Source organism: Aphidius gifuensis, linkage group LG5 (genome assembly GCF_014905175.1).
Source record: "Aphidius gifuensis isolate YNYX2018 linkage group LG5, ASM1490517v1, whole genome shotgun sequence".
In the NCBI taxonomy this organism is placed as follows: Eukaryota; Metazoa; Arthropoda; class Insecta; order Hymenoptera; family Braconidae; genus Aphidius; species Aphidius gifuensis.
In genome coordinates this window covers 14071785-14296061 of record NC_057792.1, presented here as the reverse complement: position 1 = coordinate 14296061, position 224277 = coordinate 14071785, and the positions used below count along the sequence as shown (strand labels likewise).

Sequence of the window (224277 nt, the reverse complement as noted above, 5' to 3'; positions counted from 1 at the left end):
CATCTTGTAAAGTTGTAGATGTTTTTTTTATTTCAAGGCCCAATGTGTGATGAAAATTAAACCTGTAAATTTTTCATTGAAAGTTTATTAAAAAAATTAATAAATAATCAACACTGGGTGATTTTTTTTTTACTTAATAAAACATGAATATTAATAATTAAATAATTATTGGTTATAATATAAAATTGGTTCACGAAATTATTGATTAATATTAAACTTACGTTGTATTACCATCTTCTGTTTTTAATGTTAATTTACCATTATCAAGTAATCCATTAAATTTATCAAATTGTACTGGTATTGGTTCTCCTTTTGGAAAAGGTTCTTCTATGTTTTCATCCAGCTCTTTGCTCAATATTAAATTACGTGTGTTATCGTTTATGAGACTGTAAAATAATAATAAATAATGATGTATATTAATGAATGACCAATTTTTATAAATTAGGTTAATATTATCAACTTAATAAAATATTAATTAAATAAATTTATTAATCATCTGTTCAACTCACAGTCTTCTGCCTTCTTCTTTAAAAATATTTATTTCACTATCATCAAATAACACACTAGATGTAATAGTTTTCGATGGAATTATAGAATACTTTAAGGTTTCCTTCCTAGCTGAAATCAACATGGAAATACGTTGTCGAAATTCAGGATTTGCTGTAATTTTATATGCACAGTAAATAATAGCACTATTTATAACAATAAATGTCAATGACACTGGATACATCTTAATAATTTTCCAACATCCAGCTGATATTTTTTGAGCTGTATAAAATAATAATAAATAATAAAAATTAAAATAAATTAATTTAATAAATACATTGTTGAATAAAAATATAAAATATTTGATGAATTATAATAATTATTTAAAATTAAATAGTATAAAAAATAATTAATATTAATAAAATTAATAAAAATACAATTTTGTCAAATAGTAAAAGTTAGAAAGTCAATTGAAATACACGTGGTATGTTTCAAGTTCTATTGTATCATTCGACATAGCTCGATTTTATTTCAAAACTTTGTCTATACTTTTAAAAATATAGGTATCTATTATATATATATACCTATAGATATATATGTTTTAAAAATTTTCATTTATAATTACAAGAATAAGATGATTTACTTGATGCAATTAAATTTTTGATAATATGACTACAAGAATTTTCCATGTGGCAAATGGATTGTAGTAGAAATTTTGTTGTGTTTTGTGTTGTAATATAATATGTTGTTTTAACAAGTTGCAATGGTATTTTCACAATTTCACTCATTGTTATTATTTATTTTTCTTTTTAAAACAACTAAAATATTTATTAATATTAATTGTGTTACATAGTAACAATACAGATTAAACTGCTACTAGACAACGTGGGAGCAGAATGTCAGTTGTCACATGGAAAATTGGAAAACCAAGAAGATCACAGAGAGAGAGAAAACGAGACTGAAAACACGTGCGATGATTATCGCGCATTCTATTTCACTGTGGTTGATATTTAAACTTGGAAATTAAAACAAGAAACTGAAAAACCGAATTGAACAGGAAAAACCGATTATAGAGAACTGAAAAACCTTCGTTTTATTTTTATAAAATTTTGTGATAATTCAAACGTGGACAATTGAATTATTCATCAATCAAAATAGTTTAAAAATTATTTTAATGAAGACACAGCTTTGTAGAATTAATTGAAAAAAATTTTTTTCACTAAAATATTAAATTAGAATATTTATTAGACTACTAGAAATATATTTGGGAAAATTTAAAAAATGGATAGATTATAGTTTTGTTTTTCAATTAAATTATAAACAATAAATATAAAATCAGATTCAAGTATTATAAAATTTCAATTGAGTTGTTAATTTTTATTTATTTCATCTTATTATTTTAAAAATTTTTATTTTATAGCTTGATAAATTGTTTTTTTTTTTATAATAACTTTTTGCTTTTCAATAATTATTAATTATAAATTAATTTCTAAAACTTATCGATTTATTAAATAATTATTAATAGTATTTGAATACTACTGCACCACTATCAAAATGTACACATGTTGCTCCAGACAACATATCTTCTGTAGTTAGTTCTTTAGTATTAATTATATTTTGTAAATTTTCATTCAATTTTCTGTCATATTCAAAATTTACATTTTGTTTGAAATAAAAACTGTAAAATATAAATAGCATTATTATTGATGTATATTTATTATCTACTATTCAATGGAAATATAAATAAATAATTAAAACTGATAATAGGTAAACCTGATAATCAATAGAAGGATTTAAAATTATTGTTTAATATTAAACTTACACTTCATCACTATCGTCTGCTTGTATTTTCACTTTAGTATGAGATATATGATTAAAATTTCCAATTACTGGAAATTTGTTACTTGATGATACTGAATCTGGTCTCGTGTAGTTCTCAAGGTTATAACCTTCTATATCAAGATCGAGGACAATGCCTGTCCAGCTGTAAAATAAAAATAATATTATTAATAATGTATATTTTTTATCAACAGTTTGTGAATGATTCATAATCAATATGTTAATTGATAATAAATATATCAAATAAATGATTCTAATGAAAAAAAAAATTCATTTAAAATTATTGCTTAATAATTAACTTACGTATTTTCACTTTCCGGTGTTTTCAATGTTAACTTACTACCTGGCATTAATACATTGAATTTACCTATTTTCGTTGGTATTGTTTCACGTTGGTTCTTTTTGATAGCATCTATTTTATTTTGTAAAGTTGTAGATGATTTTTCAACTTTAAGGCTCAATGTGTAATGGAAAGTATACCTGTAAATTTTTTATTAAAAGTTTTATTAAAAAAATTAATAAATAATCAACAGTACATAAGTTTTTATTTCATTTAATGAAACATTAATTTATAATAAAAAATTTGTTTGAGAAATTATTAATTAGTATTTAACTTACGTTGTATCACCATCTTGTGTTGTTAATGTTAATTTACCATTATCAAGTAATCCATTGAAATTACCAATTTTTATTGGCATTGGTTTTCCTCTTGGAAATGGTTTTTCTATGTGTTCATAAAGCTCTTTGCTCAATATCAAATTACGTGTGTTATCGTTCACGAGACTGTAAAATAATAATGAAGAATTATGTACTATAGAAGAAAAAAATCAACTTTCATAAAATAGCTATAATCTAGATTAATATTATTGACTTGATAAAATATCAAACTAAATATTTTTAATAATGACAAAAATTGTTTAAGAAATTATTGATAATATTCAACTCACGTTAAATTGTCTTCTTGTGATTCAATTTTCATTCCACTATCATCGAATAATACACCAAATGTAATAATTTTTGATGGAATTATTGAATACTTTAAAGTCTCGTTCCTAGCTGCAAACCACATGTGAAGATCTTTCCAATAACTAGGATTTGTTTTAATTATATATGCTCAGTAAATAGCAATATTCATAACAATAAATGGCACTGAATAGATCTTTATCGTTTTCCAATATCCAGCTGATTCTTTTTTAGCTATATAAAAATAATAAATAATAAAAATAAATTAATTTAATAAATACATTGTTGAATATAAAATATATATAATACTTCAATAATCTTTAAAATTAAATGATATAAAAAATAATGCATTTTCATAAAAATATCATTTTGTCAATAGTAAATGTTAGAAAGTCATTTGAAATACACGTGGTATGTTTCAAGTCCTATTGCATTATTCGACATCACTCGATTTTAGTTCAAAACTTTTGTGTATACTTTTAAAATTATTTATATTATATATATATGTTTCAAAGTTTTCATTTATAATTACAAGAATAACATGATTTACCTGGTGTAATTAAATTTTTGGTAATATAACTACATCTATTTCTCACGTGGCACATGGATTGTATAGATATTTTGTTGTGTTTCGTTTTGTAATATATTTTGTTGTCCCAACAAGTCGCAATCCAATAAATCTCGCAATTCCACTCATTGTTATTATCTATTCTCCTCTCTCAAATAACAAAATTATTTATTAATATTAATTTTGTTATTAACAACAGATTAAACTGCTAGAAAACGTGGGAGCAGGATGTTAATAATATATGATATTAATATGATATTAATAATATATTATGTAATATTATGTAAATATATTATTATTATGTAAATTTGTGTTTATTATTTTTTGATATTTTATTTATTTTTTAAAGCTTAATTATTATTTTATTATTAATAGAATTTGATGGAGATAATTTAACTGCTCAAGCTGCTGTATTTTTTACTGCGGGGTGAGTATACTGTAAAAATAAATACATTATATGTAATTGTTAAATTATTAATTAAATTATTTTTAATAGATTTGATACTTCAAGTTCATTATTGAGTTTTACTTTATACTCATTGGCTTTACATCCAGAAATTCAAGATCGTGTTAGAGAAGAAATGAAAAATACTCTCAACGAAAATAATGGAAAACTAACATACGAAATAATGGTAGATAATTGCAATTATAATTAAATATTAATGCTTTTCAATTTGTTGATAATTAATCAATGATAAATTGTTATTTAATAATCCTGAAAAAACAAAGGAAAATAAAAATAAATTTAACAATATTATTTATTGAAGTTTTTAATTATTTAAATTGTAATTTTATCTATGTGTAAATCATTGACAAAGTTTGTAAAGTTAACATTTGAATTCAAGCTAAAAAAAAAAAAAAAGTAAATTGCGTATAAAAATTGATGTAATTGATGTAAATTGTGTACAAAAAAAAAATAGCTTTAATAAAATAAAAAATAATTGATAAGAACAAGTCGTTAATAAATTACAAAAAAATTAGGTCACGATTAAATATTACAATGAAACACGGAAAGATTGTAAAAATTAAAAATGTAAAAAAGATTGAACTGAGTCAAGTAAATTGATTTTTTTTTAAAAGTCCGATTATCACTAGGGGGGGGGAGGGGGCAGCTCCTCCACATTACTAATTATGTCAGCGTGGTCAAAATTGGTATTCATTGGTCAGCTAGAATCAAAAAAAAAAAAAAAAATTAATATAATTTAATTATATTCTATTTAATATATTAATTGATTTAATTAATAATTCTGGCGATACTTACAGAAAAAAAAAGTTTTTGGATGATTTCAATCCTTTTATTTTGTTGCTTTTATAACATATATTATTTTTTGTTTCTATAACATAAAAAAAAACAATAACAATTATTAAAAAATTAATAAATAATTATAAATTAAATTATTAAATAATTTATTAAATTTAATTGTTTTTCAATTGTTATTGTCAAAACAATAACAATTATTTACGAGGCAGCACGTTCTTAAATTTTGAGGTTGGCCACCTTTGTCGTGAGGCCACAAAAATTTTGCGTCACTGGATTAATCCAGGTTTATTAATTTTTTTCAAGAGTGGGATTTCTATGCTGTTTATTTTATTTTTTTTTTTTTTCCCATTAATTAATTTTACCATTTTTTTTTTATGGATCTTTTTCCACACTCTTGAATAAATTTGATCAACCCATTGACGGAAAATTATAATTTTATAGTTTAAATTAAAAAAATAAACAATCATAGCTCACGTATAATACTTACAGGAAAATTTAATTGTTGTTGATAGATACTGTGGTTTTTATAAAAATTCATCTCAAATTTTTTAGATAAAAACAAACATTTAACATCACACTGATTCACATTTTAGAGAGAATTTAAACTACTTTATTAGCCTGGCACTCACTTTTCAACTGATCTTTAAGGTCTGTTTGCCTTTTTTTTCTTTCATCGATGAAAAGTGTTGGAAACTGCCAACGTGGGTCAGGTCCTTGGCTTGGATCAAGTGACCTTTCAACTGTTTTAAATAACATATCTGTAACTGTTTCTTTAATTACGCGTGCAGCAACTGCTCCAACACAGATAACAAACATTTTCCCCTTCATTTTATTTAATTTAGCTCTAATAAAAATAAGTTTCACAAACTTTCAAGACAAGACGACAAGGTATTACACTTTAGACACACAGGCAACGAATGGAATGAGTACACTTAAGTGCGAATCGAGCAGGAGTACCGCGACAGTTTTCATGTAAACCATGCAAAAAAAAATATAGTTAAGCTGTCGCGGCGCTCTCCTGCGGGATTCACGTTAAAATTTTTTTTTGGAGAATATAAAATAAATATTTACAAATGGCTAACGGTAAATAAACTGCAGAAAAATGTCGGAAATGTAGGGATTAAATTAAATAATAAATAATAATAAAAAAAATAATAATAATAATAATTAAATAATTAAATAATAATAATTAAATAAAATAATGAAAAAAATAAATAATAAAAAAAAAAAATTTGTCATCATACAGCTTCGTAGAATTATTAAAAAATAGTTTTATACTAAAGTTCGATTAGAATATTTATTAGACTACTAGTAATATATTTAGAAACATTTAAACAAATCAAATGAATTTTATCAACAGGTAAAAAAAAAAAAAAATAGATAAATTATAATTTCGTTTTTTATTTAAATTAAACAATGAATATAAAATTCAATTCAAGTTATAAAATTTCAATTAAGTTTTCAATTTTTATATATTCTATTTTATTATTTTAAAAATTTTTATTATAGCTTGATAAATTGTTTTTTTTAATAATAACTTTTTGCTTTGTAATGATACATATTTGAATAAAACCAATAATTATTAATTATAAATTAATTTTTAAAATGTATTTTTTATTATAGTTGGTTGCACTAATAAAAATAAAAGAAGATCAAGATTTAAACATAATCTAACTTCAACTGTGGCATCCAATAAACATATGTTTTTTGACCATCTTCGAAAATTGTCCAGTCAAATTTCTTTCTAACAATACTGTAAAACGAAAATAATATTATTGTTAATGTATATTTTATATAAACAATTTATTGAAAATATAAATAAATACTTGATACTCAAAATAGTCAAGTTTTTTTAACTTAAAAAAAAAATATTGATTTAAAGTAATTTTGATAACTAAAAGATTCTATCAAGAAATTATTAATGAATATTTAACTTACACTTTTTCACCATCTTGTGTTTTGAAAACTACTGTACCACAATCAACTGTTACATTTGTTCCTTCGGTTACCATGTCTTTTGGAGATACTTCTTTAGTGGCAATCATATTTTTTAAATTTTCATCTACTTTTTTGTCACATTCAATCTTCACATTGTGTATCAAATGATAACTGTAAAATATAAATAGCATTATTAATGATGTATATTTATTATCTACTTATCAATGGAGATATGAATAAATAGTTAAAAGTGATGATAAGTAAACCTGATAATCAAAAGAAAGATTTAAAATTATTGTTCAATATTCAACTTACACTTCATCACTATCGTCTGGTTGTATTTTTACGATAGCTTCAAATGAGAAACTAAAATTCCCAGTTATTGGAAATATGTCTTCAAATTTTAATGATGAATTTGAACGATCAACGGTAGTGGTCAGCAACCTGTAAAATAAAAATAATATTTTTAATAATCTATATTTTTTATCAACAGTTTGTGAATGATTAATAATCAATATGTTACAATAAACAATTCTAATGATGAAAATAAATCTTTAAAAATTATTGATTAATCATCAACTTACGTTTTTTCATCTTTCGAGGTTTTTTTTGTTATTTTATAAGCTGGAATTAAGACATTAAATTTACCAATTCTCTTTTGTTTAAGTAGTTCGTATTTCTTAGCATCTTGTAAAGTTGTAGACGTTTTTGTGACTTCAAGGATCAATGTGTTATGAAAAGTAAACCTGTAAATTTTTTTATTAAAAGTTTATTAAAAAAATCAATAAATAATCAACACTATAGGTGATTTTATTTCACTTAATAAAACATTAATATTAACAATTAAATAATTATTAATTATAATAAAAAATTGGTTCACAAAATTATTGATTAATATAAAACTTACGTTGTATCACTATCTCCTGTTTTTAATGTTAATTTACCATTATCAAGTAATCCATTAACTCCACCAATTTTTATTGGTACTGGTTCTCCTCTTGGAAATGGTTCTTGTATGTTTGCATCCAGCTCTTTGCTTAATATTAAATTACGTGTGTTATCGTTAATGAGACTGTAATATAATAATAAATAATTATGTATTATAGAAATAAATATTTAACTTTCATAAAATAGATTGATATTATTGACTTGATAAAATATCAAATTAAATACTTTTAATAATCATAAAATTGTTCAACTCACGACAAATATTTTTCTTTAAATATTTCTATTGAACTATCATCAAATAATACACTAGATGTTATTATTTTTGATGGAATTATAGAATACTTTAACGTTTCCTCCATAGCTGCGATCCGCATGTCAACACGTTCCCAAAATTCATTATCTCTTTTAATTTTGTATACACAGTAAATACCAATATTCATAACAATAAATGGCAGTGAATAGATCTTAATAATTTTCCAACATCCAGCTGATTGTTTTTGAGCTGTATAAAAATAATAAATAATAAAAATTAAAATAAATTAATTTCATAAATACATTTGTTATAAATAAAAAATATAAAATATGTGATGAATTATAATTATTTAAAATTAAATAGTATAAAAAATGATTAATATTAATAAGAAAATAAAATTTTGTCAAATACTAAAAGTTGGAAAGTCAATTGAAATACACGTGATATGTTTCAAGTCCTATTACATCATTACACATAGCTTGATTTTATTTTAAAAATTTTGTCTATACTTTCAAAATTATAGACATTATATAAATATGTTTCAAAGTTTTCATTTATAATTACAAGAATAACATGATTTACCTGATGTAATTAAACTTTTGGTAAAATAATTACAACCATTTCTCACGTGGCACATGGATTGAAGTAGATATTTCGTTGTGTTTTGTGTTGTAATATAATATGTTGTTTTAACAAGGCGCAATCCTATTTTCACAATTTCACTCATTGTTATTATTTATTTTTCTTTTTCAAACAACAAAAATATTTATTAATGATAATTGTGTTATTAAAAATTCAGATTAAACTGCTAGACAACGTGGGAGCAGAATGTCAGTTGTCATCGCGTCATGCACATGAAAAACCAAGAAGATCAGAGAGAGAAAACGAGACTAAAAACACGTGCGACGATTATCGCGCATTCTATTCCACCGTGGTTGATATTTGAACTTGGAAATTAAAACAGGAAAAACCGATTATAGAGAACTGAAAAATCTTCTTTTCATTTTCATAGAATTTTTCGATAGTTCCAACTTGGACAATCGAATTATTCATTAATCAAAATAATTTTAAAATTATTATAATGGAGACACAGCTTTGTAGAATTAATTGAAAAAAATTTTTTTTCACTAAAAAATTTTAAATTAGAATATTTATTAGACTACTTACTAGAAATATGATTGGGAAAATTTCAATTAATTCATATAAGCAGGAAAAAAAAAAAAAAAATTGGATAAATTATAGTTTCGTTTTTTATTTAAATTAAACAATAAATATAAAATCAAACTCAATTTATAAAATTTCAATTAAGTTGTTAATTTTTATATATTTTGTTTGATTATTTTAAAATTTTTTATTATAGCTTTATAAATTGTTTTTTTTAATAATAACTCTTTGCTTTGTAATGATACATATTTTTAAAAAATCATTAATTATTTTTAATAATTATAAATTATAAATCCATTTTTGAAACTTACTTATTTATTACAGTTTCAAAATACTTATGTTGCACAAGTAAAAATAAACAAAGATTAAGATTTAAACATGAGTTAACTTCGTCTTTGGCAACACAGTAAGATATGCTGTTTTTTGATCATCTTCGATAATTAACATGTTAAATACCTTTCTGAGAAAACTGTAAAATAAAAATAATATTATTATTAATTTATATTTTATATATAAACAATTTATTCGAAATATAGATAAACACTTGAAACTCAAAATATTTAAGTATTTTCAACTTAAAAAAAATATTGATTTAAAGTAATTTTGATAACTAAAAGATTCTATCAAGAGATTATTAATGAATATTCAACTTACATTTTACGACCATCTTGTGTTTTGAACACTACTGTACCACTATTAAATACTCCAAGTGTTACTCCAGGTATCATATCTTTTCGAGATACTTGTTTATCAGCAATTATATTTTTTAATTTTTCTAAAGATCTTTTTTTAGTAGCAATTATATTTTTTTATTTTTCATTTACTTTTTTGTCACATTGAATCTTCACATTGTGTTTCAAATGATAACTGTAAAATATAAATAGCATTATTAATAATTTATATTTATTATCAACTATACTCAATGGAAATATAAATAAATAATCAAAACTGATAATAGGTAAACCTAATAATCAATAGAAAGATTTAAAATTATTGTTTGATATTCAACGTACACTTCATCACTATCATCTGCTTATATTTTTATTATACTATGGAATGAAAAGCTAAAATTTCCAGTCATTAGCAAAATGTCTGAATAAACGGAGTTAGAACGATCGAAAGTAGTGTTAGGCCACCTGTGAAATAAAAATAATATTATTAATGTATATTTTTTATCAATAGTTTGTATTCGATTAATAATTAATATGTTAATTAATTATAAATATATATGATGATTGATGAATAATTTTAATAATTAAAAAAAATCTCTCAAAATTATTGATTAATAATCAACTTACTTATATTCATTTTTCGATATTTTTAATGATAATTCATTATCTGGAACTGAGATATTAAATTTACTAATTTTCGTTTGTTGTATTTTAGATAGTTCTTTTTCCTCAGCAGCTATTTCATCTTGTGAAGTTGTAGACGTTTTTTTGACTTCAAGGCTCAATGTGTGATGGAAAGTATACCTGTAAATTTTTTATTAAAAGTTTTATTAAAAAAATTAATAAATAATCAACAGTACATAAGTTTTTATTTCATTTAATGAAACATTAATTTATAATAAAAAATTTGTTTGAGAAATTATTAATTAGTATTTAACTTACGTTGTATCACCATCTTCTGTTGTTAATGTTAATTTACCATTATCAAGTAATCCATTGTAATTACTAATTACCAATTTTTATTGGCATTGGTTCTCCTCTTGGAAATGGTTTTTCTATGTTTTCATCCAGCTCTTTGCTCAATATTAAATTACGTGTGTTATCATTTACGAGACTGCAAAATAATAATAAATAATGATGTATATTAATAAATGATCAACTGTTATAAATTAGGTTAATATCATCAACTCAATAAAATATTAATTAAATAAATTTATTAATCAAAAATTGTTCAACTCACAGTTTACTGCCTCCTTTTTTAAATATGTTTATTTTACTATCATCAAATAATACACTAGATGTAATAGTTTTTGATGGAATTATAGAATACTGTAAAGTTTCGTCCCTAGCTGCAAACCACATGTGAAGTTCTTCCCAAAATCTATGATTTGTTTTTCTTTTATATGCACAGTAAATAGCAATATTCATAACAATAAATGTTAATGGCACTGTATATATCTTGATAATTTTCCAACATCCAGCTGATTGTTTTTGAGCTGTATAAAAATAATAATAATATTATTATATATATACAATATAATAATATTGAAAATATAAATGAATACTTGATACTCAAAATAGTTAAGTATTTTTAACTTAACAAAAAAAAAATATTGATTTAAAGTAATTTTGATAACTAAAAGATTCTATCAAGAAATTATTAATTAATATTTAACTTACATTTTACGACCATCTTGTGTTTTGAATACTACTGTATCACAATCAAATGTTACATGTGTTCCTCCAGATACCATATCTAATGGAGATACTTTTTTAGTAGCAATTATATTTTGTAAATTTTCATCTACTTTTCTGTCACATTCAATCTTCACATGATGTCAGTAATTCCACTTTTACCAAGACCTAATCTTTCAAGTTTTTTATAATTTTGTAATACAACTCTCATTATTCCAACATCTGTAATATCTTTACAACCCTCACATTCTAATATTTTTAAACCTCGAAAATCATACAAAACATTGTCATCATTGACTCATCAATATTATCCAAATTATTAATATATAACTCTTCAATATTTTCAAAATTTCGAATATTTAACAATGCATTTTTTGACAATGACATACAGCTGCTCAAATTCAAGTATTTTAATCTTTCACAATTTCTTGATGCACTTGTAATGAGTATGTCATTGATGTTAATTGAAAATGACAAATTCAAATATTCCAAGTTAATTAAATTCATGGTGTAAAATTTTTCAGGATCAAATTTACACGAAATTAAACTCCATTATTTTATTGACTTTTTTTGTAATAAAATATTCATCATGTTGTTGTCTAGGTGACATTTTTCTAGCTTAATTGATACAAGCTCATCAAATCTTCCAAGTGTCTAAAAAATCAACAAATTTATTTTCAGTAATTGTTATTTGATTCCTATTTTAATTGATATACTTACTGAGGTAAAATTATCAGTGAAAAATAGCCATTTATCATAATTAGCATGGAGAGAAATTTCTTTGATATTGCTGGTAACACTCTGGAAGACATTGTCATGTGATGCAATATTTTTTAACCATGTGTCATCCAGCTTTTTAATGTCAATCGATTCTAGCTTTGTCATTTTTGAGAAAGCAGTTTTAAAATTATCAGGATGATAATCTTTTAGAATGAGTACCAATTTTTTTAGATTAACACAATGTTTACTGACAGCTGTCATGATAGTTGAATCACAATTATTTGTCAGTGTTAATACCTCCAAGGAATCACCACATCTTTTTAACATTTCATTGACATCAAATTGGCTAATTTCATTGCTGACAAAATACTGGAATAATTTTCTATCACATGAGTTCAATGTTTTGATTTTATTCCAGGCAAATTTATTTGCAAAACTCCATTTTTTACACACTGTAAATTTAATGATTAAATTTAATGATTATTTATCAACTAATATTTGTGATAGTTAATTAAAAATATATAAGTTAATTAATTACCTTTGTTTATTTTATTTTTTTCATCTGGTTGAAGATGCAAAAATATTTTACCAAGGCAATCAGGGTTAAGTATGTCAATGGTTTTTACTTGTTTCATTATTTTCATTTCAATTTGACAATCTATCTAATTATTTAACAACAATTTGAGTAATAATAATTGAATTTTATTTTTACTTGAAAAACAGATAATGGAATGTTATAATTGTTGATATTATCACATTGTTTTTTTTTTGTTAATCAACAGAACCACCTGAACATGTGGTCAACAGAGCAAAATAAAAAAAAAAACAAACAAAAAAATATGGATGCCATAATTGCGGGAACTTGAAAGTTCAATTTTATTTGTAATACATTTCCATTCACATCAGTGGTTCTAGACAGTATCTAGGCAGTATATACCTATATATAGACTAGGGGCTTTAGACAGACACACAACACGTTGAGTTTGCACCCACAAGCAACAAGTCACAAACACATTGTCATATGCGGTCCAATAAATTTTTAATATTATTATTAATAATTAAACAAGTTTGATCATAGAAAAAAAAAAAAAATGTCATTTGCTAGTCGAAATTTAAGCTTATTATGCAGAAAATCTATTTTCAGTTGTAATATGCTGAATACAACATATTCGACACTTGGTAAACAATTGAAAAAAGTAACACCAATAACTGCTTCACAAATATTGCATTATCATCCACCAGGTAATTATTAATTAATGTCTAGTCATAACTTTAACCACACGTGTTGCCTTGCTGTTTTTTTTAAATTATTTATATGGCCTCGTTTTTAAATATACACATTAAATGTCATCATGTAATAATTGATGTATGTGTATTGACAAAAATAATAATAATAATAATAATAATATAATATTATGGAATGCATATTTTCAAATAAATATATTTTATATGAAAATTGAAATATAATACTTTTACGATTGATATAGTTTTTTTGTCATCAAATTCAATACTATTATTTATAATATTATAATTGTTCCGATTGATCAAATAATTTTTTTTTTTTTTTAAACAGGAAATAAATTAATATCTTCAAAGTTTGATGGTCTTCTGTCGAGAATTATTAAAAAGTATGACAGAAAAAAAGAAGAAAAATTTGTATCTTTAAAACTTTGTGTGTTAAAAAATTTCAAAGAGTGTCAAATAAAAGCAGAAGGAAAATTAATGTCTTTAAAACTTGGTGTAAAATCTAGTTTCAGTTGTAATATGATGAGTACATCATATTCGACACTTGGTAAACAATTGAAAAAAATGACTGCATCACAAATATTTCATTATCATCCACCAGGTAATTATTAATTAATGTCTAGTCATAACTTTAACCACATGTGTTCCCTTGCTGTTTTTTTTAATTATTTATATGGCCTCGTTTTTAAATATACACATTAAATGTCATCATGTAATAATTGATGTATGTGTATTGACAAAAATAATAATAATAATAATATTATGGAATGCATATTTTTAAATAAATATATTTCATATGAAAATTGAAATATAATACTTTTACGATTGATATAGTTTTTTTGTCATCAAATTCAAGACTATTATTTATAATATTATAATTGTTCCGATTGATCAAATAATTTTTTTTTTTTTTTTAAACAGGAAATAAATTAATATCTTCAAAGTTTGATGGTCTTCTGTCGAAAATTATTAAAAAGTATGACAGAAAAAAAGAAGAAAAATTTATATCTTTAAAACTTTGTGTGTCAAAAAATTTCAAAGAGTGTCAAATAAAAGCAGAAGGAAAATTAATGCCTTTAAAACTTTGTGTAAAAGCAGTAGAAGAATGGAGTTTATTTTTAATTGGGTCTGGAGTACTAATTTTTGGAATATGGTTAATTTATGATTTCGTAAAACCCATAAGAGACGATGATGGAACTATATTAGATGATGAATTTTCAGCCTTGCCATTACCTGAAAAATGTTGGAAAAGAACATGCAGAGAGTTAAATTATTACAAAGAAGTATATATCTTTATTTTATCAAATATTATTCATTAAATTCATTTTGTTTATTATTTAACTATAAAAAGACTAATTCTTATTGTTTTCTGCTTTTACAGAGGTTTCTAGGATTACGTAATGGTAAAATATTACCAGATCCATTAGATAAACAACCACAATATACACTTGTTTTAGAATTTACTGATCTTCTTGTTCATCCAGACTGGACAGTAAATATAAATAATAATAATAATATATAAAATATATTATAATATATTTATTTAATTAATTAATTTTTGTTTTTTTTTTAAAGTATCAAACTAATTGGAGATTCAAAAAACGTCCAGGTGTCGACCAATTTTTAGAACAACTAGTACCATACTTTGAAATAGTCATATACACTGACTTATATGCACACGTAAATAACAACAAAAAAAATCAATTCAATCATAAATAAATATATTTTATTTTCCATTTAATAATAATTTTTTTTTTATTTTTCTAGATGTTCTTTCCTTTACTAGGGAGACTTAATCCAAATGTACATATGTTTGGACTTGCTCGTGGTTCAACAAGATATATTAATGGGCATAATGTAAAAGATCTTGATGTTCTTAATCGTAATTTAAGTAAAGTTATTGTTATCGATTGGAATAAAATAAGTATTCAACTTCAACCACAAAATGCTATTCTCATTCCGAGATGGAATGGCAATGATGATGATACAACACTTATTGAGTTAAGTGCATTTTTAACAATGATACATGCAACAAATGTTGCTGATGTACGTGATATCATTAAGTATTATCAACAATTTGATAATCCATTAGAGGCATTTAGAGAAAACGAACGTAAATTATTAAAACAAATGAAAAAATGGGAAAAATACAAAAACAGCAAATGCCAATATTATTATTATTATTATGAAATATAAACAACAAACAAATTTTCAAACTCAATAAATATACATGCAACAAATTTACAAAAAAAAAAAAATGAAATAAAAACAAAGATATATAAAATATTGAAAAAAAAATTAATTAATAATAAAATACGTGAATTTGAGGGTATGTTTCCTTCTTTTTTCTTCGAGCTAAAATGCTCCTCGTTGTCACATCGCGTAAGAGGAATTCTTTTTACACATTTTTCACTTAAAATAAAAATACAAGTAAAATAATCTTAATTAAATAATGATTAGATGATTAGATGATTAGATAACACGCTACACATACTATTAGTCACAAGTTTAAAAATAAAGTGAACTACAAGCTGAGAGGGCTTCTTCGTAAGCAAATATTGAAAAAAAGAAATAAAAAAAAAATAAAGACAAAAAAAAAAAACATTACTATTAACTGTCGTTATAATATAATATATAATTTTTTTTTTTTTTTATGCTAATGAGCATAAAAAGACTCGGTTATTATTTTAATGTACTTTTACTATTGTTATTATGTAAGTTAAAAATAATATTGGAAATATTTCAACAATGAAAAATTCAAAACAGACAGTTTTTTTTTTTCAGCTTTTCTTATCAGTCTGTGTAAAATTTTTTTCAATAAAATTCAGTTGATAATTATGTTAAATCGTGCTTCAATACTGCTTCTGTATTTATTAGTTTTTTTTTCTTTAAATTAATTTTTAAATATTAACTTTAAATTATTTTTTTCATTCTCATTAAATTACTCTTATCAATTATTTGATAAACCAACTAAAAGAATTAAAAAAAAAAGCTAATAATAATACCCAAAATAATAAAAAACAATTAATTTATTTTTATATTATTTGGCAAATTAATAATAATGTAATCAGACTTGACGTGATTATGTTTGTTTGACAACTTGCCCCACTGACAACGACAGACCATTGTTGAAGTGCTGGTCCCCCAATAACAACAACTAAAAAAAAAAAAACCAGCAACAATTTAAACTGACTTACAAAATTACCTATTCATATATTTAAAAAATGATAATTTATTACCTGGTGCCGATTCATCATACGTGAGTTCATGTTCTTTATTCGAACCAGCTATTCAAAAAATAAAATCCAATTAGTTAGGGTTGCCAATATTTTTATTTTCATTCAATAAATAAATATAAAAATAAACTTACGTGCTCCTTCAGTTGAAAATCTAAATGTGTATGAATTTTCGATGGTTTACTTCAGCCATATTTATTTCTTGATAAAACTAGAGCTTCGTAGTCACGTCCACGTTCTTTTGCCTAAAATTTACCAAAAATTTAATCATTAATTTATTAAATAAATATTATAAAAACAATAATATATTTACCGTATATTTTTTAAACCAAAATTAATATTTGATAATTAGACTATCAACTTCCCAAAAATTAAATGTATTATTATTAAATTCATATGATGTTCTAAATATTGGAGCATATGATATAATAGATAGTTCAATAATTGCTTCACTATTATTAAACTATGCATTTGTTCATTTGTATATTTTAATATTTTATTTGTATAATCAATTTTAGAATTTTCAAAATACCAATCTACTTTTGAGTCTTGTGATGACGTTACATTGCAATCAAATTGTACACGTATACCTGGTGCTGCATGTATCCATGTTTTAGTCGTTTTAATTTCTGGTTTATCTGTAAAAATACTTTTTTTTAAAATATTTTTTATTTCATATTTAATGGCATATCAAACACGGTATTTTTTCCGATAAAATTTTCATGGGGTATTTGAATTTACAAATATATTTTAATATTTCGTTTACATTTATATTGGCTTGAATCATGTCATCACGAATTGACAAGATTACATTTTTATTTATTTGTTTATAAAATATGATAAGAACTAATTTTTTTTTAAATTGAAAATTAGCCATTTATTTAAATTATATATTTTAAAAATTGGTAATTTTTTATTTAGTATTGTTTATTGAAGCATTGATTTAATTAAACATTGATTTATTTGAAAAGTTTGGTGTTATATTTTTGAAATAATTATTCAATATTTTATAATATAATTTCAATGAAAATTAATGAATTTAAAAAAGCTGGATAATATTGATTTATCAAGTAATTTGTAATTGTACTTGTTCCTGTTTGTCATTCAACAAATAACAATGAATTATTGTTTCTTTGTATAAATCTTATGAGACACTGCCTCTCTAAGAACTCGTATTATTTTTTTTTACATTTAATAAACATAAATAATTTGAAAAATAATTAAATATAAATATTTTCTAATTTTAATTAATGTTATTCGTGATTACTAGATAGTAGTTTTTTTTTTTCGATTTATTTTTACTTACTGGAATGCAGTGATTAATAATTCGGGAATATCCGAATTCAGTGCCATGGCCCCCGCGGTGAAGGACGTGACTTATCGTCCATACTGGTCTCCATGACCGTCCGTTGTCATTTTTATTTTTCGACTAGTTTCGTCTAGTTTTGCCATGTTGAAAACAATGGACTTATAAAAAAAAATTAAATTTTACAAAAAAAACTAAGTCCCTTAAAAAAAAAAAAATTTAGATATCTGGATTATTTTACTTAGCTAGATTTTTCACTTAGCTGTAATTGTAGCCACACAATCATTATTTGCATTATTTTACTTAGCAAGATTATTTACTTAGCTTCCATTATAGCCAAACAATCGATATCTACATTATTTTACTTAGCTGTAATTGTAACCACACAATCAATATCTACATTATTTTACTTAGCTAGATTTTTTACTTAGCTGTAATTGTAGCCACACAACCAATATCTACATTATTTTATTTAGCTAGATTTTTTTCTTCGCTACATCTAAGGCTAAGCTGAGTTCCTTTTTTTTTCTAAGTACATTATTTTCAACATGGCAAAACTAGACGAAACTAGTCGAAAAATAAAAATGACAACGGACGGTCATGGAGACCAGTATGGACGATAAGTCACGTCCCTCGCCACGGGGGCCACGGCACTGAATTCGGGTGCGTCCCAAAAATTCCCATTTTTTTTCCTAAACTACATTAGATCCTAGAAAAATGATTAAAAAAAAAATTACGAGGATAGCTCTATTTTTATTAATAATTTATTATAAAAGTTAAGGGCCGGGCCCAAGAAAACCCCCATGTTCCCTGTACTTTAAATTTCTGGACGCTAGCTTAGACGCCAATTTCAGCGCCATGAATTTTCAGAGAAGAATTAATTAAATTATCAGGGAATTATGAAGAAGGAGAGGTAAGTCATTGAAAATACAAAATACCTGTTATATTATTATGTTTTGTGAAAATCTAGCTAAGCAAGAAATTTCGCTGGTAAAATAATGTAGATATTAATCGTTTGGCTACAATTACAGCTGAGTAAAAAATCGAGCTAAGTGAAAAACGGAAATGGAAAGTGGAGGGGGAACGGTAGGGAAAACGATTGAAGAAAACTCGGATGAACCGATGAATTACATATAGATTGTTTTTTTTTTTGTTTATTACTGTTTATATTATTATTAAAATGAAACAATAAATATAAAATAAAATTTAATGAACTTGAAAATTAAAACAGAAAATTTCGTTTGTTATTATGGATTATACAGACTGAAAAATCTTCGTTTTTTTTAAAAATAGAATTAATTGATAATTCAAATTGGGACAATTGAATTATTTATTAACCAAAATAATTCTAAATTTCAACGTAGACACAGCTTTGGAGAATTACTTGAAAAAATTTTCACTAAAAAATTTTAAATTAGAATATTTATTAGACTACTTACTAGAAATATATTTGGGAAAATTTCAATAAATTCATATAAGCAGGAAAAAAAAAAAAAAAAATTGGAAAAATTATAGTTTTGTTTTTTATTTAAATTAAACAATAAATATAAAATCAAATTCATGTTATAAAATTAAGTTTTTTAATTTTTATATGTTTCATTTTATTATTTTAAAATTTTTCATCATAGCTTGATAAATTTTTTTTTTTTAATAATAACTTTTTGCTTTGCAATGATAAGTACATATTTTTTAAAAATCAATAATTATTTTTAATAATTTTTAATTATAAGTCAATCTTTAAAACTTCATTTATTATAGTTTGAAAATACTTTTGTTCGTTGCACTAATAAAAATGAACAAAGATTGAGATTTAAATATAATTTAATCTTAACTTTGGGTCCCCATCCAGACATACTGTTTCTTGACCATCTTCCGCAAATCCCAAGTCATATTTCTTTCTGACAATACTGTAAAATAAAAATAATAATATTACTAATGTTTATTTTATATAAACAATTTATTGGAAATATCAATAAAAACTTGAAACTCAAAATAACTAAGTATTTTTAACTTAAAAAAAATATTGACTGGAAGTAATTTTGATAACTAAAAGATTATTAATTCAAGAAATCAAGAAATTATTAATTAATATTTAACTTACAGTTTATGACCATCTTGTGTTTTGAATACTACTGTACCACAATCAAATAATACATTCGTTACTTCAAATATCATATCTTCTGGATATGGTTCTTCAGTGGCAATTATATTTTGTAAATTTTCATCAACTTTTTTATCACATTCAAGAGTCACATTATGTTTCAAATGATAACTGTTAAATATAAATAGCATTATTAATGATTTATAGTTATTATCTACTATTCAATGGAGATATGAATAAATAATTAAAACCTGATAATCAATGGAAAGGTTTAAAATTATTGTTTAATATTAAACTTACACTTCATCACTATCGTCTGCTTGTATTTTTACTGTCTCTTCAAATGAGTAACTAAAATTCCCAATTATTGGAAATGCGTCTCTCAATTTTAATGGTGAATTTGAAGGCCATCTGTGAAATAAAAATGATATTATTAATAATGTATATTTCTTATCAATAGTTTGTGAATGATTAAGAATCGATATGTTAATTGAGTATGAATATATCAAATGAATAATTCTAATAATGAAAAAAATCTTTCAAAATTATTGATTGATAATCAACTTACTTATATTCACCTTTCGAGGTTTTTAATGTTACCTTATGATCTGGAAGATAGACATGAAATTTACTTATTTTCTTTTGTACTATTTCAGATGGTTCTTTTTTCATAGCAGCTATTTTATCTTGTAAAGTCGTAGATGTTTTTTTGACTTCAAGGATCAATGTCTGATGAAAAGTAAATCTGTAAATTTTTAATTCAAAGTTTATTTAAAAAATTACTAATTAATCAACACTAGGTGATTTTTTTTCACTCAATAAAACATTAATATTAATAATTAAATAATTATTATTACTAATTTTAATTATAATAAAAAATTAGTTCACGAAATTATTGATAAATATAAAACTTACGTTGTATCACCATCTACTGTTGTTAATGTTAATTTACCATTATCAAGTAATCCATTAAATCTATCAAATTTTATTGGTACTGGTTCGCTTCTTCGAAATGGTTCTTGTATGTTTGCATCCAATTCTTCGCTTAATATTAAATTACGTGTGTTATCGTTCTCGAGTCTGTAAAGTAATAATAAATAATGATGTATTATAGAAATAAATGATCAACTTTCGTAGAATGAATTAATATCATCAACTTAATAAAACATTAATTAAATAAATTTATTAATCAAAAATTGTTCAACGCACTCTAGGTAGTCGTCTTCTGCAAATATTTCTATTTTACTATCATCAAATAATACACTAGATGTAATTATTTTTGATGGAATTATAGAATACTTTAAAGTTTCCTTTATAGCTGCAATCAGCATGTCAACATCGTCCCAAAGTTTATGGTTTCTTTTAATTTTATGTGCACAGTAAATAGCAATATTCATACCGATAATTGTTAATGGCACTGAAAAGTCCTTGATAGTTTTCCAATATCCAGCTGATTCTTTTTGAGCTATATAAAAATAATAAATAATAAAAATTAAAATAATAATAAATTAATTAAATAATTGTTAAATATAAAATATATAATACTTGAATAATTACTTAAAATTAAACAGTATAAAGAATAATCGATTTTCATTAAGATAAAATTTTGTCAATAGTAAAAGTTGGAAAGTCAATCGAAATACACGTGGTTTCAAGTTCTATTGCATCATTCGACGTCGCTCGATTTTATTTCAAAACTTTTGTCTATACTTTTAAAATTATATAGGTATAAGTTTTCATTCAAAATTACAAGAATAACATGATTTACCTGGTGTGATTGGATTTTTGGTAGTATGAGTACATCTATTTCTCACGTGGCACATGGATTGTAGATATTTTGTTGTGTTTTGTTTTGTAATATATTTTGTTGTTCCAACAAGTCGCAATCCAATAAATCTCGCAATTATTCCACTCATTGTTCTTATTTATTTTTATTCTTCAAACAATAAAAATATTTATTAAATATTATTTAAAATTAATTGTCGTATGTAATGGCAAACAAGGCAAGAAGATCAAGGAGAGTACTAGCGAAACTAGAGATATATGTGTAGATTGTAGAGTGTGTAGAGTATTACTAATAGCGACATCTATTGTTGTATCGGAGTGTGGCGGCCCTCGAGCCCACACTTGCGCCTCTGCTGGATAACTTCAAAAATTATTTATATATTTTTTATCATTTAACTAACTTTCTAACATGAAGAATAGAGAACAGGAGGACGAACTTAAATGGGGCTATCGAGCCAACGCTACAAAAACCAACAAGGTGAATTAGTTCTATTTTGGCCTGTAGATAGCTCTGCTGCGAGGCTTGGACCACTTTTAGTTGTGGTAGTTACGTACGTGTGATAATATATGAAACGGTATCTTTACATGTGTAGGTGCAATGTTTATGTTTATTTATCATTGTTGATCATATCGATGTGTGAAGTTAATGTTTTTTTTATTAAACAATATATTTGATAACTTTTAACAATTATATTGAATAGATTAAGAAAAATTACAATTTTACGGAAAAAGTATCGCAGTATACATGATTATAAAAAAATTTTAAAATCAAGGTTGATCATGATTCAATAATAAAAATATTTATCAATTGAATTTATATCGAAAAAGAAATCTTGATTAAAATTAATTTAAAAAAAAAAAATAATATTGTCGGAAATACAATACTCGTATAAACATGTTCGTTATTTTTAGAATTAATTTTTTGTATATTTCAATTCATAAAGTGCTTTGAAAAATGTTGACTCCAATATTAACAAATCAGCATCTATCAAATAATAACAAAAATAAAGTAATTTAAAACGAATTTTGAACTATGTTAATCATTTATTTTAGTTTGTTTTATTTACAGATAATTGTAAGTTACCTTAAATACATATAATAAATTTGTTGATATTGTTATAGTTTAAGAACATTTTAAAGTTTATTTTTATATATGTCAATAGCCGAGTACTATTTTTAGTAGCCATACTAAAATCATAGTATTTATCATTAAAAATAATATGCATTATTTCCTTGACTTAAATTTCATTATTTTATTATTATTATTATATTATTATGAATATATATATAAAAAAAACTATGTACTTATTTTATCTTCATTATACAACAAGATTGTTTACATTGGAGTAATCTAAAGAGTAATAACTAATCAATTTTATGTTGTTGACAATTTATTATTAATTTTTTTATTATGAATATTATTATTTTTATTTATTATTGTGTAAAAAAATAATAAATAATAAAAATGATCACTTTATTTATTAGTTAATAATAATAAACATTGATAAACAACGACACACACTCAGCTCACAGCTGTCAGTTGGGTGGTCCAAGAGCGCTATTTCGCCCTCTTTGTATAAATTTTAAAACTAATTCACGAGTCGATTTTTATACACATTTTTAGCTTACGGAGTTCGTCCTCCTGTTCTCTATTCTTCATGCTTTCTAATAAAGTGTACAATAAAATGGCAGAAAATAAACATCTTAAAATATTGTCTCGTTATTAAATTAACCCAAATAATAATAATTATTAATCAACAAATAATAATTTGACACTCATTTACCAACAAATACCTAGAATGTGGATAATACGCGGATTATGCGCACCCCAAGGTAATATCTGGTAATACCCCAATAAGGCAATAACAAACTTGAACTTAATGAATCGCAATTGAATCGAAATGATTATTATTTTAATGTAGACACACAGCTTTGGAGAATTCATCGAAAAATATTTTTTTTACTAAAATTTTTATTTAGAATATTTATCAGGGTACTAGAAATATTTAGAAAAATTTAAATAAATTTAAATAAATTTCATAAACAAGTAAAAAAAAAAAATAGATAAATTATAATTTTTTTTTTTATTTAAATTCAACAATGAATATAAAATTCAATTCAAGTTATAAAATTTCAATTAAGTTTTTAATTTTTATTTATTTTATTTTATTATTTTAAAAATTTTTATTATAGCTACATAAATTTTTTTTTTTTAATAATAACTATTCGCTTTGTAATGATACATATTTTAAGAAAATCAATAATTATTAATTATAAATTAATTTCTAAAACTTATTTATTTTTTATAGTTTAAAAATTTTTTTATGTCCGTTGCACTAATAAAAATAAACATAGAATAAGATTTAAACATAATCCAAAGTTAAGTACGGCTTCGCATAAAGATCTATTTTTTTAACATCTTTGAGAAGTATTATTTCACATTTCTGTCTGACAATACTGTAAAATGAAAACAATATTATTATTAATGTATATTTTATATAAACAATTTATTGGAAATATAAATAAATACTTGAAACTCAAAATAGCCAAGTATTTTTAACATAAAAAAATATTTAACTTACATTTTTTTACCATCTTGTGTTTTGAATACTACTGCACCACTATCAAATTCTACACATGTTGATTGAGATACTAAATCTTCCCTAGATAGTATTTTAGTAACAATTATATTTTGTGAATTTTCATCCAATTTTCTGTCATATTCAAAATTTACATTTTGTTTGAAATAAAAACTGTAAAATATAAATAGCATTATTAATGATGTATATTTATTATCTACTATTCAATGGAAATATAAATAAATAATTAAAACTGATAATAGGTAAACCTGATAATCAATAGAAAGATTTAAAATTATTGTTTAATATTCAACTTACACTTCATCACTATCGTCTGCTTGTATTTTCACTTTAGTATGAGATATATGATTAAAATTTGAAACTGTAAAATAATAATAAATATCTATGTATTATAGAAATAAATAATCAACTTTTATAAATTAGGTTAATATTATCAACTTAATAACGGGTATAGGAGGGAATGTGTATTATTGTAGATGTACCTTGAATCTTGATGTAAGAATAATCCGAAACAATTGTTGTTGAGAGCGTGTCAATCTGGATGGTCGCCTGTTGATGTTGGTAGTCTCGAATAATCCAAACGGTAAAATAAACTCGAAGCACAGAAAACAACACCCCGGAGAAATGTCACAGTCAATAATTTTTATATAGGATTAGAAAAGGTTAAATAATTTAGAAAATAAGAACTTGTCACTAGCAATTGTTTTAAGTTTTAACTTTACTGGTATTAATTTATTTTAATAATTATTAAAATATTTAATTGATTTTCTATTTTATATAAAAAGCAATTTGATTTATTAAAATTTATTTGATTTAATTTATGATTGAATAGAACGAAAGTTGTCGCAAGAGTGAAGCTCCTTAAATTATTACAATTAAAATTCCCATAAAAATTATAAACTACAGAAGGGATGATTGAAAGTGGGAACATCTTGGACCAATTATAATTAACCTGTCCCACGATAGTCAGCATTTATCATTTATTTAAACATTTATTTATAACAATTTAGTGAATTTAACGTGGCACACGGATTGTAGATATTTTGCTGTTTTGTTTTGTAATATATTTTGTTGTCCCAACAATTCGAAATCCAATAATTTTCGCAATTATTCCACTCATTGTTATTATTTATTTTTCTCTCTCAAACAAAAAATATATTTATTAATATGAATTGTATTATTAACAACAGATTGAACTGATAGACAACGTGAGAGCAGAATTGTCAGTTGTCACATGGGAAATTGGAAAACCAAGATCAGAGAGAGAAAACGAGAGTGAAAACACGTGCGACGATTATCACGTATTCTTTTCCACTGTAGTTGTTAACTGAACTTGGAAATGGACACAGGAAAACTTTATTGATTACAGGAAACTAAAAATTTCTTCGGTTTTTTTTTATAGAACTATTTCTTAATCAAAATAATTTTTGAAAAAAATTTGTCATGATACAGCTATGTAGAATTAATTAAAAAATATTTTTTTGTCCAAAATTTTAAATTAGAATATTTATTAGAGTACTAGAAAAAATAGATAAATTATAATTTTTTTTTTATTTAAATTAAACAATGAATATAAAATAAAATTCAAGTTATAAAATTTCAATTAAGTTTTTAATTTTTATATATTTTATTTTATTATTTTAATAACTTTTATTATAGCTTTATAGATTGTTTTTTTTTTATAATAACTTTTTGCTTTGTAATGATACATATTCTAATAAAACCAATAATTATTAATTTAAAAATATATTTATTTATTATAGTTTGAAAATACTTTTGTTGGTTGCACTAATAAAAATAAACAAAGATCAAGATTTAAACATAATATAACTTCAAATATGGCATTGCATGAACATATGTTTTTTGCCCATCTTCGAAAACTGTCCAGTCAAATTTCTTCCTGACAATACTGTAAAACGAAAATAATATTATTATTAATGTATATATTATATATAAACAATTTTATTAAACAGTATTTTTAACTTAAAAAAAAAATATTGATTGAAAGTAATTTTGATAACTAAAAGATTCTATTAAGAAATTATTAATGAATATTTAACTTACATTTTACGACCATCTTGTGTTTTGAATACTACTGTACCACAATTAACTGTTACATTTGTTCCTTTATCTACTATATCATCTGGAGATACTTCTTTAGTGGCAATCATATTTTGTAAATTTTCATCGACTTTTTTGTCACATTCAAGCTTTACATTGTGTTTGAAATGATAACTGTAAAATATAAATAGCATTGTTATTGATGTATATTTATTATCTATACTATTCAATGGAGTATGAATAAATAATTAAAACTGATAATAAGTAAACCTGATAATCGAAAGAAATGTTTAAAATTATTGTTTAATATTCAACTCACACTTCATCACTTTCGTCTGCTTGTATTTTCACTGTCTCTTCAACTGAGTAACTAAAATTCCCAGTTGCAAGAAATGTGCCGCTCAATTTGAATGATGAAAATGTTCGACTCGCGTCTTTAACAGGGTCAGAATGATCGACGGTAGTGGTCGGCAACCTGTAAAATAAAAATAATATTAATAATTTATATTTTTTATCAACTGCAGTTTGTGAATGATTAATAATCAATATGTTATCAATAAACAATTCTAATAATGAAAATAAATCTTTAAAGATTATTGATTAATGATCAACTTACGTTTTTTCACCTTGCCAGATTTTTTCTGTTATTTTATAAGCTGGAATTAAGACATTAAATTTACCAATTCTCCTGTGTTTAAATAGTTTGTATTTCTTAGCAGCTATTTCATCTTGTAAAGTTGTAGACGTTTTTGTGACTTCAAGGATCAATGTGTTATGAAAAGTAAACCTGTAAACTTTTAATTAAAAGTTTATTAAAAAAATTACTAAATAATCAACACTAGGTGATTTTTTTTTTCACTTAATATTAATAATTAAATAATTATTATTACTAATTTTAATTATAATAAAAAATTGGTTCACGAAATTATCGATTATAATATTCAACTTACGTTCTATTGCCATCTTTCAATGTTAATTTACCATTATCAAGTAATCCATTAACTCCACCAGTTTTTATTGGTACTGGTTCTCCTCTTGGAAATGGTTCTTGTATGTTTGCATCCAGCTCTTTGCTTAATATTAAATTACGTGAGTTACCGTTCTGAAGACTGTAATATAATAATAAATAATTATGTATTATAGAAATAAATATTCAACTTTCATAAAATAGATTAATATTATTGACTTGATAAAATATCAAATTAAATACTTTTAATAATCATAAAATTATTCAACTCACGATAAATATTTTTCTTTAAATATTTCTAGCAAATCATCATCAAATAATACACTAGATGTAATAATTTTTGATGGAGTTATAGAATACTTTAAAGTTTCGTCCTCGGCTGCAGTGAGCATGTTATAGCTTTTCCAAAATTCATAGTTTGTTTTAATTTTGTATACACAGTAAATAGCAATATTCATAACAATAAATGTTAATGGCACTGGATAGATCTTGATAATTTTCCAACATCCAGCTGATTGTTTTTGAGCTGTATGAAATAATAAAAAAAATAAATTAATTTAATAAATATACGCATTGTTAAATAAAAAATATAAAATATTTGATGAATTATAATTATTTAAAATTAAATAGTATAAAAAATAATTAATTTTAATAATAATAAAATTTTGTCAATAGTAAAAGTTGGAAAGTCAATTGAAATACACGTGATATGTTTCAAGTCCTATTACATCATTCCACATAGCTTGATTTTATTTTAAAAATTTTGTCTATACTTTCAAAATTATAGACATTATATAAATATATTTCAAAGTTTTCATTTATAATTACAAGAATAACATGATTTACCTGATGTAATTAAACTTTTGGTAAAATAATTACAACCATTTCTCACGTGGCACATGGATTGAAGTAGATATTTCGTTGTGTTTTGTGTTGTAATATAATATGTTGTTTTAACAAGTTGCAATCCTATTTTCACAATTTCACTCATTGTTATTATTTATTTTTCTTTTTCAAACAACAAAAATATTTATTAATATTAATTGTGTTATTTACAAAACAGATTAAACTGCTAGACAACGTGGGAGCAGAATGTCAGTATTGTCACATGGAAAATTGGATAACCAAGATGATCAGAGAGAAAAAACGAGACTGAAAACACGTGCGACGATTATCGCGCATTATCCTATTCCACCTATTTGAACTTGGAAATTAAAATAGGAAAACTTTATTGATTATATAGAAAACTGAAAAACCTTTTTTTTTTTTATAGAACTATTTCTTAATCAAAATAATGTTTGAAAAAAATTTTTCTTGATACAGCTTTGTAGAATTAATTGAAAAAATTTTAAAGTAGAATATTTATCAGGGTAATAGAAATATATTTGGGAAAATTGAAATAAATTCAAATAGATTTTATAAAAAGGCGAAAAAAAAAAAAATAGATAAATCATAATTTTTTTTTTTACTCAAATTAAACAACAAATATAAAATTAAATTCAAATAATAAAATTTCAATTAAGTTTTTAATTTTTATATATTTTATTTCATTACAGCTCGATAAATTTTTTTTTTTTAATAATAACTTTTTGCTTTGCAATAGCTATTAATTATAAATCAATCTTTGAAAATTTATTTATTATAGTTTGAAAATACTTTTGTTCGTTGCACTAATAAAAATAAACAAAGATTGAGATTTAAATATAATTTATTCTTAACTTTGGTTCCCCATCCAGATATACTGTTTCTTGACCATCTTCCGCAAATGCCAAGTCATATTTCTTTCTGACAATACTGTAAAATAAAAATAATAATATTATTAATGTTTATTTTATATAAACAATTTATTGGAAATATCAATAAATACTTGAAACTCAGCTAAGTATTTTTAACTTAAAAAAAATATTGACTGGAAGTAATTTTGATAACTAAAAGATTATTAATTCAAGAAATCAAGAAATTATTAATTAATATTTAACTTACAGTTTACGACCATCTTGTGTTTTGAATACTACTGTACCACAATCAAATAATACATTCGTTACTTCAAATATCATATCTTCTGGATATGGTTCTTCAGTGGCAATTATATTTTGTAAATTTTCATCAACTTTTTTATCACATTCAAGAGTCACATTATGTATCAAATGATAACTGTAAAATATAAATAGCATTATTAATAATGTATATTTCTTATCTACTATTCAATGGAGATATGAATAAATAATCAAAACTGATAATGGGTAAACCTGATAATCAAAAGGTTTAAAATTGATTTTAGATTCAACTTACACTTCATCACTATCGTCTGCTTGTATTTTTACTGTCTCTTCAACTGAGTAACTGCTCCCAATTATTGAGTGCGTCTCTCAATTTTAATGTAGGCGAATTTGAAAGAATTGCATCTGGCAAATAAAAATGATTATATTAATAATGTATATTTCTTATCAATAGTTTGTGAATGATTAATAATCAATATGTTAATTAATTATGGATATAACAAATGAATAATTCTAATAATGAAAAAAATCTTTCAAAATTATTGATTAATAATCAACTTACTTATTTTCACCTTTCGAGGTTTTTAATGTTACCTTATGATCTGGAAGATAGACATGAAATTTACTTATTTTCTTTTGTACTATTTCAGATGGTTCTATTTTCATAGCAGCTATTTCATCTTGTAAAGTCGTAGATGTTTTTTTGACTTCAAGGATCAATGTGTGATGAAAAGTAAATCTGTAAATTTTTAATTCAAAGTTTATTAAAAAAATTGATAATTAATCAACACTAGGTGATTTTTTTTCACTCACTAAAACATTAATATTAATAATTAAATAATTGTTATTACTAATTTCAATCATAATAAAAAATTAGTTCACGAAATTATTGATAAATATTGAACTTACGTTGCATCACCATCTACTGTTGTTAATGTTAATTTACCATTATCAAGTAATCCATTAAATCTATCAATTTTTATTGGTACTGGTTCGCTTCTTGGAAATGGTTCTTGTATGTTTGCATCCAATTCTTCGCTTAATATTAAATTACGTGTGTTATCGTTCTCGAATCTGTAAAGTAATAATAAATAATGATGTATTATAGAAATAAATGATCAACTTTCGTAGAATTAATTAATATCATCAACTTAATAAAACATTAATTAAATAAATTCATTAATCAAAAATTGTTCAACGCACTCTTGATAGTCGTCTCCTACAAATATTTCCATTTTACTATCATCAAATAATACACTTGATGTAATAATTTTTGATGGAGTTATAGAATACTTCAAAGTTTCCTCCCAAGCTGCAATCCACATGTCAACATCGTCCCAAAATTCAGGATCTGTTTTAATTTTATATGCACAGTAAATAGCAATATTCATACCGATAATTGTCAATGGCATTGTACAGATCTTTATCGTTTTCCAATATTCAGCTGATTTTTTTTGAGCTATATAAAAATAATAAATAATAAAAATTAGAATAAATTAATTTAATAAATACATTGTTAAATCAAAAATATATAATACATGAATTATTATTTAAAATTAAATAGTATAAAAAATAATTGATTTAAATAAAAATAAAAAATTTCAACAGTAAAAGTTGTCAAGTCAATTGAAATACAAGTGGTATTTTCCAAGTCCTATATTGCATCACTCGAAATCGCTCAATTATAGTTTATATTACATTTATAATTACAAGAATAATATGATTTACCTGGTGTGATTGGATTTTTGGTAGTATGACTACATCTATTTCTCACTTGGCACATGGATTGTAGATATTTTGTTGTGTTTTGTTTTGTAATATATTTTGTTGTCCCAACAAGTCGCAATCCAATAATTCTCGAAATTACACTCATTGTTATTATTTATTTTTCTTTTTCAAACAACAAAAATATTTATCAATATTAATTTTGTTATTAACAACAGATTAGACTGCTAGACAACGTGGGAGCAGAATTGTCAGTTGTCACATGAAAAATTGTAAAACCAAGATGAGTGAAAACACGTGCGACGATTATCACGCATTCTTTTCCACTGTGGTTGATATCTGAACTTGGAAATTAAAACAGGAAAATTTTTCGTTTTTATGGATTATAGAAAATTGAAAAACCTTCGTTAACCTTTGATTTTGTTTTTATAGAATTATTTGATAATACAAATTCGAACAATTGAATTAGTCATGAATCAAATTAATTAAAAAAAATTTTTTTCATGATACAACTTTGTACAATCAATCGAAAAATATTTTTTTACTAAAATTAAACTAGAATATTTATTAGACATATCTAAGAAATTTCAAATTAATTCAAATAACAAATCAAAAAAAAAAAAAAAATGTAAATTATAATATTGTTTTTTTTTTTCAATTAAAAAATAAATATAAAAATTAAATTCAAGTTATAAAAATAATATATATTTTCATTTCTATTTTCTTTAAATATTCATACATTTTTTTAACTGTTCACTGATTAATTATGAATATTTTAGTTACCTTTTTTTGTCAAGTAATTTCTCTCACTTAGTAACAAAGAAAATAAGAATTGAAAAAAAAATATTAAATAAAATAAGGAGATAAATATAAAAGTTATAATTTCATACATCCAGTATGATTATTAATATTAAATTAAATTTTTTTAATTGAACAATTGAACTTGATAATAATTAGCTAAAATTAACTAAAAAACAATTATTAATATTTGAATATTAAATTGACAAAATATAAAAAAACGAAAAGAAAAAAGTAGATAATAATTTGAAGAGACAATTATTTTCTTGTTTTTCTTGGTGGTATTGGTGGTGGCACTGCTGATGGAATTTTTTTAATTTTTTTATCAAACTGATTCTTCGAAATTTCGTGTTTAAACGGGTTCGTTTCTAGTAATTTTTGGCCATTACTTGATGAATGAAAAATTGTATTTTCAAATTCATGAAATTCTTTTAAATATTTTTTTGATGAATTTTTCATAATTGAATTTTCAAATTCAGCTCGTTTATAATAATTTTCAATGTCACTTTTAAAATCATCAATAGTATGAATTGTTCGTATTGTACTTGCATTATCATAATCATCAGTCATTATTGTTCTGTCAGATTCAATGCTGCATGTACTTTTAGCTGAACAATTATAATAATCATTTTGAGTACTATTAATAACACTCATACGACTTGATGCTCTAGAAATTGTTCTACTGCAAGTAGCACATTGTCTCATTTGTTCATTTTTAAAACGATCAATTAATGATTTTAATTTTTTAATTTCGTTTTGACAACTATTTAATGCAGCATTTAGTGACATCCTCTCTTCATTAATTTCTTGATTTTTCAAGTTTAATATTTTTTTATTTTCTCTAAGAGCCTTTAATTCACGAAGCAATTCTCTATTTTTAATCTTTAATGTCTCCAGTTTATCATTTAATACCTCTATTGATTCATTATCACACACAAGCTTCTTAATTGTTTCTTTTAAATAATTAATATAATCAACGTAAGACTGAAATCCTTCTGGTAAATCGATTTGTTGCAGTTCACTTGTTATTGTGTCATCCTTGTTCGCCTCGAACCAAGTCCACCAACACCAGTTCTCCTTGTAAAGACTCAAATCATTCAGATCAATCTCAAGTGCCTGAAAACAAAATTGGGAAAAAATAAATAAATAAAACACAAATCATTTTTATATATAATTATTAATTTTATTTAATTATTCATCTTTTATAAAGACATTTATACAGTTGATAAATCATAGTAAAGAAAAAGTAATTTTTTTTTTTCAAATATTCTTACTTGATATTTATTGACATATTTATTTCTTGCCTCGTCCCAAAAAATATTAATTTAATTAACATTTAAATTTATTGATAAAAAAAGAAAAAAAAAAAAAGTTATAAAAATGAAATATATATTTAAAAAACAAAAAGAATAAAAACATTGATTATTTATTTATAAATTAATAGTTCATTATTTGAAATTATTTTAATCATTTTTTTTTCGATAGTCAGTTGAATTTATATTAAAGCTAGATGAAACATTGCAATTTTCGTGTAAACCAAGATTTTTAACAGTTGTTAGAATAGATAATTTAGTAGGAAACGTAATTTTGTTAATATTTTTATCTTCAACATGTTGTGTTGTCACCTGATTGATACCATTACTATCAATAATAATTTTATTATTAACAATTGAGATGTCATTGTCAATTAAAATATTATCTTGATTTTGATGAATTTTATCTTCAACTTGTTGGCTCAATGATTCATCAATAAGTACGTGTTCATCAGTCTTCATTGACTCAATATCTTCATTGATGGAAATAATATTTTTAATGTCATTTACATCATTTCTATTTACATTATCATCATTAATATTTGGTTCAATTTGTGGCAATTTGACTTGATTATTTGTTTCATTTAAATCATCATAGTTTACTTGACGAGGAGTAAAATTTACTTCCCAATCTGATTCATCATCTGATGGAATATCGAGGTCATTAAAAATTGGAATTGAATTATTTGGTAAATATTTTTCTACATTATTTTGATTGCCAAGTGTTGATGTATTTAAATTATCATTATTAACACAATCAGATAATAAGTTTGTCTCTAATGATGAAGAACTTGATGTATCACTTTTTGATGAATTTGGTGATACATCTTCTGATGATTCATCTTCATCTGATACTCCCATTTTTATTTCATCAGCTTGGGTTATTAATTTATCATCATTATCTGTTTGAATTTCCATCATTGAATCATCACAACTATCAAGACCTTCCTTTACATCAGTAGTTATATCTGGTAATGAATCAAGTGTTTCATTAGCAGCTGATGCTTCAGTATCATCATATAGAGAATTACATATTAGTGACTTGTTTTCACTTGTCAAATCATCAGAGTCAATATCATCCATGTCAATTAATTTTTTCTTTTGATAAACATCTTGTTGTTTTACAATGATTTTCACATCAGGAATTTTATCAACAGATGCTTCAGTACTTTCAGATGATGAATTAAATACTTTCAACTTGTTTTCACTTGTCAATTCATCAGAGTTAATATCATTCATGTCAATTGATTCATTCATTTGACAAGCATTTTGTTTTACAATAATTTTGGCATCATTTATTTCTTTTTTCTTTGCTAAAGATGCTGCCAACATTTTTTTTAATGAACTTACAATTGAATTACTTGTCACAACTGGATGATTTTCAACTTTAACAATTTCCTTTTTATCATTTATTTTTGGCAATAAATTTTCTTTATCAGTATCATCAGATTCATCACATATATCAACTTCAATTATCTTGTATTTAAGAGAATTAACAAGAATTTCATTTAATCTATTTTTTAAATCAATTTTAAACGTATCATCATTCTCGACAAGTAAACATTTATATTTATCAACCTTATCATCTTGATTATTCATAAACAAAGTATAAAACTTTTCTTGTTCATGTATGACTTGTTGAACATTTTGTGGATTTTCAACTCGATTATATCTAAAATCTTTCAGCACAATTTTTGGATGACTGTCATTCTTGGCATAATTTTGATAATTTCTCTTCTCAAAATTTTTTGTATTATTATATTTTAAATTTTTTGAATAATAATTATCTCTTTGGTTATTATTTAAATAATTTTTTTGATATCTTTGTGAATTATCATTTGGCTTTTGATATCTTTGTGAATAATCATTTGATTTTTGATAATTTCTACGATCATATCTATCAAAGCCTCTTTGATTATTAGACAATTGATTTCTTAAAAATGGATTAACAACATTTGGCATATTACGTCTGAAATTTGGTGTAACACCAAAAAATTTCCAGTCAATTAAATCAGATGCAAGTGCAGCAGTTGATGATAGATCTTCAGGATGACCATTATCAACTGTTTGGCCTAATTTTGAATGACCAAAATGTTCACCAGTAGTAGATAAACTGCTAGTATTTTTATTATCACTTGTTGAAGAGCCACATAACAATGACGTTGACGATACATTACCAGAAAAATAATCATTTAATGAGTATGTTTTTGGCTGAGATGATGATGGTACACCAGAAACTGATGAATAATCTTGTGGATATTCATCGTCATTATTGTCAAATGACATTATTAAATCAGATACACTTGTTGAACCAATACCAGTATGAACTTGATCTTCATTTACATTATTTTCTATTAATTCTGGTATTTTTTCTTTTTGTTTAAAAACATTGTCAACAGTATTTGATAATGGAGAGTTGTTTAAACATATTTCATCATTAGTTTTTAATAAATTTGACTCATCAGAAGCTTCTGTTGAAGTGGCAGCTTGATCAATCACTTCATCTTGTTGTGATGATGATAGTTCTTCTATTTTTTTGTCAACTGAATTTTCTAATACAGCCTGTTTTTTATCATCTTCATCTTCATCTTCATCATCATCACTGTCAAGTGGTATTTTTTTCAATTCAGATATACCTGGTAAAACAATACTAGAATTTTTTTCTTCAACTTTTAATTCATCTTCTTGTGAATCCAATGATGGTAATTTATTATTTTCTTCAATAATACTTTTAAGACTATCTTTTATACTAGAAAGCTTCTCTTCTTTATCATCATCATCAACACCATCAGCATTAGCTTCATGATCATTATCATAATGTAATGATGATATATCAATAACACTTGCATCAACATTGTTATTATTATTAACATTTTCAACAATATCATTTTTACATTCATCTAAAACAACTTGAGCAACTTCTCTTAAAATTTCTTTAACAATTAATGCTTTACGATCTTTACCACACATTTGAGGAACAAGTAAAAATTTATCAAATACTTTATCATGTATTTTGTTAACAATATTTGTAATACTATCATTTTTAATATTAGATGAATTTATTTTTGGGACGAGGCAGCTGTTATTGTCATTATCATTATTAATACTTAAATTTAATGTTTTATCAACTTTTTTAATAGCACGGGGCATCTGAAAATTTTCTGGTCTGATACAAACCGATCCACTAATCGCAATATCCTTGTTTACAAGATCGTCATTGAAATGTGTGTCTTCATCTCCAGTTGTGTCCGTCAAATTGAGCAGCAAAAAATTGGTCTAGTTAAAAAAATAATTTATCTTGTTAATATATTGTATTTATTTTTTATAAAAATAACATCTTGATTAGGTAATTAATATTTATTAATGATAATATTTAATTTACCTCTGGATCAGCATGAAAAGCCATGGCATACAATGTCTTGCCATAAACTTTTTCAACAAAATAACGACGATCATCTGGTTTCCAATCATCCTCGATAGGTCTAACTCCAAACAAACCACATGGTATTGCTTGAACAGGCAACTGGGCAAATGAACGTTTTAACAGATATAAATCTGAAAATGAGTATTCACTCATTGTACCATAATCATAAAAGAAAACCTATAAAGAAAACAAATTAAATAAATAATGAAATAACAACATCAACAAGTTGTTTATATTCTTCAATAAATGAAAAAACAATATTTAGATAAAAAATTTTATTCAATGATAAATAATTAATTAAACTTACTTTAGCTTTTTTTTCGGGTGCTGTTATGATCTCTTTGATAATTCCTCGGTGCCATGATTGATCAAATTTACAAGCAACATTTAGACCAACTGCATACTCAATGTGAATAGTATATTCTGTTTTTTTTTCTTCATAAAAATAACTAAACAAAAAATTAATCAATTAATTAGCTGATAAATTTGTTTAAAGAAAATAAATAATAAAACTTACTGTAATTCATTCATCATATCCTCAAAAGGCGATGGTCCTGATGTTGAAGTTAATTTGTGCAAATGTATCCAAAAAAATGATGGTGAAAATACATCAACAATATCAATTAATTCCCAATTTCTTGTTATTAAACGTTGATACTGAGGATCAGATGTATCAAATGGTTTAACATATTCACCAAGTTTAACAACATCAGAAGCTAAACAGCTATTTTTAATTTGTGTTGACTGTAATAAAAAAAAAAAATATAATTGTCATTTAAATAAACGAGTTAATAATAATAATAATAACACAATCAACTTACAACAGGCAACAAACTAAGTGGTACAACATTGTTACGACGAGGTGGATCAGGTGTCTCTTCTTGAAGTTCATCTGGTATTGAATCTGGACGTGGTTTTGTAACATCATAAAGAATAAAATCACCATGTGCATTTGGCTTAACCAAGTGAAATATTTCTGGTAAATTACAAGTGAATTGTGTTAATGAATCACAACTATAATCTTCCCAATCAAGTACTTCATTATATTCTTGATAATAAATATCTGGTAATTTAGCACACTTTATTCCTTCAGGTCTTTTTTGAATAAGCTTTACCAATCTTTCTCTTGTTTTTGTACAAATATCAAAGAAATATTTATCACCTTCTTCATTATTATCACCACCATTTACACCTGTTGTATTATTGTCATTCCATTGATCAATATAATTGGTAACAACTTGTTTATCGGATCCATGTTTTGTTGAATAAATTTCTTTATTATTTTGTATATCTATTGATGTTTTAATGATATTTTGAATTTTTAATTTATCAGATGTTGTTGATGGGTTTAAATTCATTGATGTTTCAGTGATATTTTGAATTTTTAATTTATCAGATGTTGTTGGCTGATTTAAATTTATTGATGGTGATTCTTCAAATATATCATCATACTCTGGATCTGATTCATCATTAAAAAATGTTGCTGTTTTATATGTTTCAACATTTAATTGACAATCATCTTCAACTTTTTTAAATGGTCTGTTGTTAAAATAATGTGATGGTATTTGTTTACGATTTGATGACATTTTTTTATTTTTATTTGTACGTTGATTAGCAACAAGTTCATTCAGATGAGCTGTTTTATCTGTACCATGAAAATCCAAGTAATGACTTCCATTTTCACGATAAATATCAAGACATTTTATTGTCACCAAAAAATCAACAAGAGATGGATAACCAAGTTCTTTCCAGGGTATTCGTTCACCATCAATGTCACGATACAGTTGATCCAATTTAGCAACTTCAATGTGGAGTTTTTTTTTCTCAGGCACCAAAACTGCCAGGATCGTGTCTTGTACATCTTGGATGTTCTTCATTTTTAATTTTATTACCTAAATTATTAACGATAATTTTATTAATATTAATCAAGTATTTTTTTTTATTTTATTAATTTTCTTAACGATATCACTGAATGGTGACTCACCTTTCCGGTTTTTTTTTTTTTATTTTTCTATTCCTTTGTCTGAGTGTGATTTTTTATATTTTCTTATCACTGTATCAATTTCTTCTGATATTATTTATTATTCAACACGATTATTATATTTGAATTAAAAAAAAATTTATAATTATTATTTTAAATTTATAAAGATACACACTAATTATCAATAAATTATTTTGTCAATTTTATGTAAAAAAAAAATGTGCTTACACCGGCTAATCACACCACACTTTTTTTTTTTTCTTTTTCTCTCTTTTCTCTGCTGTGCCTCCTACGTAAACAAACGACAGAACGCAACGGAACTTTTATAGTTTCTTTTGGTTTCTTTGTTGGGCAATGGGCCAAATGCGTGTTAGTGTTGTGTATGTGTGAGCAAAAAGTAGGGAAGAATTAAATTCTATTGGTAATTAGAAAAAGAGAGAAATAGATGATTAAAGTGAGAGGGTTATATTTTTTCAAGAGAGAAAAACGATTATTCAATTTTTATTGGCCAAAAATTACAACCACGCCGGGGAATGCGGGGAAATACATAAAATAATTTTTTTTATTTTGCAAATAATATAATAACAATAATAAATAAATAAATATCGAAAATAATAACAATAATAATAGATAAATAATTATTTACAAATAAAAAATTATTTTTTTATTTTCATCTTGAATAAATTCATGTTCATTTAAAATTTTTTGTTCTTTTTAAATATTTATTGTAACAAAAATTAACCAGTAATAAAAAAAAAATATTACAATAAATTATTATTATTATTATTAATAATTAAAAAATAATTTTTTTGTTTTTTTAATATTTGAAATAGCCGCCAAAAGTCGGGTTAAGCTGGGCGTTGAAAAAAAAAAAGTATGGCGGATGAGGAAAGAAAAAAAAAGAGAAAAAAAAAAAACAACAATGTTGGGTAAACATTGACAGATAAAGAGGTACAATTATTAAAAAAACACCTGTTGATACAAATTAATATAAGACTGTAATAAAATAATCTAAAAACAATGTTAACAAGTAAGTATTATATTAGCAGATTAAAAGAAAGATAAAGAACGTGCAAAACGTAAAAACAATGCAAGACAATTATCAACAATCCTACGTAGTCTTGGTGATGAATATACAGAAGAGGGTAAATATAATGAGGCACTTGATGAATATAATGAATTACTTGATGTATGTGAAACCTTGGATGACGCATTAAGCATAGCTGTTGCACATAGAATGATTGGTGAAACATTAATGTCACTTGGTGACTATGCTAATGCACTTGACCATCAAAAAAACTATTTAAAAGGTGTTAAAGATACAAATAATTTACTTGAACAACAACGTGCATTTGCAACACTTGGTAGAACTCAATTTTGTTTGGGTGAATCATTAACAGATGCTAATGATTTAACAAAAAAAATTGAAGTACTTAATAATGCCAAAAGATCATATGCAAAAAGTTTAGAATTATGCAATAAATTAGAAAGAAATAATAGTATTAAACTAGAAGAAATAATGATCATGAGAAGTAGATTGTTTTTAAATCTTGGATTAGTATATGAAGCTAAAAAAGAACCAAAAAATGCAATTGAGCTTATTGAAAAAGCAGCACAATTATGTGAACAACATAATTTAAGTGATGATCTTTATCGTAGTCACATTGCACTTGGTGGTATATATGAACGTATGAATAATAACCAATTAGCACAGTGTCATTATGAAGAAGCATCAAAAGTTAGTGATCCTGGTTTAAAAGCACTTGCCAAGCTAGCATGTGCTGAATATTTTATTAAAGTTGGTAAATTTATTGATGCTAGAGAAATTTTAGTTAAATTATATGTGCATCATAATGATGATACAATTATAACAACATCAAAAAAATTATTAAAAATTATTGTTGTTATTGAAAAGTGTGAAGAAATGTTACAAAATGAATTTCATAATAATAAACGTCTTGAAATTTATGAAAAAGCTGGTGATGCTGCAATTGCTGGACAATCATTAAAAAAAGCTATTGAATATTATCGTTCAATGTTGTCATGTGCAAGAACAGCTGAATCAACAAGTAAAATAAGTGCTGCACTTGTTAGTTTAGCACAAACATTAAAAGACACTGAACAGTATGATGAAGCATTATTATATGCAAAAGAAGAATTAAAAATTTGTAAAGATCCAAATGAAATATCACGTTCAGCATTATTTCTTGCTGAATTATTATCACATACTGATTCATCAAATGAAGAAATTATTTCTACACTTGAAATTGCATTGGATAATGCTAATAAATCAGATAAACCACTTTTAAAATTAGATGTTCTCAAAGAAATGCGTGAATTTTATCATAAAAATAATAATAAAAAAAAATATAAAGAAATTGATAAAGAAATTGAAAATATTAGTGAAAATTTATCAATTATATCAACTCAAGATGAAGAACAAGATGAAATTGGTGATGATATTAATTTAAGTGATTTATCTGATATTGAAGATGAAATAATAAAAAGAGATGGTGATAAAAGCAAAATTAAACGTCAACCAAAACGTAATAGTAATATACAAATTAAAAGAAATCTTAAAGGTGAAACACAATTACAAACAGCATGTATTGATGGTGATATTGATAAAGTTAAAGAATATCTTGCAGCAAAACATCCAGTAAATGTACGTGATAATTGTGGCTGGACACCACTTCATGAAGCAACAAATTTTGGTTACGTTGATATTGTTAAATTATTAATAAAACATGGAGCAGATGTTAATGATCCTGGTGGTGCACAGTGTGGAGGTATAACACCATTACATGATGCTGCAGCATGTGGGCATACAATTATGATTAATTTACTCATGGAAAATGGTGCTGATCCAAGATTGGTAACACATAAAGGTGAAACTGTATTGGATTGTCTTGTTGCTTGGCGTGAAAGAGTTGAAAATTTATCACAATATGATGAAAATGAATACAAAAAAATATGTGATAAGCTGAGATTAATATTACCATCAAAATCATTAAAGAATAAAAAATCTAATGATAATGAATTGGCTGTAGCACAACCAAGATTATTTCCATCAATTATTGATCATGAAGATCCAGATGATGATTTAAGATTATCAAATGATGATGAGCCAGTTGATAAAGAAGGTAAATTTGCTAGAAAAGTTTATAAACGAGCTATAGAATCAATGAAACATCCATTAAGAAGTAATCAAATAATTTGTAATAATTCAAAAACAATATCACAACCACCACCATTACAGTGAAATGATAATGAATTGGCTGTAGCACAACCAAGATTATTTCCATCAATTATTGATCATGAAGATCCAGATGATGATTTAAGATTATCAAATGATGATGAGCCAGTTGATAAAGAAGGTAAATTTGCTAGAAAAGTTTATAAACGAGCTATAGAATCAATGAAACATCCATTAAGAAGTAATCAAATAATTTGTAATAATTCAAAAACAATATCACAACCACCACCATTAATTGACAGTGAAGAAGTACTTATTGATGAATGGCTTGAAGATGATATTGGTAATCAACCATCAACATCAACATCAGCAGTATTATATAAAAAAAGAAGAAGTAGTAATGGTCTTGGTAGTTGTATTACACCTGAATCAACTAAAAAAATATTAACATCATCATCATCAAATTCATCAGCTAAAAAAACACCAACCTCAGCCAAAAGAAGAACAAATAATTTTTCACCAATTGATGACATTAATGCAAAACGTCAAAAAATAAATGATGATTTATTAGCAGATGTTTTATTAATTGACAGTGAAGATAGCCAATCAAGTACACTATCTGAAGATCTATTTCAAACATCACCATTTTCTAAAAAACATAAAAAATCTAAACAAAAATCATTATTTACAAATGGCTTTACTAAAAATACAATATTAAAATCAAGATCACCATCACCAGTATCAATTGTCACAACTGGACAAAATTATCAACGTCGTTCAACAGATACAATTAAAATTCAAATAACAATTAATGATAGAATATACAATTTAAAACTACGTTCATCAGAACAAAACAAGACACTTGTTTTAAATATACAAAATGATATTAATGATAAATTTGAACTAGATACTGGTTGCAGTGGTAAAATAATATTAACAACATTATCTGGTGATGATTTAACTGCTGACAATATATTAAATGTCATATTTTCAAGTGATGGTGTTGTTAAACTTATTGGTAATGTTGATGATTTAAAAATTCCAACATTAACTGAACGTTATAAAAAAATATATGATGATATTGATGGTATACCAGAGACAATGTTAAAATCATTAAAAAGTTGTGAAAATACATCGACATTTCGTTTGAGAAATAGTAATAATTTTGATAAAGAAATAATAACGTTACTTAAAAGTTTAGAGTACGAAAAAAATATTCAAGTATTGTATTTATCATCTGGTAGTTTATTTAATATTGGTAATTATTTAGGACAAACACTTGTTAATTTATCATCACTACAAGAGTTACATTTACAATGTTGTGATATTGATTATAATTGTTTATCATATATTTATTCATTGCCATTATCAATGCGTGTTTTAGATCTCAGTTATAATCCACTTGGTCGTGAAAGTCAAGATAAACTTGTTGATTTGATAACACCATTAAGAAATTTACAAACTTTAAATCTTTGTTGTTGTAAAATTGATAAATTTCCAGTTAGTGCTATTAGTTGTAGTATTCTAAATCTTGATATATCAAATAATACAATTGATGATGAAAGTGTTGATGGTTATTTACAACGACAAATGATTAATTTAAATTTATCAAATATTTATTGGAAAAATAAAACAATTGGTACACTTGTATTATCAACAACAAACGATCGAATATTTATGAATCTTGATATTCTTGAATTATCTGGATGTAAACTGACAAATTTTGATGTTAAATATATCATTAAAAAATGTCATAATATAACTAAAATTAATATTTCAAATAATCAGGATATAAATGATGATGCTGTTGGTGAATTGTTAAGTAAAAAACCAACTTTATCTCTGATTGATGTTACTGGTTGTACTATTATTAATAATAATCCTGGTGATGATGTTATAATTGATAAACCACAAGTGTGTACATTAAAAGTTTCAATGTCAAAAGATGTTATTGATTACTGGAAATTTCTTTGGCTTGGACAGGCCTCAATTTATCATTTATCTGATTCAACATATTTTTTTGAACCGTCATTAGAATAACTTATTTTTTTAAACTTGTACCTTTATAAATTATTTGATTTTTTTATTGTTGTTTTATTATAAAATATAATATTATCTTCTTAATGGAAATTTGTATAATTTATTTCCAATTTTACACTGTATTTCATCAACGTCAATGTGATTTTGATCAATTGTTTTTGTTAATACATCATGTAAACTATCATTTAATGATGGCAAATATTTTTCAATATTATCTACTTCATTACCAAGTTGCCATAAAAAACTAATGTGATATGATGCTTCCTAAAAATAAGAAATAGAAATAAATAAAATGTTGATTGTTATTTTTTTTATCTATTATAATTTTGACTGTAAAAATAACAAAAAGATAAAACTACTTTTTTAATAAATAAATACAATGGTTTTTTTTATACCTGATAAAATTGTGGTAATTTATAATCATCAAGAATTTTACTAAATGAATCCATAAAACCCTTTAATTTATTATCATAATTATGACATTGTATACCTAAAAATGTTCTTGTTTTTTCTTCATTTGTATATATTTTTAAATTACCAATATCAAGGCTAAATTTATCAGTTGATTGACATAATTTTTTTAGACTATTTACAAATGAATCAATCCAATGATATTTCAATACTAGAGTTCTTGATAAACTGATATGACATTGATTGATAATTAAATTAGCATTTGGTAGTATTTTGTTGATTGATGTCATCCAGGATGATAAAGCTTCACCAGGTTCATCTAGAATAATTTTAATAATTCATGATTCATCATCCTGTAAATTTATTAACTATTAAAAATGAAGGGATTGTTGATTTACAATTAATGTAAACGAGTGTTGCCCAGTTTCCTCGTTCATGTTGAAAACTTCTGATTCTCCCATCATGATTATCTGGTACATCAATATTTTCTTCAACATACTGAACACCTTTCCAATTTGCAATATCTTTGGGTAATGGTAAACTAAAATAAATATTATTTATAAATGACCTTGTTTTAAAAATAAACATAACCTACAAGCATTTCAATTACAACTTACATTTGAGATTTTGGTTTATTAATTATAATTTTTTCATCTTCATCAGAATCTGATGAGTATGAACCAATTAATTGTAACCCTGCCAGTTTAATATTTAATTAGTTATCAATTTTATCACCTGGTGATTTAGCCCCAGTTGTATTATCTTAATTATTTATTTATTTTTATGACAGCAGACTTGAAGAGGTGATGAATGACAATTGATGACAATTCAATAAACACAACACAAGTAAATATATATTTAATAAATTATTTTGAATCTTATGATCAATTAATTGTTCATGTATTTTTGTTTATTATTTTTTAAATTACAAGTAGCAGTTTTTAATGCAGATAATAATCCATATTTGACTAACATATTTTTTATTTAATTTTATTTTTTCAAGATGTTTTTTAATGAGCAAATTGTTACATGAAATATAGCTCAACAAATAATTAAATTATATAAATTAGATACGACCAGGGAATCTGTCTTCCTCAATTTGCAAGGTCCATCTTTCAACCCAGTCACTTGGACACATGATTGAATAGATTTTCTTGAAATATTGACATGCCTCATATTCCTCACCACGAACTTTTTTACAACGATGAAAATCAACAAAGTTTTGATAGCAGTTTCTGCAAATAAATAAAAAACAACAACATTATTATCATTTTTTGCTTTTATAATAAAAAAAGTAAATTTATATATTTACCTTGTTTGATTTGTGTTGGGAAAACGTGGATCATATGGTGCTGTTTTGTGAGTCTTCAAAATTTCCTGAACTTGTTCTTCATTTAATTTGCCTGGTTCAGCAAGTAATGGATGTGTTGTTGCCATCTCAACAGCTTTTAACTAATAAAAATTATGTTATTTATTTAATTATAAAATTATTAAATCAGCAGCTGACTTTTTAGTTATGTCGTTTAATTTATTATTATTATTTTGCTCTTATCAATTTATCATTTAATATTTTATTTAATACACTAACAAATAATTATCACTTAAAACACTAATTGTCTTTAATCAATATATATTTAAAAAAAAAAAAAAGAAAGAAAATCCAATAATTGATTTAAAAAATATAAAATTAATAACTAATTGGTGGATAATGATAGTAATTATTTAACAAGTGGTCTTGTATTGTCTTCTTCTTGGCAACAAACTTCACGATATTTTTTAACTTCAGCCATATAAAGTGACCATGCATCTTTTGGTTGTTCAACAGCTGTTTCTGTTTTTTGTTTAGCAACCATGCCAGTTTTTAATATTCTACCACCACGTCTTTTACCAACCATCAGTGGTGGTGGAATAACTGGTTTTTCAACAAGTCCAGATGATGAAGACGACGAAGAAGACAACAATGATGATGTTGTTAATGTTGATGTTGTTGTTGGTTCTTGTTGTTTAACTGGATTTAATTTTTCTTGCATTTTTTTAAACATTTCCATAAAACTACCATCATTTTTAAATGCATTTGGTTGTGGTTGTGGTATAATTGGTTGTTGTTTTGATTGAGCATTAAAATTATCATCATCACAATCATCATAATCATAATCATCATCATCATCATCATCTTCATCATGTAAACGATTATGATGACGACGTTTTGTATCACGTTCACGATGACGATATCTATCACGACTTCTACTTCTACTACGACTTCTACTTGTACTACGACTTCTTGATCTTCCTCTAGTTGTTTTACAACGTAATTTATCACGGTCATTATCATCACGACGTGATGTTGATTTTCTTGTTCTTGATGAATCACGTGAACGTGATCTTCTTCTTGACGATGATGATGATGTTGTATAACGTTGACGTGATGTACTACGTCTACGTCTTTTTGGTGATATTTTTGTATTGTTGCTGTTGTTATTATTATTACCACTTTTATATGTTGATGGTGATGATGAACGACGTGTTATTGAACGACTTGATGATTGTGTTGATACTGCCTCTGGTTTTGGTGATGTATCACGTGAATTTGATCTACCTCCACGATCATAATGTTTTGAATCCATTGTTTATTATTATTTTGATATAATAATAATATTTTAACAGCTCAACTTCCTCAAAATCCTCACAATGGATCCTTGTGTAACCTACAAGGATAGAAACTACCTTCTATGAGTAAATAACCCATCTTCATCACCCACCAACTGATCTTATATTTTTTTTTTTGTTTATAAAATATTTTATGATATATTGATAAAAGCAAAGACATTATGTAGAAATTCCTAATATAAATTATATAAATATTTTATTTAATGAATAATAATAATGATAATATTTTTGTTTTGTCAAGTGGACACTCGATGAGCTTTCATTATTACATGTTCGATTTGGAGTGGGAAAAAATAACTTGGTGTTTTTAATTTTTAAAAAATTAATTATTAAATTTAATTATAATATTTAAGGGAATATTCTATTTGATAATAAAATTGGGGCAAATAATTTTTATTAAAAAAAGAAAAAAAAAAAAAAAAAGGAGTAAGACCTTGATTGTATTTTTTGATCTTTTATAAATTGATCAATTTAAAACACTGTCTCTAATTGTAATGATAATTATATCACAATGAACTTTTGTTTATTTGTTATATTATTAATTATAGTTTTTTTTTTTTATTAATAATATATAGATTTGACTTTAATACCTGAATTTAATCTTCCGTTGAAAACAAGATGGCTACTAAAAATCAGAGTTGCAGGTCGGTGATTCATTACGTCATTTTCGTTTTTTTTTTTTTTTTTTTGTCATGAATAATGAATTATAGAAGTGAATATTTTTTATTAACTGATGATATGTACATTCGCTGACAGATGACGCTCTTATCTACTGCACGCCACACTCCGAAACAACAATAGATGTCGCTATTAGTAACTCTCTACAACAGCTAGGACTCTCCTTGATCTTCTTGCCTTGTTTGCCATTACATACGACAATTAATTTTAATAAATATTTTTATTGTTTGAAGAATAAAAATAAATAAGAACAATGAGTGGAATAATTGCGAGATTTATTGGATTGCGACTTGTTGGAACAACAAAATATATTACAAAACAAAACACAACAAAATATCTACAATCCATGTGCCACGTGAGAAATAGATGTAATCATATTACCAAAAATCCAATCACACCAGGTAAATCATTGTAAATCATGTTATTCTTGTAATTTTGAATGAAAACTTCAAAATATATATACCTATATAATTTTAAAAGTATAGACAAAAATTTTGAAATAAAATCGAGCGACGTCGAATGATGCAATAGAACTTGAAACCACGTGTATTTCGATTGACTTTCCAACTTTTACTATTGACAAAATTTTATCTTAATGAAAATCGATTATTCTTTATACTGTTTAATTTTAAGTAATTATTCAAGTATTATATATTTTATATTTAACAATTATTTAATTAATTTATTTTAAATTTTATTATTTATTATTTTTATATAGCTCGAAAAGAATCAGCTGGATATTGGAAAACTATCAAGGACTTTTCAGTGCCATTAACAATTATCGGTATGAATATTGCTATTTACTGTGCACATAAAATTAAAAGAAACCATAAACTTTGGGACGATGTTGACATGTTGATTGCAGCTATAAAGGAAACTTTAAAGTATTCTATAATTCCATCAAAAATAATTACATCTAGTGTATTATTTGATGATAGTAAAATAGAAATATTTGCAGAAGACGACTATCTAGAGTGCGTTGAACGATTTTTGATTAATAAATTTATTTAATCAATGTTTTATTAAGTTGATGATATTAATTCATTCTACGAAAGTTGATCATTTATTTCTATAATACATCATTATTTATTATTACTTTACAGACTCGAGAACGATAACACACGTAATTTAATATTAAGCAAAGAATTGGATGCAAACATACAAGAACCATTTCCAAGAAGCGAACCAGTACCAATAAAATTTGATAGATTTAATGGATTACTTGATAATGGTAAATTAACATTAACAACAGTAGATGGTGATACAACGTAAGTTTTATATTTATCAATAATTTCGTGAACTAATTTTTTATTATAATTAAAATTAGTAATAATAATTATTTAATTATTAATATTAATGTTTCATTAAGTGAAAAAAATCAGCTAGTGTTGATTATTCAGTAATTTTTTTAATAAAAAATTTTCAGGTTTACTTTTTATCAAACATTGAGCCTTGAAATAAAAAAAACGTCTACGACTTTACAAGATGAAATAGCTGCTATGAAAAAAGAACCATCTGAAATAGTACAAAAGAAAATAAGTAAATTTCATGTCTATCTTCCAGATCATAAGGTAACATTAAAAACCTCGAAAGGTGAAAATAAGTAAGTTGATTATTAATCAATAATTTTCAAAGATTTTTTTCATTATTAGAATTATTCATTTGTTATATCCATAATTAATTAACATATTGATTATTAATCATTCACAAACTATTGATAAGAAATATACATTATTAATATAATCATTTTTATTTCACAGATGGCCTTCAAATTCACCATTAAAATTGAGAGACGCATTTCCAATAATTGGGAGTTTCAGTTACTCAGTTGAAGAGACAGTAAAAATACAAGCAGACGATAGTGATGAAGTGTAAGTTGAATCTTAAACAATAATTTTAAACCTTTCTTTTGATTATCAGGTTTACCCATTATCAGTTTTGATTATTTATTCATATCTCCATTGAATAGTAGACAATAAATATACATCATTAATAATGCTATTTATATTTTACAGTTATCATTTGATACATAATGTGACTCTTGAATGTGATAAAAAAGTTGATGAAAATTTACAAAATATAATTGCCACTGAAGAACCATATCCAGAAGATATGATATTTGAAGTAACGAATGTATTATTTGATTGTGGTACAGTAGTATTCAAAACACAAGATGGTCATAAACTGTAAGTTAAATATTAATTAATAATTTCTTGATTTCTTGAATTAATAATCTTTTAGTTATCAAAATTACTTCCAGTCAATATTTTTTTTAAGTTAAAAATACTTAGCTATTTTGAGTTTCAAGTATTTATTGATATTTCCAATAAATTGTTTATATAAAATAAACATTAATAATATTATTATTTTTATTTTACAGTATTGTCAGAAAGAAATATGACTTGGGATTTGCGGAAGATGGTCAAGAAACAGTATGTCTGGAAGGGGACCCAAAGTTAAGATTAAATTATATTTAAATCTCAATCTTTGTTCATTTTTATTAGTGCAACGAACAAAAGTATTTTCAAACTATAATAAATGAAGTTTCAAAGATTGATTTATAATTAAAAATTATTAAAAATAATTATTGATTTTTAAAAAATATGTACTTATCATTGCAAAGCAAAAAGTTATTATTAAAAAAAAAAAAATTTACCAAGCTATGATGAAAAATTTTAAAATAATAAAATGAAACATATAAAAATTAAAAACTTAATTTTATAACATGAATTTGATTTTATATTTATTGTTTAATTCAAATAAAAAACAAAACTATAATTTATCCAATTTTTTTTTTTTTTTTTCCTGCTTATATGAATTTATTGAAATTTTCCCAAATATATTTCTAGTAAGAAGTCTAATAAATATTCTAATTTAAAATTTTAGTGAAAATTTTTTCAAGTAATTCTCCAAAGCTGTGTCTACGTTGAAATTTAGAATTATTTTGGTTAATAAATAATTCATTGGTCCCAATTTGAATTATCAATTAATTCTATTTTTAAAAAAAACGAAGGTTTTTCAGTCTGTATAATCCATAAAAACAAACGAAATTTTCTGTTTTAATTTTCAAGTTCAGATATTAACCACCATGGAAAAGAATCCGTGATAATCGTCGCACGTGTTTTCACTCTCTGAGTCTCTGATCTTTTTGGTTTTCCAATTTTCCATGGGACAACTAACAATTCTGCTCCCACGTTTTCTAGCAGATTAATCTGTTGTTGATAACACAATTAAAATTAATAAATAATTTTGTTGTTTGACAGAGATAAATAAATAATAACAATGAGTGGAATAATTGCGAAAATTATTGGATTGCGACTTGTTGGGACAACAAAATATATTACAAAACAAAACACAAAAAAATATCTACAATCCATGTGTCACGTGAGAAATAAATGTAGTCATATCACTAAAAATCCAATTACACCAGGTAAATCATGTTATTCTTGTTATTATAAATGAAAACTTTGAAACACATATATCGAATATAAATAATTTTAAAAGTATAGACAAAAGTTTTGAAATAAAATCGAGTGATGTCTAATGATGCAATAGGACTTGAAACATACCACGTGTATTTCACTTGACTTTCTAACTTTTACTGTTGACAAAATGATATTTTTATGAAAATGCATTATTTTTTATACCATTTAATTTTAAAGATTATTGAAGTATTATATATATATTTTATATTCAACAATGTATTTATTAAATTAATTTATTTTAATTTTTATTATTTATTATTTATTATTTTTATATAGCTAAAAAACGATCAGCTGGATATTGGAAAACGATAAAGATCTATTCAGTGCCATTTATTGTTATGAATATTGCTATTTACTGGGCATATATAATTAAACCAAATCCTAGTTATTGGGAAGATCTTCGTATGTGGTTTGCAGCTATGAACGAGACTTTAAAGTATTCAATAATTCCATCAAAAATTATTACATCTGGTGTATTATTCGATGATAGTGAAATAAAAATTGAATCAGGAGAAGACAATTTAACGTGAGTTGAATATTATAATTTATAATTTCTTAAACAATTTTTGTCATTATTAAAAATATTTAATTTGATATTTTATCAAGTCAATAATATTAATCTATTTTATGAAAGTTGAATATTTATTTCTATAGTACATAATTCTTCATTATTATTTTACAGTCTCGTAAACGATAACACACGTAATTTGATATTGAGCAAAGAGCTGGATGAAAACATAGAAAAACCATTTCCAAGAGGAGAACCAATGCCAATAAAAATTGGTAATTTCAATGGATTACTTGATAATGGTAAATTAACATTAACAACAGAAGATGGTGATACAACGTAAGTTAAATACTAATTAATAATTTCTCAAAAGAATTTTTTATTTTAAATTAATGTACTGTTGATTATTTATTAATTTTTTTAATAAAACTTTTAATAAAAAATTTACAGGTATACTTTCCATCACACATTGAGCCTTAAAGTTAAAAAATCATCTACAACTTTACAAAATAAAATAGATGCTATCAAAAAGAACCAACGTGAAACAATACCAACGAAAATAGGTAAATTCAATGTATTAATGCCAGGTAGTAAGTTAACATTGAAAACACCGGAAAGTGAAATTACGTAAGTTAATTATTAATCAATAATTTTAAATGAATTTTTTTTTCATTGTTAGAATTATTTATTTGATATATTTATTATCAATTAACATATTGATTATTAATCATTCACAAACTGTTGATAAAAAATATACATTATTAATAATATCATTTTAATTTTACAGCTGGACAGGCATTGTCCTCGATCCTGATATAGAAGGTTATAACCTTGAGAACTACACGAGATCAGATTCAGTATCATCAAGTGACAAATTTCCAGTAATGGGAAATTTTAACTATTTATCTCATACTAAAGTAAAAATACAAGCAGATGATAGTGATGAAGTGTAAGTTGAATACTAAAAAAATAAATTTAATTTGAATTGTTAATAATAAATATACATCATTAACAATATTATTTATATTTTACAGTTATTCTTTCAATCAGAGACTGAGTATTGAATGTGACAAAAAATTAGAAAAAATTGCTATTAAACTAGCATTATTTGAACAAATAAATGCAACATTTGATACTGGTACAGTAGTATTCAAAACACAAGATGGTGAAAAAATGTAAGTTAAATATTTTTCCGAGTTGAAAATACTTTTCAATTTCAAGTACTTATTTATATTTCCAATAAATTATTTATATAAACTGTACATAAATAATGTCAATTTTTATTTTTCAGTTTTGTCCGACGTACGATCCGCTTCACAGTTTTCGACGATGGCATGGAAACATATATTGATGCGATGCCGTGCTTTACTTTGGGTCTTGCTTGAATCTTAATATGTGTTTATTTTTATTAGTGCAACGAACAAAAGTATTTTTAAACTATAATAAATAAATGAGTTAAAAATGGATTTATAATTAATAATTATTAAAAATAATTATTGATTTTTTAAAAATATGCATCGTAAAGAAAAAAGTTATTTAAAAAAAAAAAATTTATCAAGCAATAATAAAATGAATAAAAATTGAAATTGTTCAATTTAAATAAAAAACAAAATTATAATTTATTAATTTTTTTTTTTACCTGTTAATAAATTAATTTGAATTTATTTAAATTTTCCCAAATATGTTTCTAGGACTCGACTTAAATATATTCTAATTTAATTATAAGCATCATTGATTCTTGTATAACAATCACAGACAGTCATCAATTTTCATATTTAAACTCTTCAATTGTAAAATTGCAAAAAAAACAATTGGATAAATTGGATAATACAATAAAAAAAATAATCATGAAAATTCTAATTTTAACCATATTTTGAATATTAATAATTAAAAGAATAATTTTCATAGACATTTTTGTTACGGTGTCCTGGTGAACATTCCAGACTTATTCATGTGATCACGAATATATTATTACAATATACACAATATGAATTTTTAATGACGTTTCAATTGGACTCCTGGTGAACATGTAAGATAGTCGTTTTGAAACATTCCTTTGCATATGATGGATAATAATAAAATGACAATTTTAATAATAAAATCATAAATTTTTTATCTTACAGATTACCAACGATGACAAAATAATTATCTTAAAAGAATAAGTTTTTTTTAATTTTTTTTATATCAAGTTGATATAAGGTGATATTATCAACACTTGGGAGGAGAAAACTTGTGTTATAGAAGGGGGAGCCTTAGGCCCAGGAGGAGAAAACTTGGTGGAAATCATCCTGTAGGACACTTGTAGGTCATCCTCAAGGTTGTTTTGTTAAGATTATTTTTTTTAAATTAATCTGATATACCTGGTGAAAATATTTCTCCGGGATTTCTCCGTGATATTCCGAATTTCTCCTCAGTCCCTTCGAGCTTTTCTCAAATTGACACATGACGGAGAAACGAGTGAAGAAATGTGTAAAAAATTTCTTCGAATTTTCTCCGAAATCGCTGACGAGAAATTTTTTTTTCTGCCGTTTCAAATTAATTTTTAAAAGCAAATCAGATTATTAAAAAAGGAAATAATAATTCACAATCAATTGACCTACTCATAGTAGTTATATTTTCTTTCTTTAATTTAAATCACAAATATATATTTGAAAACGAGAAGCTAAACTATGAACAGGTAACCATCAAACTCTTATTCGAAATAATTTAAAATACAAGTGAAAATTATATTTAGGAAAAAAAAACAAAAAATGTATAAGCCATCGTCTGTTATTATTGATGACTCATTAACTATTGTAATTGTTTTTTTTTCCTTGAATGTTCCTTGAATAAGTACATATACAAAATTTTCTATTAAAATAATTTTGAGATTTGATACAAAATGCCAAATAAAAAAAAAACAAAATATCACAAGTTATTTTATGAAATTTATCAATTCACAATAACTTTAATTAATAATCAAAAAAGATAAAATATTTTTTCATATTTTTCTTTTGCATATATATTATAAAAAAAAAAAAATAGTTTAAAAGCCCTGAGCAGCAGTAAATTTTTTTTAGTTTTTTTAATTTTTTTTTTTATCAACACACATGTGTCTGTCTTGATGATCCATCAATATGTTTTTTTTTTTTTTCTGCAAATATTCGATCTTTATGCAGAGAATTGTTATTCAATCAATCAGCTTTTTTTATTGACTTGAATATATTTTGTGTAATATTTTTTTAACTTATTATTAGTATGCTTAGAATAATTATTTTCATTGACAATGTTTATGAACTTTTTAACAATTTCTGATGGCATTTTAGTTGTCCAAGTATCACCATATCCTTTTATTAATTTTTAAAAACATTGCGTATGAAAACTTTGTGGAAATCATCCTGTAGGACACCTCTGAAGGAAAGAAAAATCAAAAGGATGGAAACTAAATAAATAAAAAAAAAAAAAACAAAAAAAACATTATTTGTGTATGACAGGTTTATCCATTTTCCAAAAAAGAGAGAAAAAAACACTGGCAATAATTTATGTAAAGCATTAACAACAATTCAATATATGTACTATATTTTTTTTATTGACAAACATACCCAAATATTATTTACAAAATTTTCTATTAAAATAATTTGAATTTTTTTATACAAAATGCCAGATAAAAAATATCTCACAAGTTATTTTATGAAAAATTATCAATTCACAATAACTTTAATTGATAATTAAAAAAGATAAAATATTTTTTTCATATTTTTCTTCTGCATATATATAAAAAAAAAAAAACAGTTTAAAATCCCTGAGCAGCAGCGAATCCTTTTAGTTTTTTTATTTTTATTTTTTTATTAACACACACGTGTTATTGTCCTGATGATTCATCAGAATGTTTTTTTTTTTTTTTCTGCAAATATTCCATCTTTTTGCAGACAATTGTTAATTAATAAATCAGCCTTTTTTATTAACTTGAATATATTTTGAGTAATATTTTTTCAACTTATTTTGAGTATGCTTAGAATAATTATTTTCATTGACAATGTTTATGAACTTTTCAACAATGTCTGATGGCATTTTAGTTGTCCAAGTATCACCATATCCTTTTACTAATTTTAAAAAACACTGTGTATGAATTTCAGTTTTGTTAACAAGACAAACATTAAGACATGTTTTAAAAAAAGTTGGATTAATCACTTGATGATATCCCAAATGACCAACAAACCTTAATTTTCCTTTAAGTCTTAAATTAACCATTTGTGCTGATAATTTTTTAGCACATGAACGCATTGCATGTCTTACAATTAAATTTTGTTGTGATATGATAAAGTCCAATTTTGATGCATATTGTGGAAACAGCTTTGTATTTTTTTGTGCTAATCTAAATATATCTTTTGTCATATCACATGCATTTGAACTTAATATGTATTTAACATTTTGACTTAACAATGACTGTTTTAATAAATGTTTTCTAATATGACTTGAAACAATTAAATCCTTTTCTATATCTGTCACAGTTCTTCCTTTATTTTTCTTAATTTTTTTAGCATCAGTATTAATCAAAATTTTACGCTGTAATTAAAATAATATTTACAATTAAATAATGAAATAAAAAAAATAAACATAGTTATTCTAACCAATTAAAAAAAAATTATTTAATAAGTAAAGACAATTATTAAGCAATTGTTAATAATATTTACCTTTTTTTTTGGAACACTTGGAACCTTAAATTGATATCCAACATCAGCGATTGATTTCTTTTTTAATGCTTTAAGTAGAATTGAATTTTTTTGTAAACACATTCCCTTAAAACGTTTATTGACTTCATGGTATTCATTAAAAATAAGCTTGACTGATTGCAACCTATAAAATAATAAATTTTAAAACAATATTTAATTATTATTGATAAAAAATAATTTTTATAATATAGTAATAATTGTTGTTGATATTAATAACTAACCAATCAATTTGTGCTGTTAAATTTTGTGATGACATTTTGATTGTCAAATAATAAATATTATTTTGGCAGTGGTTAACCTTGTGATAAATAATCTCTCTGGCCATGTGACTGCAAAACACGGCATGAGTGCAAATTTTCGACTGATTTCCACCGAGTGCCATCAATGTTTAATCATGCGCAGTTAATTTTTTTGGCACACGTTGCCAGTGGTTATGGAGGGGGAAGCCTTAGGCCCAGACGGAGAAAACTTGGCATGGTGGAAATCGTCCTGTAGGATACCAGTAAAAAAAGGAAAAATCAAAAGAAGGAAAACTACATGAAAAAAAAAAAAAAACAGAACATTATTTGTCTATATACTTAGATGACAGGTTGATCTATTTTTCTAAAAAGAGAGAAAAAAACACTTGTAAAGCAGTAGCAACAATTCAAATTATGTACTATATTTTTTTTATTGACAAACATACCCAAATATTATTTATACAAAATTTTCTATTAAAATAATTTGAGTTTTTTGATACAAAATGCCAAATAAAAAAAAAAAAAAAATATAAAAAGTTATTTTATGAAAATGATTAATTCACAATAACTTTAATTAATGATTTAAAAAAGATAAAATTTTTTTTTGTATTTTTCTTTTGTATAAAAAAAAAAACAGTTTGAAATTTCTGAGCAGCTGCAGTGAATTCTTTTTGTTTTTTTAATTTTCTTTTTTTATTAACACACATTATGTGTTATAATTCATCAGTATGTTTTTTTTTTTTTTCTGCAAATATATTCCATCTTTTTGCAGAGAATTATTGTTATTTAATAAATCAGCCTTCTTTATCAACTTGAATATATTTTGTGTAATATTTTTTTAACTCATTTTTAGTATGCTCAGAATAATTATTTTCATTGACAATATTTATGAACTTTTTAACAATTTCTGATGGCATTGTAGTTGTCCAAGTATTACCGTATCCTTTTATTAATTTTAATAAACATTGTATATCAATTTCAGTTTTGTTAAGAAGATAAACATTGAGACATCCTTCAAATAACTTTGATCGAATCACTTTACGATATCCCAAATAACCGACGAACTTTATCTTTTTTGTAAGTTTTAAATTAACAATTTTAGCTGATAATTTTTTAGCACATGAAAGCATTTCGTGTCTTATAATTTTATTTTGTTGTGATATTATTAAATGCAATTTTAATGCATATTGTCGAAACAGCTTTGTATTATGTTGTGCTAATTTAAATATTTCTTTTATCATATCACATGCAGGTGATTTTAATATATACTTAACATTTTGAGTTAACAATGACTCGTCCAATAAATGTTCTCTAATATGCCTTGAAACAACCAAATCTTTTTCCATATTAATAAACTTCATTTTTTCAGCATCAATATTATTCACAATTTTACGCTGTAATTAAAATAATTTACAATTAAATAATTGAATAAAAAAAAATAAACATAATTATTTTTGCCAATTAAAAAAATTAATTAATAAATATAAAGACAATTATTAAGCAGTTGTAAATAATATTTACCCTTTTTTTTGGAACATCTGGAACCTTAAATTGATATTCAACATCGACAATTGATTTTGTTTTATTTGTTTTTAGCACAACTGAATTTTCTTGTAAACACATTTCCCCAAAACGTTTGTTGACTTCATGGTATTCATCAAAAATAAGCTCGACCGATTTCAAACTACAAAATAAATTACAAAATATAATATTTAGTATGGTAGTAATTGTTGTTGATATTAATTACTACTTAGCATCAACAACAATTATTAACACATTAAATATTATTAGTAATTACTAACCATTCAATTTGTGCTGTTAAATTTTGAGATGACATGTCTTATTGTTGACTAATGATATGTCAAGTAATATATATTATTTTGGCAGTACTTAATTTTGTTATATTTTCATCTCTGGCCATGTGGCTGCAAACACCATGTGCGCAAATTTTTGACTAAAATGATTTCGACTGATTTCCACTGAGTTTTCTCCTTCCATGAGCGCTATCAACGTTTAATCATGCGCAGGTAATTTTTTTTTTGGCACTCACACATTCAACAGCGCTTATGGAAGGGAAGCCTTAGGCCCGGGAGAAGAAAACTTGGTGGAAATCATCCTGTAGGACACTTGTAGGTCATCCTCAAGGTTGTTTGGTCAAGATTATTTTTTTTTAATTAATCTGATATCCCTGGTGAAAATATTTCTCCGGAATTTCTCCGTGTTTATTCCGAATTTCTCCTCAGTACCTCCGAGCTTTTCTCAAATTGACACATGACGGAGAAACGAGTGAAGAAATGTGTAAAAAATTTCTCCGAATTTTCTCCGAAATCGCTGACGAGAAAATTTTTTTAAGGCCGTTTCGAATTAATTTTTAAAAGCAAATCAGATTATTAGAAAAGGAAATAATAATTCACAATCAATTGACCTACTCACAGTAGTTATATTTTTATTTTTTAATTTAATTTACAAATATATATTTGAAAACGAGAAGCAAAACTATGAACAGGTGTCTATCGAACTCTTATTTGAAATAATTTAAAATAATTTAAAATACAAGTGAAAATTAAAATTGATAGTTTTGTAGGAAATGATTGTGGAAAATGTTCATTACTTTTTGAAGTCATTGTTTCATTGCGCCCAAATGGCGGTTGTTAATTGGTTGAAATATCTTAATTTTTCATCAACTATTACAGGGTTTTTTTTTCTTGAATGATTATGAGCTGGTCCTTATGATGCATCATAAAAAAAAACACTTGTAATAGTTGATGAAAAGTTAAAGCATTGGAAACAAATTCAAAGCAATTCAAAGTAATTTTATTTTTCGAAATGAAACGCGGTTTTTTTTAGTGTCATCTACACTACGATCCAATAAGCTCGTCAACACAAATGAGCTGTTGGATAAAATGTTATAATACCGACAGAATACTTTCAATAATTTTACAGTAATCTTTGAAAAATTCCAAATAATACATAAGTATATATTTTTTTTTATTAATTTAAATTCTAAACAATAATTATATAGAATTTAAATTAATGGAATAAAATATATATATATGTATTATTTGGAATATTTGATTTACACTCAAATAGATTAATTATTTTTTTAATTTTATTTTTAACTCGAATTATTAACCCCATAAAAACAAAGAAAAAAACAATATATATATTTCACAAAATTAATATTAAAAAAATAATCAATATTTATTAGAAACATATTTCATCGAAATCCATTGGTTAAAAAAATATCTCATCAAACTTATCAATTCCTGCATAAATTACATATAAAAATTCCAAGTCCTGTATTGAAAACAAATAAAAGAAAAAATAACCAGGATATATTATAAAAATATAAAAAAAATTATCTAATCACATTTGAATAAAAAAATAATTGAAAAAAAAAAAAAAAACTTTCATAACCGGTTGCATATATATAATTTAAAAAATAACAAAGCAAGGGTTAGTTACTCAATAGTACATAGAATAAAAAAAGAAAATGAACCAAAAAAAAAAAAAAAAATGATTAAATAAGAACAAGAACTCTTGGATCATCAGCGATGAGAACGTGAAAAGGTACCATCTCGTACCATTCACGACAATAACGTCATCAGTCTATGTTATTATTTTCTTTTTTCTTTCCTATGTATATTTTTTATTATTATTCATCTAATTCAAGCTCCACAAGTCCATAAAACATGTATAAAATTATCACCAAAGCACCGAAGGTCGACCTTGATTTTAAAAAACATATATTCACAATTTAAAAAGGGAAGACAATTTTACTTTTTTATATTTTTTTTTCTACATAGATGTCAAGAAGACTAGATATTCCTCTAGTCTTATTGATAGATATATGTATATATTTATAAATCCAAGTATTTTTATCCCATTCATTCTAAAAATGGACATAAAAAATTTTAGTGTTTAGTTTTTTTTTCGTTTAAAGTTTTGTTGATGTCTCCTTCTCTGTTTGGGTGAGCTATTTTTATTATTTTATTATCTCACATAAATCTATTTGACTATTTTATTTTCTAGTTAAAAATCATGACAATAATAATGTACATTTAATTTGGAGTAATCAGGTAAAATCGATTGTAGATCAGTCAGTATTATGATCATCATACAGCGCACTCTGTGTGCGATCTACTCGCAAAGAAGTTGACCTTGTAGCATTTGGTACCTGGCGGTGCCAGGCATCTTGTGTAGTCTTCCATATATATATATTATTTTTATTATTACAATCGCCTTGTAATATAATCACGTTAACAACAAAATACTCCACCTTCACTTGCAACTTGAATTTTTAAAATAATAGTAATCATCGAAATCGAAAAAATAATATTTCGAAATTTCGAATTTATTAAATTTGATAGAGCAATATTACTCTATTTTTTTTTTCAAAAAATAATATTCATTTTTAATAATTATTAATGTTGAATAATAATTTTTTAAAAAAATAAAAAATTTTATTTTTTAAAAAAACTCCTTTGTCATTTTCTATAATCTTTTGCTGATGTATTATAAATAAAATATAGACTTTACAATACGTACTTAAATATATTTTTTTTTTTAAATTTATTATGCTTGGAATTCGTACACTGCAATTTTGAAAATGCGGAATTTTTACGATTATACAAAATGCCATTAAATGTATATCAATGTATATTAAATTTTTTTATTTTTTTAAAATATTATATTAGACTTTTAAAATGATAAAAATATTTTTGTGTTATTTCTATCGACACATAGACTTTAATTTAAAAAATAAAAACTTGTTTTTTAATAAAGCTTTAAATAAATTAATAAATAACCCTGGTGAAAATGATTTCTCCGAATTTCTTTGATTTTTGAAAATCGGAGTAATTCGGAGAAAAATCGGAGAAATAATTTTCACCAGGGAAATCATAAATTCATAAAATAATTATACATGAAAGTGGGTATAGGCGCTAAAATCAGGACAATTTTATATATTTATTATAAAATAATTGTATGCATAGTTGTATGAGTGTCAACCGGGCGGAAGTTAACGGTAATGCGTTTGTTCGACTGATTACTTGATCAATCGTGTCTCTAATGCAAATACCGTAAAACCATTGCCGAACAAAAATGAAAAAAAAAAAACTCTAGTCAAATAAAAAAATACATTTGAAAAAATAAAATAAGCGATACACAGGACGACTCACGTATGTGTGAATAATAAAAGGTATACAGAAGATAAAATACCCCATTGCTCAGGGGGGAAAGCTGAGGCATATGAAGGAAAAAAAAAAAGAGAAAATCATATATGAAAAGAACCCCCCTAAAAAAAAGTCGTTTTTTTTTTTTTTTTTTTATTTGTCAGGTAGATGTCGAAAGAATAAAAAAAAAAAAATAAAAAAATTCAACACCTGCTATTCAAAAGCCACCCGATGTATTTTCTTTTTTCTAAAAAGAAAATTCGACTGTTGACAGAGAAATAGTAACGAAATTTGGATAGTAAATTTGATAAATTATTGCTAAAATAATTTAAAGGATATTTTAAAAAAATTTCGAATGTAGTTAGAAATATTTCGGATAAGAAAATAGAAATATTTCGAATGAGAAAAATTAGAAATATTTCGAAACGAGTCAATGAATAAATAATTCAAGATGATCCAGACTACCTCTCCCAAACAATAATATATAAAATAATTAAATAAAAAATATTTATCACGTTAAAAATAGTTGATAAAAAAGTATAGAATCAAATGCATATGATGGTTCCATAATAATTTCAGCTATAACAACTCTTCACCATAAGAAATAAAAAAAAATAAATAAATAACACACACATATATAAAGGACACACCATAAAAAACGAGTATGGGGATGACAACCTGTTGTTGGATTGGACGAGATCAACCGGTGTCTTTCAATCGTAAATGTATAGGTGTATAAAAAATCTATGAAGTAAAGATGATGATCATGATGATGATGATGATAATAATATTGTATCCTACAAATACAAACTCACAACTTGTCTGGTGTCTATTTGAATGTGTGTGTTATGCTGGTAACTTGCTGGTGGTTCATTTAAAGTAAGAATATATATACAAAAAAAAAAAAAAGATTCCCCTGAATAACACCGTGTAGTGATGATGTTGCTTGATTTTAGCCTGGTGCGCACCGATGTATACGCCATTTCCAACAGTGTGCCAGTCGCCTGGTGACCGCGACCGGGTTAATAACGCCTTCGCCATGGATTGAAAAACGCAATTCTATTTTTTGTCATTTTTTTTATCCCAGTAATTAATTTTATTTTATTATTTTTATTATTTATTTTATTTATTAATAATTTATCTAAATTTTAAAAGAAAAAAAAATTAAATTTATTCAAAGAATATTTTTTATTTTGATTTATGAGTTTAATGACAGTTTTAAGGTACTGCAAGTGAATTGTTTATATTTTTTTTATAAATATTATTTTGGACTTATTTAAAGAAAATTACAGTGAAAATTGGAAATAATATTGTGTTGAAAAAATAATAAAAACTTAATTTTTAAAGAATTTTTTTAATTTAAGAATTTATTTTATTTTTTTTTGGAGTGTTATTATAATTAGTGATCAGATTGTTTGGTGTTTTTTTTTTTTGTGAGGTGGTTTTTGGGGGGTGGTGGTGTGATTGGGGTTTTTTTCGAAATGCCGGTAGCCGAGATGCTGCCGGAAAAAGCTTCCGGTAAAAACAATTTAAAAATTGATATAAATAATAATAAAAATAATTATTATAAATTTTTATTATTAAATAAAAATTTAAGAACTTTTGAATTTTTTTATTTGGCTATAATATTTATTGGATTAATACAAGGATGTTTTGGACACAAAATTGCCGGTATGTTTATTTATTAATAATACAAAAATTTCTTATAAATTTACTCCAAAATGAATTATAATTTTTTAAATTGTTATAAATTTATATGGAATATTGGTGTTTAATTGGAGCTCTTGAGATGTCAATTTGACCCAATATTTGACCCATTGACACTGTCATTGATACATACCTACGTTAAAAATCAACTGTCACATATTGAATCTCATTTTTTTTTTTCTTTTCGCTATCTTATTTATTATTTAATTATTTTTATATTATCTTTATCTATGCTCAATTAATTTTATTATTTTTTGTTAAATTTAAATTTACTATTTTTCATTACTGATCATACTTAATGGTAGGTAATTACGTGGTGATAATTAATTTTCAATGTTATTTATAATTTTTTTTTCATAAAACTATGACAACTTTTATATCAAATAATATTATAATAACTTGATTTTATAAGATGTTTGTGTGTGTGTTATATTTTTTAATTTCTTGCAAAACCGGTTTGACATGGTAGGATCTTTTTTAAACACACATCTTTTTTATGATCTTGGTTTTATGCACGCATGTCTGATACATACGTAGTAGAGAAATAAGAAGCCGGTTCAGATTTTAGTCAAAACATTTTTTATTCTCAATATATATTTTTTTATTTCATTATTAATTAATTATTTATATTGCTTTTTTTAACTGTCAACTAGTTTTTTTTTTTTTTTCATCAATTTGTTGATACAGAAAAATAATTATAAAAATAAAGCTTTCTGCTCCAGAAAAGAGATTTTTTTTTTTTTTTAATGCATGTGTTTCTTTTTATTTTTTTTGTGCAAATACATGCAATTAATCTTGAAATTTTTCCTCTTAAAATTTAAAACGAAAATATTTGTATTAAAATTATACGATATTAATTTTTATCAGTTTCGTGTCTCTCATTTCGTTGGCATTTTATTGTAAATATTTTTCGAGTAACACATCGGTACAGAAATTATGAATCTATTCACACACAAAAATGGAAATTATTTACATTCCATTTGACAAGTCATAAAAAGATACAAGACTGACAAGTTGAATGTTGTATTTTTTCTTTTTTTTTTTTGTGCGCAATCAAAATGATAAATTTTTTCTTCAATATTTTATGACTTTTTTAAAAAAATAAATATTGCACGTATTGAATAAAATTCTTAAAGTGTCTATCTTATCAAGTATAAAAAAAAATAACAAAAACATAAATATTTAAAAATATTCAGAATGATTAATTTAAAATTATTATTTTATTGATTTAACAATTATTATTATTCAATTATTCCAAAAATTAAAATAAGATTTTCGAACTATTCTTGTAAATTCTATCAATAAAATTCACATGATTTTCAATTAATAAATCAGTCAACAATAACAATTGAATATAAATAATTAAATTTAAAAAAAATCCAATAAGTTTATGATTTATTTAAATAAATAAATAAATGAAAAAAAAAAGGGAAATATTGAATAACAAATTGAAAGAAAGGCCAAGAGTATGAAGGCCAACATGTGTGAGTTTATCATCTGGTTGTTGTTGACCGTGACACACCCGGAAAGCAACGACCCAACAAGTAATAATTTTAATTTTACAATTATATCCAAAAATAGGTAATATTTATAAAATATTATAAACTACTAGATTAATTTTATCTAAATAATAAATATTTAAATCCACAAAATTTATCTGAAAATAACTAAACGAATAAATTATAAAAATTTTTTTTTTTAAATAAACAGATAATTTTTTTGATTTGACAGTGATGATATGAACAAAATCATTTATAAAAAAGACTAAAAATTATAAAAATAATAGAGAAGAGATCTATGATCAAGAAGATTATTTACCAAGAAATTTATACTAGCAAGTGAGTTCTAGTATCATGAATATACGTGCGACACGTGCATTCAAGAATAAAAAAAAAAATATTCTTCTCTTCTTTTTCATCAGCCCACTGACCTATACTTCATCTTGCCGTTAAATTATCATTATTATTTATCATTCCATACAGGGAAAGTTTTCTAGCCAATGAAAATCAATCGATACATATTTCCATCATCATCATCACTCTATAAAAAAAAACAAAACAATAGTAAAATCGAAAAATCGAAATAAAAAACAACACCATGAATAATCACGAAAAAAAATTTAATTAAATATAAAAAATTATATATTTTAAATATATTACATTCATGCTTTAATTTAAATATTACAAACACGTTTTTTATTTATTTTTTTTTCGTTTAAATTTGAAACTTATTTGTTAGCTTGAAAAAAAAAAAAAATAGTTACCAAATGATTGTCACGAATTGTTCCGCTATTCGATTTTTTATTCAGTTGTCGTTGCACGTGATTTTTTATATATATTTTTAAAAGATTATTTTTTAAAATTCTTTTGTTCTCTGGTTGTTATTTAACCGTTTTGTTTGACTGTTATATACACCTTGATGATAAGACAAGTTATTTAAAATTTTGCAGGTTGTAAAGATAAAAGAAAAAAACAAATAAAAAATAATTATCATCAGTAAATTCCAAGTTTTGCAAATAATATTATTTGGAATAATTTAAATACACAAAAAATCTGTATACAGAGAGTTTTAAAAGAGAAAAAAAAAAGTAATACAAGTACGAATTGAAATGAGAGTTGGTGGGTGAGTTGATAACGTGTCGAGAAATGTCAGGTTGTTTCAACACACAAGGGACATAGTTTTATTATGTTTATGTATAGGGGAAATATATATACATATTATGGATTGATGATAAAGGTATATACATATAGAAAAGAGGCAAGAGAGTCGAGGTAGGCGGACCAGGCTCACCAGGTTCATCGACCTCGGACTAGCGGCCAGGCGGATAGCGGGACCCTGGCTCCAATGGTCCCGTCTCAATCGTGCACTCTCCTCTCTTTTAACCATATAAATAAATTTTTTTTTTTTTAAACAATATATTACAAATAATTTTACTGTATTTATTAAATTAAATAATCATAAATTCATATTATACATTTTTTTTTTTTGTAATATATAAATTGATGAATATATTTTTTTCGATTTTTTTTATTTAAATTTAGTATTACGTATAGAAATTTAATTCTCAAACAGGTAGACACGATCTAAAATTAAATTCTACCTTCTGCAGTCACTATCTTATACCTGAAATCATGATAAAAAAAAAATATATTTATATTTATAAGAAAAAGTCATCCTGTTCTTCTTTAGTTGGTTTTTTTTTTTTTTTTTTTCAATTTACTTTTTTTTCTTATTTTAATTTATTTTTATGTACTGTTTGGAAACGCACGAGACTAGGAAGATGAATTTTATTTTATATGAATCCTCTTCTGTATTTATTATATATTTTTTTAATTTTTTTAATTTTCATTTACCTCATTTTAGACGAGCCACGATACACCGAGTGAAAGCTTAGAGGTTTTCTCACGTAAAATTTATGAAACGACAATTTTACAAATAAATATATATCTTAGTTCAAGTACACTAGTTTTTTTAATGAACCGGAATAAATATTGAGTTTAAAAAAAAAAAAAAATCAAATACCATACATTTTAATTATTTTATTTTAATTATTTTCATATGAAAAAAAAAAAAAAAGTATAATTAAATTACAACAATTATTTAAGTTATTCTTCTGTAAAATTTATGTTTTCATTTTTTAAGTTATGTGTTGAGGATTGAGGATTGAGGATTGAGGTCAGCTGAGTTGGCATATTGAAGAAAAAAAAAAAGAGTTTAATAAATATACTTTAATTATAAAATAAATAAATATTTGTATTATTTGCTGAATGTAAATTTTGCAATGATTTTTTTTTTAAATATAAATATGAATTAATGAATTTTGTAAATGAATTTGGTGCACGACTTTAGCCTCCAGTCGTTGACCTTTCTTTTCATTCCAGTTGGTAAATCCAGTTGAATCATTTATACCTGTTAGCCGCGACGCGGCGTGCAAGCCTGATGATCCGATTGGATCCGATATATATTTCTATATTCACTTTAAATATATTTAAACATGATAAAAGAATATATTTAATAAACATACAAATAAAGATAAAAAAAAAAAAAGAATTTAAAGTAAATAAATCAAAAAAGATATAATAAAAAATAAATCATGTCTCGTTGTTGTCAACTTTGTCTTTTGTCATAATCTTCATTGTAATTTATCCAAAAGGTCTTAAATTAAATTATCCATACACACACATTCATAACAAAATATAAAAAATACACACACACACACAAATACCATCAACTTCCTTTTATTTAAAAATTATTTAAAAATAAATAACTTTTTTTTTTCTACGTGACTGTGAATAATAATTTTTTTAACAATCACAATGTCAAGTATTTAAATTTAATTTTCACTCATTGTAGTATTTTTTTTTTTTTTTTTGTTGACATCAATCATAATTAATAAAAAAATTTCTTTTAAAAAAAAAATAATAATTAATAATAATTACAACAGTTAACAAATTGTCCAATAAAATATGTTTTTCTTATGTCGAAAAAAAGTATTATTAATTGATAAAATAATTGTTTATTAATTTTTTTATTTAATAAATAATATATAAATATAACAAAGTGTCATTTTTAATATTATATAAACAAGTCAATTTCATTCAATAAATTAGTTGAATCAAATTATTCATAAACATCGAGGTCATTGAATGAATTTCACTTGGTAATGTATACAGTACCTCGAGAGATATATATGTATACCCACTGGTTTATAAGGATGAGGGACAATTGACATACTCTTGGGTGTATAATGACCTCACTTACACACATTTGAACCTTTATTGTTAATTCGATAAATCGTTTGATCTAGATTTTTTTATTTTTTATATAATTTAAAAAAAATGAATTAAAAGAAAAAAAAAAAAAGTTTTGCATCTTCAAAAAAAAATATAATACAATAAACCCTATGTATAAAATAAGGCTAATGAAAAGAAAATGAAAAGAAAAAGGAAGAGAAAAAGAAAAAAAAAAAAATGTATTATGTAGGTGGAATAATGATTATCTCAAGAGGACAAGAAAGAATGAGAAAATAAATGTGTGGTCCTTGTTAGATTTTGCTTTGTAATGTGTTGTCTCTTGAGGTACTTAATATATATAAAAAAAAAATATTTATTTTCACTCTTTCTATTTATGATTGTTTCTTTTTTTAATGCAACTCCTTGTTTAGCATTAATACGCTATACCATCTCTTCATTCTCTCAGTCAACAAGTTTACCTCTTCTTCCTCTTTCTCGTACTAGTGTATACTTGCATTGATGCATTGTAATACTTGTCCTTTATTTTATGTATTACATTGAGAGTTAAAATGTGTGTATATATTTTTTATACGAGCTACACTGACTTTGGTACCAGTCTGTACATGTTAAAAAGCCTGGCACGAGGCACCAACGAATCAGAGAATTGCTTAGATGTACATGAGGAAATCAACATCATTCTCAACACTCTATTCTTATTTGATTTTTTTTTTTTTTATTCTAATCAATTTGTCAATTAATCAATTGATAATTATCAATTAATCAAAGCATAATTATCAATTTATCATATTTTTTTTTATTCATTAAAAAATTACTAGAGTTTTTTTTATTTCGATTAAATTTATTTCGAATTTCGATTAATTTTATTTCGAATTTCGATTTGTATTTTATTTCGAATTTCGATTTGTATTTTATTTCGAATTTCGATTCGTATTTTTTTCGAATTTCGATTCGTATTTTTTTTCGAATTTCGATTCGTATTTTATTTCGAATTTCGATTTGTATTTTATTTTCGATGTAAAAGTTATGAATTTTATATTTAAATTTGTTAATAAAAAAAAAAAAAAAAATGTGTGACTCTTTAGTTATGTGGCGAAAGGCCGCACAAGATTGCAAGTCCCTTTTATTTATTTTTATATTTTTTTTTTTTACTTTGCACTCAATGAGAATTACTATACAGTAATATGATGCAACCTCATGTTTATACTGACACAAATCACAAATCAAATAACGACTAGATTTACTTAACTTGTATATATAAAATTATTTATTTTTATTTTTTAACATGAAGAGAAAAATAAATATTAAATTAAACTACTTGTTGCTGAGAAATTTTCAGTGAACCTTTCACCTATCACGACTATGTTCATCTTTATTTTCTAAATTTTTTTTTTTCATGTATATTATTTTTATTTATTCAACTACTATTAATTATTAAATTTAATTTTTTACAATTTACAGAAGATGGAATTTCTGGCTGCGCCCCAGGAATGTTCAGGTGTCATGATGGAAAGTGCATATATTCAACATCAGTTTGTAACTATCAAAAAGACTGTGAAAATGCCGAGGACGAAATGCAATCATGTCGTAAGAATATTTTTATTATTTCTCAGCTACACTATTATTTATAGTTGAAAAAAAAAATTTTTTTATATTTAATTTTTATTGTTACTACTGTATAAAAACCGGATGGATAAATATCGAAATTCTAGTTGAGTTCGTTGATGATTTCCTGCATGCAAACTCCGCTCAACTTCCGGCAACAATTTTATTTCAAAAAAAAAAAAAAAAATCATTAATAATAATAATAAACTAGTTAATTAAATTTTTTTTTTCATATTTAATTTTAGCACCACCTGAATGTGAAGTTGGACAGCTATCTTGTAATCAATATATTTTTAACAAGACATATTGCATACCACCACATCAAAGATGTGACATGACTGTTGATTGTGTTGATGGTACTGATGAAGCTGGTTGCAGTGAGTATTTTTTTTTTATATATTTATTAATCCGTTATTAATTTAATCGTGTGACATGCATGGTTATAATTTATCACACGGAAATATTTATAAACAAATGATGATTTAAATAATAAAAAAAAATAATAATTTATTATTTTTATCGATCATGTGTGGGTATTGTAACTCACTGTGTCAATGTCAAGGTTAAATATAATTTAAAAATAGTAATGAGAAATTTAACAAAGAAAAATATAAATTTTTATTATTTTTATGAAAAATATTTACATAAATACTCATCACACGCAAACACACACTTGTACTGAGTGTCATATTTCTTTTTATTGTTAGTCATTTATGTCACATGATATATAAATAAATTTATTTTTTTTTTAAACTGATATAATACGACATTTAAAATTGCAAAAAATATAACTGTATATTATTAATTTTACAGCATACAGAAAATGTCAACACGAAGATTTTAAATGCAACGGTATAACACCAGAACTTTGTATACCAAAAGATAAAAAATGTGATGGCTATTTAGATTGTCGAAATGGTAAAGATGAAGAAAATTGTCCAGCAAGTATTAAACCAGCATGCAGATTGGATCAATTTAAATGTAATTCAACTCATCAATGTGTTGAACAAAGTGCAAGGTGTAATCACAAGGACGATTGTGGTGATAATAGTGACGAGGAACATTGCAGTAAGTGACAATTAAAATAATATTCAATTGTCATCAACAACTTGACCAATAATTATTTAAAACAATAATTATTATTTGACCTAGTAAAATAAAAAAATAAAAAATTTTATTTTGATTTAATAAATAAATTGACCTGAATATAAATTAAAAATAAAAAATATTTTACTGATTTTTTTTTTAAATTACAAAATAAAAATAAAATAAAAAAATTGACCCAGTTTTATTGATGATTATTTTTTTGTTTTATTTTTCAGGTTTTCCACAATGTACAAGTAATCAATTTCGTTGTGCAAATGCACTATGTATACCATCAAAATATCAGTGTGATGGACATATTGATTGTCATGATGGTTCTGATGAAAAATCCTGTACAGTAACAGTATGCCCTGGTAACAAATTCATGTGTCCAAAAGGTCAAGATGGGAAACCATTGTGTATTGAAAAATCCCAATTATGTGATGGTAAACAAGATTGTGCTGATGGTGCTGATGAAGAAGCAGCATGTTCAACGACAATGTGTTCAACACTTGGTTGTCAATATAAATGTCAAGCATCACCAATTGGTGGTGTATGTTATTGCCCAGAAGGACGTGTACTTGCTAATAATTCTGGTAATTGTATTGATCGTGATGAATGTAATGAATGGGGTTATTGTGAACAATTATGTGAAAATACTGATGGTTCATATATATGTAAATGTGCACAGGGTTATACATTAAATGGTAGAAATAAATGTCGTGCAATACATGATTTTCATAGACCAGAAAATAGTCAAACAGAATTATTATTAGCACAAGATGAAGCTCTATGGCGTATGAATGTTAATGGAAATAATCGTACAATAATTGCAAATACAACAAGTGCAAGTGGCATTGATTATTTATATTCTGATAATTTAATATTTTGGAGTGATGTTAAAACAAGAAGAGTACATTCACAATCATTGGGTATTGCTGGTGATGATGTTGGTACCATTGAAGATAATGAACAAATTGATATATCATTACCAGGTTCATGGTCACCAGTTGCAATTGCTGTTGATTTTATTGGTAGAAAATTGTATGTTGTTGATTCAATTGTACAAAAAATTGATGTATTTGAACTTGATGGTCATTTTCATGGAATTGTACTTGGTTCAAATTTAACAAGTCCAGCTGATATTGCACTTGATCCAACAGTTGGTTTAATGTTTATTGCTGATAATAAACAAATATTACGTTCAAATATGGATGGTACATCATCATATCCAATAATAACTGAGGCAGCATATCGTGTATCTGGTATTGCTGTTGATATGATTGTCAAAAGAATATATTGGTGTGATTCATTACTTGATTATATTGAAACATCTGATTATAAAGGTGGCAAAAGAGTTATGATATTACGTGGTGCAAATGTACCATCACCAATAAGATTATCTGTATTTGAAAATCGTGTTTATTGGTCAGATAGTATTAAACAATCGCTAATGTCTGTTGATAAAAATCAAGGTGAATATAGTGTACAAACAATATTTAAAATACGTGATGCTAAAGCAATTAAAGTACTACATCCACTTGTACAATCAACAAATAATATTAAAAATCCATGTGGTAATAATAATGGTGGTTGTCAACATATGTGTATTATAACAGCACCTGGTGGACGTGAAAATGGTTTAGCATATCGTTGTGCATGTAATATTGGCTGGAAATTATCAGCTGATTTACGTAATTGTAATCGTGTACAAGAATTTTTAATGTATTCACAACAACGTTTTATAAAAGGACGTATTCTAGATCCATTTATTGAAGGTTTTAGTGATGCAATATTACCAGTTGTATCAAGACGTGCTAGATTTGTTGGTCTTGATTATGATGCACATGATGAATATATATATTACAGTGATGTATTACAAGATGTTATTTATCGTGTACATCAAAATGGTACTGGTAGAGAAATTGTATTGGCATCACAAAATGAAGGTGTTGAAGGTCTTGCTGTTGATTGGGCTGCTAAAAATTTATATTATATTGATTCACGTAAAGGTACATTAAATGTATTAAGTACTAAAAATATAACATATCGTAGAACGCTATTAAAAAATTTAAAAAGACCAAGAGCTATTGTTATACATCCAAATCATGGTTATATATTTTTTTCTGAATGGGATCGTCCAGCAAATATAAGTCGTGTACATGCTGATGGTACAAATTTAATTGTATTTAAAAATTTAACACTTGGTTGGCCAAATGGTTTGGCTATTGATTTTATTAAAAATCGTTTATATTGGTGTGATGCATTACTTGATCATGTACAACATTCAAATCTTGATGGTAATGATGTTAAAACAATAAGTCCACGTTTAATACGTCATCCATTTTCATTAGCAATACATGAAAAATGGATGTATATTACTGATTGGCGTTTAGATGCTATTATTAAATTAAATAAAGAAACTGGTGATAATGAAATGATACTTGTACGTGAACCACCAACAAATCGTCTTTATGGTGTTAAAGTATATAGCAGAGAAATACAAACAATACTTGATCATCCATGTAGTATTAATAATGGTGGTTGTGAAAAATTATGTTTTGGTATACCAACAACAACACAAAATGGATCATCATCATCATCATCAAGATCATTACCATTATTAACGAGAGTTTGTGGTTGTCCATATGGTGAAAGATTAACACCAAATGAAAGAACATGTACATCTGATCCAGACTCTGAACCACCAGTACAATCATGTCCAAATTCATGGGATTTTACATGTGCAAATCAACGTTGTGTACCACAATCATGGGTATGTGATGGTGATGATGATTGTCTTGATAATAGTGATGAAAATCAAAATTGTACAAAACCAACATGTGGACCAAATGAATTTCAATGTAAATCTGGTAGATGTGTACCATTAAGTTTTAAATGTGATTCAGAAAATGATTGTGGTGATTATAGTGATGAAATAGCATGTCCAAATATAACATGTAGCTCAAGTCAATTTACATGTGATAATAATCGTTGTATACCATCAACATGGAAATGTGATTCAGAAAATGATTGTGGTGATAGTTCAGATGAAGGACCATTATGTGCTGCTAAAACATGTTCATATTTTCAATTTACATGTCCAAGATCTGGTCATTGTATACCACAAACATGGGTATGTGATGGTGATAATGATTGTTTTGATCAACAAGATGAAATGAATTGTCCACCAGTAACATGTTTATCAACTCAATTTACATGTGCTGATCAAAAAATGTGTATATCCGAAACATATAAATGTGATGGTTTACCAGATTGTAATGATGGTAGTGATGAAGTTGGTTGTCCATCATTATCACCAGATCAATGTAATCCAGATAAACAATTTCAATGTGTTAGCTCTGGTGTATGTATACCAAAAACATGGTTTTGTGATAAAACACCAGATTGTAATGATAAATCAGATGAACCAGATACATGTGATCAACATAATAATGAATGTAGTAATGGTTACTTTAAATGTGTTACACCAATAAATCAATCATGTGTATTTAAAACATATATATGTGATGGTAAAGATGATTGTGGTGATGGCTCTGATGAAGATTCATTGCTGCATGGTTGTGGACCACCACCATTCAAGTGTGAATCAAATCAATGGAAATGTCCAAATGTAACTGATCGTTGTGTTGATATTAAAATGGTATGTGATGGTAAAGTTGATTGTCCAAATGGTGCTGATGAAGGTATTGGTTGTGATTTAGGTGAATGTACACATCGTGGTGGACGTTGTAGTAATGATTGTATTGAAACACCAATTGGTGCACAATGTATATGCCCATCTGGTGAAGAATTATCACGTGATGAATATACATGTCAAGATTTTGATGAATGTGATCCACCAGGTAGATGTTCACAAACATGTACAAATACAAAAGGTAGTTATTTTTGTACATGTGGTGATGGTTATAAATTAGAAAATGATAATCATACATGTAAAGCACTAAATCATTCAGCAGCATTTTTAATAATATCAAATAGACATACAATATTAGTTGCTGATTTACATGATCAAGCACTTGAAAGAGTCCCAATTAATGTTGAAAATGTTGTTGCAACAGCAAGTAATATGCATACTGGTACAATATTTTGGTCAGATATGAAGCTAAAAAAAATATCACGCTTAGAAAGAGGTGGTGATCCACAAGATGTTATATCAACTGGTCTTGATCTTGTTGAGGGTCTTGCATATGATTGGATTGGAAAAAATTTATATTGGCTTGATTCAAAATTAAATACAATTGAAGTTGCTAAAGAAAGTGGTTTAAATCGTATGGTATTAGTTAAAGAAAATATAACACAACCAAGAGGTATGTGTCTTGATCCAAGTCCAAAAACAAGATGGTTATTTTGGACAGATTGGGGTGAAAATCCACGTATTGAAAGAATTGGTATGGATGGTACAAATCGTTCAACAATAATTAGTACAAAAATATATTGGCCAAATGGACTAGCACTTGATACAGCAAATAAAAGAATTTATTTTGCTGATAGTAAACTTGATTTTATTGATACATGTCGTTATGATGGTTCACAACGTATACAAGTATTAGCAAGTTCACATTATTTATTACATCCACATTCATTGACACTATTTGAAGATACAATGTATTGGACTGATCGTCAATTGAATCGTGTATTATCTGCTCATAAATTTAAAGGTGTCAATCAAACTGTTGTATCACATTTAATATCACAACCTTTGTCAATACATGTACATCATCCTGTGCTGCAACAGCTGTATGATAATCCATGTGATAATGCAACATGTCAACATCTGTGTTTATTATCACCAAGTGATAAACGTGGCTACAGTTGTAAATGTCTAGTTGGCTATAAATTAATTGTTGACAGTGGCAATTGTATTGAAGAAGAAACACCATTCTTGATGATATTACGTGGTACACAAATTGTTGATGTATCATTAATACCAAAAAATAGTAATACCGGTTTTATAACACCAATTGTTGGTGTTGATGGTGGTACATTAATTGATTATGATCGTCAAAATCATACAATATATTGGCTACAAACAAAAGACGGTGATGATGAAAATGGTACAATATATACAATACCATATACTGGTGGAAATAAAACAGAATTTCCAAATCCAAATGGTGATTCTGGTATTGTTGGTTCACCATCAACAATGGCATTTGATTGGCTTGGTAGAAATTTATTTATCGGTAATAAAATTGCATCAAATATTGAAGCAATTAAAGTTGATACTGTTGATAAATATCGTACAGTTATTATTGCAAATGATGGCAATAAAACATCTGTATCACGTCCAAAATCAATGTGTCTTGATCCATTAGATGGTTATATATTTTGGATTGACGAGGGTGGTAATGGTGTTAATGAAAAAATTGGTAGAATTAATATGAATGGTGAAAATTCATTGATACTAGTTGATGATACAAATAGACTTGAAGCAATAACAATTGACATACCAACAAAAACAGTATATTATAGTTCACAAAATCCAAGTTTTGTTAAATCAATGTCATCTGATGGACAAAATAAACGTACAATATTAACACGTATTAATAATATTGCATTACCGAAATCACTTGCTGTACATGAATCAAAGCTATATTATCTTGATCCATTGTATGATAAAATTGAACGAGTTGATTTACCATATGGTAGTAATCCAGTAATTATGATTGACAATGAATCAACACTTAAAACACTTGTTATATATAAAAAACGTGCAATTGGTTCACATCCATGTTTAGAAAATAATGGAGGCTGTGAACAGCTATGTTTACCGTCAATTGGTGGCTCAAGAGTATGTGCATGTTCAATGGAATATAAAATGATTAATAATACAAAATGTGAACCATATAAAACATTTGCTGTTGTAACACAATTAGATGTTGCACGTGGTTATAGTTTAACTGATTCAAAAGAAGCAATGATACCAATAACTGGACCAGGACATCATATATTACATATTGATGTTCATTATTCAGAAAATTGGATATATTGGGTTGAATTTAATCGTGGTTTATGGAATGGTATATTTCGTATACGTCCAAATGGAACTGAAATAACATCAATTGTTAAATATGGCATTGGTTCAAATGGTATAAGAGGTCTTACCATTGATTGGATTGCTGGTAATATTTATTTTTCAAATGTATTTCCACATGATAATTATGTTGAAGTATGTAGATTAGATGGTAGTTTTAGAAAAGTATTAGTTAAAACAACAACAGATGCACCACGTGAACTTGCTGTTAATCCAATTAAAAAATTACTATATTGGATTGATTATGGACAATATCCAAGAATTGGTAAATCAAATTTAGATGGTAAAAATTGGATGCCAATAGTAACATCTGGTATAAGTACACCAAGAGATATTACAATTGATTTTTCAACACATGATGTTTATTGGGTTGATTCAAAACTTGATGTTATACAAAAAGTAACATGGAGCGGTGGTAATCAACAAACAATTAGAAGAAATTTACCAAATCCAATGGGTATTGCTATTTACGGTAATGATGTTTATTGGGTTGATAGAAATTTAGCAACTGTATTTAAAGCAACAAAATTACCAGGTGACGTTTCATTACCAACATTAGTACGTACAAATTTACCAAAATTACGTGATATATCAATATTTGATGAAACAAATCAGCCAAAAGATGACAGTAATCCATGTTCAAAAACATTAAATGGTGGCTGTCAACAATTATGTTTTGCATATCCAAATGAAACAGAGGCACGTTGTGATTGTGCAACTGGTAAATTATCAAATGACAATAAAAAATGTGAAAATATTGATGAATATCTTGTATTTGCAACAAGAACTGAAATACGTGGAATAAATTTAGATTTACAATCAACAAATATACCATTTAAACCAATTGGTAATTTAACAAATGTCGTTGGTATTGATTTTGATTATGATGATAAAAAATTATTATTTACACAAATACGTCCATGGGCAAAAATAGCATGGTTATCATCAGATAATTTTATGAAAAATGATATACATACAATAATTGGTAAAGGTATTAATCCCGAGGGTATATCATATGATTGGACACAAAAAAAAATATACTGGACAGATTCATCAAATAATAGTATATATGCTATGAATTTAGACGGTAGTGATCTTGTTATGATAACACGTGTTGATCGTCCAAGAGCAATTGTTGTTGATCCATGTAATGGTACATTGTATTATACTGATTGGGGACGTTTTGGTACATCTGGTAAAATATATCGTACAACAATGGCTGGTTCATTAAAAAAAGCTATTATTGATAAAGATTTATCACAACCAAGTGGTTTAGCAATTGATTATGATGAAAAAATGTTATATTGGACAGATGCTGTGCGTGAAAAAATTGAACGTTCTGATTTAAATGGTAAAAATCGTGAAGTACTTGTATCAGCAACAATATATCCATTTGCAATAACAGTATTTCGTGAACATATTTATTGGACTGATTTACAATTACGTGGTGTTTATAGAGCTGAAAAATATACTGGTGCAAATAAAATTGAAATGGTTAAACGTTTAGATGATTCACCACGTGATTTACATATATATTCACCATTAAAACAACAATGTAATGTTAATCCATGTAATATTAATAATGGTGGTTGTGATAAATCATGTCATCCAGGACCAAATAATAAATCAGAATGTAAATGTGATGATAATAGTCGTCTTGTTAATGAAGAACGTATGTGTGTATCTAAAAATGTAACATGTGATAGTAATAAATTTTCATGTAGAAATGGTAGATGTATATCAAGAATGTGGGCATGTGATGGAGATGATGATTGTGGTGATGGTACAGATGAAGATGTTAATTATTGTTCATATCATTCATGTAGTCCAAATGAATATAGATGTAAAAATGGACGTTGTATATTTAAATCATGGAAATGTGATCATGAAAATGATTGTCGTGATGGTAGTGATGAAGAAAATTGTGTATATCCACCGTGTGCTAATGGTGAATTTACATGTGCAAATTATAGATGTATACCACAATCACAAGTATGTAATGGTGTTAATGATTGTAAAGATAATGTAACATCTGATGAAACACATGAACGTTGTCCAAGAAATAATACATGTCCACCAAATCATTTACAATGTAAAACAACAAATATATGCGTTGAGCCATATTGGTTGTGTGATGGTGATAATGATTGTGGTGATAATAGTGATGAAGATCCAATACATTGTTCACAACGTACATGTCCACAAAGTAGTTTCCGTTGTCCAAATCATCGTTGTATACCAGCAACATGGTATTGTGATGGTGATGATGATTGTCTTGATGGTAGTGATGAACCACCAGGTTATTGTCAATCAGAAGGACGTACATGTTTTGGTGATTTATTTACATGTGACAATGGTAATTGTATACCAAGAATATATATATGTGATGGTGATAATGATTGTCTTGATAATTCTGATGAAGATGAACGTCATCAATGTAATGATCGTAAATGTGATGAAGATACAGAATTTACATGTGATGCTAATAAAGTATGGAATCGTGCACAATGTATACCTAAAAAATGGCTATGTGATGGAGATCCAGATTGTGTTGATGGAGCTGATGAAAATGTTACAATGCATCATTGTACACCAGCACCACCATGTGCTGATAATCAATTTAAATGTGATAATGGTAGATGTTTAAATAAAAATTGGCTATGTGATCATGATAATGATTGTGGCGATGGTAGTGATGAAGGTAAATTTTGTAATTCACAATATAAAAAATGTACAGCACTTGAATTTACATGTCAAAATTTTAAATGTATAAGATTACAATATCGTTGTAATGGACAAGATGAATGTGGTGATCATTCAGATGAAGTTAACTGTCCATCACGTGGTGGTGGTAGAAATATAACATGTCCAAATACAAATGAATTTAGATGTACAAATGGACAATGTATTGATCAATCATTAGTATGTAATAAAGAACCAGATTGTTCAGATGAAAGTGATGAGCCAGCACATTGCAATGTTGATGAATGTGCTAGAGTTGAATTAAATCAGTGTGGACATAAATGTATTGATACACCAACATCATATTATTGTGATTGTCAAGTGGGCTATAAATTATTAGAAGATGGTAAAGCATGTGCTGATATTAATGAATGTATTGATACACCACAAGTATGTAGTCAACAATGTGAAAATACACCTGGTAGTTTTTATTGTAAATGTAATGAAAAATGGTATGATAGAGCTGCTGATGAACATACATGTAAAAGACGTGATAATATTACACCATGGATTGTATTTACAAATAAATATTATGTACGTAATATGTCAATTGATGCATCAAATTATAGTTTAATGCATCAAGATTTAATAAATGTTGTTGCACTTGATGCTGATTATTTAACTGAAACAATATATTTTTGTGATGTTACGGCTAAAACAATATTCCGTGCACCACTTGCTGGCGGTGAAAGAGAAGCAATAATTCGTCATGATAGTTTAGGTCTTGAGGGTATATCAATTGATTGGATTGGAAGAAAGCTCTATTGGCTTGATAGACATGCAAAACATTTAGATGTTGCTGAACTTGATGGTTCAAATAGAAAAACATTGCTAAAAGGTATATCTGATCCACGTGCAATTGTTGTACATCCTGGTACTGGTTATTTATATTTTACATCATGGCATTTACAAGCATACATTGGTAAAATGGGAATGGACGGTAGTAATTTTACACGTATATTAACATGGGAAGATGATATTGCATGGCCAAATGCATTAACAATTGATTACTTTACTGATAAAATATATTGGGCAGATGCACATCTTGATTATATTGCATTTGCTGATTTAGAAGGACATAATCGTCGTATTGTATTATCTGGACAAACAGTACCACATGTATTTGCAATAACTGTATTTGATGATCATATATTTTGGACAGATTGGAATTTAAAAGCAATAAGTAGAGCTGATAAATTTTCTGGTAATAATTTACGTGTACTTAGAAATACAACACATCGTCCATATGATATACATGCATATCATCCATTACGTCAATTACCATATAATAATCCATGTGGACAAAATAATGGTGGTTGTTCACATTTATGTTTAATATCACCACCAGCATCATCATATTTATTAGAAGGTTATGGACAACCAGGTGTAACATCATACACATGTTCATGTCCAAATCAATTTATACTTAATAATGATAATAAAACATGTCGTTCAAATTGTACTGATGGACAACATCGTTGTGGACCACCAGAAGATAAATGTATACCATGGTTTTGGAAATGTGATGGTGAACGTGATTGTAAAGATGGATCAGATGAATCAACAATATGTCCAGCAAGAGTATGTCGTCCAGGTGTATTTCAATGTGATAATGGTAATTGTACACCAAGTGTTACAATATGTGATGGTAAAGATGATTGTAGTGATAAAAGTGATGAAAAAAATTGTAAACTTGAATGCTCAGAACTTGAATTTAAATGTAAATCAAATGGTAGATGTATACATTCATCATGGCAATGTGATGGTGATGCTGATTGTATTGATGGCAGTGATGAAGATCCAGCAATATGTCATAATAAAACATGTGATCCAGATACTGAATTTAATTGTAAAAATGGTAAATGTATACCAAAATTATGGATGTGTGATTTTGATGATGATTGTGGTGATGATAGTGATGAACCAGCATTTATTTGTCGTCAAAAAAATTGTACAAATGGATGGCAACGTTGTCCAGGACAATCAAATTATCGTTGTATACCAAAATGGTTGTTCTGTGATGGTAAAGATGATTGTCGTGATAAATCAGATGAATTGCCAGAAAATTGTCCAATATGTGATGATAAAAATGAATTTAAATGTTCAAATAATCGTTGTGTACCAAAACAATGGCTATGTGATTTTGCTGATGATTGTGGTGATGGAAGTGATGAGAGTGATGCTGTTTGTAAGGGTAAATATCGTGAATGTTCAGAATCAGAATTTAAATGTGGAAATGGTAAATGTATTGCATCAAGATGGAGATGTGACAATGAAGATGATTGTGGTGATAACAGCGATGAAGTAGATTGTCATGTATTTGTTTGTCAGGTGAGTTTTTTTTTATATAATAAACCCTGGTGGAAAAAATCTCTCCGGAGTTTATCCGAATTTCTCCGGATTTTCTCCGAATTTCTTCGGGTTTTTCCGAACAAAAAAAAAAATGAAAATCAATAAAACAACCAGAAATAAGAATTTAATTAAAAAGAGTTTTTTTTTTTTCAAAAAAATCCAGAGAAAATCTGAAAAAACACCGGAAAAATTGCGTAGAAAATCCAGAGAGATTATTTCTACCAGGGAAATAAATAAAAATATATTTTAATTTTTAATTAATTGATTAATAATTATTATTATTTATATTTTTTTTGTAGAATGATACATTCCAATGTGCAAGTGGCCACTGTATATCATCATTTTTACGTTGTGATGGAACACGAGATTGTCGTGATGCAAGTGATGAAATTCATTGTCCACCAAGATATCCTGATGGACGTTATTGTCCACAATCAAGATTCCAATGTGACAATAATCTTTGTGTATCACTCTCTGATAGATGTGATGGTAGTGATGATTGTGGTGATGCATCCGATGAAAGTCCAGTTCTATGTGGTATTAATCTATTCATTTATTTATTTCTAATATTCTTCAAATTATTAAATAGTTTTTATTAATTATTATTATGTTTTTTCTTTTTTTTTTTGTAGCCAACTTTACGTGTGATGTTCAGCGTAGATTCCAATGTAATAATCATCGTTGTATACCACGTTATCAACTCTGTGATGGTATTGATAATTGTGGTGATGGTTCAGATGAAAATAATTTAACAATGTGTGCTAAAAGAATACGTCCATGTGATCCAAATAACGAATATCAATGTGCAAATAAAAAATGCATTGAAAGAATAAAATTATGTGATCATCATGATGATTGTGGTGATGAATCAGATGAACGGGGTTGTCATTCAGATAAACAATGTAATCCAACAAATAAAGGTGGTTGTTCACATTATTGTCAAAATATACATAATGATACTGGTTATATTTGTGCTTGTTATCCTGGTTATATAATATCTGTTGAAAATAATAAACAATGTGTTGATGTTGATGAATGTACAGCTGGTACACATCATTGTTCACAATTATGTACAAATAGTAAAGGTGGTTTTTCATGTTCATGTCATGATGGTTTTAAACTTGTTGATAATCACAGTGGTGTTTGTCGTGCAAATGATGAAAATGGTGAATTATTATTTTCAACTGGTACAGAAATACGTTCAATAAATGTACATAAAAATGATGAATCATCAATTATAACAAACGAAAAACGTATACGTTCAATTGACATTGATCCAAAAATGGAATTAATATTTTGGATTGACTCCCATGATAATACAATAAAACGTTCATACATGATTAATGCTAAAAATGGTCTAGCTAAAATTGGATACGCACAAGATTTAAATATTAAAAGTGATTCAAAACCAACAAGTCTAGCGGTTGATTGGATTGAAGATAATATATATTGGGGTGAGATTGATCCAACTGGTATACATCAATATGGTAGAATAATGGTATCAAAAACAGATGGACGTTATAGACGTTCATTAATAACATCAAATATTGAAAATCCATCATCAATTGCTGTTAATCCAGAAATTGGACGTATTGTATGGACAAATATTGGTAATCAGCCAAAAATTGAAACATCATGGATGGATGGTAATAAACGTAAAATTTTAGTCAATGATAAACTTGGTAAACCATCATCAATTGTCATTGATTATACAATGGACAATACAATATATTGGTCTGACAGTAAATTAAATACAATTGAATCAATAAATATGGATGGCACCAATAGAAAAATAATATTACGTGGTGATACACTTAAACATCCAATATCAATTGATATATTTGAAAATAATTTATATTGGACAACAAAATATACTGGTGAATTAATAAAACAAGATAAATTTGGTCGTGGTGTACCTGAAATAATAATTAAAAATATTATTGTACCTGGTGGAATTAAAATATATCATCAATTACGTTATAATACAACAATTAGAAATTCATGTTATAATTCACAATGTAGTCATCTTTGTGTTGCTGTACCAGCTGGTTCAAAATGTTTATGTCCAGATAGTGCTGGACCAAGATCATTACAAGCTAGTGAACGTATTTGTGATGCATCTGTTGAAAGACCAAAACCATCACCAAGAATATGTCAATGTCAAAATGGTGGTATATGCCAACAATCAGATGAAAATGAACTTGTTTGTGCTTGTATTGAAAATTATCATGGTGAACATTGTGAAATTAATTTAACATTAACAAGAAATCATAATACTGTTACAGCAATATTTGTACCACTTGTTGTTGCATGTTTAATTTTACTTTCTGCAATTGCAATATTTATTGTACTAAAAAAACGACCATTGTAAGTATTTTTTGAATTCATTTTTTGTCTATTTAACTATTGATATATTATTTTTTTATAATTAAATTTATTTTTTGTAGTGGAAAGACAGTAGGACTAGGTGGTTTAACAGCTCAAAGTGTTTCATTTAGACAAGGAACAAATATTGAATTTAATGGTCCAGCTCATGAAAGAATGGTAAATTACATAAAACATAATTTAAATTAAAAATTTCTAAACAAGAAAATGATCAACTAATATTTAAATGGATTTTTTTTTTGTTTTCAAAGGAACCACTTGATGTTGAATACAATATGAGTGATGTTGGTGTTAAAAATCGTGATTTTAGTAATCCAATGTATGATGCAGTTGTATTGGAAGCAACAAATGGTACAAGTAGTTCAATATATGAAGTACCAGCTGAAATGAAACCATCAAGTATCCAACACAAAGAACCACCACAGTTACATTTAAAAAGACGTGAATTAGATCCAACTAATAATGACTCAGGCAAAGACACTCAACAATTAGTAGAAGAAGATAAATCAGAGTGTTAGATTTTATTTTTATATAGTATAATGACTAAAGAAAATATTAAATAATTTTATCTTCTATCTTTTATAATTTTAGTAGATAAAGTGCTCTTATATTTATTGTAGCTTGAATAGTGTAAATTAATTATCAATTTAATTTGAATGGTTGTTGGATATTATATATATATTTTAAATATAAATTACATTTTTTTTATTTTCTATTTAGCTATTCAAGCTACAATTAAACTACACTATTGTGTCATTATTATTATTTTTTTTTCTCTTTTTTTTAAAAAAAATAAGGTGTGATTTTTATAAGTCTTGTAAATATTTAATTATTACAAAGAAGAAAAAAAAAATATATTTCTATCATGTTATGTACCATAAAAAATACGCGCAACCATTTTAACATTCCATATTTTTTTTTTTCAATATTATATACAAGAAAATATGATAATAATATTTTTTAAAGCTATTAATAATAATTATTATTAAAAAATGGAAAAAAATAACAAAAAAAAAAAAGAATATATAAGTGCAACCAAATGCATATTGGGACCAATCGTAATTATAAAAAAAAAAAATAAATAAATATTTTTATACGAATGGAACTGAAAGAAAAATAAAAATATTTATATTATTATTATAGAATAATGAAAATTAAAAAGTAAATAAATATATTTATATATTTAATGTGTAAACCAAAATCAATTAGTTGATTTTAATAATTAAATCAATTTTTTTTTTAATTTCTTTTTTCTCTTGATATGTTCTGTTAAAATTTTATTAATTATATTGTAGATTTTATAGAAAATCAATTGAAGATAGAAACAAAAGAAAAATAAATAAATAAAAAAATAAAAATATGTTATATAAATAAATGTTTTTTGATGTAAGTATTTCAAAGCTCAGAAAATTTTTTATTTGATCGGCCTCAACAATGTTGATTGTACATTTATTATTATTATTATTATTTAGATAAAAAAAAAAAAGCAATTAAATTTTATTCACAAAGTGAAATCGAAATTCGATTAATTTTGAATTTTATTATTTGTTTTATTTAAAAATACTAATAATTACTATTAAAATAATGATTAACTATTTTAAATTTCAGAAAAAAAATTAATGAATAATAATTTAAAAAAAGTATTTAAATTTAAAAATATAATTAAACTTTTTAATTATTTTTTTAATTTATCTGCAACTGTATAAAATGGTATACTTGTTTTTTTTTCTATCAATAATTTGTGTGTAATTTTTTTTTTATATTACATTGTTACAAAAAAAAAAAATATAAAATAAAAAAATAATAATTGTTAATACATATATATGATAAACATATAAACATATTATTAAAAAAAAAAAAATGAAACCGTCCAATAATAATAATTAAAATAAAAAGAAATATATCAAAAAAATGATTTCGAAATTGATTCCCAAATTGTTTCTAACGCAAGTGGTCAGAGAAAATTAAGTATAAACAAAAATTGCTTTATGCATTTAGTTGTTTAAAATTGTCTAAATTCTCAATCTTGTTTGAGGATTTATTATTTTGTTTGTGGAAAAATAAAATAAAAACTTGATAGTAAAAATGAAATATGGCTAGTTGTTTCATCATTTGACGAAATCTATTGACGTGCTTTTACTAATAACTCATTAGTCATATATTATTTTCGACAACATATTAAACTGACGTGGCTCACTCGATTGTTATCTTTATATGTTTTTTTTTTTTTGTTTTTTCGGGTAATAGAAGCTCACCAGCACAGGGATATGATTGAAGGGCAGTATATTAAACTCGCTGAGGTGTACATTGAACCTTTAAAATTGAAAGCAGAATGGAACTCACTGATACATTGGAAAAGGTATAATATATTATTTTTTTATTCAATTCAAGTGAACTTCGATATTCATTTAAAATTTTCATTTATTATATTAATTTATTCAGATGGGTATGATTGATATGTTTGATATAGAGAAAGCTGACTTTTCTGGTATTTCAAATGAACCTCTTTATGTTAATAAAGTAATTCAAAAAGCTTTCATCGAAGTAAATGAAGAAGGAAGCGAAGCTGCAGCTGTTACAAGTAAGTCTTCAAGTGCTTGTATGATGTATTTGTTATTTGTCCTACTGAAATTTTTTTTTTTTTTTTTTATAGTTTCCGGGTGCTTGTTTGGTTCTGCGCATTTCACCGTACCAGACCCAGCACTCGAGATTATCGTGAACCGGCCATTTTTCTGTGCAATTGTTGCAAAAAAAACAAGCACACAACTTTTTAGTGCGCTAGAGTTGTAGATCCTTCTCAAGGTTCATCTTAATATCGTCTAAATAATCAGTTATTTTCTACGCTACATGCACAGCTGTTTACTACTCAACAACAAAACATTTGTTGAAATTTAATTATAATTGTCATATTTTTATTTGATCATAATAGTGTTTATATTTATTTTATTATATTTAAGAAAGATGCACACAAACATGATGATTCATTTTGGATTTTTTAAATTATTTTTTATTAAAGAGTTTACGTGACTTTTTGAGCTTCCAAAATTGGCTATACTTTCTAATCTTGCATATCAAAAAAAGCAAACAACCTTGATGCCATCAGCCAACATCAACTTTAGCAAAATAAAAATTTTTTAAATTTATTCCGAAAAATATACAATTAAATTTTTTAAAACAATCAAATATTTTTTTTCAAAAATACACACTGAAATTTCAGCTAAAATTGCATGAAATTATTAAAGCACGTGACTAACTTTTTTCCAAATGTGAAAATAATTTTCGACGCAATCCAATAATTAATAAAAAAAAAAAAAAGATATTGATAATAATATAAATAAATATATATTTAAAAAATAAATAAAATTAACTATACCCATTAAATATTAAATCGTGATTTTCTTTTTCAGAATTTTCATGAAAATTTAATGTCTTCTAAAAATTCATTGTTAATAAATAAATTATTATCATTAAAAAACGATTATTTTAAATATTTTACATCGAATAATTTTTTTGCTTTTGTTTGTTCAACTAATTAATTAGAAAAAAAAAAAAAAAACAAAATTTACACGAATTTTGTTCTTACCGCGCGGATTTATTTATAATAATAATTTGTTTATTTATAATCGCGGTCATCATTAACGAAATACATGATAATTTTGTTTGGAAAAAGACGATTATTTTAGATATTTTACGTTAAATTATTTATGTGCTTTTGATTGTTTAATCAATTAGTTATAGGAAAAAAAAAAATAAATAATTTACGCTTATTTCCCTCTTGTCGTGCGGTTTTATTTATAATAATAAATTGTTTATTTATAACCGTGGTACTAATTAATAAAATACATGATAATTTTGTTTGAAAAAAGACGATCATTTTAGATATTTCACGTTGAATAATTTATTCGCTTTTGATTGTTCAATTAATTGAATAGAAAAAAAAAAAAAAATTTCACACGAATTTTGTTTTTGCCGGGCGGTTTTATTTATAATAATAAATTGTTGATTTATAATCGCATCCTAAGTAATATGAGTTACATGATAATTTTGTATGAAAAAAGACGATTATTTCAGATATTTTACGTTAAATTATTCATGTGCTTTTGATTGTTTTATTAATTAATTAGAAAAAAAAAAAAAACAAAATTTACACGAATTTTGTTCTTACCACGCGGATTTATTTATAATAATAATTTGTTTATTTATAATCGCGGTCATCATTAACGAAATACATGATAATTTTGTTTAAAAAAAGACGGTCATTTTACATATTTTCAATTATCGAAAATATTCTTTAATCAAATAACTAGAAAAAAAAAATATAAATATACACCCGAATTTCGGTCTCCACGAGAGCGGTTTGTATAGCACGAGGGGCTATTCACGGCCGGATTTAGTGACACCATGACTACATAATGTAGTTAAAAAAGACAAATACTACACCTACTACACCTTATAATAACTACAATAACTACACCTTGACTACACCAACAAAATATGATGACTACAATACTTACTACAATAACTACACTGTTCACTACATTTTTTGAGTTTGTATTATTATTATTGATATTTTTATTAATATTATTAACACTATCATTGTTTAATAATAATGATAATTATTATCATTGATATTATTGTTATAATATAATGGAATTATTTATGAGGGATTATGATATAATGAAATTTAATTTATTGGAATGTATTTATTTTCTTTATCGATACATTTAATAAACTTTCAATAATATTAAATAATATTTAATATTAAATTAAATTAGTATATTCATATAAATATTATTCTATATATATATAGATATAAATATATACGTAAAGAATATTATACTATAGTGTTATTATCAAGAAAATATATATATTTTGTTTTAATTTTCATTGAAAATATTGTTTTATTTCTAGAACTGTGATCTCACTTTTTTTTTTTTCTTTTATTTTTTCTTTATTATTATTTTTCTGGTGTAACTACGAATGACTACGCATAATACTTGGAAATACTACATCATACTACATGAAACTACGAATAACTACATAAAATAACTACAAAAGTTGTAGTCAAAAAATTACAATTACTATAGTATACATAACTACACTGTTACTACACGATACTACACCATGACTACATTCAGAGTGACACCATGACTACACCAATGAATTTTTTTTTTTTTTTTTTTTTAAAAGTTTATTTCTGATAAAAGTAAAATACATTTTATTTGGTGTTAATTTAAGACGTAGAAAAAACTTAAAAAAGGGTCTATACAATATATACAAGGGAGGGGTTTGTTGAAGACATGACCTGGTGGAAGCAGGCAACTCGAATCCAGTCTTGATGTATCAGCTTGTGTGTACTAATTTATTTATTCTGGTAGTTGTGTTTTTGAAGTGTTGAACTGATGCTTTATTGTTGTTGTTTTTGTTGGAAAAGGCCTTTGGCAAAACCAGCAAGTCAAGTAATACTAGATGGTCTAGTATTACTATATATTAAAAAAAAATGATTGAGCTTTTGATTGTTGTTGTGTAATATCTATAGGGACTGTGGTGTTTATTTTCTATTATTATATCTTATTTCTCTTAAGATATTCAGTCTTGTTTCAAGTTCTTTTATATGTTGGGCATTTTCATTGAGCCACCAGTATTTTTTTTGGTTTAGACGATGGTTGTCTTGTTGGTCAACAGGAGGTATTTCTGTTGAGAACTTAAATTTATATTTGAATTTAAGGCATTACCCGCGCATACCTAGAGACTTCTTCTGGATGGCGTTTAGAAACATATTGGGTGCGTTCCGTGGCTATCCAGTCCGTACGAACTTCAAAATGGCGACGAAAAAAATGAAAATTCTAATAATGTTAAAAGTTACTATGATACATCACTATAGCCAAAGAGAAGGCCAGAGATTTATAAAAACTTAAAATATTAAGTATTACTATTTTTTTCAGGTTTAAGTTGACAGAGTTTCTATTTAATTATTTCAAATCTGTCGAATAAATTGGCTAACGTCAAATTTGATCAGATTATTTTCAAATGAAAAAAATCAGGTCTACCACAACAAAGGATCAAAATATTTCCAAACTCCGCCATTTTGAAGTTCGTACGGACTGGATAGCCACGGAACGCACCCAATATTTCTATGAGTGCAAAAAAGATAAAAAAGAAGGAGAAAATCTTGTTTCTCATTTCCACTTAAGGTTGTTTGTAAATATTTGAGTTTCTACTCGATTTTTTTTTAATTAGGCTTATTTTTTAAATGAAATAATTATCTATCTTGACAAATTATTTCAATTTTTTTTGCCTCGGCTTTTTATAGATAATGAATGTCAAAGTTGACAACTTTTATACACGAGAATTCTATTACTAGAACTATTAATAGTGCGAAACAATTTTTTTTTTCTTAAACAGCATATAGTAGATTCGTTGTCTACTCGAAAACTTTTTTTTTTCTATCAAATTGTAGATAAGAAAAAAACGAATATAATTTGAAAAAATAAGTTATGTTTGCCACGGATTTTAAAAGTTATTCAAGTTTTAAAAAAAAAAATATTTGCTTTCTCGCGGCAAGTGATGCGCACAGACGTGACACACACAAGCATATAATGTAGCTGTGTACTGTACTTGCTTGCTAGCAGTAGTGTTAGTGTCTGTCTGTATATGCACGGACACACTTAAAAGCCGGTTTTCGAGACAGAAGCGCAACAAAATTTCGGGTACCCGGGCATGAGATATAGCGTTACGATATACGGGCCCCTCAAACTACAAATATTGGTTCGACGGTGTCTTTTACAAACAACCTTAAGTATTTAGACAAAGACAAAAATTTATTTTTATTTATTGTAAAATAAAAAGGTCTCGAAGCTCTATTAATTTTTATACCAAAAATTTCCTTTTTTTTTTTTTTATAAACCTCTAGTTTTTGGTAAATCTGTGTATTTTTTTCTTGAAATGGCTAACCAGGTATTGAAAGACTAAACTTGGCTCTCCATAAGACCCTATGTTTAACCTCTAAAAAAGTAGTCGACTTTAACAATCAATTAAAAAATAATTAGTTAGGATAAAATTAACAAAAAATTCAAGAAGATGTATTGTTATTTCAAGAAGTTACTGCAAAAATTTCAACAATAGTTGTTCATTTTCTACCAGCACTGGTAATGCCTTAAGAAAGTCATCTATTTTCATTAGTATTTTTTTGTCACCTTTGTTTCTTGCCCAGTGATATATTATTGGTATATTATTTTGGTCTTGGATTAGTCCCAAATGATCCAATGTGACAAACGCGTGGGGTGTTATATGTGTTGTTATGTTCATTTTGTTTAGCATTGCAACTGATGGTACCAGCATTGCTTGGAACAGTTTGTTGTTTAACTCTTGGATTTTGCTATAGTAGTCTCTTGTTAGCTTGATGATAAAGTTGTCTATTCTTGGTATATTTGCATCTGCATATATTATTTTATTGCTGATGTAATATTTGAATCCGGCCAGTGTGTGCTGATCTGTATGTTGATAAGCAGGATCTTAGGCATTTTCTTTCAAACATTCTTATTGCTTCCATCTCATTGGCACTGATGTTCCACCATATTGGTGCAGCATATGTTATTATTGGTCTTATTAATAGCATATAGCATATAACTTTTGCTCTTGGATATAGTTTTTTATTGTAGAATAATTTACTATTGGTTCTAAATGCTGCTTGAGCCTTTTTGAGGGCTTCGTCAACATGTTTATCACCTCTTGCCAAGTGGTCTAGATGGAAATCAAGATATTTAACTGTTTTTTTTATGTGGTATTGGTGTGGTTATATTTTTTATTCTGTCATTGATTTCAATTGAGAATTTTTGATAGTTTGTTCTGTTTATTTTTGATAATTTTTGAGCTAGTTTGTGTACTAATATTCCCTGGTGAAAATATTTCTTCGAATTTTTCCGAATTTCTCCGTGATTACTCCGAATTTCTCCGCGGTTACTCCGAATTTCTCCGCGATTACTCCGAATTACTCCCAAATTGACCCACGCGGAGAAATGAGTGGAAAAATTTTCTCCTCGTCGTTGATTTCGGAAGAATTTCCCCGCGGTAAAATTATTTTTTTCACATGTTTCTCCGCGTGTGTTTTTTTTCGCGGAGAAATATTTCCGAATGTTCCCTTACCCAAGTTGATTCGGAGAAACGAAAGAAAAATTTCTCCTCTTCATTGATTTTAGAAAAAATTTCTCAGCAGTAAAATTATTTTTTCACACGGTTGGAGAAATGGCGGACGAATCTCTCCACCCTTTCTCCAACTTCCTCCACCATTTGTTCAATTTTTTTCCAACTTTTTCAATTTTCAATTATTTAAAAAAAGAATGACTACTTATTAATTGTTACATAACGCAAAGCATAATGATTGAAAATTTTGATACCTTTCTCCACTCATTTCTCCGCATGGGTCAATTTGGGAGAAATTCGGAGTAATCACGGACAAATTCGGAGAAATTCGGAGTAATCACGGAGAAATTCGGAAAAATTCGAAGAAATATTTTCACCAGGGAATATTAGTACACAAACTAGCTCAAAAATTATCAAAAATAAACAGAACAAACTATCAAAAATTCTCAATTGAAATCAATGACAGAATAAAAAATATAACCACACCAACACCACATAAAAAAAACAGTTAAATATCTTGGTTTCCATCTAGACCACTTGGCAAGAGGTGATAAACATGTTGACGAAGCCCTCAAAAAGGCTCAAGCAGCATTTAGAACCAATAGTAAATTATTCTACAATAAAAAACTATATCCAAGAGCAAAAGTTATATGCTATATGCTATTAATAAGACCAATAATAACATATGCTGCACCAATATGGTGGAACATCAGTGCCAATGAGATGGAAGCAATAAGAATGTTTGAAAGAAAATGCCTAAGATCCTGCTTATCAACATACAGATCAGCACACACTGGCCGGATTCAAATATTACATCAGCAATAAAATAATATATGCAGGGTATACTAGGAAAAATAAAAAAAAAAAAAAGAATTGGAGATAAAGCTTGTGCTTCCACCAAGCATTCCTCAAGTAGCGAAGCTGGTTCTCCTCCACGAAAAAGTAAAAAGGGTAAAAATCAAGAAAAATACAGAAGAGAGATGGCTATGAGCATCGGATCGCTTAAAGAGCAGTTGCCAATCCAAAAAAAATTGAAAGGAGTGAAGGACTAATTTTTTGATGAAATATTTTCCATGTATACATGCCTAACAACCCACATGCCATTTAACAGTTTTATTCATTTATTTTGCTAGTTTGTGACGAAGCTGAAGCAATAACTCAATAAGTGGTGCAGAAAAACAAAGAAGATACAGAACCAAGATCAATAAGAATGTCGAAATGTTACGTCAACTTCTGCCCAACAATGAAAATTTGAGAGGAAAAACAGACATGGCGTAGTATTTATCAAGGTAAATGTCTTTTTATGTTTATCATTTTTTTTGTCATTTTATTTTCATGTTATAAAATTACAGTTTATGCATTAATTTTTTTTAAAGTTTATTTTATATATTAGTTAAATTGATAATTGTTAGTATTTTTTTTATTTTTTATTTTTCAAATGGTTATATTTAGTTTGTTAGCATGTTGGATTATCAACTTGTCCTTGGAATAATACAGTATTTGTTGGTCCATGCAATATCCCTGGTGAAAATATTTCTCCGCGATTTCTCCTGAATTTCTACGTGATTACTCCGAATTTCTCCCAAATTGACCCATACGGAGAAATGAGTGGAGAAAAGTATCAAAATTTTTTTTCGAATTTTCTCCGAATCGACTTGGGTGAAGAAACGTTCAGAAATATTTCTCCGTGATAAAAATACGCGGAGAAACGTGTAAAAAGAAAATTTTACCGCAGAGAAATTAACAAAAACAAACATCAATATGCTTTGCGTTATATAACAATTAATAATTAGTCATTTTCGTTTGGAAAAATTGAAAATTGAAAAAGTTGGAAAAAAATTGAACAAATAGTGGAAAAAGGGTGGAGAGATTTGTCCGCCATTTCTCAAACCGGGTGAGAAAATAATTCAATGCTGAGAAATTCTTCCGCAATCAACGGCGAGGAGAAAATTTTTCCACCCATTTCTCTGCATGAGTCAATTTGGGAGAAATTCGGAGTAATCGCGGAGAAATTTGGAGTAACCGCGGAGAAATTCAGAGTAATCACGGAGAAATTCGGAAAAATATTTTCACCAGGGATGGCAAAAATAAATGGTTTATTAATTGTAAAAAATATTGGAGGTGTTGGAGGACCGGGATAACTTTTAATCATAATTATACCTGAAATAAAAAAATATATGTATTTATCGTTTTTAGCACAATTTACATTATGATTCATTTACTTTTGTGATGAAGAAAAAAATGTTATTTGATAAATGAGCTATCATGAAATTTATCTTTACGTGACAAATCAGTAAAATTTTATTTAATGAATCACTTATTAAATATTATACCTGTAGCATATATAAAAATTTATTATTTTTTTTTTTCGAGACAAACTTCGTTGTACATTTATTTTTATTTTACCGTGGTAAAATTTAAAATTAATTTATATAATTATTCGGGTTTTGGATCAACACAACGTCCGTAGAAAACTAAATTTTTGACATTATATCTTTGATCATCATAATGGAAAATGAAAACAGACGATTTATTGAAATAAACAGCATTTACCATCACCAATGCAGTACTTGCATCAACATCACCTGCACATAAATTCATTATTATTATTTACTTCTTAAAATAATTTCAATAATAACAATCTCACCTGGTTTGATTAAATCTTTTATATAATTATTTGTTTTTTCCTCACACCAACTGTTGATTGTCCTACTTGCCAACACGTTATCATTAAAATTAACATTTTCAGTTGTTGATTCAAATGACGATTCAGTTATCAATTTAAATTCACTTTTTAATTCAAATCCATGTCTTATAAAAATCTTGTTTGCCAAATTAAGTTGCACCATCTTGTAGTTCTTAATAATAAATGAAAAGAAAAAAAAAAACATTAAACATTTAATACACTCTAAATTTTTATCTAGATGTTAAAAGAACTTATCAAACAATATGAGAATGGGGAAGAGCCGTCACAAAAGCTGGATAATTTATCAACATTTGAACATTTTGCTGAACTGAAAGAGGCCAATTTAAGTATGTATTTTAAATTTTTTCAGCTTCTTTTATATTTAATTATTATTTATTATAATTTTATAGTTGCACTTGCGGATGTTGAAACAAAAAAGCTGGAAAACCAAAATGTGAAAAAAAAAACAGAAAAATGTGAAACCTCAGATGAAGATGAACTTTCAAATGAAATGGATTATCCTACATCATATGCTCCTTGCTTTTTTTGTTTTCAAAAACAACATTTCAATGATATGAGGAAACATCTTGATGACACACATTTCGAAAAACTTCATTGCAGAATCTGTTTTATAAAGATGGACCGTCGAAGATCATTAGAAATGCATGAATCTCTACATTTCAAAGATGGTATTTTTCAAACATGCAATATATTTTTTTGTCCCCATCCCTGCAAGGATGAAAATAGACAATTTAATAAACGTGATGAAGTCATCGAACACATTGAACTCGATCATCTCGATAAGGTGGTAGAATAAAATAATAAAAATCAGACAAATGAAAATAATTAATTAACTACATAAAATGTGAGACTGATGAAACCATATTACGAATATAACAGTCAGGGAAAAAGGTTTATAACATCCCTGGTAGAAATATTACTCCGCCGTTACTCCGGCTTTTTCCGGCATTACTCCGGCATTACTCCGTTTTTGGCCCATTTCCGGAGAAACTACTCCAGCATGAGGTTGGTGGCGGAGAAATTACTCCGGCATGAAATTGATGGCGGAGTAATTATTCTGGCATAAGATGAATGCTGAAGAAAATGCTTCGGCATAAAACTAGTGGCGGACTAATTTTTCCGACATTAATCTCATGCCGGAGTAATTACTCCGCCATCAATCTCATGGCGGAGTAATTTTTCCGCCGTCAATCTCATGCCGGAATAATTTTATCGGCATAAAGTTAATGTCGGAAAAATGAATCCACCACTAGTTTTATGCCGGAGTTTTTTCTCCTTCACTGATCTAATGCCGAAATAATTTTTCCTTCACTGATCCCATGCCGGAATAATTTCTCTGGCACGAATCCTATGCCGGGATAATTCCTCCGCCATCAATCTCATGCCGGAATCATTTCTCCGCCATCAATTTCATGCCGGAGTAATTTTTCCGTTATCAACTTCATGCCGGAATGATTCCTCCAGCACGAATCTCATGCCAGAGTAATTTCTCCGCCATCAATTCCATGCCGGAGTAATGTCTCCGCCATCAATTTCATGCCGGAGTAATTTTTCCGCCATCAACTTCATGCCGGAATAATTTCTCCGCCATCAACTTCATGCCGGAATAATTTCTCCGGCACGAATCTCATGCCAGAGTAATTTCTCCGCCATCAATTCCATGCCGGAGTAATTTTTCCGCCATCAACCTCATGCCGGAATAATTTCTCCGCCATCAATTTCATGCTGGAGTAATTTTTCCGCCATCAACCTCATGCCGGAGTAATTTCTCCGGAAATTGGCTAAAAACGGAGAAATGCCGGAGTAATATTTCCACCAGGGATAAAATAGAATAAAAATTTTTTTTTTCTTTTCTTATATATTAATTTTTTTTTTTTCTTAAATATTATTTTCGAGCTATTGACATGTAGCTATTAATAATGACTGACCAATTATCTTGTTTATAATTTATTATATAATAAATATAATAATATATAGAAAATACAAATTTAATATAATTATAATTATAAATGATCTTATTTTAGAGCTATTGATATGTAGCTATTAATGATATTTTTCTAATTATCTTGTATATAAATAATTAATGAGCAAAAATTAGTTAACTTGTTCATTGAAATATATTATTGATAAATATTATTATTTTCATTTTTTTCATATTGAAATAAAAATAAACATGAATAAGTTACTAGTTGTTTTATTTTTTTATTATTCATATTGATAAACAAAATGAATCAACTTAAACTATTTGCATATATTTATTTATTGTTTCAACACTTGTTGTTGTTGTTACAACTGCCAGTATCCAAATGCATCATGTCGACATTCTCCAAATGATGGGCATGATTGTGGTGGAACAACATGTGAACCACCATATCATGAAATTGATTTCGAAAACAATATTCATTAGATTTCCTTCGTACGCGTTTAGTCGTTTTTTTTTTTACAAATTTTTTTTATTTAAAAATAAATAAATAAATTAAATTTACGTTGATATTTCATTTAAAAAAAAAACCATAATGTTGTACCTGACAAAAAAAAATTCAGTCAAGACGACAAGTCATACGAGATTAATATTATCGAGCAGAATCATCAGCATGTGATACTTGAAGCAAGGATCCAACTCAACATGTGCAACGTATCAACTTGGTTCTCGATCCAGGTGAATTCAGGACCAAATTAACATTTATCACATTTGTTATCATAATTTCATTAAATTTTATGGACTGTTTTTTTTTTTTTTTCTTTCAACTAATTGAAATTAAAAGTTTATTATTTTTGCAGATGCTGCATCACTGCGTCTTTAACAAATTGACATTTTTTTTTCACCATTCAATGGTGAAATTTACAAGACATATAGTTTGTTTTTAAATTTATTTTTCTACCAAGAAACCATGCATATTTATTTAATAAAAAAATAAGACAATTTGAATGAAAGTATAGTAGAATAAATTTCTAAATATAACCGGAGGAAATGGTAAAAGAAAAGATAAAAAAAAAAAAATCATTGGATTGAATGATTAACGTATGAATAGCTTTTTGAATGATTCGATTGATTGTTTGGAGATTATTTAATTTTGTTTAATTTATAATTTTTATAGACCTCGTAAACGTGATACAAGAGACAGAGAGGATCGTGATAGACGTGATAGAGATCGTGAACGTGACAAAGATGACAGACCACTACATCAAAAAGAAAAAGATGAACGTGATAGACGTGATACAAAAGATAAAGAACATGATCGATATATACGTCGTGATGATGATCGTACAACTGATAAAAGAGATTATGATAAAGATAAAGATAAATATCGTGATGATAGAGAACGTGGTGAACGTGATCGTTATAGAAATGATGATAAAATACGTATACGTGATAGAAAAGATCCTACAGAACGTGATTTTGATGATAAAGAACGTGATAGACACGATAGACATTCTGATGATAGAAAAAAGAATAAAAAAAGTTCAAGTCTACATCCACAAGAAACACGTAGTGATACTACAGATATATCACCAGAAAAGAATAAAGAAAAAAAATTAAAAGACAAAAAAAAGAAAAAGGATAGTGTTGATGAAAAATTAGAAAAAAAGAAAGAAAAAGAAGGAAAAAAAATCATTGAAAGAAGCTATTGCTAAAAATGAATTATCAAAATATCAATCATCATTACAGTCATCTGATAATACATTATCAGATAAAATTGATGATAAATTATTATCATCAAATGACGTTAAACATGAAAATAATGAGAATAAAATAAATACTGGTGATGTATCAACATCACATGATGAATCATTTAATGTTAGTGATCAAAATAATTCACTTGTTGAAACAAAAATTAAAACTGATGATAAAACAATTGTAACAATGATGAATTCAGAACCACCAGAACAAACAGATAATGATGATTTTTGTTTAAATCCACCAAATCCAAATTTTAAACCGATTCCTGAAGTTAAAAACGACAATGATAAACCAACAATTGATAGTCTTTATGAGGGATTAGATGATACTGAAATAAATACTGTTATTAGTAATATTAGTTAGTTATAAGTTATTAGTTAGTAATAACTTATTACCGAAAAATATGCAATACTACCTGATGAAAAATTGACAAATGTTGAAAAATATAATACTGATGATGATGATGATAATGCTACAAAAAGAATTGATGATGAAGATGACGAAGATGATGATGAAGATAAATCAATTGTTACAACAACAGCAGCAATAACAACTACAACAACTGAACCATCAACATCAACACCAACTAGAACAACAACACCTGAAAGAAATATAGCAACGCCAACAACATCAACAATAAAAACAACAACAAAAGATGAATTTTTAGCACCAATGCCAGAATTATCAAAATGGGAAAGAGATGATGAACCTGATGAACCAGATGAACCAGAATCTGATAAAGCTGAAGAATTTATAAAATTAGATGTATCAATAACATCACCACAACATACAGATATTAATAATGATGAATTACAATCAACAAAATTAGTAACATCTGAAGTATTAAAACGTGCTGAAAATGCAATATTTCAAAAAGCCATAAATGCAATAAGACCAATTGAAATTAAAAAAATAAGTGAAAGTAGAAAAATATTATATCAAAATCCTGAACCAAAGAATATTATTGATACAAATACTGATTTAAATCGTTCATCAAGTGACAGAAAAAGTGTTAATGTTACAATAAATATTGGTAAAAATGAAAGAAATGTTGAAATAACAGAGCCATTATTAAAAAAATCAAAATTAGATAGATCTAATTATCGTAGTAGCAATGATTCATTATTACATTCACCAACAAGATTATCAGCAAAAGAAAGACTTGGTAATAAATTGATGATGACGATGGTGGTGGTGGTAATAAAGATGATTCAAAAACATTATATTATGATAAAGATTAAAATAAATCAGATAATAATTTGCTTGTTCGTTCAAGATCAACAAAATTAAATAAAAAACAATCACAATTATTGATACAATAACAAGACATACAACATCTGAAAGAAAAGTATATCTAGGGTTACCATGCGTCCTGATTTAGCAGGACATGTCCTGATTTTGAATGGCTTGTCCTGATACGGTCCTGATTTGATAAATGTCCTGATTTTTGAGACTCATTCAAAATTTTTTTAATTTTTTTATTATAATGTTTTTTTTTAATAAATATAATATAGAATTTATCATTCACGCTATCTATGATGGACTCTTGAATATCTCTAATTATTGAAATTAAAATTCACCTTCCAGTTTCAGTGGGGAGCGTTCGATAGCTGGCCGAGGCCATCTCTGTTCATGGTTCACCTCTCACTCACGCATGCGCACATTAAATTTTGTACAGTCAACGTCAAAACAAACTAGTACTACACAGTATAAAAGTTACATTATATTTCAGTAGTCTCAATCAATTATAGTTGACGTGACTGTACCGACAAGGACAACAGGCCAACCATTGAGTTTCTCTCTCGGCGACACGAAGTTCGGCTTCCAGTTTTATTATATTTCAGTGTGGTAATCCCTTAAACTGAAACTTGGTTATATAGTGGATACCAAATTTGAATGTTATCAAATATGAACCAACTCAAACGATTGCGGAAATCAGGGTCGAAAAAAAGGTTGGTAAAAAAGAGAGTTCGAACTCAAATGTCAATACGTTTCTTCAGCAAAAACAAAAATAAGGTTAGTTAAAGAAAGACCAGTAGTCTTCATTTCATGCTTGTAGATTATATATTAAATTATTATGTTATTAAACTATTAAATATGGATTATTGTTTTTAGAAATACCATCATTATCAACATCATCATCGTAATCATAAGGCTACACATCACATGATAACACGGTCCTTCAGTAAAAAGAATAATAACGTTAGTCGAAAAAATATATAGTATAATGTATATATAGTATTCACCGCATGCTTATAGATTAAATATTAATACTTGATTATTCAAATTTTGTAGATATACTCTCACCATGATGATGATAATGATTTAAACGCCAAAGATATAACGATAATTGAGCGTGTTAATGATGATTGCCTGGCTAAAATATTCATGTATATACCAACATGTGAAAGACCAAAAATTGCATTGGGTATGATAAATTATTTTATTTGAAAATCTATTATATAGTAATGACGATTAATTTATTTTTTTAGTATGCAAAAAATGGAAAAGAGCCCTTGATTATTCTTGGTTTAATGTCAAAAAACTTGAACTAACTTATTGGGAATATGACGAGTATCCACATTTTTTAGTGAGAAATTATCCAAGAATCAATGGACAATTCAAGTTTTTGAAATCACTGCTTTATAAATGCGGTCGTTATTTAAGAGAATTAGACTTGTCAATCTATGGTTATTGTAACATATTGCCAGTTATTAATGAGTATTGTCAAAATCTCGTAAAACTTCGAATAAGAATCCATAAAATTGATAATGCAAAATTAGATAATGCATTTTCGAATCTTTCTAAACTTGAAGTATTGAAAATTATATTGCATGGTTGTTTTGATGATATATGTTCAATAGTATCTTTAACTTTAATCAATTCATTGTTAAATGTTGCTGATACATTGACTGATCTCAGTATTTCAAATTGGCCTGCGATCCTTTATGGATTACCTCATTTTCCAGGGGAAATGATTTATGTATGTAACTTAAACTTTATATATCTTATCTATTGCAAAATACCATTTTTTTTTATTCTTTACATAAGTTTTTTACCTGAATTATTTCTTTTGTAGGTAATTCCTCAATTAAAGGCCTTAAGAAAATTTTCAGCTGCTGGTATAGAATGTCCCAGTCGTTTAATCGACTATTTGAAGTTTATTAACAATTCTAAAACAGTAACATGCATTTCTGATGATACTTGTTTCACGATTAAAATTGAATATTGGTGATAATACATGAATATTTAATCACGATCACTCAATTAAATTGCTCTGCATTTAACACACTTAACGTTACCATTCAGCAATAAAATTACTGATGAATCAGCCATTAAAGTTCTTGAAAATTCACCAGACATGATTGAATATTGCGTCAGAAACACAGGTATAACTTATAAATTTATTGAAAAAGCAGCTGAAATATCAAGAAATCGTGAAATAGAATTAACTATAGTTTGTACACTTGACCCTGATCAAACTGAATATGAATATTTGGATATTGATTATATATAAAAAGGTTTATGTATAATAATATAATATAATAATATATATTTATTATATGTAATTATATTATAATTATATTATATCATACGTGTTATATATTATATCATATGTTCATTATATATAATCATATTATAAATATATATCATTATATTATATTATCAAGTAAAAGTAATTAAAGTTATATGTGTTTTTGACAAAGTACAAGAAAAAAAAAATTCTTAATAATACAATTGCTTGATACAACATTACTTAAAAAAAGTAATGATAAAGTATTATTTTAACTTAATTTTTTTTGTATCATGGGGCTTGTTCATTCAAGCGTTTCATAGATTACAAAAAAAAATGAAAAAAGAATTACAAATTTTTACAAATGAAAAAACACAAATATTATTTAAACAAAAAGGAAATAATAATAGAGTAAAGATTTTAATTTTTTTTTCTTTTCTTTGAATATAATTATTCAACAGATCATTTTAATCACGATCTCGAGATACAAAATAATGAAAATTAGTTAATATACTGAATTGGATAGTTGGTAGTTAATATACCAACATAAGAGTCTGGAAAAAAAATTTTTATTATTATTACATATTTATTATATGTAAAATTATATTATAATATATATTTTATCATAATGACTATTATATATATTTATTATATATAATTATATTAGTCTTTTTATAATATATATTATATCATAATAAATATTATTTATGTTTATTATATATGATTATATTATATCATAATAAATATTATTTATGTTTATTATATATGATTATATTATAAAGATATCATATTATATATATAATAATAATAATAATTATTATTATTATATATATATATGCTAATAGAAGATAGTAGCGAGTTATTTGTGCCAGAAAATTATTTACAACTAATTTTTCTGGTATAATAAAAACAAAATTTTTTTTTTTTTTTTTTTCTACTTCTATTGATATGAAGCTGTATAATTAATTCATTCATTCATTATAAACTTATATTGTAAGAATGAAAATTTTTATTGAAATAAAAAAAAAAGTGGTATAGGTATTTGATTTTTTTTTCTAATATTATTTATCCATATATATCCCACAATATTTTAATTATTTGCCGGATAGGTATACAAGATCTTGGAGAAGAATCTTGTGTAATCTTGTGCATACTGCATTATAGCCACATTTAAACAACAAATATCCATTAAAATTATGAATTATTAAATTGAATAAATTTATTATTCGAAAATTGTCTCCTTATTAGTTATTACTAATAACCAAGGTCTGTAGACCTTGGTGTAAATTAATTATCAATTTAATTTGAATGGTTGTTGGATATTATAAATATATTTTAAATATAAATTAATTTTTTTTTATTTTCTATTTAGCTATTCAAGCTACAATTAAACTACACTATTGTGTCATTATTACTTTTTTTTTCTCTTTTTTTTTAAAAAAATAAGGTGTGATTTTTATAAGTCTTGTAAATATTTAATTATTACAAAAAAGAAGAAAAAAAATATATATTTCTATCATGTTATGTACCATAAAAAATACGCGCAACCATTTTAACATTCCATATTATATACAAGAAAATATGATAATAATATTTTTTAGAGCTATTAATAATTATTATTATTAAAAAATGGAAAAAAATAACAAAAAAAAAAAAGAATATATAAGTGCAACCAAATGCATATTGGGACCAATCGTAATTATAAAAAAAAAAAAAAAATAAATATTTTTATACGAATGGAACTGAAAGAAAAAAAAAAATATTTATATTATTATTATAGAATAATGAAAATTAAAAAGTAAATAAATATATTTATATATTTAATGTGTAAACCAAAATCAATTAGTTGATTTTAATAATTAAATCAATTTTTTTTTTTAATTTCTTTTTTCTCTTGATATGTTCTGTTAAAATTTTATTAATTATATTGTAGATTTTATAGAAAATCAATTGAAGATAGAAACAAAAGAAAAATAAATAAATAAAAAAATAAAAATATGTTATATAAATAAATGTTTTTTGATGTAAGTATTTCAAAGCTCAGAAAATTTTTTATTTGATTGGCCTCAACAATGTTGATTGTACATTTATTATTATTATTTAGATAAAAAAAAAGCAATTAAATTGTTTTCACAAAGTGGAATCGAAATTCGATTAATTTTGAATTTTATTATATTTGTTTTATTTAAAAATACTAATAATTACTATTAAAATACTGATTAACTACTTTAAATTTCAGAAAAAAAATTAATGAATTTTTTTAATAATTTAACAAAAGTATGTGAATTTAAAAATATAATTAAACTTTTTAATTATTTTTTTTTTTTAATTTTTATGCAACTGTAAAAAATGGTATATAACTTGTTTTTTTTTCTGTCAATAAATTGTGTGTAATTTTTTTTTTATATTACATTGTTACAAAAAAAAAAATATATATATAAAATAAAATAATAATAATTGTTAATACATATATATGATAAACATATAAACATATTAATAAAAAAAAAAAAAAAACAAATGAAACCGTCCAATAATAATTAAAATAGAAAAAAAAAAATCAAGAAAATGATTTCGAAATTGATTTTAAATACTTTCTCAATTTAAAAAATAAATAAATTATATTTAAAAAAAAAAAAAAACAATATTACTAATAATTATTTAAATGAATATATATTTGAAAATCAAATAAAATTAACTATACCCATTAAATATTAAATCGCCATTTTCTTTTTTAGAATTTTCATGAAAATTTAATGTCAAATTATTGCCTTCTAAAAATTCATTGTTAATAAATAAATTATTGTCATTAAAATTATCATCATTATGGCTATCAACAACACTGGTATCAACATAAATAACATGTTCTTCTTCATAATCATCATGAAGAGTTTCAACATCATGAAATTCAATATTTTCTTCATCAATATTATTCTTATTATTTCGTTTATTTTTACTCTTATCACTATGTATTTTAATGTGTCTTTTTAAATCATATTTACCGACAAATTTAGCTAGACAAATTTCACACTGATGAGGTTTATCATCACTGTGGATCCACAAGTGTCTTCTCAATGCTGCACCAAATGTAAATGCTGCACTACAAATGTTACAAACATATGGTTTTTCGCCAGTATGCAACAACTTATGATCTCTCAATGTTGAACTTTGATTGAATTTCTTATTACAAATATCACACTCATAAAAACGTGGTGTTAAATGTATTTTCTCATGATTAAATAAATTTCCACGTTGAGAAAATTTTTTATTACAAATATTACACTTATATGGTTTTTCACCAGTATGTACACGTATGTGAGTCTCTAATGTTCGATTATTCGCAAATCTTTTACCACAGATTTCACATGGAAATTTTGGTAATTTTATTGCACCTGGATCAAGATGACTCATCAAATGACATTGATAATTATTTTTATGATTAAATACCTTGTCACAATATTGACAATTGTATATTGAATTATTAATGCTTTCATCAATATTATTATCATCATTTGAATGATCATTTATATGAAGATTTAAGCTGCTTTTTGTTGTATATGATTTGTTACATATAAAACAAGAATATGGATTTTTTTCAGTATGAATTTTTATGTGACTATGTAGATCATTGTTATTGTTGCAAATTTTTTCACAAATTATGCAAATAAATGGTCCATTTTTAGGAATATGATTGTCAATATTGTGCTCAAGAATTGATGATAATTCTGGGTAATTATTATGACAAATTGTACATTGATATTCAGTTTTACTTTTCATTTTTATTTCATTTATTTTGTTCGAGTTATCTGGTAAATTATCAATGTCATTTGATGGATTATTTATATTTTTATTTAGATCTGTTGGTAGTGATGATATTGATGATGTTTTTATAATTTTTTTATCTAAATTTAGATGATGGGAATCTTGAGTTATTAAATTAATTTTTTCATCTTGTTTTTCTTCAGGAATGTAAAAAAATGTGTAACTCATGTCATTATTTTCAGTTGACTCTGGTAATATTTCATCATCAGTTGGCTTGTCATTTTTTGATTCTAATGAATTTGATATTAAAAATATTTCATTTGAATTATTAATGCCATCAACGTTATTGATATAATTTTGTACTTCTTGATTTTCATTATCATCATTTAATTTTGATGTTTCATCTATACAAATATCATCATTAAGATCATCATTTTTTTCAATATTTTCATCAAATTGTTCATCAAATAATTCTACATCTGTATGATTATTAAATAAATTACGTAATTTTATTTCTGATTCTTGTATTTGACATTTGAATTCATGAAATAATAATATTTTATCAGCACAAGTTGAACAAATGAATGTTGGTAAACCATCATTTTCATAAATCTAAAATATAACAATCAAAATAATTAGTATATACTATTTTAATTATATTAAATCAAGTATGAATTTTTTTAAACCTCTTTTGAAGCAAGATCAGCAAATTTTTGTGGTAAATTATTGTTGTCAGTGTCATCAAACATTGACAGCAACTCACAATCACTTTTCATACATGCTCTACATAATAGTGCATTAACAATATCCATTTTAATGCTTAATTGTTTCTTAAAACATTTTATTTATTTTTTAATAAAAACATCATCAATTAAGTGCAAATAATTATAATCAGTATATTTTAGTTTTAAAAATCAAGTAGTCAAAAACAAAATATTATCAAAATTCTGTATTTACATTATAGTTGTCACTTGTCAACATCATCAAGGTTAACATTGACGTATACATAACCTTATTTTTTTGTTTATAAACATTCGACTGTCGATAAAAAAGATATCAAAAATTGGTCGTTAACAAATTGACCGCTAGTCTCCAGTCTTGGCAATATTTCCGTGTCGGAGAAATTTTTTGATTGAAAGTTTTTTTTAGGTGGAAAAATTATGACCGAGGAGAAATTTTGATATCTCAAATATTTTTTGAGATATCAAGATTACAAGATATGAATTTTTACAATGACGTTTTATAACCAGTCAGATAAAATTTTGTCGCTATGGAAAATGTAGTCTTGCTCTATAGTTTTTATTTTCTACGGGCCAAAAAAATTTTGCTCAGGATCCTGGATTCCTGGGCCTGAATTCTCGACGTGGTCGAGCAAAAAAATTCTCCTACAACGAATAGTAAATTATATGGGTTGTAGGAGATTTTTTTTGTCCGATCACATCAAGATTTAGATTTTTTTTCTTTTCATAATATAAATTCTTGATAACAACAGCTATATCCGAAACTAATTCTTTAAATAAGTCCAGATGTAAATGACATGAAAAAAGGTTTGTGGTCGTCGAAAATCCATTAATGATAGAATTACCATATGCGAAATCCTATCAGGACATGCCCTGATCTGGGAACGAATGTCCTGATCAGTCTTGATAATGCTCTTTTTTATATAAAATGTCCTGATTTAAGATAAATATCCTGATCAGAGATAAATATCCTGATTTGGCAATATTTTTTTTTTCCAATTAATCTTAGAATACTATATAATATTTCTCCGTGATTTCTCCGCGATTATTCGGAGTTTCTCCTCAGTACCTCCGAATTTCTCCCAAACTCACGCATGCGGAGAAATGAGCGAAGAAATGTGTTAAAAAATTTGATTCAATGACGAATGTACAAGGAAAAGAATAAAATACTGTTATCACTCATTTTATACCGGATAACAAGATTAATCAATTGAAATTTTTATCAAGTACAAGAAAAACTAGATAATAAAATCGTCAGTGGCTGTGTCGACCAAAATACAAATGATGACGAATTTACAAGAAAAAAAATAACTCACTGGTTTGTAAATACTGTTATTACTCATCTTATTGAATTGTTTGATAATTTTTTTTTCTAAATTATTTATTTAGACTAGTGATATAATTGATGGAATAAAAAAAGTCGGAGCAAGAGTAATTATCAGCAAGATTATCAAAAAAATAACGATGATGCTCCAGGTGATACAAGATAAGTTGGCCCTGGTTCCTCTCTAACAAATCATTTAGAATCGATCTATTTTTTTTTGAATATCTAAATAACTAAAAGGTATAGCTAGCATTTGATTGATAAAAAAGAAGAAGTATCTCAAAGTAGACGAGAATAAATTTGGATAACTGTCGAACGAACAAACTGACTCAACGAAAAGTAGTTTGTTGGTGTATTTTGGGGAGGTTTCCATATGACCCTTGCGCAAGCTCGTTGGAAAATAAGCTTCGAGATGTAGCGGGACTTTAGTTTGACCGCGGTTGTCGGGTACCGTGGTTATATAAATTATTTTATTTCGAAAATAATATCGTGTTGTTATGAAATTTATTTGTATAAAAATGATTATCGAAAGTGACGAAGCTTTTATTCAGTGATAAACTAAATAAGTGATAATATATATTTATAAATAAATCAAGCCAACAGGGAAAATATAATTTTGTTAATATAAATTATTAACATCTCATTGACCACAATTCATGGTAGGATTTTTTTTTTTTTTCATTTTAAAATTTTAAGTATAATAACATTAATAATTATAATTAAAATTTCATTGAAATTTTTCAATTTATAAAATTAAAATTATTTTAAAAATTGACCACAAAAAAGAAATTACAATTATTTTTACAGGTTTTTGTCGGATGATAACAATAGGAAAAAAAAAAAAACAAAATCGAAACATTTATTTCGTTATTGTTTCAGTTGAAAAAAAATAAAACAATAAATTAAAAAAAAACCTTCAATTTAAACTAAAAAATAATACAATTATCAAAAATCATGTCATTTTATTATTAAAAAATTAATTGATCAATTTAAAATTAATTATATCCAAATTTGAAAATTTATTCATTGGATAACTAAATAGAAAATTTATATATTCAAATGAGATTTTGAATAAATATATTAATTATTTATAAACATTGTTAAATAATCCAATAAATATTACGAAATTAAAATGAACAATGACATAATATTATTTATATATAAATAAATAATTAATTTAAAATTGAATAAATACAATTCAATAAATTAAATATCAAAATAAATTTAATGAATAAACAATTAATTTCAAGTAACTTTTAATTACTTAATTGACTGTTAATTTTAAAAAACTCATCAATTAAAAAATTATAAATAAATAAAATATAAATTAAATTTAATTTAATTTATTAATAAAAAAAGAAAAATTTTATAAATTTATTAAATAAAATTTATTAAATAAAATATATAATATTAAAACAAAATATAATTTTAATTTAATTATACAATAATGTTACATTGTTAAATTTGAAAAAGATATTTATAATTAATATAATAATTAAATTAATATAGTATTTAGAAATTATAAAGGATTAAATATTATACTTTCAAATGAAATATTTTATTAATTTGTTCTAACATAAATTCATGATTTATAATTATTATGATTATATAATAATGATGATAAATAATTGATAATTACAAAATAAGAATTCAATATCGACATAATATTATTTATATATAAATAAATAATTAATTGACAGAATTGAAAATTTATCGTCAAATAAATTTAATGAATAATCGATAATTAAGACACTAACTTAATTGACTCTTATTTAAAAAAACTTCAATTAAATAAAATAGATAAAATAAAAATAGCAATTTTATATAAATTTATAGTTTTAAAAATAATATAATAAAGAGATTTAAATTTTAGTTTAAATAGCACACTAGCAGCCAAGTTAGTTAGTAATTAAACAAAACAAATGGACAGTGGTTAGAATTGTACGCAAAATGTTGCCACTCTGTTCAACCATGAATAATCAGTTGAATTAATCGTGGTGAACCAAGCTAAAGATGCTCAGGATTAACTATAAACTTTTATAAAAAAAATATATAAATAATATTCAACCTAAATACAAATTTATATTTTAATATAAATTTTTTAATTACATCATTAATTAATTCTCGGATTGATCGAAAAATTAGAGCTTTTGCAAAGTTCTCAAACTTTTTATAAACTTACTTATTTGCCTTTTTTTTTTAAACTATTTTCTTCATTATCGGTATTATCATTTTTTTTTTCTCATTTATTTAAGTTGAAAAGTTATAAATTAAATTTTTCTCTCGACAAATTAGAAGCTTTATCAATCTGTCAAATAATCTGTTGCTTTTTAAATTTAAAAATATTACGCCGGATATTTTACCATGTCAATGGAACACTGCCAAACGTTCTTTTTTTTTATTTAATTTTTTTTTTTTTTTTTTACATTAAAGTTTATTTAACAGTTGTATTTAGTAGTATATTTTTTATATTTTATTCAAAGCTATATATGTAAGAGAATAACTTTAGAAAAGAATTTTTAAAATTCATTTTATTTTCAATTTTTAAAAATATTTTAGCATAATTTTTTTCTTTCACTATTTTAAAGTTGGCTTTTTTTTTTTTCTACTTTTTTACATGACGTGAATAAATTTATGGGGGTGTGGCAGATGTACATTGGCAACTGTCTCTTATCATTTTTTTTTCATCTAGGAAATAAAAATAAATAAAGTGACAATAAAATTTATAAGACGACCAATTTTTTCAACACTAAACTCAATTTGAAATATTATTAGGAAAAAAATTACTAAAATTAATAAAACATGCATTTTTTTTAATCAAATTTTATTGCTAGTTTATTCTGTATTAGCTAAAAATTTTTAATTAAATTTCAAGTTTATTATTGCATTTTTAAATTTATAATAAATTTACGTGGTACCCTAGCATTAGTTTTTTTTTTTATATCTCAATTATTTTAAAAGTTGTGATGTGGTTTTTTTTGTCAGCACTATAACTAGTGATGTTGTTAAAAAAAATTAGCCATTATCAAGAGAAAGAGAGAGATAGAGAAATAATTGAAGACGATTAAAAGTCAAGTCGTATATTTTATTGAGTCTTTCAAAGTAAAACAAAAAAAAAAAAAATTTCTTTTGTCTAAAAGTGCACTCAAAAGTTCAACCAAAAAAAAAAAAAAAATAGCTATAGGAAAATTTATTTTGATGTCGGCAAGTTGAGAGAAATATACTTCTTTAAATAAAAAAAAAAGGAAAAATTAAATCACTGGTTCTAAAAAAAAAAGAGAAAGTTTTTAAATAAAAAAAAAGGAAAACTTTTAAAATTGTATAACATTAGAACGATTTTCTTGAATTATTTTATTATTTGTTTATAGAAATATTATCTCAAGATATACTGAATTTATTTTGAAATAAATTTGTGTCAATTGATTGTAAAATTACATTTAAATTATTCAAAACAATACATAAACAAAATTTATAAAACCAACATAGTAAAATTTACAATTCATGTATGAGCTAAAACTTGTAATTGGAATTGTTTCGAGGAATTTTGATTAATAGACACAGGACAAAGTTTTCCAATGGCACAGTAAAATGAAAATTGGTTTCGTTTACATGGTCCAACAGTTTGAGACAAATAAATGTATAAAAAAGCTCAAAAAAAAAAAACATTTAAAAAATACCAAATCTATAGTTAAATAACAATCAAAAAATAATTTAATTAAAAAAATAAATATTACATAAAATATAAATACAAGATTAAGAAAAAAAAAAAAAACAGCTCAAAGTTTGTAGAGTTGGTATTACCCCTAAAAAGGTTTAAAAAAAACATAAAATTTCCCAAGTTTTGGGTTGAAGTAAAGATTTAGTTTGTTCAAGTTTTACTCAGCCATTTATTTTTCTAAGATTTACAAATTTTCATTTAAGAGTTATGTGAAATGTATCTCTTCATTCACATAGTTATACACATTCATAAATATTTTGGGTTGTAATACAGACGGGGGGTTAATATAGACACAAAATTTCAACTTGGTAAATATATTTACAATGTATACACAACGTAATATTTATCTCGAGTATAATTTATTAAATATATTTATTATTTCATGACGTACTCGATATATAATCAACAAAAAAAAAGAAATTTATTTATTGATTTTAAAAGAAATATATTCCACACGATTACACAATGCTATTTATTATTTTAAAATAAATTTTTTTATATTTACTTTATACACAAAAATATATATTATAAAATAAAAAATAATTAAATTAATTTAATTCATAAAATGATTAATAGAACATTTAAATTTATAAATAGTTTTGAAATTATTATTTCAGGATTAATTTAATTTATGATGTTTCAAGTGGTTGGCATATTTCTCTCTTTTCATGTTTCTATAATTGTTAATTAATTAGCATAACTTTGAAAATTGTTAACAATTATTTTTAATTGTAATTTAATTTATATATTGTTTTGATGTATTTTTTTTTGAGATTGAGATAAGATTGATTGAAGTAATTATTATTATGGTGCAAGCTTTTGCAGGATCAATGAAGCTCATGGTGCTTCTGGCTTGTGATAATGTGAAATACTGCACATATGTACATGTGTTTATTTTGACTGTGTGTCTGATACACGTTGCTCGATACAACTATATCAAAACATATATATATATATAATTTATATTTTAATGTACATGTAGATGTTTGTTAAATATTTCAAAGTGCATCATTTTCCAATTATTAATCCTAAAATTAAACCTTGCCAAAAACTCGATATTGCACTACTTGTTTATATATTTAACTTTAAACCCAAAGATTTAACAAGTTGTTATTATTTTTATTTAAAATTGTTGATTAAATTAATTTTAACTATATAAATACAGCAATAATAATAATTTTTTGATCAATTTATTTATTAAAAATAAAGACATTATATTTATCAAAGCAAATTATAAGAAAAAAATTTATTATAGTTTTTTTTTGTAATTATTTTATTACAGATATAGCCATGGGTTTTTTTATATTGGTTATTTTTATTTTGAGGGGATGTATTTTATCAACAGTAGAGAGAATAATTTCACGTGTAAATGAAACAATTTATTATTTATTTATACAATTATTCATTCATTTTCTTAAGCTAGAAACAATAATTAACATTACGTATATTTACAGTGTATTTACATCAAAGAATACCAAATAATTATTTTTTAAATAATAAATTACAGCTTTTATTATTCAATTATTCATTTAGAAATTTTTTTTAATTAACAATAACAATTTTAAAAATCAATTTATTATTTTAATTTTAAATAGCCGTATTAAAAACAATTGAGGAAATTAATTTTAAATACAAAAATAACAATAATATGTATTTATAAAATTATCATAGTAATTGATTGATTAATTTTTAATTATAATAATTTTAAATATTTTTATTCCAACAATAACAATGAATATTATTCATCGAAAAAAAAAAATTTTTAAACCTTTTTTTTTTTTTTAATTATAACAATAACTATTATTATAACTATAAATAAATATTTTTATGGAAAATAGTTATTACACATTAATAATTAAATGTAATTATTGAGTAATTAATTTGTTTTTTTTTTTTTTTTCCATCAACTTCAGCGTGGTTGTAGACTTTACGATTAGGCTGACTAAACGCTGATTCGTTCTACTTGTGTATTTTTCAATCTCATTATTTCATTAATGACTTTTTTATTTTTTTTTTTTTTATTTTTCAATTTCATTCAATAGTTTGAGAGTTCACATAATGTGTTTATAACTTTATCAAGTATAATTAACTAATCTTTACAACAGTAAATACTCGTAAATTTCAATCGTTAAATTATTACAACAGAAAATTGAAACACACTGTGCTTTTATAGTCTATTAAAAAAATTTAATAGTCAACTAATTTTGCAAATAATAATTCAAAGCTTTTATTTGATGGTATTTAAATTTATACATTTATTAATTTTTTTAATAATAAATTATGTAATTGATATTTTTTTATGTTTTTCTTTGAATTTTATTATGTCACTAATGGAGCTTTTATATATGATACCAATTTTTTGTAAAAATAATTCTTTATAAACTCGATAATGCTTTATTCAAACAAAGTGTTATTGAATTTTTTTTTTTTTTTTAATTTCAATGACACGTAGTAGCACAACATTGTTTGAGTTTATAAGAAATTTCTTTATCCCAAATAAATTGTGAATAGAGCTTTTCTACTTTGTTTTTTTTTTTTTTTGGTCAATTTAAAATTTACCGTAAACATAGCATTTGTCATATTGACCTGATAACAAAACTTTAGTGTATTTTTACGTGAAAATTTTTGTTATTTTTTTTTATTTTTGTCTATTTATATCGATCCGCCAAGTTGATATTATTTTTGCAAAGTTTTATTCATACTTTTACTTGTTATCTTTATGGTTTTTAAATTTTTTATAAAAATAATGTCGCATTTGATGTTGATTGATTATGTTAGCTGACAATTGTAAAATAAATATTCAGAAAAATTATGTTGACTTAACTTTTTCATCAAGCTAAACAGCTGTAATTTTTAACTATCGAAGTAGACATGAAAATTTAATGATTATCATCATAAATTGAAACAATAAAAATTATTATTTTTCATAAGAATTACTTATCGCCAATTTAAAAAATATTTTACCACCTGAAAGAGGTTTTATTTCCAATTTGTGATATTTAAGGAACAATTCATTCTGATCACGAAAAAATAAATAATGATAAATTTAAAAAAATGAATATAACTGCATTGCATACACTCAGTAATACTGAAATATAGATAACAAATTGTTTTTGTTGTGTATGAAGTTTTTTTTCATAAAAGTTACAAAATAATATAGTTTTAAAAACAAAAAAAAAATGTTATATGCAGATATATTTTTTGTTCTCTTCATTTTCTATATTTTCTACTATCATTTTTCGAAAATATATATTTTATTTTTACTTTCATAAAATCTCTCTGACATTTAATATTAACGATAAATTCTACAAAATAATGCAATAAGAATTTTAAATTATTTACGACAAAAGAAAAAAAAGCACATAAACTTTGAATATTCTCTTTATATTCGAATATAAATTTTTGAAATAATAAATTTAAATATTCTTATTGTACAGAAAGTAAAAAAACCACACATAAAGCAACATGTAGTTACTTTATTTTTAGTGATCTTAAAATGTTACATAATTACATCTTTAAGCTCAAATTTCTCACACAATTTAACAAAGAAACCTGTCAAATATTAAAGTCATTTTTTGAGCACTAAAATCTATCATTGTAAAAATAAAACATTGAATTATCGAAATAAAAAACAAAACATATTTCCAACAACAACAGCAATTCCATTTTAATATAAAATGTGCAATCAGTTTAAATAAAAAAAAACCTCCAGAGAAATATCAAATGGATCGTATAACAAATATTTTTCTATTTTTCCACTTGACTTGAAAAAATATAACTCATATATATTTATATAAATAAAAATATTCTCTCCAAAAATCAACAATCAAAAAATTTCACAAATAAAAATAATAAATACATAAAGGAATAGATAACACATAAAAAAAAAAACATGATATTTTATATTTTTCATTTTATAAAAGCCATTTTTCCTCTATTTTTTTTTCATACCCCTTATGCATTATTATTTCATTTGTTTAATTTTTTTTATCATATATATATAAAGTAAAGTGTACATGGTAAAAACAAAAAGCAAAAAAAATTATATGATTATTATGTATATATAAAAAAATCCAGCTTTGAGTAGAAAAGTGGAAAAAAAAAATATATATTTGAAACCAGAAAAAAGCTCTCGAAATATAGTTCATATTTTTTTTACCCGACAATTTTTTACTTTATCCATCGAATGTACTAATGCAACTTGTATTTTCATTTCCATCATCGGTATTTCCACTTACACATATGAAAAAAAATATTGAGGACAGACATAATGGCACAATCAACCTGAAGCTTGTCCAAAAATTGCTTGTAATTTTTTTATCACACACATAATGAAATTGGTATTTTTAATTTCTTTGATTGTGTATTTTTGTGAAAGATTTATATGAAAAAAAAATAATGAAAATATTCAAAATTATGTTATATATAAATTGTATATATAATGCAATATATATTCATGTGAATTTATGGTGAATTATTAATGATCAGTAGCTGCAATTGCTCACCACAAAGCTATTAACAACGCTCATAAAATATTGAATAATATTTGAGATATATCTTGAAAATTCCCATTTCAATATTTCGCTTGTTTTCTAATCCACCCTATATTTAGTTATTGCTTAAACTCATACCCTCAAGCAATGTGTGCTTAAGTCAGTTGAGCTAACACAATCGTAGCACAGACCATTTCGAGATTGAGATCCATTATGCAAATCTTGTTAACTTGACAAAAGCAAGGCCAATGATTTTGCTGAGCTTGCTGAATATTATTTTGGTCTACTTGTTTTTATTCAATATTACAATGTCATATCTATAAAAAATTTTATTATTATTCTGCATTACATATTTTAAATGTCAAAAATATTTAAAATGGTGATAAAAATTCTTAAAGTTATTGATCAAATGAAAAGAGGATTTTTTTTCTTTTTCGGTTTTCCAGTGAAATAATAAAATTGTTAATAAATTTGAACGAATGACGAAGAATTTTATTAAATTTTTATAAAGAAATAATAAATTTGATTAAAAAATAATAATAGAAATTTTTTTTTCTTTTTTTTCTTTTATTATTGTATGGAAAATAAAATGTAGAGGAAAATTTTATTTTCTTTAGTGAGTGACATACACCAGATGTTCAGAGTTATGAAAAAAAAAAAAAGCTTGTCATTTTATTTTTTCTACGTTTTAGAATAATAGTAATATATAAAAGATGTTTAAATTTATTAATCATTTTTTTATTTTTGATGATACTTTAATTTTAGTGTTACAAATGATATTACAAGTTTTCTGTAAGGTAAAAATATTAAAGTTGAATAAAATCCATCTGACAGTATGACATATTATAAAATATAAAAAAAAATAAAAAGTTTATGGTATTACTGTGCAGAAAAGAAAAAGTTTGATTTATCAATTTTTTATATGACAAAAAATATTAAAGAAAATTTATCAAATAAATTTAAAAGCTTTAAAAAAATTAAATATTTATGTTTCGAATTGAATTTTATGAAACTAAATAAAACAATCATAATGGAATTTAAATAAATATTTATTTTTATATATGATTTAGTTTTGATTTTAATTTTTTTTTTATAATACTAGAAGCTGATATTATGGGATTTATCACTTAACCTTCTCGTGTAATTATTTTCATATAAATAAAAAAAAATTATATCTTCGAAAATTCCCGGTAAAACCGCGTTCAAGTCTAAACCTACCCCAATCTATCCCTTACCGATCACGAAAAGAAGCCTCATTCTCTTTTCTATTATAGGATTTTGATTTTTTTTGTTGAAAAAATGCAATTTGTATTTTTTAATAAATAACATAGGGTATGTTCTATCGACGTATATTGAATACGTTAATATTACAGTTGAATAAATGAAATAAAAAGAAAAATTTGAACTTTGATATTTTATGTATCGTCACTCTACATATCGGCTTTAATCACATACGCATATTAAATTTTGTCATGATTTATGACACACCGTAGAACCACACGAATTTATGAAAATATGTTTGATGAAAATTTTTCATATCCATTTTAAAATAGATTGAACCATGGTTGAAAAAAAAAATAACAATATTGAAATAATAATAAATCAATAAATTTTTCATTTTTTAATTTATCAAAATTATTTCGTAATAAATCAAGAAAAATAAATTATACAATTTATTTTTAATTATAAATTATATTAATTTAAATTAAATAAAAATAGATGAAATAAATTTAAACTTCTGTAATATATATTTTCTAAAAAGAAAAAGAAACAATAAAAAAAATAAACTAAAGTTTAATTGCAGAGAAAATACAGTAGGCTGCTTACAAACATTTTCAACTAACGTTATTAAGCACACAAAAATGAAAAATGCATTTGGAAAATTACAAGAGATACTTGTTTGTTCACTGGTTTGAATAAAAAAAGTCTTTTGAAATTTTCTTTTCTAAATTTAATGAATGTATAAAAATAATCAAATAAATAAAATTTTTGACGACTTGGTCAAAAATTAATGAAAAAATATCTCATACATGATGAAAAATATTTCATTTCATTATTTTTTCATTATATACATACTTACTTGTTACATTTTTAAATAAAAATTCCTTTCTTTTGACACAATTTTCATGTAATTTATTATTTTTTTTCATGTTTTTAGATGAAAAATATGGCACTCAATCGTAATCATCTACTGTCAATGATTATGATAAAACGAAATAAATATCTAGGATGTTTATGTTTGTGGCTGTGTTTTCTTTTGACAGACAGTTACAAAGACTCAAATCAACATGTCAATGAAGAAGGTTCAAAACTCATACGTTTTGATGGTGACATAATATTCGGTGGAATATTTCCAATGCACGAACAGGTATGAATTTTTATTTTCTACAATATATTTTTATTTTTTTTATCATAAAAATATATTGTGTCATTCATAAAAATATACATATATATTTATGAAGCCATTTATGTTTTCTACAAGGCTACACTCATGTCATGTAGAAATAAATATATTTTCAAATATAAATTATCACTTTTTATTTTCCACTAGATATAAAAAAATATTACAGACAATTTATTAAATTACTTTTATTATATAAAATAATATTTTTGTAATAATAAAAGTGTTTTATGTTTTTCTTTTTTTTCATAGATACCAGTACTTCGTGGGCATTCACCTTGTGGTCCAATTAAAGAAGAAAAAGGTGTACAACGTCTTGAAGCAATGCTTTTTGCTCTTGACGAAATAAATATTAATCAAGAACTTTTACCAAATACAACAATTGGTGCATTAATTCTCGATTCATGTAGCAGTGACACTTATGCTCTTGATCAAACAATGGAATTTGTACGATCATACATGAACCAGGTGAGAAAAACATCATAATAATGTCCAAAAAACTTGTAATTATAAAAATAAAAACCCCTGGAAATTGTTGACTAAAACCAGATGCTATTATTTATTAAATAGTCAAAAAAATTTATTCTAAATTTGCTGATAAAATATATCTATTATTCAAAGCAAAGTTTCTATCATGTTTTTTTATTTATTTATTTTTTATTTGTTTACCATCACTTCAAAGTGACAAAAAAATTTGTGGCTCTAGTGGCTGTGATTTTTATTTAAACATTATTTATGGCTTCTTCCAGTCAAGTAACCATATTTCATTTATTATTTTTATTTTTTTTTTTAAATTGACATGTCTCTCAAATCTGAGATATAGGCTTTTTTTTTTTATTCCTTTAAATATATCCATTCATGTCATATCAAAGAAATTTACTTTTAAATATCAAAAAAAAAAAAAAAGTTTCTTTAAATTTTTTTTCATAAAAAACTATTTCTTCATGCTATAATTTTTCATGAATTTTATCAAGTTTTGACATTGACATAATAGCTTTTGTATTTTGCATAATAATAATGTTAAATATATTATGAAATATTGGAAATAAAAAAATGATAATAATAATGGCACAGTGAAAATTTTAAAACAATGAAAATTTAAATAATTTCAAAGTTCAATGATTAAAAATTGATTTATTTTTTCGAATATGTATAATTAAATTAAAAGTTTTTTCATGTGAAATTAATTGTTAAAATACATGATGAATAAATTAATTCAAATGACTAATGATAGTTATTATTAAAATAAAAATTAAATATATAGTTTAGCAAATAAATGGATAGATAAAAAATAGATAAATAAAATAAAGATGTAATTAGTTTGTAACACGGTGTGTGAATCAGGATTGTCAATTAGGTAAACCAACAATCTGTACAATTCAATCCTTAATCGATATTGTTCTCTCAATAGAGAATATCCGTAAATCTATATAACAATCTATGTATCTAAGCTATGTAATACATGGCTAAGCTATATAATATTATAGTCTTGTAACATACATCGACAACAATCAATAGACAAACATTTCATCTAAAATTTCAAACCTCAGGAAATTAAATTCCTTGCAATTTGACACTTGATTATTTTTCTATTTTTTTTTTATAAATAAATTACTATTACATAGAATTAAAAAAAATCTTGTTAATTTTCTGATTACTATCTAATTTTTGCTCGAGTGGATTTTTCTAGGAAAAAAAAATAAATAACTATGTGGGGTGTTTTAAATACTTCAATTGTGTTTTCATGATTTTGCAATTGATTCACGTTAAATTGTGATAAAAAAATAAGAATGAATTTTTTAAAAAAGATTTTCTTCATAAAGTTATTATTAAAATTTGTCGAACTTAGATTTGTCGAACTTATGTCAAACATAGATATCTGATAATATATATAAAGAAATAATAATATAGAATAAATAATATATAGAATTGCTGAATTGTTTGGTTGAGGAGGTCAAATGTCACATGGTAATTCAGCTGTACCATCAAGCACTGCTCTCGTCTGGACTTGAGGTCTTGAAATTAATTATTTAAATTTATAGAAAATTATTGACAATTAAAATTTTCATATATATTTAAGTCATTGTAACGCGCATTTTTAAGAATAGATTTCAATTTTTTTTTTAAATGGTGAGCTTATTTTATGTACAGTAATATTAGTGGAATATTTGTTTGTTCAAATTTAAATGTGTGATAAAAAAGGTGATTTAAATATATCTAAAAAATATAGTATTTAAAAAAAAAAAAGTATATGGTGTTTAGGTCAAATACTTCCTACCATAAAACGAGTAAGGAAGGCCTCACTCGTTTTATGTCAGGGAGTATTGGTCCTGAACTGAAAATCCGGTCAATAAAAACGTTGTCTCCAACATCTCGAAAAAGTCGATTTGGATTTTCATTGTAACATGGAACACTATGATAGGATTGGAACTGGAGACCTCAAGCATAGTAGGCAGAGCTCTTGCCTACTTGACCATTAGGTAGCTCGGTACTTGTTAACTATAATTTATCTACTTTCTATTACTGCCACCTCTTATCACCATTATTTATTTTTTTCAAAGAAAAATATCAAAAAGAGTCGAAAAAATCAATGATCAATTATTCCAAATTATCTCAAATTAAATTCAAATAAATAATCATTTATAAAAGTTTATTTTTACTTATTTAAAATTTGTATACATAATATTAATATGATAATGAAAAAAAATATTATTATTTCGATAATAGTGACAAATTAATTTTTTTCTACAATAAAAAATTACGTAGTTGTTTTTTTTTTTAAATGATTCAAATCGCGTTCATTTCAATTTGCGTTGTGGTTAATTAATTTTTTAACCGGAACAATTTTTCATGTCAGCCCGAGATTGAAAATCAAAAGTCGACATGAATTTTTACTTCGATCTAAATAAGATATAAATATATCATTATTCATAATCATCCAACAAAAAAAAAGCAATTGATTTGAAATAAAATTTTCACAAGATACATTTATGTAAAGAAAGTAGACAATTTATTTTGACAGTAATATTATTGAAAATTTTTAGAGGAGAATACTTGGATGGTTTTACAAATAAAATAAAAAAAGAATAAAAATACCAATAGGAGTTGAAACGAATTATAATTGATTAGCCCGATTTAGTTTTTGTTGAATGTTTTTGGGTATTTATACGTTTAGAAAATGTGGAAAATATAGAGAAAAAAGGAAACCATATTGGTAAGGTTGTACATACACAGCAAGGATAAAATATAAAAAAAAAAAAAAAAAAAAGGATTCACCACGTTGAATCTCGTCGAGTGGTTTTTGGCATTGAGCCCATTTTCTGTCGTTATTTGCCATTCGTTCATATGAACTCTTAGCCTTCTACATTGCTTTTCTTTATTTTTAAATTTTTTTTTTTTTTTTTTTTATCTATCACTTGGGTTTCCTTCCTCCCTGTACCTTTGACCCTTATGAAAAAACTCATTCGATGTGCCACAGACGCCAACTTGAATTCACAAATACTTTTACTACACTGTAAAATATCTTGTCACTTAAAAATATTGACAGTTTTTTATATTAAACATCATTTATTTTCCTTTTAAATTTTTTAATGGTTTTAATTTTTTTTTTTTTTTTACTATACACAATTTTAAAATATTAACAGTCATTATTATGATTATCAATTCAATCAAAAAATATTTCAATCAATATGTATTTTAAATTAAAAAAAGGAAAAAAAAAATTTAATTGATTTTATTTTGTGAATATTTATTTAGTTTAATTTTTTATAAAATATGTATTCTATTTTATTTTTTTTTGTGTTCAAATGTTATTTAAATTTTTCAACATTATAATGTTTTTTTTTTTCATATAAACTTTTTGACAAAATTAATTGTTAAATGAAAAAAAAAAAAAAATAAAAACAATTTATGCTGTTAATTTAAATTCCAAAAGTGGTTTTTGTAAAAAATTTTGATTCTCTCTTGAATGTACAATTATTAATTAGTCGAAACACCTGATTGTAATTTTTAGAATAAATTAAATTCCAGTATGTTGAATTATCATAAATGATTTATAAATTATAAGCCAATCATTGACAAGTATTTTCATGATAAATTAAACTCTGTTAAAATATTTCATCAGCAATAAACTTACTAATCAATATTAAATTTGAGTAAACAATTACGTAATATGCATTACGTAAATTTTAATTTTATAGTAAAAATGTAATTCGAGATTTAACTGAGTTGTTTTAGTTGACTTTGAGTATTTTAATGAAGGCTTGGATGGTTTGTTCAAGAGGCTGGATCTAGTTAATTTTTTATACGAGCCTTCTCATCTTCTTCTTCTTCATTGTCTTCATTTACCTTTTTTTTTTCCATTGTTTTTCCAACTAAACTAAAGTCTAAACCCAACTAAATTTTTTTTTTATTTTTATCCTTTTGTTATAGATAAAAAAATAAAAAAAAACAAATTACTTTAATCGATATTTTAAATGAAAGAAGATTTAAATAAGAACATTTTTTTTTTTGTTTCATTTTTGCTTGATTAATTAATTTCTTAATTTCCATTTAAATTGATATTAATTTAGTTTTCATTCGTTGAAATATTTGTATATTTATAAATAATTAAATTATCAATGCTAAAGTGATATGGCATATCTAATTGTATATGTGAATTCAGTAATGTGAACCAATTGTTTTGAATCGAAATTAATTAAGCTCAAGAAATTTCACTGTGCTTGAGGGAATATCTATTTTCTATTTCCTTTTTCATCTCTTCTAACTTTGTTATATATCTATACATTCACTTTGATTTCCCACATAAATACCATGGTATAACAATGAAATTTTCCAATGCTATAAATACCAAAATTGTATACTAGATTTTCAGTAAATATATTTCGAATTTTATAGTTGTTCAAGTGACAGTTTCGATTGTCAATAGAAATTTAAATATAAATTTGAAAAAAAATATTTTTCATTGATTCATTATCTCAATTTATTTTTGTTTGTAAATTTTTATTATTTTTAATTGTTGGGCTTGTTAGATAACAATGACAAAAGATAAATAAAAATAGTAAAAATAAAATTGTAAAATTGAATTTGGCATCAAAGTAAATGAAGACAAAATGGGAATTCAATTAACACGTCATTCAAAACCATTTTGCTGATGTTTTATTTTTCTTTTGTATGATTTTTTTTATCTACATGCGAATGTAAATGTTTATTTATTTTTTTCATTATTTTTTTTATTACAAATTGACGTTTTATTTATTTAAATATTTTTTTTTTTCCAATTATTTAAAGACTTGTAAATAAATTGAAAAGAATTATTGGCAAAATTTTAGTTGTAATATAGTTGTATTATTTTTATGAAGTTGTACTTTGACTCTAATATTTTAGCAAACATGTAAAAATTTTTTTCTGTCAATTTTTTTGAAATTTATATTTCACTGAAAATTTGGAATTTCTTTTTTTTTTCGATATTTCTATAAAACTCATTTGTCTTTTTTTTTTTTGATAGTTGAAAGAAGAAATAAAAGGCAATAATAGAAAAGAAATAAAAAAAAAGGAAAATGGATTTTGTAATGAGAGCATGAAAGCTCTTTTTCTCTTTGAAAAATAGTCTGATGAAAAATATCGAATAGAAATAAAAAAAAAAAAATTACAAAGCAAGTTTCATTGATGATTCATGATCAGTATATATTTATAAAAATCTGATCTACTAAAAAATTAAAATACGAAAATTAAAAACGAAATAATTATAAAATTTTTCAAAGTAAATAATAATAAAAAAAGTTTAAATTGTATATTTCCTCGTCAACAAAATGAAGTAACGTGCATAATTTATGGAAAAAAAAAAAATTCATAAAAAATTTATATAAATAAAAATTCCAATCACGTTTAACAAACTTCAAGATCACGTACAATAAATCCACATCTACAACATCGTACTATATATTTTATTTTAAATGTAAAAAAAATATCAACAAAAAAAAAAGCTCTGCAGTCTGCATTATTTCATGTCACTTTTATTACATTTATTAAAAAAAAAAAATAAAAAAAATAATAAAGAATATTAAATATTTATAAATTCAATTATACTAATGTTATTTTTAATTTTTTGAATTGGATTTTTTAATGTTTCTCTTTTATATGACAAAAATAAAATTGAAATTTTTTTTTTATTTTATGATTGTTCAGAGGTATTGTATGGATGTGTAAAACCAAATAGAAAGTATATAAAAAATATAAAATATATGTATAGAAATGAAATGAAAGATAAGGAAAAAAAAAAAAATTATCTGATGTAGAGTCTGCGATATTATTAGAGCATGATATAGTGGCAAAGCTTGCAAGCAAGATGCAAGCTTGACGAGACTTGCACGTTTCGCTGAGCATACGAACCGTTTTTCAATTCTTTCATTGACTATATCTATACCTATCAAGCAACCAACAAGCTTTTTTATCTAATACACTCAAATTTTATATATCTACATCTTTCTTCATTTGAATTTTTATATTTAATTTAACAATAATTTATATTTTTACAAATAATAATTCCAGCTCAATTACCAAGTATTACTCAAAAAAAAAAAAATTAAAAAAAGTAAATAGTTTATTTAAATAATGTACATGTACATTATTTTTATTTAAAAAAATTTTCTAAACTTAAATTTTATTATTATTTCATTCATTTTATTTATTATCAGCTTTTTTTTATTTTGATTTTTAATATTTTTTATTTATCTAATTTAATTATCGTTTTTTTTTTAAGATAGAAATATAAAATATATAGATATTTATAAATTTAGTTGGATCGTTTGTCGTTGTTGTATGCTTGGATAAATGTACTTGTAATTTGAAAAATGAAAAACTTTTATTCGACCATTGTCGAGGCATTAGTCTTACATATATTTTTATTTTATTTTTTTATATTTATTTATTTTATTTTTTATTTTTTTTCCTAGTGTACTTTTTTTTATTTTTTTTATTTTTTTCTTAGATAATAGTAAAGCAAAGAAGTTGACAGTTTTATTTTTTTATTTTTTGTGACAAGTGTGTGTATCTTGAATAACTTTATTTCTTTGCTTGGTTTCTTTATTATTTTTTTCAACAAAATGTTTGTATTTCGATTAAATTCGATATATAAAATCTGCTTGTTATTATTATTTTCATTACATTCAATTATTATCTTCATTTATTTGGTATTATTGATTATCATCTTTATATACGTATAAATTCCCCAGAGATACTGCAAACCAAAAAAAAAAAAAAAAAAAGAAAATAGAAAACTGTAAATTAATGGCAAATCGGATCAATAATGCTGGTCTCGTTTTTCCAAGTACACTTGATTCTACACTTCACAAATCATCGACCTGATAGTGAAATAAATTTGATTCTATACATTCATTATATTCGCTAATAAAAACACCAATAATTGACATATGAATTATAAAATTGTCAATATTAAAAATTCAAATTAACCATCAATATACAAAATAAATGAAAAAATATTTTTTTTCAATTAAAATATTGCAATTAAAATTATAATACAATTTCCAAGAATAAAAGAAAACATTTTTTATCAATTATTTGATACATTTTTAATTAATTATTCAAAAAAAAACAAAAATATTTATGAAAAAAAATTTAATGTAATTAGAAAAAACACCTATACATTTTTTTTTTTTTCACACAGAAAATTTCATTATATTATTTGAACAATTTAATTAATTAAATTAATAATATTAAATTATATATTATTATTAAATTTATTTAAAAAAAAAAAAAAATTAATACATTGATCATTTCAAAATATAATAATGAAGATAATTAACGATACTTCAGTTAAGTGTATAATTTGGGTTAGATGTAGGTCTTGGGTGAGTAAACTGCTGTCAGTTAAATGATCGATTAGTCATGTCACTCCAAAATACCAACACCATCACCAACACAATATCTATATATGTAAATTTATTCTCGAATAGACCCTCAACATAACAATAATAACGAAAATATTTTAATAAAAGTTTTCTAGGCTTATATATATAATTTTCATATGAAAAATCTCAATCCATCATTTCGCAACAAGTCAAATTATAATTTATATTTTCTTTCATCTCTTTTAATTTTTTTTTCATATACATATATACCTGAACGATGCGAATAAAATAAATCAAAAAGTAAAGTAAAGTAAAGTAAAAAAAAAAAAGCCTTTAAGATGCAATAATAATAAAATGTCAATAGGGGTAAAATAAAAAAAATAAAAATAATTCAGATGGAATTTGTGAGTTGAACCAATGCTATTCTGAGATTACGAATATTCCATGGATGAACGACGCTATTTGCTTTTCGTCTGTTGAAAATCTCACATTAAATTCAACGAGGATCGATAATGTCCTTTCGTTGTGGAGACACTATCACTATCTATCAAACACCCTTCTCTCGGGCTATATTCACCTTCTATTTTACCCTCATAAAATCCCCCCAATGATGAACACCCCCTTGTCCCTCCCCCCGCCTATTATTGGTCCACCTTCTATTTTAGCCAATCTACTTGTGACAACCCGCAGAAGAATGAAAGTGTCGATTAGCGATTAAACTGGCTAATTGTCGTTTCTAGCACAGTAACGATTTTCCATTGATCGAAATTTTTTTTTTTTTTTCGATTTTTTCGATTTTTTTCATAGCATGAAATAAACTTTTGATGAAAAAAAAAATTTATTTATTGTTTATTTAATAATTTAAATAAAATAACTAAAATAATTTTTATATTTTTTTTTTATAATTAATAATTTTTAATTGGCAATTTAAAAAAAGCAATTAATTTATTTTTTTTTGTACAAAAAATAAAAAATATTTGTAGAATATAAATTATATCATTTGAATGATATAATAAATTATTATTTTTATGTTTTACAGGATATGACAGAGTACAGATGTGAAAATGGAAAACCACCACTTTACGTGCCTCACAAATCAGTTACTGGTGTTATTGGCGCATCTTTCAGTGTCGTTTCCATAATGGTTGCTAATATTTTACGTCTATTTAAGGTAAATCAAGCTTATTTTATATATACTCAAATTTAGTGACACGTATCTTTATTCTTCTTATACATTTTATACTTTATTTATTATTTATTTTTTCAATCATATTTATAGAAACCTTCTTTCCATGTATTTTTTTTTTTTTCGTTGTCAATCGGTTACTGAATAACTACGTGCTTAATCTCAGCTCATGCACACCGACCTTTCAATTTCAATCGATTTTAAATTCAATATATATGTACATATAATACGTGTCCTTTTCCAAAATTTAAGCTCAAAAAAAAAATATATTTCAAATAAAAAAAAATATAAAATGTATAAAAAGAATATATACATATTTTTTTATTTTTTCCATTTTTGAAAAAATTGCATCGAGTGGAATACTATACAATTTTATTTTTTTAACTTTTTTTTTTTAGTAAATAAGTTATGTCATATCAATATATACATGTATACATGTATGAGAGAAGAGATTTCGAACAAGTTTTTCGTGTGAGAATAAAGTTCAAGTCATGTGTCATTTATCTTTTGTTAAACTTATCCCTCGTATATTTTGTATACACACACACTCACATTTATATTTAATACACACATTAATAAACCAAAAACATGATCCTATAACTTTGTATAAACTACGTGACAAATTTTGATCCATGGCAATTTCTGAAACAGCAAAAAATTTGCTGTCTCTTTTATGTGTCAATCAAAATAATAAAAATATTTTTTTCAATATTTTTAAAATTTATTTTAAATTTATTAAAATAATAATGAATTGAAATAGTTATATTCATCATGTCATTGAAAAGATTGAATAAAATACGAATGAATAAAATACTAGATACTTTTTTTTATATCATTATTTTTTATTCAATTTATAAAGTTATCTATTTTTATCATATTTTAAATTATATTTTATTTTTTTATTCAATTTATTTTTTGCATTGAATAAACATGTTGATTGGTAAATAAAATATATATTTTCAATTGATGATAAATATATACTATTATATCTTTTTATATAAGATAAGATTTATTTATTTATCTACTTAAAATTTTATGGATATATATTTCATTAAAATTTCAATACAAATACTTGTGTTTTTTATGGTATTTAATTGTATATTTACACAGCTGGTGTAAGTTGTTTGTGGTTTTACTTGAAAATCCGTTTATCGATTTCAATAAATAACCTGGGAATTCAAGTACAATAGCCATTTGTCATTTAATTATATAGTTAATATTCTTTTTATAAAAAAAAAAAATATATGAAATTAAATAATGTATAGTAAATTACAAACTAAAAATAAAAATACAAAGCTAATTAATTGATAAAAAAAATAGATAAATAAATAAATAGATCGATATTCTTGTAGCAACAGAAAAAAAATAAAAAATCCCTGACACTGCAGTCTATCATAAGTGCTAATTATTAAATAACAATCTTGACTTTGTTGTTGTTTAAAAAAAAAAAAATAAACCACAATAGAAAAAAGTTTGGCTCATTAAAATCTGGGGAGTTTAGTAGTCGTTTTTTCATTTTATTTTTGCATTTTGATTGACGATTATTTTATCTCAAACGTCAATACAAAATTAGTTGAAAATAACTTGCAAAGAAATATTAAAATCAATAACTTTTTCAAACTAAAAGCTAATTAATCCAAAGTCAAAACATTGACAGGTCTTTGAGTATTATTTTTTTAATTAACTTGATTAATTTTTACATAAATTTATATTAAATTTTATGCTGGTATAGTAAGAACTACAATCATCCATTCTAATTGCACTACCTTTGAATACTATACTTAATATTCAGCTAATCAAACAACCTACAATTCTATAAAAAAATAATAATTATTACAACAATATTGAATGAAAAATAAAAAATGAAAATTCAATTTAAACAGTAGCATACAAGTAAATAAAGTTAAAATATACTATTTTATATTCCACTGACATGTTTGCAGTAGTTAAGATATATTTTACACACGTATCGTCTCGTCAAGATAAAAAGCTATCAAGTGAAAAACGATGAAAGTAAAAAAAAAACATGTAAAAAAAAAAATGATTCTTCTTTAAAAATGTCTTCAACATCTTTTAGTATACAGTGATGATGATAGAGAGACAGTCTGCTTTACACAAAAAATCTCAAAGAGCAATACATAAATATATTATTTAAAAATCGACATGTAAAAAATGTTATGTCAAGAATGTGTATACAAATTTTATGTAAGATTTTTTCTGCAAAATATAAAATCACATTATACAATCCATTTAGTGTTTATCTTTGTTATTTTATAACATTTTTTATTTGTAAATCAATAAACTCTTAAAGTAATGTTCTATATAAAAATTTTAGTGTCTCATTTATTACTAGCTGAGTAATGTGCATATTAATACTGTGTTTGTGATATATTTCACAAACAAACTGTATATAATAATCTTCATTTGATATATACATGGAAAATACACGAAACACACTAGAACAATAGAAGCATAGTCTCGCAATTCTCTTGGTCTCTATTATCATCATTGTCTTTTACTTGATAATAATCCCTTTGGGTATAATATAATATATATTTTACATGAAAATTTATTACGCAATTGGCTCAATCCATCAAAAACACGAAATAAATATAAATACATTTAACTCAAGTTTAAATTATATTTTCTTTTTTAATTTTCAAAATTTATAAACAATTGTTTTTAATATTATTTTGTTTTTAAATTAACAATTGTTTTTGTTAATTGTTATTAATTAATTAAAAAAATATACGCAGTTGTTTTAAAAGAAAAAAAATAAGAAAAACACTTGTATAAATTATTAAATTATGTATTGTTAATTATTGGCTTTTGATTATTTATTTATTTATTTATTTATTTATTTATTCATTTATTTATTTATAGATACCACAGCTGAGTTACGCATCAACAAGTACAGAATTATCAGAGAAAAGTAGATTTGAATATTTCAGTCGTGTTGTACCACCAGATAATTTTCAAGCACAAGCTATGGTTGAAGTTGTTCATAAACTTGGCTGGAAATATGTTTCAACAGTTGCCGTTGAAGGAGATTATGGTGAAAAAGTACGTTAAATAATAACAATAATAATTTTCTAATTATTATAATTAATTTTTTTTTATATTTACATTTATATTTGTGTTAAATATAAGTACATTTTCACGTGCTAATAAAAAAGATAAGAAAAATATTTATGATCATCTCTTAGTTTAATTTTGTTTTTTATTTTTTTTTTTTTAATTAAGTTTTTAAGCTTGGGTATTTATCGCACGTATTGTTTTTTTTGTTTTTTGATAAATTTTTATTAAAGTGGTAATGTTTATCTAAGACCTTGATAATTATCTTCAGTATAGAAAAAAAAAAAAATATATTGTTTTTTTCGGAGGGTTATTCATTGACTCGCACCACTTGATATTCTGAATATATTAAATTTTTTTATATATATTTTTTTAAAAGGATATTTGATCAAACTGTTTGGTATTATTATTATATTTTTTAATAAAATATTTCAGTCAATATTTCGGTATTATTATAAGCTGATGAAAATATTATGAATCCTTAGAAAAAAAATAAATAAAGTTTATTTAAAAACTTTTAAAATTATTATGCGTTCAAACAAAAGTTAATAATAATGTACTTTGTTTGAAATATGATCAATGAAAATATTAGATTTACCTAGAACCCAATGTAATCATAAATTCAATTTTTAATTTTTCCACAACAATATTAAAGCTGCATACTACAAATTACTCAGAATTCCTTGTAAAATAATTTTTTAAATTTGTTAAATTAAAAAAGTTAATAGTCAAGATAATAAAATTATACGATATCACTGTCATAAACTTTTATTTATTTTCATCTTTCAGTAACTAAAAAGTAAAAACCACATGAAGATCTTTTTTTTTTTTCCATCAGTATTAAAGTTGAGCTTCTTTGGTTGATTTTCTTGAATTTATGAATAGGTAATTTTCTAATTTATCGTTTAATATTCCGACAGGATTATTATATAATCCTGAGCTTTAAAAAAATAATGTCAACCATTTTACTAATATAATAAAATGTTTTCAATTGTTGTAAAAAATTGTCTAGCTTTATTTTTATGAAAAAAAGCTTTTAAATAATTTAAAAACAATTAACAATAGTTGAATATTTAAATAATAAATTGTTTTTTTTTTTTTACAGGGAATAGCAAGCTTTATTGGACTTGCAGCAGACTACAATATTTGTGTTGCAGTGAGTGAAAAAATATTACGAAATTCTCGACCAGAAGATTTCGATCGTATCATAGAAAGACTCAATTCAAAACATAATGCACGTGGTGTCATTCTGTTTGTTGATGAAGATAATGTAAGGTAAAATAAATGACATTCATTTTGTAATATATTTTTCATATTTAAACTTTAACATACAACTATATTGTTGTACATTATATTTTATGATGTTATATAAGCTATGATAAATGGTGTACGTGCGTTTGTTATCATTTCAAGTTTTTTTTTTATCAGTAAATATGTGTGAGTAAAAAAAAAAAAAAAAACATGTTCGCTTTTCTTTTACAACACTCTTTTTTAAAGTGGTAACGAGCTTTGCTTCTATCAAGCTTTTTTAATTCTTTTTCTTTTTTCACTCTCTATTTACTTTTGGTACATGATGAAAAAATAAAATAAAAAAATATATAAATACTGTCTTGGATTTAAACTTTAATAATTTATTTTTAAAACTTTTTTTTTTTGTTTGTTTTTTTTCTGAAACATCTTCATCACCTTACTGAATTTCCTTAGTTTTTTATAGTTCTTTTTCGGTCAACTTGCTCAGGATTTGAGCACTGAAGTGTAGATTTTTTTTTTCAATGTAATTTTATTATTTTTAAACTTTTTTTTTTTTTTTTATTGTCGACAAGTTTTTGTTGAGTATTTATCAATGGTTTTTGTGAAAAGCTATTGTGATACCGTTGTGGTTATGACAACAATAAAATTATTTTTTAAAAATGGATAAAAATGAAAATATATATTCAAAGTTTATTTTTTAAAAAATCTATTTTTTTATACACTGTGAATTTTAAATATTTATTATTATGTTTTTCATTTATTTGCATGAGTAGATGGATTTTTTTTTCCGTACAAATATTTTAATTATAAAAAATTAAAGCACACAACGAAAAAAAAAAAGGAAAAACATTTTTTTTAATTTTTAAATATCCTTCCTTATCATTTGTTATTGTTATCATCCTTTTTTTTCTTTAGAAAAGACTGTATTGTTTTTCTTTTTTTTGTGTGTATTTTACTTTTGGCTTACGGGCAAGTTTCACTGTATATTTTCACCAGTACAATTTCCATCATTTCTGGTCTGAGTCTCATGGGTGTTTTCAAGCATCGCTGCACATGACGGTTTTTTTCCAACTAACATTATATTTATCGCCAAAGAAACAGTTCATAAATAAAAATAAGTCAACGAAAAAAAAATTTTTAAGTAAAATATTTCTTTCTTCATCCGGTCTTGAAAATTACACATCAACACATGTACACAATTTTTTTCCCATATATTTTTCATCCTCAAATCAACGCGCCTTAAAAAATTTTGATCTATCATTAATTTTTTTTTTTTTTTTTGTTTATTTATTTACCCGAGGGTACTTTGATTTTTTTTTTATTAAAAAAAAAATTACTAATCGACAGTTAAAATTTAAAAAAAAATGGAAATAAAAAATTGATTGACGATTGGCATAACGGATATCATTCAGCTGTGTTTAATTTGTTTGAATTCATGTGTTGTATTTTTGTGTGTGCTTGTGTGTATATTTGTAATAAAATAAAATAAAAAATTCTGTCAATAAAAATGCGTAGCAACCTGATCTGTATCCATGTTATTTGTTTATTTTTCAGCTATTATTATTACTTTTTTTTTTGTAAATCGAGCTTCCGACAATTCAGTCATTTCAATTGAATCGTTAACGATTGATTTTATTGTGCGAATTGGCCGTGTAAATACCACGTTTTTTTCAACATTTAATCTTCAATGTCTCTTGTTGCAAACAAACAATGCTAAAGAAATAAAGCATTATATTTTTTTTTGTTTAAAAATCATTGATGAAATTGAAAAACTAAATAAATAAATAAATGGGTAAATTAGTTTTATGTTTCTTGTTTACTTTTTGATATTATGCTGGAAGATTATATATTTTTTTTTACTGATTTTATGACACACATTTTTAAAATTGTCGATCAATTTCTATTGCACTTGTCTCCTTGGAGGATATTATACCTTCGTATAGATGTATTCAATTTATATGTACATTTGTATTTGTGCGCTTCGATAAAAAGAAAAATGTCATTGAAGAAATCGAAAGAATACTTTTACCAAATAAAAAAAAAAGTTGCACAACTGTAATAGATGTTAAAACTTGGCTGATTTATTTATTTATTTTTTCATTTGATATTAAATTGAAAAAAAGTCAAAGAAAATTGTTAAATTAAATTTTAAATTAAACACTATAAATATACAATTATTTAATTTTATAATAATTTAATAATAGTTTATTAAATTTTTCATCTACAATTTGCTTATATAAAAATATATTTTTATTTTAAATTTAAACGAGCATAATGACAAGCAACTTTTTGTCTTAAAAAATTATATTTTTCACTTGTCATCTTCAAATTGATCTTTTTTCAATAATTACAATTTTTTATTTCAAAGCTGTATTATTTATTTAGTTGTTATTTTGTGTGTAAATGTCTTGAGTGCTGCTCTTAGCATAATCCCAGAATTTTTCAGTAATAAAACTGCCAATTTACATTCGGACATTTGTGAATTTTCAAAGTATTTACCATAAAGTTTATATGAAACTATAAAAGCATGCCCATTATTTTTGTATATACTTAAAAACAACAATAAAATATGTTTACAAAAAATATTTGACAAAACTTTAAGCCAAAAACTACAAGTCAGACTATTCATTGACCTCTACTACTTTTTTTTTTTTGATCATTTTTATACAATAACATTGATATAAAAAATATTAGCATAATGATGGTTATATGATCTGTTGGCATTCTCTTGAACTTCCTGAAGATTTATTCAATCTCATTTACAAAATTTAATATACATATTCTATATTTGTAGACAACTCAAATGATCCGGATGAGATTTAAGTAAATTGACTGTGAAAAACCGTCGATTAGTAAATGAGATGAGTAAATTTCTCTATGATCAGACACATAGACAACTCTGAACTATCTTTAAAAAAATTAATCTTAATAATATTCAACTATTAATTAATTTATTAAACAAATACGACAAATATAAATGTCAATTTAAATTAAAACTTTTTTAAATTTAATTTGATATTTCTTTTTTTTAATTTACCGTAGCCAAGTAGTTATTTTTTAATATTTAATTTTTTTATTTATATATTTATATTTATTTTATTTCAGAAAACTCTTGCAAGCGACAATCAGAGCAAATCGTACTGGCCATTTTATGTGGGTTGGTAGTGACGCTTGGGGAGGCAAAGTTCATCCCGTTCGAGATCAAGAGTTTGCTGCTGAAAGTGCAATCACTATTTTGCCATTTCGCAATTCTCTTGAGGGTATGTATATATTGTTTTTATAAATAAATAATAATACAAGCCAATAATGTATTTATTTTTTTTTTTTATAAACAAATTTCTTTTATAATTTTTTATTGAAATATTATTTATAATACTCAAAGAAAATACTAATGATCATGACTACTTAATTTATATTTCAGTCTTTATCAAAGTTTTTAATTTTTTAATTTTTTTTTTTTATTAATTAAAAATAGAATAAAAAAACTTTTGGGAAATAAAAAAAAAGAGAAGAATTTCTGTTCATTTCGCGGATCCTTTCATTCCACTTTTGAATTATTCTCTTTTTCACGATACTCACGCCCCAAGTACCTTTCCGTTACGCTAAAATGGCATCAAAGCTGGCTAGTATTTTTTTTTTTTTTTATGGGATTCTCAAAGATGCACACCCGACTATCTTGGATCATTGGAAAAAATTAAAATAATTTTTTTATTGGTAGTGCAAATAAAATACTATTCTAATATTTATTTGTTTTTTTATTTTAAATGATATATATTTCATAGAGATTTAACTGGGAAGGTTTTTATTTTTTTTTCACTAAAAGTAAATGAAAAAAAAAAAAAGGAATGAGAATAATAAAAAGGGATGAGATTTTAAGAACATATATTCTTTAGTTTTATGAAATTTAAATGTAGTCTTATGTACATGGTTGCTTGTGTAAGATGGCTATGTAAAATGAAGCTAAATGACTTTCTAACAACTTTCAAACAATCAACAAAATTAATATTCAACAATTCCAGAAAATGTTATATTTAAATAAGCATGTTTGTGAAATTTAAATATACATAAAATATGTACATTATAATGAAATTAAAATTAATATATAATATCTCATTAGTCTGTTAGTGATTTTCAACTAAAATATAAAAAAAAAAAATATATAAATTTATTGTAAGATACAATTTAAAATTCATTTACAAGAAGAATAATTTTAGTTAAATCTTTTGAAAGGTTTTATAAGATATTGAATTTTTAACATGGTTTAATTATTTTTAATTACAAAACTATTTTGTTGCAAGCTTTAATTATCAAACAAAGACAATGTATATTTATTTAAAAGGATTACATAATATAAAATAAATTTGTCAAAGGAAATTCAACAAAATAAATAGCAAAGAAATAATAAGCGAAATCGAAATCTTATTGTTTATAATTTAACTTGTCACTATTTATTTTACTAGAAAGCTAATTTATTATTTACTCATTTTCAATTATAAAAATTAATTATTTTATTGACTTTAATAAATACCTGCACATTTTTAATTTACAGATTTTGACAACTACATAAGAAATTTACGACCAAGAATGGGCAATGAATGCAACGGCCAGAGTGAAAAAAATGTACCACATCCAATAAAAATTGGTAAAATGGTTAATTGTCGTAACGTATGGTTTCGTGAATTTTGGTCACAATATCATAAATGTACATTTGCAAATTTAAACTCATCAACAATTAGAGAACGACAATGTACTGGTGATGAAGAGCTAACTGAATATGATCAAGAAGGACTTGTTCCTTTCGTTGGTAATTACATTACACCAAAAAACAAAAATATTTACAAATTAATTTTCTAATTTATGAAACATTATTATTATTTTTTATTTAGTGTTTTATCTGTTTCATCAAGCTTTTTTATTTTTTTTGTATCGTTAACTTGATTATGAAATTCTCAGCGGGTTAGTTTTTGTTATGGCTATCTCGGATGGGGGCCACTTCAACATACAACCTGATGGAAGTAAAATAGCCCCAGGTCACAAGGTCTGGGAATACAGAAAACACAACAAACTATATGCATTTACAAAGCAACATAAACATAAATTTTTTACATGTAAATATTGCTATCAAGAGACTCACAAATATTATTCTCATTTAGCTTTTTTTTTTATCTATTTCTTTTCTTTTCCTTTTTTTTATTATCTATCAATTTGATTTTTTTTTTTAGTTATTTATTTACTTGAACAAATAACAAATTGATTTTTTCAACTAAAGTGAACATACATTATTTACAAAATACACATACCTTTCAGTATCCAAGCGAGAAACAAATGATCATGCCTAGAGCTTTTTTTGGTTTTTATCATTTTTCATTTCTTTGTCGAAATACACCACTGTGCTTCTCACGCTATTCATTTTTACTCTCATTTTTTTTTCATTTTTTATTTTTCTATTCATTTAACTCTTTCTTTTTCAGGCATGTTACAATCAGTAGTTTTTTTTTTTTATTCTCTATTATGCCTGCAAGTGAAATAGAGCTAGTTGATGATCGAGGATATAAAAAAATAAAAAAATTTAGATTTAGCCTTGCCAAATAATCAAGTCATTCTATCTGACTTGCTTAATTTTGCCCTTGGGTGAAAATGTTATTTGTTTTTTTCATATCTTCTGTATTATTTTTTGTTTTTAAATTTTATAAATTACTCAATACACTTGAGGATAACTTGATAGATAAAAAAACAAAAACTGAAGATTATTAAATGTCAAAATAAAATTTCTAAAAACTTTGTGGAGAAAAAATTGAATATATAAAAAATTTAAACATTTATTTGTTGATGATTCTCTATTAATTTATATTATTATTTTTTTTTTTTACAGTTGATGCAGTTTATGCAATGGCTCATGCAGTACATAATTTTATTGATGATGAGTGTGTTGGTGAACTTGGTACAATGCATTATCTCTGTGACACTTTGAAACCAGCACCACCAGGTCAACGTCTCTTGCAGTATATTCGAAATGTCACATTTACTGGTACACATATTATTAATCACTATTTATTTTCATTTTTTTTTTTTTATACACTATTTATTATTTACAGTATGAATTTCATTGTGTTTTTTTCAATTCGTTATGTAAACATGCAGCTGTAATTTATATTTTATTTTTAACATTATTTTTAATTTATTTATTCAGTTATTTAAGAAATAAAAAATAATAAAAAATCATGTTTGTCGATGTTGGGTGTGGTTTTAACTTGTGAAAAAAATAATGTAGTAAACAAATATCTCATTCATGTTCAATTTCAACGGATGAAATTGCTTGAATGTCGTGAACTTGTGATGTCTGGAATAAAATTCGAATGATATGATAATTTTTTTCAGCTTTTTTTTTATTTTTTCTTTTCTTTTTTTCTTTCTTTTATTAGATCAGAGTGTGGGTGATGAAAAAATTCCTTGAATATTACAACAGCTTTTTTTTTTTCTTTTATTTTGTAGTTTTTAATTTTTTTTTTTTTTCTTTTTGAATACATTTTCAATTTTTATAAAATGATAGGTATATAGTAAAGTAGAAAAATAATACATTTAGATGACCTTTTGATGAAATTTTTTATATAGTTTTTCAAGTTGTCATATGGGTGAAAGGGAGGAGGGTTGTTTTCTATATGCAAGTAAAAAGAAAATGAGATTTTTAACTTGATTATTTGTAGGGTATGTTTTTGAATTATAATTTTTTTTTTTTCAAATTTTTAATCATATTTTTTTGTAAATATTTATGAATATATTTAAAGGTTTTTTTGAAATTATCTTAATTAGTTTTAAATTACAAAAAATTTATGTATTTTTAGCTTGAAATTAAAATCTTTTAAATCATCTGGTGTCAACTTTTAATTTATGTGCTTACTTAATCACAAGTAAATGAAAATTTTACTCGAAACAGCTTGTAATCATTTTTTTTTTTTTTTAATTTAAAAAGTTGCCTTGAAAAATTTATTTATAGACATTTAAAATGACATTTTATCTGGATTAATATTTTATTTCAAAGTTGAAAAAAAAATATAAAACACAATAACAATATTTCATATTATTATTTAAAATTTAAATCAAAATAAAGTTTATTTTTTTTAACATGAAAAAAAGTGATAAATGTGAGTTTAGTTGTTTCAGTGATTTTATGTACAATTTTTAACATGTTTTTATGTAAAATGTATATAATTCCATCAAAATTTTAAGATAATATTCAAAAAATTTTCACGAAAGAATTGTCATACGTGAGTCAAATGCAAAGTAAATACTTTTTTTTAAAAAAAAACACTTTAAAATAAAGTAAAACATGAATAATTTGTCACGTAAAATTTCGTTATTAAATTTCGTCTGAATGTCACAAACTCGCTGGATGAAAATCTCACCTAGAATTATTCAAAATATCTACCAACACAAATGCATATAGAGCCAACTTGGCTGATTAATTATTCGTTGGTAATATCAGCAAAAATGCATTTCGAAATGATGAATAAAAATAAGAAAAACGAGACAGACAAAAAAACAAAAATTTGCTCTTTATCTAAAAATAAAATATGACAAATTCTTTGACTCAATTTTACATTTAATATTTCCTAAATGCGACATAAGAAACGAAAGAAATCAAAATTCTTAAATAATTTCCAATGAAAAAAAAACAAGCGTTAGTAGTTGAATTAAATAACGAGGTTTCTTTCCGTAGGTCGTCAAGGAACGGAAATAAGATTCAATGCTGATGGTGACGCCTTCGGATACTATAACATTTATCAATATCAGAGAAGTGAAGAGGGTCGTTTTGATTACACCCTCATTGGAAGCTGGGAAAACAGGTAAATTTTTTCATTAAAAATTAAAAAAATTCATCTATACTAATTCAATAATAATTAATAATTATATATTTAATTTAACAGACTTACTTTTGATATGAACATGACAAGATGGGCAAATGGTCCTGGTGAATTTCACATACCACGTAGTACTTGTAGTGCTGATTGTCCAATTGGTCACGTTCGTAATTTTCAGGTAATAATTTAAAATTAAAAAAGCATAATCAATATTATTATTTTAAAATACATTTATTTATTTATTTAATTTATTATTATTTAGTTGAGTAACAGGGGGGAATCACAACAGGAAAATAATTGGATCGTGGTGGTTGGTCATATCAATTTTCTCGATGACGTCTATGCCCCCTGGGTATATGTTGTCGATGTATACATGTATAGGGTGGTCTTGGTGATAAAGAGGGTTAAAATTACCCCCATTTTATCGATTTATAAAAGCACATCATCAAACACATGTTGAAAAGCTTTTTTTTTTTTTATACAACTTTGTTATTTTATTTTTAATTGATTTCTAATTTATCTATATGACTTTTATTTTTGGTTTTTTCTTTATCATCTTTATCATTCTTTATCATCTATTTATAATCATTTTTATTCAAGTGGATATCGAGTTTATTTTTTCCTTTTAAATTCAAGTATTTATACAAAAGTTTGTCGCTAATTAACTTGATGTATTTAATCATTTTATATTGAGTTGAATAAATTTACAAAATTGACAATTTCAAAGTGTTTATATATTTGTTAGACACTTGGTTTTGGCTAGATGTATTTTAATAGAATGTGTAGAGAGATGTACATTGAGATAAATGTATATAGTATTATTTGATGGAGAAAAAGATAAAATAGAGTTAATATAAAGTTATCTCGGCTTTTGTATTGTGTGTGGCTTTGAAACTAAAACTACTATTTTAATTTTAAATGAAATTTTAATTTATTAGTTTAACTCAAATGTATATTGTATTATTTTTAATAATATTTTTATAATAATTAGATTAATAATTTATTCAATTGAAATGAATACTATTATTATAAAAATATTATAAATATGTTATTTACAATTTTAAATTGAAAAATTATTTAAATTATTATTTTATTCATTTACTTTTTTATTATTATGATTATTTTTATTTAATAAAAAGTCAATTTAATCATCCAGAACCAGTACAATACAAAAAAATAATTTATTTTATTTTCAATTTATTTTTTTTTATTTTCAACTTGCACTCAAAAACCATTTCCAGTTGTTTTTTAATATTGTTTTTTTCTATTTTTTTTTTTTTAGCAATTTCGTGACATCATCTTATTTTTTTATTGCAAAAGTTTAAGTTTTTTTTTTCTTTATAAAACTTTGAGTCAATTTTATTTCTTCATGTGTATTTTGTTTTATTATAGAGTTGAATAATTGAGTGAATTTTTATCAATTTAAAAATTGACAATTGTTATATTTTTATTTACTATTTTATTTATTTTTTATTTATTTTTATTTTCTTATCATTCAGCTCTCTATACATGAAGCCTGAATTTTCCAATAATAGAATAGCCACGGTCGCAATTCTCATCCCTACTGAACGTTTGCGTTTATTTTTTATTTTTTATATGTTTTTATTTCCTTTACTCTTTTTTATTCTGTGTTACCTCTGCTCTATTTTATTTTCTTTAATTTCAGACTCTAACTCAGTCACTCTGTACTCACGTTTTTTATTTATTATTATTTTTATTTTTCTTCTTTTTTGTTATCGTTATACTCCTATTAATCCTTCAAGCATCCAACACGAATAATGAGGCTACATTGTAAAAAATAAAATAAAAGAGAAAAATACATATAAAAAACCACAAATTCTTAATTATACTAACTTTATTCTATGTCAAAAATTTATTACAATAAAAAATAAAGTTGTTCTTATATTGTTGAGCTTGTGTTTGAAATTTTTTAATAAAAAATTTTTTAATTATTTTCAGGATGCATGCTGTTGGAGCTGTATGAGATGTCCAGAGAATGCTTATGTTTTTAACGATTCATGTAAAAGCTGTCGGCCTGGATGGGCACCGAATTTATCAAAATCAAGATGTATCAAAGTACCAGCTGAAGTTATACCATGGGAAAGTCCATGGGCAATTGTACCACTTGTATTTTCAAGTGGTGGTATTCTTTGTACAATATTTACAATTATTGTCTTTGTAAGGTGAGATATTTTTTTTTTTACAATTGTTGTTTAATTGTTTTGTATATAAAATTCTTTTCTTTATCCTCATTATTTTTTTGAACAACATTAAAATAAATAACAAGCAATTTTTTAAATAAATATTCTATATATTTTTATTTTTATTAAAGATTTAATCGTACACCAGTTATAATGGCATCTGGCCGTGAATTATGTTACGTATTATTAGCTGGAATATTATCATGTTATGGAATGACATTTATAATACTAAGTGAACCATCAATTTTAAACTGTACAATTTTAAGAATTGGTCTTGGTCTTTGTTTGAGTATTTGTTATAGTGCAATATTAACTAAAACAAATCGTATTGCAAGAATATTTGATCAAGGAAAAAGATGTGTAAAAAGACCATCATATACATCACCAAAAAGTCAAGTTGCAATATCACTTGGTAAGTATATCATCATCATCATAATTTATTTCACCAACAATTATTATAATAATTATAATAATTATAGGAATAACAGCTTTACAATTAATTGGTGCAATTGTATGGCTCATAATTGAACCACCAAGTACAAAAGAAATTCATCCAAGTACATTAACAGCTGTTCTAACATGTCGTGTATCAACATTTTCATTGATGATGTCACTTGTTTATAATATGGTATTAATATTAATGTGTACATTATATGCATTTAAAACACGTAAAATGCCTGAAAATTTTAATGAAGCAAAATACATTGGTTTTACAATGTATTCAACTTGCATTGTTTGGCTAGCATTTGTACCAATATATTTTAGTACATATAATGATTATACAATACAAATAGCAAGTATGTGTATGTGTATTAATATATCAGCAACAGTTGCACTTGGTTGTTTATTTACACCAAAAGTATATATTGTTCTATTTCAACCAGATAAAAATATACGTCCTGGTCATCAAAATACAAATATCAGTGGAGGTATTGGTGTGTTATCTGGTATTGGACAAAATACTGGTATTGCACAAATAAGTCATAGAAGAAATTATTCAATGAGATTTACTGGTACACGTAGTCAAACAATGCAAAGTGTTACATCATGTTCAAGAAGTAGTCCAACACGACAAAGTCAAAATGATAATAAATTTATAAATGGTGATACACCATTAAGTCCATCATGTGATGAAACATCATTTAGCTAGGTTTTTTGTAAACACCAATCCTTTGATAATATTAATAAATTAAATGGGGATATGGTGATGTCAAATACAAGTGATTTTCTAATTGATAATACAATTATTAATTATGATAATCATCAAATTGTTGATCATTGTTATACTGTACCAATTACTATACATGATATACAACAGAAAAATAATATTTGTAAAAATAATGAATCTGTTTTTATTGATTCTGGAACACAAACCGTCCAGGTAATATCGATTTTTTTAAATTTATTTTTTAATTGATTATTTGCTTATATTAAATATCATTTTAGTCAGCTGAAATTGATGATGTTATTCCTACAATTTCAACAAGAATTAATACTTTAAATGAAGATTATTTTAATGGATATGCTATGTCAAGTCCATCACCAACATTTTCCGATATGTCATCATAAAAATTAAGTAAATTATTGTAAATAATGTTGTTGTTATTATTATTATACTGTCTTCCATTTTATTTACAATATTGTTTTAATGAAAATTAAGAAGAGATTTTTATGAAATTTTTCATTATTAAAATTAGCGAGAAATTAGATAGGATGTAATAAGAGCTTTTGTTTATTTATTATTTTTTTTTTTTTGCTTGTTTTTTTTTTGCTATTTGATATAACAAGATTTTTCGATGGAGAATTTTTATCATAATGACAAACATACAATGTCTTGGTATATTTTCTCACGCTTGAGTGGCAGTTTTGTAATGAAAGCCTCTATGTCCATTTTGAGTGCTATCATATCATCCAATATTATCGAGACGGTAATAGGTGCTACGTTACTTACGATCAAATCCTTAAAAAGGTCAAGGAATGTTTGGCTTTCATATCCTACTTTTTTTTTTTTTCATATCTTTCATCATCTTTCTATTTTATTTTTAGACTATTTTTTATTTCAGAAATATATTTTTCATCAAATATTATCACATTACATTTTTTTTATATTATAAAAAAATCTACTTGTTTTTTTCTTTAAAATATCGATAAAATAATAATGTAAATATAAATTAAATAAAATTTTTTTTTATTTAATAAATATATTATATAGTAAAATAGAATATAAATTAAGTGATATCATTTTTTAAATGTTATTTATTTCAAATTAATTTAAGACAAAAAAATATCATGAATTTTTTTTTTTCATAAGACTAGATTAAATTTTATAATTCATTCAAACTTTATTATTATTTTTTTGTGTTAATTTAATTAAAGTTGGTAAAGGATACTTTAAAAGCCATGGTAGCACTTTATTTATAATTTAAAAATATATCCCGAGTGTCCAGGTTTTCGCGTGTTCATTTTAATATTAAACTTTTTTTTTTTTGTAAAATATAAATATTAAAATGGCATTGATTAGTGTCGTGATGATGAGTATATCGTTATTACGGGACGTAAATTATTACAAGTATTATTATCATCAACACATGTATGAATTTTATGATGATATTGTCGTTGGTTAATTTACTTGTGTCTCTTAACCGGCACCAAAGTATCCGGCCTCATTTCTCATAAGCCTATTTTTATTTTTTTTTCATTTTTCATTGGCCCGACTCAACTGCTATTTTTTTATACATAAAATTTTATCATATATAAAAAATAACTTGTAGATAGTTGATAACAACTTTTAGCCTTTTTTTTTTATTTTCATTTTATTTCCATGCGGTTTAATAAAACTTTTTTAATTTATATTTTGATCTTTTTTTTTTTTTAATTTCATATTTTATTATGCACTGAGATTTCAATTGTAGTTATTTAATTTATTTTTAAAAATTATTTATTATTTATTATAAAAGGACAATCAGTTTTTCATTGATATTAAAATTAAAATTTTGTAAATAATTTATAAATTGTTTTTTTTCTGTTGATTGATATATGGTAATGATTTATTTATTTATTATTTTCTACTTTTGAAATCTCGTGCAACTTGCAGCACGATATGAATTGAAAAATTAAAAAATAAATAATCTGTATTGATCCAAGTGTATTTAAAATACGATGGTCTTTGTATTATTATTATTAATTAATGTATAAGTATAATTAACGTCAATTTTAAATTTCCATTGTGAGGTGAAAAAATCACAATTAAAAAGAAAAATTTTAATAAATATATACCGCTGCAAAAATGGCACTAAAAAAATAATATAAATAAATAATAATTATTGTTAAATATAATAATTGATTACACCATAAAATAAATTTGTCAAAATAAATTCGATAACAAAAAATTGCAACAACTGCGTCGAAATAAATATTCTTTAAATAAATCATAACGAAATAATTTTTTTCCAATATTTATACACATAAATCATGCGAGAAATTTTTTAATTATAGCCAAGATAAAAATAATCTGTGGCTTAGTAATTATTTAGTACAGATTTTCCATTTCGAAATCGAAATTTATTTTGTCATGATTTATTTATTTCTAATTTATAATTTATATTTATTATTTTTGTCATTTATTTTGTCGAATTTACTTTGACAAATGTAAACTAAATAATCAGTCATTTATAAATACTCAGTGTTTAATATTGAACTAAGAACTTGCTCATAAATATCATCAGTATTACTGGAAAATAATAATTAACGGACGAAATATTAAATAAAAAATCATTAGTAAATTGTAGTTCGATAAAATAATGAAATAAAAAAATTCAAATATTCATTGTCTAGATTTAGATATGTTGTGTAAATAAATGGCAAAAAAAAATCAATTTAGAAAAAAAATAATCTACTAATTCATCAATAATATAAAAAAAAAAACAAAAATTATTAAATCGTGTTAGATTATTAAATTATCATTGTAAATAAATGCCAATGTATTTTAATTTTTTATTTAAAATAAAAATGTTATTAATGTTTATTATTTGTTGAAATTTAATAGTCTATTATATTTTATCATTAAAAAAATATGTTCGAATGCCTGAAACAGTTAATTGTGTGCCAAAAAAAAAACCATAAAAATTCATCAATAGTAGAAATATAAACCAACCAGTTGATATTTGTTAAAAAAATAAAAACTTTTATATTAAATTTAAAAATAATAATATATGAATGTTGTACGTCAATAGAAATATGCAGGTCATTGCTATTTAATAAAAAAAAAAAAAAAAAACAAATAAAACTAATTAACAAAAAAATAATAATGAAAAAAAAAAATCTCATGATGAAATTTTTAATAATAATGGTTGTATATGATTTGTGTGATTTAATAAAATGTATAGAACAAAAAAAGATATAAAAAAAAAAAAGCTGATAAAGAAAAAAAAAAATGCTCATTCACTGCTCACGTATAAATTAATTAAATATATTGTTATTAAATATTCCCAAACTCTCCTCCCAATAAACCAACAATTAATATTTTTTAATTAAATTTTTTTTTGTTTATTTTACAAACTTATTTTGTTTATCATTTACAACGAATGTATATCATTATTTAAATATTTACAAAAATTATATTTTTGTTTATTTAATTAATATATAAATAACTTATAATTATTAATAATATATGTATTTTTAAATGATAATTAAGGTTTACTATGACGCGATCTTGGACGTTCATTATTTGTGCAATATTCAGCAATAATGAGTTTACATAAAAATAAATGAAAAACAACAATTAAAAAGCAAATTGTTACCCAAAAAAATGTTGGTAAGCCACCAAGTTGATGTCCATGTTTGTGGAGTGCCATGACTTGATGATCATGAGCTGGTGCCTCGTGGATTGTATGTACATGAAGAGCTTTTCTTAAATCTTGCATATGTTGATAATCAGCTGTTATATATAAAATTGCTGTTAGTGGTTTTGTTAATTTAACTGGAAAATTTGTGTATGCTTGTTTTAATTTAACTGGTGAATCTAAACATCCAGCATCACAACCGTAATAATCACTGTCACTTCTGTCCAATGCAACACCAAGAACAGCGCGATTATCATCACCAACAGTTACTGATATATTAACATGTGTTACATTTCCATAATTAATTCGTCTGAAAAAAAAATAAACCATTTGATATTTACATAAATTAAACTTTCAATTTATTCAGTTAAAATTTTATAAAAAATAAAATTTCTTGATTAAGCTTTTTCGTCTATATTTAACAGAGAAAAAAATATAATTTTTTTTAATTTTAAAAGTATTTAAATACTTTAAATAATCTAAAATTTTTTCAATTTAATATTCATATTATTCAACTGAATATTTTGCATAAAACTTTTGAATATTTATATATTGTTAAAAAAAGATATTCAAAAGTTGAAAGATATTTTTTTTAAATACCTGAATAAATAGTTTCTGTGCAAATAACTTGGATCAATATTAAATTCAAGATGTTGATTGCTAAATCTTAATCCACCAAGACTTAAAATAATGGCTTGTTGAACTGCTGATGGACCACCTTTCATCAAATGATAACATCCCAATTTTTCAAGTGTTATTAGCCATGTTTTAACAACTGTATTAACACCATCAATTGTTGAAGTATCTTTCCAAAGTTTTGGTGCATCACTTGATAAATAAATAGATGATAAAATTAATTAAAAATACATTTCATTAATAATTACAATTTTTTAAAAATACTTACAGAGTATGATGACCACGATAACAACCCTCATTACTTGACACTGATTCTTCAAGATTAACTCCAGCTTTTGGTACTTGAGACAAAACATAATATATTGTTGAATTTATCTTTAATCCATTCAGTGCATCTTTAGCTTTTGATTCACTTATACTAAAACCGGTTTGCCAATATTTTTTCCATGAATTAATATGACTTTCTTGTAGATCTTGACGTTGAGAATTTAATACTTTTTTCATAGCCTTTAAATTAAAATTAATAATTATTATTAAATTACATTTTAACAATGGAAAATCATTACCTCAATGGCTTTTCTTTGAGTAACTTCACGTTCAGTTAAATATCTTTTTGCTATTTGTGGCTCACTATAATAAATACTTGTTAAAAATTTAAATTTCATTGTACTTCTTGGTTTTATTAGAATATTTTTATCAGGAATTTTATATAATATCGAAACAACAATTATTTGATTCGAATCTGGAAGTGGTAATGTTCCTGATGTCATTGTGTATTCATGATTATCTTTATCATCTTCAATTCTACAACAAAAAAACCAACAAAATTAATATATTTTATTATTAATTATTTTTCGAAAACTTACTTGACTGTTTTAATTTCATAATTAGATAATTTTGAATTTGATAAATATTTAAATACAACATCTTGTGATACTGATGATGGATTATTGATGACAACATCTTGAACAAGTATATTATCAAATATTCTGTGTGCATAATACTGAGTATCAATATGATAACCACTTCTAAAACATTGATGTTTATTAACAATTCCATTTGTAAAATGCATAACAGTTGCTTCACGATGTCCAGTAATATCATCATCACCTGGTATTGATACAAGTGGATCCCACTGTCCATAAAGAGAAAGTGTTCGATCATGACGAATATATAAACGACCTGGTGTTGTTATTTGTACACCAAATAAACCATTTCCAATATATGGCAATAATTTATTTGTATTATCATCATTTTCATCTGTATTTTTTAATATTATTGCATCATTTTCAATAGTGTCAACATTGTAGCTTGATAATTTTTCTCTGATACAAATTTCTTCATATCCTGTTTGATGGAAATAAATTAAATTTATGAATGATTTATCAATCTTTTCAGTTAATCTAGTTTATTATTTATTTTATTGTTTATTCTTTACCTTGAAATTCTTCAATTTTTGTTGTAAATAACCACTGAGCAAATGGTACTCCAAGATACAATAACAAACCACCAAATATTATGACAAAAAAAAATACTTTTCTACGTGAATAATTACTATCAAATAATCTTCTAACTCTTTTACTAAATTCACGTAGATCAAACATACCACCAGTCCTCATTTTAATTTTTTTAATATTGTAATTATGTATTTTTAATTAAATAATTATCCTGTAAAATTATGTCTACTAGACAACAACAAATTAGACACTCAAAAATAAATATTTCATTTAATTAATTAATGATAAATCTTGGTTTAATAAATAATTTAATTACAATTTTAAATTATTATTTAAGTTTCAATCAATTTATCTTTTTGATATTAATTTTTTTATATTAAAGAAAAATATAAACAGAATTTTATAACATGTTTTTTAGGTTATGTTTACCTGGGGATCGTCCCACTGTTTTCTCTCTCTATTTTTTGTTATTATTTTTTTTTTTTTCACACACGTCAGCTAATTTATTCTGGCGGGGAATTAACTTGGAAGTGTTTGTTTAGTATTTACAAAGAAAAAAAAGAATGATTCCTTTTAATTAATTAAAAATTAAATTTAACAATAAAAAGTGATCATAATCAAAAAAAGAGATAAAAATGTAACAATTTTTCCAACGTTTATTCTAATTGTTAATTTTAATTGGTAGTTTAAATTTATAATTATTAAGAATATGAATTATTAAGTCGAAAAAATTTACGACCACCAGCATAGCTTCTATCATTACTAAATTTATAAATATTTCCAGAGTTTGAACTTGGTGTTAATAATGAATTTCGTTTTCCTGAAATTGAGTTGGTTGAATAACCAATTGATTGGGCAGCTGATTTAAGTACTTTTGTGCTTGTTGGTACTCTAAATTCACCAGAATTATATGGTGTTGTCAATAATTCTTGATGTGACAACGAACCAGATGTAAACTCAGAGTCTGTATGATATCCACGATCTCTGGAGGGCCTAGATCTATCAAAAAAAAAAAAAAAAAAAGAAAACAGATCAATGATAATAATCATTTAGTCCAGGTGATGTAAATTATTAATATTTAATTTAAAAATAAACTTACGATTCATCAGAGCTTTGTTTTGAGAAGTACAAATCATTTGTTTGCAGAGAAATTCGTGATGGTGAACTTCTAACAGTCTGAGTAAATGATATGTCCATTGGCATTGGTAAAAAATCATGACTACCAACAGCTCCTTCAGAATTAACTGGTATTTGTTGATAATAATTTTTCGAATGTTGATCAATAAATTTTTCCATTTCAATATTTTCATCATGAATTTTTGGCAGCTGTTGACTCAAACTGATTGTTAATTTTTTAACACGATTATATTTTTCTTCCTGGATAAGTATTATTAATTATTAATAATTGTTTTTTAATTTAAAAATAATAATATGTTGTATTTACTCGTTTTTTAAAAGCACCATCTAGAAGAAGATGTTGCATTGTGTGAAATTTTGCATTGGATTCCAATTGATGAAAGACATCCAAAGTCGGTACAAACAGGGATGATAAATTTGGTGGAAAACGTTGATCCAACACCACTGCTTGAACATTATCAGTTCGACAAATTGGACAGCTTTTAGCAACTTGAAAAAATAAGGCATATGTTAATTTACTTCAAGCAAGGTATATTTAAATTTTTGTCTTACCTCTTTTGATACAATTAACACAAAACAAATGACCACATTGTGTTAATGAAAATGGATGTTTATTATTTTTCATTGCACAAATACATTCGTTACATCTAAACCAATTGTGTTCCATTTTAAATAAATATTAATCTAAACAAATCTAATGTTTAAAAATCTAAAAATTGCATCGACTTGACACTTCAAGTCTTCAATGGCTTTCACACAAGAATGACATCATCACAACAATTCTCATAAAAAAAAAAAATAAATAAAAATTACCTTGTCGTAATTAAAAAACCACGTGATCTTTATTTTTTTATTTTTTTTTTTTCAAAAAATCTCATTGGCCACAGGTAAATTTAGCGGGAAAAATTGAATTGATTTTAGATACCTAAATTTACAATAAAAAAATGAAAATGAAAATAAAAAAAAACGAGAGGAATAATCAATTTTGACATCTAGTATAATCTAGAATTTTAAAAATGTAAAATGCATTTATAATTATGTATAAAGTTGAATTAAATAAAAATGATAATAATATTGCGGATAATAAAGCCCCATTGATTATTTGATCATGAATGATTTGATGATGGTAACCATATAATATATTTATATAAATTTTCCCGCGTCACTTCGCTAACATCCTCTTATCATTCTGAATATTCGATAACTTAGTATTAGTACTGAGTACACAAACCCTTCCCCCATCTAGATAATATTTTTGTCAAATGAGCAACCCATTCATCATTCAATTTTTTATTTTTTTAAATTTATATTACTTTTTTTAATCATTGTCATCTTGACATTAAAGAGCACCAAAATACAACAAGAAAATAAGTGAATACAAAAAGCAAAAAATAAATAAATAATAAGCAACAATGATCATTAAAAAAATAAAAAATAAATAAAACAACTTGAATACAAACAATCTAAAAATACTCTAAGCATCTAAACACATCAATCATGCAAAATAAATGATAATTGAGTCAAAGTGATGTAGAAAATTCAATAATATAATTGAGCAATTTGTGTCTTATAAATTGTTTGTTAAAAATACCATGTTTCTTAAACACACATGTATAAAATTGTTTTTTTTTTTTTCGTTAATTTTTCACGATATATTTTGCACATTTACCAATAGAAAAAATTAAACACAGATAAAGAAGACAAGTTGCGTGAACGGATGCAGGGACATATCGGTGTCACGTGAACCCCTCCGGATATACCAGCTTCCTAGCTCTTGCTCACCTACATTAACAATATTAATTGACCAAGATTTTTAATTCATCTTAAACAATAATAAAAAAATTTGTTAAAAATAAATTTAATCATCCTTTCTAAAACACTATCAAATTTTAATTATATATTTTTTCTTTTAGAAATCCTTGTGCTAAATATAAAGCATAAATTAAAAAAAAAAAATCGTTAGACGCCGGATGAATAGAAGCATCCCTCTTTTTTTCGTCCGTGAAATAATGACAATTGCATCTTTGCACAGTATACATGGTGAATACCTAGGGCATTTAAAAAATAATTAAAAAAAAAAAAAAGATTAGTAGATAGATGCATCATCACATGTCGAGGCTACTGGTGTCATGCTTGATGATGATATACCGTTGTGATCTTGAATGACTTGTCACCCTCTTCATCATACATGTTACAAATTATTACCCCATTTTTGTGTGTGTATGTGTGTCTGCATGTGGTTGGCTTTTTTGGTGATAAAATTTGCAATAGATATGTATATCACATGCTGTAACTGTGGCATCATGACAGTGATATTAAAAATAGTGGGAGTATGAGTACATGTATTATATCCCTTCTCTAGATTGTTTGAATACAACATTTAGTTGATAATACCTATCATCAAACCATCGACATCATACAGTTCCTCGTGGGGTGGAACGACACTCGCACTTGGATTCTTCATCATTTATTTAACTATCCAAGAGTGTTTTTATTTTTTTTTTAAATTATTTTTAAAAAAGTGCAACAAATGTTTTACTATCAGCGATATTTTTTAGTTTAATTTTGTTTTTTTTTTTTTTTTTATTTTTCAATCATTGTCATTGTGATCGTGGGTATTTTTTAGTGTACGAGGATATTTTGAAAATTTAAAAAAAAGAAAATTTATAATATAATTTATCAAAGAAAGCAAAGTGTTTGTTTTTTTTTTAAATTTATTTTTTATCAAAGAATTTTACTTATGGTATGTATAAATAAAAAAAAATATGGATTGATTAAAAGCAAAAATAAAAGGTGGATATGATATATTGCAATAATTGTGATGAGTGATTTAGGATATGAAAAAAAAAAATAGTGGATACGTTACTTCCTCGTTTAATTAAAATATAGCTGTTTTTTATGAGCGTGGAAGAGGAAAAGGGAAAAATGGCAATATACTTTAAGAAGGGGAAAAAAAAAATAACGAAAAAATTTTTTTATAGGGGTTTTGCGTGGGTCTCTTGACGATTGTTATATTTATTAGATTGATCCCCCCTTATCTACCTCTCATCTTGCAACCTCCCTCCACTTTAACCGGATATGCATATTTAACGGTCATCCTATAGAAATAAAAATAAAAAATTAATCTTCAATGTCTCTCCCCAGTAATACATATTGGTCAGCGTTAAAAATTAATTTTTTAAATATGTAAATGCCAAAACAAATAATTTATTACAAATTAATATTTTTATTTATTCAATTAAATATTTTTTTCGTTTTGTTTAAACAATGCCTCTAAATTTTATTCATTGATTTTTGATTTTTTTTTATTTATTTATTTTTTATTTGCTTCATTGAATTTTTTTTAAAAATTTTTAAAATTGTTTTCCAGTAAATTTAAGAAACAAGTGATTAAAATACAAAGATATTTATTTTTTTTTTTCTTTTATTCAGGTACTTTGATATGACTCGGAAGCAATTGGCCGGGGGCCGTTGAACGACTTGGAAAAATCGTTCAAAAATTGGATAATAGCTAGAAGAAAAAAGAAAAAAAAAGTCAGCAAAAAACAGAAAAAGCAGCAGCAATTTTGACGAGATAAAAATTTTTAAATAATGGCGGAAGGTCAAGGATCAAGGGATGCTGATTTAGCAGAGGGTGGAAATATTTCAGCATTGAATTTAACATGTACAACAACAGCAGCAACAACAACGACAATAATAAAATCAAAAAAAGATGAATTACCTGATCGAGGAACATGGTCAAGTAAAGTTGATTTTATTCTCAGTGTTGTAAGTTAATTAATAATTAATAAATATATAAATTAATTTACATTTAACAACAAATTAATATATAATAATTTTTTAAATATATTTTTCAAGGTTGGTCTTGCAATTGGTCTTGGAAATGTTTGGAGATTTCCTTATCTCTGTTATAAAAATGGTGGTGGTGCATTTTTAGTGCCATATTTTATAACAGTATTACTCGCTGGTGTACCAATGTTTTTCCTTGAATTAGCACTTGGACAAATGATGACAATTGGTGGTCTTGGTGTATTTAAAGTTGCACCATTATTTAAAGGAATTGGATATGCTGCAGCAGTTATGTCATGCTGGATGAATGTCTACTACATTGTTATTTTAGCATGGGCTATTTTTTACTGCATCATTTCAATGCAAAGCCGTAAAAATAATATAATTATTTAATACACATTACAATTATTGAAATACATATTTTCATTTTTATTTTAATTAATAAATAAATCATTAATTTTAGCTTTACCATGGGGTTCTTGTAATAATTATTGGAACACAAAATATTGTGTTAGTCCATATGAGAGAAGAGGACTTCATTGTTTCACTCGCTTTGGAAGAAATAATAGTGTTATTAAAATGTGCACATTAAATTCAGTAAATATATCTGTAACTGAACTTTCTGATCCTGTCAAAGAATTTTGGGAGTTAGTTTTATTATATTATTAATTTATTATGTACTAAAAAATATGATAGTTATTTAATTTGATAATTTATTATTTTATTTAGACGTCGAGCACTTCAAATAAGTGATGGAATTGAACATGTTGGTGGTATTAGATGGGAATTAGCAGCAACATTATTTCTCGTTTGGGTAATGTGTTATTTTTGTATATGGAAAGGTGTTAAATGGACTGGTAAAGTTGTCTGGTTTACAGCATTATTTCCATATGTATTATTAACGGTACTTCTTATCAGAGGAATAACATTACCAGGCGCTCTTGAAGGAATTAGATTTTACATAACACCAAATCTATCAAAATTAAATGACTCTGAAGTAATTATTTTAAATAAACAAGATTTGTTAAAAAAAAAAGAAAAAATTAATTTATATTTATTTGTTTTTTAGGTATGGATTGATGCAGTTACACAAATATTTTTTTCTTATGGTCTTGGATTAGGAACACTAGTTGCACTTGGAAGTTATAATAAATATACAAATGATGTTTATAGAGATGCATTAATTGTTTGTTCAGTAAATTCATCAACAAGTATGTTTGCTGGTTTTGTTATATTTTCAGTTGTTGGATTTATGGCACATGAACAACAAAGACCTGTATCAGAAGTTGCTGCATCTGGTCCTGGTCTTGCATTTTTAGCATATCCATCAGCAGTATTACAATTACCAGGTGCACCAATATGGTCAAGTCTTTTCTTTTTTATGCTATTACTCATTGGATTAGATTCACAATTTTGTACAATGGAAGGATTTATAACTGCAATGGTAAAATTGATATTTTCTTTTTATTAAAAAATTAATAAACATTATTATTTTAATACAATTTATTTTTATTATTTAAAGGTTGATGAATGGCCTCATAAATTACGTAAACGTAAAGAAATATTTATTGCAATTGTGTGTTTAATATCATATTTTGTTGGTGTCAGTTGCATAACACAAGGTGGAATGTATGTTTTTCAAATACTTGATTCTTATGCTGTTTCAGGCTCATGTTTATTATTTCTGTAAGTACATAAAAATTATCATTTATAAATGTTTCTATTTTCTAAAACAATATTTTTATTATTTTTTAGTATATTCTTTGAGTGCATAGCCATATCCTGGGCATTTGGAGTTGATAGATTTTATGATGCGATTCGTGATATGATTGGATATTATCCACTTGCTTGGTGGAAATTTTGCTGGTGCATTGCAACTCCTGCAATTTGTATTGTATGTTTTATTTTTTAAATCTAATTTAAGATATGTATTTTTAAATGTCATTTGTTGTTTTCGTTTCAGGGTGTTTTTATCTTTAATTTAGTACAATATACACCAGTTAAATATATGAATTATGAGTATCCAATATGGGCACATGTGTTTGGATGGTTTACAGCACTTTCTTCAATGCTTTGTATACCTGGTTATATGATTTATGCTTGGCTCACAACACCAGGAGACACAGCAACGGTAAAATTAATTAAATTATTTATTCTTAAATAATCTTTCGTTGATAATTAAATTTTAAAATTAAAATATTATTTAGAAATGGAAAACACTCATCAGGATAGAAGACGATATTCCAACTTTACGAATTAAAATGGGTCTAGGTGGAACTGAATTATCGCCATTATAAATTTATTCAAAAAAATAAAAAAATTTAATTTGTTTATAAATTTGAAAAAGAAACATTTTTTTTTTTTATCGAATAAAAAAATATATTTTTTTTTTGTTTATCACAAGCTTTAAATTAACTTTCAAGAAAAAAAAAAGCGATGAAGGTGTTTACTTACTAGCCTTTAGTAAGTTTATTAAATAGTAATTTTTAATGGTGTTCAATTATAGTGCAATTGCAGCAATGTTATTTGATGAGAGTCATTTTATTCAGAGCCTAAATTAGTGCGTTTCATCCTATACTTTTAGAGCAATAAATTATAGTGTCTAAAATAATTTTAAAAAATAAATTATAAATAAATCATTGTTCATTTATCTACGAATATACAAGAAAAAAAATTGAAATTATTGTTTGTGTATATTTAAGTCAATCGATTAATCAAACTATCCTAGAAAAATTTGTTTAATATTATTTAATTTTATTTATTTTAAAAATATTATTGAGATGTATTGAAGATAAATTAAATTATTAATTTTCTTTATTTAATATAATTTTTTTTTTTTTGTTATTGTTGTAAGAAGTATTGTGTAATCTAAAAAATTATTAAATAAAATACTGTTATGATAAAATTGATAAGCTCTTTTTTTCTTTATTTTTCTGTAATGTAAATTTAAAAAATTTATATTTAGAATAAAGTGATTTTTATATTTGAATCTTGATATTTTTATAACGACCAAACGTAAATTTTAATCTTATTTTGATCTTATTTTTCTATTTAAAAAAGCAAATGAAAATCGTTTTAAAAATTATTTGGATAATAAAAGGAAGAATTATAAATCATTTAGAGTAATAAAAACCCGGGAAATAAATTTTAAAGCATGGGCCCAATGTACTCTGGGACTCATAGATGGGGTGGGAATTTGCTCTACCGCTAATATAGGTTTGCTTGAATCCATGGGCTTCCCCTTAAAAATAAATACAACAAAAAAAAAATAATAATAAAATAAATAAAGTAAATTTTATTCAGTCAGTTTAAAGAAAAATAAATAATTGTAAATAATCAAATAGATTTTTTATTAATTATTTATTAATTATCGTGTACATTAAAGTGAACACTCGAAATATATTTTTTTGCAAATAATAAATTAGTTTTAATTAACAAAAGAAGGAAATAAAAATTGTTTCTATTGTTGATGTCAAACTTGACTAACCAAAACAAATTTTATAATTTATTTTCCATCAAGTTTGTTTAATTATTAAATTAAAAAACAAAATGACGACAAATATGGGTCGTTTTAAAATACCTGAAGATATTCCAGAAGAGCATCGTTCTGGTGTTATTGAAACGATGAATAAAATGGAGGAACACATTGAAGGATCACATGGCAGGTAATTGTTTAAAAAATAAAAAATAACCAAAGTTCATTTATTTAACTAAATTAAATATTTCAGCTACAATTGGACCATTGATGACTTTGAAATTGGTGCACCACTAGGTCGTGGTAAATTTGGACGTGTTTATTTGGCACGTGAAAAAACAACTCAGTACATGGTAGCCCTGAAGACTTTGTACAAAGGTGAATTAGTTAAAGCTCGAGTTGAAAAACAAGCACTTCGTGAAATTGAAATTCAATCACATTTACGACATCCAAATATTCTTCAGTTGTTAACATATTTTCATAATGAAACAAAAATTTTTTTGGTTGTTGAATTTGCTGCAAGAGGTGAATTATACAAAGAAATGAAACGTCATCCTCATGAACGATTCAACGAGCATTTGTATGTATTTTATTTTTTTAAAAATTTAACAGGTTAATTATTATTTTATTTATTTTGAAATAATAATTTATTTTTTTATTGTGTTTATTTAGATCAGCCAAGTACACTTATCAAGTTGCTGATGCTCTCATGTATTGTCACAAAAACAATGTCATTCATAGAGACATCAAACCAGAAAATTTGCTTCTTGATTTAAATGGAAATATTAAACTTGCTGATTTTGGTTGGTCTGTTCATGCACCATCCTCAAAGTAAGCTTATTTTTCTATTATTAATTAATTATCATTTTTAAATGTAATTTAATTATTTTGTTTGTTTGTTTTTGGTGATTAGACGAAATACACTTTGTGGTACCCTTGATTATTTACCACCAGAAATGGTTAAAGGTCAAACTTATGATGTTTATGTTGATCACTGGTGTTTGGGAGTATTGTGTTATGAATTTTTAGTTGGAAGACCACCATTTCTCAGTGAATCACAGCAACAAACTTATTCAAAAATTACACATATTGATCCACATTTGCCTGATTTTCTTAGTCTTGGTGCTAAAGATTTAATTTCAAAGCTTATTAAAAAAAGAAGTCATGAAAGATTACACTTGTCTGCTGTTAAAAAACATCCATGGATTGTTGCCAATAAAGATAATCCACCAAAAACAACACCCATGGTCGTTGACCAAAATAAATAATTTAACTTTTGATTTTGTTTAAAATATAATTTATAATTAATTAGTAAATAAATTATCAATAGGATATTTATACTCAATTGCACTAATTTTTTTAAAAATAATAATTTGATATATAAAAAAATTAAATTACTTTGTTTATATCAAATTGTTGTGATTCTATTTTTTAAGATTATTGTATAAAAAAAAATATTTAATGTTTTTCAAAAGAACAAGCACTATTTTCAATATTGTTATTTAGAAAAATAATTCATTTATAAAATTTCGAATTTATCATTGAATATTTAACATCACAATTTTTTTTTACTATTACTTTTATAAATAAATTAATTATTGAAATTGATACGTTGATTGTTTGCTGTTAGTTAATTTAAAAAAAAAATTACAAAAGTTGAATATCTCCACATCCCCTGGAAGAGAAACATAATTAAAATTTTTTCATGAAAAAAAAAAATCTATTAAGGGAGTACTTTTAAGATAATCCAAATAGAAAGTTTAGGAAAAAGCGTAGTGTTAATTGCAACAAAAAGTCTATATCGGAGCCCGAAATTTTTGCCTGATACTGTACAAATCCCAGCCAATCACAGCCAAGTTGTGTTCGGGAAAACGCTCGGATTAATGTGTACTTGTGTTTGTGAGAATCTATGATGCTTGTTGTGACAGCTGTTTATTTAGTTGTAAATTGAGATTATCAATATTGGAATATGCATTTGATTATTTATTTCATTAGTTAATATAATCAATTTGTTTAAAAATAATTGGAAATTTTTATTCAATAAAATTATAGTTTATTTATTATCTAGATGTTTGTATGTATATGTGTGATATATATAAGTGGAGAGTTGCGCGCGACCCATCATTGTCGCTCGGATACACTCGGCCTCACGTTCATGTCAAATATTGATAAATATTGCAAACTTTAACTAACAATATCTCTGATTCTAGAAAGTTCAAGCGTTTAATTTTTTTTCCAAAATTTTCTAAATTATATCAATTTTGACATATTAATTTTTTATCAAATTTGTAAGAACCGTTTTTTTGTTAGAACTAAAAATATAAAAAAATTAAAAAAAAATCCTATACCTGCAATGTTAAACCACGTAAAAAGTTCACCTGTTTAGACTCAATTATCTCTAATACTAGATTGTTCATCATCACAAAGTTAAGATCATTAGATGCAGGGGAATTTCAAGATTTATATATCCAAAAATTAGGAAAATTGTAAGAAAACTAATCGATGGAAGTACTCCCTTAACAATAAAAAAAACAATAAAACATATTTTTTAAAATATTTTTTCTTTTTATTAGTAAAAAAATGGAATAATTTCTTTTCAAGAAATATATAATTTATACATTACAAATAATTATACTAGATATTTTTTTTTTTTTTTTGTAATATCAGTTAGAGTGCATTATATAAATTATTTTTTTCTCATGGACGGAAAATTATGTTGCATTTATTGTCGCAATACGACATTTAAAAATTAAAATAATATATAAAAATTATACTTAAAAAAAAAAAAATAATAATAAAAGCAGATCTATAGTTTGTATATAAACGAAAAATAAAAAATAAAAAACAAATTTTTGTTTAAATAATAAACAATATAAAAAAGAAAAAAAATGTAAAATTACTGGGATTTTTGTGTATATAATACTATTCTCAATTTGATTCCACCCTGAGAATTAATTTTAAAAATGATTTTGTACGAAATTATTGTTTAAATTTATGCAAAAGCTTTAAGAACACTTGGGCGTTGATAAATTCCACTGTCATTGATCCTAATATCATATAAAAATTAATTTCTTTTCTTTCATAAATCTATGAAGTATAAATTTCTATTGTTATCATCATCTTGATAATACCTATCTTTGATATGTAAAAGAAAATAAAAAATAAAAAGTAAATTTTCATTTACGCCAATTGCCAAATAATTAAAAGTAAAATTAATGGAAATCCATAATAATATCCAATTTTAGTTGCTGAATTTTCAAACATTCTTGGATCACCCATTTGAAATATTTTTGGTGGACTTGACATTCGTCCATCACCACCTTTGCTATATGCCAAAACTCGAAGATTATAAGTTTTACCAGGACTTAAATTATAAACTCTTGCTCTAAGATCTTTTCCACTTGGTACAATAGTATCATTTGCTGTACTCATATCTTGATCAATTTCCCATACACGTATTTTATAACCATCAAGTGGTTCTTCATCAAGACTTGGTTGTACATATCTCCATACAACTTCAACAGTTGATGGATTAACATCAGTAACAAATACAGAACTTGGTGGATTTTGTGGTGCTTTACGATATGTACGTTCAAGAAAACGTTCACTTTCTGGTCCAGCACCAGCTGAATTATATGCCATAACTTTAACCCAATAACGTGTATCTGGTTGTAAACCAACAATAAGTGTCCATGGTTTTGTTGAACGTGATAAATAATAAACAGCTTGATCTTCTTTATTAGCCTCTGGCCAATATTTTAATCTGTGACCAATTAATTTACCATGTACTGTATCACGTGATTCATCAATTGGTGTCCATGATACATTTAAACTTGTACTATTATAGCTTCGAGCTGATACTTGTTGTGGTTGTACTTGTGGCATATCTTCAGCACTCCATATTGTAACAATATCAGATAATGGACCAGGACCAACGTCATTTATTGCTTGTACTCTAACATCATATTGTGTATAAAAATTTTTAGTACTAACTTCAACAACATAAATACCAACATTATGATATTTTTCAAGTGATAATGATTGAAATTCAATATCACCTTTTTTACGCCAATATATTTTATAATAAATATTTCTACCATTTTGATCAGCTGGTGATAATGGCTCCCATGTTATTGTTAAATCACCAGTTTTACCACCACCACCACCAACTTTATTTGGTGCTTTTGTTGGTTTATCTGATTCAGTACTATATTTTGGTGATGGTAATGATGGTGGACCATAGCCTAATTCATTTGCTGCTGATACACGAAAATCATATGTTGTAAATGGATTTAATACATTTTCAAGTAGTGCTTCTTTACGTCCAGTATATCTATTTATTTCATTAGCTTGTATATTTTCAGATATATTAAACCAGCTATCATTCCATGTTGTTCTTGCACTTATTGTATACATTATTATTGGTCTACCATTAAATGCACCATCTGTCCATTCAAGTTTAACTGATGTTTTAACAATATTTATAACTTGTACACCACCTGGTGGTCCTGGTGGTCCTTCAACAAATAATGTCGTCTTATTTGATACTTCACCAACAGCACTTTTAATTGTACATTCATAATCACCAGCATCAGATAGGGTTAAATTAATAATATCAAATATACCACCGTTTATTTTCCAACGTGGATTATTTTTTAAATCTTCATCACGTATACGCATACTATTGTGTTTCCATATATATGCAACATCAAGCATTTCTTCACTATCTGCTTGACAACGTAAAGTTTGGTTATTCATGACAGCTGTTATTATTCTTTGTGGCAATGTTTCAACAAAACTTGGTCCTCCTAATAAAATAAAAATTATCATTATTGAAATCATTATTGTTGTTGTTAACAATTGTTATATATATTACTTACGTAAAACAATTAGACGACCACGTGTTTCATCAATACCATATTGATTTGATGCAATACATGAATATGTACCCTCATCATCAGTTGACACTGGACTTATAATCATATTACCATTTTCAAGTATACGCCTTCTACCACCAGATCCAAGTACCATACCATCTTTTTTCCATGTAAATTTTGGTCTTGGTGCTGCTTCTGGATTACATGATAGAGTAACATTACCCTGATGTGCAGCATATGTTTCTGGTTCCATTGGATGTTTTTTAAATGATGGTTTTAATGATAATACACGTAATTGAGCTGATGAATAACGTGTTTTTAATTGATTTTTAGCACAACACTGATACATTCCTGGATCTTTATCTGGATCAACACGTAATATTTTTAATATATTATCTTTAATAATATAACGATCAACATTTTCTGGTTCAAGTGTTAAATTTTCTAATATTTGTCCATTTTTAAACCATGTATATGTTACATCAGGTATACCAAATGCTTCACATGTCCATGTTAGATCAGCACGATTATCAATATGTTTATCTTCGAGTGGTATCGTATAATTTGGATATGATTGCACATGTAATTCAACACTACCCTGTATTGATAATCTATCATTGTATGCACGACATTGATATTCACCTTGATCTTCAATTTTAGCATTTGGTAATATTAATACACGATTATAACTTGTAAGTATTGCATCACGTGGTATTGGTGCATTTTTACGTGTCCAATTATATGATGCAACTGGATAACCAAATGCAATGCATTCAAATCTAACAAGTTCACCAGCAATTGGTGCTTCAGGAAATACTTTAGGAAAATTATTTGGAAATTTAAGTTGTTGAAATGATGTATGTGGATCAACACGTAACGGGAAAAATGGTCCATTTCTACCAGTATCTGATGCAGCACTTTGTATTGTACATGAATAATTACTTTGATCAATTGGTTCTAGTGCTGAAAAATAAAGTGCACCATCATTTGATACAAATACACGTTTATCTTCTTCAACAAAGTTTGGAAAACTTTCACGTGTCCAATAATATTTAACACCAGGATAATGTTGTGGTGGATCACAATAAATAACTTTACCCCAATTTTTATCACCACGTTCTTCTGATCTATGATAATTAAATTCTTTTGTTGTATCAAATAATAATTCAACACTTTCTGATATTATGGTACCAAATTCATTGCTTGCTTTACAATGATAATTACCATGATCTTTTTCTTCTTGTGGTTTATATATTATCAAAGAACCACCACTTATTGTATATCTTTTATTATCAAGTGGTTCAATTTTATATGCAATTAAACGTGAATTATCATACTCCTCTTTGAACCATTCATATGTTGGTGTTGGATAACCACCAGCAATACAAGTTAATGATATTTCATTTGAAAATTTTGTTTTAAATACATCAAATATTGTTTTAACTGGTTGTTTTATAAAATATGGTCCACGTGGTATTTTTAATGGATTATCAATTTCAATACCATATGTATAATCACGTTCTTCATCAACTAAATTATGTAAATTAACAACTGGTGCTTCACAAATATAAAGATGTTCTTCTGATGATGATATACGAAGTAATCCCCAACGTCTTAGTTTGTTATCAAAACCATAGGCCAATGCATCATGTTGATAGTATGATGACTCATCATATTGATCTGGTAAAAATGCATTTTCCATGTTTGATAATGATGAACCATCAATGTCATTTGACCATGATCCACCATGTTGTCTTGCACCAATGTACCATGTATGATGTTGTGGATCATGTAGCTCTAAATAATGTAGTAAAAATGTATGCTCTTCAACCGAATTTATTGATACTAAATCACTTTGATAATTTTCACACGAAATTTTCGCATCTTCACGTTTTTTCAATGGACTTCGCACAAATCTGTAGCATATTTCTTGATTTTTAACCCAATGCTTTGGACAATTATATTCTTCAAAACCATAATTATTTTGTCCATTTGTCAAGGTTATTGTTGTTGTTGTTGTTATTAATAGTACTGTCAATGCTTGCAATTGACTTGAGCATAACATCTTTATTTATTTTTTATCAACAAACTGTAAAATCAAAAATATTTATCAATTATCTAGATCCTATATTTGGGCGTTAATAAATTATGTGTATTACTCATAATTATTGTTGATGAATGATGACACAGAAATTTAAGTGGGGGATTATAAGAGTCAACAGGGAGTGGTCGGAATTTTTTATACAAACTAATGAATTTGTAAATTTTTAAATTATCAAAAGTTTAAATTTTATTATTTTTATTTACCTTTTGTTTTTTGTTGTTGTTTTATTTTTTATTAAAATTAGTTTATCGTTATAATTATTATGTTAATTCCGTCATGTCAATTGTCAGTTGTCACAATGATAAACACAACACTGTTGTCTGTTTGGAGCACAGCTTGGGGCCACCACCTTGCAAGTTGCAAATTACGCAATAACAGAACGCCAGTGTTGACATTTTGTACTTGGAAATAATCATCATTATTACCAACAATCGATAAAAAATTAATCTTATTTTTTTGTGTGTTTACTATTCGTTACATTGTTGTCATTCATAATATTATCACTCAATTTATTAACAACAAACAAATAGTAAAATTATAACTCAACATTAAAATTCTAATTAAAAGTTTAATTAACCCGCGATGATTTTAATTGCGCATGATCACGCATGCGTTATTAAATAAATACATAAAAAAACTAGCATGGTTGTTAAACAAAAATATTTTGTTAAATTATAGGTTAAATAACAACACACACAAAATATTTTGTTGTGTTTGTTATTGTTGTGTTTAGTTTTATTTTTATTTTGTTATGGCTAGTGTAATAACGTGTTTATGCCAATTGGCTTTACCAATTATTAATTTGACAATAAAAACAATAAAAAAAGTGTCATTAAATAGTGACAATTATTTGTCATCAGAAAAACATTTAATGTGGTTTGTAAAGCGTGGGTAAGTTGATGTTTAATATAAAAATAAATTATAAGGTAATTAGATGAATAATGTTGTTAATAATTTTGTAGATATTGTTTTGATATTTTGACGTTTTTCATGTTGACAGTGCTGTCATTGTTACATGTGCTTTGTAGTAAAAAAAAAAGAGCATTGGTTTGTTGTTGTTGTTGCATGTGACAGGGTAGTGTACGCACCGGCAACTTCCTCTTCGCATATCAAACTGTTGGGGGTTAAATTTTTCTCACCTCCCACAAAACCTCCTCCTCTTTTATTCACACACAAATACATGTTTATTTAATACAAACACACTAATGCACACTGGTTTATATCACCAACACCTGATGGAGGTCCTCCTCCAATATTTACCTCTTCCTTTAGTTCATCCGCCTCTCCACCTAACCACCTCCACCATCACCATCAACGACGACGACGACGACGACGACAACAACACGCACACACCATCCTCTTTCTCAGTCTCTCAGTTTGTGTTCCGACTCCAGCAGAGTCACGACGACGTGGTGACATCCAGAGGATCATTATCCTCACGACTGATTTATTATTTTTTTTGTTCATTAATGATTATATTTTATATAATAATAATAATAAATATTTATTAAATTTATTAAATTATTTATCGAATTAATTAGAAATACTAAATAATTTTGCAAAACAATTTTCGAAATGATTTTCTTTGTTGATTAATTTATATAATTTTTAAAGTTTAAATTGTTTTTTTTCGAGAGAGATTATTAGCAAGTGTTGAGGACTTATAGGCAATTATTTAAATTTATTAATTATTTTGTTGGTATAATTTTGTTTTATAATTTATAAATTAATTGTGTTGTTTATTGTGTCGGTGATTTTAAAAACGTGTTTGTGTTTATATTGTGACAAAAATTATCGGGTGACATTTAAGCTAGGTTTGAAAATTTCCCGCGCGCTTAATTTACAAATAAAAAAATTAAATACATTTATTAATTGAATCAGTGATGTTTCGAAAATAATTAAAATTAAAAAAAAAAAAAATGTAAATAGTGCCAAGAAAGATTAGAAAAATTAATATCAAATTAATTGTTGAAATCTTTTTACATTGTATAAAATTAGAAAATCAACATCACCAAAAATGTGGAAAGACAGCGGACCAACTGTAACTATTTATCTATTTTCTATAAAAAATTAATAGCTAGAAAAATTTCGAAAATTTGAATGACAAAAAAAAATCAATTGAATGGATTAGTATTAGTATTTTTTTTCTCAAAAATATATATCAATTTAAAATGATGAATTTAAAAAAAAAAAAAAAATTTCTTTATTAATATTTTAATGATTATTAAAATAACAAATATGATTGATGATAACACACACACAAGGATGCTTAATGATAATTTTAAAATGACCAAACGACAATAATTTAAAATCCCACTTGATTGTTAAATACAAATAAAAAAATAAAATTTACATCTATATATAAAAGCCATTTACTAAACACTCAAATGTAATATAAAACCAATTGAATTTTGATTTTGGCACGTTAATACATTTGTACATTGTATATGAATTCTACCATGACCATTGTGGTTACGCATTTGTCCACGCAATTTTGTTTCGCGTGGCCAGTTTAACTCTTCGTATATACCCAATCAATTGGCCTTTTGTTAATTTTCATTTTTTACACAACCTTGTGTGTATATCCTCAATATATCCATTCAATTCGTTAATCAAATTTTTTATATTCCCATTGGGTAGAATTATAATATATGATTTTTTTTCAATCATTTATTTATTAACAAGATGATAAAAAAAAAAAATATAATTTATAATTTAAAGAGGAGATAATTTAGTTGAAATAGCAAAAAAAAAAAAAGAGGAAATTGCCGGTCTGTTTTAGATGGACAATTCGACATACGTGCCGAATCACCTTCCACCATCGTCCTTGGTTGTATTTTCACAGGCTGGGGGACTCCCCGATGCCCTGAGAATGCAGAGACCCTTCAATCCACAAGTTAGTGGCATTCCTTAGTTCCTATTATTTATTATTTTAAAAAATTAATTTTCTTTTGCTTGATAATGGTAATAATATTAAATATAATTTTATAAAAGGTGACAGATTCAAAGGATCTTCAGGTACCATTTAGTACAGCAGCATCATTGGGCTACGGTCTTCATCATATGCTACATTTACCACACCAATTTCTTCATCCACTTGATCCACGTTCACCATTTGGTGCGTTTAGACCACTTGGTCCATCAGCATTTGCACCACCAAGTAAATGTTTAAAAGTTGAAACTGGTAATACAAGTGTATCATCTGGTTTAGCAAGTATAAGTTCCTTGTCAAGTATGTCTAATATATTTTCACCATCATTACCATCATCTGGTGGTGGAATAACACAAAATAATAATTTAACAACATCAACTGGACAAGATAATAATATTGCACCACAAAGTCCAGCTGGTTCAGCTAGTAGATCACCACTTGGTAATGCACCTGGTTCAACTTGTCCATCAAATAGAGGACAAAGTCCTGATGATGATGATCGTGATACAAATGCAACACCTGGATCAGAAAATACGGAACGTTCAACACCAGAAGAAGGACGACCTTACAGACGTGAGTTTTAATATTATCTAAATTTTTTTTTTGTTCAATTTTAAATTATCATTAGCTGATGAACAAAAAAATATATATATGATATTTTTTAAATTTTATTTTTAATACTTTTGTACATCCATTCTTTGTGGTCAGTTTTATTTTTAAATCTGCTACACCACAAAGAGATAAAATCCGACCCCTAACAACACATGTTTTTTTTTATTCTTCAATATTTTTTCAGCTAATTTAATTTTAATTTTCCATTCGAAAAAAAAACAGAACATTTTAAACATTTTTCTTTATTAAAAAATTATTTTCTACAATTAAAAATATTATATTTAGTAAATTTATATTTTATTTTAGTATTTTATATTTTTCGACAATGCGGAATGAGGGTAGTATTTTGAGCAACGATATATACTAACCAATATTTCATGCTTCGTGGTGAAACGTACGGTAATATTATGTCAAAATGAAACGTGTCGAGTTAAACCATATGTATATATTCAAATAAATAAATATATAATGGTCCACGCAGAGAAAGGGATACACACGTTAATAGTCATAGAGAAATCGAAATTAAAAAAGAAAATTATAGAAATAATCTCATTGCTCTCAATTTACCGGTTGAATTTTGAGTTAACATAATTTACGGCAAAACAGTGATTCGACTTGGTTGTGTGTGTGTTGCTAAATGACCTCTGGTAATACTGATATTTGTCAGAGAATTGATAACAGTTATAAACAATACTCATACCATTATTACTGTAATAGTAATATAATACTCTCAATCAGTTTGATAATATTCAATGAGATATATACACATGAATTAATATTATTTTATTTTATTATTTTTATATGAACTCTTTTTCATGATGTTTATGTCGGGCTGTTTGGTTTTGTTGATATGATAACTATATATACTACACATCTCTTTTCATGACGTGTTGATTAGCAAGCTGTCATTATGTTTAACATATTTATACCTCGGGCATTAATTAAACCCATTAAATATACTGAAATTTTAATTTTTTTTTATTCAAAAATTTAACGTAACATAATAAATCAGTTTTTGATAATTAAACATTTTTTTTTTTATTAGTAATGTTTTTTTTTTATTGGGAAAAAAATACATGAACGTTTTGAGAGTTGTTTATTATATCTAAAAATTGATAATTAATTATTTTTATTTTGTTTATTTATAGTTGTAATTATTGAATTATTTGTATGACTAAAAAAAAGCTTGATTAATTATTGATTTATTTAGATTATATCAAATATTTTTTCTCAAAGGGTTAAATGGTTTTAAATAATTTTTAATATATATTTTAAATTATATTTAAAATCCTTTGACTATTTTAATTGCCACTATTTAACCCTTCAATAAAAAAAAAAACCATCCTTTCAAATAAACGTTTAAATTAAAAAATATACCATTCAATATAATTTTTTTTTATTACAAATATATAATCATTAATTAATTATTTGAAAAAAAAATTCATAAAATAATTTTTTAAATTATATTCAAAAGCATAATTTGACTATTTAACTTTTTAAATAGTCATATAATAAAATCATTTTCAAATCAATATTAAATTAAAAAATCTAATTTTTATTTTTTATAAATTAATGATGGCGAGACTGAACGTTTGTCTGTGCTGTTAGCAAACGTAATATCACCCTAAGAATACAAATGAGGCTAAGTGCTTTTCCACCACATGACAGATACCCGCCAAGCGTTACATTTCGATGTGTCCACGTTTCAGAATCACAATAATTTTCATATATATATATATGCACACTGATTTTGCGTACGTGAACATACTACTCACTCATGACCAATTTCTCCCTTTCGTTATTTAACCCCCTTAATAAACATATACACACAAAATGTTATGCTCATATATACATATTGATAATAAAAAATAATTTTAATTATATCATCTAAATAATTATCGTGAAATAATATATATAATTTATTTTTTTTTAAATGAAAATAATATAATGCTATTAAAACTGTTTTCCGAAAGGTAATGTGACACTCGTTATCATAACAAAACGCTAACGAGCTTTCGTTTAAATTACCGCATCAGAAAAACACAACTTATATATATTTTTTTTTGATATTATAATTTTTAAATAATTTCATAATTTGATTTGATATTTGACAAATAAATGAATGATATTATTTCTCATAAATACCTTGTTAATTTTTATGTCAAAAAATATTTAATGTCGTTGTCAATTTTAAATATATTATCGAATTTTTTTTACAATGTTCATTCTGCAGTATTAAATATTCATAAAAAAATTGGTGGATTTTAAAAAAAAATTGAAAAATAAAAATTATTTCGCGCAAGGTGAAAAACAAGTTTGCGTCAAGTCTCCACCTATAAATGTGACCCGAAGAACATTGAGAAACTCCTGGGGCGGAGCACAGTTTTAGCGCATGTACGAAGATTGTCTTGAAACATTGATAACCACGTACATACACTTTTCCACTTGAACAAAACACATACTTTTTTTTTTTTCATACTTAACTACCCTTTCTCCAACCATCATCGTGAACATGAAACGAATAAAAAAAAAGAAAAAGCTCCGGAGAATCCATACATTGTCAGAGTGAATTTTCATATTTTTTTTTAACATCTATATACTATTTTTATTTTTTTTTAAATTCTCAGACATTAAACGCAAATATAAACTCAAGAAAAAATATATATTTTCAATGTATACAAGTGGCTAGAAATAGTTGAAGCTCCGCCTCCTAGAAATATTCAGTATCAACCCCTCAATTTTCTTGGCAATCGTAACTGTTACAATTTCTATGTGTATATATAAAAATCTCAACGACCAATGTACCTATCCCAATCTTGTATTTACCTCTTCATCAAAATTGTTAAACTTTATGGGCGTGGTATAAAATGTGTATAAATAAATACAACAACACACAGGGTGGAGTTTTCTTAATAACAATATCATTCTAAAATCTAAATATATATACTACATGCTATATTTATTTATTTTTCATATAAAAAAATATAATTTAAATGACGTGTTTATATCTAAATGTGTCGAGTTGAATTGAATATATAAATTTTTCAAGTTGAACCCCTTGGTGTCTGTCAAAGTCATCCAACTTTCTCACAATAAAAAATAGAAAAAAAAAATATATATTTATTTATATTTTTACAATATATACGTTTAAATAATTATAAAATAATTTTTTTTTTTGAAAATAAAAATATATATTATATGAGGACATACATGTGTCAACATGTCTCTATGAAAATTGTCGTATGAGAGAGGCTAAACGACGACGGTTACGCTTGACTCGTGACAGAAATTACTAAATGGTCAAAATGTGCTTGTTGAGTTTAGGTAGTCGCAAGCAAAATCAAGTGTATATATGAATATAATATATGAATTTGTATGTGAGAGAGAGAGAATACGAGAGAATGGGTTGAAAATCGCAAGTGGCAAGAGAGAAACTTGTACACCTCATGCGAATATTAATCTCTTCAAACCGCACATCAGCCAACATCGAGGTACATAAAGCTGCTGGCCGCTAACATATTTGCTTTCTCGCGATATTCTCTCTCATTTGTATCAAAATTATATATATGTATATTCACATTTACACTTGGGTTGTTGTGGTTGAAAACTGCTGGCTTCTCTTTCTCTCTTGTGCTGTTATTGTTGTTGGCAATTTGAGTATGTGCTGCTGCTGGACAATTTAGAATACGTACCGGTAACCACCTACATAACGCTTTGCAAATGGCAAATTGGCAAATCTCATTCCCTATTTTCAATTTGTATAGGTATGAACGATTGTCAGCGTGAAACGTGCTTGCATATCTATATGTATATAAATTCTACAGACAATATTGTTTAACCCCTTTTACTTTTTCTTTTGCCTGATGTGTCCTTCGTGATTTGACTATCTATCAACTGTATCAAATTATTTTTTTAAATTCACACAAGGGTCATTAATTTTTCAATGACATTTTCATCTTTTATATTCTTCAAATATATATCATTCTAAATGAAAATCTTTAGCAGTTTAATTTGAGTTAAAAAATTCAACTCATTTTTTTGTAAATTCTCAAAGTCATTTTGTTGCAAATAAATATTTAAAAAATCATGCAGACAGCGGAGGAAACAGAGAAATCACGAATGCGGTTTTGCGGTTAACATTTCAAACCGCCAAACACTAAAGTTTGAATTGAACTGTCACCATCAGAGGTAGGCGCGTAAAACCAAGCGCGTGTTACAACAACAACAAACCAAAATGTATTTGAGTTGACCGCTAGATGTGAAATCATGTTTATTTATATCTATATATATACTCATTCTCGTCAAACATTTTGTTCAGTAATAACTGCGGTTAAAACATCTACATATATAAACAGGAAATTCTCGAAAATTTCACCACCGATAATTATAAATTTTTCAAAGAAAAAACTACCAATGTTTTTGAAAAACTGTGGATTTTTTATATGAGACATAAATAATGCATTTCAAATAATATATATATATACATTTTTTTTTTTTTTATCCTTGATGGGAACACTTAAACGATTGTCCTTTTATTAGGTTTATTTTTTGTCGTTTTTTTTTTTTTGCAAACACGATAAAACTATAATACCATTGTAAGCCGTAATTTCGTCTATGGGGCAATGTTTGTATTATTTTTTTTTCGCCCTTTTTAACATGTCTGTTTTCATCATTTTCGCTTTTTTTTGTAAGTATATATGACCAAGGGTGACAGGCCATAAGGCTAACCAAGTGGACATTTCATCTTGGGATTTATCACAAGTATACACTGATATTCCAATTTTCTAAATGGCCTTGTATCAAAAAAATAAAAATAAAAAAAACAACAAATTTGACTTGTTGGACATATGGTTATGTAATAACTGTATGTATTTATAAAAAAGATGTATTGTTAAAACACACTGTTACTACATATCACGTAGTATGTTTCAAAAAAAAAAATAAAGAAAAACTCTTTTGAGTAATCCTCAATGGTGAGGATGAGCTGGGCTGTTAATTCCGGATGTCGTTAACCTGGGCTATTTACAAAATACATTGTCTAAGAATACTTGGCTGTATAAAATTTACCCCTCTCTTTTTTTTTTTGACAAACTTAAAGTCTCTCCTTACTGCAGCAAGCTTAAATTTTTAAGTCATTTTCTTTATTTGACACACAAAGTGAGACACATCTTTTTCTTGTACATAGCTTTAGCCCTTTTTATTTTGGCCCCCTCAATTTTTGTACAAATACTTTTGCTACTGCGATGTTATAGTTACGGTTGTAAGTGACTTGTACTATAGTGATTATGGCGCTTGAAAATGTTATTTACGATGAGCACCAAAACTTGAAGACACTCTCTCTCCCTCTTTCTCTCCCTCTCGCCCACGAGGATATTACAAAAGTGTTGAGTGAAAAATGAGACTCACGACAATTAACTGAAATCACTGAGTAAAGAATAAGAACGATTTTATACATGGTTTAACATTTATCACTGTCTAAATTTATTTTATTTTTTCATTTATATATTTGTCTTGTTTTATTTATTTTTTTTTTCAAATATATATTTTAATTTATTTTTTAAATATATTTATTTTATTTTTTTTTTTGACACATGAAATAACATTTTTTTTTTTCGTTTTAATTTATACTATTTGATTTTACTTTTTTTAAATGTATTTTATTTTTATTACAAATTATCTGGCAACTCTTTGACATAAAAACATCGTACCTTTTTGTATCCTCATTTCGTTTTCTCTTAATCTCATCACCCTTTAAATTAATCAATTAGAATATATTTTTTAATCTTGTTAATTGTATTTTCTCATTCATTCAGCTGGTCACGTGCGACAAGTGTTAAAATAAATTTAACCCGTACACATTTTAGTTTAAATATACGTCATAATTAAATCTTTGATTTTTTTTTTTTTCATTTGAAATTTCTTGTTTTTATTTGTGCAGAGTATTTTATTTTTTGTTAAATTTATTTATTCATTTTACTTTATTTTTTTGTGATGGTCAAGTTTGCGATCAAATCAATAAATTATCCAACTCTTGGCCCTCTGTCAGTGTCACGATGCCTTTGTGTCTCACGAATTATTTCGACGTGATTTTTCGCGCCCATCGTCAATGTATTTTATATATATCTTTTCGTATCCAACTTTGTATCCAACTATCCACCTCTGATGTTTCCACAAACCATGAAAGTTTAGATCCCTTTATATTGCTTTTTTTTTTTCTTTTGATTTAACTCTCGTAAAATTTGCGCCCGTTTGTGAGAAATAAAAAAAAAAAAAACAAAATAACATTCATACGAAGAAGAAGAGGAAAAATATATATAAAAAAATGTATTCAAGTTTTTTGGTATTTTGTTAACATATGCAGTCAATGCAAGGCTACCCCTTTTTTTTTTGTTCTTTTTTCTGTCGATTATATTCTATTCTTCTTGTTTTATTTTTATTTTGTGATTATATTCTTTTTTTTTTTTTAAAACAATTATTCGGTAATTTATCAAGACATTCGCACACAATGGGACTGTTTTGCGGTACATACAGTTGACTTTTAGTGCAACTGCTGTTACACAAACACTCTTCAATACATATAAAAACAAAAAAAAAATTATATACATTTTTTAGTAAACTCGATACTCTCGTTTTTTTAAAAAACCATTTGAGTTCATCGTAAATAGGGAGATAAATCCAATCGATTGACTATACATACATTTTTTTTTTTTCACCTTTTTTTTGTATGTGTGGGGGGAAAAAGTGACTTTTTTTTTTTTTGGCGAATCGGAGATTATGAACATCTGCAGGATGCAAAAATTTAAGGGGAAAAAAAAAAACATTTTAGTGGATCACCCGGGTAGGCTGTGGTAGAAAAAAAAATAAAATGTGTAAAAAAAAAAATGAGATGGACTGAGGGCGGTTTTTGGGCAAAGAAGAAACGAATAACTGAACGTAACGCAAAAACAAAAGTATTTCATTGTGTGTTAATACGTTGGCCATAATATTCAATTCTGTATATAACCGTAGTTTATTTTTTTTTATTTTTTTGATACTTGCATTTGCAAATACTGCACGATACATAAACCCATACACATACATCAATATGTCGAATTGAAATCAAATTTTTCAATCTTTCAAATAAACATGATACATTTTTCACAAAATTATTTGTTATTAATTTTCTATTTGCTTTTTTAATAGAAAAAAAAAATTTTTACCTGTAGATTTTAAGCCTTATTTACAACTATTTTAAAGCTTATATTTTAATTTTTTTCTATCTCATTTTTTTGTGAATAAATAAATAAAAAAAAGCTCGTTTTATAATTCCAAATTACGTAAAAATTTGATCGTCAATTTTGAGCAGCTTACATGTAAGGAAAGTATATGAGGTTATGGTCCCATATTGGATCATATCGTATCTTCTCCATATCCTATGAATAATGCATCTTGAAAATTCACCACCTCACCACAATGCCATATACATATATTGCCATATTGAAAGCCATATAAATATTATACCTATATATATTTTTTTTCTCTTTATTCTCCACCTCACATTTTAACTGATGGTCTATCTCATTTTTTTTTTCTACATATAACTACTTTTTTTTTTTTATATTCTTTATTTTTAAGATCACCCTGTCTACCCTCTGCCAATGTAATAATAAACGATTCCACACCTCCATCAAAGACTTACCTCGAAATATTTAATTCAGCTCACGCATACCCACAACTCTTAAAAAACCGATCGGCCCGTTTTAGAAGATTACCAACTTCAATTAAATAATGATATATATTTTCCCCTTTTTTTTTATTTCAATATAATAATACTAATTATTTGAAAAATTTAAATTTAATATATATTTTTTTTTAAAATAAAATTTAGATAAATAAAAAATTATGTTATTAGTATTCTTGATCAATAGAGTCAAGTGAAAAATAGAAAAGCTCATGGCAGTGGTTGGTTAAATTAATTAGAAAAAAAAAAAAGCTCAACCCTCTTGGAGATTCTTCAGACACGAGGGGTCGCTTTCCGAGTTAAGTATTCAGGATGGGATGGCTCGTTAGAGAAAAAATAATCGAAAGAAAAATAAACACAAAAAATCACTAGTAAAAAATTTTTATTTATGCATTATCCACTGTACTATTAATCAATCTGATTAAACAAGAAATAAATAATAATAATTATCTTTAAAAATTAAATGAATTATTAAATAATTTTATAAATAATAATTTTTTTTTATATTAAAATTAATTAATCAATTTACTTAACAAAGAAAAAAACAAAAATTAAATTTTTTTTATTGTGTGTTGACTTGTAACAAATTGAGCTTATCGTTGAACCCAAAAGGTGGATGAAAATTGTGTTTTGTTTTGTACGTAATACCAGATGTAATCCTCCTTCGAATAATCGGTATAAGTCTCAATGACTGGTTTGGCATAAGCTTATACCACTTTAACCAAAACGTAACTTAACCCTTTCATGCAACTTGAAATTCATCTCAATTAAAATATAAAAAAAATATATAAAAATTAGAAATTAAAATTACAAAACAACAACAATAACTTGTATTCAATATTGCGACATTAAAAAATACATATATATTACTTTATAATTATATATAAAATGTAAAATATAAACAAAAAAAAAAACCATTTTGAATAAATAATATATTAAATTGTTGAATGGTGCGAATTATCGTGTGTTAAGTTTTCTCACGCTGTGGCAAAAAGATAGCAATGTACAAAGACAATGAGGACATTCATTTAATGTTTTATACATATTACATTCTATGGTATCTCTTGTGTTTTTAAGTCTTAATCGTTTGCCACCAGGAATTTTCAATTCTTGAATTTTTTAATGTTCGTTTTTTTTCACTCGATAAATGCGCAATTATTAATTGTTTTTAAAAAATTTTTATTATTGTTTAATTCAAGGACATGTTGTTGTTGTTTTTTTTTAAAAATTTGAGGTATATGTATGTATAACTTTAATGTGCATTAAAGCAATTCATGTGAAACCCTTAATTCTGGTGGTGATGCAATGTGGGTGAGCGCGAGAGAGATAGGACCCGGACGCGAAACCACACTCGTTCAAGGGTATATATACTTTGAAATAATTCAAACAATATGTAGGTGATAGATACATGTATATTTATATATTGGTAGATGGGAAATTATGGGAGGGCGAAACCCCGTTACACAAACTTCTCTGTATGAAATATCAACCACCAATGAAATTTGAACATCCTGAGAAATATATGGTGTTCAAGTAAAATTTGATCATCACTTTTTCATTGATCAATAGTGATGAATTAATTTTTAATTTTAATTATTAAAATTACCCTAATTTAATTTAACAATAAATATTTTAAAAAATATTTTTTTTTCATTTTTAAATATGGTTATTTCGTTTTAAATAAATTTTTTACTTTTTTAGTATTTCAATGGCAATTTTATCTTTTCAAGCCTTTTTTTAATTTTTAATGTGAATAATTTTGCAAAAATATTATAAACTATTGTTTATTTATTTTTTTTTATTAACAATTTCCTTTGTATTTACAATTTTTTTGAAATATTGTATCACAATTTCTCACGACTATATAGCCGCATATAGAATTTTGTTTTTTTTTTTTCGTCCTGTATAGAGTCCTTGTTGTTCTTGATAATTTTTATTATTATTATTATTATTATATATAAAGTACGATGACAATGTCTGCTATGTATTGTATCATTTTAATCTTCAGTATTAAATGACACAGAGAAACTCTCACGACATGTACCGAGCCGTCTATAAAACTCGACTGCAACCCAATCTACTGTGGCAACTTATTTACACGATATAATGCTTGACTGATCATCTTAATAAATTGCGTATTTAATTTTTCTCAAATATAAATTAATCACCACAATATAAAAACCACAAAATCATTTATCAAATCAAATTTTAAGCACAAAAAAAAAAAGCTAAATATTTGTAAAAAAAAAAAAAAAAATTGGGTGTGGTAAGAAGTTTTCCAAATAAGAATACAAAAAATGTAAAAAATAAGTTTAAAAAAATATATATATAAGGAGAACGTGAACACACAACAAAAGTCAAAGTCGAATCAAAGATTCGCGTATGAATAATTCAGGGTGTCTTTTCATGATATACATTGAGAGTTGACCGCGAAGCAAAATCCCTCGATGCCTACAGCATCACCGAACCGACGGATTCCCCTGCAATTTTTATTCTTGATTTATTTTATTCTTTTACTTTGACCAAACTCTTTTCGTGTTTTCTTTTATATTTTTTTTTTATTTTTATCTTGTGTGCACACATGTGTATGTGTGTCTCTCTGATAGTTACCGTTTTTTTTTTTTTATATTTTTTATCCAAGTGTTGGACCCTTGAGCGAAGAAACTGCCGAGATTAAGATCACAGGATCAACTGTCAGCTGCCAGTCTCGTGTGTCCCTATTTTTCATTCGATTGCACGGTATATCTACTACCTTGTACGATACATGACAATCTTCTCAAGATGTACAAAATTATTCGCTTTGTGCTTTTACATTTTTTTTTTTTGATTTATTTTTAACATTACTCATTTTTTTATTTTCAATTGAATTGAATTTTACAAAACATACGAGTTTATATTTACAAAATATAATTGTCAATTTTAAATTCATAACACTTGTGAATTTGAAAAAAGTACTTGAAGTCCAACACACTGAATATATATAATTTGAAAAAAAAAAAAAAATAATATCCAAGGGGTTGACTTTTTTTTTTGCTTTGCATTTTGAGGGTTTTTTTTTTCTTTTTTACCGCCAAATTGTATCGGGTGTCTTAATCAGCATTTATATACATAAATATTGAGGTACCTTGCTCAAAGACCGTGAGTGAATATCTACTCACACTCTTGTCTAATTTTTTTTTTTTACCCTACTTGCTTCTTAAACAGCTATGTATGCTGTAATGTATTTTTTATTTTTATTTTAAATATTTTATTTCCTTCATCTTCTTTTTTATAATTTTCATCTTTTAACATTTTTTTTTTTTTTTCTTTATTCCGGCCAATGCTCTTCATCTAATTCTCAAAGACGCAATTTAATAGTATCTGTACTTTGCTCAGTGGTGGGTGTAATACAGACGCATTTTAAATTTCATGTATAATATATTTTTTTTTGATATTTTTTCTATCTTCAAGATTATGAATAAAAAGATGTATAGCTAATGATATACCAAATTATCTCGCTAATTTCTTTGAAGATATATTAGATGAAGTTTTGGATATTTTTATTATTTTTTAAATGTAAACAATAATTTAATTAAGTTAATTTTATAATTTTTAAAAACAAAATGACAATGACTGATGACTTTATTATGTGGGTGATTCTAGTGGGGCCTGTATTCGGGGGCCGATGCGGCGCGGAGGCGCTTGGTCTGGGGCTGGGACTGTCACTGGGCCCGGCCTACAGGTTCGCACTGCCCCCGGGACTCGCTGCCAAGACCACTCGTTGCCTTGTTTTCGACCAAGGTAGGCAAACAAATGAGCCATCTTCATTATCTCTTCTATATTTTTCTATTTTATTTTAATCATTATTTTATGTATTTTTTTCTATCATATATTTTCCCTCAACTGTCGACGAAACTTGCATTGGGACTTTTCACTGCAGCTCATATTTATGTTAAAAAACAACTTTATGAAATATATTTATAAATATAATAATATTATTAGGAGTGTGCGAATAGTCTTTGAATCGAATCGAATTATTCGAGACTATTATGTATGTTCTGAATTTTACGAATTAAAATGATTTAATGCATTCAATCAAAAATAAAAGTCTTAAAAATTTTTTTTTTTTTGAATTTGTTCATAATGTGTCGGAATTGATAAATTTTTTTTTTAATAGTAGTTTCATTAATTTGTTTAAAAAAATAATCAAAAAAAAAAACAAAATTTTCAAAATAATTATAAACTCATATTTTTTTTGTCGGAGATATTTTAATTATTATACGGGTTAACCGATAAGCAATTGCTTTGGATTGATAATAGTGAAAATAATATTGATAGTAGTTAAAAAATTAAGGTGGTAGATAATTTATTTTAAATTCTCAATTATGTGTCGGATTTAATCATATCTTCTTTGGAAGGAGCTACTATTGATTGTAGTAATATTTATTTCAATGGTAGTTTTATAAATTTGTTTGAAACTCGGGACTTTTCGATGATGCTCCTGCTGTTTAAAAATATTTCCGACTATAATTTTAATGAAATTATGCTTCTATAATTAAAACAACACCTAAATATAATAACCCTGCAAGTTTTAAATTTTAATTTCAATTACAAAATAAAATAACAAATAATAAAAATATTATTCATTTATGATAAATAAAATAATAATAATCCTACTGTAATATTAAATATTAATAACAATTTTGCTATAAATTTTTACTATACAAAATATACAAAATACAGGATACATTTCCCAATAAAATACTTGATAATAACAGCTATCATTGAACAGTAATGATGATGATTAATTAACGGGATATAGAAACTCAGTTGTCACAGGATATATTTAAAAAATAAATATAAAAATTATGTAATATATATATATTTTAACTAACGAATCGTGGCACAGGTATATTTAATACATTTTTTTTTTCTGTTTGTTATACTCGACAGCGTATATCGCGTAATCAGATATCATTGCGCCGCCGCTGCCGGTAAATCCGTTTGTAATAAAGCAAATCCTTTTTTTTTTTTGTTTTAAAATTATTTTTTTTAAAACCTTATTTATATCAATTTTTTTCAATTCATTTTTTTTTAATTTTTCTACTCTGTACTGTATCATATTTTTGTTTTTTATTTTACTTATTGTATTTGTATATTTTTTTTTTGAATTTAAATTGGAAACATATTAATATTTTTGTTGACGTATTGCTTTTTTTTATATTTTTATTTATCGATATTTTTTTATTACTATTTAAACGTTTGTATTTTTGTGTTATTCGAGAATTCTTTCCACTTTGTGAATCAGTGTTTATTTCCGCAAAGTAAATGCATATATTTTTTATTTTTATTATAGTATTTTTTATATTTCATTTTCAATATATCTCTGGTTTTTTATTTTTTAAAAATATATATATTTTTTTTTTACAACTAAATTTGATGTTTAAATGAAAAAATAAAAAATTATAGAGTTAATTTTATTGGCATTCTTTAAAGTGCCATGATCATAACAATGAAAATTTTAGTTCCAAAAATTTTTAACACTAAAATAAAATAAAAAAACGACTAAAATATTTTTAGAAAACATTTGTAATTAGTAGAAATTAATTTGTTAAGAAAATTAGAGCACGGTATTTGAGATATTTTAATATTGAATATTGGATAGAGAAAAGGGATGAAATTGTCAGCTTACTTAGTGACTTATACAATGCATTAATTGCCAGTCTAAATGAAAATTTAATTAATTTTTTCAAGTAATTTCTAAGATATAAAAATTCAAATTAAATATTTCTATGTTACTTTCACATCTTATAACTAAATTATTTAAAAAATTTACTTGTAAACAAGTAACACAAATACGAGTGTCATTAAATTCGAAAGAAAAAATATTTAGAGATAATAAGAAAATTTTAATTACAAACCACAAAAGTATTAAAGTAATCGGAATTCTTTTGGTGATGTATATCCTGTTTTTTAAATTTCATATCTTTTTATTTTTTTATATTTTTGTCTGACCATGTACAACACAGAGTTGATCACTACTTGTTACTAGGAAAGACTGTAACTTCGGTCCCTCTAAACTGGTCAGCTAAGAACATTAAAAACAGTATATGCTAACCATTAAAATATTTCATTATTATAACCTAAAAATAATTTTATTTTTATTTTCATAACTCTTCAATTTTTGATTTTTATTTCTTAATTATTTTTTTCTTTTTTAATTCAAAGATGAAAACGCGTCGCTTATACTGTCTCTCCTCTTGTATTTTTGTTTATATATTTTTCTTTTTATCTGCTACGATACTATTCAAACTGTCCCAAAGAATATTTAATTACTTTTTTCACTGGCTATAAATGTTAATTGCAAATGAAGTGGTAATAAGAATAGGGGTAAGATCTAAGAAAAGAGAGATAAAATAAGCGTTGAGTTGGCAGTAATTTTTATGAATGATACTTGACAAAATTGTTAGGGGTATACAGCTTTCTTTTTTAAAAATTTCGTTATCTCTATGTATTTAATAATGATAATAATAACAAGAGAAAAAAAAAATCAACTTAACCTCTTATACTTTTTGATACAATCCTTGATAAATGGTGTCTCCAACCGAGAAAAAAAAGGAAAAAAAAATATTAAAAAAAGGAAATGTATCGAAACAATTTAAGGGATGAACCATTGTGTCCCTCTTAAACTTGTTTTTCATTTTTTTTATTATTATTTTTTTGGAAGATCGTACCTTCAACTTGACACAAGTTTTTTTTCGCGGGAAATTGCAAAACACCGGAAAAAGGGCGTCTGCTGCCAACCAAAGATTGAAAGAACGGAATTTAATTAAGTAAAATTACTGTCGCCAAAAAGGCGAGAAGATGCTCTTTTTCTCTTAGCTTCAAGCTATACTATATACTTATAGCATTAAAGTATGTGCGGCTAAAAAAAGGTAACGATGCAAAAGACTTCTGTACAGAGTAAAAGAAGAAAAAAAAAAAAAAGATCAAGGGGGTTGGTACAGAAGGTTAGGTAATGATCTCATCCCTTGATAAAACAAAGTAATAGAAAGTAAACGAATTCGCGTTTGTGTCCACGAAAGTGTTAGCAATAGAAAGAGATAGAAAAAAAAAAAAAAAAAACAGGGTGATCCTTAAACGACTTTGTGCACAATTCAAAGTTTTTATTTTTTCTTCACCCTAAAAAGTTGCCTTGATGAATGAGATTTGATTGACGATGATAAAAGAAAGTGTCGTTATAAAAAAAGGATCATGTATATTTTAAAAATTTAAAAAAAAAAAAAATATACAAAATAAATAAAAGATAAAAAAATAAAAAACATTGTTGAATATTGGCATGGTTTTGAATTCGACCAATTTGTCGACACACATAATACCATTGTGAATATAAATAGGAAAATACACAAGAGATGTGTGTGAGTTTGTGTCGGCAAACTCGACAATCCGACTAAAGCCCTCGTGTGCGATAAGCGACCTGATAACACTCACCTCAATACCACCCTCTTTTCTCTCTCTTTCTCTCATTCACTAACACTGTGTTTTATCAAATCCCTCTTTGCCAAATCTAGCTTTGGAGTTTGGTCTAGCTAAAATACTCGCACGCGTATGTGATCGCTCTAAATTTTCCAAAGATTTTCTTTAAAATTATTACTGGACCTCTCTCTCTTTCTCTCTCTGTGTTTTCTCTGCAACAGATAGCGTTGACAGATTGGCAGAGAATTCTCTTGTTTGTTATTTCCCCTGGTTGTTTAGAGATTTACACTTTTGATACAACAAACGTTTACGCAATCGTATATATTTATTCTAAATGTAAAATTGGTTTTAGGATTTCTGGATTCTCTGGTGATTTACTTTTTCAAATGTGTTTTTTCTTTTTTTTTTTGTGGGATTTTTAAACAAGATATATCAATAATTTTATACGCAAAATTTTATTAAAATTGATCAGTAAATTCAGGTAAATTTTTTAGTTGAAATATATAAATTTTGTAAATCTCATTTTGTATATATTACTTTTGATTTGTAAAGTTAAAATTTGATACAGTATATCAAAAATCCCAAGTCATGTTTATTAAGGACATTCAATATTTATATAATATTTTTTTTAAACCCAAATATTTTAATAAAAGCATGGTTAAAGTTGACATTTATGAAGGCAATCTTGTCATCATACCTCAGATTTTTGTGAAAAATAAAAATGTAAGTGAGTTCAACTGAAAGATATTATGTTGCTCAAGTGACAAACGTTTGGGTTAAAATGTTATATAAATATAAATACTAAAATATTATACCTCGACCACTACGTGTGAATGAAAATATATATAAAATATATATAGGATAATTGTGTGTGTATGTGTAGTAATATGGTACATCATATGTCATATAGAAAAAGGTAATGGGTTGGGTTTAAAAGAATGAGACAGAGACAAAAGCAAAAGTCCACCACCCTATGTACCATAAACATCGGTGCTTAACCCACGTACATTTCTCAGATTCAATTCGTGTTTTCCAGCTGTAACTGCTGCTGTTTGTTTTAGCTACTTTTGTGGCTGTCTCGATGATATAGCTATTCCAACAGCAAAATGAAACGAGTTAGCTCAAATAAAATAAATACTATAAGGGGTTATATATGACCAAAAAAACAAAAAATAAAATAGAAAAAACCAAATAGCAATCTGCAAATTCTTGTGTACAAAAATATCATATATAATAAATATTTCAGAGAAAAAACAAAAACATTTTTAACGTTTTTTCGTGGCTTATTAATCTGACGCTAAAGCGATAAAGTGGTAGTTGCTCAGCACGCGACAATAATGCCCGATGAAAGCGATATACTACTTCATACAAATATATTAAAAATAATAAACGAAAATAACATGTATGATGGGGATAACAAGTGTGTTCATATTGTTATATATACAAGAGGGCTAAATCTTTTCATCATACAACAATTATATTTGATTTATTACAAACAAAAATTCCATAAAAATGACTCATACATATTGCAAATTCTTAAATTGAATATTTGTGTTAACTGCTGAATTTATTTTTGAGCTTTTAAAATTGTCAATATGTCAAATTGTTGATTGACATTTTGGTATATAGTAATTTTAAATTTCTACTAAATCTTTCAGTTGTTGAAAATATAATTAATAATTTATGGCTATCTTGAACATAGAGCTACAGATTGATTTTTATTTGTATAAATAATTTATTGATTTTTGTGTCATTGATATATACTGACTGATTGATAAAATATATTAAGAAAAAAATAATAATAAAATAATCAAAGGGCTATGATGAAATAGCAGCTTGTAATTTTGGTTATATTTTTATTAAAAAAAAAAGTTTGATTATGATTTAATGTTAATATTGTTGATTTTTTTGGTGAAGAATTTGGACACAGTCATTGTTAAAAGATGCAATATCACCATATACGTTATGACAAGAGTATAAGCCTCATATATTTTTTAAGGTTTGGGTTGGGGTAATATACATATATCTACAATTTTATATGTGTGTATTTTCTCTCCCCCGAATTTTTTATTTTATTTCTCTCTTTGAAAATTGGTAGGGCTCAACGAATACCATTGTATCGTTGTAAGCAATATGTATATGGATATAAGTTAGGTATATTTATATGAGAGTAGTTGTACTACCACGGTATACACATCAATCACCGACATTTTAATATCGGTCCATACTGTACAATACCACCAGCAAATTCCCCAACCATCTCTACCAACTATACACAACTACCTCTTGGACCCTCATTCGTTTTTCTTTTCAATCGGTTTTTTTTTTTTTTTTCATTATTATTCTTCTCTTATATCCTTTTTTGGCCAATTTTTTATGACAAATTCTTTTAATTTGTGATGGCTCTTGTGGTCATGGGTAAACCAACACTAGAGATGTCAAGTCAATGCTAACAATGAACCAATAAAAAGTTGGGAAATTCAAATTATATAGCGTTATAAAAATTAATTTATTACTAGTTTTTATATGGAGATTATACTTAAAGTATTTATTAGAGATGTTTTTTTTTTATAATTAAAAAATAAAATTATAATTTAAAAGTACCCGAAATTTATAAAAATATAAAATATATTTTATGAAAATTTTTTAAATATAATTAGTATTATTATATTTAAAAAAAAACTATGATTTTTTTTTTAATAAAAAAATTCTTTACAATTTTTTATACAGATTATTAAAAATATTTTCAAAAAAAAATAATAATAATTGAAAAATATCTGTCAAATAATGAATTTTAATTTTTTTTTTTAATAATAAAATTCATAATAAAAAAAAAATAAATTAATTAAAATTTTTAACTCATTTTATTAAATATATTTATTATAAATTTAAAAAAAAAAAAATAGTCAAAAAATACCTGTCAAATTACGAAAAAATAAAAAAATAAATTTTTCTAAAAATATATATTTTTAGAAAAAACAAATTTCATTTTTTTTTTAAATGCAAAAATTCATGAATAATAAATTTAGTAAAATTTCAAGTATATATTCTTGTAAAGTAAGCAATCTAAAAAAATCAAGTTGTTCATCCCTCTCAGTATTAGTACAGTATCAGGTAAAAGCTTGAGTGTAAAATTTCAAGTATCTACATGGATATAGACTATTCATTTCCCATTCCAATTTTTTATTTATTTTTTTTTATCATCGCCATCGTCATTTTCTATAAAATTCAAAGAGAGAGGGAGCGAGTCCAAGAGGGTTGATGTTTGTAAATGCTCTTATATATATTTGAACTACCTTTATACCAACACCAGTAGAAAAAAAAAAAAAAAGCAAAAAGCACCTCGTATTTTAAATTTCTTTGCATATGTATATTTTTACTTTTTTTTTTATTTTTATATCCCTCTAACCGTGTTTGAAAATTCGAGATGAAAAGAACACACGGTTCTCAGTTTAGCTGTTTCAACACATTGGGTATATAGATATATCACCCCTCATCTTCCAATTTATTTATTTTATTTTTTTTTTCACCCTTTTACACCAGTAAATTTAACATAAAGAAATCGATCTCGAGAATCATTTGAAACGGGTGTTATTTGTCGTATAACTTTTATTTATTTTTTTTGTTTCCCTCGAGAGAAACAAGAGGAATAAATAACTTTATACCTATATTTATATCACGTGTTTAGATGTCCCATATCTCGACAGGCACAAGACAAGTGCCAACAGGCAATTTTACATATTTTTTTTTTTTTTTTTCACCCATAAATATGGCCACTTTATTTTTGTCATTTTGTTTTATTATAAGCAATTAATCTTGTGTCTATTTTTCCACGTCAAAATTACAAAAATAAATATAAATCTATTATTTATTTTTCAACTATTATTTAAAATAATATTTTTTAAAAAAAAGATAAATCAACTAACGCGTGTGTCTCATCAAACGAATATTATAGCAATCAGATATAATCAAATTTCATGAGTGCAAGATATATATATAGAATTTATCCTCCCTATGTTAAATCAACTTTCACCCTCTCATTTTCTTTCTCTCTCTGTTAATATTCTTGCGCTGCATTTTGGGTAGGTTTGCGGGGATTTAATTTTCCTAGTGGGCCATTTTGATGTCGACTGGAGAAAGGGGATTCAAATGGCTGTTGAAATGACTGAAATATTATTTTATTTACCGTTAAACTCATTGCTTTATATATATAAATTTGTTATGAATTAATAAAAGACAAGTATAGCGTTGTCAACATATGGATCCCATTTACAGCTTCAATATTGTATGTTCACATTAACATTCACAAATAGACTAATATCAATATCTATTTTTTTAAAATAACAAAAATCACATAATCATTTTATTTTTCAAGCAAATTTATATTAATGTTGAACTTTTTTTTAAACGTTTATTTGTGTATCATTGCCTGCATATATAGAGAGACAGATTCATACAAAGCTATCGGATTTATGTATCGAAATATACACTCGCGTGTATATAGAATTTTTTTTTTTCATTTTAAATTCATTTTTTTATATCATCGAGTGTTGGAAACTCTCTATGTCCCAATGATCGACCTCCCACAGGAATATAAACGCGACTTCGAAGCTTCGACTGATTCATATCCACTGTGATGTTTTGAACTGTACGCATCATTGGCTTTTATATCAGTCAAATAAAAAAGTCTATTTATTTTTTGACAAATTAATAACAAACAACAAAATATATATTCATCACTGATAACTGAACGTTGACATTGATGCTCAGTTTATTTTTAGGCATGCTCGAAAATATTCAAAATAATTGCTCGTATTTTTGGATTACATTGTTCTTGTTTAAAAAAAAAAAAAAAAAAATCTGGATTTATACACAAGGGAAGAGTTATACAGAATTTAATAAATTTGCAAGGATTTATAATTTTCTATTGACATTTTCTGTTATTTTAATTACTAATAATATTCTTTGAGTCAAAATAAATAAGCGAAAAAATTTATTAGAATAAAGAAAAAGACTGTGCACAGTGTTAAATATACAGTGTGAAAAATTTGAAGAATAAAAAGTGGATGGTTGATGATACTATACAAGCTTGTGTAAACGATATTCTGATATTACCATAGGCAAACTCTTGGCTTGTCTGAACACTCTGCTGTATAGTCAAGAAAAATGAATAAAATTAAATACATTTAAAAGTCCATGGATATTAAAACTCATTGGTAAAAGCTTGACAGTTTGTTCAAGAGGTGTATAATATTAAAATGCGTATAAAAAATTTTTTGTTTGAGCTGTATATGTATAAATTTTATAGTAAAAAATTTATTTCAAAAAAATAAGTAAATTTTTTAGAATACATTGTAAAATAATTTGACGTGTTTATGAAGAATACTCAAGTATAAGTCAAAATGCGGACAAGCAGTTGGTTTTTGAACAGACGGTGATATAGAATGAGAAGTTTAAATGGCTTGTCCGTATGTTGCATCTATCCCTTCTCGTATTTCGTGGCAACTCAAAACTACAACCCCTTTTCACCCTACATTAGCCTCGCGAGCTTTAAACGCACCCACCGTGCAACCGCTTACGGGATATAACGTCGAGTCATATATATATACATAACCAACTCGCGTTATTCAATTTTATTACACGTCGATATTAATTCATTTATGCTTCACGTCCGTTCGTACAATCTATTATTATATTTACGTTCTTGTGCACGTACTAAAGTCACAATTTAAATATAGACATGTTCATATTATAAACTATTTACCCAAATAAAATAAAAAAAATAAATACCAAATTATAAATTGAATCTTTTAATTACAATTTAATTTATATCTTAAGATTTATGTCAATATTTTCATCCGGAAATTTTGTTGATATTTAATTAAAATTATCATATCAAGTTCAAGGAAATATGTAATTATTTAAAACTCATAAAATACTTTGTAAATAATTATAGAAAAAATTATTTTATGAGATTTAAAAATGGTTTTTTATATGAAATCATGTCATAATTTTTACCCTCCTCTTATGATTCTCTTTAACTGTTTCAACTTAAATTCCTAGCTTGACACTCAAGTATTTTCTTGACGTCTCGAGTTTCTTCCCTTCTTGTAAGTGATACTCAGTGAGTGTCTCTCAGGCAAGCCTTACGATCTAACAAAACTTGTGTCGATTTGTCGCATCTGTGCTTCGTCTCCCAAGCAACTTCCGCTTAAATCACTCAGTAAGTATAGTTGGTTATATAAACTATATATATATGAGTACTAATACTCTAGTCTTATTCAAGTATAAGCACGTTGTTTTTGATGCCTTGTGGCTCACGTGCTATCATCAAAATAAAGACGGAAATATTGTACATATAATAAAGCAAGATAAAGACACAAAATGAAATATTATGAAAAGTCACACACACACACGAGAACATGTAGCCATTTTGGGTGGGTATAAGTTGGAACACTTTATTGCAATTTATCCAAAGACCACAACTTCACAAGTCAAACTTACTTTGAGAATTTTGGTGATCAACTGGCAAAAGGTCGGCCATTATGAATGACGTAGCAAGAAATTTCAGATTTTTTTTTTTTTTTTCTTATATTACATGTGATTAGTAAAACAAAAAAGACAAAATCATGCTGGACCAACTGACCTATGTGATTAATACACAGCTGTGTTGCTATAGCAGTGTCCAATCTTTTTGTCATCATTCGCTTCAATCATCTTTGTTCGCATTCGAATTAAAAAAAAAAAATAGAAAAAAAACTTTTAACACAAAAATACTACGTCATTGAGGTGCTTTTTTCTATGATTTATTTTCAAAATAATTAAATGAAAATATCAATTTTATGTGTGGGTTTGTTTGGCTATATGGATTTTATCTTTTTTGGAAAAAAAAGGGATTCGTCTGAACGTTTAACGAAACGGAAGTTGCAACTCCCTGAGGGTGTACTGAAGCGCCAAAACTCCTTCAGATTTGAGCTTAAAAATACGCAATCTTGGTAGTACGTCAGGCTGAAAAATTGAAATACGCGTACGAAACTTTTACGAAGCTTTTAAATATATTTTTTTTTTATTTTATTCTACTAAAAAATTTCTGTAATACTTTTTTTTTTTTTTTGCAACATACTTTGCTCACATTTTAGAATCTTGTCATCCCCTTTGATATATAGTTTGGCTATAATCATTTAATTTAACCACAGCCACTGAATATCTCATCTCACAAAATCCACCTCAACAAGAAATAAACATAACACATTTTATTTTTCATTAATTGTTAATGCAAAATAAAAAAGTGCATTTAATTTACATAATTTTGTTAAATTTGATATTTAAATTTTTAAAACAATTTTAGAATAAATAAATAAAAAAATTATTGTACTTTTAAAATGGCAAATTAAAGAATGCAAAATTTGATATTATTTTATTTTTTTTTTAATATTAAAATTGAAGATTTAAGGAGCGGGAAAAAAAATACAATATTTTTGACAATAGTCTGATGAGAAAGGAGGATCTTGTTTATTTTTTTTTTTTGTTGATATTTTGACGTGTACAGGATAAAAGGGAAAGAAATAAAGTAAAAAATCCAAACAATAAGATGGAAAATCTTGACGACACTTTGGATGCAAACTATATACGAATGATATCGGTTATTGAATCGTTAAGCTTCGCGAGCAAGTGAGATGATATCCAACGAATAAAAAGATCTGCATAAGCAAGCTCATTTTATATTTTTCTTTTGACCCCACACACAATAAATGCAAACACAAAAAAGAAGTGGAAGTTAGACAGAGTATAGTCAAGCTTTCAAATAAAAAAACAAGTGCAAATAATATTTTGAGACGTTAAAATGTGTCAAGCGGCTGATCCCAGCTGACATTTGAATATATACACGGGGTTGAGAAGTAAAAAAAAGAAAAGAGAGGGATGTTTTTACCCCGGGGGGTTGAAAATACGTTCAATGTGAGGGTGCTGAATCTACCATAATATCCATAAAGCCCACTGTGAATCCGTCATTCTCTTTGCACCAATAAAAAAATGAAAAATACATATTACAAAATAAATAAATACATAAAATTTTCTTTTCAATAAATTGGATTTTATATTTACACAGTTATAAAAACCAAAAAAATAAAAATATATATCCAATTAACATCCACAAAAAAAAAAAACCATAATATTCATTATTAAAAAAAATTTATTAAATGATTTATTAAAAAATATTTAAAAAGAATTTTACAAAAAAAAAAACCTATATTACAATCTTTTGTATGAGTTTGATAAAAATATAAAAAAAAATTTCAAGAAAAAAGAGCAGTATAAGTTTACAACATCGACCAACATGACGATTAAGTGCAAGATTTAACGATCGATGAAACTTACGACCTGGACTGAAAGACCGACGGCTAATGGCGAGTGGTCCATTCATTTTCTACCTTTATATATTTCTTTGGCTACTTCCAAGTTCCAACTCCCATGTCTATTCACCTCTTTCCACCCTCTCTTGTATTTTTTAAATATATTTTTACTTCGTCTGGATCTTCATAGTCTTGAAAATCAACATTCAAGAATATTATAAAAAATAAAAAAAATAAAAAAAATTAGCACATCTAGGAACTTGGATGATGATTATCACTGTATGTTTAAATTTATACATTTGTGTATAAATTTTGTTGTTAATAGACTTCTTAAATCCGAGTCAATTCATTTACGACTTTGGAATTTATTTATTTTTTTTTTTTAAGAGTGTTACTACTATCATCTTCAATTGATGACTATAAAATTGTATATATATTTTTTTTCATTTTTAATCTTGCCATAAGTTAACTGACATAAAAAGTCCGTTTGTTGAAGTAATGAAATTTCAAATGTACTCAGTCCTGCAACAAAATGTTTAAAAAATTTTTTTATTTTTTAATTTATGTTTGAGTATAAATAAAAAAAAAAATTGATATTTATAATTAATTCCAAGATAGTCAAGAGAGTTACTTTGTAATATTAAAAGTGTAGGGGCATGCAAATTTAAAACTTTGTTGTATATATACAGTCGCATGTGTGCTTGTCATTTGACAGCGTGAGATGTGGTCCGTCAAAAGATCGTAAAACTCTACAAGGCCAGATCGTTTGGGACTCTTTTCATGCTTAAAAATATAAAAATATAAAATATATAAAATAAAAAGAACGGACGCTATGCACTACCTTGACTCGGACTTGAATTTTTTTTTTTTTAATCGCATAATAAAAAATAAATAAAAAATTTTAAATTGTTAAATAAAAAAAATATATTTAAATAAAAAAAAAAATTTTTTTTATTCCATCAGTGGGTATTCGGTAAAATATCATAATAAATTTTGATACTTTTTGGAGTCTCGATCACTTTTGAGACCATAATAACTCGGTTGCATCGTTCAATTAAGGATTTTTTTTTTTTAAAAAACATAAATTATTTGTCGATTGATTCAACATTTATACTTAAAAAATTTACAATGTACATTTGTTGCAAACGACCGGTATATTATTATCGATCCATTTTATTGATCCACTTTACTTTTTGCACATTTGACTCAATTTTATTATAAAAAAAATATATTTATTTTGATTACAAGTCTGTTTTATTATGTCATAATTTTTATTTGTAATTTTTTTTAATAAAATGTATTAAATATAGGTAAATTTAATTTTTTTTATTAGCAATATTATTTTATAACTAGTTTTTTTTCTTTGAAAATATATTTTTACATTTATTTTATTCAATGAAAATTGCGACATTTGAATTTTATTGATAGATCGTAAACGACATCTTGGTGTATTATTAATTCTGGAATATGAAAGCTCCGATATGATCAAATGATAACGGTTTAAAATTTTGTAGATCTAGTTTTTTTTTTAATTTTATTAGTTCATTAATATCGAGATTCATTTGAACTGCAACAAACTTGATGAAATTGTAAATAAAATTTAAATAACTTTATTAATAAATAAAAAATGTATAAATAAAATTGACATAATCTAAAATTTACAGCATATCTCATTATAAAAAAATATTTATGAATTTAATATCTCTAAAAGTCATAAACGTAAAATATTTCCAACAACTCAACCAACGGTTTTTTTTATTCCTCAATAAACAAAAAAATAGTCAAGAAACATTTCAAAGTATCAATAAAAAATGCAGATAAATTTTCCATCAATTGACTGATAATTACTGTATCATTTTAATGAAAATAATTTATTAAATTTCGAGATAATAATATTTTTTATTTTCCAATAAAAATAATTACCATTTACCATGGAAAATTTTTTAATTACATTTAAATTAACGTCTCAGTTGAAAAATGATTTAAATGAACAACAGAAAAAATTTAAATTTCCCGCAAAGTTTCAGCATGTGTTGACGAAAAAAAAAAAAAAATTTATATATATTTTTTAACAAAAAAAATCCTTGGTAAAATTTTGGTTGAACTCACAAAACATGATGACCAAATCCACACATATATTATCTAAAATAAATGCTTTGCAAACACATAGTCAACTATAACTGAAAGCATATCTTTCTCTATTATAATATATATACAATCTCACACACTCTTGTCACCCTGGTCGACTGGATATAATTTATCCCGTTATGCTAATCGAAACGATTTGTCTAAATTAAAAGGCGCTCGGGTTGATCCGTGGTCAGGCTCCCAGTTTTAGCTTATTGTCCATCCTTCTCTCAACATGATAATACATCTACAAACCATCTACACAATCACAAAAACCTATATACAATAAAAACACTAATACATCCACCAAAATATTATATATATCTCCGCATGATAACGCGTTGAAAAGCTAAACAAAGCCCTTGAATTTTCTCCATGTAAAAAATGTAAAATTTCATTTGCATATTTCACAGAGAAATATTATATAAATTATCAAACAAAAAAGGAAGATGATGATTGTATGTGTTATCACGTTAAACCCCTCGCGGATGATGAGACCTTTATTTTATTTTATTATTGCGTTCATGGACATTCGAAAAATATTATATTTGTTTCGATAAAAAAAAAAACAAATATAAGAAAAAGTGGAATGATATCACATATGTGCGGATTTGTTTCTTTACGCTTTACTTTGGCCACAATGGATTTACTTAAACCCCCACACAAACTTACTCTTCTTATTTTTATTTTTTTATTTTTTCAAATGGTCAGCCTCAAATCCCATCTTTCTACGCGTCTCGACTGCCAAATGACTTTTTTTTTTTTTTTTTTATATAATATGTTTTTTCTTTTGTTCTTTAATATTATTTCCGCAAATTTTTACCACACAATATTTTTTATATTTATATAACTTCTTTTTATCTTTAACACTTTGACGTTTTTCAATATTCATGTTATTATGGATGGCAAGAGAGAGGAGGAGAGAGGTAGAGAAAGAAATAGTTGATGGACGCTCTAGGCAGTATATTTTAGGGGATGAAATTCTCGTACGAGGAAACAGACACGATTGGATATTATCAGTGTTATCATACCCGCATGAACGCGTATCTTTTGGACCTCGGAATTGAGCTGCAACATCATTTTTTTTTTTAAATGAGATTTAGCAAAGAATATATTTTTTTTTTAAAAAACGATTTAATGCTGGTTGAGGTAAATTGAGAGGGTTGAAATGAATAAAAACATTTGAAATAATAAAAATAAAAAAATGTTAAATTTTAAGATAAGTGTATAAGAAACACTTGTCGGTTTCTTGATTGTGGAATCGACGACAAGCATGAGGTGAGATGGAGGTCTGGAGGATACATATATTTATATCCACGCAACTTAAGCCATATAAATCTGACCATCTTACCACCGGCATAAGTCTAAGGATTATTTTGAAGCCGCAAAATGTCTCACGTATATATATATACAGTATCTCTCAGCACTTTGTATATTTTTGTGTGTTGAGTGAGATAAAAAATTTACAGTCAAATGAAATACACGACCATTCATCTCATCATCATCCTTGTATATCCATATATATATTTTTTTTAGCAATGGTAATTTACACAACCAACAATTTTATTTATTTATTTATATATTTTTTATTTTATTTGCCTGTAGATTTATCTGGTTATCCGATTAAAATGTTAAAACGACAAAAGCTTCCAGTCTTACAAAAACATATACAACTTGTTCACTTTTATTCGCAAAATAAAAATAAAAAAATAAAATTTTTATTAACAAATAAATATAAATATAAAATTTAGTATTTAAATTTTAGATTAAAAAATATTTTTATTTATAATAATTTTAGTTAACCATGCAAAGGTTCTTTAATAATTTTTTTTTTTTTTTTTGATAAAAATATGTTTTTTCTTCCCTAAACGTGTAAAACTAGCATTTAGTATTCAACCAGAGAACAGCAAGCTAAAGTAGATGGAAAAAAAGATTGTGAGGTGGCTCTCGAAATATATATCTATAGAGTGAGAAGAGAAGACATTGCGTGGGGTGAGAGAACAGGATACAGGTTTCCCGGGGGCGGCTGATGAGGTATTGATGATAGGATCGCGTCAACACCAGCTGAGCCAATTACATGCCTAAATCTCTACTCTCACCTCTTCGTATATATAATCTGTATATATATATTGATAATATATATAAATCGCTAGCTGCTACTATGCAAGCCGCACGCGCCTCACGGCTAAACTAGGAAAAGCCCTGGTCAATTGATGCTCGCTCTCTATCCGCTTGACACATAACCGATCAATCTATCAAAATATACTTTCATCGATATACAAAAAAAAAATATTGCATATATAAACTGAATTATTATTACTCGATAAATTGACCACACCAAAAATTTCTATATACCTATAAAAAAAAAAATTTCCCGCATACAAAAATACAAAATAAAAAGAGCAAAAAATATGAAGATAATTTACAAAAAAAAAAAATATCATAAGATAGGTTGAATTTGGTGTGAAAGGCCGGGACCATTTGTCCCAAAACGGAAGCTCATATTTGTGTGTATGTGTATTCGCTTACTGAGTCGGTTGCGAATAACAAAGTACCCGGAGAATAACAAACGCGTGCGGCTACATTGAAATGGCCCGCAAACCGTATCTCATATACCTTATGCTTCATATAGTAATATGTATAAAAGAAAAAATAAAAAAGAGACTATATATTTATGAAGAAAAATAAAATAAAATAATATTTTTTCTCATGGAAAATCGCCTTTCAAATCTCGCGTGAAAATTACCCCATTGTTTGGTTGCCCTATACCAATGCGATCAACTAAATTTACTCATTCTATCCAACATGTAGTTTACAACTTTTATTCAACATATGTGTATGTTTTAGTCAGATAAGTACCTTATACATATATCTGTTAAAAAAAACTAACGTAATATTTGTATGTAGCCGCAAATAAATCATCCCTGCAATACGCAACAGAATATAGTTTTATATAATCGGCTTTTTGTGTTTTACCTTTTTATATATATTTAACATATTTTTTATTTTTCTGTATCTATTGTATTGTCCTATCTTTTTATACAACTCTATACTATCTGCTCAATTTATTTTCAAGACGTTTGAAAATTCGTGACATGTGGAAAATAGGGATTTTAGTTGGAAACCCTAAAAAACTCTGTTATTCTTACGCCTCCATTGGCAAGTATTCACATTTTTTTTCCAACTCATTCACACCGAAAAATAAATAAAAAAAAAAAAAGGTTAATCTATATATAAGTACAGAATAAAAAATATTATATAAATATATTGATATTTCATATATTTTTTGGTGTATAAATATGAATAATAACAAAAAAAAAAAAATACTAAATATTAAATATAAAAAAATACAAATAAATAACTAAAGTAAAAAACTGTTGTATAAAAATTTTGTTGGTAATTTTTCATGTTGATACAAAAAAAGAACATAAAAAAGGTTTAGATTTTTGTAAATATTGGTGGTTGAGTAAAATATTTGATGAAGGGAGTATGAGAAAGTGAGGTGAGATGAAAACACGTTGCTCTTGATTTTGCTTGGTTGACTCGAGAGGGGCATTATCAGGGGTTATCAGTGTTGAACGAAAGGGTTAAAAGGAAGAAGGAAGGGAGGTTTATGATAGAGGTTGCAAAGAGGTAAATGTGTGTGTTCGTGAGTGTGCCATATGTTACACAGTATGTTTGACACTCTCTCCAACTGGACAGCAATGGTACTTTTATATTCCACTCATATTGATTATCTATCTTGCTCTAATTTACCATTTATCTTTGTCGATATGATGCTGATCATCAGCATAGTATATGAGTCACGTAAATATGTTGTTTTGTGTGTATATATATAGACACAACATCTGACCATCAGCCCCATCACTGTCACACTCTCTCTTTCTCTTTCTATCTACACTCATAATCGATATATTATTATATACACCATCAACTATCTCCATATTTTACATCACAAAATTATATTTTGTGGACAAACGATGAATATTTGGTTTTAAATTAATTTTTTTTTTGATTTTTTCAATGTCTCATTTGAAGTACTCGTTGATTTATTGAGCAAGTATTTTATTATTAATTATTTAACAGTAATTATTTTTAATTTTGACATGTTATAAAATTCTATTTGATCTATATTATATTTAATCAATCAATTTTATATTTTTTTATTTTCCTTTGTAAAGTTTTTTTAATTTGTTTGATGGGTTAAATCGTTCATCAATTAATGATTTTTGTTTTTAAATTTAATTTATACTTTTATCTATTTTTTTTTTTTATTTTTTCATTTAGGGTTATTAATGACTCCTCGAAATGAAACACAATGTCAACTGACACAGAGATGACAGAGTTATTTGTTAGTTGAATCACGTATGATATTGGTAAACTTGTTGTCACCGCAATTTACAAATACCTGTAGAATAACATACTGTATATATGTATGTGCAAGTATAGTTTATATAGGATTTAGAGATATAGATAACACAAATGTTGGTATATTACTGCGTGACATTAATTTACAATCTTGAACGACCGTTAACGATAACACAAACGACAAATACCATATGTTCAGGCTGACCAATATTTTTTATTATTACACATAAATTATTTATAATTGTTTATATAAAAATATTTGACTTAAAAACTAATCAATTAGTATATTTAAAATATTTTTAATTAAATTTATTATAAATTTTATTTCAATTAAACATTTTTAGTCAATTTTTTTTCAATAAATTATCAAGCAGTTGTTAATTATACATCAATGAAATTTATTTTTAACAACATTTATATTACGCGAATATCCAAAATCCAAATTCATAAACTTGAGGTGTATTTTTAAATTTAAAATAATTTAATTGATCAGTTGTTATATTTTTATAAATGCTTGCTTGATAAATCAATGCACTTATTCTAATTATCATTTTGACTAATTATTTTTATTCAATTTTAGTAGGGACTTGAAAGTATAATTTAATTGAATGTAATTTATTGATTTTAGGATATTTTTAGATATATAATTTTGTTTATTAAATTTTATAATATTAAAAAAACTTCAAGTAAAATTTTATATAGATATAAATGAAGGATTAAATTAAATTGTATATATAAAGACGTAAATATATATCATTACAATAAAAGTGTAGAGTCACGTAGGATAGTTGTAAATAACGAGATCAGTCACTGATCTTTTGAATTGAATATTACACAAGATTTTTTCAAATATACATTTGCTGACTCTTTTTGATGGTCAAAGAGCTTTTTTTTATCTTCAGTTGTAAACTCGACCAGCCACCGAAGAATGTTTGTGATAATTTATGCTCCCAATCGAATGACTCCAATTGCCCATGTGTGTATGTGTGTGTGTGTGTGTGTGTGTACACAAGAAGAGTAAAATAACAGAGAAAAAAATACATAAAAAAATGTTTATCAAATAAAAGAAACAGGACTAACATCAGCTGAGAAGAAGGATAAAAAAAAATGTTGAATATAAAAAAGATGAAAATAAAAAAAACTGTATAGTTGAGAATATTCGATTTCCTGGGAACGCATGGTGCGTATAAAAATTGCATTAAAAAAAAAAACACCCAGCAAAAAAAGATGAAGAAGAAACAGAAAAATAAGGAACCAATAAAATTGAGTGCATCATGAAAAACGTGCAAAGGATATACCCGCGCCCTAAACAACAATTTACAACTGACTCAATCCTCAATGATCCAACATACACAAACAATGTTTGTTAAACAAAAAAAAAAGGCTAAATATTTTTTTATAGTATAAATATAAATATTGAGAATATACAAGATACTTGTTGTACATAACCTGATGCATTTGCACAATGTTATTTACGCATTAACCACAAGCACTGAAAAGTAAATTTTACAGATGACATTTATATTCGTCAACGGGGAACGATATGAGGCATAAATAACCTCAGCGGTAAACCTCAAAACCCATTTTACACTTTATCCATACCGAGTGTTGAACGCTCCTTTTATTTTTTTTTTTTTTAACATTCATTTGGACTTTAAAACATTATCATTATCTCTTGATCTTTAAATATCACAACACTATCTTTTATATCGAAAGAAAAATAAATAAAAATCAATACTAGCTATATAAAAGAGTAAAAAAAATTAAAGTTAAAAATATCAGCTTCAATTGAAACATTCATTGAATAATCATTATTATAAAACTAAAACAAAAATTATTAATGAAATTTCATTATTGGTAAATATAAAATGTTAATTATTGAATCATCTAAAAATAAAATAAACTCATTCATTATGAATCCTGTTGAATCCTGTTGAATAATCAAAGAAAAAAGTCACAAAAATATCAAGATAATAATAAATCATTTAAATCGCTTTGAGATAATTATTTATTATGTTTTATTTTAATTCATTCTGACATTTTCTCGGCTATAATTGGTAATAATGATGAATTATGATGATGATGATAAATGTATTTGCGATTATTGGTAAGTGGTCCATGTGTGATAGAATAGCCAGATTCAAGGACAACAAGAGAAGTCACACTTGGAGACACATGTGAGAATAGTAAAGCCTCCTTAAGTCCGTAACTCTCAAGTGATTTGTGTCCTTTCGTTGGTGGAGCTCCCTGTATATATGATACTGGAAATAGTTGGCTGGTTTCTCTCATCTCTTGATTCAGTTCCTCAAGCTAAACACACACACACACAAACACCAATTTAAATACATATACAATTATCAACACATAGATTTATATATATATATCAAGTCTGTGTGTCATTGCCAAGTCCTGAATACCGTTGCCTACCGAGCAATTAACAAGTTCCCCCTCGAGGGCTAATCCCGCTAATCCCTTGACTGATGCCTCGTTCTCCCCCCTCCCTCCCCCTTGCCTCCCTCTTTACACCATTACTTTTCTCTCATTCAAACTAATTTATCCCACTCTATCATTAAACACGTCGAATACCTTGTAATTCGTCTTGTGTCCATGACCCCAAAATTTATATATCTTTTCAAAACCAGTAGTTTACTAATTTATATATTTATCTAAGCTGCTGTTTTTATAACAACCAACAAAATCACTTGTATAAAATTTTATTTTATTATTGGGTTTATATTTTTTCTTTTAATTTTCAATTTTCATTGATTTTTTATTAGTTGATGAGGTTAGACATAGCTATTAGCCAGTGTGTGTCCGTTTAATTACCATCAAAATTCAATTAGACACTAATGGCCTGTTAGCTTATCGATACTTGATCAAAAATTAGTTGAAAGTAATTTAATCTATGCGAAATATTTCTAGGAAATTTTGGAAATTATTTATTTCATTATTTATTTAGATTTTTTTATTCATTTTTTTCTATGAGTTATTATAATATTTTTTAATTTGATTAAACTGATGGGTATTATTTTAACATCATTATTTTACACGCGGAATATCACGTTGTTCATATAAAGATATATATATAAAATAATTTGTATATATTGATACATGCTTTTATCTCTTTTTAATATTTTCATCGTCAAAAAATAACGATATACTCTCTTTGTGTATATTTACCATCAATTCAATCGTCCACGTGGCAAATCCATGTGACAATAAATTCAATCAAAAATTAAATCTCTAAACGACATACAAAAATTTATATAAAAAACTATATCAAAGTTCCAAAAAAAAAAAAAAAATCTACCAAGCTAATTTCAATCATCTGCGTTTTTAAATATAAAAAATATTTTATTAACACCCTTACCTTAGCACTAACAGCCCCCTTGTTACACATTATTGAAACTAACCCCAAGATATTAAGAACCAAAATCAAATGGTCCTGAAATTCCATTAGGGTAATTGACACAACTTGAATGATAAAAAAAAATAAAAAAAAAAACAACGTCAAACATATATATAAACCTCCTCCCTGCCCCCCATTTGCCCCCCCCCCCCCTTGAAAATTTTATGCCCTCTGCTTACCATTCTCGGCATGTCGGTGGTCTTGTCACCTATTACAACCCTATACAATTTACCCAGGGCTCCATTGCAACCTATTATGTCACATTTCGTTCCAACTACCAATACAAATACGTTTTTTTTTTTTTTTTTTCACCCTACTTCCTCCTCCTCTATCCCTTGACTGTATCTATCTATCTTTTTTTTTTTTTTTTCTTCTTTACCACTTCCGATTCAAATATACATGATATAGGTATATTGTATATCCACATGTACATGAAAAATAAAAATGATAAATCAAACTTTTCAAGCTATTCGCTTTTGTCATGATCACCCCATCGTTGAAATATATATACATCGAGTTCAAGTTGTATCTTCTCTATATCCCTCTTTTATCATTTTTTATTTTATATTATTTTTTTTAATCGTCCTTGTCATTTTTTTTTTTTTTTTACACTATCCCATGTGTGTTTTTTTTTCCCTAACTTGTTTTTGGGGAGAATTTTCAATGTGTGTCTATGATTTTAACGATAAAAAGTAAGACCAATTGAAAAGTGTTTGTGTACACAGTAGTTTTAAATAATTGTACGTACTAGATTTGACAAATATATATAAGAAAAAATAAATTAAAATTGTTGACTTGTTGTTTTTTAAATTGAATTGTTTTATGTGTTTGTGTTGATATTTATTTATTTATTTTAATGATGGTGTACGTGTAATTATATTTGAAAAATATATTATTAACAATTTTAAAAATTATTGTACATCAGATAACTGATAAATATATTATAGGCGTGTTACCATGAGCGTATATTAAAACTGAGTGGTAAATGATAATGAAAAGTATATCTACATCATGAGGATATCTTAATACATTCACATAAGAATGGTGGCTGTATGCTATTAAGACATTCACAAGAGATATATATATACAATAAAAGAAGAGTAAAATAAAAAATAATAAAAAGAAGCTTCTAAAAGAAAGATTAAAAATAAATATGAATATTTGAGGTTTAGAGTGAGAAAAATAATAAAAAAAAACAAAAACTATACAAGAGAAAGAAAAAAAAAAAAAAGAGTTAAGAGTGAGATGAAATGAAAGAATAAGAGTGTTGTGTAGAAAAGACATTGAAGATAAAAGAGATGAGAAAAGATGAGAGAAACAAAAATATATATAAATGTGAGTGAGAAAATATTTGAAACAGCGAGTTAAAGATATAAGCGGTATAATACCATTAAAATGAAAAATGACATTCTCACTGACTACCCTGCTGTGCTTGGCATCACTTGCTTCGTTTCGGTAGTTACATGTACGCGCAGTAATACAACCTCACCCCAAAATATTAAGAGAATAAAAAAAAAAAAAAACAAACATTATATATATTTTAACTATCCCTTCTTTTTTTTTTTTTAACAACTAAAACTACCCCAAATTTAACAATCAAAACTCCACCCTCTGTCCCATCCAACTTTTGGAATTATAGGTGATTTTTAAAATCTGTTAAACAACCCAACCTCGAGACCACATTTGCTAACCCCACACTTTTTTATTTTTTATTTGCTCTTTTTTTTTTATTTTTTTTATTTTTTTTTCGATCCCCTCTAGAGCACACAATGTTCTCCAGACACCTATCTGTTTCGCTTATGTAGCTTTGTCTACATGTATTTATCTCGAGGGGTTGTCTTGTTACACTTATATATATTTTACCCTCTTTTTTGACTTTTATACAAAATGTGTAGAAGGTTTCTCACTTTACCGCGATGCTTAGCACCTTGTTATTTATTTTTTCTTTTAAATATCTCTCTTTTCTCTCCCTGATCATTTTTTTTATTTTCCAATTGTTTTTTCTGTAGCAATTTTCTACTGATTTTGTTTTAAGATTTCTCTGGATTTTTATGGAAATTTCGATTATTTAAAAACACCAGAGAAATATTTTTACAAGTAATTTTTAGTGGGTTAGAATGAATGAAATTGAGTCTTCATTTGATTGACAAATTTAAAAAATTTCTACTGATAATTTTCCTCGGCGAATTTTCGAAAAAATATAAAAATTAAAAATAGAATTTATTAATTTTTTAAAATAGGAAATAAAATTTTGTATTTTTCGAAAAAATCCTACAAATTAAATGACATTTTTAAAGAAAAAGTTTAAGTAAATTAAAAATCGAAAAAACGAAATTTCTACATTTCTTTTTACAATAGCAGTCAAGAAAAATGTCTTGATTTTTCAGGAAACCTTTCCGATGACAGATATATCCGTTGTAGAAATTATTTTCTATATTTCAAATTCTTTGTCAGTTTATATTCTATTATACATTTTTTTTTCACATTCATTGATTGGTATTTTTATTGACATGTCACTGTCATGAAAAGATGTATATATGACTTTCAACTTGGACATATAGTAAATAAAATTTTATTATTATTATTCAAAGTTTTTTTTTCTACAAAAAGTTTATATTTTTTTTTTTTATTAATATATATTTATTTCAATTTTTTTTTGTCTTTTATTGTTTATGTATTTCGTTGTGGAATAATCAGAGATTGGAATCTCTTCTTCAACGACAAATACATCATGGAAGTCAATCTTGTTGAATCGACTCACGAACCCTTCCAATTGCAATCATTGTCGTAAAAAAAAAAAAAACTTGAAGAGGTGTGCCGACATGTAGCATCTTTCTTAGCAATTCATTGGATAAACGAGGCCAGACTAAAATAAAAATAAAAAAAATAACAAAATGTTAAACTCTGTAACATCAATTTTTCCCAGTTAAAATTTTTCGCATCTTTGAAATTAAATTACAAAAAATATATTTAATTGAATATAATACTCGTGTTTATAATACATAGATTAAATTCAATTGAAAATAAAAAAAAATTAAAAGATTGATTGAATGAGCCAAAGTTAATCAAATTAATTTCATCAAATTGAGCAAATGCACAGACTTCGTTGAATTGAGATCAATCGGTTTCTGAATATGTTCAATAGAGTTGAAAACATGTAGCATATTTTTTTTTAAATAAAATTAAAACGTGAAAGTCAAATGAAAGAGCCAACAAAATATATTATCAGCCTGTGCTTTTAATAATTTAAAATATAAAGAAAAAAGGGAAAAAAAAAAAAAAATTATAATAAAATAAAATTTAAAAAAAAACACGATTTGTATGTGCACATGTATATATTTATATTATTAACATGTATATATATTTGCTAGTGAATCCAGGCAGTATATCAACAATGATAGTTATACACGTACGTTATAATCGTAAATTAGCCAAGGTAACATAATATATTCGTGGGGGCTGTGTTTGGTTCGCGCGTATCTGTTTTATGCGGTTATTATATACGACAGCAACAGTCATACCTAACTTGATTATTATTTTTTTATTTAACTTTTTTAATTATTTTTTATTTAATTATTTTTATTTATTTTTATCATTCAGCTTTGAATTATTTTATTATATTTTATTAAATAAAATTTACTTGATTTTAAAAAAATTTATTTATTTATTTTTTTAAATTTTATTTATTAATTTTTGTTTATTAATTAATATAACAAAATCAATTAATTAGATTGTTTTATTAATTTGTTAATTGTTTGTTATTATTAACATAGTTTTTTTTTTTTTTTGTATTATTATTATTATTATTTATTAGTATTTCAAATTGCGAGCTTGATGAATCATTTTAATTTTATTTTTTTGAGAATTTATTTTTTAGTTTGATAATTAAAATTATTTTTGTTTAATTGTAAGTTGTTTTTGGTTGTTATTTAATTTTTGGTGATGGCTATTTAGCGGATAAATAAAATTGCAAGATTGTGGACGGCCAAACTCAAATCAAGTTGTCTTCTCACAGATTGACACAAAAATTTTCATGTGTATATTATATTTACACACAAATTATACAAGGCTCATTAATTTAAAAAAACTTGAAGGGAGTAAAAGAAAAATAAAGTTAAATAAATAAGAAAAAATATTTAAGTGCCTTTGCACCATACACGTGACATGGTGAGAAATAATTTGTCGGTTTGATAAAAATAAAGAAAATAAACAAAAAAAAATTTAAAAAAAAAATTAAAAATTATAATAAATAAATAAATAATAAAAATATATATTTTTTTAATTTTTTTATAAATGAAAGAAAGAGTACAGAATTTCTTGTACGAGTGATGTGGTTTACAACCTCCAACTCGACGTGTGACTTGCTGGAGTTTCCTGGTGAGAAACCCCCTGCATGGTCAACAAACATTTTTATAAAAAATCATATACGAATAAATTATTTGTCTCTCATTTTCATCATTTAATTTATTAATTTTTTTTTTTTTTATTATAATTTTTAATACATAAAAAAAAAAAAATTATCAAAACGAAATTTAAATAAAAAACAATTTTTATTTATTGATATAATTAAAAAATAATTTTTATAATTATTTAATACAATGATTTTTTTTTTTTTTTTTTTCATTGATTAAATATTCTTCAAAATTTGTTATTAATTTTTTTTTATATAATTCACTTGTCATTTAAAAATCGAAAGAATAAAAATAAATGGAAAAAAAAAAACGAAAAATTGTTTGGCATGCGATGGCCCATCTTCAGGACAAATTGGCTCTCGAATTATTAATTGTTCTTGCCATCTTGATGATGATAATATTTTTTTAAATATATTTTAAAAATAAATGATTATTTTTATGACATTTTATTTTAGTTTCTTTAGTATATATGAAGAATCAAGTTTCTATATACTCAAAGTGGCTTCTGGATTTATTTATTGGCAAGTCACAATTTCTGTCGTTCTACATTCTCCATGTAGACCTTAATGTGCACCACTTGAACTCGTTTCTTTCTCAATTCACAATGTGTCAGTATATAAATGTTTATACCTTGTGGTTGGTTATACCAAAGGACTCGCCGAAGGATCGTTATCTCTCTCAACCATCCAAGCACACACATGCACACATTAATGCACAAATGCATCTGTTGTAATTTGCAACACAGTAGTCATTTGATACCAATCATCAAACATCTCAATTTGCAATTTAATTGTATAACAATATAAAAGAATTTTCCATCTTTTTTTTTTTTTTAAATATTTTCCATATTTATTTTTTAATTTATTCATTAGTTTATTTATTTATTATACAATATAATTTCATTTAATTTATTCATCATATTTTTTAATTATTATTTTTAATATATGTTATTTAAAAAATTATTTTTCATTAAATTATCATTCTGTATTTAATTGGAAATTATTTCAAGAATTTCAAATATTTATAATTAATTTTTAATAAGCAAAAATTAGATGGAAATATGACGAGCTGGAAGAGACACTTCTTATCAGCTAATTTATAAAGTCTTTTGTCCCTCTTGAATTTATATCGTGACATTGTTGAGACTCGTAAAATCGAAAAAAAAATATCACAAATTAGCGTATGATGATTTTTTTGCTCCCTCAATTATAATAAATTTTTTTTGTAAATTTAAACTGCAATTTTTTTGTCAGGTGTTTTTTTCTCTAATCGTAATAACTGTTTATTTAATAATTTTTTTTTTTTTTTATGTAAAATATAAATTATATTGCACCTGTCTTACATTGACTTGGTAAAATGATAATCGGAAGTTTTTTAAATAAAAAAATAATATTTTAAAATTGCAATATAAATGAATTTAAATACTTTCAAGTTTATATATATTTTTTTTTATTTTGACTAAAATGTTTTTTTATTTTTATTAAGTTTGTGTGTGTGGGCTGTGATGGTCTTGAGATATTGTTTGTATATTTGTTCCTCCCGGTGGGCTTTATACATTCTTGTAAATTGTATTAAAATGCCCCGTCTTTTACGATCGTGTCAAACAACCTATGCAAGAAAAACGCCAAGAATCTTCATTTTCAAGTATGAAATATAAATAACAAAAAAAAAAAAATCATAAATATACACGCGCATATACTTGATGTGTGTCAGAATCTATACGACCACTAAATAAGACAAAGAAAATGACTGTAAAAAAAAATAATAAACAAAGAGAGATGTACAGCGTAAAAAAAATTATACAGCAATTTTTTTTTTCATATCGTATAAATATTGAAGTGGAGAAAAAAGAATAGAAAAAAAAAAAAAAAAGGCAATGTGAAACGATCGCCCCCTGACATTTGCTTGACACGCATGGCACCCCCTTTGGATATTGAATCTCGATTTTATGATCCCCCGACGACGTCAACCTTCCTCTCTTACACATTTTAACAATTTTTATTTTATTTTTTTATTTTATCATTATTTTTCGTCAGTGCGCGGTGTTAAACTTTTATCTGTAAATTTCGAGGAAATCAGCCGAGAACAAAAAAAAGCACAAACGAGATGAATCATATAAAAAAAAAAATATATAAAAAAAGGGTACATTTTACAAAAGAGCCTGAAAATATATTATAATAATAAAATAAAGAAAAAAATATTAAAAAATATACAAAGAAAACAATTTTTTTTTTTTTTTAAGGTATATAGATTTTTTTGCTTTTCATTTTTGGTATATACATTGTGGAATGATTTTATGGTTGAGTGAATTTTTACGATTGTACTTCAATAATAGTTTTAAAAGTAGCAATTTAAAGTGGTAGTTTCGCGCCAATAATGGATACACATTGGAGTATGTGTTTGCATGGTTATTGTTAAAAGGGGTGTGTTGAATAAATTTTTTTTTTTATCTTTATTATAAAATGTATATTGTTTAATACACAATACACATTTGTGTATTACTTGTGTGTACTTCGGGGTAAAGTAAAAGTTAAATTTAACTTTAGTAGCAACGATTAGCGGCCTCTCAAAAACCATCATATAAAGAATTGGTCAACGCCCATCTCTTAAAATTTTTGTAGAGATAAATAAAAATAATAAAATAAAAATTCAACTCAGCATTGATGAAAACATAAAACTCATATAGTCTTTTAGTTTTTTTTTTTTTTCTTTAAATCATAAACATTACAACTTTCTAAGAGCTAGTTAAATACCATTTAGAAAATGAGTATAATTTTATATTTTTTTTTAATACTTTTTAACGTAATTTTATTTATTTATAAATAGAAAAATATTATTTTTTTTTTATACATATTTAAATTATCATGACATTTACAAGTGCGAAAAAATAAAATTACAAATTATTTAATAAAATACGAATTATTCCCTTGAAAAAAAAAAATACTAATCTGACAATTTCTTAAAAAAAATTAACAATCAAATAAAAATATTTACTTGTTATTTGTTAATAATTCCAGCTAATTTTTGTGATTAAAATTTCTATATTACTTTTGTTTAATAATACCATTAATATATAAAGTTGTTGAATGTATTTGTTGAATAAAAGGCTATTGGCAATAACTCGTATTTAATTCTCAAATATTGTTGAAGGTGTTTAAATGAGTGTGTATGAAAAGCTCCAACAAATTCAAACTACCCTTTCACTTGAAAATTCCTCGTTGTATTATATAGCTGTAAATTAGCAGTGTTATACACAAAAGAAAAACGACATCGACATATACATTTAAATTTTTGAATAATAAGTAGATATGCGATAGAAAATTTGTACAAATAAACGAGAGAGAGAAAGAGAGTTTGTTAAAATGAACAAGTGGCATCAAACAATTAGCCAAAATCCGCGTGTTCACCGAGCAGAGGTTAACTTCTGATTGGGGTAGGTTGTTACAACTAATATCTTTGGTCTTATCCTCGTTATTATCCCCCATACCTTTTAATATTGCTCGTGATGCTCGTGATGCTACTGAAAGGCTTCTTATTTCTCATCCCTTAAAACTATCTTCATCTTTCTCTCTTACTCAACAACCCTATATACATATACCATCAACTTATTCTGCTGTTTAACTGTTATAATATTATTATATATTTTAACATCCCTCTCTTTCTTGCTTTGTTACTCTCTTGTACCTCTTAGCAATATGCCAATGCGGATATTAAACCTTTACTTGACTTGTAAAGCTTCTCTCAACTAATTTTACAAGACGATCCTCAACTCATATTATTTGCTCTTTATATAACTTTGAAATTTTCATATTCATGCGATGGCCAGTGTCAAAGAAAATATGTAATTAAATTTGATGACAATATTTTCATTTTTTTAAATAATTTCCATTTCTAATATTATAATCATGGAAAAAATATTTTATTAATTTATAATATATGGATATTTGTTTTTCATCTTAAAATTATTTATGATATTAATAATAAAATTTATTTTTCATTTTATTATTTAGGGTATAAAAATTTACTGAATGAAAGGAAATCCCCAGCAAATAATTGTATTCATAGGGCAGGTGTTAAAAAACCGGAAGCCTTTATTATATGCCGACAAATTCAAACAGTGACTTTTTGACTGTATAATCCTCGTTGAGATATTTTTTTTCTTTTTTTTTGATCCTTTCGGTGAGCCAGCCAACAAGTCTCGGGAACTTGATGCATTGTGTTGTTTGATGCACGTCTATAAGAGGCCCATTGGCTTGAATGAAAAAAAATCTTCTTTCATCAACAGCTCCGTTTTTTTTTTTTATTATTCTCATATATACATAAATAAATTCACACATATTATCAAAAATCAAAAAAATATTTTCATCATTTCCTGCAGCGTCTATGAAATAAAAAAATTTATTTTTCATATTTTTTTTTTTTATATTTAAAAAATAAATCATTTAAGATTATTTATTTATTATATTATTGTTGTTATTAGTAGGATAAAATAATAAGAATAAAAATTATTAAAATAAAAATATAAAACCACACTATTCATGTTAGATCATAAATCATATTTTCAACATTTGCTCGGTCACTGGTTGCACTGATTTTTTTTATTTTTATTTTTTGCATACAATGATAAGCAACGAACCGTGTGTATATGAATATATATAAAAAAAAAAAATATGTATTCTAGTGTGTTATTGAAAAGAATATATTATTTATGCGTTTATGAATATAAATGTGAATTTTTGAGATACCCATCCGTTGGCAAAGTTTAGCTTTTACTTTCGGAAGAATTGTTCCAAAAAGAGCAAGACATGTATGTGTTGAGAAAAAAATAAATATTGTATCAATTTCACTGGACTGTTTGCTATTCGCTACGTTAATTTTGAACAATATTAAACGATATTTTCCATCATACACATAATGTACCTATTTCGTATGATAAATTTACAATATATTATATAATTTTTTTACTCCGAAAAAATGAAAACACAATCGTGCATTCAAAGATTATTTAAAAATAAAAAAAACCACATTGTTTATAATTAAAATACAATAAAATTATAAACAATTAAAGCACCATTAATTACAAGTAAATAAAAAAAAATTAGCCGTTGTAATTTATATAGCTAATTCAGTGTGAAACGACGTATTATTTATTTTATTTTTTGAATATAAAAGAAGTTCTTTTTTTGGATGTCATTTGTAAAACCAACAATCATAAAGGGTGTATGCATTTGTACTTAAATATATCCACACACACAATTTGACTCTTCTCAAGTCTCGAAAAGTGAGCAGCAAAGGGAAAAAAAAAAATAAAGAAAAGAAATATATAAAAAAAAAAAAAATACTGGCAAAAGCGTCACATCGGACCAAGTGACATCTGTATTAGCAAGATTATAGGGTCGTTTACAGAGGGTGCACACACCCGGTTTTTCATCCATGCGTATTGTAAATATGTGATACGTGTGTCTATGCGTATATAGAAAAATTTTTAAATCTAATGAAATAGGTGTAGATGACGGGCAAATGAATGACAGACTCAAAAAAAGAAAAAAATTGAAAAGAAAAAAAGTTGTCAATGAATAAACGTGCTTGAGTGTTACGAGTTGGAATTATTAAAATATTCTGAATAAGAATATATGTAAAAGAAAAAACTAGAGAGATTGTGTATTAGCGAAAAAATAGTTGAACAGATTTAGTTTGTAAATGAGATGCGACAGGTCAACGGGACGTGGTGTTGTAATAGGCGATGAGTCGAGACTAGAGTGACGATATTTAGGGGAGAAATTTAGTGTCAAACATGCTATACAATACATAATAGGACAATATTTCCCCCTTCTTCATCTACTTTTTTTTTTTTTTTTTTTATATTTTTTCCTTCCTCTCTTACGCACAAAGTCACCCTGATTTTTCGTCGTCGCATTCACTATATGACAGACAAACTCAACTGAACCAGGCCACAAACTCCAAACTCGTCAGACTGCCTGCTGCATTTTTTCGTTGAGTTTTAATTTTTATACTCATGTTTGTCAGTTTATTTGAACTTTTTATTATACATTTTTTTTTTTTTTTTGTTTATTTAATTTTTAAATCATAGTTAATTCTTGTATATATTTTTTAAATATTGTTTTTTTTTTTAAATATATTTTATATTTGTGTTTTTGGTGATTGTGACAGTCAGTGTTTTTTTAGTGATATATATATTTTTCAACGGATTTTTGGATTATGTATCATAACGTTAATCTTGCACTTTTTTGGAGCTTACAATGTGAGTAAATATGAGGGTTAAAAATATAAAAATCAGTTGGATAAAAAAATAATATAAATAATAAATTGATATAGATTTTTTTTAAATAAAAATATAACAAATTACAAGTACTGTTTATATAGAAAAAAAAAAAAAACAAAAAAAACAAACATTTACATGAATAAATACAAAAAAAAATTGATATTTTAAAATGACTATTAAATTTTTTTTTCAATAAAATATGAAACAAAATATAAAAAAATATAAAAAAACATTTTCAATATATTCAAAAGAAAAAAAACAATTAATCTAAAATAATTTTTGAATTTGTTTTTAATATTCAAGTCCAATTAAATTTTTATTAAAAAAATAAAAAATAAAATATTAAGGTGTAGAAATAAAAAGGATAGAAAATTTACGCATCTAATTTATAGAAATATAAAAATGAAAAAAAAAAGAAAAAGGATAGTCTCACTCTTGGTATTTACGATAGCCAGTGCCTTCTGCGTATACGAAAGAATATCCACGATGTTACGATGTACCCGGATATATCAAAGAGACCGCGATTTTACAGCCCCCATATACTCTTTACGGCATCTCAAATCTGACATCTATATATAAGATGAACATAATTTTTTTCTTAACCCCTTCCTCCCTTTTAATATTTTAATAACAACTAAATATATCAAGATAATTATTTTACATTTTATTGATTAAAATATATTTTATTATATTAAATATAAACAATACTTAAATTTAATATATAACAAGATGAAAAAACAGGATATTATTTTGCAGCTATTTAAATTTTTTTTTTCTTATCTTTCAATTGCAACTCGTTCACAAGTATATGAAAATAAAGATTAAATTAATTTTATGTATTTTATTATATTTAAATAACACATGATAATACAAATTTTTATCAAATAAATTGACAGCATTATATTTAAATATAATAATAAAAAATATTAATTTAACATTATTTAATTATTTATATTTTTAAAATGAGTTTTAAAATTATTTATTTTGTAGAAAATTTACTGGTTTTATTTTGCATATAAAAGCCACGTGTAATTTGTAATTTTAATTTAAAAAAAAAAATCTTGATTAATATATTAAATTAAGTAAAATTAAATAAACATATTTGAAAAACATAAATTTATTTAATTTTAATTAATAAAAAAAGTATTATTTATTTTTAAAACAAATTTATATTTCGATTTGAATTGAGCGCCAAGTGATCCAACCAGTAGTCAGTTTTATTTTATTTTCGATTTGATTATTGTTATTTTTGTGGCGATAATTATTTTTAAAAATACAACAACAACAATAATACATCATTACAAAGTATTTAAATTTGAAAATACACATAGCTGTCTTGTTCAATTAAAAATAATATTTAGCTTTATTTATGATTTCGATTGTACGCCTCAAAGACGACACCTGATTCACCCCATCAATCCAAATCAAATACTAAATTTAATTAATATTCAAACATAGTGAGATCCTCATGATCCTTTTGATGTATTTCTACCCTTTATATAATAAATAAATATATATAAATTTTTCTCTCTATACAACTATGTTAATACTAAACATTCATAACACAACAAATATGAAATATGTAATGTTATATGTATATAGTAAAAGCAACACCTATCATTCTATCAATATGCATGATCACCAAGTGTACAAAATAGCTTAACAATTATTGTATGAATCAAGTTTACGAAAGTGTAAATGAGACAGAGACAATATGTACAATCAAATTTCAATATACAATACAGTATGATATCATTGGTTCCACAAACAGACAAATAACACAGTAAATTCCATAGTTATATATGAATTTTGACCATACATTTATATGACCAACAACACAATGTAACACACTGCATATAACAATTATAATGATAAAGCAACCAAGCGTATATTCACCTCTCTCATTCGTCTGCCAAAATGTCCTCACGCTTGAACGATATCAAAGAACTTGTTGTCCGACCGTCGGATCCTCGTTTCACATTGCGTTACGTTTTATCATTTAACTCATATGTCTACACTATTTCTATCTCTCAACACTAGCTTTATGTATATTTAAATTCACATATTTAAAACCTTCAATGTTATACCCTTAAAAATCAGCATGAATCTCTCCTGGCCGAAAAAAATTTAAAAAATTATAAAAATATTAAATTAAATAATATTTTTTAAATAATTTTAATTAACGCAAAATATTGAAATAATTTTATTTTCATATATTTTCTTTGTAAAATTATTATTTTTACGTGAAAAAAAATTCATAAAGCTGAAAGATCTGTGTCATGATATTTAATTTTTTTTTTTTTCACTTGTTTATTTTATTTTCACAATCATTTGGTTGGACCAATTTATTATCATTATCAGAGAATGATAATACGCAGTAGCAAGCATATTTATTATCACAGATAGGCCCTCTCCATCCAGATTCCAGTCAAAGAGAAAACTTGCAGAGTTATACATATATTTGTTTGTTTTGTTTTTTCTTTCATTCTCGTCCTTTTTTTAACTCTTCCAATTACCCGTTTGAAGCCACTATATTTATACATATACATATGCATATAATATCATACAAGTAACATCAGAAAATTTTACTTTATTTATTTTAATTTGTATGTTTTATATTTTATTATTATTTTTTTTTTTTATATACAAATGGTATAACACAATCACATTTTATAAACGAATAAAATGAAACTGGTGCTCGTTTTGATTATATGTATGCATAAAAATAATATATATTTGTTGAAGAAAAAAAGATGAAGAAGCAATAAAAAAAAATTTGAAAAATAAAAAAAGGATAGACGAAGTAAGGAGGATACATTGGTGGAAGGTGAGATAGTCCCTGGTGCGTGTTAGTCCTGATAATGTAATAACGTATTCTCGTTTAAGATCCACTTCATAAAGCAGACAAACCCCTCTTTTACTTAACTCGATAATATATCCATACTGTGGCTTAATTCAACTACAAGTAGTAGTGTGAATAATACCTTTTATTTTATTTATTAAAATTATTTTATCATGATTCTTCTCTCCTTTTTTTTCTCATCGAAAAAAAAAAAATTTATATTCATTTACATATATGCATTAATAGTGTTGTATATGTTTTAATTTTTTAAGAGTGTTTTTTTTTATTATAAACATGATATTCTTTCGATATAAAATTATTTTTATTTAAAAAAAAAAAAGGGTATGTTTGTCTTGAGATGTTATGTGTATTTTTGTTTTAATTTTAAAGTAAAATATCTTTGTTAAATTCATGGTGGTGTTGTTTTTATATGTTGATGGTGTTTATGAATATATATATGTATATGAAAGGGGGGTATATACAGGTATTATATTATGAAGAAAATGTATAAGATGAAAGATGATATATACTTGGGATTTGTCTGTGCCCGGCAGCGTCGTGCGTCATGTCGCAAATATTAACTCTGATACAGGCCATTCATTCACTTAATTACAAACAGGCGTGATTTAAGGGAAGTGAGACGGTTGGGGGTCTTTTCTGTTAACTCAGAAGTTAAGGTGAATGTATACTGTATAGCTATAAGTTAAGGGGGTTGAGGGTTATCGGGTATATATGTCCAAGTGCTATATGTCTGAGTTGCGCGCTTCGAGTAAGTGAGTTAAATTTAAGTGGTTTTTTTTTATTTATTTATTTATATATGATTTTTTTTTTTTTTCTTTATTATACCTCATTTACACAACAGGAGCTCAAGCAGAATATTTATTTTTTATATATTCATTCAAATATAAATATATTTTAAATTTTAAATTTTTTTTTTTTAAATTTACTTTTTTTTTTTGAATAACATTAACGTTTGTTTTTATATTTAATTAATAAAAAAAATCATAGATTGATTAGCTGTAATTTTTAATTAATTAAAAATTTATATATTGATTAGTTTTTAATTTTTTTTAATTAAAAATTAAATTAAAACGTTCAAAGTATTTTTTGAAAAAATAAAAAATTTGTCAGTTGAAAATGTTGATAATTGTAAAGATAAAACTGTGTGTTAAAAATAAAAAAAAAATAAATATATCCTGTCAATTCATGAAGAAAATAGTGATACACAAGAGGGATAAAAAAGGAATGTCTATATGAAGAACATATAGGGATCAAAATCGCGAGACGAAAAGTGAACGCGGTGACGCGTGAGAGTCTTGCACATTGGCCAAAGGAAAGATTACCATCGGGATATTTATTTATTTTTTATCTTATGTTCTTTGGAGCCAAAACTGGAAGAAAACTTTTTTCCTCATTCCATATATATAATTTAAAATAAAAATAAAAAAGAACATGTTAGTTTGATCATGGTTGTGTAATATAAATAAAATGAGAATGAAAAATTTAAAAAAAGCCAAAAAAAAAAGAAAATAGATACTATAGTATGCATGAGATGAGTCTTTTCTTAAAGGGAGATACTTTGGTTGATTTTTATTTATTATATTGAGACATGCGGTCAAATTTGTGATATTTTTTGTTCATTTTTCGCGAAGATAATAATAATTTTTGTGTCTGATGCTCTGGTTATGGTCTTCGAACCTAAGAGGGTATCTTTTCTTCAGTTAGCTATTATATAATTTGGTGAATGTGTGCTATAAATGAGCAAGAGACACACAAAAGTTTGAGTATATATATATAGAGACATATATTTATACCCCGTTTGGTGTGGTTACTCACCCCATTCACATGACAACAGTTGCGGTTAAACGGCTAACGCGAAACTCTCTGCTCTTCTCTGCTCTTTATACCCTTTAAAACTATATACATATATAGCTTTAAACGTATACCTTGATTCCCTTGAAAATTCTAAACTTACGCGAAAATTATCTGTCTCACTTTTATACATATCTAAAAGTTGAATGAAAAGAGATACTTTAAATCGCCATACAGTTAAATTACAAAATTCAAATTCAACTATCAAATCATGCGCCAGTTTGAATCACCCTTTTTATATTATATAATTTATTTTTAATTAAAATTGGATTATTATGTTTCTTTAAAACACGTGATCATATTGTTATGTCATTTATATTTTATCAGGATTTTATTTTAATACAATTAAATTTTATTGGGCTATTAATAAAAAAAAATTTTGCAATAATTATTTAATTAAAAATTAGCTAAAAGCATAGAAGAAAAAATTAGATATGTTATCATTTAATTTTACATGTGATAGCCATGAAATTAACCACTACTAAAAAATAAAAACAATCATGAAGTTGGTACATGAAATAAGCTGTCAGTGCATTTGAGTGACAAGCATGAAGTTGGCGCCAAAAATTTAATACTCAAAAATTTTTTCTTCCACACATAAATTATAAGTTTTGTTTTTTTAAACTTTGAACTGTATGTGTGTGAAGTTTGGCCGACAATAAGACATGTATTTATGAAGTTGGTACTCAAAAATTTTATGCATCAAGTTTGCCAACAACATAATGCCTATAAAAATCAACAAAAACCATTTGGTCTTTTATTTTTTTTTGGACAACGTGCGAGTCGTATTATATTATTTTAAAAAATAAAAATAGTATCAACACACATGTAGCATTTTTTAGAACATAGTGTGGGTATATGTATATATGATGTAAAACGATGTAAACCATTGGAGTGCGCGTTGATGCTCGCTATTAAATCAAAGAGGCACTCGAACGGTATCCGATGCGCCGGGAATTTCAAATCGTTTCCCATAAAGATCCCCACCTCCAGCTTCTTCTCCAGCTCATACTCCAATTTTCAATGTATTTTCATTTTACACACATATATATTTATACATATGTATTGCTAGATCTATGATTTCCCCGGCAATTGAATCTACAAGTCAAAAGAGAAAATATTTTCAATGAAAAAAAATTTAAATTTCTGCCAAATTTTGTTTAACACGCTCATTACTTTGTCTAATATTTGTACGAGACAATTTAATTATTTTTATTAATTTAATATATTGTGAATTTATTTAATTATCATAAATTTAATTTACTTTTTTTTTTTCTTTAATTTTAATCTACCCATCATCAAGTACACTCCATAAAACTTGATTTTTTTTGGTCTATTTTGCAACCCTCTGATGATATTATATCGTAAAAAAGGATTTAAAAAAATTCAGTCATTTAAAAAAAAAATTTTGTGAATTTTAAGACGTTTTCTCTTTTTTTTAAATTCATTTTATTAGCTTGAAGAACATTTGGTGCTTCTAATTAAAGATACGAAATCGCTCTATCGCATAAAAATTCGTCTGAGAAAGAGGGCCTTTTAGCTTTCCCGCATTTTTCTTTTCTTATTTTTTTTTTTTTTTTGGTGTTCTTTCATCTCTAAGAAAAAGGTGGCGAAAGACGAAACTTTAACCGGGTGCTAAGTGTAAATGATAGCTAGGTGGTTGAAGATACTTTCAAAAGAACAGTTACCCATGTCCTACACCTAGGGTGTTGTTTATTTCTCCTTTTTTTTTTTCATTTTTAAATCTTTTTTTTTATCTCAAAAGATAATAGTATGAGTTTTCCACTAAAATTGTACATAACCTGGTGCTTGTTGAATTTAATATGAAATATAAATATCAATCTGAAATGAAATTGAAGAAAATATCGAAAAAGAAAATTTGTAAAATAACGACAGTCTGATTCACAATTGCCTCGATAATCTTTGTGAAAATTGTCAAAACAACAGCTGCATCAAAGCTCATTTCAACGTATTTTTTTATGATTATTTTTCATTTTATAAGTTTACTTTTTTTTTACAATTGAAGAAATCACAAATGCAATAAGAAAATAAAGAAACAAAAAATAAAAAAATATATACAAGCATCTCTCTTATTCATTCAATAATAAAAGAAGTAAAAAAAAAAAAATAAAAAAAAGTAGAATATCGAATACAGTGGCACGTACATAAATTTGCCAAGTCCACTTAATTGAATGGGGAAAAAGAAGGGTAGAAAGAAAGAAGAAAAAAAAAATGAAGAAGAAGAAAAAGAAGAAGGAAGAAGCCCCCGTGTGCTTTTGTGTATAAAATATAACTCGAGGACAAAGAAGAGACTTGGAATACACTCTCACATAATTCGTGTCCAATAGGCAAAAGCAGGCAAAAGCCAGGCAAAAGGTTCCTCATGGAATGTTCCATGGTATTTTCAAATAAAAAACATGATAACTCCAGCAACTAATAAATAAATCAATAAATAAATAAAAAATGAACAAAAAAAAATAGACAAATTACATTTTTTTTTTTTGTTATAACAGATGTTTTAATTCATATGTAACACACACGGATATATTAATATGAAATATATTTATGTTTATCCAAGTTTGTTAAAACAATAGTTGAAAAAAAAAAAATTATACCAACATAGAGTGGATTTCCGGATAAATAGATTATTTTACTTTTCGTGGTTTAGGGAGAATAAAAAACAATTTTTTGAAATTATATTTCAACAAAATTGTAGTTGAAGTATAAACAAAAATATATATAATTTTGAAATACTAATATAGTCGTCGCGTGCCCATGCTTGAAATTCCTTAAAGGCATATCTTGGGTTTTTTTTAAAAAAAATAAACATTTATATCGTTTGAAGAACCGCAGCTGGTCGAACCAAACAGTAAAATTTTTTCCTTCTGTTTGAGCAAAAAAGCTTGAATAAAAAATAAAAAAATTCATAAATAAAATTATATTTGTTTTGTTTATTTTAGGTAAGAAAAAATTTACATCTGATCCATCATGCTGTCCAGTATGCAGTGTAACACTTCGACCACAAGAATTAGAACAACATTTTGCCCAAGAATTAGATCGTTTATATAAAATATCATTAAATAATAGACCAAGACAAAGATCAATATTACCACCAAATAATACAGATAATATACATGGACAAATGTTACATGCACCATCAACAACTGATGGTACATTACAAGGTAGATGGGAAACATATAAAAGAATACGTTCAAATCGTCAAGCAAGAATACGTGTTAAAAATCGTAAAAGAAAAGTTGATGAACCATCATGTCCAGTATGTAGTGAAAGATTAACTGGTACATCTGATGAACTTAATCAACATGTTGAAAGATGTCTTCATAAACATAATGGTGCTAATAGTACTGGTACAATTAATATGGATGATGAAGAAGTTGATGTTGAAGGTGATACTGATACCTTTGAAGAATACGAATGGGCTGGACAAAGAAGAATTAGAGCAACTTCAATGTTAATTGGTGGTTTTACTGGTGAGTATTTTTTCTATTTTTTAATATATCTGTTTGCAATTTGTTTGTTTTTTATTTATTTTTATGTAAAATATTTATGGATTGAATAATAAAATAAATAAAAATATACATACCAAAGAGGAAAAAACTAATAAAATCCATGTGACATTGGAATTTAATTTAATTTCAACAACTCAATGTGTGTATTCATATGAAAAAAAATAAAACGTTTGATCAATAGTTTATTTTAATATTAAAAAGTTATATTTATGTATAGAAAAAAAAACAATTAATATAAAAATATTTTAATTAAATAACAGCTGTTGGATTAGCAACATCATCACGTGGTAATGGTGGTGCATCATCACGTCAAGAAGAAGAAGAGGATCTTGTTGTTGATGGTGATGATGCTGTACAATTTGGTCCAGCTCAATATTCTGAGGCTGATGTTATTGCACCACGTGTTGATGGTACACCACGTGAACAAAAAGAACGTGATGCACTTAGAGAAGCTGTTATATCACCAAATGCACCATTAACACCACATACACCACCAGATCAACCACATGGTGCACAAGTTGAAATTAAACCGGAACCAGGTATTATTAATAATTCACCATCATCAACACCGTCATTATTAAGACAACAAAATGAAGATGTACAAATGTCATCATCATCACCTAGTAATGATAGTAATGATACACCTGTTGTTGATGCACTACGTAATAGAATACGTGATTTAGAAAATGAAATGAGAGGACAACCTTTTAAATGTCTCATTTGTATGGTATGTGTTTTTTTTTTTTTAATAAAGCTATTATTTATTTATTAAATACATTTATAAACAATATGTAAATTTTGTTTTTTTTGTTTGGGTTACAGGAGCAGTACAAAAAACCAGTGACATCAGTTTGTTGTTGGCATGTACATTGTGAACAGTGCTGGCTTCACACACTGGTTAGTATTTTTATTTATTCATAATTTTTCAAATTTGTTATCATCATAATAATTATTATGTGACAAACGAAATAATATTTTCATTTATACTCATTAATTTATTTATGCTCATCATATCAAACACATATATTTATCATCAAAATAATATCAACATTTAATACTCACTATCATGATCAAGCCCGTATAATTGCTTCATTAAATTTTTCAAATATAAAATCATTTAATAGCTCTAATTTTTACTGATTATTATAGAAAGAATAAATTGTTTTTTTTTAATGATAATTTATTGTGTTGTTGATTTTTAAAGGGAGCAAAAAAATTATGTCCACAATGCAACATGATAACGTCACCAACGGATCTCAGGCGAATTTACATGTGAAGATTAACTGTAAATATCAACTGGTCCAATATGAAAGTGAACTAGAAAAAAAAATGATAATGAAAAAAAAAAAAAAATACTGTATATTTTGTATATTTATTAAGTTGATTAAAAAAATTTTTCCCAAAACCCTTGTGACATCCTATTTAACATTTAGTAAATTAACATGTCTAGCTGATAATTAGCAAAAGAAATAATAATAATTAAAAACTAAATAAAAAAATAATAATATAATTATATAAATTAAAAAATTATTCAATCATATTAGCCGTTGTCCTGCCCTCGATAAAAATTCACAAATACTTGTATTAATAAGTGAAAAAAAAATAATAAATATATATAATGTAATTACCATCAGAAAAAAAATTGAATTTGATAGAAATTAAAATTTCGAAATTTATAAAAATCGACGGGCCACGGTGACATCCGTCCTCGACATATGAAAATGATGATAAAAAAAATTCTTTGTGTAAATATAGCTTGCAAAATGAATGAGAGAATAAAATATTTAAAAATGTCCCGAAAATTGAAAAGAAAAATGAAATGTATTCAAAATAAAAAGACCATTTGAAATGTGTATATATATTTTTATTAATTTATTTAAAAATATAATTTAAGATAAGATTTTGAATAACTATAAAAATTACTAATAAATATCTCTGTGTAATTTCCGTTGTCTTTTATGTAATTTTGTTATCATTATTGTCATTTGGCTGCGGTTGTTTGTTCAGCAAGGTTTCTAATTAAGTTTTTCTTTTGTATTTTCATTCCCGTTTTTGTTTTTGTTGCCTAAAAAAGATGATAAATTATTACAAGACATAATTGCAGCTAAATAAAATGCTTGCGTTTTTTTTTTTGTACATTAAATATATACCTCGTGGGGTGAGTATAAATATTTTTATATTTTTTTAAAAGTTTTAATGTGTATTATCAGACACATTAACAATTTTCCAGGCTACTTTATAAGTCTCGGGGAAATATTTTTTTAATATTATTTTTGTTGGCTATTTTGTTATCAAGAAAGAAACTCAAATGAGCCAGCTGGTTGTATCATACTTTGAATGTACTCAAGTTGTACATAACATAAAATGTATATAATCTCAACAAAAAAGAAACTTGTCTGTTGAAAAGAGTATTATAAAAAAAAACGACTAAAAAAAACATTTATATATTTTATAACAAAAAACGTTTAACAGTATGTTGGTAAAAGGCGGGAATTTTAGGTGGGGAAAAGCTCCGCCTCTTTGCAGACTTCACCAACACCTTTGGCTATTTTATTTTTCATATAAATTTTTTTCTATAAAAAGATACTTGCTTTATAAATTTTTGACAAATCAGAAAAATTCTTGAAATAGTTAAAAATAATTTACATTAATAATTTTTTGTTGAATGGAAAACAATAATTTATAAAAATAAAATTAACTTGTTTTTATTTCGATCGAAATATTTCGATTTTCGATTTTTCAAATTAGATAGAAAAAAAAAGTCCAAGAATATAATTGAGTAAATTTTCTATTTTATGTGAATTTTTTTAAAAAAAGAGGCTTTTTTATTTTCTTAGATGAAATAAGTGTAGATATTTTAGTGAGGAAATTTGGGAGGGAAATGGGAGGACTGTGGTGAAAAACCCTCAACCAACGACGCAACTCGACAAACTTGATTTAATATATTTAACTCCCAGTGAGGTGAATTGCGCGTGCGATTTCCTGAAGAGGAGGTTTTACTCATGGTGACGCCCACTGTCCTATCGAGATTATTCTTGCCTCAGAAAGAGGTTTACAAGCTTTTATCCTCCAATACAATGTCATTCAAGTTATATATATCCTGCATTACACTTGAATTTTTTTTTTTCTTTAATTTATGCATGTTTATGACGTGTAACTACATGAGCAATGTGTACGACTTATGACTACATGAACACAAAATTTGATCATTATTTAAATAAATGAAAAAATAAATAAAAATAAAAACAAGTTTTTATATTTTAAATATTTATTGATATGCTTGTTTT

The 224277-nt window shown here is 25.2% G+C and overlaps 16 protein-coding genes across 21 annotated transcripts; 9 read left to right on the top strand and 7 right to left on the bottom strand.

The window, feature by feature from the left end:
* Positions 1-13657: 13657 nt before the first annotated feature.
* LOC122856450 (mitochondrial import inner membrane translocase subunit TIM50-C-like) lies at positions 13658-16219 on the top strand. Its single transcript, XM_044158118.1, has 6 exons — positions 13658-13748; positions 14793-15034; positions 15133-15243; positions 15327-15431; positions 15519-15909; positions 16212-16219. The coding sequence occupies exons 1-6, from the start codon at positions 13658-13660 to the stop codon at positions 16217-16219; spliced, it is 948 nt and encodes a 315-aa protein (XP_044014053.1).
* A 10869-nt stretch (positions 16220-27088) lies between these two features.
* On the bottom strand, positions 27089-39119 carry LOC122856449 (MATH and LRR domain-containing protein PFE0570w-like). The gene is made up of 16 exons (XM_044158117.1): positions 39052-39119; positions 37889-38959; positions 37585-37811; positions 37375-37516; positions 37026-37244; positions 35594-36919; positions 34169-35377; positions 33095-33446; positions 32837-32938; positions 31011-31266; positions 30717-30881; positions 30370-30546; positions 29791-29961; positions 27791-27949; positions 27160-27315; positions 27089-27110 (listed from the first exon to the last, which is right to left on the bottom strand). The coding sequence occupies exons 2-16, from the start codon at positions 38942-38944 to the stop codon at positions 27089-27091; spliced, it is 5739 nt and encodes a 1912-aa protein (XP_044014052.1). The 5' UTR covers positions 38945-38959; positions 39052-39119.
* A 983-nt stretch (positions 39120-40102) lies between these two features.
* On the top strand, positions 40103-44330 carry LOC122856448 (tonsoku-like protein; the record flags this gene model as incomplete). Its single annotated transcript, XM_044158116.1, has 2 exons — positions 40103-42077; positions 42312-44330. Coding segments are annotated over 2 exons (3948 nt in total), but the record flags the coding sequence as incomplete, so codon positions are not given.
* Positions 44299-45410, bottom strand: LOC122856447 (U6 snRNA phosphodiesterase; the record flags this gene model as incomplete). Its single annotated transcript, XM_044158114.1, has 4 exons — positions 44299-44548; positions 44680-45014; positions 45094-45236; positions 45313-45410. Coding segments are annotated over 4 exons (768 nt in total), but the record flags the coding sequence as incomplete, so codon positions are not given.
* Positions 45411-46217: 807 nt separating this feature from the next.
* Positions 46218-48044, bottom strand: LOC122857667 (uncharacterized protein DDB_G0287625-like). The gene is made up of 2 exons (XM_044159945.1): positions 47953-48044; positions 46218-47400 (listed from the first exon to the last, which is right to left on the bottom strand). The coding sequence occupies exon 2, from the start codon at positions 47317-47319 to the stop codon at positions 46414-46416; it is 906 nt and encodes a 301-aa protein (XP_044015880.1). The 5' UTR covers positions 47320-47400; positions 47953-48044; the 3' UTR covers positions 46218-46413.
* A 249-nt stretch (positions 48045-48293) lies between these two features.
* On the top strand, positions 48294-50517 carry LOC122856446. The gene is made up of 7 exons (XM_044158113.1): positions 48294-48441; positions 48759-49014; positions 49144-49308; positions 49467-49643; positions 49801-49911; positions 50056-50226; positions 50421-50517. Exons 1-7 carry the CDS (start codon positions 48294-48296, stop codon positions 50515-50517), a joined length of 1125 nt encoding a protein of 374 aa, XP_044014048.1.
* Positions 50518-63624: 13107 nt separating this feature from the next.
* On the top strand, positions 63625-86932 carry LOC122857634 (low-density lipoprotein receptor-related protein 2). Its single transcript, XM_044159893.1, has 9 exons — positions 63625-63829; positions 70078-70203; positions 70467-70598; positions 71035-71289; positions 71544-82435; positions 82756-82993; positions 83089-84823; positions 84904-85000; positions 85093-86932. The coding sequence occupies exons 1-9, from the start codon at positions 63640-63642 to the stop codon at positions 85357-85359; spliced, it is 13932 nt and encodes a 4643-aa protein (XP_044015828.1). The 5' UTR covers positions 63625-63639; the 3' UTR covers positions 85360-86932.
* A 14262-nt stretch (positions 86933-101194) lies between these two features.
* Positions 101195-102889, top strand: LOC122856445. Its single transcript, XM_044158112.1, has 6 exons — positions 101195-101388; positions 101488-101574; positions 101668-101800; positions 101865-102355; positions 102452-102603; positions 102682-102889. Exons 1-6 carry the CDS (start codon positions 101269-101271, stop codon positions 102887-102889), a joined length of 1191 nt encoding a protein of 396 aa, XP_044014047.1. The 5' UTR covers positions 101195-101268.
* Positions 102890-104901: 2012 nt separating this feature from the next.
* Positions 104902-107637, bottom strand: LOC122857653 (zinc finger protein 813-like). Its single transcript, XM_044159927.1, has 2 exons — positions 107332-107637; positions 104902-107257 (listed from the first exon to the last, which is right to left on the bottom strand). Exons 1-2 carry the CDS (start codon positions 107455-107457, stop codon positions 105578-105580), a joined length of 1806 nt encoding a protein of 601 aa, XP_044015862.1. The 5' UTR covers positions 107458-107637; the 3' UTR covers positions 104902-105577.
* Positions 107638-109159: 1522 nt separating this feature from the next.
* Positions 109160-144353, top strand: LOC122857640 (metabotropic glutamate receptor 8-like). The gene is made up of 15 exons (XM_044159906.1): positions 109160-109368; positions 119079-119288; positions 119574-119789; positions 128229-128360; positions 131259-131438; positions 132556-132725; positions 135807-135961; positions 137251-137505; positions 138574-138729; positions 140419-140545; positions 140627-140738; positions 142520-142743; positions 142893-143173; positions 143241-144142; positions 144208-144353. Exons 1-14 carry the CDS (start codon positions 109366-109368, stop codon positions 143909-143911), a joined length of 2892 nt encoding a protein of 963 aa, XP_044015841.1. The 5' UTR covers positions 109160-109365; the 3' UTR covers positions 143912-144142; positions 144208-144353.
* Positions 144354-147282: 2929 nt separating this feature from the next.
* Positions 147283-150149, bottom strand: LOC122857652 (uncharacterized protein KIAA2013 homolog). Its single transcript, XM_044159925.1, has 6 exons — positions 149677-150149; positions 149105-149585; positions 148805-149042; positions 148507-148745; positions 148203-148430; positions 147283-147912 (listed from the first exon to the last, which is right to left on the bottom strand). Exons 1-6 carry the CDS (start codon positions 149855-149857, stop codon positions 147450-147452), a joined length of 1830 nt encoding a protein of 609 aa, XP_044015860.1. The 5' UTR covers positions 149858-150149; the 3' UTR covers positions 147283-147449.
* A 206-nt stretch (positions 150150-150355) lies between these two features.
* On the bottom strand, positions 150356-151591 carry LOC122857671 (RING finger protein 212B-like). The gene is made up of 4 exons (XM_044159950.1): positions 151385-151591; positions 151140-151321; positions 150795-151072; positions 150356-150694 (listed from the first exon to the last, which is right to left on the bottom strand). The coding sequence occupies exons 1-4, from the start codon at positions 151497-151499 to the stop codon at positions 150397-150399; spliced, it is 873 nt and encodes a 290-aa protein (XP_044015885.1). The 5' UTR covers positions 151500-151591; the 3' UTR covers positions 150356-150396.
* LOC122857650 (sodium- and chloride-dependent GABA transporter 1-like) lies at positions 151238-157530 on the top strand. Of its 4 annotated transcripts, none has more exons than XM_044159921.1 (10): positions 151238-151361; positions 154265-154600; positions 154691-154991; positions 155085-155268; positions 155351-155618; positions 155691-156065; positions 156144-156307; positions 156377-156515; positions 156585-156752; positions 156829-157345. In XM_044159921.1, the coding sequence occupies exons 2-10, from the start codon at positions 154424-154426 to the stop codon at positions 156916-156918; spliced, it is 1866 nt and encodes a 621-aa protein (XP_044015856.1). In that variant the 5' UTR covers positions 151238-151361; positions 154265-154423; the 3' UTR covers positions 156919-157345. The 4 variants fall into 4 exon arrangements, with proteins under 4 accessions (XP_044015856.1, XP_044015857.1, XP_044015859.1 ...); XM_044159922.1 differs by lacking the exon at positions 151238-151361 and adding an exon at positions 153229-153575 and having other exon boundaries at positions 156829-157530; XM_044159924.1 differs by lacking the exon at positions 151238-151361 and adding an exon at positions 153589-153988 and having other exon boundaries at positions 156829-157530.
* Positions 157531-157919: 389 nt separating this feature from the next.
* On the top strand, positions 157920-159461 carry LOC122857665 (aurora kinase C-like). The gene is made up of 4 exons (XM_044159942.1): positions 157920-158286; positions 158350-158676; positions 158769-158927; positions 159010-159461. The coding sequence occupies exons 1-4, from the start codon at positions 158171-158173 to the stop codon at positions 159362-159364; spliced, it is 957 nt and encodes a 318-aa protein (XP_044015877.1). The 5' UTR covers positions 157920-158170; the 3' UTR covers positions 159365-159461.
* Positions 159462-160992: 1531 nt separating this feature from the next.
* LOC122857638 (contactin) lies at positions 160993-165428 on the bottom strand. The gene is made up of 3 exons (XM_044159904.1): positions 165281-165428; positions 162977-165062; positions 160993-162904 (listed from the first exon to the last, which is right to left on the bottom strand). Exons 2-3 carry the CDS (start codon positions 165036-165038, stop codon positions 161277-161279), a joined length of 3690 nt encoding a protein of 1229 aa, XP_044015839.1. The 5' UTR covers positions 165039-165062; positions 165281-165428; the 3' UTR covers positions 160993-161276.
* Positions 165429-165622: 194 nt separating this feature from the next.
* On the top strand, positions 165623-222843 carry LOC122857648 (E3 ubiquitin-protein ligase Rnf220-like). Of its 3 annotated transcripts, XM_044159917.1 has the most exons (8): positions 166472-167118; positions 167860-167973; positions 168072-168582; positions 179984-180121; positions 220421-220951; positions 221251-221717; positions 221813-221887; positions 222195-222843. In XM_044159917.1, exons 1-8 carry the CDS (start codon positions 167095-167097, stop codon positions 222264-222266), a joined length of 1932 nt encoding a protein of 643 aa, XP_044015852.1. In that variant the 5' UTR covers positions 166472-167094; the 3' UTR covers positions 222267-222843. The 3 variants fall into 3 exon arrangements, with proteins under 3 accessions (XP_044015854.1, XP_044015852.1, XP_044015853.1); XM_044159919.1 differs by lacking the exons at positions 166472-167118; positions 167860-167973 and adding an exon at positions 165623-165968 and having other exon boundaries at positions 222195-222792; XM_044159918.1 differs by lacking the exon at positions 179984-180121 and having other exon boundaries at positions 166707-167118.
* The last annotated feature ends 1434 nt before the right edge of the window (positions 222844-224277 follow it).

Coding starts and splice junctions, on each gene's coding strand:
- LOC122857671 (XM_044159950.1), bottom strand. CDS start 151,499: ATGGAACACAATTGGTTTAGATGTAACGAATGTATTTGTGCAATGAAA. Junction 151,322..151,384: donor TGTTAATTGTATCAAAAGAG/GTAAGACAAAAA, acceptor TATTTTTTCAAG/TTGCTAAAAGCTGTCCAATT. Junction 150,695..150,794: donor AAACAAAGCTCTGATGAATC/GTAAGTTTATTT, acceptor TTTTTTTGATAG/ATCTAGGCCCTCCAGAGATC.
- LOC122857653 (XM_044159927.1), bottom strand. CDS start 107,457: ATGGATATTGTTAATGCACTATTATGTAGAGCATGTATGAAAAGTGAT. Junction 107,258..107,331: donor CTGATCTTGCTTCAAAAGAG/GTTTAAAAAAAT, acceptor GTTATATTTTAG/ATTTATGAAAATGATGGTTT.
- LOC122856449 (XM_044158117.1), bottom strand. CDS start 38,944: ATGAAGAACATCCAAGATGTACAAGACACGATCCTGGCAGTTTTGGTG. Junction 31,267..32,836: donor TACTATTGATGATTTTAAAA/GTGACATTGAAA, acceptor ATTTTTATATAG/CTCAAAAAAAATCAGCTGAA. Junction 27,111..27,159: donor GCAGACGAAAGTGATGAAGT/GTGAGTTGAATA, acceptor TTCGATTATCAG/GTTTACTTATTATCAGTTTT.
- LOC122857650 (XM_044159922.1), top strand. CDS start 154,424: ATGGCGGAAGGTCAAGGATCAAGGGATGCTGATTTAGCAGAGGGTGGA. Junction 154,992..155,084: donor CATCATTTCAATGCAAAGCC/GTAAAAATAATA, acceptor CATTAATTTTAG/CTTTACCATGGGGTTCTTGT. Junction 156,753..156,828: donor CACCAGGAGACACAGCAACG/GTAAAATTAATT, acceptor AATATTATTTAG/AAATGGAAAACACTCATCAG.
- LOC122857648 (XM_044159917.1), top strand. CDS start 167,095: ATGTGGAAAGACAGCGGACCAACT. Junction 167,119..167,859: donor GGAAAGACAGCGGACCAACT/GTAACTATTTAT, acceptor GGTCTGTTTTAG/ATGGACAATTCGACATACGT. Junction 168,583..179,983: donor AGAAGGACGACCTTACAGAC/GTGAGTTTTAAT, acceptor GGGTGATTCTAG/TGGGGCCTGTATTCGGGGGC.
- LOC122857665 (XM_044159942.1), top strand. CDS start 158,171: ATGACGACAAATATGGGTCGTTTTAAAATACCTGAAGATATTCCAGAA. Junction 158,287..158,349: donor ATTGAAGGATCACATGGCAG/GTAATTGTTTAA, acceptor TAAATATTTCAG/CTACAATTGGACCATTGATG. Junction 158,677..158,768: donor GAACGATTCAACGAGCATTT/GTATGTATTTTA, acceptor GTGTTTATTTAG/ATCAGCCAAGTACACTTATC.
- LOC122857667 (XM_044159945.1), bottom strand. CDS start 47,319: ATGGATTCAAAACATTATGATCGTGGAGGTAGATCAAATTCACGTGAT.
- LOC122856450 (XM_044158118.1), top strand. CDS start 13,658: ATGCTGAATACAACATATTCGACACTTGGTAAACAATTGAAAAAAGTA. Junction 15,244..15,326: donor TTGTTCATCCAGACTGGACA/GTAAATATAAAT, acceptor TTTTTTTTAAAG/TATCAAACTAATTGGAGATT. Junction 15,432..15,518: donor ACACTGACTTATATGCACAC/GTAAATAACAAC, acceptor TTATTTTTCTAG/ATGTTCTTTCCTTTACTAGG.
- LOC122857640 (XM_044159906.1), top strand. Junction 137,506..138,573: donor AGGACTTGTTCCTTTCGTTG/GTAATTACATTA, acceptor TTTTTTTTACAG/TTGATGCAGTTTATGCAATG. Junction 138,730..140,418: donor TCGAAATGTCACATTTACTG/GTACACATATTA, acceptor TTCTTTCCGTAG/GTCGTCAAGGAACGGAAATA.
- LOC122857634 (XM_044159893.1), top strand. CDS start 63,640: ATGCCGGTAGCCGAGATGCTGCCGGAAAAAGCTTCCGGTAAAAACAAT. Junction 71,290..71,543: donor TAGTGACGAGGAACATTGCA/GTAAGTGACAAT, acceptor TTTATTTTTCAG/GTTTTCCACAATGTACAAGT. Junction 85,001..85,092: donor GTCCAGCTCATGAAAGAATG/GTAAATTACATA, acceptor TTGTTTTCAAAG/GAACCACTTGATGTTGAATA.
- LOC122856446 (XM_044158113.1), top strand. CDS start 48,294: ATGAGTGGAATAATTGCGAGATTTATTGGATTGCGACTTGTTGGAACA. Junction 49,309..49,466: donor ACAGTAGATGGTGATACAAC/GTAAGTTTTATA, acceptor AAAAATTTTCAG/GTTTACTTTTTATCAAACAT. Junction 49,644..49,800: donor ACCTCGAAAGGTGAAAATAA/GTAAGTTGATTA, acceptor TTTATTTCACAG/ATGGCCTTCAAATTCACCAT.
- LOC122857652 (XM_044159925.1), bottom strand. CDS start 149,857: ATGAGGACTGGTGGTATGTTTGATCTACGTGAATTTAGTAAAAGAGTT. Junction 148,431..148,506: donor TATCGTGGTCATCATACTCT/GTAAGTATTTTT, acceptor TTATTTATCAAG/TGATGCACCAAAACTTTGGA. Junction 147,913..148,202: donor CACAGAAACTATTTATTCAG/GTATTTAAAAAA, acceptor TTTTTTTTTCAG/ACGAATTAATTATGGAAATG.
- LOC122857638 (XM_044159904.1), bottom strand. CDS start 165,038: ATGTTATGCTCAAGTCAATTGCAAGCATTGACAGTACTATTAATAACA. Junction 162,905..162,976: donor TGGTCGTCTAATTGTTTTAC/GTAAGTAATATA, acceptor TTATTTTATTAG/GAGGACCAAGTTTTGTTGAA.
- LOC122856445 (XM_044158112.1), top strand. CDS start 101,269: ATGTTATCAAATATGAACCAACTCAAACGATTGCGGAAATCAGGGTCG. Junction 101,389..101,487: donor TCAGCAAAAACAAAAATAAG/GTTAGTTAAAGA, acceptor TATTGTTTTTAG/AAATACCATCATTATCAACA. Junction 101,575..101,667: donor TCAGTAAAAAGAATAATAAC/GTTAGTCGAAAA, acceptor CAAATTTTGTAG/ATATACTCTCACCATGATGA.